General features: G+C 42.1%; 8 protein-coding genes, 1 long non-coding RNA gene and 1 pseudogene across 17 annotated transcripts; 4 read left to right on the forward strand and 6 right to left on the reverse strand.

Moving 5' to 3' along the window:
- Positions 1-35,961: 35,961 nt before the first annotated feature.
- Positions 35,962-63,457, reverse strand: mfsd8l2 (major facilitator superfamily domain containing 8-like 2). Its single transcript, XM_029706161.1, has 10 exons — positions 63,083-63,457; positions 62,469-62,531; positions 62,103-62,222; positions 44,933-45,012; positions 44,114-44,429; positions 38,254-38,330; positions 37,733-37,946; positions 37,228-37,350; positions 36,607-36,737; positions 35,962-36,407 (listed from the first exon to the last, which is right to left on the reverse strand). The coding sequence occupies exons 1-10, from the start codon at positions 63,342-63,344 to the stop codon at positions 36,327-36,329; spliced, it is 1,467 nt and encodes a 488-aa protein (XP_029562021.1). The 5' UTR covers positions 63,345-63,457; the 3' UTR covers positions 35,962-36,326.
- On the forward strand, positions 56,763-59,066 carry LOC115156654 (apoptosis-associated speck-like protein containing a CARD). Of its 2 annotated transcripts, none has more exons than XM_029704179.1 (3): positions 56,763-57,171; positions 57,513-57,593; positions 58,016-59,066. In XM_029704179.1, the coding sequence occupies exons 1-3, from the start codon at positions 56,907-56,909 to the stop codon at positions 58,276-58,278; spliced, it is 609 nt and encodes a 202-aa protein (XP_029560039.1). In that variant the 5' UTR covers positions 56,763-56,906; the 3' UTR covers positions 58,279-59,066. The 2 variants fall into 2 exon arrangements, with proteins under 2 accessions (XP_029560039.1, XP_029560040.1); XM_029704180.1 differs by having other exon boundaries at positions 56,766-57,171; positions 57,525-57,593.
- Positions 63,458-65,113: 1,656 nt separating the features above from the next.
- Positions 65,114-68,164, reverse strand: LOC115156655 (uncharacterized). The gene is made up of 2 exons (XR_003868301.1): positions 67,665-68,164; positions 65,114-65,353 (listed from the first exon to the last, which is right to left on the reverse strand). It is a non-coding gene; the product is annotated as an uncharacterized LOC115156655 (long non-coding RNA).
- A 3,778-nt stretch (positions 68,165-71,942) lies between these two features.
- On the reverse strand, positions 71,943-93,661 carry LOC115156656 (NACHT, LRR and PYD domains-containing protein 12). Of its 3 annotated transcripts, none has more exons than XM_029704183.1 (9): positions 93,341-93,661; positions 87,641-87,924; positions 87,171-87,359; positions 82,547-84,413; positions 79,595-79,693; positions 79,095-79,268; positions 76,965-77,129; positions 76,711-76,754; positions 71,943-73,800 (listed from the first exon to the last, which is right to left on the reverse strand). In XM_029704183.1, the coding sequence occupies exons 2-9, from the start codon at positions 87,906-87,908 to the stop codon at positions 73,268-73,270; spliced, it is 3,339 nt and encodes a 1,112-aa protein (XP_029560043.1). In that variant the 5' UTR covers positions 87,909-87,924; positions 93,341-93,661; the 3' UTR covers positions 71,943-73,267. The 3 variants fall into 3 exon arrangements, with proteins under 3 accessions (XP_029560043.1, XP_029560041.1, XP_029560042.1); XM_029704181.1 differs by having other exon boundaries at positions 79,595-79,765; XM_029704182.1 differs by lacking the exon at positions 93,341-93,661 and having other exon boundaries at positions 79,595-79,765; positions 87,641-88,230.
- Positions 93,662-96,412: 2,751 nt separating this feature from the next.
- Positions 96,413-111,714, forward strand: kcnmb3 (potassium calcium-activated channel subfamily M regulatory beta subunit 3). The gene is made up of 4 exons (XM_029706162.1): positions 96,413-96,498; positions 107,940-108,143; positions 109,699-109,873; positions 111,319-111,714. The coding sequence occupies exons 1-4, from the start codon at positions 96,413-96,415 to the stop codon at positions 111,712-111,714; spliced, it is 861 nt and encodes a 286-aa protein (XP_029562022.1).
- Positions 111,715-112,283: 569 nt separating this feature from the next.
- Positions 112,284-128,413, reverse strand: LOC115156658 (phosphatidylinositol 4,5-bisphosphate 3-kinase catalytic subunit alpha isoform). Of its 3 annotated transcripts, none has more exons than XR_003868302.1 (21): positions 126,687-127,038; positions 126,290-126,499; positions 125,791-126,041; positions 125,176-125,421; positions 124,779-124,864; positions 124,542-124,647; positions 123,872-124,024; positions 123,507-123,641; positions 121,486-121,610; positions 121,188-121,269; positions 118,953-119,117; positions 118,525-118,628; positions 118,085-118,256; positions 117,750-117,856; positions 117,436-117,557; positions 117,178-117,256; positions 116,451-116,621; positions 115,973-116,090; positions 115,574-115,725; positions 114,821-115,220; positions 112,284-113,845 (listed from the first exon to the last, which is right to left on the reverse strand). XR_003868302.1 is itself a non-coding variant. In XM_029704184.1 (21 exons), the coding sequence occupies exons 2-21, from the start codon at positions 127,036-127,038 to the stop codon at positions 114,950-114,952; spliced, it is 3,207 nt and encodes a 1,068-aa protein (XP_029560044.1). In that variant the 5' UTR covers positions 127,039-127,097; positions 128,049-128,413; the 3' UTR covers positions 114,480-114,949. The 3 variants fall into 3 exon arrangements, 2 of the variants coding, with proteins under 2 accessions (XP_029560044.1, XP_029560046.1); XM_029704184.1 differs by lacking the exon at positions 112,284-113,845 and adding an exon at positions 128,049-128,413 and having other exon boundaries at positions 114,480-115,220; positions 126,687-127,097; XM_029704186.1 differs by lacking the exon at positions 112,284-113,845 and adding an exon at positions 127,902-128,003 and having other exon boundaries at positions 114,480-115,220; positions 126,687-127,097.
- A 1,064-nt stretch (positions 128,414-129,477) lies between these two features.
- LOC115156659 (calcium-activated potassium channel subunit beta-2-like) lies at positions 129,478-136,048 on the reverse strand. 2 transcript variants are annotated; one of them, XM_029704187.1, is made up of 4 exons: positions 136,005-136,048; positions 131,704-131,832; positions 131,309-131,504; positions 129,478-131,023 (listed from the first exon to the last, which is right to left on the reverse strand). In XM_029704187.1, exons 1-4 carry the CDS (start codon positions 136,040-136,042, stop codon positions 130,739-130,741), a joined length of 648 nt encoding a protein of 215 aa, XP_029560047.1. In that variant the 5' UTR covers positions 136,043-136,048; the 3' UTR covers positions 129,478-130,738. The 2 variants fall into 2 exon arrangements, with proteins under 2 accessions (XP_029560047.1, XP_029560048.1); XM_029704188.1 differs by lacking the exon at positions 136,005-136,048 and adding an exon at positions 135,462-135,623.
- Positions 136,049-141,182: 5,134 nt separating this feature from the next.
- LOC115156660 (F-box-like/WD repeat-containing protein TBL1XR1) lies at positions 141,183-177,473 on the forward strand. Of its 3 annotated transcripts, XM_029704191.1 has the most exons (16): positions 141,183-141,580; positions 142,500-142,579; positions 142,660-142,722; positions 151,544-151,649; positions 158,235-158,380; positions 163,705-163,939; positions 164,878-165,010; positions 166,499-166,640; positions 167,138-167,201; positions 167,535-167,632; positions 171,299-171,481; positions 171,895-171,969; positions 172,178-172,305; positions 172,721-172,886; positions 173,216-173,317; positions 176,572-177,473. In XM_029704191.1, the coding sequence occupies exons 4-16, from the start codon at positions 151,592-151,594 to the stop codon at positions 176,596-176,598; spliced, it is 1,557 nt and encodes a 518-aa protein (XP_029560051.1). In that variant the 5' UTR covers positions 141,183-141,580; positions 142,500-142,579; positions 142,660-142,722; positions 151,544-151,591; the 3' UTR covers positions 176,599-177,473. The 3 variants fall into 3 exon arrangements, with proteins under 3 accessions (XP_029560051.1, XP_029560050.1, XP_029560049.1); XM_029704190.1 differs by lacking the exon at positions 142,500-142,579; XM_029704189.1 differs by lacking the exon at positions 142,500-142,579 and having other exon boundaries at positions 141,183-141,420.
- LOC115157713 (protein DVR-1-like) lies at positions 177,121-185,505 on the forward strand (annotated as a pseudogene).
- An 8,032-nt stretch (positions 185,506-193,537) lies between these two features.
- On the reverse strand, positions 193,538-201,359 carry LOC115156661 (E3 ubiquitin-protein ligase TRIM39). The gene is made up of 11 exons (XM_029704192.1): positions 201,111-201,359; positions 200,799-200,914; positions 200,107-200,166; positions 199,885-199,974; positions 199,672-199,788; positions 195,603-195,740; positions 195,348-195,482; positions 195,205-195,256; positions 194,554-194,580; positions 194,418-194,444; positions 193,538-194,306 (listed from the first exon to the last, which is right to left on the reverse strand). The coding sequence occupies exons 1-11, from the start codon at positions 201,127-201,129 to the stop codon at positions 193,774-193,776; spliced, it is 1,314 nt and encodes a 437-aa protein (XP_029560052.1). The 5' UTR covers positions 201,130-201,359; the 3' UTR covers positions 193,538-193,773.
- Between the last annotated feature and the right edge of the window lie 49,978 nt (positions 201,360-251,337).

Raw genomic sequence — 251,337 nt, forward strand, 5'->3', positions numbered from 1 at the left:
ATTTTTTTGGCAACCTGTACACAATCGCATCATGTCACATCGGTTTTCTCTTTGTCAATATTGATGAGCGGAGCTGTCACCCGGCAACACGCTAGCTGTGGAGACTGATGTTATGTTCTTATTGACTGTGTTGAAACTGATCCTCACGGAGGCTTCCGAAGCCCTATGCATATTTAGGGATTTCTTTGGACTCGATGTTGAGCCAGCAGGCATCATGATAATCTCCCTGAGGAGAGATCAATGGTGACATGTCCGTCCGTCCTCCGATATGTCCTTGAGAGGGTAGACACTGTATTTTTACTAGGACCATCAAGGGAGACATACCATATAGAAACCATATAAAATTGTTAAAGATAACTCGCTACTGTGTCCCAGTTCATTAACGACATGGGGATCGGTCATTGAGATATATGGGTCAGCTCTGGCATGAATTCCATCTTGTGTATATAATAGATATCAGTATATCTGTGCTATAGTGTGGCTTGTGGGAAGATATGCTTCTTCTACTATAGCCCACAGTAAGTTGCATGGTGACATACAGCACTATACATTGGTGGGAGACAACCAATTCATATACAAGTGTAGGATCTTAATTTGATCAGTGTTGTTGCAGAAACAGGATTTGAACGTTTAGTCCATAATGTTGCTTGATCGGTGGTTAAAACATTTGCTGTCTAAAATTAGGCTACATGAAAAGCAGGGATTGGAACTGAAATTGTTAAGTTAACTGTAATTATTTTTTGTTCCGTTCCCCTGTTCCTATCTGCAAAATAACTTCTGAACTGGTTCAAACCCCCTTCAAAGTGCTGGTTTATATTGTTATTTTCTGTTCCTGCATCTAAACCTCTAAAATCAAGATGTTTTTAAATTATCTCGACATGAAATGACTTCGCAATCAGTGAGGATAGAGCAGCTTGCTATGGAGCGGACAAGCAATAGTTGTTTAAGCCTAGACATCAGCTGCCTAGGCCATAGTTGTTTACATACACGATGGACAGCCAGTGTAGTGCGTGAGATGCGACTGAAATTTGTGTAGGTGGGGAGAGAGGGTGGAGGAGGAGGCTTGGCGTGAAGCGCTGGAAATCTTATGACATGCATTATCTGAATTAGGCTCACAGAATTATTCCTATGGAGGAACTTTGAACGTCTTTGAACTTCCATTCTCTACAGTGCTTGACTTGGGATGGAATACGTGCAGGAGCTCTTTTCCCAAGTCAGTCCATTAGACTATGTTCACCGAATTTCACACATTACATTATGCTATCGAGACCTCTGATTATTCCCTGTTAAAGGTTTATACACATTTTCCATGACTTCTCCATGACTTTTAACCAAATGTTCATGTTTATTATCATAGCCTACATGAAAATGTAAGCGTTATTGACACTAGAAAGCTGTTGTGTCTGATCCCATGTAGACCTACCACCTCCTGCCATTGTACCCTTGATCAAGGCACTTAAGCCCCACACATAGAACTGTACTGTTGTCAACCCTCCATCTGGAGATCTTCTGGGTGTGCAGGCTTGGCTTTTGATCCAGCCCTGAAACACCCAAGTCTGCTTATCAAGGTCCTGTGGATCAGCTGATGTTTAGGCTACAATGTGGTTAGAGCAGGGCTGGAACAAAAGCCTGCACACCCAGTAGCTATCCTGGAGGATGGTTGCCACACTTGTTCTAAAATATTGTAACATTGCAGCCAAATAGTTTTGAATTTATAAAATGAGTCCCTCCTTCAATAAATCAGGGATCAAATGGATAAGGTAGGCTACTTCAAAGAAAGGTATCTAACTACACATGTTTATACAGTATATAAGGCCCAGCTATTCATGTTTCAGGGGAGATCTATGCACAGCAAGTTATTTGTCAATTAAGCTATTCGTAGAATATTTTTAACGTTGTCGCAATTACATGGCTGCTGTTTAATGGAGGGGAATCCCATCTTTCCAGGGGTGCAGATTTATTTAGGCTCTACAGTGCCGGTGGAAAGGCGACAACAAAATGAATGCTTAGTTGGCTATAGTTAACTAGCGAGATAACTTGTAGCAGTTATGTGTTGAATTGGTGATCTAGTTAGTCTGTCTCATTATTTTATAGTACCTGCTGCTAAAATGTCGCGGTCTCTCCTCGGGCATTTGCCCACATGCAATGGCACACATGCAGCACCACATCCACTGAAGGGTCATTCCGATAATGGCTGACATGTCTTTTTTTTATTTGATTGATCATATTTAAAAGTGATCTTTCATGAATTACATTAACAAAAAATCATGAAACGAATGAAAATGACTTTTCACAACCTTACAAACCTTAATTTGACAACTTGCATCATTAGGGCTGTAGTGTCATGAAATTCTGTCAGCCAGTGATTGTCAAGCAAATAACTGCCGGTCTCATGGTAATTGACCTTTTAGAACATCTACATTTTACAAAGTCTAATAAATCAATGTAATATAGCCTACACCATCACAATAAATCCATTACTTATTTTAGACAGGTCTAAAGGTAGGAAGAAAATGTAGTCTATTTCAGAAGAACAGAATAGCATACTCTGAGCTGACCATATGACTGTGGGCTACACTAGTTCATTTAGATTTGCTAAGAATTTCGTGGCATTGTTTTATATTATTTTATTGTATGAAGAATACAATTGAATATAGCTGAATAAAAAAGAAAGGATATTTTCTCCAAACCATTTGAGGGAGTGTGCACATGCGGCTATTCTGTGTTGAGTGGTTAACAAAGAAACAGGTACTCCTATTTGCTTAATTTAGAGTTATTTATGCAACTTTAGTTGTGATACAAACGTTGGGCTATATGTTTTGATTTTGAATACAGTACATTATAAGGCTGCAAGATGCGACTCCAATGATGATTTGTAAAAGGTCGCATGAAAGGCATGAGCTCTGCTTTGTTATTTGCACAGGCTGCACACTCTTCATCAGTCTCTCATTCACATTTTGACAAGCACTTGATAATGCCTCGAATTTCCCGGCAGCATGTCCTTTGTGTGTCCGTAACACCCCCTAAAAAATATATATGTATTTTGCGGCCAGTGGTCGCTGTGCCTTTGGGCTAAATATAATAATTATAATTCCCTTCACATGGCTCTCTCATATAGCTCAATTCTTATTAGCCAATGTCTGTCATGTGATCGGGTCTTTCTCACAGGCTACAAGTGAAGACAGACACATCGGGGACGCAACTGCGCACGTCCTTATCCAATTCCGAGGTGCATATTGAAGATATTGGAAGAACTGTTCACATTTACTTTTCGTCATCCAACAAGATGAGTAGGCCTAAGGAACAGCAAAAGCACTAGCCTGTCAACTTTTGTACTATGGGGGATAGTAGATTGACAGGGTGCCTATGCCAATCTACTATCCCCCATAGAACAAAAGTTGACCTATTTTGTGCGAGAAATAGATATTCCAAACACAATCTGGGACAGTTTTGGGATACGATAGATCCCAAATTAATACAACCACTAGCATCAAAAAACCTTGTTTAAGCAATGAGGCTGATGCAACCGATCAGAACGTTTATCTTAAAATGTTGAGAAACTATTAAGCTATTTCTTCACATTATAAGTGTAGCAATGCACACACGGCAGTGGGCTATGAGCGCGAATGTTACAAAATGCAATCAATTAGCGGAAAACACCATTCTCAAAAGTGACAGCAAATGTGATTATGTATGTAATGCTTTTATTATAAAGGTGAATTTTTATGGTGAAATCTTCCCCAAACTTGAAACTCACTACCTACCTGCGTATGCCAGTTAGCCTCTACACCCATTGTAAAGCGGATTAATGTGCTTAATTTTAAGAACTTATTTGGCCACTTTAGTTGCGATACAAACCTTATCAAAACATATAGCCTATGGGCCAGCTACATGCGACTATGATCTGAACAATTTTACAACAAAAAAGGCATGTGCTGTTTCTTGCGTTACAGCACACAAAGCTGGGAATCATTCACAAGCGATGATATATCATTCAGTGACAGGCTAATATTGTCACCCATCAGAGTGTTCTTGATTTAATCTTGTCTTTAAATATACTAAAAATATGTGTGAAATTTGTTTTGATATAGAATGGACCATTATCATGCACCTATAAACAGGGGGGAAAATGACATGCCATCTATGCACTTAAATAGTAAATGGAGCATTTCCATGCCAGCCAGGTAGGCTATACTCCTGTCCTGTTCTAAAGAGAAGCAATGTGCTTAACATTAGGAAAGCTGATAAATAAATATAGTATGCCTAACCTATAGAAAGCTGGTGGGATCCTCCTCTTTTTAATAGAGGCCATCACTTTGTTTTCTCACACAATTGCATAGCCTATAGAAATGTTGTGAAACATGAGCTCAAGTGTTTGATTAGATTTTTAATCACACTTGCATTGATGTCAGAGTGATTAGAGGGACAATAGAGTGGTGAGTACCAGGCAGTTAGCAAGTTTGGTAGGCTACTAATGACCATCAGAGCTTGGAGAAGCCTGATACCATGATTAAACTGTCACACGGAATTTGACTGCCGTCATTACATTTAATTTACATTTAAGTCATTTAGCAGACGCTCTTATCCAGAGCGACTTACATGACTCGTGACCACCGGTGTGGCGGTAATACGATCACCGTAACAGCCCTAAGCATCATGCCATTCAGGCTGGCGCATTTTCAATCTGTGCAAATTCAAACAGCCTACTGTCACGCACAGATTCACAGACTAGCGGCAAATAAACTGGAACAAAGTGGAATCAGGAAATGAATGCCCACTCTCCATTGCTATTCAATGAAGATCCTGCCTTCATTACGCTTTGACCTTTTTTGCCTCGGTGTGTAAATCTGGGCCAGTGATAGGCTACTTTGTTTTTGTAGGGGAGTCAGTACACAATTCCCCAAAAATAAGATGTACCAGTACGGCGTTCCGGACAGCTACTGCCCAAGTCAAGCACTGCTTCTCTAATAAAAAATATCTCCCTGCTTTATGAATCACGCTTGTAACGTCAGTAGGAATAGCCTAAGCTTCAGAGAGGGAGGGGCAGTTTGCCTTCTTACAGTGCATTCGAAAAGTATTCAGACCCCTTGACTTTTTCCACACTTTGTGTCACAAGGGTCGTATGAAGGGGACCAAGGCGCAGCGTGTAAAGTGCTCATCTTCCTTTTATTAAAGTGAACACTTAAACAAAATGAACAATACGACAAAACAGTTCCTTAAGGTGCACAGACTATACGAAAAACAACCACCCACAACCCACAGGAAAAAACAGGCTGCCTAAGTATGGCTTCCAATCAGAGACAACGAAAGACACCTGCCTCTGATTGGAAACATACTCGGCCACACATAGAAAATGAAAACTAGAACAAATCCCCATGAAACAAACTAACCCCAAAACACACAAAAACAACACCCCCTGCCACGCCCTGACCATACTACAACAGCAAATGACACCTTTTACTGGTCAGGACGTGACACTTTGCTACGTTACAGCCTTATTCTAAAATTGATTCAATTGTTGTTTTTTTCTCATCAATCTACATACAATACCCCATAATGACAAAGCAAAAACAGGTTTTTAGACATTTTTGCAAATGTATTAAAAATAACAAACTGAAATATTACATTTACAGATGTATTCAGGCCCTTTGATGTGAGACTCGCAGCAAAGAAGAAGACTACTAGTAATGTGGGCATTGACTTGCTATTGGCTTCAGACATTGTGTATGCTTGATATTGACTAAGACCATTGACACGTGGTGCCAGTAGTGGGATTTCGCATTCTATTTTTCTACAATCTCTCAAGGCCACCATGGACTAGACATCTTCAATCTTCCATCGCTCACTTAATCTCACTAGGAGTGTCTCGGAGCTCATTTTTTATTCTCCAATTATTTAATGCGAGATGACAGCAAGCTCACAGGAAAAGATGCGACACCATCCCCATATTACCGACTATTAGGTAATGAGAAATCAACTGAGACAGTTCATCCATAGATTTTAATGAGTGTGCATGATGGAGTAAAAATGGAGGACGCGGCACATAGATGACAGTCAATTCAGGGCAATTTATTTCCTGCTTACTTGTCGTATGCTCATCGATGGCCATACACTCGTGCAGTAAAACGTCAAATCCCCACATCACCAGTGTGATCCTATGATAAATATGAGATTAACAACTGACAAGCTCGTGTACTTAATACTGTGTGTACATGAGACTGCGTGTGGGGGAAGGATAATCGTCCACACACACACATGCCAGCATGTACCCGCACTCAAACATGTATCCACACACAGACAAATACATACATGCACACTTGCTTGCACATGCACACACAACACACACACTCCCTCCCCCCCACACACACAGCCTCACACACACACACACACACACACACACACACACACACACATAAAGCACACATGCCATCCCTCCAACACACACCCACCCTATTCCACTCCCCACTCCCCACACACACAGATACATCCCCCAACCCCGGCCCCCACATCCACCCAGTGGATTGGCAGTGACTTCTCGACTTCCTCCTCTCTCACGTATCACCTTCTGATTTCACCGGTACGGTTTCTGCCTAAGCTCAAAGCACTCATTTGCCATTCTGTCCAAAGCAAATGTAATGTCTCCAATTACAGGAGGCTCTGCAAGCAGGCAGATTTGGGGTGAGGTCAGAGCCAGAGTTTGCTACGCATCAGGGCATTTTAACAGAGTAGTGATTTTCTGCTGGTGGGGCAGAGGATGGTGACTGTACGGCCTCATCAGTGGAAAACTACCCCCTTTATGTAGAAAACGAAAGGTTGCTTGGCTGAAAACTGCTGGGATAGTCACAAAAAGATCTGCCTTTCAACTGTGCTCGCTATCTCTCCATCGGAGGAAACCTCAACACAGCAGATGAAGGCTTGTATCAAGGAGGATGGGAAAAGTTGACAGGCGAAGTTGTTGGGAAATTGCAAAATGTTGCGGTATGAATAAGGCCCAGACACTTTTATTATGGTGATTGCATCACACACAGAAACATTGTTTAGGTGAACCTTCATACCGCTAACGAACATAGGGATAGATTCAAACCTTATCGCAGAAGATCCGCGTTACAGCTCGATTGAATTGTAATAATTCAAATAATTCTTAAAATTATCTAATTGAGACAAACAAAAATAACCTAAGCAATGCTGCCAAACATTTCCCTGTTTTCCTGTCTTGAAGTCAACTCAGCAACTCCCAGCAGTGTCATTAACATCCTTAGTTTCCACTGTTTTTGTATTAGCATGACAGTGCACTTTGTGTTCGGCCGGTGAGGCTGAGGAGGCATGGAGCATGTGTGCCAGTGTTGTGATCTACTAAAAGGCCACCTAAGCCTACCATTGATTAAATTGGTGTCAATGCTCCAGAGGGCCTGAGTCTGATGGACAGGGTGCAGGATGCACATCAGAATGTGCCTGGCTGCATTCACAGGTGGGGGGGAGGAAGGAAGGGGCTCATCAGAAACAGAAAAGAGAGAGGAGGATGAAGTGGTCTTGTGGTAGAAGTAAAAGTAGATACGTTTTGATCATTGGTCTCTAAATATAAGTGAACCTATGTGGTTTGTTATTTGACGGTTGCTCATCATGGCTCGAGGGATGACACTAATTCACTGACCTACACATCATCACGTGGAGCTGCATCACAATTATGCCAATCCACTGATTGTGAGTTTGAGATGATTGAGTCTGACGTCATCCAACGAGAATGTGCCCTATTATTGGAATCACACAAGCTCAAAGGCCTCAAAGCAGAGATTTAAGCCATTGGCGACAGTCAAAAATACTGTGCAGTATCTTTCACTGAAATTCTGGCATTTGGTTATCCTCTTCAAATACAGTCCCGCCCACGTACCACTATCGGCTCTCAAAGTAGAGATCTGAACCCTTGAATAAAACAGTTAAGTATCATAATCTCTGTTCACTCTAATTACAATCATTTTCCGCATATACATTTATGTGGTGATTTCTACGTTTCACTCCTTAAAATAGGATTTTGATAGGTATTATGCATTGTGATGCCGTTATAATGCATTTTAAGACATGTCATAAGTATGTATGATCCCGTTATATTGTCCTATGTCATTTCACAATGACCCTGTCTATAACAGCTATTTTGAAAATACATGCTCATGTAACAACTAATAACCCATTATACCTGTCAGCTGTAAGTAAAGTGTTACCCAATTGCATCATAGGAAAGAAGGCCTGATTACTGACTTGTGGTGTCAAGCAGTCATCCAATCACAGTGATGGACACCGGTTGAAGAGAAGAGCCTACCGAGACAATTAGCGTGCATGTGAATGGGTGAAGGAGAAAGGGCAGATCTAGCCTGATTATGCGCCTGTGTGTTTGCTGATGGGATTGGAAGGTCCCACAAACCTCCTACTTGCATTACAAACCACACCAGGAAGGGGGAAAGAGGGATAGATGGGTAACATAGGCCTTTGAGCAAACTTACTGGAGGTTGTTTGATACTGGGCCGATGAGGTCTCTGAACAGATGGTGAACATTTTGGGAAGAAAGAGAGAAAGTGAAAGGGGCTGTTGGATCTAAAGCTTGGAATTTTTTTTACTAAAAAAGCTGTATCTGTGCAATGTAGTCATAGCAGGCAGTCGTAGTTCTGAAATATTATTTAAAGAATGGCCTTGTTTTGGCATGTTGACACTCAAGTGAGAACAGACTGGCACAGCTTTGGGGACCATTTCAACAGGATTTATATCTGAAACGATAAGGAGAGACAGGCAAACTGATTTCCTTAACCAACACAAAAAGTCTTGATTTTGAGATGCGTTTACCATAGCAACAAAGCCACCTCCGATGACTAACAAACACAAAGGCATACCCGTGGCAAATTCTTATTATCTGAAACTACCTGGTATATGTGAAATAAATGAGCCTGTTGAGCGTTTGATGGGCTGGCTTGAAATCTCACATGCTTATGCTCCCTTGTCTCGCTTTCAAGTCATCATCCCCATGGAAACGCCTGACATCAACAATTTATCACACACCCCATAATACTCCAGTCTAGCCCATAAAACTCCAGCTAGCATATGCACAACACCTGTTTTAACTTTTACAACCCTCGGCTGACAAATGACTATATGGGAGTAAAAAGCGAACGGCTTAGTCCAATCAATTTGGCGTATGCCACCGAAGCATCCATTGTTATTGATGGACATGAGAGGTTATACATTTATGTGCTAGGTGGCATGTGATGTGGTTTACGAAAGGTCAATGAGTAAGGCTTTTCATTCATCTAGTAAACTCATATAATTCACATCGCTTCCTATCTCACTCGTCAGCATAGCAGGTATTTCTAGGTAGTATATATAATGTTACCTTATTGGCATAGCAGGTATTTACAGGTAGTGTTAATAATGTTACCTCATCAGCATAGCAGGTATTTATAGGTAGTGTTAATAATGTTACCTCATCAGTATAGCAGGTATTTACAGGTAGTGTTAATAATGTTACCTCATCAGCATAGCAGGTATTTATAGGTAGTGTTAATAATGTTACCTCGTCAGCATAGCAGGTATTTATAGGTAGTGTTAATAATGTTACCTCATCAGCCTAGCAGGTATTTACAGGTAGTGTTAATAATGTTACCTCATCAGCATAGCAGGTATTTATAGGTAGTGTTAATAATGTTACCTCATCAGCATAGCAGGTATTTATAGGTAGTGTTAATAATGTTACCTCATCAGCATAGCAGGTATTTATAGGTAGTGTTAATAATGTTACCTCGTCAGCATAGCAGGTATTTATAGGTAGTGTTAATAATGTTACCTCATCAGCCTAGCAGGTATTTACAGGTAGTGTTAATAATGTTACCTCATCAGCATAGCAGGTATTTATAGGTAGTGTTAATAATGTTACCTCGTCAGCATAGCAGGTATTTATAGGTAGTGTTAATAATGTTACCTCGTCAGCATAGCAGGTATTTATAGGTAGTGTCTATAACGTTACCTCATTGGCATAGCAGGTATTTATAGGTAGTGTTAATAATGTTACCTCATCAGCATAGCAGGTATTTATTGGTAGTGTCTATAATGTTACCTCATCAGCATAGCAGGTTTTTATAGGTAGTGTTAATAATGTTACCTCGTCAGCATAACAGGTGGTGTTAATAATGTTACCTCGTCAGCATTGTAGGTATTTATAGGTAGTGTCTATAATGTTACCTCATCAGCATAACAGGTATTTATAGGTAGTGTCTATAATGTTACCTCATCAGCATAACAGGTATTTATAGGTAGTGTCTATAATGTTCCCTCATCAGTATAGCAGGTATTTATAGGTAGTGTCTATAATGTTACCTCATCAGCATAACAGGTATTTATAGGTAGTGTCTATAATGTTACCTCATCAGTATAGCAGGTATTTATAGGTAGTGTCTATAATGTTACCTCATCAGTATAGCAGGTATTTATAGGTAGTGTCTATAATGTTACCTCATCAGTATAGCAGGTATTTATAGGTAGTGTCTATAATGTTACCTCATCAGCCTAGCAGGTATTTATAGGTAGTGTCTATAATGTTACCTCATCAGCCTAGCAGGTATTTATAGGTAGTGTCTATAATGTTACCTCATCAGTATAGCAGGTATTTATAGGTAGTGTCTATAATGTTCCCTCATCAGTATAGCAGGTATTTATAGGTAGTGTCTATAATGTTACCTCATCAGCATAACAGGTATTTATAGGTAGTGTCTATAATGTTACCTCATCAGCCTAGCAGGTATTTATAGGTAGTGTCTATAATGTTACCTCATCAGTATAGCAGGTATTTATAGGTAGTGTCTATAATGTTACCTCATCAGCCTAGCAGGTATTTATAGGTAGTGTCTATAATGTTACCTCATCAGTATAGCAGGTATTTATAGGTAGTGTCTATAATGTTACCTCATCAGTATAGCAGGTATTTATAGGTAGTGTCTATAATGTTACCTCATCAGCCTAGCAGGTATTTATAGGTAGTGTCTATAATGTTCCCTCATCAGTATAGCAGGTATTTATAGGTAGTGTCTATAATGTTACCTCATCAGCCTAGCAGGTATTTATAGGTAGTGTCTATAATGTTACCTCATCAGCCTAGCAGGCATTTATAGGTAGTGTCTATAATGTTACCTCATCAGCCTAGCAGGTATTTATAGGTAGTGTCTATAATGTTCCCTCATCAGTATAGCAGGTATTTATAGGTAGTGTCTATAATGTTACCTCATCAGCCTAGCAGGTATTTATAGGTAGTGTCTATAATGTTACCTCATCAGCCTAGCAGGCATTTATAGGTAGTGTCTATAATGTTACCTCATCAGCCTAGCAGGTATTTATAGGTAGTGTCTATAATGTTCCCTCATCAGTATAGCAGGTATTTATAGGTAGTGTCTATAATGTTACCTCATCAGCCTAGCAGGTATTTATAGGTAGTGTCTATAATGTTACCTCATCAGCCTAGCAGGTATTTATAGGTAGTGTCTATAATGTTACCTCATCAGCCTAGCAGGTATTTATAGGTAGTGTCTATAATGTTCCCTCATCAGTATAGCAGGTATTTATAGGTAGTGTCTATAATGTTACCTCATCAGCCTAGCAGGTATTTATAGGTAGTGTCTATAATGTTACCTCATCAACCTAGCAGGCATTTATAGGAAGTGTCATAATGCTTTCTCATCAGTATAGCGTCACTTCTCTACTCCTCCTTTGATATTAGCGCGTCTGTGGAATGTCCTTCACGTACTGTATTAACTTCAGTCTATGAGCATGTCACACGGTTGCACCACGGTTGCTGATTGACCTGTAGGCTCACTCGTGCAATAATCCCTTTCCTTTCTTTCAACCAATGGGCTTGAATCTAGGGGAGTATTTATATGTCAACTCAAACCTTGTGTCTCCCACTTGCCGTTTTTCAGCAACGGTCTTCCAATGACCTTTCACGCCCCCACTACCACCAACTGAAGGCCCGTCATCGGATCCCCGGGGGGGTTCGATGCCAGCTGCCCAGCATAGGGCAACCTGTCATCAGCATCTGACTCTGAGGAGCATTCCTTGGAGACGAGGCCTACCCCAAACTTTTCAGTGAAATTCCATATTGTAGTCTGTCTCCGTTGTCATTCAGTTAAGCCTGTACTTGATTGAAATAATTATTATTACCAATGACAACCGCTTAGTACTGTTGTCAGTACTATGAACGCATTGTATCTTGATGCTAACCTCTGTAATTGAACGGAACTCGTTGTATGTGAGTGAGAGTCGTAGCGGTGAGCAGTGCAGATGTTTCTCTAGTATAGTCATCCCGCCATTGGGCCAGGATAGAAACATCCTCATGGTGAAGTCATCCAATTGTCTCTTCTTTATTATTTCTTCACACTCTTTGACCTAAAAATATCATCATGGTGTACTATGAGTGACCTTTAACCTTTTGTTGAGTCTAAATTAGCTTTGTTCCTTCCCACCTAGCATACCAAAGTAAAAGTGATGTCATACTGTACATGCTATATGTTCCATAATGTATTTCATATGTTAGACACATTTTTTTTGGGGGGGGGGGGGGGGGGATCATCCCAGAGTGTAAGATATTAAACATCTGGATGAGCCCTTAAAAATGTGTTCCAGGTCTCAGGTGAAAGAAATATATAACTTCAAAAATGCATATGGAAGGACCCATTCACAAATTGTGGAACATTTGGGAATAATAACCATTGGATATAGACCTACCTATAACATTCTGAGCTGAATACCTCAGTTACTCTAACTGTACAGTAGGTTGTGAGGTACACCCTTCTCTCCTACAAGTTTAATGTCTCCATCAAAGGAGGATCAAAAGACGGGATTTAGCCCTACATAACAGAGGATAGGAGTTATTTTTCCCACTGAACTCCAGTGAGTTTCTCATTCCCTCGTCCCTGCCGAACGGTAGCCATGGCAACAGCTAGATGGAGGGAAGCGCGCCGATGATAAGGGATGAGAGAATGGGGATGAAAGGGTCGGCAGATCGTTTGGAGAAGCCTGACCCCTCTGCCGAGGACCTGTCTCGTCTGGTGAATTAATACCGTACGCAGTTGGAGTATAGAGATTGACAGTTTGGGGCCCCCAAAACTCTCTTGGGGGGCAATTTAACACATATCATGAGACAAGAGTGACACAGACACTTCTGAGGCTATTTTCACAAATTTCTAGATTTGTCTTTCTCACTTTACTCATTTAGAGTGAAGTTGCCACTACTTTATTTTTCACTCACTATTAGAAACGCACTTTGAAAGCCAGCCTGCTTTATGAGACGACTCATTTGTCATGGTATAATTGCAGTCATAAACAGTAACCAAAAAATACTGTGAGGTGAATTTGGGTACACCAAATACTTTTTTACTCAAAATCAAAGCTACCTTGGCTTAGAAGCTACTGGAATTGATATAAATGCGCAATTCCTTTCCTTAGAGTCTTCACACTGCCAAAGAAGCTGCTTGTGTGCTTCCGTATGTTAGGCCTAAAGGCTGCCTCGGAGGCAGCTAGACAGATGTGGGGTGGGATTGGACACACAACATTTGTTTTCTCAGCAATGAATTGGGCTGAGTGTACCTAATTAGGCAAAATGGCCACTAATTGAGCCCCAGCTGTATGTAAAGAGATGTGAATTCTACTTCCACACACCCAACATCGCTACAAGCTCCGAGACTCTCATCCTCTATTCCTCTATTCCTGTTCCTCGCCCCGAGCTCCCTTTGTTCATTCACAGCAGAACGTAGCACGGTGAAAGATTTGTAAGGATAATGAGTACTGGGAGATAGACTGGAGTACAGTAGGGAGGGTTGCTGTACTTTGGGGCTCACTATTAGCTAGTACAACATGTAGTTCTGCAAGTATATTTGAAAACTTCAATTTTTAGAAAATAGTTCTAGAAATGAAGGATTTTCAAAACAATGTATGTAGGCTATATTAAATATACATACTTCAATAGCATACGTAAGATAACTTTCATGTTTGCAAAAGACCAAGATGATTAGATGCTTTGTATTACTAGCGGGTTGAACTTGAGGAAACAAAACTATGAATGATTCAGTGCATCGTTTTCAAAGGATCCATCTGCACAGCTTCTTAGGGCTGACTGAAGATAACATGAATTTCTCCCAGACTTCACAGAAAACAGATTTAAAAACTGACATTTCCGCTGAACTAAACTCCAATGAGTTAAATCAGTTGGCATTGGACTTCTTGGAAGATGAGATTTTCTTTGCAGCTCTTGTATCTTGGTCATCAAAGTGTTTGGCATGCGACCAAACTGTGAATTCTCACTAATCTGATTTTGTCGTTAGAGCCACAATGAAGCCTTTGCGGGAGCTAGTGCAAACAAAGCCCTCGACAGTTGAGAAGCTGAGGTTGCGTCACAAATGGCACTCTACTCCCTATATAGTGGTCAAAATGAGTGCACTATGTAGGAAATAGGGTGCCATTTGGCACGTCAGCCCGAGAGCCAGGCCAGGGAGGGGTTTTAGGCTGAGAGGCAGGTGGAGATGGATTTTTACGAGGACCCTTTATCTTAAATTCATGAATAGTGAGTCATTTTATGAGATGGGCGCTGCAGAAATTAATGATAGATGCACATATGGTTTAACTGTAAAAAAGAAGACTGACTGTGTGTACTATGGTAACTTAATCTTAACTTTGATGAATGTTTGAAGCTGGGCTCCCGAGTGGCACAGCGGTCTAAGGCATTGCGTCTCAGTGATACAGACCCTGGTTTGATTCCAGGCTGTATCACAACCGGCCGTGATTGGGAGTCCCCATAGGGCGGCGCACAATTTGCCCAGCGTCGTTAGGGTTTGGCCGAGGTAGGCCGCCATTGTAAATGACAATTTCTTCTTTACTGACTTGCCTAGTTAAATAAAGGTTCAATCAAATAAATAAATAAAAAGTCTATTCATCACTGCTTTTAACCACATAAGTTATCATTAATAGATAGAGCTAGATTAATGATTAACTAACACATTGAGGCCCACTCAGAACACGTGGCAAAGAGAGTTTTACGTTGCTTCCTCTTTTTCTCCTCTCCTTCTCATTCATACTGGCAGTACTGCTTTAGTAGGTGAATGAATACAATGGTATTAGTTTCTTGGTAATGCTGTACCTTTTTTAGTCTTTTGATAAAAAAATAAACAACTGCATTGTTATTATGTAAAGTGGCACCCTTATAAGAGATACACCTGCACATTTGTCTTCTTAAAAATCTAAAACCCTGACATTTTTAAGTGAAGAAATTGCTGACCTTTGCGGCCAGTATAACACATAACCACGTGATTTTGCCCCGTTTAATCTAATGTCAAGATTTTATCCTCCTTTAAATGCAGAAATAACTAGGATAGTGCAAAAGAGTGTCATTGACTTCTTCTGTCATGTCCTGACCAATATAAGTTGTTATTTTCTACGGTAGAGTGGTCAGGGCGTGACAGGGGGTGTTTTTGTGTCTGATCTATGTTTAAATTCTAGTTTTCTATTTCTATGTTGGGATTGTTTGGGGTTGATCTCTAATTGGAGGCAGCTGATCCTCATTGCCTCTGATTAGAGATCATATTTAAGTAGGGGTTTTTCCTCATTGTTGTTTGTGGGTTATTGTCGTTTGAGTAGTGTGTCGTCCTCTCTGCGTCACGGGTTGTTGTGTTCCTATTTTCAAGTTATTAGTGTATTGCATTCAGTTTCACTTTTAATAAATATGTGGAACTACGAAAACGCTGCATCTTGGTCCGCTCCTTATAACAACCGTGACTTCTTCTAAGCCTTTTCTATTGTTTAGGCTAAGCTAAGTCAAGTACCCAGCAGCAGATGTTCTATAACTTACATGATTGTAAATTAGCCTTCTGAGGGGAGGAGTCAATATGTTGTTCAAGGTCCCCCCCCCCAATAGGAGTAGTGTGATTTTCAGTAGCCCTTTCCTGCAGTCAATGACCAAAAGCGCCTTGTTGGTCTCATGGGTGGAATGTTATTAATATTTTGCATAATTTCATAATGAATAAATATCGTTTTTTTTTAAAAACCTGACAAATCTGGTCTTTCTATGTCACACAGTTTTGTTATATTTCAGTCGTCTGTGATGTTTATAAGTGTAATATTGTAATATTGGGATGCAAACTCAAAATGTAATACATTTCAACTCTTTATCTGACAAATCCCCTAACCATGTGTGTGATGTGTACACTTTTGTTTCAAAGTGTATTTGTTTAAGACTACCAAGAAACACTCTGTGTGACCCTGATTTATCCCACTGCAGTAAAAGGTTAAAAGGAAAATCCACTCAAAAACCACTGTATCCAAAATGTTTTGCATATCAGCAGTCACATTTTCAAGTGAATGGACTTTCATGATGATGTGGCCAGTGACACTTTTCTTCTTGAAAGTGCAATATCTTGATAACATGACTGCTGACATGTAAAACATTTTGGCACTGTATCAACAGTGGACTAAGGAGTGGATTTTCCCTTTAAGGCGGTTAACCAGCTGATGCATACTGTAAGGCCTGGGATTTAATCTAATTCCGGCAGTCTCATTTCAGGGTTTATTTTTCAAACCTCAGCCAAGTCACAGCGCTGTGTCCATTAGTGGACAACGCTGAGCATTCAATGAGCAAACATACGAGGACATGAAAATTGAGTTACTTCGGAATTGTGTTGCTTGGGAATTTAATATATTTTCCTAATTTCAACATATTACAAAGCTACAGTCCTCACAATTATCAGAGGCATAACAAGGCCATCTTGAACACATTTGTAAATAGACATTAAACATTGGATTTATGTTTGCAATGAATATACCATGAGCTATATGCCTCCAGCCCAAAAGGCAAAGAAACATAAAAGTAGCAAGGTCGGTATTTACTTTGGGCTGATAATATACCACCATTTCAACATCTCTGTCTCCAATTACCCACTAACCACTGCCTGAGCTCACATGGCCTTCCTAGTAGGTCCACAATAGCAGACGCTGTTTATCTCAAAGTAATGATAGAATTTATAATCAGGTACTACAGGTAGGAGTTAAAGTAAGGACAAGTTTAGTATGCTATTTTAAACATGTGCAACATACATGCTTTTGAAAACAATTGCTTCCAAGTTACAAGTTCATTAAGTGTTTAAACGAGATACAATCAACGCGAGTCTCAGAATTTCTTCTCTTTAAAGTGCTAGCCTGGCTAGTTATCACCCTGCTTTGACTTGTCCTTTTATGGCTTTGACTTGTCCTTTTATGGCTTTGACTTGTCCTTTTATGGCTTTGACTTGTCCTTTTATGGCTTTGTTAAATGCAGAAAACATTGAAGCACCAAATGGAACCGCCCCCCCCCCTCTCTGTTTATATTGCCAAAACAAGTGAAATGGATAAACAAAAGTGAAATAAACAACAAAAAGTGAACAGTAAATATGACACACACAAGTTCCAAAATAATACATTTCTCTCTCTCTGGCTCGCTCTCTCTCTCTCAATTCAATTTCAATTCGATTTAAGGGGCTTTATTGACATGGGAAACACATGTTAACATTGCCAAAGCAAGTGAAGTAGATAATAAACAAAAGTGAAATAAACAATAACAATTAACAATTAAACATTACACTCACAAAAGTTCCAAAAGAATAAACACATTTCAAATGTCATATTATGTGCAAATAGTTAAAGTACTAAAGGGAAAATAAATAAACCTAAATATGGGTTGTATTTACAATGGTGTTTGGGTCTTCACTGGTTGCCCTTTTCTTGTGGCAACAGGTCACAAGTCTTGCTGCTGTGATGGCACACTGTGGTATTTCACCCAGTAGATATGGGAGTTTATCAAAATTGTGTTTGTTTTCGAATTCTTTGTGGATCTGTGTAGTCTGAGGGAAATTTGTGTCTCTAATATGGTCATACATTTAGCAGGAGGTTAGGAAGTCCAGCTCAGTTTCCACCTCATTTTGTGGGCAGTGGGCACATAGCCCGTCTTCTCTTGGGAGCCAGGTCTGCCTACGGCAGCCTTTCTCAATAGCAAGGCTATGCTCAGTCTGTACAAAGTCAAAGCTTTCATTAAGTTTAGGTCAGTCCCGGTGGTCAGGTATTCTGCCACTGTGTACTCTCTGTTTAGGGACAAAAAGCATTCTAGTTTGCTCATTTTTTTTGTTAATTATCTTTTTGTTTTCTCATGATTTGGTTGGGTCTAATTGTGTTGCTGTCCTGGGGCTCTGTGGCGTCTGTTTGTGTTTGTGAACAGAGCCCCAGGACCAGCTTGCTTAGGGGACTCTTCTCCAGGTTCATCTCTCTGTAGGTGATGGCTTTGTTATAGAAGGTTTGGGAATCACTTCCTTTAGGTGGTTGTATAACAGTGGAGGCTCCTCAGAGGAGGAAGGGGAGGACCATCCTCAGTGAATTTCATAAAAACAAAAATGGTAAAACATTGAAAAACGTATCCTTTTTAGATACAACTATTCTAAATGTATTCACGTCACCATATAATTGATTAAAACACACTGTTTTGCAATGAAGGTCTACAGTAACCTCAACAGCACTCTGTAGGGTAGCACCATGGTGTAGCCGAAGGACAGCTAGCTTCCATCCTCCTCTTGGTACATTGACTTTTACAGAAAACCTAGGAGGTTCTCGGTTCTCACCCCCCTCCATAGACTTATATAGTAATTGTGACAACTTCCGGAGGACGTCCTCCAACCTATCAGAGCTCTTGCAGCATGAACTGACATGTTGTCCACCCAATCAAAGGATCAGAGAATGAATCTAGTACTGAAAGCATAAGCTACAGCTAGCTAGCACTGCAGTGCATAAAATGTGGTGAGTAGTTGACTTAAAGAGAGAGAAAGACAATAGTTGAACAGTTTTCAACAAATTCATTTCTTCAAAAATGAAGGAGATGCAAGAGGGAGAGAGATTTTATTTTTTCACTTTCAGTTTCACTTTTTTAGCTAGCAAATGCAGCTGGCTAGTTAAGTTCCTCAAACACCCTGCTCAAACAGAGGGATGCTATGTTAGCTAGCTAGCTATGACTATCCAACACAACACATGAAGTCTTCCAAGTCAAGGTAAGCTTTTGGTTTTATTAAATTATTGCCACCTGGGCCCGCCTGTCTAACTGCTTACTGACTATACACTGTAACGTTACTGCATGATTGTAGTGGCTTTACTAACACATTAGTTCTATTAGCTATGTTGACTATGACGTTACTTTAGCTAATATGGAGACAACGATGTAGGCTGTGTGTAGCGGTTATGACATGCTTTGGCTTCGAAAGGTGTGTTGTTCATTGTCCACAAACGAAGGGAAAAGGTGAGAGGAGGAGAGTGCATAGAGGCTAGAATGAATACAACCTGGCTGCTATGATCAGGGGTGTATTCATTCCGCCGATTCTGTTGAACAAAAAAAGTTTTTTAAACGGAAGCAAACGAAACAGATGACCTGAATTTAGAGAAACTCTTGTTTGCAACTGTTGGACTAATGATTACACCCTAGATAAGCTAGACGCAGGGAAGAGTGTGAAAGGCGGTATTGAATGTGTCACTGTCTGTCATCTCAAATTTCTCTCTCGATCTGTGTGCACCTACGTTGTAAACTTTAATCAATAGGCTAGGTTGTAGCAACCTCATGATGGGTATAGGGAAAATGTGAGTATCATGTAGTAGCCTGAACGTATCGATGTTTCATTGAACTGGGTGAATGGAACATGAATGACAGTCATCTAACATGCTGTAATAGGACTAAGGCCATGCTCATGAACAAAATGATCGTCCTCCCTCGTCATAAACAGTGTTTTACGTTGTACACAGAGGATATTTTTGCAGAGTTCTGCATGCAGAGTCTCAATTTGGTGTTTGTCCCATTTTGCGAATTCTTGATTGGTGACCGGACCACTGAGATCTCACAACCATGAAGGGCAATGGGTTCTATAACTGATTCAATTATTTTTTTTTCAGGTCCTAATTGGTATGTCAAATTTTATGTTCCTTTTGATGGCATAGAAGGCCCTTGCCTTGTCTTTCGGGTCGTTCACAGCTTTGTGGAAGTTACCTGTGGCGCTGATGTTTAGGCCGAAGTATGTATAGTTGTTTCTCTCTCTCTTCATCCGACAACTCACCTCTAAAATGCAATGACAAATGACATCAGATCCGTGTGGGAGGGAATACGTGTTTAAATAGTGTTGAAAATAGCGTTGAAATAGTGTGGTAAAGAATGAGTGTTAAAACTGAATCCCTGCAACTGACTGGATTCATTTCTGACCGTTAAGCTCCAAGTCACCTAAAGTTAATGGCCCAGCCATTTACAGGCTGCCTCCCAGCCAGGACAGATCTTTTGACCTTCTGCTGACATTTTAACATGCTTCAGATTCACCACAGACAGCAGTCGAGATGTGAACACTGCGATAATAGTACCAACTGAAACCAACAGTAACAATGGGATTACATAGAGTCTTCTCGTATCCCCTGCAACAACAAAAAAACAAGTACAACCCGAATCTGAGATTTTGTGTGAGAAAAGTTGAGTAGTTTCAGCGAAGTACGACTGCTATACAGTATTTGACTCGGCGGCCAGCATAACATGATTTGTCTGGAATGCGAAGGTCCATCGGTCTGGTAATAGAGAGGTGTCTGCCTGATACAATATCTGCACCCCAAATGGCACTTTATTCCCATATGCATCTGCTCAGAAGTAGTGCACTACAGATGTAGGATCTTAATTTGATCCCCATGTTGCAGGAGAACGCAGGAAATGCAGGAAATGTAACACTTGTAGTGTATTGAGGTTGAAAAAGGCTTCTGGAGTTTGTAATTTCCACTTTGAAATTTCAGACTTTATTTTTCCCTTACTAAAAAAAATGCATCAACCCCACAAAAATATCCATTAATTATAATCCACATAATAATTTAAATGTCCTGTTGCTGCAGAATTATTTTCCCACTGTAGCAAAATCGCTCAAATGAAGACCCTACGTCTGTGTATAGGGAGTAGGTTGCCTTTTGGGAAGCAGCCCAATGTCTGCCTTGGTTGGTGAGAAACGGCAGACTAAATGCACAATGGACTAGGAGAAGAGAATGAGCTTGAGGATCTCATGATAAAGCCCACAGTCTCCATAGGGACAATAGAACTGCCATAGCATTTACTCACTTGTGATTAACAGTATTCTGAGAAACTCTCATTAATAATGCAAAGACAATTACTGAATTACTCTTTAATGTCAGATTGTATACTTAGAAAGGGCAGTACGGAAATTCAATGTAGCCCTATACTATTTAATAAGGTTATAGACTGACTGGATTCTCAATGTTATGTTATGAGAGGAGGAATTCAGTGATGTGTGTGACTATGACAAACAGGAGAGATTGAGTGCCAACATTTGTTTGTTGGGCGAACAAATGGTGACAAACGATGGCAAATTGGAGTGGAGCCCCCCCGCTGAGCTATAGTCTGCCAACTGGGATCACAATGGAAGAGGTACGAGGGGAAAATAAACACAGGCACACACATACACACAATGCTATCCAAATGAAAGGGTGGGGGGTGGGGGGGGGGGGGGGGGTGGGGGGGGGTTTCAAGGCAACATGGCATGCATACAGACAGCCCTCACACACAATAGAGGATAAAGGGATAAGAGAGCATATTAATTTGAAGGGACAGAGACACACACAGCACACACATCAATGCATAAACGCTCACACAGGACCATCTAATCCAATGTTTAAGATGAAAGAGTGGAGCCACAGTGTGTGCTGAAGAGCATATGCCCTAAATCCTATAAATCTATAAAATAGCGACAGATGTAAACAGAGTTCCCTGTGTTTCTGCCTCTGATTTGAACCCTGGGAAAAATCCCGTTCCCTACACCCTCTCATCCAATTTCATTCCCAACTCCTAAACCATTCCACATGGGCAAACTCAGTGAAGCTCAACAATGGGCATAGACTAGATCAGGGCTCTCCAACTCTGTTCATGGACAGCTACCCAACTGTATGTTTTCACTAGGTTTTCAACCCCAGTTGTAACTAACATGATTAATCTTATAAACCAGCTAATTATTACAAGTGCGCTAGATAAGGGTTGGAATGAAAACCTACAGGATGGTAGCTCTTAATGAATAGGGTTGGAGAGCCCTGGACTAGATAGATGCGGTAGCCAGAACAAACCAATAAAAAATAGATTCGGAGGAGCTGCAGCCCATTTCTGAAAAGGGGATTCAATGTAATTGTCCAGAAAAAAACAACGATTTTTAATTTCCCCAGAGATACGCTTTGCCAACTTTGTTTGCCTGCAGAGACCCGTGTCACGGGAAGTGCCAAGTAGCTATCCGCACATTGTTCCTCTATTGGCGATGCTGTATCTTCTCTCTTCAGACGCTATTAGCAATAATAATGTCTGGCTAATTAGCAAGACGTTTGGGTAACAGCCCCTATGGAAGTTTTTGAACCATTCTTTGTGTTCAAATAGTATTTTATGGCATGCCTATTTTTAATGTCTCTTAAATATGTGAGCTGCACTTGATTGAGCTCGCCTGGCAGCCTGGGACAATGGAACCAATGGAATAGTCCTAAAAGTGCAAACCCCAAACCCCGCCCATCTTGCACTCAAGGCAGGCTCGTTCAAACGCTCAACACTTTCCAAAGAAAACAGATACTATTTGAACCCAGGTCTGCTTTGTTTGTGTATCTATGCTTTATCTGCAGGTAACTGCCAAAATAATGAAAACACCTGAGGAACAAATTTGGGATACAAAGTATATTGAAAGTGATTCCACACAGGTGTGGTTGCAGAGTTAATTAAGCAATTAACATCCCATCATGCTTAGGGTCAAGTATAAAAATGCTGGGCAGACCATTATTTTGGCTACCATGCTCCCATAGGATGACAATGTCCCAATCCACAGGGCACGAAATGGTTTGATGAGCATAAAAATGATGTAAACCATATACCATGGCCGTCTCAGTCACCAGATCTCAAACCAATTATGGGAGATTCTGGAGCGGCACCTTTGACAGTGTTTTTCACCACCATCAACAAAATCCCAAATGATGGAATTTATCGTGGAAGAATGATGTCGCATCCCTCCGATAGAGTTCCAGACACTTGTAGAATCTATGCCATGTTGCAAGACACTTTTTGTTGGCGTTTCCTTTATTTTGGCAGTTACCTGTATATGACTATCAGGACATCTCTGGCAGACAGAGAACATCCACCAGGCCCACTCGCTCTCCTCCCAGGCCTCCAACACAGACAAGTCATTGTGTGTGGGCACAGATGAGATTTGCATGCATGTTAGACTGAATTACACACCCAGGCTCTGGGAACCGGGACCCCTGGGGTCTTCCCCTCTATTTCCCCTCGCTGGTGAGTTCAGGCCGGGCTAGAAAGACCCTTCAACGCAGAACTTCAAACAAACCACCAAGCTTAATTGGCCCAGAAAACATATCAGATATGACATTAAATTCTCTGATTTTGGGCTTTTTAGTTATTTTGAGCTGTCTCTGCACTTTATTGAAAGTAGCATTGAGACTTGCTCAAAATGATCATGCTATGCCAACACTTACAGATCTATACTGATACCCATTCATTCAAGGTTTAGTGGGGAGAATGACAGTGTAGAAGGGGGTAATCCTTGAACTGATATGTATATTAACTACTTTAATCCTTGAACTGAGGATGCTGTGTCTGAGAGGGTGGAGATAGGCAGGCTGACAGGGGCATGTAAAGCGCCTTAACTTAAGGATGTCTGGGGCCTTACAGACAACATGGTGCCTGCTACTGAGTACTGTACGTCAAAAGTCCCCTATGTAGTGTAATTGAGACAGGAAATGTCAACCAGCATATCCAACTTGTTTGACATATGCGACTTATGGGATAAAAAACCTGTAACATGGTTATACGGACGTTTTGGGACATCCCGCTTGAAGATTTGTGAGGGATATGGTTTTTTGGTGGGTAAATTGTGCGTATTTTACCGTATGAAAAGCAAAATGTTGACTGTTGTCTCAAAGATTTAATGTAATGTGTGGGGTATTTTTGGAGACAAAAGTCGGTCTCGCTTTAAATTACGTTCAGCTTATATAGGCTTCATAAAGCCTTCATAATGCCTTCATAAGCACTACATACATGTGTTATAAAGCATCTATAACTGTATGTCATGCTTTATAAAGGGTTCATAAATGTGTGAAGTCACATTACACCTAATCTTGTTTCCAGACATTCCACCCAAATGCGTGGAAGGTCTTATGGACCAATACATCAAATTTGGCCTTCATTAGTTAGGGTTAGGTTTAAAATCACATTTTAAGAATATACATGTTGGAAATGGGCAGGGTTTAACCATAATTATGACTTTGTGGCAGTGTTAACTAGTGACGACCAGGGGAGATGTTTTTGCTAACAAAGGACATAGCCTGATGACAAATACTTTACTCAGGAAGGTCACTCCCATAGAATTCTATGGTCACTCCCGGTAGGGCCAACTTTGAATGCTTGATATCCCAGGCTTACACGATGCATTCGGAAAGTATTCAGACCCCTTCACCTTTTCCACATTTTGTTATGTTACAGCCTTATTCTAAAATGGATTAAATAAAAATTCCTCAACAATCTACACACACCCAATAATGACAAAGTAAAAACAGGTTTTTAGACACTTTTGCAAATGTATTAAAAATAAAACACAAAAATACCTTATTTACATGAGTATTCAGACCCTTTGCTATGAGACTCGAAATTGAGCTCAGGTCCATCCTGTTTCCATTGATCATCCTTGAGATGTTTCTACAACTTGATTGGAGTCCACCTGTGGAAACTTCAATTGATTGGACATGATTTGAAAAGGCACACACCTGTTTATATAAGATCCAACCGTTGACAGTGCATGTCAGAGCAAAAACCAAACCATGAGGCCGAAGGAATTGTCCATAGAGCTTTGAAATAGAATTGTGTCGAGGCACAGATCTGGGGAAGGGTACCAAAACATGTCTGCATCATCGAAGGTCCCCAAGAACACAGTTTCCTCCATCATTCTTAAATGGAAGAAGTTTGGAACCACCAAGACTCTTCATAGAGCAATCGGGGGAGAAGGGTCTTGGTCAGGGAGGTGAATCAAGAACTTTATGGTCACTCTGACAGAGCTCCAGAATTCCTCTGTGGAGATGGGAGAACCTTCCAGAAGGACAACCATCTCTGCAGCACTCCACCAGTCAGGCCTTTGTGGTAGAGTGGCCAAACGGAAGCCAGTCTTCAGTAAAAGGCACAGCAAAAGACACCTAAAGGACTCTCAGACCATGAGAAACAAGAATCTCTGGTCTGATGAAACCAAGTTTGAACTCTTTGGCCTGAATGCCTAGTGTCAGTTCTGGAGGAAACCTGGCATCATCCCTACGGTGAAGCATGGTGGTGGCAGCATCATGATGTGGGGATGTTATTCAGTGGCAGGGACTGGGAGACTAGTCAAAAGGAAGGGGAAAACCTGCTCCAGAGCGCTCAGGACCTCAGACTCGGGCGAAGGTTCACCTTCCAACAGGACAATGACCCTAAGCACACAGCGAAGACACGGCAGGAGTGGCTTCAAGAACATGTCTCTTAATGTCCTTGAGTGGCCCAGCCAGAGCCCGGACTTGAACACGCTCAAACATCACTGGAGAGACCTGAGAATAGCTGTGCAGCTACGCTCCACATCCAACCTGACAGAGCTTGAGAGGATCTGCAGAGATGAATGGGAGAAACTCCCCAAATACAAATGTGTCAAGCGTGTAGCAACATACCCAAGAAAACGCAAGGCTGTAATCGCTGCCAAAGGTGCTTCAACAAAGTACTGAGTAAAGGGTCTGAATACTTATGTAAATGTGATATTTCAGTTTCTAAAATCCTGTTTTTGCTTTGTCATTATGGGGTATTGTGTGTAGATTGAAAAAACCAATTCAATCCATTTTAGAATAAGGCTGTGACATAACAAAATGTGGAAAAAGTCAAGGAGTCTGAATACCTTCTGAATGCACTGTATGTAGCCTGGGGACGATGTTACACCAAGAAACACTTACCTCGTTGATAGCCCCTAACATAAGGAAACTGAAAGCTGCTTTCTTCTGGAACCAAGTTACATGTCAGTACACAAACACGCACTCAACAATATAACAAAGCCATATCGCGTGGTGCTGGGCCCAGTCAGGTCTTTGACACATTCACCCACTCCAGCATGGGAACAGAAGAGCGGAAGTCTCAGGTTGGACTACTCCAAATCACCTTGGCTCTGACACACACACACACAAGCTTTGTAGGTCCATCAACCCATTTAAATACCTCTCACACCCTACAGTGGGGCAGCAGGGTAGCCTAGTGATTAGAGTGTTGGGCTAGTAATTGAAAGGTTGCAAGTTCAAATCCCCGAGCTGACAAGGTACAAGTCTGTCGTTCTGCCCCTGAACAAGGCAATTAACCCACTGTTCCTAGGCTGTCATTGAAAATAAGAATTTGTTCTTAACTGACTTGCCTAGTTAAATAAATGTTTAAAAAGACCAGTAACCTGTGGATCATGAGAGAACCTTCATAAATCAGCAGAACGTTAATAACCAACTTATTGACGTTTGATGTAGTGTCCTGTAATACTTTGTTTGAAGTGAGCAACCTGCAGCCATTGATAACACGTAAAGGCTTAATAATGTAAACACAAATGTGTTAACACTTTAATTATTTAATTTTTTTACATTTATGTCAGTTAAAAACAATTTATTATTTACAATGACAGCCTAGGAACAGTGGGTTAACTTCCTTGTTCAGGGGCAGAACAACAGATTTTTACCTTGTCAGCTCGGGGATTCGATCTAGCAACCTTTCAGTGTATGGCCCAACGCTCTAACCACTAGGCTACCTGCTGCCCCACTTAGGGAAATAGGGAACACTTAGTGAATTATCACAGCTAAAACAAATAAACATTAATGACATGTTTAAAGTACTCATGTCTGTTTATCTTTACATTTTTAAAACAACACAAATATATGAAGTTTCAAAAAGTCCAGTAATGCAATTACATTGAACATTACACAGGGTTGTGAAGACTGTAGCATGTCCCTGAGCTGGTGAAAGAATGGTTCTTGCCTCTCTGCCTGCTGGAGGTACTGCATGTTGGTTCCAACCTTAAAAGTATCAACTAAGAAAGTTAGCAGGTCTGGACAAAGGCATTTCTGTGCTGTGCCAAAAATACTCTAAATGGATAGATGCGGAAACTCCGTTCGAGTCGTATTATTATATTAATTTACAAATCACGTCCTGAACAGTAAAGGGGGTTATTTGTTATTGTAGTTTGGTCAGGGCGTGGCAGAGGGTGTTTGTTTTATGTGTTTCGGGGGTTTTATGTTCTATGTTAGTATATTTCTATGTTTGTTCTAGTATGTCTATTTCTATGTTTAAGTTTCTTGGGTTGACCTTCAGTTGGAGGCAGCTGTTGCCTCTAATTGAAGGTCCTATTTAGTAGGGGTGTTTTTTCCTGTGTTTTGTGGGTGGTTGTTTCCTGTTTTGTGTATGTTGCACCTGACGGGACTGTTTATGGTCGTTTTGTTGTTTTGTTGTTTGAGAGTTAAATAAAAGTAATTATGAGCACGTCACACGCCGCGTCTTGGTCCCCATTAGACGACCCGCGTTACAGTGACGATGAAACTTGGCTGTATCTAGGGGGATTTTTATTTAGCCGAGCCTGCTAGCTAGCTAAAATACGTTAGCTAGCTAGCTAGCAATTGCTGTGAAGTCAACGATTGAGGTATCTATGTAAATCTAACTCAAAACTGAACTACTGCAAATTAATGTAAATGAAAATAAATAAAGATTAATTGAATAGTTTTTCGCTGTCCAGTGGCACCACAAGTGGGCACATGTGTGCTTACTGCACTACAGAAATACTGCTAACCATACAACAGTGTAGTGCATGCTCACTGAATTAAAGGGAAACTACACACAAAAAACAATTAATTAGGCTAAACATTTTAACAGATTTTAAAAAGGTCCTACCAACGTTTTTGCTGTGCATGACTACAATTTAGAGTGTGTGTCATCCAGAAGCACAGCATTTTGGTCCAATATTGGCTATGCACCCAAGAGGGTAAGAGGTTAGGCCATCCTAGACATGTTTTAGAGTAATATAATATATGCAATTTAGCAGACACTTATCCAAAGCAACTTACAGTCATGCGTGCACACATTTTTAAGTACCGGTGAGCCCGGCAATTGAACCCACTATCCTGGTGTTGCAATGCTCCACCAAGATACATGACAAAGTTAGAAATGCTTTGTGAAGCTTCATTTTAATAGAATTCATTCTTGCTTATACCACCCGTTATAAAACACAGGATTATGCCATATTTGACATAGTGGGTTATAGCACATTTGACATGGGTGGTTACGTCACACAGTTATGCCACGTTTATGAAGCCTTTATAGAGCATGACATACAGACACGTGTCACATAGATGATGTGACACATTTATATGGTGTTTACGAAGCCTTTATAAAGCTGCACGTCATTTAAAGCGGGACCCAAAAGTAATATCTCCGATGGGTGAGCTATACACTGACTCACTGAGTTTAGTGTGTAATAGCAGTCCATTCTAGCAGTCTCACACCGTACAGTACATGCATGGACTGTATACAATTCATACCTGTGTGTATTGCATGCAAGTGTAGCCTACAGTATGGGACCAGTGTGTGTTTATCGCTGTGTCTGTCGTATGCCTGTGTGTTGTGTCTGTGTGTTATTGCACACAAAATATCCCACAATGAAGCACCACATCGGTATAATATATTATATGTTAAAATGTATTCGTCCCTCTGAGCACAACCGTGAATAGATAAACGCAGCCTTGTTTAAACGCCAAAAGCCCCGCAGTGCATTGCAGCCCTGAGGATTATAAATGAGAGCGGGCTTAATATTGATCCCAGGGTAACCGATGAAGCGCTAATAATTTGATAATATCCTTCCACACACACTGTTATTAGTGCCGTTAATGCTCTACTGCGGATAGCGCTACAGAAACATCCATGGCCATGCACTTACTGTAATATCCACCGGGAATTTTGATGGGAGCTACATTCTCAGTAAAGACTCAATCAAATGCAACACGAGGAACACCGGCCATGCCCCTTTGGATGTTTAGGTTTAATTGATTCTATTCATATGTCCTGGGGTATGAGGTTATCGATTTGAGGCACTTGTGTTTTGACTTTGTTTTCATGGTTGAAAGGGTCTTTTGCAGGCAATGTTGTGAGGTGAGATTGTTACGGGCATGGTTGTTACAGGTGCACGTTACAGGTATGGTTGTTACAGGTGCACGTTACAGGTATGGTTGTTACAGGTGCACGTTACAGGTATGGTTGTTACAGGTGCACGTTACAGGTATGGTTGTTACAGGTGCACGTTACAGGTATGGTTGTTACAGGTGCACGTTACAGGTATGGTTGTTACAGGTGCACGTTACAGGTATGGTTGTTACAGGTGCACGTTACAGGTATGGTTGGTTTTCTTATTAGATACTGTATCTCATCATTGCTGAGCAGTGGGAGGGTTGAGGTGCTGCATCCATCCACAGCGCCTTCGGCTTTTGGAATGAGGTGCTAACATTTTCCTATTTCCTAGAATTGTTCCCTACTTCATAAGGCCAGGAGTTGTTCCAGACCATATGACCTGGGCCGGGTATATGTTACGGAGAGAATCTCTAACGAGCGGCCAGAATATTTCCTGGGTTTGATCCCACTTCTGACATGTTGCGTTACTTAGATACAGCACATGCATTAGGCAGAGAGACATGAGGCAAGTTAATATTTACTGGGTAGAACTTGAACATGACTAAAGGTTTAACCCTTCACAGGACATTGTCATAACAGATGCCTTATTCCACATGAAAGACAAGTGGTATAACACTTGCATCAAAATACTAGACTACATTTACTTCAGAAAATAACATTCAATCACTGTATTTCACCTCAAAAAGCAACACGACACAGATGTCCAATTCAATCCAATTCTCAATAGGTACACCTACTAATTGGCTGAGCAAAAGGCCTGAATGGATTTCAATTGGCAATGTACTACAAGTAGCAGTATCAATGAGCCAGGCGTCCAACCCAACACAGGCTATCCCCCTGGGGTATTAATTTTCACAAAGGCACAGATATGAGTGTATGGGGGTGGAGAGCTGAGCCGGGGAGTGGGTGGAGGCGATTGATTCAATATCTGAGGTTGTGCCGCAGAATACAGATTCAGATTCAGATTCACACACGCACACACACACACACACTCAAGCGGCTTATGAGTTAAGGCAAATATAAATGTGGTTTGTATTCGTTGATAGTGAGCCATGAACCCTCGCTGCCTCTCTTATTTTCACGTTGTAATATAATCATCTGTAGCCTATACTGCAGGGCACTGGTCAATAGAAAATAGATTCATGTGTACAGTATTCCTTCCTTAGCTAAACCCTTTAAAAGACACTTTTGTTGCGCTGAATATTGGCTCTTGTGTATAAATCAAGGCATATACACTGACTGTACAAAACATTGCTCTTTCTGTGACATAGACTGACCAGGTGAATCCAAGTGGAAGCTATGATCTCTTATTGATGTCACTTGTTAAATCCACTTCAATAAGTGTAGATGAATGGGAGGTGACAGGTTAAATAAGAATTTCTAAGCCTTTAGATAATTGAAACATGTATTGTGTATGTTTCATTCAGAGGGTGAATGGGCAAGACAAAATATTTAAATGCCTTTGAACTGGGTATGGTAGAAGGTGCCAGGCGCACTGGTTTGTGTCAAGAACTGCAACGCTGCTGGGTTTTTCACGTTCAACAGTTCCCCGTGTGTATCAAGAAGGGTCCACCAACCAAAGGACATCCAGCCAACTTGACACAACTGTGGGAAGCATTGGAGTCAACATGGGCCAGCATCCCTGTAAAACGCCTTCGACACTTTGTAGAGTCCATGCCCCGACGAATTGAGGCTTTTCTGAGGGCAATATTAGGAAGGTGTTCTTAATGTTTTGTACACTCAATGAGTGGAGTAACCATCCAGGCAGACATTTCAAAGATGTTAAATTTATCATCCTGGCTGATCATAGGTCCGCCACATAATCTCTCCCACAGACCCAACAGTTGATACAGTCACAATATGGCGGCTGGCTGACCCGATCCTTACATGCTGCAAGGATCCTTCTAAGATCCTTGTAAGAACCTAATAAGCTATTGTGATCTTCCATCCTGGACTTCCAACCTGGGGATCCCCAGGGTGTGTATGCATTCGTTCCAGCCCTTTACCGACGCAGATTAATCAACTAATCGACAGCTTGATGATTAGCTGATTTGGTTGAATCGAGTGTGTTAGTGCTGGGCTGGAACAAAAGCCTGCAAACCATATAAAAAAAATAGGACCAGGGTTCAAGAACACTGGTATAAAGCCAACAACAGCACACCGTATCTTCAACCAAGAGTGACGGCATATGACTACTGATGTCTATTTCAAAGCATTTAATAGACCAACCGAATCCAACAAAATCGCATGAATTCACGACAATGTATTCATAAAAATGCAATCTTTTCATCAGTGGTATCTTTAAAACACATAGTTCTGTTTCTCTATAGCCAAGACTAAAATGTGCGATGGAATGAATGAAATATCCCTGGTCTGTTTTTGTCTCTTTCATATTTCTCTTCTGACTTGTTCATCAATCATCCACGGCCCATTAACAATCATTCTCCAAGACAAATAATACAATCAGGGAAAGGGTCCTATAGCCTACCACTGTATTTCCAAAGAGATAATTGTAATATATCAGCTGATGTCAAATTATATGCTGTTATTCTTGCAGCTCACTTACCTTTATCTTTGTCAGATGACTAAAAGCTCATTTACCCTCAGAGCGGATTCGCTCAAGGTAGAATATTCCCGACATGCTCGTTCTAGACACGCCAACATGACTGTAAATCAGTGCTTAGAGATTGGGATAACACTATGTATTAGAGGAGATGCATTCCTAAATGTCTATGAGGAATAAATTGTGTAATTATGGTGTACTAGGCAGTAATCTACATTTGCATTTTGGTCATTTAGCAGAAGCTTTATCCGGAAGGACTTACAATCAGTTCATTCAACAAATGTAGGTAAAACAACCCCATTTAACCATCATTGCTAAAATGGCTCCATAAATGTCCTTAGGCCTACTCCTTTGTTACACAGTAGTCACACGGGAGTTACTAGGTAATTCTAGTTACGCTGATATTAGAGTAGGTTATGACATGAAACCTGTATGACTGCAATATACGCAGCGATTATGTCATACTGTTCTGTCTTCCCTTAGTCTAGTGTCTGAAATATTCACTTTAGCATGTAGCAGCTTCATCTGCTGTAAAAACAAATCACCTTCGGTCTGAGCCTCAAAAGGCTCTCCAATGTAGATACTTTAATAATTCATAACTCAAGTAACTTTGAGTCCATCAGGGTATACGTAAGATACAAGCACAAGGGCATGGACTTTCCCATTTTAGTCGTTGTGATTTGTCACCTGTAGAATGTTATAGAGTCCAGGTGGAAACAACAAATATTGCATCAATCGGATCACAGGATTATAGCCTACACCTATGCATCACTAATTCTTCCAGGTATTATTAAAACTTGAGCGGGTTTCCCTCACATTTTTGGGAGAGGAAAGTACAATCTATATTTAAACTTTTACTGCAGTGGGCTAAATCAGGGTCACACAGAGTTTTTCTTGGTAGCCTTAAACAAATCTACTTTGATACTAAAGTATACACCTCACGCACATGGTTATGGGCTTAGAAAAAAGAAGAGGCCTCTACCATGTCAGGTATAGAGTTGAAATGTACTATATTTTGAGTTTACGTCCCAATATTACACTTTTATATACATCACAGAAGACTGAATTATAACAAAACCGTTTGATATAGAAACACTGGATGTTCAGCTGTTTGGTTTAATAATGTTTATTAACTATGAAATTATGAAAAGTATGAACAACATTCCACCCATCAGGCCACTGGAGGGCGATTTGGTCATTTGACTGCAGGAAAGGGCTACAAAAGTTAAATATGGTAGCATATCATCTGAATTCCTGAATTATTTCAATAAGTAAAGGTAACTGGATCTATTTTTGGATGTATCTGTTTAAAACTAAGGCCCCAAATCAATAAAAAAAAAGGAAACTACGCTGCAGGTTCACTCATAATGTTTATAGTACATTTTAAAGGGATAGTTCATGTTTTGGTTTCAGCTTCGAAACAGTGAACTATCCCTTTAAGGACAGGTATGGTTTCACATCAATGTTCAATGATAATGTCTGTGATTGGAACAGCTTGTTGGGTGTGTTTTGTTTTTAATGCGGGTAATTACACCACCAATCGATGATTACAGTGATTACATCCTGATGGAACCTGCAGATTTTCCTCTACGTGCAAGTGATCGAATACAGGCCTAAGTTCCATAGTAAAATGCATTGATGTGATATTTACCAAACATGATGTTGTTGACAAGGCTAGCTTGTTCTAAAACCAAGAGTTTATCCCCTCTTATCTTTACTCAAAAGGTCAAGAACATTGCATGTCCTGAGCAAGGCATAGAAGTACTAGGCCTACAGTAAACACATGGTTACATAATGCTTGCCTATGTTTTCCCATTTAATGAATACCTCTCCTGACATATGCAAAACACACCATGCTAGCAGTATTAGAACATTGTAAAGGTTACCGAGCCTTATCTGATAGCATGGTCCAACACAGTGGAAATGGGAGACCATGGGCATTTGTGTACAGCAGATCTACAGATCCTTGATGGTGCTCCAAGCGTTCTGCTTTTCTGCAGAGCACACAGTGCTCCCTAATGGCACATTTTGGACAGTTTATGATTAAAGGGATATTTCGGGATTTTGGCAATACTCTATCTCTCCAGAGTCAGATGAACTCATGGATACGATTTTTATGTACAGTATCTGCATCCAGTATGAAGGAAGTTAGAGGTAGTTCAGTGAGCCAATGCTAACTAGTATTAGCGCAACGACTGGAAGTCTATAGTATCTACTAGCTTGCTAGCAGTTACCATAGACTTCAAGTCATTGCGCTTACGCTAGTTAGCAATTGCGCTAACACTAGTGAGCAACTTCCTTCACACTGCACTCAGAGACATAAAAACGGTATCCACAAGTTCATCTGACTCTGGGGAACTAGATAAAGGTCCAAAATCCTGACGTATCCCTTTAATAGACTAGACAGTATTTCACTGCAATAGCACCCCTAATTGATGATGCTTATTTTTTAGTTTTGATTACTAAACATTATAGAGTAAATATCACTGTATATGTCAAATTCTTTAGTTTGTTGACCATTGTAAAGGTTCACAAATGTACATTACGAAGCACGTGTTAAAATATCCAAAATGCAGATAGAAATATGCACTTCCTCTCTACATAGGCAACACAAATGAGTGTCCTCTGTTATTTATTCTGATCTACGATACCTCTGGGTTGTCTGATTACTAATGCTACTTGCTATTCCATTCTCTTCCTTCCTCCCTATACCCTTGGCTATCTTGAATATCTATCTACATAAGCACTGATCGGACAGAGCTAAAAACGAGAGGTGAAAGGCACTCCTCCTGGCACAACAGGATCTATTATAAGAAAGGAAAGGAAAGATTAAAGGAAGCTAGCATGGGGTACATAGTTCAGATATGAAAACACAAATGTTTTCCACTAACAAGTGCACTATAAATAGCGGTTTTGAAAACTTGATTTATTCAACATCAATTACATCATTCAAAATATTAAAACAGAGAGCAACGTTGCCCCCTTGTGTACATCCTTAATACCACGTTATATATTTTGTATACATCTTTCAGTAGATATTAAATATTCTATCTACTACAGAAACACTACAAGCAACAACATTTCAAACAAGTTCGCTAAAATGTGCAAAGATTAATGTTGGGATAGGAAAATGGGTAACACTTTATTTGAATAGTCCATCTGTAGATGCTCTACAGACTCAGTAACGTTTCAACTAACTATGTACTAACCCTGAACCTATCTCTAACCCTAATCTTAACCCTAACCCTAGCCCTAACCTTAACCTTAGCCCTTATTCTAAACCTAACCCTAACCGTAACCTTAGCAAGCAGTATTTATTGCCTTACCTCTCTTATCCTACCTCATACAGTGAGGGAAAAAAGTATTTGATCCCCTGCTGATTTTGTACGTTTGCCCACTGACAAAGAAATGATCAGTCTATAATTTTAATGGCAGGTTTATTTGAACAGTGAGAGACAGAATAACAACAAAAAAATCCAGAAAAACGCATGTCAAAAATGTTATAAATTTATTTGCATTTCAGCAGGGGATCAAATACTTTTTTCCCTCACTGTATGCACATGCTGTATATAGATTTTTCTACTGTATTATTGATTGTATGTTTGTTTATTCCATGTGTAACCGTAACCTTAGCAAGCAGTATTTATTGCCTTACCTCTCTTATCCTACCTCATACAGTGAGGGAAAAAAGTATTTGATCCCCTGCTGATTTTGTACGTTTGCCCACTCACAAAGAAATGATCAGTCTATAATTTTTATTTTACTGTTTGTTTATTCCATGTGTAACCGTAACCTTAGCAAGCAGTATTTATTGCCTTACCTCTCTTATCCTACCTCATACAGTGAGGGAAAAAAGTATTTGATCCCCTGCTGATTTTTCTACTGTATTATTGATTGTATGTTTGTTTATTCCATGTGTAACTCTGTGTTGTTGTATGTGTCGAACTGCTTTGCTTTATCTTGGCCAGGTCACAGTTGCAAATGAGAACTTGTTCTCAACTAGCCTACCTGGTTAAATAAAGGTGAAATAAAAAAATAAAAAAAGTTGCTTATCAACAGATAGTTTGTTGATAGTATGACTGGACTATCCAAATAAAGTGTGAACGTAAAATAGACTCCACAGAGCTTTAAAGTGGGTTGCATAAGCCTATAGGTCATTGGTTGGATCTCTTCTGCATTGCAGAGTTTAGACACACACCACCTTTATTGTAATGTGCATTCATTGACCTTCTCATAGTAGTTGGGAGACATACTGTATGTGTCACATCACCTCACCTTTGACCTTTATTAGGGCTTCAGTTGTCATTCAAGTTGACAGCAGGGACCTGTTCAGTAGTGCATACCGTAGCAAAATGTGTTGCAACGGAAACCCAGAAGCTGTGTTATAATCGGACAAGTTCAGGTCATTGCCTCCCCATTTCAAAACATTTTCTCCCTACTGAACATGACCCTTGTCTATTCTCCATTGTCTGAGCTCTGGGCGTGCTGCACTACTTTGGGTTCAACAAGGCGATCATAGGATAGTATCAGCATCACCTGGAAATAACAATCCAATGTTAAATTGTAAAAGTGTACATGCCAGCCACAAAAAGCATCATCAAATGTGGCTAACGTGCGCCACTTGAAAAAGTAGTGAGGTGCTAAATCCTAGTGAATGAAGTTCATAGATTGATAGATCGTAACTTCTTTAACTGTATCGTGGGTTTGAATAGACGCACACACTGTGACTACTCACTGTGATCATGAGGAGAAGAGCCAGCATCATTCCAAGCATCAGGTACAAGTTACCGGTTAGTCCTCCAGCCCAGAGAGGCCCCAGGATAGTAGCCAGCCCCCCAACAGAGCGCCTCACGCCTTGACTGAACCCTAGACACCACCAGGAACACACACACAAACACAAAGACAATCCCATTAATTTTAGTGATTAATGACCTCTCCTTCCTGTAAAACAAATGGCCATTTAGTGATAGTTAATGATCATTCCCCTAAGCATTCTCAGCATTGCCATGAGTCAAAGCCTCATTGCCTAGGGGGGGTGAGTCAAAGAGCCTGATTGACTAAGATTAACTCAACCTTCACACAAGTGCGTTGTTAGAACATTTCATTTTCAGAAGGAAAGAAAACAAAACCAAAGCTAAAATATTTCATTATTTTACTTAAATCAGTCTTTAATATTAATATTTGTATTCCTTCCAGAAATAACATTTCTAAACGTCATCGTAAATCAGCACTACGGTGAGTCCAGCTCAATGAACCAATACATGCAATTGTCACATTCGCTGACCCAACTGGAGTGATACGCTATCAAACTGCTATGCCATGAGTCAAATGGCGGTGATGTAAGTCAGACACCCACCTTGTGTTTTCTCTGCGGTGACTTTGGAGAAGAGGGACACCTGGGACACGGCCACGAAGGGAAGCCCGAGCAGCTGCAGGAACACTCCGATGATGAACGTTGCCAATTCCCAGGAGTACCCACCTGGACACAGAAAGAGACACAACCTCGGTCAGATGGATGATTGTTGGTGAAATGGTTGAAATTCTACTACTACAACTCTCTCTGGGAAAAGAGGTGTATGTGTGTGCGTGCGTGCGTGTTTGTGTGTGTCTGCTTGCTTATATTGTATATATGTGTGATATACAACCCACCGAGTGGTGGGTTGTATATCACTTACAGATCTATCATTAACATCTTCATAGTCACCTCGCCACCCTATCCACCCCAGGAGTCTCACACCCACCCTGGGTACAGATCTAGGATCAGCTTCCCCTCCCCCAATCCTAACCTTAACTTTTAGTGGGGAAAATGCTAAACTGACCCAAGATCAGCCATTAGGTTCACCCTACTCCCACCCACTCACCCTGGGGGTTGGCCAGGAAGATGAGGCACCAGACGCAGGCTACACTGCAGATGACCAACCCCACGGCCAGCACCACGCGGTCTTCCACCTGGCGACTCAGCCAGCGCACCAAGAAGAAGCCCAGGATCACCTCAACGCCACACAGGCTGTACATCAGGCTGTTGGCAAGCTCTCCGAAGCCAAAGGAACGCTGGGTCAGAGGGGTCACCATGGTCTAGAGAGGAAGGGGAAGGGGGACATGAGAAATGACATCACTATGTCAGGGTAGTCACCATGCTCTAGGGAGAGAGAGGAAGACAGGAAATTACATCAGTTTTTGTTTACCTCTTAATGGGAAAGAGTTCCCAGTTCCCACTCTATGAACAAGATGTAACGTCAAAATTAAATTGTGAAAACGTATGAACATGAAAAAGAGCTTTCAGGTCTTGAAACACGGTTAGGGTTAGGCATATGATGTGGTTACGATGCAACAACAAAAAAGATGGCGTCCTTGTTTAGGCTGTTGCTGCAGAAGCTCTTACCTCCAGTGCTGTCTGGTTGAAGAGGGTGATGAACTGAGCAGTGAGGAGCACCACCACCTCCTCCCTCAGAAACTCTACTGAAACAGAGAGAGAGAGGTAAGAGAATCCATAAAAATGTTCACCACATATGCAGGCATACTTCAACCTTCCTCGAAAACTCGACGAAGCTGGAAAACCCCTGAATTTTTTGACATTTTATTTAAGCTTTATTTAACCAGGTAGGCCAGTTGAGAACAAGTTCTCATTTGCAACTGCAACCTGGCCAAGATAAAGCAAAGCAGTGCGACAAAAACAACACAGAGTTACACATGGGATAAACAAACGTACAGTCAATAACACAATAGAAAAATCTATGTAAAGTGTGTGCAAATGTAGTAAGATTAGGGAGGTAAGGCAATAAATAGGCCATAGTGGCGAAATAACGACAATTTAGCATTAACACTGGAGTGATAGATGTGCAGATGATGATGTGCAAGTAGAGATACTGGGTTGCAAAAGAGCAAAACATTTATAAATAACAATATGGGGATGAGGTAGTTGAGTGGGCTATTTACAGATGGGCAGTGTACAGGTACAGTGATCGGTAAGCTGCTCTGACCGCTGATGCTTAAAGTTAGAGAGGGAGATAATAGTCTCCAGCTTCAGTGATTTTTGCAATTCGGAAAGGTGGCCAAAGGAGGTGTTGGCTTTGGGGATGACCAGTGAAATATACCTGCTGGAGCGCGTGCTACGGGTGGGTGTTGCTATGGTGACCAGTGAGCTGAGATAAGGTGGGGCTTTACCTAGCAAAGACTTATAGATGACCTGGAGCCAGTGGGTTTGGCGATGAATATGTAGCCAGTGCCAGCCAATGAGAACATACAAGTCGCAGTGGTGGGTAGTATATGGATGGGGCTTTGGTGACAAAACGGATGGCACTGTGATAGACTACATCCAGTTTGCTCTAGTAGAGTGTTGGAGGCTATTTTGTAAATGACATCTCCGAAGTCAAGGATCGGTAGCATAGTCAGTTTTACGAGGGTATGTTTGGTAGCATGAGTGAAGGAGGCTTTGTTGCGAAATAGGAAGCCGATTCTACATTTAATTTTGGATTGGGGATGCTTAATATGAGTCTGGAAGGAGAGTTTGCAGTCTAACCAGACACCTAGGTATTTGTAGTTGTCCACATATTCTAAGTCAGAACCGTCCAGAGTAGTGATGCTAGTCGGGCGGGCAGGTGCGGGAAGCAATCAGTTGAAGAGCATGCATTTAGTTTTACTAGTATTTAAAAGCAGTTGGAGGCCATGGAAGGAGTGTTGAATGGCATTGAAGCTCGTTTGGAGGTTTGTTAACACAGTGTCCAAAGTAGTGCCAGATGTATACAGAATGGTGTCGTCTGCGTAGAGATGGATCAGAGAATCCCCAGCAGCAAGAGCGACATCATTAATGTATACAGAGAAGAGAGTCGGCCCAAGAATTGAACCCTGTCGCACCCCCATAGAGACTGCCAGAGGTCCGGACAACAGGCCATCCGATTTGACATACTGAACTCTATCTGAGAAGTAGTTGGTGAACCAGTTGAGGCAGTCATTTGAGAAGCCAAGGCTATTGAGTCTGCCGATAAGAATGCGGTGATTGACAGAGTCGAAAGCCTTGGCCAGGTCGATGAAGACAGCTGCACAGTACTGTCTTTTATCGATGGCGGTTATGAAATCGTTTAGGACCTTGAGCGTGGCTGAGGTGCACCCATGACCAGCTCGGAAACCAGATTGCATAGCGGAGAAGGTACGTGGGATTTGAAATGGTCAGTGATCTGTTTGTTAACTTGGCTTTCGAAGACTTTAGAAAGGCAGGGCAGGATGGATATAGGTCTATAACAGTTTGGGTCTAGAGTGTCTCCCCCTTTGAAGAGGGGGATGACCGTGGCAATTTTCTAATCTTTGGGGATCTCAGACGATACGAAAGAGAGGTTGAACAGGCTAGTAATAGGGGTTGCATCAATTTCGACAGATAATTTTAGAAAGAGAGGGTCCGGATTGTCTAGCCCAGCTGATTTGTAGGGATCCAGATTTTGCAGCTCTTTCAGAACATCAGCTATCTGGATTTGGGTGAAGGAGAAGAGGGGGGGGGGCTTGGGCAAGTTGCTGCAGGGGCTGCAGAGCTGTTGGCTTGGGTAGGGGTAGCCAGGTGGAAAGCATGGCCAGCCGTAGAAAAATGCTTATTGAAATTCTTGATTATCGTAGATTTATCGGTGGTGACAGTGTTTCCTAGCCTCAGTGCAGTGGGCAGCTGGGAGGAGGTGCTCTTATTCTACATGGACTTTACAGTGTCCCAAAACTTTTTGGAATTAGTGCTACAGGATGCAAATTTCTGTTTGAAAAAGCTAGCCTTAGCTTTCCTAACTGACTGTGTATATTGGTTCCTGGCTTCCCTGAAAGGTTGCATATCGTGGGGGCTGTTCGATGTTAATGCAGTCCGCCACAGGATGTTTTTGTGCTGTTCAAGGGCAGTCAAATCTGGAGTGAACCAAAAGCTATATCTGTTCTTAGTTCTACATTTTTTGAATGGGGCATGCTTATTTAAAGAACAACCAGGCACCCTCTACTGATGGAATGAGGTCAATATCCTTCCAGGATACCCGGGCCAGGTCAATTAGAAAGACCTGCTCGCTGAAGTGTTTTAGGGAGCGTTTGACAGTGACGAGGGGTGGTCGTTTGACCGCGGACCCATTACGGACGCAGGCAATGAGGCAGTGATCGCTGAGATCCTGGTTGAAGACAGCAGAGGTGTATTTAGAGGGCAAGTTGGTCAGGATTATATCAAATCAAATCAAATCAAATGTATTTATATAGCCCTTCTTACATCAGCTGATATCACAAAGTGCTGTACAGAAACCCAGCCTAAAACCCCAAACAGCAAGCAATGCAGGTGTAGAAGCAGGGTGGCTAGGAAAAACTCCCTAGAAAGGCCAAAACCTAGGAAGAAACCTAGAGAGGAACCAGGCTATGAGGGGTGGCCAGTCCTCTTCTGGCTGTGCCGGGTGGAGATTATAACAGCACATGGCCTAGATGTTCAAATGTTCATAAATGACCAGCATTGTCAAATAATAATAATCATAGTAGTTGTCGAGGGTGCAACAAGTCAGTAAGACAAGAGTAAGTGTCAGTTGGCTTTTTCATAGCCGATCTTTGAGAGTATCTCTACCGCTCCTGCTGTCTCTAGAGAGTTGAAAACAGCAGGTCTGGGACAGGTAGCACGTCCGGTGAATAGGTCAGGGTTCCAGCAGGTCTGGGACAACAGGTCTGGGACAGGTAGCACGTCCGGTGAACAGGTCAGGGTTCCATAGCTGCAGGCAGAACAGTTGGAACTGGAGCAGCAGCACAACCAGGTGAACTGGGGACAGCAAGGAGTCATCAAGCCAGGTAGTCCTGAGGCATGGTCCTATATCAATGAGGGTGCCCATGTTTACGGATTTAGGGTTGTACCTGGTAGGTTCCTTGATAATTTGTGTGAGATTGAGGGCATCTAGCTTAGATTGTAGGACGGCTGGGGTGTTAAGCTTATCCCAGTTTAGGTCACCTAACAGTACGAACTCTGAAGATTGATGGGGGGGAATCAATTCACATATGGTGTCCAGGGCACAGCTGGGGGCTGAGGGGGGTCTATAACAAGCGGCAACAGTGAGAGACTTATTTCTGGAAAGGTGGATTTTTAAAAGTAGAAGCTCGAACTGTTTGGGCACAGACCTGGATAGTGTGACAGAACTCTGCAGGCTATCTCTGCAGTAGATTGCAACTCCGCCCCCTTTGGCATTTCTACCTTGTCAGAAAATGTTGTAGTGGGGATGGAAATTTCAGAATTTTTGGTGGGCTTCCTAAGCCAGGATTCAGACACGGCAAGGACACGAGGGTTGGTGGAGTGTGCTAAAGCAGTGATTAAAACAAACTTAGGGAGGAGGCTTCTGATGTTAACATGCATGCAACCAAGACTTTTACGGTTACAGAAGTCAACAAATGAGAGCGCCTGGGGAATAGGTATAGTGCTGGGGACTACAGGGCCTGGGTTAACCTCTACATCACCAGAGGAACAGAGGAGTAGTAGGATAAAGGTACGGCTAAAGGCTATAAGAACTGGTCGTCTAGTGCGTTGGGAACAGAGAATAAAAGAAGCAGATTTCTGGGCGTGGTAGAATAGATTCAGGGCATAATGTGCATACAAGGGTATGGTAGGATGTGAGTACAGTGGAGGTAAACCTAGGCATTGAGTGACGATGAGAGAGGTTGTGTCTCTGGAGGCACCAGTTAAGCCAGGTGAGGTCTCCACATGTGTGGGGGGTGGGACAAAAGAGCTGTCTAAGGCATGTTGAGCAGGACTGGGGGCTCGCTCACATAAAACAATAATAACTAACCGAAACAGCAGTAGACAAGACATACTGACATTAGGGAGAGGCATGTGTAGCCGAGTGATCATAGGGTCCAATGAGCAGCAATAGGTGAGTCGGGGAGCCGGTCGGTAGTCGCTACCACGCTACTACTACGAGCAGGAGACATGGCGTTCAGAAAGCAAGCAAGCCGGGATTAGCAGATGGGTCTTTAGCGACAATGCAACGGAAAATCCTGTTGAAATCACATCGGATGATTACGTCGGCAGACCAGTCGTGATGGATCAGCGGGGCTCCGTGTCGGCAATAAAGGGTCCAGGCCAATTGGCAAAGAGGTATTGTAGCCCAAGAATTAGCTGGTATACCTCTTCGGCTAGCCGGGAGATGGGCCTAGCTCGAGGCTAGCTGGTGCTTGCTTCGGGACAAAGGCGTTAGCCAGCAATAGCCACTCGGTTGCAGCTAGCTAGCTGCGATGATCCAGTGTAATGGTCCAAAGCTTGTGGCAGGAATCCGGTGATATGGTAGAGAAAAGCTGTCCGATATGCTCTGGGTTGATATCGCGCTGTGTAGACTGGCAGGTATTGACTGAGCTAAAACTGGCTGGTGTCCGAGCTTACGGTGAAGACCACTAGCAGTGGCTAACTGACTACTAGCTAGTAGCTAGTTAGCTGGCTAGCTTCTGATGGGGGTTCCAGTTATAAAGTATAAAAATAGCAGATCCGTACCACATTGGGTGAGGTGGTTTGCAGGAAAGTATATTCAGTTCGTAGATGGAAAGTGAGATTAAAATATATACGAAAAATGAAGAAACCGACTATTTATGCAGGACAAGACAAGACAAACACACGTCCGACTGCTACGCCATCTTGGAAACTAACGAACTAGTGAATGAGAATATTTACCACATACAAAGTCGATAGGCTTTACATTCACAACTCTCCTTCCATCACCCTCAAACCCATTCCAGAATGTGCTACAGACAGGCAAAATCAATGACAAAGAATGTTTGCAGCATTTAGAATTTAGTCTCCCTTTTGCCCACAAAACTCAACACAGGCATAGAGGCAATTAAAGAGGATGTCCAACATACATACCACCTTCTCCTTCCAAAAATCTACACACACAGAAAGAGACTCAATACGAGTGATCTGACATACACACACAAACACAAGCTGGCACATAAAAGATACTTGAGAGACTGAATCCATACAGGAGACATTTAACATGCACTAATAGACAGTAACAACTCAACAGACAAGATGGTGAGAAACTATCAATATACATGTCTAAAGAGTAGAGTAGAGAGAGAGAGTAGAGTGTTACTTTATTAATCCCAACTTGGGAAATTGTTTTATCACAGCATGTTTAATCAATTACTTACAATAACAACACACACAACAATGACTAACACATGATAAAAACGTTTTCAACACATTAAGATATAGTATCCCTAAAATAATAGTCTGATTCTGTAGTGCTGTTTTCGATCTCTCCACTCACCTCGACTAGCACTGAAAATTGTGAGGGGGTTTGAGATAGTCGAAGGAGGGGACGAGGAAGAGGTAGAGGAAGGTGGCGAGGGAGGGCACTGTGAAGGGTCCTGGAAAGGGTGGATCTCTGAGGAAAGGGTTGTCTCTATCTGGTCGTCCCAGACAGTGCCGTAGGTCTCCAGTGTCTCCTCTGCCCTTACCAGCGGCACCTCCTCTTCGATCTCTCCCACAGCGATACCCTCCTCTCCGGAGCTGATAGGTGGTATGTCCCAGTACAGGGCCAGCACCACAAACTGGAGCAGGATCCACATCAGACACATGAAGATCTGGAAGAGGGAGAGGAGGGGAGGAGAGGGTGTAGGGGTGCAAGATGGTTGAGATGGTAGAGTAAAATATTTTTATGCCAGCATTTTAATGTTTGTGTGTTGAGGGTGCAGTGTTTAAGAAATGTTTTATAATGTTTTCTTAGGTTTCTATTGGTTTGATGAAGTATTTATAAATACAGTGCATTCAGAAAGTATTCAGACCCCTTGACTTTTTCCACATTTTCATTTTTTCCCCATCAATCTACACACAATACCTAATAACGACAAAGTTAAAACAGGTTTTTAAATAATAATAATACCTTATTTATTTATACTTTCCGAATGCAAGGTCAATAAAATCATACTGTACAGGCTATAGTGTTAATGTACCCGCTAACTCTGAACAGGAGATTGAAGGTACATGCATGGGAGCTAAACGGATGTTTGTGGTTTAGTATTCATGAAGCATAGAGCTGTAGAGGGAGAACCGGAGAGGATAGATTGTCTGGATGCTGGGTGTTTACCCCTGGAGAGGTGTAGTTGTTCACCACAAACGGCCCCAGCTGGAAGTCGCACAGCCTCAGGAACAGATTGAATGCTGGCCCTGCAAAATGGAGGGTCGTATTAATTAGGCATCAAACAGAAGAAAACAGACAAAAAAAACAGGGAGGCACTACCTAAACTTAAGATACACATGTTTTTGTTGTAGGAGCAGTTTGGGGGTGGGGGTGCTATAAATTTTTATCGGTAAAGGGGGTGGGGGGTGTTCGGGACCATAGCCACGGGGGACCAGTACGGAGAAAAAAATGTATGAAATGTCTGCATTCACTACTGTAAGTCGCTCTGGATAAGAGCGTCTGCTAAATGACTAAAATGTAAATGTAGGGGTGCTGAAAAACCCCCTGAAAAATCTGAATATATTTTTGAAATAATAATAATACAAAAAAAAAATTTCACAACAGTAGTGCACTGTGCCTAGTATTAGCAGTATTTTCAGCATCTCCATTTTGGAAAAAAGGTAGTTGTATAAATAAGAACAGTATCTCGCAGGATTCAATAGTTGGAATTGTCCTCTCTCTTTCTCTTCGATTGTCATTCTAATGGGATGCAGAAAGAACAAAACCCTGTCCTCAAACATTTACATCAAAAGATGCAAAGTTATGGGCAAAGACAGAAAACATCCGAATCAAATTAAATATTTTTCTTGATCAAATAACATGGAAAACAACCACATTTTGTGCAGTATTACAAACCACTTAATGTAAATGTACATTACTGTATTGTACATAGGCTGGTAATTTAGGTTTTTACCTAGACGTTCACAATGCAGTAATTGAGTACATTGAGAAATCAAGTGGTTTGTGATGACGTAGCTCAGTTAGTAGCGCATGGTAGAAAGAGGAGGAAGGGAAGCGCTACTAAGGTACACAATAGTAAATGTTGGTAGACAGAAGGTGCTCTTTGGTAAAAGGGTTGAGTTGGTCTTCAAAAAGAAAGGAGGACCAAGGCACTCTTCATATAATTGATTAAAATGCCTTTATTAGTATGGCATGTTCAATAGAAACAATGTTTTTAAAAAACCGACGCGTTTCGGCTGCATGGCCTTCATCAGGGTGTACAAAGAAATAATACAATGTTCTCTGTTTAACAGCTTTTCCAATTAACCCTAATTAGAAGGGGGAGTGGTTAAAATTGATTGGACACACCTAGTAAGCAATAGTATACACACTTTAAAGTGAAATGCTGTAGCTATGTTATCATAAAAATGTAACTCCAAACTAGAAGTATCAGAACACTTAGAAAGGTAGTTCTAACCTTAAATATGTCTGGGCGAAGTGTCAAGAATAAGAAAGCAATACATTCCATAGTACACTAGAACACAGCAAAACATGAACAACAAGAGTCTAAACATAGCTGAGGGCAATTGAGCAAAGATATCCACTAGATGACAGCAAATGTACCCATCACAACCCTACAGGAAGGGTGAGAAATCCATATCTTCATTCAAACCCGGGTATTTAGTGGCCTGTAGTTTGTAAATCCAAAAAAGCATGGTGCTTGCAATGGTAGAGTTGTGGGTTCAATTCCCACAGGGGACCAGTATGAACATGTATGCACTCACTACTGCTCTGGATAACAGTGTCTACTAAAATGGAAAAGGAATGAATAGACCATTAAAGTTTTCACATAAAAATACATTGCATTTGCAACGTATTCCAAAAAACTGGAAAGCATATATCAAGCAAGTGTTTTTATTTTCCACAAGTATTATCATATTAACTGTTTTGTACAGATAAGAGACTCAAGTTACAAATGCTGGTAAACACTCAAATACATATAATGACATTTTTTTTCACAAAATTTGTGCACTGGGCCTTTACTAGTCCTGTATTAGTGGACCAATATAGACATCTTCAGTGCTGTCAAAAAAAACTAAAAACTGCATTCCCCCAAATCGCAGCACCCCCACCCCTAAACTACCTCCTGCAGCTATGCGTTTGGAACAAAGTAAACAACACTAAATAAATTATAATTATTGTAACGGTTTTTTTTTAAAGCCTTTATTACAGCAAAGACTAAAAACAGTTGCATTCATTCGTGAATGCAATTTCCGAAATGGAACGGTTTAGGCCTATTTATTGTTTACGGGAGTTATTCAATGGTAGCTTTGATATTTTATTTTAAAACTGAAATGCTATGCTGTGTGATGATTGATTGATTGATACAGTAGCCTATATAAGTATTGAAATATAGGCCTAAGCAATGTTCCCTCAAATTGTTTGGGGCACTGAGCAAATTTCAGGTCTGCTGAGCGCAAAATTGAAGTTCTGAAAATTCTGTGCAACTTCCAGCTCGCTTTTACTGTGAACACTGAGGCTGTACCCGCTTTAAGTTACAGTTTTAACAGTGGCCAAGTAGGCTATTTTAACATGGAAATAGCTGTTCTTTCATTCAGCCTTCAGCAGCAGCCAATGTGTGGTGTTCGACGTAGGCCTAAATTCCATGACACTTTTGAAAAAACATGCAGGCTTGACATTAATCTGTTTACCCACTTGTCCTCCAGACAAGGAGGTGACTGAAATTGTTGTTGTATTGTTTCATGCAAGAAACCACTTCACAAAATAAAATGCATTATTATTCCCATACCATTATTACAGAGAATCAGACAAATTAAGCTACCCTCTGCCTATTGGCTACTTAGCTTATTAAGGCATGTCTCAAAATATAACACTGCCCCTTTAAGACAAAAAAGCTCTTTACCTGACTGGCTTTTCAATAATGACTATATGTTTTATGCTCTTGTAGGAAGCAATCACTTGTCTAATGCTGACTACAAATTATCTATAACTGGGCTAATAACTCACTAACTAGCAAAGGATATGAACAAAATGTGCCCACGCAGCTCTTGCTTTGATCTCCAAGTAGGTGCATCTACTCAATAACACAGCTGTAAACACAGTCCAGTTCAAAGTAAATGGTGGAAATCCACATATGGCAATGGTCTGTGTAGAGTATGGGCTGAGTCGTGCACAATAGAATCGGGGGTGTGAAGTACTTAAGTAAAAATACTTTATTAGCGACGAGCAGCATTGTAGAAACTAAATACATTACAAAGGAACGTCTTGATTAGTGTTATGTTAGCTAGCTACATAGTTGCCTTTGTATCCTGATAAGGTGTAGTACTGAAACTATCGAGGTTACCTAGCCAGCTACACTTTCAAACAAAGTCAACAACGCAGCCACTGCTAGCTAGCCTACTTCACCAGCCAGCAGTACTGTATCATTTTAATCATTTTAGTCAATAAGATTTTTGCAACGTAAGCTTAACTTTCTGAACATTCGAGACGTGTAGTCCACTTGTCACTCCAATCTTCTTTGCATTAGCGTAGCCTCTTCTGTAGCCTGTCAACTATGTGTCTGTCTATCCCTGTTCTCTCCCCTCTGCACAGGCCATACAAACGCTTCACACCGCGTGGCCGCTGCCACTCTAACCTGGTGGTCCCAGCGCGCACGACCCACATGGAGTTCCAGGTCTCCGGCAGCCTCTGGAACTGCCGGTCTGCAGCCAACAAGGCAGAGTTCATCTCAGCCTATGCTACCCTCCTGTCCCTCGACTTCTTGGAGCTGACGGAAACATGGATTACCACAGATAACACTGCTACTCCTACTGCTCTCTCCTCGTCTGCCCACGTGTTCTCGCACACCCCGAGAGCTTCTGGTCAGCGGGGTGGTGGCACTGGGATCCTCATCTCTCTTTCTTCCCTGACCCATCTGTCTATCGCCTCCTTTGAATTCCATGCTGTCACAGTTACCAGCCCTTTCAAGCTTAACATCCTTATCCTTATCATTTATCGCCCTCCAGGTTCCCTTGGAGAGTTCATCAATGAGCTTGACGCCTTGATAAGTTCCTTTCCTGAGGATGGCTCACCTCTCACAGTTCTGGGTGACTTTAACCTCCCCATGTCTACCTTTGACTCATTCCTCTCTGCCTCCTTCTTTCCACTCCTCTCCTCTTTTGACCTCACCCTCTCACCTTCCCCCCCTACTCACAAGGCAGGCAATACGCTTGACCTCATCTTTACTAGATGCTGTTCTTCCACTAATCTCATTGCAACTCCCCTCCAAGTCTCCGACCACTACCTTGTATCCTTTTCCCTCTTGCTCTCATCCAACACTTCTCACTCTGCCCCTACTCGGATGGTATTGCGCCGTCCCAACCTTCGCTCTCTCTCCCCCGCTACTCTCTCCTCTTCCATCCTATCATCTCTTCCCTCTGCTCAAACCTTCTCCAACCTATCTCCTGATTCTGCCTCCTCAACCCTCCTCTCCTCCCTTTCTGCATCCTTTGACTCTCTATGTCCCCTATCCTCCAGGCCGGCTCGGTCCTCCCCTCCTGCTCCGTGGCTCGACGACTCATTGCGAGCTCACAGAACAGGGCCCCGGGCAGCCGAGCGGAAATGGAGGAAAACTCGCCTCCCTGCGGACCTGGCATCCTTTCACTCCCTCCTCTCTACATTTTCCTCTTCTGTCTCTGCTGCTAAAGCCACTTTCTACCACTCTAAATTCCAAGCATCTGCCTCTAACCCTAGGAAGCTCTTTGCCACCTTCTCCTCCCTCCTGAATCCTCCTCCCCCTCCCCCCCTCCTCCCTCTCTGCGGATGACTTCGTCAACCATTTTGAAAAGAAGGTCGACGACATCCGATCCTCGTTTGCTAAGTCAAACGATACCGCTGGTCCTGCTCACACTGCCCTACCCTGTGCTTTGACCTCTTTCTCCCCTCTCTCTCCAGATGAAATCTCGCGTCTTGTGACGGCCGGCCGCCCAACAACCTGCCCGCTTGACCCTATCCCCTCCTCTCTTCTCCAGACCATTTCCGGAGACCTTCTCCCTTACCTCACCTCGCTCATCAACTCATCCTTGACCGCTGGCTATGTCCCTTCCGTCTTCAAGAGAGCGAGAGTTGCACCCCTTCTGAAAAAACCTACACTCAATCCCTCTGATGTCAACAACTACAGACCAGTATCCCTTCTTTCTTTTCTCTCCAAAACTCTTGAACGTGCCGTCCTTGGCCAGCTCTCCTGCTATCTCTCTCAGAATGACCTTCTTGATCCAAATCAGTCAGGTTTCAAGACTGGTCATTCAACTGAGACTGCTCTTCTCTGTGTCACGGAGGCGCTCCGCACTGCTAAAGCTAACTCTCTCTCCTCTGCTCTCATCCTTCTAGACCTATCTGCTGCCTTTGATACTGTGAACCATCAGATCCTCCTCTCCACCCTCTCCGAGTTGGGCATCTCCGGCGCGGCCCATGCTTGGATTGCGTCCTACCTGACAGGTCGCTCCTACCAGGTGGCGTGGCGAGAATCTATCTCCGCACCACGTGCTCTCACCACTGGTGTCCCCCAGGGCTCTGTTCTAGGCCCTCTCCTATTCTCGCTATACACCAAGTCACTTGGCTCTGTCATATCCTCACATGGTCTCTCCTATCATTGCTATGCAGACGACACACAATTAATCTTCTCCTTTCCCCCTTCTGATAACCAGGTGGCGAATCGCATCTCTGCATGTCTGGCAGACATATCAGTGTGGATGACGGATCACCACCTCAAGCTGAACCTCGGCAAGACGGAGCTGCTCTTCCTCCCGGGGAAGGACTGCCCATTCCATGATCTCGCCATCAGGGTTGACAACTCCATTGTGTCCTCCTCCCAGAGTGCTAAGAACCTTGGCGTGACCCTGGACAACACCCTGTCGTTCTCCGCTAACATCAAGGTGGTGACCCGATCCTGTAGGTTCATGCTCTACAACATTCGCAGAGTACGACCCTGCCTCACACAGGAAGCGGCGCAGGTCCTAATCCAGGCACTTGTCATCTCCCGTCTGGATTACTGCAACTCGCTGTTGGCTGGGCTCCCTGCCTGTGCCATTAAACCCCTACAACTCATCCAGAACGCCGCAGCCCGTCTGGTGTTCAACCTTCCCAAGTTCTCTCACGTCACCCCGCTCCTCCGCTCTCTCCACTGGCTTCCAGTTGAAGCTCGCATCCGCTACAAGACCATGGTGCTTGCCTACGGAGCTGTGAGGGGAACGGCACCTCCATACCTCCAGGCTCTGATCAGGCCCTACACCCAAACAAGGGCACTGCGTTCATCCACCTCTGGCCTGCTCGCCTCCCTACCTCTGAGGAAGCACAGTTCCCGCTCAGCCCAGTCAAAACTGTTCGCTGCTCTGGCACCCCAATGGTGGAACAAGCTCCCTCACGACGCCAGGACAGCGGAGTCAATCACCACCTTCCGGAGACACCTGAAACCCCACCTCTTTAAGGAATACCTAGGATAGGATAAAGTAATCCTTCTAACCCCCCCCCCCCCCCTTAAAAGATTTAGATGCACTATTGTAAAGTGGTTGTTCCACTGGATATCATAAGGTGAATGCACCAATTTGTAAGTCGCTCTGGATAAGAGCGTCTGCTAAATGACTTAAATGTAAATGTAAATGTACATTCCTGAAGAAAAGAATGCACTTTTTACTCAAAACATTTTCTCTGACACCCAAAAGTACTCGTTACATTTTGAATGCTTAGCAGGACAGGAAAATTGCCGAATTCACGCACTTAAAGAGAACATCCCTGGTCATCCTTACTGCATCTGATCTGGCGGACTCATTAAACACAAATGCTTTCTTTGTCAATTATGTCTGTGTTGGAGAGTGCCCCTGACTATTCATAAATTTAAAAAACAAGAAAATCGTGCTGTCTAGTTTGCTTAATATAAGGCATTTGAAATGATTTATATTTGTACTTTTACTTTTGATACTTAAGTATATTTTAGCAATTACATTTAATTCTGATACTTAAGTATATTTAAAACCAAATACTTTTTTACTTTTACTCAGGTAGGATTTTACTAGGTGACTTTCACTTTTACTTGAGTGATTTTCTATTAAGGTATCTTTACTTTTACTCAAGTATGACTATTGGGTACTTTTTCCACTGCTGAATAGAATCCTACTCAGATGCGTTCTGCCTACAACAAAATCTCTTGCATAGTTCATTTTGTTTCGGTATGTAGCTGTAAGGTATGAGTAACTGGCTGCAGGGAAGTCAGGGCGCAGGAGAGCAGAATTGGGTAGCAAACGGAGCCCTTTATTACGGCGAACAAACACACGGCACTAAGAACACTAAACAAATACGGGTTGACATAACCCGGCGCAAACCAGTCTGACGTGAATATACATGTAAAAACAAACAATTCCACACACACACATGGGGGACAGAGGGTTATATACACGTCAAAAAATGAGGGAATGTAAACCAGGTGTGCGGGAAAACAAGACAAAACAAATGGAAAATGAAAGGTGGATCGGCGATGGCTAGAAGACCGGTGACGTTGACCACCGAACGCCGCCTGAACAAGGAGAGGAACCGACTTCGGCAGAAGTCGTTACAGTAGCATTGAAAGTGGGTAATATTGCGTTGATTCGATCACAATTGCCACAGTAAAGGCAAACTTTGATAGTGTTAACTAGATTGTAGACCTACACAAGGCTGGAATGGGATACAAGACCATCGCCAAGCAGCTTGGTGAGAAGGTGACAACATTTGGTGCGATTATTCACAAATGGAAGAAACACAAAAGAACTGTCAATCTCCCTTGTCTTGGGGCTTCCTGCAAGATCTCACCTCGTGGAGTTGCAATGATCATGAGAACGGTGAGGAATCAGCCCAGAACTACACAGGAGGATCTTGTCAATGATCTCAAGGCAGCTGGGACCATAGTCACCAAGAAAACAATTGGTAACACATTACGCCGTGAAGGACTGAAATCCTGCAGTGCCCGCAAGGTCCCCCTGCTCAAGAAAGCACATATACATGCCCGTCGCCAATGAACATCTGAATGATTCAGAGGACAACTGGGTGAAAGTGTTGTGGTCAGATGAAACCAAAATGGAGCTCTTTGGCATCAACTCAACTCGCCGTGTTTGGAGGAGGAGGAGGAATGCTGCCTATGGCCCCAAGAACACCATCCCCACCATCAAACATGGAGGTGGAAACATTATGCTTTGGGGGTATTTTTCTGCTAAGGGGACAGGAAAACTTCACCGCATCAAAGGGACGATGGACAGGGCCATGTACCGTCAAATCTTGGGTGAGAACCTCCTTCCCTCAGCGAGGGCATTGAAAATGGGTCGTGGATGGGTATTCCAGCATGACAATGACCCAAAACACACGGCCAAGGCAACAAAGGAGTGGCTCAAGAAGAAGCACATTAAGGTCCTGGAGTGGCCTAGCCAGTCTCCAGATCTTAATCCCATTGAAAATCTGTGGAGGGAGCTGAAGGCCAAACGTCAGCCTTGAAACCTTAATGACTTGGAGAAGATCTGCAAAGAGGAGTGGGACAAAATCCCTCCTGAGATGTGTGCAAACCTGGTGGCCAACTACAAGAAACGTCTGACCTCTGTGATTGCCAACAAGGGTTTTGCCACCAAGTACTAAGTCATGTTTTGCAGAGGGGTCAAAGGAGGAGCACATCCTCATTAAAATGCAAATCATTTTATAACATTTTTGACATGCGTTTTTCTGGAATTTTTTGTTGTCATTCTGTCTCTCACTGTTCAAATAAACCTACCATTAAAATTATAGACTGATCATTTCTTTGTCAGTGGGCAAATGTACAAAATCAGCAGGGGATCAAATACTTTTTCCCCTCACTGTATGCTTGGAATCAGCATAAAAGGGCTATTGACAGCAACTCACCAATGTTAGAGGTCATAAATGAGGACCGGAAAAAGAAAGTGGAGGGAAACTGTACTTACATTAAAACAATTGCAGATGTGCTCCTATTAACTGCCACTCAAAATATAGTGCAGAGGGGTCATCGAGAGTCTGGTGACTCTCACAACAAGGGTACATTTTTGACAATCTTAGAGGAAATAGCAAAGCATGACCCTCTCATAGAGAAAAGCATGAATGCATGTGGCAATGCTAAGTACACAAGCCACCAAGTACACAAGCCAAGTGAAGTTTTTAGTGTAATTGCAGATGAAACCAAAGATTTAAAGAAAAAAGAACAAATGTCTTTAGGCGTGAGGTACTATTACAACTGGCCCATCCACAAAAGCATTTTACACTTTCAGTCAGCTTAAAGCTTAGACGCAGCAGGTCACACAAAAATGATAATTGATTGCCTTGAAAAACATGGTCTGGACTCTGAGGGACAGGCTTCCAGCAGTTCTGATAGTGCTACAGGATATCACACTTGAAAATAGTGGTGATAGATCAGTGGAGGCAAGGGGCCTTCTGTCTCAGATTTACATTTCATAGGGCTTTTGGTTACCTTTTGTAAAGTGCTTGGTGATGCCAAATGTCTTTCTGACATGCTCCAATCAAGCTCTCTTGACCAAGCAAGGGCTGTGGATCTAGTAGGTGCCCTTACAGACACATTTCAGGACTACAGAAGTGAGGGTTATTTTGGAGAACTGGAAAGAGGTTGAAGAGATTGCAGAGCACTGCAAAATAAGTGTACAAACAGTGTGTAAAAGACAGCCTAAAACAAGCTTAAGATTGAATGACTCATTGATGATGAGCATTGTAGGACAGAGAAATAGTGACCAAAGTGATGGTGAAAGTGATCTTTTAGCAGGTGTTTGACAGTTTGAGCTGCAGAGACGTTTTCAAAAGAAGAATTGCAAGATAATGCAAGGGGTCCAGTCTCTCAACCCAAAGAGTACAACATTCTTGAAGGATGAACATCTGTTTGTCTTTGCTCAGACCTTTGAGTCAGATTTAGAGAACCTCAAATATGAGGTTCATCAAACCAAGTGGCTTCTTGATAGGAGAGAGAAAAGTGGAAGGGACAGACTGTCTACTCTCCTTGACTTTGTTGTGTTTGTAACACCTTATAAAGAGGACTTCCATGAGCTATTTCGACTTTGTAAGATTTCTGTTACACCAGTCAGCAGTGCTTCTTGCGAGAGAAGCTTCTCAGCTTTAAAACGGATTAAAACCCACCTTAGGACAACAATGGTTGATGACAGGTGAAGTCACCTCGGAATTCTCAGTGTTGAGTCGAGGGCCACGCTCCCCTCAACATGGATGAGTTTGTGAAACATTTTGCCAGTTCTCACCAGAACCGCAGAATTATACTGTTTTAAATCTACCTAGGATAATTTGGCACTTAGACAGTCCCTCTGGTCATGATTAAAACCTGTATTGTGTATTAGCTAGTACACTGACATTCTAAAATTATAAATTCAACGGGTATCATGTCACACAGATTTAATTTAGTCTTGATTAGGCCAATTCCAAAACGTTTCTTTGCTATAGGTTAAAATAATATATATGAGCATAAATATGATACTGTAAGTTTGTAATAATGATGGGCACCAAAATTATAATTTTTCAAGTCCATTTTTGCTTGATACCTGGTATGTCAAATTGCAGGGTGTTTATTTGTAAATGTACTTTTTTTTGTAAGTAAACTATGCAATTTATGTAACACACAAATGCTATCTTATCTCTTTGGTGCTTGAGCTTTATTTTCTGAAAATATTTAGGGTCTTCAACACTTCTAGACCCAGATTATATATTCATGAAAACAGAGTGACCCAAGTCTCTCCAGTGTGTGTGTGTGTGTGTGTGTGTGTGTGTGTGTGTGTGTGTGTGTGTGTGTGTGTGTGTGTGTGTGTGTGTGTGTGTGTGCGTGTGTGCGTGTGTGTGTGTGTGAGAGAGAGAGAGAGAGAAAGAAAGAGGGAAAGAAAGAAAGAATTAAAGAAATTGAGCTGCAGAGGTGGAGACACTGACTATTCATAGTAGGTTAAATAATTCTAGTGAACGAACCCTTTTGGACCACTCTATCTGCCACATTCCGGGTTAAGTGAATTATCACTTCTACCGCTAATCAGCAATCATCGAATTCATTCATGCCCCTTAGATGCCAGGTTAGGGTTACACACTAATTTTCTGTCATGGTCTATGGACCTCCTGAAGTAGCCATGGCCACCCCCTGTATAAAACTCTAGTTCCGCCACTGTCTGGGCTACTGCATGGCAGTCTCCAGGCTACTACGCGTCCGCGCGCAGTTTAGAGGGAACGTCGCAGTTTAGAGGGAACGTTGGGCCTAAGTAAATTACGGTATTAAGACTAAACAGGATGCGCTCTTAGGCGTACAGCTCGATGGTGATTATACTGGGTTGAATTCAGTTGAAGTGAAACGTTCAGATATGGAATGCTACAAATCGAAATGTAGCATAGAGCTGAACAGATTCCATATTCTACATGATAGACAATAATATATTCCCATCTGAGCGGTCTGTATCACGTCGGATGTATTCATGGCATTTCTATCTGCAACGTTTGACAACATTTGGCTACTTTACGTGGCGCTGGTGTTACGCTTTTATTACCAAGTCATACAGTAGCCTAGTATCGTTCCATTTGATTTGGTTTTAGTGTATGATTTACCACCCATGCTGCTGATCAACGTTTGGATCGGTCTATTTTTATACAAATACTTATCTACCTATTTTATTGCTGACAAAATAAAGCAAAGAGTGACAATGCTTGTTCTGTTCAATATAATGTGTGTGATTTACAGGATTGTAGGGGACAATGTTGTCTGTCAAATGACGTTTGTAAATAAAAACAGTACATACATTTAAAAATATATATTTTCCATTTTCTGTAGGCCTGTTATTTTAAAATGATAAATTCCTATATAAAAAAAGAACAGTGTAAAATACATACAAATAATTTAATAATTCATTGTTAAAATCAAATCAAAATGAAATTAAAAACCTTTTTGTAAAATGTAATGGGAATGAGGTTTTTCTGTTTATGATGGAGTGTGTTGATGGACCACCCCTTGGCGTATGACGTGCTACGGTGCGATGAAGTAGCATATCTTGAAGAGAAACAGTCAGTAGCCTATAGACAACATATAATAGAATATACGTATCTTAATCTCACGAAACCTAGTGTAAATTACCGTTTGGCATAAAAAATGCCGAAAACCGTTGGCGATACATTAATTGGTGTCCTTGATGACTTGGGAATGACTAAACTGAAGTGGTTCAGACAAAAACTCTGTGAACGCAAGCAGGAGCCAAAAATTCGCAGGGGCAATGTTGAAAATTTGGACCCAATAGACTTGGCAGACCTTCTGACTCGTACTTTCACTGAAGACGGGGCTTTGGATGTGGCTATAGAGGTATTGAGGGCAATTGACTGCCATGATGGCGCAAAGGAACTGACGGATTTCAAGAAAGGTAAATCGAACATACGCCCATTGCACATTTTAATATATATTTAAAAAATGTCATTTCATATCTTTGAAAGGTTTAAAAAACACTTCAGTTAACCCAAAAGTAGTCTAGAAGAAAACTTTATTAAATAAATAATACACGTGTTTTTAAATTGCATTAAAATGTCCGTATGTAAAACTAAGGAAGTTGACCGTTTTACATTCTATTTTGCACATCTGGGCTGAGTGATAGCCTATAGGATATTTACATTTGCAACTCAAAATAGGCCTTATACATTGTACAATAAACACGTATCTTTAGGCCTATTATTCATATTTCTATTCAATTGGTGGTGTCTCATGAAGCTTATTTTACAGCTCAAGAATCTTGGGTAACATCGGGTGCTGCTAAGGGAAGTGCACCTGGACCAAATAACATGATCAAAGGTAAACACTAAAGCAGGTGTTATATAGCCTAATGTCTCAAATACGTTATTAAAAATGTAGGTTTTACTGTAATTAGTAATGGTTTATGTAGGGACAAATTCAACATGTAAAGTATTCTACCTTGATGAACAATCACAAAAGTCCTTCCTTTTAATTTCTTCATTAAAATGGTAGGTGAAACTGCTGCCCTCCTCTAAATCTTCAACAGCATTTTTCACTCCCCATATTTAATGCTGTCTGAATAACAAAAAGTGCATCATCAGGCCTATCCTCCAATTTGCACACCCTACACGCACACACACGCAAAAACAGGCACCATTAAAAGAGGAGTGTAGAGATATAGGCCCCTATCAAATACATTATGTATGCCTTGCAGTCCGTCACCTTTAAAATTCCTAAACCATGTCCTATCTCTACCTCAGACAAACACTTTGTGGACCATCACCGGACGGCCCTGATCGACAGAGCGAGCCAGGTGGCACCCATCTTGGATAGGCTCCTGGAGAGGGGAGTCATCACCGTAAATGCCTACAGTGATGTGAGGGCTGAAAGAACCAATCAGAACAGCATGAGGGAGCTCTTAGATGTCCATCTGAAAGCATCTGGGTCCAAAGGCAAAGATGTGTTCTTAGATATCCTGATGGAACAGGAGCCATACCTAATCAGTGAACTGAAGGGGGAATAATGGGGATAGGGGCCACTTGATTTCATTTTTTTAGGGCAAGGGACAAACATTTGATGATAATAATGCATTCTGTTTTACAGTATATTTTTACATTGGAAAAATGAATTCTCTCCAAAGTTTGCAAAAAATGAAAACCAATTATATTGACCCGCTGTTTTTTTCTTTTCATGAGCAAATACTGTGTCTTGAATTCTAATCATCTAGCTGTTTGGAACTCAACAATAGAAAACATACGAATATGTGTAGTAACATTGTATTATGTAGCCTATACAAATGAGTGCATCTGTGCTTTGGCTACGTAGTTTCTTAAACATAAACAATTAGAGTTTCCATTGGACACATTCAGGTATGCCCCTCCGTTTTGTTCCGTCTGCTTTTGTTTGCATCAGTTTCTTCTGTTTGGTTTCGTTTGGTTCCTAGTTAGTGAATACATGCTACCATCCATATATGGCTGCCTATAGAAGTAGGTGGGACAATCATCTTGCAAATGCCGCGTTCACGTGCTAATCGGAACTAGGAAACTGACATTTCCGACAAGCTAACTGGTTGTAGTTATTCACATTCCGCGTTCAACCAGTTAGCAAGTTGGAAATGTCAGTTTCCTAGTTTTGACTAGCACGTGAACGTGGCATTAGCCTGTTTTTAAATGTTCCAAAGTATTCTTCCTTTCACAACATGTTTTCTTAGTTTGCTTGTGTGCCAATGCTTTGTTTGAACGAAACAAATTAACATAGAGTACCACAGTATGACTCATAATACCCATAAAACCTAATGGTCAAACAGGGAAATGGTTCCAATTGTTTTTCCACCATTCACTTTTCCCATAGAGGATTTTAGAAAGATTTAAAATAAGGGGTGTATTTCATGTACGCTTACCCTGGCGTGATGTTTTGATAACCGTGTAAATCTTTCTAGGACAAGATGACTTTTATCAATATATTTGCCTGTATTTACCCCCCCAACCGCCCCGCCCAAAATGAAATGCTAATTAGCTGCTAATATGGCTATCATAAAGAACTGCAAATGCCATAACGATCTGAACAAGACCGCTGCATTTTCAAAACAAAGAGTATATATAGAGCCAAATATAGCCGTGGGCAGTAGTGGTGCTGAGGGTGCTCAAGCACCCCCAAGAAAATAAATAATGATAATACTTTTTTTTCTTTTACCTTTATTTAACTAGGCAAGTCAGTTAAGAAATATTATTTTCAATGACAGCCTGGGAACAGTGGGTTAACTGCCTTGTTCAGGGGTAGAATGAAAGATTTTTACCTTGTCAGCTCGGGGATTTGATCTTGCAACCTTCCGGTTACTAGTCCAACGCTCTAACCACTAGGCTACCTGTCGCCCCAAATATATACAGTACCAGTCAAAAGTTTGGACACCTTCTCATTCAAGGGTTTTTCTTTATTTTTACTATTTACTATTATTTTACAATGTAGAAAAGATATCAAAACGATGAAATAACACATATGGAATCATGTAGAGCTTTGCACACTCTTGGCATTCTCTCAACCAGTCACCTGGAATGCATTTCAAATAAAAGTTGTGTTAAAAGTTAATTTGTGGAATTTCCTTCCTTCATAATTCGTTTGAGCCAATCAGTTGTGTTGTGACAAGGGAAGGGTGGTATACAGAAGATATCCCTATTTAGTAAAAGACCAAGTCCATATTATGGCAAGAACAGCTCAAATACGCAAAGAGAAACGACAGTCCATCATTACTTTAAGACATGAAGGTCAGTCAATCCAGAACATTTCCAGAACTTTGAAAGTTTCTTTAAGTGCAGTCGCAAAAACCATCAAGCACTATGATGAAACTGGCTCTCATGAGGACCTCCACAGGAAAGGAGTTACCTCTGCTGTAGAGGATAAATTCATTAGAGTTACCAGCCTCAGAAATTGCAGCCCAAATAAATGCTTAACAGAATTCAAGTAACAGACACATCTCAACATCAACTGTTCAGAGGAGACTGCGTGAATCATGCCTTCGTGGTAGAATTTCTGCAAAGAAACCACTACTAAAGGACATCAATAACAAGAAGAGACTTGCTTGGGCCAAGAAACACGAGCGATGGACATTGGAACGGTGGAAATCTGTCCTTTGGTCTGATGTGTCCAAATTGGAGATTTTTGGTTACAACCGCCATGTCTTTGCAAGACACAGAGTAGGTAGACGGATGATCTCTGCATGTGTGGTTCCCACCGTGAAGCATGGAGGAGAAGGTGTTATGGTGTGGGGGTGCTTTTCGTGATTAATTTAGAATTCAAGCCACACTTAACCAGCATGGCTACCACAGGATTCTGCAGCGATATGCCATACCATCTGGTTTGTGCTTAGTGGGACTATCATTTGTTTTTCAACAGAACAATGACCCAACATGCCTCCAGGCTGTGTAAGGGCTATTTGTCCAAGAAGGAGAGTGATGGAGTGCTGCATCAGATGACCTGGCCTCCACAATCACCCGACCTCAACCCAATTGTGATGGTTTGGGATGAGTTGGACTGCAGAGTGAAGGAAATTCAGCCAACAAGTGCTCAGCATATGTGGGAACTCCTTCAAGACTGTTGGAAAAGCATTCCAAGGTGAAGCTGGTTGAGAGAATGCCACGAGTGTGCAAAGCTGTCATCAAGGCAGAGTGTGGCTACTTTGAAGAATCTAAAATCTAAAATATATTTTGATTTGTTTAACACGTTTTTGGTTAATACATGATTCCGTATGTGTTATTTCATAGTTTGATGTCTTCACTATTATTCTACAATGTAGAAAAAAACTTGAATGAGTAGGTGTGTCCAAACTTTTGACTGGTACTGTATATATTTTTGGAAAACATGTATTTATCACAAAAGCAGTGCACTGGGCCTTTACTAATATTAGCGGACCGATATAGACTTCTGTAGTATAGGGAATGACCAAATCAATTCAGCATCTCAGCTTTGGCAGAAAAGGTAGTTGTATAGTTTAGACCGCTCCTGAGTGGCGCAGCACTGCATCTCAGCGCTAGAGGCGTCACTACAGACCCTGGTTCAATTCCAGGCTGTATCCCAACTGGCTGTGATTGGGAGTCCCATAGGGCAGCGCACAATTGGCCTGGGTAGGCCATCATTGTAAATAACAATTTGTTCTTAACTGACTTGCCTAGTTAAATAAAATACATCAATAGTTGTATTGTTGCCCTGTCCCTTTCTCTGCAATTGTCATTCTAATGGAACATTTACATTAAAAGGTGCAAAGTTATGGGCAAAGGTACAAAACATCCACATCAAATAAAAAAATGTCCTTGATCAAATAACATGGAACCACAACCACTTTTTGTGCAGTTTGCATTTTCCATCCTTACAAATGACTTAATGTAAATGTACATTACTGTACTGTACATAGACTGGCCATCTAGGTTTGTACCTACAGACTTTCCATCACCATGAAGAAAAGCAATGCACAATGCATGAATTGAGTACATTGAGACATCAAGTGGCTTGTGATGATGTGATTTGATGATGTGGCTCAGTTGGTAGTACAGCACCGCCAACCTCCAACTACTTCATGCGGCTATGGGCTGGACAAATCTTTCTGCCTGCACTGGCGCTGCAGACAGATATATCTGCTAATAAGGGACTATTAAAGGCACAGTGCATACTTGTCATTTTTTTGTATTATTATTATTTTAAAAATTATTCCGATTTTTCTGAATCAGCACCCTTACTTCCCGCGGCTTAGTGTAGTACAGGAAGGTACTTTGACTGAGATGCACATCTGGTAAAAACAGCGGTGCGCCATAGTACTAATAAGATCATGATGGCATATTAGGAAAAAAACTGACTGACCAATCAGGAGGCCAGCTTGGCGACATGCCATGATGGCAGCGAAAACGCCAGCGCGTTCCTCTGGCCGGGTGCTCCGTGTGAGGAAGCCAAAGATGGAGGAGCCTGCTCCTGCACCAATACCTGGAAGGCATCAACACGTGTATTAAATAGGTCTAGATTGTGTGACCAAATCAAAGGCTGTATAATATCAGGACCATAAGATTGGAATGCCATCCATCTCTCTCTCTATCACTTTCTCACACACACAAACACACACACACACACAGACAATTGTAAATAATTCACTTAGCGTTTAAATGAGTGGGTATAGGCCTACAGTGCAACAACAGAAAACCACAAACACTCCAGAATTTGTATTTGTCTCACCTGCTACAAGCCGACTGCACAACAGCAGCCATTTTGAGTATCCCATGAAATACATGAAGCTACCTAGGGGATAAAATATGTAATTTCACCATTAGTTGTATCATCTGTGGCTTGCACTTAGGACTCTTTTAATTGGTCTTAGGAATGAATTGCCTACTGATGTTGCCATGAGTGTAAGGTTTTGCACATTCATATTTACTTTATCACAACTTTGCTGCAGTTGGAGGTTGGATAGATTTTTTCATAAACACCACGAAATCTGGAAGCAAGTCTGCCCATATTACTGTAATCAAATGTATAACAGGCATTTCCATTTCTAAGGACTGCCGTTTCCTCACTCTCTCTGCAACATCACATCAGCAGGCTAGCTGGGAGGGTTGAATGGAATCTAATGTTTTTCTTTATGACTCTCAAGTCAATCATTCCTGTTTCAGTTAAATAAATCTTTGTTTGCATCCCAAATGGCCAGTATTCCCTATACGGTGCGCTACATGCACTACTGGTCAAAGTAGTGCACTATGTAGGGAATAGGATGCCACTTGGGATGCAGACTTCATGTGCCTTGCGACAGCTGGTTCCTGTGCCTGGTAACAATTTGAAGCTGTGAAGCTTACCAACAATCTCAAAAAGGTTGGAGTAGAGGATGATGGTCTTTGTAGTTCGGGTCCGGTCGGACCAGAGGCCGAACAGTGGGCCCGTCAGCAGCCCACTCAGACTGAATGCAGACAAACCCAGACCCAGGAAGTATGGAGGTGCCTCCAAAATCTGGAGATACCTCCATATTGTAGGGAGGATGACAGCTGGGACAGAGTGAGTGGGTGGAGAAAGAGAGAGAGGGAGAGAGAGAGACCGCATTAGACATGTCTCATTTACCATACAAGCCCATTTGAAAAAGCAATATTTTAGTGTTTTTATTATGCATGTTTTAGATTCGAATGTGACAAAAACATACAAATCATATGACAGTCAGTCAGATATTTTTTGTTTCATTGTGGAAATATGTGTACATTTAGGCAGTCGAAACCAACTCACCATACTCAATGCCACTTAACAGAAATATCAATCCAATAGTGAAAAAAGTACAATTCTTCTTCTGACGATAATCCATCACATACTATGACTTTTCTGGCTATCGCACATCAACGTTTGCCTCCTCATATCGTTCAGGGACAAATTTATCAAATTAGATTAAGCAAACAAGAGGATGATGACTCCAATCAAGCCTATTTCCCCTTGGTAAACATTGGAATGTACTCCACTGTGTTTTGGGAAGAAAGTCGTATTTTGGTCGCTTCGAAACTCTCCTTTGCCCCACAGGTAGTTTCCCCCACAGGTAGGTACTATAGCAGCCTCGACAGCTGGTAAAAACCCGATAGGCCTTATCAGCATATCCCCCAGAGTCTTTCGTCCTCCATGAACCACTATAATCCAATTAGTAAATATCCCAGACAAGCGTCATTACTTCAAATACCTGAAGGAAAATTCAGTTTGTTTTCAGTCATTGGCAGCAGGTTGACCAAGAATATTGTGGACTGTAGATCACTGCCTAAAGCCTGAGCTCTGCATATTCCACTGCAGGTATAGCCAATGTTCTTCTTCTGCTGTTTTGTGTTACAAGGTGAGGTAAAGCACGCAGGACATGATATCTATTATTCATTATAGACAGCTCTCATTTCATTGTATACACTAGGTTCGCACGCCACTCCAGCCCTAAGTGCATATACACAAGCAATGTTTTAAAATAGCCATCCAGGTTAAGTAAGTGCTACCCTAACCTAGGGTACTAGCTACAGTATACATAGAAAATTGCCCTTTTAGTAATGGTTTATGGGTGTAGCGTACAATATTAGCGGCAATGGCCCCTGCACTGCATGCAACACCTCCACAAATATACCAGCACAGAAATATGGGATTTACATTTTAGAATGTATACTAAAGTATCTGGGCCCTCATTTATCAATGTTGCGTAGAAAAGCTTCTAAATTAACTCGTACGAAGAAAATGTAGTATGTTCGTAAGTACAAAAAGTTGGTATTTATCAATTGCTCTTACGCTTGATTTACACACACCTGTACGTATTTTGCCTTGATAAATCAGACACGTTCTTAAACACTGTGCTAGTGCACGTGGAGTCTCATTTACATAGAGAACAGCCCTAAATGACCATTTATGGTCACAAACCTTCCTTTAAAGCTGAAAGAAATGTCACTGATTTCTGTCCGCCAACATGGAGGAATCAAAGAAGACAAAGAAAAACGACTTTCAGGACGCAAAAATAGAACTTTCGATCACTGAAGTGGAAGCAAAACAAGCCATACTTTTTGGCGCCCTCAGCAATGGTTTGACAAATAAGAGAAAGAAATATTGCTTGGGAGCAGGTTAGAGCTGTGGTAAATTCTGCCTCATCTGAGTGCAGAACATTTAATGACATTAAAAATAAATGGTTTGATTTGAAAACATATGCAAAAAAAAATTATGATCCACAAAAGGGATATAAGTGCAGGAGGGCAGAGAGTCTCTTCACTGTCTGCTATCGACCAGCGCATTGGCAGCATAATTGGAGAGACCTCAGTGTCTGGCATCATTTGTGATGGTGATACTGAGGACCGTCTCCTAGACCCTGAAGGAATACCAAGCACACCAACTGATGGTAAATCAAGCTTTATTTTCGCACCCATATTCAGACATGGACCACATCTAAATACTTTTTCTTGAAAATAAATATAACATTATAAATGTAACAAAATGAATATTACAAAAACAACAAACATGAAATCTTCACAGATGTGGGTGATTTGTCTGACCCCCTCATCCCCAGGCCTACAAGAAGGGTGTCCTCTTTTGTGAGCGCTTCAGCTGTGCCACATGTTTTGACTGACACAATCCTGAAACAACAAGAAGAGATCAACACGTCAATTCTTGAACTCAAACAGCAGCTGGAGGATGTAAGGGAGAGCGAGATATGTTGTCACACGTTTCACGCTGTCTAACATTTACTGGGCACAATACATCACAATGGTATAAATGTCATACCAAATGAAAGACAGAAGTCTTGGGCACATATTTTGTTTTCATTACATCTTCATATCTTATTTCAGTACGGAGTTGTAGACCGTTGAAGAGAGTGTGCCCTTGTGACAAATTGCCCCATCAGCCGGTAAATTGTCACACTACGTCGGGTAAGTTGTCACATTGGATTATGAACAAATAAGAACACAACTTATTAATTGTGAATATTGAACCAAATTCAACTTCATTTAAAGAACTCAAAATAAAAACAATCATGCCTAGAGAATCTGGCAAGTCATGCCTTTCAATCAAAGCAATAATGCTGGCAAAGCACACATTAAGTGGCACGTCCACTTTACTTTGAACTTTGAAATCGAACGTTCTCTGGCGTGCACATACAGTGCCTTGCAAAAGCATTCACCCCCCCCTTGGCGTTTTTCGTATTTTGTTTCATTGTAACCTGTAATTTAAATAGATTTTTATTTGGATTTCATGTAATGGACATACACAAAATAGTCAAAATTGGTGAAGTGAAATAAATAAAAAAATAACTTTTCTTTCAAAAAGAAAAAAGAAAAAGGAAAGTGGTGCGTGCATATGTATTCACCCCCTTTGCTATGATCCCCAAAATAAGATCTGGTGCAACCAATTACCTTCAGAAGTCACATAATTAGTTAAAGTCCACCTGTGTGCAATCTAAGTGTCACATGATCTCAGTATCATACACCTGTTCTGAAAGGCCCCAGAGTCTGCAACACCACTAAGCAAGCGGCACCACCAAGCAAGCGACACAATGAAGACCAAGGAGCTCTCCAAACAGGTCAGGGACAAAGTTGTGAAGAAGTACAGATCAGGGTTGGGTTATAAAAGAATATCAGAAACTTTGAACATCCCACAGAGCACCATTAAATCCATTATAAAAAAATTTGAAAGAATATGGCACCACAACAAACCTGCCAAGAGAGGGCTGCGCACCAACACTCATGGACCAGGCAGGAGGGCATTAGAGGAGCTGCAAAGCTCACAGCGGAGATTGGAGTATCTGTCCATAGAACCACTTTAAGCCGTACACTTCACAGAGCTGGGCTTTACGGAAGAGTGGCCAGAAAAAAAAGCCATTGCTTAAAGAAAAAATAAGCAAACATGTTTGGTGTTCGCCAAAAGGCATGTGGGAGACTCTCCAAACATATGGAAGAAGGTACTCTGGTCAGATGAGACTAAAATTTAGCTTTTTGGCCATCAAGGAAAATTCTGTCTGGTGCAAACCCAACACCTCTCATCCCCCTGAGAACACCATCCCCACAGTGAAGTAGCATCATGCTGTGAGGATGTTTTTCATTGGCAAGGACTGGGAAACTGGTCAGAATTGAAGGAATGAAGGATGGCTCCAAATACAGGGAAATTCTTGAGGGAAACCTGTTTCAGTCTTCCAGAGATTTGAGACTGGGAAGGAGTTTTACCTTGCAGCAGTACAATGACCCTAAGCATACTGCTAAAGCAACACTCGAGTGGTTTAAGGGGGAACATTTTAAATGTCTTGGATTGGCCTACAGTAGTCAAAGCCCAGACCTCAATCCAATTGAGAATCTGTGGTATAACTTAAAGGTTGCTGTACACCAGCGGAACCCATCCAACTTGAAGGAGCTGGAGCAGTTTTGCCTTGAAGAATGGGCAAAAATCCCAGCGGCTAGATGTGCCAAGCTTATAGAGACATACCCCAAGAGACTTGCAGCTGTAATTGCTGCAAAAGGTGGCTCTACAAAGTATTGACTTTGGGGGGTGAATAGTTATGTACACAAGTTTTCTGTTTTTTTTCTTATTTCTTGTTAGTTTCACAATAAAAAAATATTTTTCATCTTCAAAGTGGTAGGCATGTTGTGTAAATCAAATAATACCAACCCCCTCAAAAATCTATTTTAATTGCAGGTTGTAAGGCAACAAAATAGGCCAAGGGGGTGAATACTTTCGCAAGCCACTGTAGATCCACGGTAATTGTTGGAATGGAATGTAATGCTGCAGATAACTTGCTTAAATGTTTAAAGTCTTAACGAAACAGATGTGGTGTTTAAACGCACTAATGGTACAGTTTTGTAACAGCCTATATGACGTACATCCGTATCTGACTAATCAGACTCATCTTCGGAGTTACAGTTCTGGCACACATATATCGCCTGGCCTGAGGCACACCTCACACACTTCACCCAAGTCTCCTTTGGAAGACTGTTTGAAAATGGCTCCACACAGACGAGGCTGAAGCACTCCTCTTCATCTGATGATGACTCTTATACGATTTCTTTTTTTAGCTGCCTTGTTCTTTGCAGATCCAGATTTTGCTTCCCTTCCCTTTCCTTTCTTCGTAAACAGCCTTTTTGCTACATTGTGCCTTTATTCTTTTCCATTTCCAGTGCCTTCTTCACTGGTGTGTCAGTTAGAATTCCTGTTTTGCGCCGTTTTCTTCCTTTGCAAGCTGGTTTTTCAGGGGCTAGCTTTTGGATATGGCCGGATGTCCTCTGGAGTTGGTAGTCCGCTGTCAGCAATGGCATTGCTGGGCAAGGGTGAGCTGGTGTTAGCATAAGAACTGGGCAGGTCTGTGAATGAGCTCATGCTAGGCGGGGCTGGAATAGTGTTGGGGCCTGGCAGGTTGTTGCTGGGGCCTGGCAGGGCTGGAATGTTGCTGGGGCCTGACAGGACTGGTGCTGGGGCCTAGTAGGGTTTGGTTCTGAATAGGGCGATCTGTAACATAGGATGGTGCAAACTCGGTTTCCAGAAATACATCCCTGTTGTAAGGTTGTACCCCAGCCACTCTAAAGCCAGCCTGAATGTTCAAGGGGGTTGCAGCCAGAGAATCGGCGATTGCCACAATAAATTGCCCAACCCTAAATTGACATTGTCTTCCTGGGATTGTTCCTTATCCAGGCATCACACGAGGTGTTGATGTGCCTCTTTAGTGGCCCGTAGACAGCCCTCTCTAAGGGTTGAAGCCAACGAGAATAATGGGGTGGGAATGATAGCATAAATATGTAATTTTCCTTGGCATAATTGAGTCCATCAATGGACAGATGAGACTCGTGGTTTTGTCCAAAAGGAGTAAACAAGGCTTCTCCTTTGAGCACTTCGTATGCTCAACTAAATGTTTCAGAAAGTCAACAAAGTGCACATCTTTCATGCATCCAGAGGGATTTGCCCCTCCATTGCTGCCAGGTAGTCCGTTGATCAGGAAATGATCGCGGAAGTTGACACGGTGGAATATAAAATATGGAGGTATACTATACTACAGCACAGGCCAGTGTGATGAGGGTTCCCCTTTCAGCGGAGGTCAGTGACCCTACTTGTTTGAATCCACGTCTGCCCACCACTTTGTCAGGTTTATGTACAGTGCTCACCCCAGTTTCATGAACATTCCATATGTCTCCTGGTCCAAATTGATATCTCTGTAGCATTTATGCTACATTGCCCATTTTCTCTGAAGCTACTTGCCCTGGCAAGGCTAGTTGCCTCTGGCTTTCTCAGCGACAGCGTTGGGTGCCGCTTTTTTAAGAAGCCTGTAAACCACTCCAAGCTGGCCTTCTCTTCTTCTGCCCACATTGGCGTGAACTTCAGCTGGTGTGCCACAGCATACTGGTAGGCGAGTCTTCTGACCTCACTTGGCGACACACCAAAATAAATGTCAGCTGGCCTAGTAATGTACTGAACAAGCTGCATCTCCAAATCAGGTGAAAAAACCTGCCGTGGCTTTGTATAGCCAACCACTGTTGTTGGCGTGGCTGTCTGACTTTCAATTTCTTCTCTGGTAACCTTTTGACAATACCGAGTCAGAGTACGGTAATTTATGTCAATATCCTTCGCTGTACTCCTGATTGATTTGTTCTGCAACTTCACCTGCCTCACTGCCTTTAACATTATGCCAGGTGGTGTGCTACCATTCTTTGTCTTTCTTTGATCATTTCTAACCATTCTTTCCTTCCTTCAAACACACATTTCCTCATTGCAATGACATATTCATTACAGGCTTATTACGCCCACCTCCCTGTCTACTATCCTTGTTGCCACCATGCAATTCATAACACCACACTAAATTCATGAGTGTGTGTGTGTGTGTGTGTGTGGATATACTGTCTCATACAGCAGGAAACATAGTGTGTTAGTAGACACACACACGCCAGAGCCTGTCTTGTGCAGTCCAGGGATATGTCTGCTGCTCTAAACTATACGTATATATAATCATCAATTTACAGTAACATTTAATACTATTGTCAGAGCTGATTACACCATCACAATGTTTGTTGAGCATGTTCTATGTATACTGGGGCAAGTTGTCACATGTGAAGATTTGCCCCATTGTCTTTGAGACAACTCACATGTTGGCTAAATCTCTCAAGGTTAGCTCAGCATAGGACTGCAGCTAAAGTATCAAAAGACACATTATTGTTTCAGAGCAAAATTATAATTTTGAACATTCATACCTAACAACGTTTTATTGCATAAAATGTAAAGTGCCAATTTTTTACTTTTGAAGGGGAAAAATGTGAAACTTGTGCTCACCTCAGATTAGAGTGACCTTGGCCACATGTGAACAGGAAGTTGACTATAGAACATGTAGTCACGCAATTTCATTTTTGAGATAGCGCTTCTAGTGTTGGAGGTATGAACAGTTTGTATGAACAACTTACCTCGCTCTCCCCTATGCAATGGCCCGAGAGACATAAATCAATCATTGAAAGAGTTTGTTGATTTTTGTCAAACATGTAAGACAAATTCTGGTGCAATGTGTTTTCCTTGTCGATTTGATTACAATATTTGGAAGAACAGATACCTAAAACCGTTGTATGATATTGACTCTCGTCCTCAGTGCCAGGGCTATGGGTGGTGGGAAACACTCCGTCAGGCATGGACTCATCGGGTCTGGGTGGATCATTCAGTGGAATGCCATTTTTAATTGCAATGTTATGGAGCACACTGCAAGCCTTGACAATGTAGCAAACCTAAAAAGGAATTTGCACACTGTATTTCATTGAAGTAATGGCATATGAAGGAATGTAATTTGAGGCAAACCTTGCTAGGCTGGTATTGCAGTGTGCCTCCTGTCCCAGACAAGCACAGACAACGTCCTTTCAGCAGGCCTATGGTGCGCTCCACTGTTCTTGTGCGTGCATGGGCTTGCTTGTACCTTGCCTCTTGTTGGTTTGAGGGGTTTGTGTGGCGTCATCAGCCATGTTTTTAATGGGTAGCCCCGGTCTCCTGCAGTTCTGAACACAACATTCCGATATTGTTTCCCAGTAGATGTCTAACATGGCAAATAAAACATAAGTCACTTACCAATAAGTCATCCAACCTTAACAGCTCCTTCCTGGAAGATAAGGCCGACTGAACTGTTCTGCACAATGAATGAATCATGTGTCCCACCTGGCCACTACATTCAACAAAGCCAAATGTGAATCACAGACGACCTGCACGTTGACAGAATGGAAAGCTTTTCTGTTGACGAAGTTGAATTTGTTCAATTACAGTGCTTTTATTGTGATGTGGGTGCAGTCAATTGCTCCAATGACATTGGGAAATCCAGCTACGGTATGGAAATCCCTTTCCACTCTGGCCTGTTGCACAGCAGTGTATGGAAACTGTATGTATTGTGGGGTCAGTGAAATAATGCCATGAAGGACTGCAGGCAATATTCGGCTCATGGTTGGTTGTGAAATGCCAGACCGATCCGCAATCTCCCGTTGGAATGTTCCAGTGGCCAGAAATCCCAGGGTGGAGAGGACTTGGGTATGAACTGGTATGGCATTGGTGGATTTCGTCTCCCTTTCTAATACTGGAGAGAGTTGGTTGCAGAGATACAATAAAATATGCCTTGGAAAACTAAATCTACTAATAAGCAAAGCACGCTCATTGAAAACACGCTCCTTGCGTAATGCAGCTTGTGCCAGATCCTCCAGCAATGCAAGATTTGCCATTTTGGACAAGTCACAATGCCTCAGTGTTGCCTTTTTATATATGATATAACTAAATTGCCTCCAACCTTACATTCCACTCTCTTTCTAATTGACTTTATTATTCAATTAGGCTTAATTGGTTTCATGTTTATGAATTCGATAGCACCCTGAGAACTATTAGTAGCTTAAGTGTCTATAAAACAAATACATTAATAAACGATTCATGTATTATATTTTTTATTTTCATAGTTTCTGATTTGGTCCAGTATGCCAATCCTTTCTCCATTTGGTGGATGGTATTTCATTAGCAGTTTGACTTTTCTACCACAAGGTGCTGTGCGTACACATTGTCAGAGTTTGCGTAAACTTAAGCACACCTCTCAAGTAGAAGTACAAATTGATCAATCCCACACTTTGATTAGAAATGATCGCACGCATGGTTAACCAACATTTCTGTTCGTACGCAACATTGATAAATGAAGGCCCAGGTACCATCTGGATATATAAATATAGTTCACATAAGAGTCAAACATGTCATAACATACCTTTAATTCACATGATGGTCAAACATTTTGTAATACAAATACTCCAATATCACAAACTATAGGTTTTACTCTTGCATCATGCTCAGTTCACTATTGGACATAGGCCTACTGTACTGTAGGCTAATATGTTATTGGGTTGACGATGTGTTAAATATCACATTTTAGTCATTTAGCAGAGGTTCTTATCCAGAGCTACTTACAGTAGTGCGTTCACACATTTTTCATACCGGTCCCCTGTGAGAATCACACCCACAACCCTGGCATTGCAAGTGCCAGGCTCTACCAACTGAACCACACGGGATACATTCACGAGCTGGCGTGGGCCGATGCCCTGGGGTTGTTGGATTAAACAAATCTCCATTTGTTTCCCTTTCACATAATCAACATGGCATGAATAATATAAGTTGTTTTAGTATCGGAAAATCATGAGTAATGAATTGCTAAAGGTATGCTTATGAAACTCCTGATGTTGCAGTCATATAAACTGTGGTGAGACAGTTGCAATCTTAATTTGAGACAGTTTGCTACAGCAGGAAAAGAATCCTGCAGCAACAGGAAATGTGAATTGGGAAAGGTGAATTGGACATTTTTATAGGGGTGGATGAAATTTCAAATTCCAGACTTTAGAAGCCTTTTTAAAACTCACTACAAGTTTGCATTTCCTGCTGTGCAGTAAAATTCTCAGCAACAAAAGTGATCAAATTAAGATCCTACACCTGTACATCTTTTCAGTTTATTTCAAGTGTGACATCTTCAAATAACATAATAGTATAATCCCAGTGATCCCAGTATATACAGCGGCAACTGTCAGAATGACCTAATAAACAATACTTACACTCCTACAACAGTTAATATCAATAAATACTGAAAAATAATATCTCCAAGTGTCTTTTTTCCACTTTGGTTGTGAGTCTTTTTTTTTCTCTCAACAGTCAGTGTTCAAAGTCTTTCAGATATAGTTTTTTTGTGCGTCACTAGTGTTCTGAGTATAACCAGTAGCACTACTTAAGAGTTGTAGCAGTCCGTCTGTGTATTTGTTTTACCAGTAACCGGTTGACTTTACTCTGTAGTTGGGTTGCAATCCTGGTGTCTGTAATATACTGTACCTCCAGTGTCGTGTTGAATTTGTGATAATCGGTCACACAGATACCAAGTTCATGGCAAAATATGTACCATGAAAATTCCATTCAGTGTAATTTAGTTCAAACAGAAGCAGAGTTGTTGTGTCAGCAATTTCACAAAACACTCTACGAATGCCATTATTTACAAACGCCAATAATAACAAGACTGCCGCAGTCCTAATGCAAAGTTTTTACCTCAGAGTCACTGAGGAGCCACTCCCGACATAAAACCCTGGGTAGAGGGGCTCAGTGAATTTGGTGTGGAATGTGTACAGGTGTGTCCGTAAGTTCGATGAGACTCTGCAGAAGGACAGAATGCCGGCCTGCCAGTCCAGATACACTCCTACTCTGTAGTAAGGGGAGGATTGGACAGGAAACTCAGTGTAGTTATTATTGTGCCAGGTGGTGTTACTGTGATTAGAGGACTCCAAACTCCAAGACTTACGATTGTATCCAAGCACACAGTCTTTACGCCCTCCTGTCCTGCTGATTCCTTTATATGCCATTCCTATAACAGCCCATTCCCCATTCCAATCTGCCTCCCAGTAACAGGGCCCAGGCCCAGATAGACCCTCTCTACACAGCACCTGTTCACAGTTCCCAAATCTCTCTGGGTGATCAGGATACCGCTGCTTCTCATCCACCCATGTCACCTTTCTGTTCCCCTCAGACAGAGAGAGGCGTCTGTGTGCAGTGTTTGGGTCCAGTGTGAGATTACGTGCATCTGAAATGGGGAGATGAAGACATAACTGATCACATTTCATCAAATTATCCAACAATAGGCGGGGGGGGGGGCAACTAAAAAAAAAATCCACAAAGCTTAAATGTCAAAGCTGGCTGGACTTAAAATATCGAGATGACATGGAATACTCCACTAACTCAATGATTTTTGCTAAATGTTGGTTGAATTAAACAACTGTTGTCTGAACTTAAATATTGAAGATTTTCTTTCTAACAGTAATGGCGAGTTAAGTTTGCCGAGACCCCAACTTAAAATATTGTGTTGGCCTAAAATACATATTTCCTAGTGTGAATTTCAGCAAGTTACATTTTACTTTATTTTATTACTTGTCAGGGACCGGTTTACAATTAAAGCATCCATTTCAGAGGCTGAAATATTATGCATTAAAACCAGATTTAGCTTTAAAAAATTTTTGATTTGTTCTCACCATTAGTGAGATTGTTTCTGTTTTATCTGGTCTGTGCTTCATATAAGCATATCCAAATGAACCCACTGTCTGGTCCATTAACTGGATCATGACTGAAACTCGAAAGGAGTCAAAGTGGAACATTCCAACAATCTCATGAGTAAATCAATTTAACTTTTCCCCAACTATCCACAATGTTTTGGTCAACCTAAAATATGAATTTCATAAAATACAAAAAGTTGGGTAAATCAAAAAGGCTGTGGAACTAGTTACAAAATCTTTTTGAGTTGGGCCACCTCAGTTAATTTTTTTTACAGTGTATGATTGTCATTATCTATCATGCCCAGTGGTGTAGCGGAGGTTAAACGCACATAAACACCGTTAACCCACCTTTTTTCGGCGAGCGTATGACCATCTTTTGCGCAAAAATACATTGAAAGTATAGGGAGCGTTACTTTACTCACCCGAACGGCGATCAACGTTTACCCACTTATTGTTTTGCCACTACCTCCCTGATCCTACCTCCATTATCAAAGTTTGAATTTGTGGGACATTTTCACGCTGGGAGAAATTTTACAGCATGACATCACAACCAGAACGATTGGGAACTATTTCACGCTGGGAAGATTTTTTTTTTTTACACGGGACAGGGTGTCATGTAAAAAATCTTCCGAGCATGAAGTAGTTCCCAGTCGTTCGGATTGTGATGTCATGCTGTAAAAATTTCTCTCAGCGTGAAAATGTTCCCAGTTCAATAATTGCACGGGCATCTCTTTATGTGGATGGCTGAGCTCGTGAGGATATTTCTCTCACAACCTCCCTCAATCTCTCAAAACTGTTTTGTGGGCACGAGCGTTTGCTTCACACATCTGCCAATCAAAGGTGGCCAGGATGATTGACTCTGACAAACCAGAAGCTTGTTGAGGGATGAGGTCACCATATAAATACCCAGACTCACGCGTCAAAGGGCTGAGGGTTGATGTGAGGAGAGATTATTATAATTATGAAAAAAAAAATATTGCAAAGACTAGGTGCATATATTTTGTTAGCTAGCTATACAAATTAGTTAAAACCGCACACCTCTGAGAACAAGCCATCTCGACCAGTTTACAAATAATTATGCTAGCTAGCTAAATCAAGGGCAAGGGGGTGTGGTGTGAAAGAAACATCTGCTGGAGCTCAGCCATCCACACTGACACGTGTGCAATTATTGACTGGGAAAATGTTTCACTCTGACACCAGGATCATACTATAGGTGCCGGGCCTCACCCAATTTAACCCGTGTATAAGATGTGTAATTGTCAGTGATTTTCTTTTTCTTTATTGCCTTTTGTAGATATTGAGCCAGCTAAACGTTATTTAGATCTGGGCCCGGTTTTCCAAAAGCGTAAAACTGTATTGTGCAAAAAAAGTAATATGACTTTGAATAGCCATTAAATAATTTAAGAGCACCCTCTCCCTCCCCTCCCGGAGGACCTGAGCCCTGGGACCATGCCTCAGGACTACCTGGCCAGATGACTCCTTGCTGTTCCCAGTGCACCTGGTTGTGCTGCTGCTCCAGTTTCAACGATTCTGCCTGCGGCTATGGAATCCTGACCTGTTCACCGAATGTGCTACCTTTTCCCAGACCTGCTGTTTTCGACTCTCTCTACCGCACCTGCTGTCTCTAACTCTGAATGCTCGGCTATGAAAAGTCAACTGACATTTACTCCTGAGGTGCTGACCTGTCGCACCCTCTACAACCACTGTGATTTATTATTATTTGACCCTTGCTGGTCATCTATGAACATCTTGGCCATGTACTGTTATAATCTCAACCCGGCACCGCCAGAAGAGGACTGGCCACCCTTCAGAGCCTGGTTCCTCTCTAGGTTTCTTCCTAGGTTCCTGCCTTTCTAGGGAGTTTTTCCTAGCCACTGTGCTTCTACATCTGCATTGCTTGCTGTTTGGGGTTTTAGGCTGGGTTTCTGTATTGCACTTTGTGACATTGGCTGATGTAAAAAGGGCTTTATAAATACATTTGATTGATACAGCGAGATATTTAGCCAATATTCTGGAATCATTTTCAGCACTGGACAGCTCCTGTGATGACAGTTAAGTTTCACTTTGTAGCGACTGCACTGCATGGTATTTTGGGAAACGGGTGTGACATCTTCAGACGTTAATTGTTTTTACAATGCATCGTTTAAACACTCGTAAGACTAATTTCAAATCTTTATCGGAAAACCGGCCCTGATCATTTGAACATGTCTTTTCATGGCTTTGAAAAAAAAAGATTCCATAATTTAGACCTCTCGTGTCCAGGAAATAAATGTAGTAGGCCTACAACATAGATGGCTGTATTTCACTTCACTTTGACCAGTTAACAAAAATGTATTCAGATGTGTCCATCAGCTCAGAGAACAAGTGTACAAAAGGAAATTATACATTTCTGTTATGGACATGAATGGGATAAAAGTTTATTCATCCCAGCAATCAACACTCACATTTAATTTGACCTGGTTGGGTTGTGAAATCTCCATGTCCCATGCTGTAGGAAAAACAAAACAAATGAATAACATGCACGCACACACACTCACCCACAAATACACACAAATTAATGCAAGCATGTAACAGAGCCAAAGAAAGAGCTTTAAACACAACTTCACTAACTTATCTGTTCTCACAACTTTACTGGTCTGTTCTCACACTGGTTACTGGATGTTTGGCTAACAATAAATGAGAAAATGGTACAACATACTTGAGTTTCTCCAGTTTACAGCAGGGATCCTCTAATATAGCAGAGAGCAGATTCACTCCTGAGTGATTGTAGCTCAGGTCCAGCTCTCTCAGGTGTGAGGGGTTTGACCTCAGAGCTGAGGCCAGGGAAGCACAGCCTTTCTTTGCGACTCCACAGAATGACAGCCTGCAGAGTGTATCATGAGTTTACATCCTCTAGTGGAGAAAATGGTAGCTGTGTATGTCTTCCTCAATTATTTACAAATGTCACATTTGTATTTAGAAAATAAATGGTAAAAAATAGAATTAAATACATTAGAATTGAATAAATATTGCATCTTAATTCATGACAAAATCTTCTTTATGCAATTAGGTACATGGCATTTGGAAAGTATTCAAACCCCTTCCCTTTTTCCACATTTTGTTATGTTACAGCCTTATTCTAAAATTGATTAAATAAAACAGTTTTCCTCAATCTACACACAATCCCCCATAATGACAAAGTGAAAACAGTTTTTTTGTGCAAGTTTACTGCAAATAAACAGATACCTTATTTACATAAGTATTCAGATACCCTTTGCTATGAGCCTTGAAATTGAGCTCAGGTGCATTCTGCTTCCATTGAGCATCCTTGATGTTTCTACAACTTCATTGGAGTCCACATGTGGTAAATTCAATTGATTGGACATGCTTTGGAAAGGCACACACCTGTCTATATAAGCGCCTACAGTTGACAGTGCATGTCAGAGCAAAAACCAAGCCATGAGGTGGAAGGAATTGTCCCTAGAGCTCCGAGACAGGATTGTGTCGAGGCACAGACGTGGGGAAGGGTACCGATACATTTCTGCAGTATTAAAGGTCCCCAAGAACACAGTGGCCTCCATCATTCTTAAATGGAAGAAGTTTGGAACCACCAAAACTCTTCCTAGAGCTGGCCGCTCGGCCAAACTGAGCAATTGGGGGAGAAGGGCCTTGGTCAGGGAGGTGACCAAGAACCCGATGGTCCCTCTGACAAAGCTCCAGAGTTCCTCTGTGGAGATGGAAGAACCTTCCAGAAGGACAACCATCTCTGCAGCACTCCACCTATCAGGTCTTTATGGTAGAGTGGCCAGATGGAAGCTACTCCTCAGTAAAAGGCATGACAGCCCGCTTGGAGTTTGCCAAAAGGCACCTAAAGGACTCTCAGACAATGAGAAACAAGATTCTCTGGACTGATGATAGCAAGATTGAACTCTTTGGCCTGAATGCTAAGCGTCACATCTGGAAGAAACCTGACACCATCCCTACTGTGAAACATGGTGGTGGCAGCATCATGCTGTGGGGATGTTTTTCAGCGGCAGGCACTGGGAGACAAGTCAGGATCGAGGGAAAGATGAACGGAGCAAAGTACAGAGAGATCCTTGATGAAAACCTGCTCCAGAGCGCTCAGGACCTCAGACTCGGGCGAAGGTTCACCTTCCAACAGGACAACAACCCTAAGCACACGTCCAAGACAACGCAGGAGTGACTTTGGGACAAGTTTCCGAATGTCCTTGAGTGTCCCAGCCAGATCCCAGACTTGAACACGACCAAACATTACATTTTACATTTTTACTTTTTAGTCATTTAGCAGACACTCTTATCCAGAGCGACTTACAGTAGTGAATGAATACATTTCATACAATTTCATACATTTAGCCAAACATCTCTGGAGAGACCTGAAAATAGCTGTGCAGCGACGCCCCCCCCCCCCCATCCAACCTGACAGAGCTTGAGAGGATCTACAGAGAAAAATGGGAGAAACTCCCCAAATACAGGTGTGTCAAGATTGTAGCGTCATACCCAAGAAGACTTGAGGCTGTAATCGCTGCCAAAGGTGCTCCAACAAAGTACTGAGTAAAGGGTCTGAATACATATGTAAATGTGGTATTTCCGTTTTTTTTTTTACTACATTTGCTAACATTTCTAAAAACCTGTTTTTGCTTTGTTATTATGGGGTATTGTGTGTAGATTTGATTAGGGAAAAAATACTATTTAATCCATTTTAGAATAAGGCTGAAACGTAACAAAATGTAGAAAAAGTTTAAATTCAGCTGACATATTAGTCCGATATTGTCCTCGATACATATGGTTGATAACATAAGAACTAGTTAACTAATGCAGGAATACTGACCTCAGTGTCTCAAGCTTACAGTGTGGATTCTCCAGTCCAGCCGAGAGCAGTTCCGCTCCTGAATTCCGCAGGTCATTGTCACTCAGGTCCAGCTCTCTCAGGTTTGAAGAGTTTGACTTTAGAACTGAGGCCAAAGAAGCACAGCCTTTCGCTGTGACTCCACAAAATGACAACCTGCAGTGTATCATGAGTTTACATCGTTTAGTAGTGAAAGTGGGAAATGGAAGCTTTGTATGTCTTCCTCAATCTCTTAAAATATGATCATTATTGATCACATTATTACATATAATAAGTATTGCATCTTGAAAGTACTTTTTTTTTTATACAATTGTATACTGTAGAATAGATTTGAAATCAAATGTTCTCTTATGTAGTTAAGTAGCCTAACTATGACATTTAAATTTGGCTGAGGTCAAACACATTAGTCTGACATTGTTGAAAGGGGAATAAATGTGGATTTGAAGAACTATCCAAATGTGAACTAATACAGGAAAACTAACCTCAGTGTCTCAAGTTTACAGTGCGGATTCTCCAGTCCAACAGCGAGCAGCTTGACTCCTGAATCCATCAGCAGGTTGTTGTCACTCAGGTCCAGCTCTCTGAGGTGGGAGGAGTTGAGAGCTGAGGCTAAAGCTTCACAGCATCTCTCTGTGAGGTTACATCCATTCAGTCTATGAAAGGTAAAATACTAATTTATCACAGTTACACAAATCTAGTGAACAAGTAGCTTATATTTTGATAACATTGGGAAAAAAATGAACATTGGAAAGTTTAATTCCAAAACGCTATATATCCATTTGATTTTTAGATGAGATTTTATTGTTTAAAGAAATGATGAAAGAGTGGTGTGTTTTTTTCACCATCTAATCATGGCATGGTGTTGTTCAATGACAGACATGTATTTGTTTAAACTCTATCAGATAGGCAAATAATGTTTTTTTGCAAAATGCTACCGTGGCTTCAGAAAGTATTCACACCCCTTGACTTTTTCCACATTTGTGTTACAGCCTGAATTTAAAATTGATTAAATTTAGATTTCTTTGGTCACTGGCCTAAACACACAATACCCCATGATGTCGAAGTGGAATTATGTTTTTAGAAAGTTTTACAACTTAATAAATGAAAAGCTGAAATGTCTTGAGTCAATAAGTATTCAACCCCTTTGTTATGGCAAGACTAAATAAGTTCAGGAGTAAAAAATTGCTTAACATGTCACATAAGTTGCATGGACTCACTGTTTGCAATAATATTGTTTAGCATTATTTTTGAATGACTACCTCATCTCTGTACCCCACACATACAATTATCTGTAAGGTCCCTCAGTCGAGCACTCAATTTCAAACGGATTCAACCACGACGACCAGGGAGGTTTTCCAATGCCTTGAAAAAAGGGGCACCTATTGGTCGATGGGTAAAAAGAAAACATTGGGGGGGGGAGCAGACATTGAATATCCCTTTGAGCATGGTGAAGTTATTCATTACACTTTGGATGGTGTATCAATACACCCAGTCACTACAAAGATAGAGGCGTTCTTCCTAACTCAGTTTCCGGAGAGGAAGGAAACCGCTCAGGGATTTCACCATGAGGCCAAAGGTGACTTTAAAACAGTTACAGAGCTTAATGGTTGTGATAGGAGAAAACTGAGGGTGGATCAACAACATTGTAGTTACTCCACAATACTAACCTAATTGACAGTGAGAAGAAGGAAGCCTGTACAGAATAAAAATATTCCATTCTCCATATTTTCAAGCTTAGTGGTGGCAGCATTATGGTATGGGTTTTGCGGACAGGGAAGTTTTGCAGAATAATAAATAAACGGAATGGAGCTAAGCACAGGCTAAATCCTAGAGGAAAAGCTGGTTGTCTGCTTTCCACTAGACACTGGGAGATCAATTCACCTTTCAACAGTACAATAACCTAAAACACAAGGCCAAATCTACACGGGGGTTGCTTATCAAGAAGACCATGAGTGTTCCTGAGTGGCTGAGTATTTATTTTTTATATTTTTTTTTACTTAAATCTATGGAAAGAGCTTGAAGAATTTTGAAAAGAATAATTGGCAAATGTTGCACAATCCAGGTGTGGAAAATTCTTACCAAGAAAGACTCACAAGCTGTAATTACTGCCAAAGGTGCTTATACAAACTATTGACTTAGGGGTGTGAATACTTATATAAATACTTGTATTTTATTTTTAATAAATGTGCACAGGCTAAATCTGCTAGGATTTACGCTGTGTACTACTCCCTTCACAGAACAGCGCAAACTGGCTCTAACCAGAATAGAAAGAGGAGTGGGAGGCCAGCATCCCGGAGTCGCCTCTTCACTGTTGACGTTGAGACTGGTGTTTTGCGGGTACTATTTAATGAAGCTGCCAGTTGAGGACTTGTGAGGTGTCTTTCTCAAATTAGACACTCTAATGTACTTGCTCAGTTGTGCACCGGGGCCTCCCACTCCTTCTATTCTGGTTAGAGCCAGTTTGCGCTGTTCTGCGAAGGGAGTAGTACACAGCGTTGTACGAGATCTTCAGTTTCTTGGCAATTTCTCGCATGTAATAGCCTTCATTACTCAGAACACGAATAGACTGACACGTTTCAGAAGAAAGTTATTTGTTTCTGGCCATTTTGAGCCTGTAATCGAACCCACAAATGCTGATGCTCCAGATTCTCAACTAGTCTAAAGAAGGCCAGTTTTATTGCTTCTTTAATCAAAACAAAACAGTTTTCAGCTGTGCTAACATAATTGCAAAAGGGTTTTCTAATGATCAATTAGCCTTTTAAAATGATAAACTTGGATTAGCTAACACAACGTGCCATTGGAGCACAGGAGTTATGGTTGCTGATAATGGGCCTCTACGCCTATGTAGATATTCCATTTAAAAAAAAGATCTGCCTTTTCCAGCTACAATAGTCATTTACAACGTCTACACTGTATTTCTGATCAATTTGACGTCATTTTAATGGACTTGTTTTCTTAAAAAAACAAGGACATTTCTAAGTGACCCCAAACTTTTGAACGGTGGTGTGAGTTATAAAAAAAATCAATACAGTAATATAAAATCTGTAAAACATTTAAATTTGACATTTTTGTCATTTAGCAGATGCTCTTATTCAGAGTGACTTGCAATAAGTGCATTCATCTTAAGACAGCTAGGTGAGACAAACACATGGAATGGAATGTTCGTATCCTGTATGATTGACTATACAGTCAAACATACAGGATGCGAACATTCCATTCCATCTAAACAATGGGTATATTTAAAAAATCTATGAATGACAAATTTGAGAACAGCAATATTTTACACACACATTAAGGTACCCATAAGCAATAATTTCTTATGAAAAAACACATGTGAAATTGGTGGATATAGCATTTTGGAAATAAACTCTTCACATGTATAATATAATTGAATTTTGACTGACCATTTATAATATAGTATGTTTTCAACTCACAGAGATGTTCTGGAGGCTTTGACGACTGGCAACAGTCTCAGAAGCCCCTTTTCTGATCTGGAGTATTTCTTCAGATCAAAGACAACCAGCTCCTCTTCTGAAGTCAACAACACAAAGACCAGAGCTGACCACTGTGCAGGTGAGAGTTCTTCTCTGGAGACATTTCCTGAGCTCAGGTAGTTTTGGATCTCCTTCACCAGTGAATGGTCATTTAGTTCATTTAGACAGTGGAACAGATTGATGCACTTCTCTGGAGAGTGATTCTTTCTGATCTTCCTCTTTATGTACTTGACTGTTTGCTCATGGCACTGAGAGCTGCTTCTCGTGCTCCTTGTCGGTGTCAGTAGGCCGTGTAAGTGAGACTGATTGGACTCTAGTGAGAGGCCCAGAAGGAAGCGGAGGAACAGGTCCAGGTGTCCATTCTTACCCCGTAAGGCTTTATCCACAGCACTCTTGTGAAAGGTGAAGGCAGGTTTTAATGTAAACTTCCTAAGAATTTTTCTGATGGCGGAATGGTCTTTGTTCATTAGGTTTACATTGCTGTTGTTGAATGATAAAAAGACATACAACGCAGCCAGAAACTCCTGGATGCTCAGATGCACGAAGCTGTACACCTTCTCCTGGAACGGCCCATAATCCTCTCTGAAGAGCTGTGTGAACACTCCCAAGCGAACCGAAGCTTCTCTGGCATTAATGTCACACTCTTGCAGATCTGACTCATAGAAAATTAGGTTGCCATTTTTTAGCTGTTGAAAAGCCAGTTTTCCCAGTGCCATAATGCTCTCTTTATCCCAGTGTGGATCTCCCTCACCTTTCTCATTATATTTCTCGTTCATCTGTTTAGCATGAAACACCAGTAAACCAAGGAATAATTGAGTCAGAGTCTTTGGTATTTCTCCATTCGTATCTGTATTCAATATGCGCTCCAGAACTGTAGCTGAGATCCAACAGAAGACTGGTATGTGGCACATTATGTGGAGACTCCTTGATGTCTTAATGTGTGAGATGATTCTGTTTGCCAGATTCTCATCACTGAATCTCTTCCTGAAGTACTCCTCCTTCTGTGGGTCATTGAACCCTCGTACTTCTGTCACTTGGTCAACACACCCAGATGGAATCTGATTGGATGCTGCAGGTCTAGAGGTTATCCAGAGGCGAGCAGAGGGAAGCAGATTCCCATTGATGAGGGATTTCAGAAGTACATCCACTAAGGTTGGCTCTGTAGCTTTATCCCAGCTATCATTTTTCTTGTAGTCTAGAGGCAATCGACACTCATCTAGACCATCAAGGACAAATAGAACTTTGTACTTGCTCTCATTGTAGTTTGGGTTTCCTGAGTCTTGTAATTTTGTGAAAATCTGATAGAGAAATTCCTTCTTAATCACCTTTGCCTCTCTGATGCATTCATGAACAAGATCCACTAAACTCAGCAATTTATTCCTCACCAAATTTAGCTCTCGAAAAGGCAGTGAAAATATGAACTGGATATCTTGATTTGCTTTTCCTTCAGCCCAGTCCAAAATGAACTTAAGTACAGAGAATGTTTTTCCAATGCCAGCGACTCCCTTCGTCAGCACAGTTCTGGTAGGTTTGTCTTGTCCAGTTACAAATTTAAAGATGTTATTGCATTCGATCAACTTTTCTTCTGTTGATGCTGGTGTGATGGATGCGATCTCAATCTGTCTTACCTCATGTTCATTATTGACCTCTTCACTTCCACCCTCTGTGATGTAGAGTTCTGTGTAGATCTTATTGAGAAGTGTTTTCTTTCCCTGTTTTGGCACCCCCTCAAATACATGCTGAATCTTTTCCTTCAGTTTGTATTGGAATTTACGTCGGTACTTCTCAACATCTTCATATGAAGGACCTGACAATGGATATACAATTACAGTTTAAGATTAGGTATAATCAAGGTTTGATTGTATTTAGCGACTCAATTATCAGTCCCTCCGTGATTTTGCGAAGCCAAAGAGGTGTTTTTATTTTTTTTTAAGTTATTGTTTAAGTGGCTTAATAATTGAACAGTGCACAAAGGGTACTTGCGACTGTGATTCCTGAAATGCAGCGCTTGTTGAAGCATTTTTTTTTTTATTCTGAAATTGTACTTTTGTTGCATTGTTTGCTAGCTGGTTAGCTAGCTCACTGGCCACAATTGAACATGTTGCTAATGGTAGCTAGCAAGTTAATATAACTTATTCTCTCAATGTATGTTAGCCAGCTAAGTTAGTTGTATATGAATATAACTCTCAACTGCTGTCAACATCAGAATAAGATTTGTAGAGCACTAGTTAGGTCCAGAAGTGGTTAACAGCTTTGACTGAATGCTGACAGTGCATTCAGAGCCATCCAGTGGCTAGCCAAACTACAGAATTGTGTGTTGTAACGTAACTAAAGTTCGGGAGGAAAGACCACACATGAAACAATTTACATTTCCTCGCCTTTTGACAATCAAAAAGTGTAGAATTCCTTGTCAGGGCTGGACTAGCCAATTTGGGGCCCCGGGACACAGACCTCCAGGGGGCACCCTCTTTTTAGGAAAACAGATATTTATTTGAAAAACAGCTAACTTCCTTCATTTCAACATATTTTGCAAAAATGTGCAGTTTTATAAAGTTATTCTACACATTTTGTAATGAGGCTAAGATTTTATTTGGAGTTTTAAAGCTAATTTCCTGCAATTCTACGGTTTTTGCCATAAGAAAAATGTGGTGTTTTATAGCTCATCTCATGCTATTGTTCATGTTTTGCCATAGGCATGAGAGACATTTTTGCATCTGGCGCGTCCGTGGCTCATTTTCAAGAGAGCACCAGCATGCTCTCCCGAGCGCATTTCTCTACTATTCACGGCCCTTCCCCGAACGCACCAGCACATCTCCCGGGCACACGCAAGCCGCATGCCCTGCTCCTCGGTGGACCCGAGAGGCTGTGCCGCCTACCATCGCATCGGAGTCTCAGCTATTCATCCATCGTCGGTCAAGTAAATCATCTTGATGCAGAATCGAATCTGTTCTAAGAATTTCTCTCCACAATCCCGTATTCTCTTCTTTCATATGAAGAGTAATGTTTGATAAAAGCTCTGCTGTTTTGCACATTTCATTATGCCATTCTTTTAAGTATTGTCCAGGGTCACATTTACAACAGCCCACATGAGGGCAGCCACATATTGTATCAGATTGTTGGATTATGCTAATTTCAACCAACCATATATTGTCCACCATACTATTTAGACTCAGACTGGCTTTCTGCCATCATTATGTCCTGCCATTGTTTTTCTCTCTCTTGTTATCTTGATCACTCCCTCCATTTTCTTCCACTAAACTACTTCTCCCTCTTTCCAATTGGTTTACTACAGCTGCCCTTCCTACCCGGCGCTACAACTACATCCACCTCCCCGCATGTTGCCCACCAACCTGGGAGACACCATGCTCCTGAGGTCCACCATGATGTCATTCCCTGCCACCTCCACTGCCGTATAGTCATTCCACAACCACCAACTCAGCCCAAACCAGCTCCGGACATGGTTTCTCACTTCACAGATTACAACCTGTCATCCAACACAGACTTCACATCCCTGCAGCTTCCCCTGACGCCCCAGCAGCTTCCAGCAGTACGACTCTCCCTGAACCGAACCTCCCAGCTTCAGCTGCTTACATCCACAACCTACCTCCCTCAAGCCACCACACCGCCAAGCCACCATACAACACAGCAACTTCCTCTGCCCCACTGTCCCAACCATCTCCTTTCTCTGCTGCGGTCCACCAGCAAATCATGCAGTAAAACCTCCACGTCCCAAAGCTTCCCTGATCTTCGGCCATTGTCGAGATTCCTACCGGGATTCCCTTGCATGACACAGTCACCATTCATACCCAAGCCCACGGTTCTGCCACAACCAGATGCTATTCAGTCCGACAATCTCATACGATCATACTGTCGTCCTCCTTTGCTGAAGCCTGTTCATCAGGTTCACATCGGATTAGCCATGACGTGTTTCTCCATTCAAATCGTTTGCTCAAGCTACACGTCTCCAAACACATTCCTCTGACAGTGCATTTTCATGACAAATTGGACACCAAAAATTGCAAATTGCCTTGCAAAATGTCAGAATTGTCGCAGCAGAGTAAATAATTTTTGCCCGCAAATGTATATAAAAAAAACCACTGCGAAATCCTGGAGGGACTGATTTATTATTAAGGACAGAATACAAACTTGAGATGCGTCTGGCCAAAAGAAACTGTAATCCATGGTTTGGTATTCTATAACAGCCACTACAAACTTCAGCTAACTTTAGCCACCGCTAGTTATACATCAATGGAAGTGATTTGGCCATGAAATTATTAACAGGCACTGCATACCCCTACCACTCCCATAAATATTTTCGTAGCAGTGGCGAAAGTTAGCTGAAGTTTGTAGTGGCTGTTTAAAGAAAACTGAACCATAAATTTAAAAAAAAAATCCTATCCCATAGTTCCTCACCCTGAAAGCAGTCCATCTAATATTAATGCTATTAATGCCCTTTAATGCTACATTCTGGGAATACAAAAAAGTATATATATTTTTTTTAATGAGAAGACATATAGTTGTATTGAATGCCTCTCTCCAAAGTGTGAGATGTTATGTTATTTACCATCATCTGTAGAGTTAACAGAGGTGAGTGTATGTTTCTTAACATGGTCTCCAGGCTCAGTGTGGTTGGAGAGATCTGCAGAAGCATCCTGAACATCCTGAACTGGTACGGTGCCTGTGTTCAGGTTGGGCCTGGTTGGTATGGCTGAGACTCCTGCTGTGGCTTGGTGTTCTGTCCCTGACATTGGAACTAGATAAAACAAAAATATATATAAATTGATGTATTGATCAGTCAATGAGGTCTGTGTTTGTTTTATTTTGGAGGGACTAAATAATGTATGATTAAAGTAGTCCTCCAAAAAAAAGGGGTAGTGGGGGTGCAATTAACGAAAATATATTCCCTCCTTAAACAACTCTTTCCCTCCTAGTCGGCAAACACGTCTGGTTTCAATCAAATGTGCATTTTAGAATGATTACACCCAGCATACAGTATGAATCCTGAGCTATTTTTACAGTCCGTCTTTAACTTACCAGCTAGATCATTCCGTTTAATCTTCCGCAGAATATGGTGCGTAATCTCCAGAGCACCAGCTTCCCTATAGGCATGTACCATCTGATCCACGGTGTCCTCTCTTTTAGCATTTTCCAGCCTGCTAACTGGGATGGGAGATGAGCCACCCGAAACGCGCCGCTTCAGGTACCACTGAAATGACTTCAACTCCTCACTGGACAGTTGTTGAAGAATAGCTAGCAACCGCTCTGGGACAGGTGTGGGTGGAGCAGGTGATGAGGCGTCCATTTTAGATCACTTGACACTATTAAAACAACAGAACAAGTAAAATGTGTACATAACGTTCACACAAAACACAAAATACTAAGCCCCTGTCAATTGTGTCAATCTGCCGTTGATATGGCATTATTGGAGGACTGAATAGTTTGGAGGAGCATGTCTTTGGCAATTGGATGAGGGGCGCTATTTAAAAATGGGGATGGATAGCCAACTTGAACAAGCAAAATTAAATATGCAGCAGTGGCGGTTGGTGCCATTTAAGATTGGGGAGGACATTTTTTTTTTGATCATGGCCTTATTTCTATTACAGCATATTGGATGACTATCATTTACTGTATATTCCATTCACCCAGCTCAATGTAACATTAATAGGTTTAGGCTAGCTACTACATGATACTCATTTTCCCTATACCCATTATGAGGTTGCTACAACCTACAAATGAAAGTTTACAATGTAGGTGCACAGGTCGAGAGAAAAATGCCAAACCTTCATACCATAACTGCTAACTGCTACACACAGCCTATATCGTTGTCACCATATTAACTAGCGTCATAGTCAATATAGCTACTAGAACTAACACATTAGTAAACCAGCTACAATCACGCAGTACAGTGTACAGCAAGCAGTTTAACAGTTACACCGGTGGGCCCCGGTGGCAATATATTTTATAAAACCAAAAACTTACCTTGACTTGGAAGAGTTAGTGTTGGATAGCCTTAGCCAGATAGCTAACATAGCATCTCCGCTTGAGCAGGGTGTTTGACTATGCTAAACTAGCTAGCTGCATTCCTTAGCTAAGAAAGTGAATAAAAAATAAATAATAATAGCTAGCTCTCTCTCTCGTTCTCTCTCTTGCTTCTCCATTTTTGAATAAATTAATTTGTTCAAAACTGTTCAACTAGTGTCTTTCTCTCTCTCTCTCTGTCAACTACTCACCATATTTTATGCACTGCAGTGCTATCTAGCTGTAGCTTATGCTTTCAGTACTAGATTCTTTCAATTATACTTTGATTGGGTGGACAACATGTCAGTTCATGCACAAAGAGTTCTGATAGGTTGGAGAATGTCCTCCAGAAGTTGTCAAACTTAATGTGTAAGTCTATGGAAGGGGGTGAAAACAATGAGCCTCCTAGGTTTCGTATTGAAGTCAATGCACAATGAAGTCAGTGCATTCGGAAAGTATTCAGACCCCTTCACTTTTTCCACATTTTGTTACGTTACAGCCTTATTCTAAAATTGATTACATAAAACAAAATCCTCAATCTACACACGATACCCCATAATGACAAAGCATAAACAGGTTTTTAGAAATGTTAGCAAATATTATTATTTTGTAATATATATTTACAAGTATTCAGACCCTTTGCTATGAGACTCAAAATTGAGCTCAGGTGCATCCTGTTTCCAATGATCATCCTTGAGATGTTTCTACAACTTGGAGTCCACATGTGGTAAATTCTATTGATTGGACATGCTTTGGAAAGGCACACACCTGTCTATATAAGCTCCCACAGTTGACAGTGCATGTCAGAGCAAAAACCAAGCCATGAGGTCAAAGGAATTGTCCGTAGAGCTCTGAGACAGGATTGTACAAGGCACAGATCTGGGGAAGGGTACCAAAATAATTATGTAGCATTGAAGGTCCAAGAACACGGTGGCCTCCATCATTCTTAAATGGAAGAAGTTTGGAACCACCAAAACTCTTCCTAGAGCTGGCCACCCAGCCAAACTGAGCAATCGGGGGAAAAAGGCCTTGGTCAGGGAGGTGACCAAGAACCCAATGGTCACTCTGACAGAGCTCTAGAGCTCCTCTGTGGAGATGGTTGTCCTTCTGGAAGATTCTCCCATCTCTGCAGCACTCCACCTATCAGGCCTTTATGGTAGAATGGCCAGACGGAAGCCACTCCTCAGTAAAAGGCACATGACAGTCCACTTGGAGTTTGCCAAAAGACACCTAAAGGACTCTCAGACCATGAGAAACAAGATTCTCTGGTCTGATGATACCAAGATTGAACTCATTGGCCTGAATGCCAAGCGTCACGTCTGGAGGAAACCTGGCACCATTCCTACTGTGAAGCATGGTGGAGGCAGCATCATGCTGTGGGAATGTTTTTCAGCGGCAGGGACTGGGAGACTAGTCAGGATTGAGGGAAAGATGAACGGAGCAAAGTACAGAGAGATCCTTGATGAAAACCTGCTCCAGAGCAAAGTGTCACCTTCCACCTGGACAACGACCCTAAGCACACAGCCAAGACAACGCAGGAGTGGCTTCGGGACAAGCCTATGAATGTCCTTGAGTTGCCCAGTCAGAGCCCGGATTTGAACCCAATCTAACATCTCTGGAGAGACCTGAAAATAGCTGTGCAGCGAACCTGACAGAGCTTGAGAGGATCTGCAGAGATGCATCAGAGAAACTCCCCACATACAGGTGTGCCAAGCTTGTAGCGTCATACCCAAGAAGACTCAAGGCTGTAATCTCTGCCAAAGATGCTTCAAAGTAAAGTGTCTGAATACTTTTTGTTTTACATTTGCAAAAAGTGTTTTTTATTTAAATCGGGTATTGTGTGTAGATTGATGAAGATTTATTCACCAATCCTCTGGGAATGCACAGTACCCAGAGGATGACAGAAACTAGCTGTCCTCCGGCTACACCATGGTGCTACCTCAGAGAGTGCGGTTGAGGCTACTGCAAACCTTCATTGCAAAACAGTGTGTTTTAATCAATTATTTGAGGACGTGAATATAGACTTAAAGTGTTATAATAACCATGTAAATCTCTCTCGGACAAGGGGTCTTTTATCAAAATATTTGGCTATATATACACTACCGGTAAAACGTTTGGACACCTACTCATTCAAGGGTTTTTCTTTATTTTGACTATTTTCTACATTGTAGAATAATAGTGAAGACATCAAAACTATGAAATAACACATATGGAATCATGTAGTAACCAAAAAAGTGTTAGAACATTTGTTTATTTTAGATTCTTCAAAGTAGCCACCCTTTGCCTTGATGACAGCTTTGCACACACTTGGTATTCTTTCAACCAGCTTCACCTGGAATGCTTTTCCAACCGTCTTGAAGGAGTTCCCATATATGCTGAGCACTTGTTGGCTGCTTTTCCTTCACTCTGCGGTCCGACTCATCCCAAACCATCTCAACTTGGTTGAGGTCGGGGGATTGTGGAGGCCAGGTCATCTGATGCAGCACTCCATCACTCTCCTTCTTGGCAAAATAGCCCTTACACAGCCTGGAGGTGTGTTGGGTCATTGTCCTGTTGAAAAAAAAATGATAGTCCCACTAAGGGTAAACCAGATGGGATGGTGTATCGCTGCAGAATGCTGCGGTATCCATGCTGGTTAAGTGTGCCTTGAATTCTAAATAAATCACAGACAGTGTCACCAGCAAAGCACCCCCACACCATAACACCTCCTCCTCCATGCTTTACAGTGGAAAATACACATGCGGAGATCATCCGTTCACCCACACCGTGTCTCACAAAGACACGCCGGTAGGAACCAAAAATCTCCAATTTGGACTCCAGACCAAAAGACACATTTCCACCGGTCTAATGTCCATCATAGCGCTTGATGGGTTTTGCGATTGCACTTGCAGAAACGTTCAAAGTTCTTGAAATTTTCCGTATTGACTGACCTTCATGTCTTAAAAGTAATGATGGACTGTCGTTTCTCTTTGCTTATTTGAGCTGTTCTTACCATAATATGGACTTGGTCTTTTACCAAAATAGGGCTATCTTCTGTATACCCCCCTACCTTGTCACAACACAAGTGATTGGCTCAAACGCATTAAGAAGGAAAGAGTTTCCACAAATTAACTTAAGGCACACCTGTTAATTTAAATGCATTCCAGGTGACTACCTCATGAAGCTGGTTGAGAGAATGCCAAGAGTGTGCAAAGCTGTCATCAAGGCAAAGGGTGGCTATTGATTTGTTTAACACTTTTTTGGTTACTACATGATTCCATATGTGTTATTATTATTATCATTATTATTATTATTCTCCAATGTAGAAATAGTAAAAATAAAGAAAAACCCTTGAATGAGTAGGTGTTCTAAAACTTTTGACCGGTAGTTTATATAGCTGAATATAATGATAAAAGTCCCCTTGTCCAAGAGAGACTTACATGGTTATTAAAAAACACTAAGTATATATTTACGCCGCCAAATAATTGATTAAAACACACTGTTTTGCAATGAAGGTTTACAGTAGCCTCAACCGTACTCTCTGAGGTAGCACCATGGTGTAGCCGGAGGACAGCTAGTTTCTGTCATCCTCTGGGTACAGTGCATTTGGAAAGTATTCAGACCCCTTGACTTTTTCCACATTTTGTTACGTTACAGCCTTATTCTAAAATGGACAAAAAAAATGACATTTTCATCAATCTACACACAATACCCGATAAATTAAAAACATTTTTGCAAATGTAAAAAAAAAAAAATTCAATATCAACTTTACATAAGTATTCATACACTTTACTCAGTACTTTGTTGAAGCATCTTTGGCAGAGATTACAGCCACGAGTCTTCTTGGGTATGACGCTACAAGCTTGGCACACCTGTATGTGGGGAGTTTATCTGATGCAGATCCTCTCAAGTTCTGTCAGGTTGGATGGTGAGCATCGCTGCACAGCTATTTTTAGGTCTCTCCAGAGATTTTCTACCGAGTTCAAATCCGGACTCTGTCTGGGCAACTCAAGGACATTCAGAGACTTGTCATAGTTTTTATGTTTTCACTATTATTCTACAATGTAGAAAATAGTAAAAATAAAGAAAAACCCTTGAATGAGTAGGTGGTTAACAGTTTAAGGAACAAAGAGTAAGATGGGGAATTTTACGTGTTTGCAAAAAGACAAACTGTGGTAAGAGGCATGTAGGCCTTCTATAGTGAACAGACACATTATTCTCTACTCTCTAAAAAAATCTGTATATTCTGTTGTATCTTAGATATTGTCTCAAGATACTGGATGTTCACTGTATAAAACCAGCTCTCACTTTAAGAAGCAGTACTACTCACCCTGAAATGGACCGCAACTACTGACAAACACTTGAATCGTATCATATTTAACGGAAACAAACCAGTCTTAGCTTTCAGGAATTGGGTCATATAGTTAATAGCCCAAACCGTTCAAATGCTAGGTCGCATCCAGTGAAACTTTGTCCGCAATGCGGGGCCATGGGGTGATGAACAAATAACACATACGTAAAGCTCTGACTTTGACTTCTGATTTACTTACATGTCAAGTTAAAAATGTTCCATTCAGTAGTGGTTCACTTTCCACGTCAGGTAATATTGAGTAACCTTTCATTAAATCGGGGAAATGTGAGCAGGGTTCCACAATATCAATCAATAATATGTACAAATGTATATTTAAGTAATACCTCTGTCTTGCTCTGTTCATAGTAATATTCAAGTTTACTTACTTCATTCTCTCTTCTCTTTAAAGCAGCATATTCTGCCTCGGTTCTCAAAAATTACAACACGGCCAGGAAACTACTAGAATCAGGAAGCAGATCTTAGTCTTTAAAGTTGCCTTGTCATGAGATTTAGGGTGTTCTCACACTTGGTTCTATTCATCCAATTTTTGTGAACGATATTAAGAGTATTGCTCATTTTCTTGATTTCTTGTCAGCCCATATGTAGGAGAGTTAAAAAGGTTATTCCATGAAACTTCAAATTATTAGAATAGTACACAACACAGAACAGAACAATCAGGTTGAGGGTCAGTGGCCCAAGCCTGCGAACAGGAATATTCCAAGTTCAGACAGAAGGGGGGAGTCAGATCGCTATGATCTCCAGGAACTTTACTTTTGGTTTCTCAGTTCAATTGTTGCGCTACTAGTGCTGCCTATTGATGTTAAGTAGGCAGCTACAGTAACTGGATGATATTAACATCTTCGGTTTTTATTTCATTAAATGTATTTTATTTTATCTGGGTGTTTACGTCACCTACTAACACCCTGGTACTACACGAAAGGTATGTGTTGCAGATTACTCCTGTGTAGAAGTCCATAACGTTAAATAAATAAAGCATCCCATTGTTAATGCTATATGTATTGTAATAAGGGGGTGTGAGACTATTGAAACATGTAACTTTCATCGTTGTTATTGATTTAGTTTTACAGTGCTAAAAAGTATTGCTATTGCTAGCTAGCACGCCTTTCTGTGATGCAGCTGGTTAGCTGAGCAGCCGAGTTATGCTAGCGTTGCATTATGGGAGGTGTAGTTTTGCCCTCTAAGGTCTGAATGGGCTAAATGTGATTTCACGTTGTAGCTTGTTTTTGTACATGAGTTGTTGTACTTTAATACTGTCAACACCTAGCAATGTATTGGGGTTGTGTTTTACCTTTTTCTTCGTGCTCCTGTATTTTATTTTAACATTTATTTAACTAGGCAAGTCAGTTAAGAACAAATTCTTATTTACAATAACAGCCTAGAAACAGTGGGTTAACTGCCTTGTTCAGGGGCAGAACGACAGATTTTTACCTTGTCAGCTCTGGGATTCGATCTAGCAACCTTTCAGTTACTGACTCATCACTCTAACCACTAGGCCACCTGCCGCAACTTGTCAGATGGTGCATTGGAGACTGATGTCTTCCTGTCCTGTCTTTTCATAATACCATTGCAGGTATGGTTCTATTGTCTAAGAATTAAGATTATACATTCTTTGTATTAAGGATTGTTTATTTTATTCTATACATTATGGCTTCATGTATGAATGTGATTGTGAGAGTCCGAGAAAACACTGACAGAGAAAGAACAACTTGTCAGATGGTGCATTGGAGACTGATGTGTTCCTGTCCTTTCATAATACGATTGTAGAGAAAGATCTACATAAAAGCCCAAAAAGACAGCCGTGGTGTCGGTCTTCATTTCTTGGTTTTTCTGTGGTACATCTGAAGACGGCTACACATAAACACATATGAAATAAGTCACTGGTGAGTTGTTTTGTTTTGGGTGATACAGTAGATCATATGAATATACACGGAGCATACAAAACAGTAAGAACACCTGGTCTTTCCATGACATAAACTGACTAGGTGAATCCAGGTGAAAGCTATGATCCCTTTATAGATGTTAAATCAGGGTGGCGGCCGGTTAAAGAAGGATTTTTAAGCCTTGAGACAATTAAGACATGGATTGAAAATGTGTGCCATTCAGAGGGTGAACGGGCAAAACTAAAAATGTAAGTGCCATTGAACGGGGTATAGTAGTAGGTGCCAGGTGCACTGATTTGTGTCTAGAAATGCAACAATGCTGGGTATTTACGCTCAACAGCGTGAACAGGGTCCATGCCCCAACGAATCAACAAATTGAGGCTGTTCTGAGGGCAAGGGGGGTTGCAACTCAATATTAGGAAGGTTGCCTAAAAATTGTCAAAGACCCCAGCCACCCCAGTCATAGACTGTTCTCTCTACTACCGCATGGCAAGCGGTACCGGAGTGCCAAGTCTAGGACAAAAAGGCTTCTCAACAGTTTTTACCCCCAAGCCATAAGACTCCTGAACAGGTAATCAAATGGCTACCTGGACTATTTGCATAGTGTCCCACCACCTGCCAACCCCTCTTTTACGCTACTGCTACTCTCTATTCATCATATATGCATAGTCACTTTAACCATATGTACATACTACCTCAATCAGCCTGACTAACCGGTGTCTGTATGTAGCCTCGCTACTTTTATAGACTCGCTACTGTATATAGCCTGTCTTTTTACTGTTGTTTTATTTCTTTACTTACCTATTGTTCACCTAATACCTTGTTTGCACTATCGGTTAGAGCCTGTAAGTAAGCATTTCACTGTAAGGTCTACACCTGTTGTATTCTGCGCATGTGACAAATAAACTTTGATTTGCTTTGATTCCTAATGTTTGGTATTGGATCAGGTTTGCTGTGACAAACACAACTGCACCGGCTACATGTAATACTGAACTAAATGAGCGTATACCTCTTTCCATAACGATGAGCTTACCATGGACAACAAGGTGTGGTGCTGCTAGCTGGGGTCCAATGGGAGATCATTAGCATCTTACCTGGCTGTTTCTATAGAAACCCCTGGGAGCAGGTGGAGAGGAGAGGGGGGGATGTTTTACGCTCACCTTCTAGCCTTGGCGCACGGCAAACGCAGGGAATTCCCTCCGGTATATCTCTGTCAGTACATAGAGCCATCGTCATACAGTCATCACGCTGCTTCATTAAAGAGTAGAGCTGAGGAGAAGATATGAGAATACGCTGTAGGACCATTGGAAAAGCTACTACAGTGTTTTCTCAACCTTTTTTAGTGCCAAGTACCAGCAAGCTAGATTGTTTCCTCCTTTGGGGAAAACGTACATTTAAACTAGCACAAAAAAAAAGACAAAATCAGCATCAGCTAGCTGAACATCTCAGGGACTGCTGAGCATCGTCCCAGGGACCGGAGCTGGTACTTGGGCCGGAGGTTGACAAACACTGGGCAACCAGACTACAGGAAGTTGTTTGAGTGTTTGAAAAGCAGGAATGTTGTTGAACACAGCCTCACCTCGGAAGTCTTTTAGCGTCCCCATTAGCATCAACCTGCAGGGTGCACGGAGGCGACAGACACGGTAAGACACAAGTTAGCTAGACTGATCCCAGATCTGTTGGTGCTGTCTTGCCAATGACCCTAAGAGTTGCCAAGACAGCACGAAGAGATCTGTAAGTAATCCCTAACTTGGTCCCAGATAGGTTAGGGATTACCTAAATAATGTTTTTGAATTCAATTGAAGATACAATGGGTGGGGATTTCTGAAACTGGAAGGTGGGTGAGCAAAACTGTACATCAAAGCTTCCTTTCTGCAAGTGAGATTTCCTATTACAGGGAAAACAAGCAAAATTCCTAGAAAGTGTTTCGAGTGGTGGTTCTGTCTATCCTAATGTGCTCAAGCGATTATTTACACTCTACTTTACATCCCACAAGTTACAAGGTAATGTAAAGGAACACAGAGTACATCAAACGTCTCTCGCTGTAATCATTCTGATGACTCCAATTGATAAGATTAGAGCAGAGGTTCCCAAACTTTATTGTGTCGAGGACCCCCTTTGTGATAGCAAATTCATCAGGGACCGCCCTCATATCAGAACAATAGATAAAAGATGAAGATGAAAATACCATACACAGTTTTACCATGACTTCTGCATTGCATGGCCGGACTAATCAAGTCTTTTTTTTGCCGTTTTAAAACATTAATTAAAGTTCACTATGTTCCAAACATAATTATGGGGAATTTAGTGTGTGTGCCTATCTGTACAGAAGCCCTAGAAGCCCAAGGCAAAGAATATAAAATAAAAGTAGACTCTGAATTCTCAACTATCCCAAACCTTAAAGGGCAATTCTGCCACTTTTCAACCTAATTTTCATTATCACAATATCAATGTCGACATAAACTCAGAAAAAAAAGAAACGTCCCTTTTTCAGGACCATGTCTTTCAAAGATAATTAGTGAAAATCCAAATAACTTCACAGATCTTCATTGTACAGGGTTTAAACACTGTTTCCCATGTTTGTTCAATGAACCATAAACAATTAATGAACATACACCTGTGGAACGGTCGTTAAGACACTAACAGCTTACAGATGGTAGGCAATTAAGGTCACAGTTATGAAAACTTAGGACACAAAAGAGGCCTTTCTACTTACTCTGAAAAACACCAAAAGAAAGATGCCCTGGGTCCCTGCTCATCTGCGTGAACGTGCCTTAGGCATGCTGCAAGGAGGCATGAGGACTGCAGATGTGGCCAGGGCAATAAATTGCAATGTACGTACTGTGAGACACTTAAGACAGCGCTACAGGGAGGCAGGACGGACAGCTGATCGTCCTCGCAGTGGCAGACCACGTTTAACAACACCTGCACAGGATCGGTACATCTGAACATCACATCTGCGTGACAGGTACAGGGTGGCAACAACAACTGCCCGAGTTACACCCGGAACGCACAATCCCTCCATCAGTGCTCAGACTGTCCACAATAGGCTGAGAGAGGCTGGACTGAGGGCTTGTAGGCCTGTTGTAAGGCAGGTCCTCACCAGACATCACCGGCAACAACATCGCCTACGGGCACAAACCCAACGTCGCTGGACCAGACAGGACTGGCAAAAAGTGCTCTTCGCTGAGGAGTTGCGGTTTTGTCTCACCGGGATGATGGCGGATTCGCATTTATCGTCGAAGGAATGAGCGTTACACTGAGGCCTGTACTCTGGAGCGGGATCGATTTGGAGGTGGAGGGTCCGTCATGGTCTGGGGTGGTGTGTCACAGCATCATAGGACTGAGCTTGTTGTCATTGCCTGCAATCTCAACGCTGTGCGTTACAGGGAAGTACCCTTCCTGCAGGCTCATCCTGACATGAACCTCCAGCATGACAATCCCACCAGCCATACTGCTCGTTCTGTGTGTGATTTCCTGCAAGACAGGAATGTCAGTGTTCTGCCATGGCCAGCGAAGAGCCCGGATCTCAATCCCATTGAGCACGTCCGGGACCTCTTGGATCGGAGGGTGAGGGCTAGGGCCATGCAGCTGGTGACCACACCAGATACTGACTGTTACTTTTCATTTTGACCCCCCCCTTTGTTCAGGGACACATTATTCCATTTCTGTTAGTCACGTGTCTGTGGAACATGTTCAGTTTATGTCTCAGTTGTTGAATCTTGTTATGTTCATACAAATATTTACACATGTTAAGTTTGCTGAAAATAAACGCAGTTGACAGTGAGAGGACGTTTCTTTTTTTGCTGAGTTTATGTGAAAATGGCGCATTTCTACGTTTTGTAGTTAAAAAGTTCTACCCGATGACATCATCAAAAAAAATAAAAAATAAACAGTGATTTTTAAACACTATGAGAATCGAGGTGATGTAGGGAGCAAGAAAATACTCTAGAAACGTGTACTTTTAATCCTACCCTGGGATGTCACAGAGAAGCATTTTTAGGTCCTTTCTTCTTATCTATTTAACCACAGATCATAGAAACGTTCTCACATACAGTGCATTCGGAAAGTATTCAGACCTCTTGACTTTTTCCACATTTTGTTAAGTTAGAGTTATTCTAAAATTGATTTTTCCTTTAAATTGAGGAGCAATCTAGACACAATACCCCATGTTTTTTAGAAATGTTTGCAAATGTATAAAAAATATAAGACTGAAATATCACACTTACATAAGTATTCAGACCCTTTACTCTGTACTTTGTTGAAGCACCTTTGGCAGCGATTACAGCCTCGAGTCCTCTTGTGTATGACGCTACAAGCTTGACACACCTGTATTTGGGGAGTTTCTTCTCTCCAGATCCTCTCAAGCTCTGTCAGGTTGGATAGGGAGCAACGCTGCACAGCTATTCTCAGGTCTCTCCGGAGATGTTCGATCGGGTTCAAGCCAGGGCTCTGGCTGAGCCACTCAAGGACATTCAGAGACTTGTACCGATGCCACTCCTGTGTTGTCTTGGCTGTGTGCTTAGGGTCGTTGTCCTGTTGGAAGGTGAACCTTTGCCCCAGTCTGAGGTCCTTAGCGCTCTGGAGCAGGTTTTCATCAAGGATCTCTCTGTACTTTTCTCCATTCATCTTTCCCTCAACCCTGACTAGTCTCCCAGTCCCTGCTGCTGAAAAACACTCCCACAGCATGAGGCTGCCACCATTATGCATCACAGTAGGAATGGTGCCAGGTTTCCTCCAGATGTGACGCTTGGCATTCAGGCCAAAGAGTTCAATCTTGGTTTCATCAGACCATAGAATCTTGTTTCTCATGGTCTGATAGTCCTTTAGGTGGCTTTCGGCAAACTCCAAGTGGGCTGTCATGTGCCTTTTTTACTGAGGAGTGGCTTCCGTCTGGCCATTCTACTATAACGGCCTGATTGGTGGAGTGCTATAGAGATGGTTGTCCTTCTGGAAGGTTCTCCCATCTCCACAGAGGAACTCTGGAGCTTTGTCAGAGTGACCATCGAGTTGTTGGTTACCTCCCTAACCAAGGCCCTTCTCCCCCGATTGCTCAGTTTGGCCAGGCGGCCAGCTCTAGGAAGAGTCTTGGTGGTTACAAACTTCTTCCATTTAAGAATGATGGAGGCCACTGTGTTCTCGGGGACCTTCAATGCTGCAAAAATCCTTTGGTACCCGTCCCCAGATCTGTGCCTTGACACAATCCTGTCTCGGAGCTCTATGGACAACTTCTTCAACCTCATGGCTTGGTTTTTGCTCTGACATGCACTGTCAACTGTGGGACCTTGTATAGACAGGTGTGTGCCTTTCCAATCAATTGAATTTACCACAGGTGGACTCCAATCAACAAACATCTCAAGGATGATGGAAACAGGATGCACCGGAGATCAATTTTGAGTCTCATAGCAAAGGGTCTGAATACTTATGTAAATAAGGTATTTCTGTTATTTTTTAATACATTTGCAAAGATTTGTAAAAACATTTTTTTTGCTTTGTCATTATGGGGTATTGTGTGTAGATTGATGAGGGGGAAAAAATATGTAATACATTTTAGCATAAGACCGTAACTTAGCAAAATGTGGAAAAAGTCAAAGGGTCTGAATACTTTCCTAATGCGCCGTATGTAGACACTGGTTTGGTGCTGGAGATAATGAATATGAAGTTGAAAAGTGGCAGATTTGCTCTTTAAGCCTTAAATCAAGTTTATTGGTCGTGTACATAGATTTGTAGATGCGTATGTTTTTTTAATATCCAATAGTTCAGTAACATCTAGCAATACAATAACAATACACACATAATCCAAATAGTTTACCAATATCAGGAATGAGCAATGTCAGTGTCCGGAATAAATACACTGAGTGTACAAAACATTAAGAACACCTGCTTTTTCCATGACATAGACTGACCAGGTGGATCCAGGTGGAAGCTATGAACCCTTATTGATGACTCTTGTTAAATCCACTTCAATCAGTGTAGAGATAGGGGAGGAGACAACTTAAAGACAGATTTTTATGCATTGAGACAATTGAGACATGTATTGTGTATTTGTGCCATTCAGAGGGTGAATGGGCAAGACAAAAGATTTAAGTGCCATTGCACCGGGTATGGTAGTAGGTGCCAGGCGCACCAGTTTGTGTCAAGAACTACAACGTTGCCGGGATTTTCACGCTCAACAGTTTCCCGTGTGTATCAAGAATGGTCCACCACCCAAAGGACATCCAGCCAACATAACACAACTGTGGGAAGCATTAGAGTCAATATGGGCCAGCATCCCTGTGGAATGCTTTCAACACCTTGTAGAGTTGAGGCTGTTCTGAGGGCAAGAGAGGGAGGGTACAACTCAGTATTAGAAAGGTGCTCTTATTGTTTTGTACACTCAGTTTATATACGGCGCATTCGGAAAAGTATTCAGACCCCTTGACTTTTTCCAAATTTTGTTACTTTACACCCTTATTCTAAAATGAATTTAAAAAATAAGAAAATCCTCATCAATTTACACACCATACCCCATAATGACAAAGCAAAAACAGGTTTTTAGACATTTTTGCGATTGTGTTATGACTGCACGTTTCACTAGTGTTAGGTTCTAATTCTCAGAGTAAAAAACTCAACAGACATTATGAAAGCTTAACCAAGTTTATTCTTCCCAGAGGATCAATACAGCTGCATTAGACAAACACATTTTCACACAAGTACTGATATTTGACCATTCCTCATAGGCTGAGTCTCCTCCTACCCATCTGTACAAACATCGTTCTTTACTGCTAGGCAGGACACTAGTGATACGGGCCATGAACTTTTCTTTCTCCCTTAAGGTGACCTGACCCCCTCCATCACTAATCCATGGCTCTCTCCCCTCAATGCCTGCCACATGTAATCGCTTCCATGCACTCAACACATTCCAAGCTTAATTGCACACACGATATACCTTCCTCCTATAACCATTAACTCTGTTCCAGGGGTCCTAGGACTATAGGCTACACTTAAAGTTATTTGGCCACTTTAGTTGTGATACAAACCTTATGAAACATCTAGGCCTATGGGCTAGGTTACATAATGCATGGGCCTACGATTTGAAAAAGAAGCAAAAGAAATGAATGCGCTGTTTCTTGCTTTAGACTGTAAATGCTGGGCATCATTTATAATTGATAGTATTCTCACCCGTCAGACTATTATCAATTTGATCTTGTCTTTACATATACTCAATGATATATGTGTGAAATGAGATTTGATTTAGAATGGGCCGTTATCATGCACCTGTCGGAACGGGGGCATGGGGGAAAAAAGACGTCATCAGTAGGCACTGTAGGATGCTTACCAGAGGTTCATTTTCATGCCAGCCAGGTAGGCTACTCCAGTTGCAAAGCAATGTGCTTAATATTAGGAAAGTTGAGAAATAAATCTATTAGGCCTGGCCCAGGGGTGCACAATTAGAATTCAAAGAGGTCCAGTGACTTAACATTTTCTCCCCCCAAAGGTCCAAGCCATTAAAATGTCTAACGTGCGCTATGATTTGGGGGCATATGTAGTTCTTGTATATGTATAGCTAATAAACAAAGTACTACATTTCAATAACATTTCAACAATATTTATTGCACATTTTCAATGCAGACACATTAAACATGAGGTAAAATAAATATGCAGCCTAATCATAAATAAAAGTAGGCCTATCACAAATGTTCTCATTGCGAGCAAAACAAGACTGCATCTTCACAAAACAATAACAAAAGTGCCTGTTTATGAAAAAAGTGATTTTGATTTCTGAACAAATAATAAACCACAGGTTTAATATTTAACTTTCCTCCAACTTCACTTTTCCATCTAACTTCTTTAGTGAGAGAAATGGGCTTTTGCTTGCCCTGCCAGTAATTTGAACCTTGGCTGGAATGGAGTCCGTGTCATTCTCATGCACATATATGGTGGTGCTCATTGGTGAGTCTAGAACGGTACTTACTGTTAATGATGTTCATAGTGGAGAAGGAAGACTCACAACTGTATGTGGAGCCAAACATGGTCAAGGTGTATAGTTCTACTTTGGTTAGACCAGGGGAAACAGTCTCAGACACAGCCTGCAGTCAGAAAGGGTCATGATCAGTTAGTTGAAAGTGCTCTCTTAGTGCAACATTTGCTTACAGATCAATCTGTTCCATCTGTAGAGATCCAGCATGTGCTCACTTGAAGGTCTGTGTCACCTCCTTTGAAAATCCCCTGACATCTGTGACGAGGAATGGATTCTCAATTAGAAGAAGGAGCTGCTGTCAAAGTGATTTCTGAAGTTTACAATCAGCGTATCTATGAAGTCAACATGAGGAGAAACATCTCTCTCACCCTGAATCTGTTCCTGCGCTTTTGGGAAGTGTGCACAGTCTCCTTGAAGAACTTCCTTGGACACTTCCAGTTTCCTCTGGAAGGAGCGGACAGATCAGATCAAATCACAAACTGAATTGTTCTTGCCCTGTAGTTTCACGTTGAGCTCATTAAGGTGTGATGTCTACCAAAAAAGCAACAATATCCATTTTGCTCTCGTCTTGCAGAAAAAGTGAAAACTGTTGCCTTCTGACTCTTGAGCTGTACTAGAAAAGCTGTTATTTCCTTTCGAATGGACCAAAAGCGTTCCAACACCCAGCTTACGTTGTTGTGCAGCAGTAGGTCATTTGCATTTGCCTCAACTTCTTTCAGGAATTCTCTCAGCAGGCGATGTTGATGAGATGAGGATGCCCTGAGGAAGTGGATGAGTTTCATCATTGTATTCATCACTTTCAGCATACTCTTCTGACAGATTGGCGCACAGGACGGACTGATGAATGACGCAGTGGTAAGCTGTGAGTTCAGGGTTGTCCTCTTTCAGCCGTGCCACAGCTCCTCTCTCTCTTCCTGTCATGGCAGGGGCCCCGTCTGAGGTGATAGAGATCACTTGTTTTAGATCTATGCCCCTCTTTCTCAGCATGTCCTTTATGGCTATGTATATGTCTTTTTCCTCTTGTATGTGTCTCGAGTGGTGTTACACCTAACAGGTCTTCACAGAATTCCTTCTTCTCTGTGTGGTAAAATCTAACATACACCAGAAGCTGGGCCTTATCACTCACAGCAGTAGATTCATTAACAGCTAATGCTACGCATGGTGCACTCCGAATAGCTTAATCAAGCTGTGTTAATACATCCTCTGTTTGTCACGCCCTGACCATGGAGAGCACCTTGGTTCTCTATGGTGTAGTAGGTCAGGGCGTGACTAGGGGGTGATCTAGTATATCTATTTCTATGTTGGTGCTAATGTGGTTCCCAATTAGAGGCAGCTGTTTATCATTGCCTCTGATTGGGAACCATATTTAGGTAGCTATTTCCCCACTTGTGTTTTATGGGATATTGATTGTTTGTTTTGTGTTTGTGCATGTGCACCACGTAGTCACGTTTCGTTGTTCGTTTATTGATTTATTTGCTTTTGCTTAAAGTTTCACTTTGTAATAAATATGTGGAACTCAACATCCACTGCTCCTTGGTCTGCTCATTTCCAAGATCGTGACAGAATATCCCACCAAAAGAGGACCAAGCAGCGTATCCACGAGGTAAAGGAGTTTTGGACATGGGAAGAAAGGATGGGTGGATGCGAAACCCTTCCTTGGCAGCAGACGGAAGATAATAATGGAGGACAGTGACGACGCCAGGGTTCGCGGCCACAGAAAGCGCAAGGACAACCCCAATAATTTTTGTTGTTGTTTTTTTTTGGGGGGGGGGGCACAAGGGGTGGCCGGCTGAGCCGCGGGAAGAGCCAGAGCACATGGAGCAGGCAATAGAGAAGTGGTCGGTCGACCCAAGGAGAGAGCCAGAGCCCGCCTGGGAGTCGATGGAGCAATGTGAAGAAGGATATCGGAGAATGATGTTGGTTGGCGAAGAGTAGGCTGCAGCGCAGGCGGGCTGAAGATTGGGTCATCAGTCCGGTGCCATCTGTGCCGGCTCCACGCACTAGATCTCCAGTGCGCCTCCCCAGCCCGGTACGTCATGTGTCTGCTCCCTGCACTCGCCCTGAAGAGCCAGAGACCGTCAGGGAGGCAATGGGGAAGTTGGGGGAGAGAGAGAGATGAGAGAGATCTTGTGCAAGTGTGTTCTGCTCAACATCCGACCAGATGATCCGGTTAGCAGTCTGGTGCAACCTTGGCCGGTTCCACGCTTCTGGCCTCTAGTGCGCCTCCCCAGTCCGGTACGTCCTGTGTCTCCTCCTCGCACTCGCCCTGAAGTGCGTGTCCCCAGTCCGGTACGTCCTGTGCCTGCTCATCGCACTTGCCCTGAAGTGCGTGTCACCAGTCCGGTGACACATGTACCGGCTGCACGAACTAGACCTCCAGTGCGCATTCACAGTCCAGAGCTTCCAGCGACGGTTCACAGTCCGGAACCTCCTCCAACGGTCCACAGTCCGGAACCTCCTGCGATGGCCCATGGTCCGGAACCTCCTGCGATGGCCCATGGTCCGGAACCTCCTGCGACGGTCCACGGTCCGGAACCTCCTGCGACGGTCCACGGTCCGGAGCTTCCAGGGACGCTCAACGGCCCGGAGCTTCCTGGGAAGGTCAACAGCCCGGAGCTTCCAGTGACGGTCAATGGTCCGGAGAGTCCATGCACGGTGTCCAGTCCCGCTCCATGGCAGGAGCCTTCCTCTGCGCCGGTGCCCAGTCCAGGCACGGCGTTCAGTCCAGCTCCAGGGCAGGAGCCTTCCTCTGCGCCAGTGGCCAGTCCAGGCACGGCATCCAACCCAGCTCCATGGCCGGAGTCCTCCTTTCCACCGATGCCCAGTCCAGGCACGGCGTTCAGGTATGCAAATTGTAGTGGACCGAGGGTGTCAGGTAAGTTTTAGGTGATATGGTCCTTGATTAGCCTTTCAAATTACTTAATGGTGACCGAAGTGAGTGCTACAGTGCTTAGTCATTTAGCTCAGTTACCTTTGCTTGGGTACCAGAACAATGATGGACATCTTAAAGCAAGTGGGGAGAACAGAATGGGATAGGGAGAGATTGAATATGTCCATAAACACCCTAGCCAGCTTGTCTGCGCATGAGGATGTGGCTTTGGATGCGACCAAAGAAGGTGTTCAGCTTATCTGGGAGTGAGTTATCAGTGACATGGTTGGTTTTCCCTTTATAATCCATGATTGTCTGACGTCCCTGCCACATGAGTCTTGTGTCCGAGCCGTTGAATTGCAACTCCACTTTGTCCCTGTACAGTCATTTTGCCTCATTGATCGCCTTATGGAGGCCATAGCTGGTTTGTTTTTACACATTCATGTTCCCGGTCTCCTTGCCATGGTTAAATGCAGTGGTTCACGCTTTCAGTTTTGAGCAAATGCTGCCATCTATCCACAGCTTTAGGTTTGGATATGTTCTGATCATCACTGTAAGAACAACATGCACGTACTGATGAACCCAGTGACGGGGTCAGTGTAATCGTCAATGTTATTCCTAGAAGCGACCCAGAACATATCCTGGTCCACGTGATCAAAACAGTCCTATAGCATATATTCCGATTGGTCCTTCCACTGATGGATATACCTTACCATGGGCGCTTTCTGTTTTAATTTCTGCCCATAGGCTGGGAGCAGCAGGATGGAGGCGTGATCTGATTTGCTGAAGGGATGACGGGGGAACTCCACCTTGTAGCCTTCCCAGAAGGGAGAATAACAATGGTCAAGTGTCCTCTCTTGTAGCACAGGAGACATGTTGGTAGAACTTCGGAAGGGCTTTCTTCAGATTTTCTTTATTAAAGTCCCCAGTGACGACAAATGCGGCCTCGGGAAATGGGTTTTCCAGTCTTGTCAAAGTACCTTAAATGCCAACAGCTGAAAATGACTCTGGGGGGTAATGGGGTCGGTATTTGATGGTGAGGAATGCAAGATCGGGAGAACAAAAGGACCTGAGTTCCTGTATGTTTTTAATCGTGAAATATACCCCTGTGCCCTTATTTTCCCCGGAGTGTTCTTTCTTTCTCTCTGCGCGACGGACAGAGAACCCGGTTGGTTGGTTGGTTGGATGGATGGAGACAAAATCAAGGAAGAGAGATACATTTCCATAAAACAGATTATGTTACAGTCCCTTGTCTCTCTGAAAGGAGATCCTCGCCCTGAGCTACTCTACCTTATTGTCCAGAGATTGTACATTAGTAAGTAATATACTGGGTGGTTTGCTCTCTTTCTGAGCCTGACTAGAATACATGCCCTCCTTCCTCTCCTCTGGTGGTGACGTTTTGGTAGAATGCCCGGGATGGATGGTACCGCTTCGGGAAATCCAAATAAAGGGTTGTGTCCAGGGAAGTCAAATTTGAGGCGTGATCGCCGATCTAATGTTCAGGAGTTCTTGTTGGTTGTAGGAGATGATACCAGAAACGTTCTGAGCAAATAAAATAAGACATAACACAACAACAAAAAAACACAAAACTGCAAAGTTGTCTGTTGGCGCCATCTTGTATCAACTTAACCATTCGGAATCAATATGTAAACATGAAAGTGTATAGTTGTTTCTGTTTTAACCCTATCCAAAACCTTAACCCTTAAATTAAGCATTCAGAATTAATGAAATGCTCAGCAGGAGGAGCAAGCCAGGGTGTCAAAAATGTGACGTTTGGAGAAACGTAGAAATTTGACATTTGGAGAAACGTGTATAAACGTCAGAATCTGAAGTCAGACTGGTAAAACCATGAGATCTTGTTGGCTCACATACACACTCTGGCATTCAAAAGCAGCCCTATCAAAGAATTGTCAATTAATAATCATATCATTGGATGGAGTGAATGAATGGCTACAGCAACGGTCTGACAAGCACAACTGGCGCTGCATAACAAATGAGGCCTAATTAGACAAAAGAACAATTAAGTAGAATGAACAATAGAAGTCATTCAAATGACTTAGTATCTCGTTCAAACGACTTTATCTCATTTGAATGACTTAGTAAAAAAAGAGTAAGTCGTTCAAACAATATTACTTTTTTTTTTGCCTTGGGCTTCAGGGCATCCATATATGTGTGTTCATTCATGAGCATGTGTGTGTGTTCATTGGTGTGTGTGCATTCATTCATGTGCATGTATGTGTGTGCCTATGACAAAGGGAGATCCTCCACCCGTTGGCGGCGAGGGAGCAGGTGTGGTGGAGAGGAGGGTACGGGCGCGGAGGGGAGAGGGCCAAGTCCCAGGTAACGGCCTCCAGTGTGGGGGAGGACAGAGCCATGCTCCTGGGCTTCACCATGATGGCCTTCTCTGTGCTCATGTACTTTCTAATTGGGATCACTCTGGTTAAACCCCACCTAAACAGGTAAGGGAGGCCTCTGTCAATAAGACGTTTATATATGGAGCAGAATCGCTATCTGGTGAGTGGACACAGAGAGCTGATGGTTTTGTACACTTACAAAATCATCTGGGCTGAATTCGTAGGAGATGACTGTACTTTACCTTATGATCATCTTCAAAGTCGAAGAATTTGAGTTAATGCAAGATAGCCAATAATGTCAGATAACTTCAGTAACACTACTGTAGGTGTCCTTGTGCATGCATTCATAACGCCTTTATAACAGCTATAGAAAACATAACATTTGTCATAAGTTGTCAGAAAATGTTGTAACTAGTTATGAGAAACCCCACATGATGTTATAAAACTAGTTATAATTGGTGTTATAGGTGACATTTCATACTGTTGTCATATGCTCTAAGGGAAACTGTTAATAACAACTGCTATTACATAGTCTGCATGAAAGCTTATGTCATATGTTATTACATGCTACATAAGAGTCTACATACAAAATGTTATATCAGGTTATTATTTAATTTACCAACCTCTGTGTCACATTATTACATTGAATGGAATAATGGGCACCATAACCATGTCATATACCCTTATAAAGTGTGCACAGACACTAAGTAAATTGACATTAATTTGAGGTGTTATAAAACAGTTATGAATTTGCTTATACCACAGGATGAGTTGAGAGTATCACAAAACTTAACCATTTAAAGGATCTCTAAGAAATATGGGCAAAGGGGAGTATAGATGTACTGATTTGTATTTATTTTGACAATGAGACAACCATCAGTATGACGACAGTATGAACAGTCATCAATAAACCAATTATAGCTCGTTTTATAAAATAATGTGTGGTTCCTCATAACTAGTTATGACAACTTATAACAGCTTATGACAAATGTTATGTTATATAGCTGTTATAAAGGTGTTAGGAATGCATGCATAAGGACAGCTACAGTGTTACCATAACTTATCATCAGTGGTGGAAAAAGTACCCAATTGTCATACTTGAGTAAAAGTAAAGATAACTTAACAGAAGATGACTCAAGTAAAAGTAAACATCACCCAGTAAAATACTACTTGAGTAAAAGTCTAAAAGTATTTGGTCTGAAATGTAATAAAGTGTCAAATGTAAAAGTATAAATAATTTAAAATTCCTTATATTAAGCAAACCTGAAGGCACAATTTTCTTGTTTGTAAAATGTATGGATAGCTGGGGCCCACTCAGACGCCATTTACAAATAAAGCGTTTGTGTTTAGTGAGTCTGCCAGATCAGAGGCAGTAGGGATGACCAGGGATGTTCTCTTGATACTGTAAGTGTGTGAATTGGACCATTTTCCTGTCCTGCTAAGCATTCAAAATTGAACGAGTAGTTTTGGGTGTCAGGTAAAATTTATGGAGTAAAAAGTACATTTTCTTTCGGAATGTAGTGAAGTAAAATGAAAAGTTGTAAAAAATATAAATAGTAAAGTACAGATACTTATAAAAAAATGATGTAAGCAGTATTTTAAAGTATTTTTACTTAAGTACTTTACACAACTGCTTCTCATCAACTGCTGATGGTTTCAGTGACTGGCATGAGGAGGCCAGCTGCTTGCTGGTCCAGGTTGATGTTCTGGATGAGTGGGCCAACTGCAGAGGGGTCAGCACTGCCCCATGCCTGAGGGTTCTGGTCAACCTCAGTACCTCTGGACAGAAGGCTCGCCTACACTACGATGAAGAGTCTGTACTCCTCAACCCTGAGGTACAGTTGAAGTCGGAAGTTTACATACACCTTAGCCAAATACATTTAAACTCAGTTTTTCACAATTCCTGAGATTTAATCCTAGTATAAATTCCCTGTCTTAGGTCAGTTAGGATCACCACTTTATTTTAAGATTGTGAAATGTCAGAATAATAGTAGAGAGAATGCTTTATTTCAGCTTTTATTTCTTTCATCACATTCCCAGTGGGTCAGAAGTTTACATACACTCAATTAGTATTTGGTAGCATTGCCTTTAAATTGTTTTACTTGGGTGAAACGTTTCAGGTAGCCTTCCACATGCTTCCCACAATAAGTTGGGTGAATTTTGGCCCATTCCTCCTGACGGAGCTGGTGTAATTGAGTCAGGTTTGTAGGCCTTCTTGCTCGCACACGCTTTTTCAGTTCTGCCAACAAATTTTCTATGGGATTGAGGTCAGGGCTTTGTGATGGTCACTCCAATACTTTGACTTTGTTGTCCTTAAGCCATTTTGCCACAACTTTGGAAATTTGCTTGGGGTCATTGTCCATTTGGAAGACCCATTTGCGACCAAGCTTTAACTTCCTGACTGATGTCTTGAGATGTTGCTTCAATATATCCACAACATTTTCCATCTTCAGGATGCCATCTATTTTGTGAAGTACACCAGTCCCTTCTGCAGCAAAGCACCCCCACAACATGATGCTGTCACCCCTGTGCTTCACGGTTGGGATGGTGTTTTTCGGCTTGCAAGCCTCTCCCTTTTTCCTCCAAAAATAACGATGGTCATTATGGCCAAACAGTTCTATTTCTGTTTCATCAGACCAGAGGACATTTCTCAAAAAAGTACGATCTTTGTCCCCATGTGCAGTTGTAAACCGTAGTCTGTTTTTTTTTATGGCGGTTTTGGAGCAGTGGCTTCTTCCTTGCTGAGCGGCCTTTCAGGTTATGTCGATATAGTACTCGTTTTAATGTGGATATAGATACTTTTGTACCTGTTCCATGACATCATTTTCTGGAATTATCCAAGCTTTTTAAAGGCACAGACAACTTAGTGTATGTAAAATTCTGACCCACTGGAATTGTGATACAGTGAATTATAAGTGAAATAATCTGTCTGTAAACAATTGTTGGAAAAATAACTTGTGCCATGCACAAAGTAGATGACCTAACCGACTTGCCAAAACTATAGTTTGTCAACAAGAAATTTGTGGAGTGGTTGATAAACGAGTTTTAATGACTCCAACCTAAGTGTATGTAAACTTCCGACATCAACTGTAGAATAAAGGCCACCAGTGACTGAATGTCGCTAATTTGAGAAATTTGCTTCAGTCATTAAGGAGAAGCTTCCATCCGGAGTGACTGGTGTTTAGCTTATGTGCATTAGTCATGCGTGCAAGTCATGATATATATCAGACTTAGATAATATAAACAAAATATGTATACTATTTTTCCCTTATCATTGCAGTGTTTCTACATACCCAAATGTCAAGTAGACAGGAAAGTCCTTGTGGATGAAGTGCAGAAAATCCAAAACACTTTGGAGGAGACACAAGGCAGTGAGTTGCATTGTCTTTCCGACCCCAGAAAATACCCAGAGGACACCATTTTGAAGAGGAAGTACACGTTAGGCCTTGCCCTGTGGTCTCTGCTGTGGCCCAGCATGATACTGGGCGGGGGAGCTCTACTGGTGAGCCTGGTGAAGCTCAACCAGAGACTGGCACACCTCTGTACGGAGCTGGGTAATGAGGCAGCAAGGGGTAGGCTGACAACGATGACAAATACCCAAGGCAAACTCTATCAGCCCCTTAGGTGGTCTGGCTCTGGACAGCACTCACCTATGCAAGATGACTCAGTGAAGTGATAGCTGACAGTGGCTGTGTTCCAATATGCAACAAGTGTACTATAATGTGTATTGGAATGTATCCAGTGAAAGGACATGGAGATAACATACTGTGTAGGTGATCCCCACTGTACAGAAGGGAGTCTATGGGTTGATGTAGTAGGAAATAATTACGTTATCCACTTTGTCCTGGATTTTTTTTAATTGATATGCACAAGGGCTGCAGGGAATCCTACTGTATGACTGAATAGTAGTGGAGGCTGGTTCATAGTATTAATGGCTGGAACTGAGCGAATGGAATACCATTCCAGCCATTACCACTAGCCCCTTGGCACCAACCACCTGTGCTGAATAAGCTGACTTGAAGGTACCTTTTTCCTGGTCTGGTTATTCAAAGCAGGTACTCTAATCCACTAGCCGCATTTCTCTGTCAATGAGGCTAGATATTATTGACAATGTATCAAATGCTGAAATGATGTAGGATTAACTGAGTTTTTATAATTGTCCTTTTTAATGATCATGGTATGGTAAGAGGCAAATGGATAGTAAGAAATGAAATGCATTGGTTCTCAAAATATCAGAGACGGGGATACAGAGAAATGTTATTTTTATTAAACAGTAGTGAGTGAATGAATACAGGGTTCTTTCCAGACATGGTAAAATGAACGAGTATGAAAAGAGTAATTAGTGCATACTACAGGTCAAACGATATTTACAAAGATGAATAGCTAGATAGGATTATCAGCTTTAAAAACATGCAGGATAGCTTTTCACCATTGTGCTTTTACACTGTACTCGTAGCCAGAGCAGCAGACCTTCAGTGAAACTCCACTAGATACATTCTCCTTATTAAGCTCTTACGTTCATTCCTCACTCGTTTCATTTCAACAACTACAAGCTGTCTACTGGGGTGTAAAAGGATGTATTATGCATAAGTCCAATGTTTTTGGGAGGGTTTAGCGATTATATTTTGAGTTTGTCTACATTTAGAATACAAAAATATATATTACCTCTAGAGTTATTCAAGGAAAGTGATTTGCACAAAGTAGCAGTTCTCTTCATGGTGTGCCATTGTACCTCACCAGTAACAAAAAAGGTAATTAACATGAACTTCAAGTAAACACTAGTAAAAGAAAAAAAGATGACATTTCCCACAGCAAAAACGAAAAGAAACATTTGATAGCTCTTGCATAGTGTATGTAATATGGGTATTGTAGTCATCTCTTTTTGAACGGGTCCTGCCCAACAGTCTGTAACCAGTACAGAAACACACAGTCAGTAAATCATTTGGTGAAGCTGGCATACCACTGACTAATAACGTAGCTCTATGCAATGAGCAAACTGCAGGATCCACACTTAGAAGGGAAGTTGTCGGGGAAGGGAACAGAAAGACACTTGAAGGGAAAACCACATTCACATCAGTTTCTTTTTTTTAAACAACTTTACTGTATAGGGAGTTCATATGAAAGAGAATGCTGAGGAAGTCTGGAATAGTGTTTCATCTATACATACTTAAATTTTATAAAGACACGGTGAAGCAAATTCCAATTCACAGTTGAAAAAAAATAAATAAAAATGGTTTCAAACGCTTCCTAAAATGTCTGTTTAGATGTTTCACTGATAGTTTTCCGACTTGTGGGTTGTTTCGTTTAATTCGTCTCCTAAAGTGAAAGGCAGGGTACAATAGCCTTTTTTCACAGTTCTTCCAGAGTCACCCTGTTAGGGACTCTGGAAGGTGATACTGTCACAGTGCATAATTGTACATTTGTCTTCTGTGTACTGTCTGTACATAGTTGAGACACCCTTAATGCCATGTATATGCACAATTCAGAGATACTCCCATCTCTTGACCCTACTTTGCCTTGACACCAGTATTACAAGTCTATAGTACAGTACATAAATATCACAATTTGCATAGTGTAACAGCACGGCATACTATAACATTGCACATCCTTTTCACCCCCCCTTTCCCTTTAAAAACAAAGCAACCAATAAAAACAGAACGAGGATGAATTTGAATATCCATTTCATCTGGGCGTCGCAAAAGGACTTTACAGTTCTTTTCTGTCGGTCATCCAAAACGTCTGCGTTGCAGCCGACGGCGCTGGACGGCAGCCATTTTGCACCTGAATGCGCCACACGCATCGTAACACTGACAAACAAATACAAATGTTATAGAGATCAGTGCTACACAGAAGATACACAGGGATTGGAATAGTAGAGACTCATTCCCACGGTAAGACCGATAAGTAAGCTGTCGGGGGGGGGGGGGGTGCGTGTGAGATATATATATATTTTAGTACTTTGGCTCAGTAGAAAATAAAGACTCAGAATAATATGTGCACAGTATGGATACGAGACCATTGGGATACTTCTGTACAAAATGTCATACTTGAGGTCACGAAACATGACTGTTTCAATCTGTGGGGACACTGTGTGTAATCGTCACTTTAGATCAAACATGGGTCAGAAAAGTTCTGCTCGCTAGCCTTAAAATTGATGGCAGACGATGAACGGACATCCTCGTGTCTGTTAACCATGCACCACTGGGATTTAACAATGCTGGTGGTATTCTGGGTAGTGTTCATTGGGCTCCAAGCGGAAGAAAACAGACTGCCATGATTTGTCCAATAAGAAACAATTTCACTTTCTGTTGCATGCCCTAATGAACATGACCCTGGGCAGGCCTTCATGGTGTCCTGGCGTGCTAGCAGAATGCAGGCTAGAGATCCACTCTGTTCATAGTAAACTAGTGGATGGGGTACGCTATATAGGGATGCACAATATTTTTTTTTTTTTTAACATCGGCCACCATATCAGTAGACGTGATATATCGACCTTTATCGGTATTGGCCGATAAAGCAATAGATCACCCTTCATCAATTGTTTGTAATCGTAGTTGGTCCCCTAATTTTACAAGGAGAAAACTTTATGGCCATATTGCAATACCAATATGGGAAAAATAATGGCCCAAAAATATGATTATCGTATCAGCCCATAATTTCCCCATCGGTGCATCCCTAATATCCAGTTGGCACCCTTCTAACGGATGGGTTCATAAGTTAGCGGATGATGTAGAGACCCGTTCTCGCCTTTCACTTCATCCAACAGCTCTATCCATTCATACCTATATTCATGGGCGCTAGCCCTGTCTGCTCTGCCATCTCAGCTCATGGCGAGCTTAGCTGGCGGATGGTGTCGAGATCCGCCCTTGTCCTCTCTGCGTTGCTGCTGCTCTCCAGGCCTATGGAACCTCTCAGTTCATGGCGTGCTGGCGGATGGTGTGGAAGATCCAGTCCATTTTGGTGGTCCAGCCGCCGTGGTGGGCGTCATTCATCTGCTTCATGAAGTAGTCCAGGGCCTCCTGCTCCGTCTTGTCCAGGGCAAGGGTCTTGCGGATGTAGGCGATGTCGTCGAACGACTGCAGCTCGGGCATGCCGGAGCCCAGCATCATGGAGAACAGGTTGATGAAGAGGTTGGCGTGCTGCCGGATGGCCAAGTAGGCCTTGTAGCACATCTCCTGAAACCTGGGGGAGTGGGAGGACAATTGTGAGGGAGAATTAGGCTGGGAAACATGGAACCTAGCTAGGTTAGGAAGCATGTGTTTTTGTGCTAATAACTGTGCTCTAAAATGGCTCCTGAGGGGATTAATAAAGTTGTAACGTATTACCAGTAGAGCAATGATATCATTCTATAACACAATTTCATGTTCAGATCAATTAAAAGCAAAACGTAGTCAATAGAGTTCTCCATGTAGCCTTTATAAAAAAATAATATATATATTTTTTTTAAAACTTGCCCTGCACTTCAGAGTAGTGAATCTAATCCCTAATATTCACCGATAGGAAAGCTAACGTTAACAAAACTACAGATACTGTACCTCTCAAACTCCCTGGTTTTTGTGCACTCCTGGGTTCCTTTGCTGATGACGATTAAGAAGTCCTGTGTCAAGACAAAAGGCACCCGCTCTCGCTTGTAGCCAAACTTCTTCTTCTTGTGATCCAGGAAATGGCCAAAGTCTATGTGGAATAGCTGCAAGGAGAAAAGACAAAACAAAGAGCATCACAAAAACTGCTGACAGGCCTCCTATAACCAGGGAACGTCAAGAGAAAAGAAAAGTTTATGTAGGGTTGCAAAATTCCAGTAGCTTTCCCAGAAATCCTGGTGGAGGATTCCCAGATTTCCTACGTAATTCCAGAAATCTTCACACCAGGATTTCTGGAAAACTGGGTAATTTTGGGAAACATACTGGAATTTTGCCACACTGAGTCTGAAGTACCTGTCCATCATCTTTGACCATGATGTTGCTGTTGTGTCGGTCACCGATCCCCAGGATGAAGGTGGCTACGCAGTATCCCGCACACGACCGTGTGAACAAGTCAATGGCCTGGTCGTACCTGGACACATTTCAATGGGTATATGTCATTAGACCAAAGACATGAAACTACAACAATCCTATTGAAGCTAAAGAAAGACAACCATAAGGCATTTTGTAAGAATACAGTACATTCCACTTATAGGCAATTCGTGGATACTTTTGCCCTTTCAAGGATTAACCCCCCCCATATGTGACAGTCTATTCCTTAATATACACCCAATATTTCTAACCACATAATCTAGCATGACTAAGCGTTTAGCACCTAGCATAGCTTAGAAGAACACCATGTAGAAGAAAGTAGGAATGAAGGCCTACTGGTCATGCATTCTAAGACGTATGCTATGCTGTTGTGGATATTGGAACATAGCCCAGTGCTCACATCTCTCCCCTGTTCTTGTCCTTGAGCCACTGGTGCAGCGTGTGGCTGTTGAACTGCAGCGCCCCCTTCAGGCCTCCTTTACACTGGATCTGCATGATGGTGTGGGAGTTCCTCACCACCTCGATCAGGCCCACACAGTCGCCGATGGACAGGCAGCCGTACGGCAACATCCTGGGGACACAAACAACCAAATAGGATGACCGGTAGGTCTACCATGGTTACAGTCTCATCGATACATCATTCATCTACCAATCATTCCATCTAGATACACATGCATTGATTCCTTCTGTTCAATCAGAAGTGCATCCTGACGGTCAATCCACCAACAGAGATTGGGATGTGATCAGTACAATATGATACAGATTAAGAAATATTACTCCTGATCTGGAAGTCACAATTCATTTCCCTGATTCATTTAAACTAGGCAAGTCAGTTAAGAACAAATTCGTATTTACAATGACGGCCTACCTATGGAAGCTATACATTCACTCCCTTCAAAAAAACAACCCGACTTTCAATTGACCTACATTCCTCCTTTTCGTATCTCATTTAGGCTACACTAGTTTCCAGCTCAGAGTTTACATTTATCAGCTCCTACAGAAAGCAATGGACTCAATGTTTAATGAATCGAATTTTAGGCTCCTGCTATCAAGGAGAAGAACATGAAGGGTGTAATCGACTATTCATGCATGCTGCAGCGTTAAAGCAGCTACAGAGACAATTGTACCTGAGATCAAGCCCCTGGTTCTGCCAGATGTTCTCCATTATCCTAATTATCTGCAGAGTCAGCATGTCCTGCCTCAGATCTGAAGGAGAGGTGAGAGTGAAATAGCAAGATGATGAGGAGTCTGAGTTTTGATCACACTAATGCAATATGAATCGGTGCCAGGGCAAAATGGGATTCGGTAAGCATATTTATCGTCTAGTGTGTCCATAGTGAGTCAAGGGGGGGTTGGGCGATTCATTTTGCATTAGCAAGATGTACCGTCTCCATTCTTGAAGATGATCTCGTTGCTCTGGAAGAGCAGCTCTGACATCATGTCGGGATTCTCCCAGTTGAGCCACAGAGGCCGTTTGGCCGATGACATCATCCGGCACTCTTCCAAGCTGAAAGAGATGGCAAAGGTATCAACACAGACTCAGGATAACGTTAAGAAAACATTTTGAACACAGTACATACAGCCTGTCATTAAACCTGAATTTCACAGGACACATTTCTTGGTTTCTTTGTTCAAACATTCAGAAGAATATGTGGATGTTTGTGGTTACGTCTACTGTGAGTTAGAAAACAGGCAGTACCGGAGGTTTCCCAGCTGGTGAGCTGGGTTGAGCGGAGAGGTGAAGCTCTGTAGGGCATCCATGTAGTCAGGCCTTTTCATCTGCTCCACCAGGAACTTCATCTGAACCTGAGGGCAGAGAGAGAGAGAGAGAGTGCACGCGTCACTTTACTGCAAGTGTAGGGAGTCCATAGCCCTGAAGACCAAAGAGGCCTTTATAGCAGTTCCACACTCCTTTTTGCTTAGTATCTAGTTTGTTGTAAGTAAGAAAAACATGATCACGAAAAAGACTGATCAATTGAGGCTTCCATATTAGGGCGGGAAGTGGAAAGGCCTTGATCACGTCGCAAACGTTACCTTCTGGGCCTCATCCTTCTTCTCCTGCTTGAGGAGGTCGGTGAGGTTGATGAGCTTCTCCATGGCCTCCACCTGTCTGCTCAGGTGCTTCAGGTACATGCCACAGGCCCGGCAGTAGGACTCCAGTAGCAGACCAAAACGTTGGCTCACTGTCTTGTTGTGCATCTCAGACCTGGAGGCAGAGAGAACAACTTATGTAATTGTGCACCCCTATACAAATGTACTAGCAAGACTTCTCTCAATCAATGTAACCTCTAATTATTTTCTTTACGTAAACCTTAAAAGGCAGAAATGAAGCATGTTTCACAAGATTTTACACCAGCAGAATGGAATTCCGACTGCCTAAGGCAAATTCAAGCAATCCACAACACACACATTCGCTTTCATAAACACCATAAGGCTAGTGGACTAGTAAGGAAACAAACAGAAATCAAACTCACTTGAGATGCCAAAAGAAGAAATGTCCTATCCGCTGATTGGTCAAAGCCTTCTTCAGCAGAAAGCGGGCCAGTGGGTTATCGAGGTACTGCTCGTACTTCAGAACCTGGTGGCCAGAAACACAGTATGTTCAGAACACACACCCAAATGAAAGCAACATTATTTTTTCCCCCATTGAAATGCATCTGATAGGATTAGAAGCCACCATGTAAAAGAAAGCAGTTAGCCTGAGGGGTCATATTGAAATCTTTATGTAGTGTCAAATAATTAAAACACTGTCAAACGTAGGTGTCAAAGCCATTCAAAAACACATCAAGCTGACAGTCAGTGACATCCATGTTGAATCCCAGAATAGTATGTGAATAGAATGGACAAGCCACACCCCATCTCTTGATTCATTACAGACTATGAGTGGGTCTTATTATTGTACCTGGACCAGCTGAATGAGGTATTGAGAGAGTCTGTCGTCCGTTAAGTATTTTTCAAGGCACTTCACAGCAAAGTCTCGGATCATGGGATCGGGGAAGTTGCAGTCCAGCAACTCCATGGCTTGTTCTGGCTTTATGGCTGGCCAGTCCTTTAGAAGGCAATACATCTGGAACAAAGTTTTTTTTTTTTAAATACCAAAACAATAAGATGTATATAAATTGAAATCAAAGTTAGAGGAACAAACTGGAAAACAAAACAGATGACATGACCGTCTTAAAAATGGCATCCAATGGCTAAATGAGATCTGTGGGTGTGTTCGTGAATTCACTCTGGCTGCGCTTGTAAATTCACTCCGGCTATCTACTCCAATTTCAGAGCACTCTCATCCGAGTGTGCCAGAGTACAGAATAACTGATGAATTTACAAACGTGCAACACCAGTTGAAGATGACCAGTGTCAGTAAACATCAGCATAAAAACATAATTCAAATGTTGCCAGCAGCACAGTGACAGTCACCAACATTCTAGATAACATGAAAACAGCCTAACCAGCTCTGCTAGGGCGAGTCAAATTGTCAGACTGAGGGGTTCTCTCATTTGTGTCTGGAAGTAGCTAGCAAGCTAACCAACATTAGCTTGGGGCCTAGACTGCCGTTGTAAGGTAAGAACGCTCGGATCAACCTTACTCCTCGCTCTGAACGCGCCGAGAGCGAAACATTCTTAAGCGCTCTGGGCATTTGTAATCTGAATTTACCAACACACCCTCTATTAAATTAATGTACACTGAACTAAAATATAAACGCAACATGTAAAGTGTTGGTCCCATGTTTCATGAGCTGAAATAAAACATCCCAGAGAGTTTATATATGCACAAAATGCTTAGTTCTCTAAAATTACATCCCTGTTAGTGAGCATTTCACCTTTGCCAAGATAATCCATTCATCTGGCAGGTGTGGCATATCAAGAAGCTGATTAATTAAACAGCATGATCATTACACTGCTTCAACTTGTGCTGGGGACAATAAAAGGCCACTAAAAATGTGCCGTTGTGTCACAATGCCAGATGTCTCAAGTTGAGGGAGCGTGCGATTGGCATGTTGACTGCAGGAATGTCCACCATTTAATTTAATGTTAATTTCTCTACCATAATAAGCCTCCTCCAACATCGTTTTAGATTGTTTGGCAGTATGGCCAACCGACCTCACAACCGCAGACCACGTGTAACCACGCCAGCCCAGGACCTCCACATCCAGCTTCTTCACCTGGGGGATCGTTTGAGACCAGTCACCTGGACAGCTGTTGAAACTGTGGGTTTGCACAACTGAAGAATTTCTGCACCAACTGTCAGAAACCAACTCAAGGAAGCTTATCTGTGTGCTTATTGTCCTCACCAGGGTCTTGACCTGACTGCAGTTTGGCGTCGTAACCAACTTCAGTGGGCAAATGCTTACCTTCGATGGCCACTTGCACACTGGAGAAGTGTGCTCGTCACAGATGAAACCGATTTCAACTGTACTGGGCAGATGGCGTGTATGGCGTTGTGTGGGCGAGTGGTCTGATGATGTCAACGTTGTGAACAAGAGTATCCTACGGTGGCGGTGGAGTTATGGTATGGGCATGCATAAGCTACGGACAACAAAAACAATTGCAGTTTATCGCTGGCAATTTGACTGCACAGACACCGTGACGAGATCCTGAGGCCCATTGTCGTGCCGTTCAACTGCCACCATCACCTCATGTTGCAGCATGATAATGCACGGCCCCATGTCGCAAGGATCTGTACACAATTCCTGGAAGCTGAAAAAGTCCCAGTTCTTCCATGGCCTGCATACTCACCAGACATGTCACCCATTGAGCCTGTTTGGGTGCTCTGGATCGACAGCGTGTTCCAGTTCCCGCCAATATTTCAGCAACTTCACACAGACATTGAAGAGGAGTGGTTCAACATTCCACAATCAACAGAATGATCAATTCTATGCGAAGGAAAGGTGTCGCGCCGCAAAAGGCAAATGGTGGTCACACCAGATACTGACTGGTTTTCCACACCCCTACTTAAATTAAAGCATAGCTGTATTCCCAGTCATGTGAAACCCATAGATTAGGGCCTAATTTATTTAAATTGACCTATTTCTTTATATGAACTGTAATTGTTGCTTATATTTTTGTTCAGTGTATATCAAATGTCCCCTTGCCATGGTAGGCTATAAAGACAGCAATTGAAATGAGAGACTGTTCACCTGTGCAACCTCATCCCTGGAGTTCCATTTCACTGCCAGGAGAATCTTGGGCAGTATCTCCGGGATACTGACGCAGTAATGTCTACAGTAAGAGAAAATAGCAAACATTTGAATGTAGAAATTGCTTTCCTCCATTAAGAGCACACATCTTCTTATAACAAGTACTTAGTACCTTGAGCAGTTAACCAAACTATTTCAGGTGTAAGAAATGTTTGATAAATCTTGCATGGGTTTTGTTTATGCGTTTTTCATAATATAAATATATGGATTTGTTGATAAAGCACACACAGAGTAATACCTGTGCCTCCAGAGAAAGTCCTTCTCCTGCTCAGTTATTTCAGACAGTGGGTCTCTGTTACACACCAGGCGCAGCTGTTCGTTGTCGCTGTCCGTCAGAGGGTTGTCCCTTGCCAGTCTGTTACTCTGCAATAGAGAACATTATGCTGCTTATTAAAACTACAGTACTGGTGGAAAGCAGGGTCACGTTCAATAAGCACTCAGTTGTAAAAGGTTTTGCAACAGAAAACGAAACCTGCGTTCATATTGGACACACTCCGGTAGTTTGCGGTTCACACCCGGTTCAAAGCACTTTGTTCACGTTTTGTGCCTCATGAACATGTCACCAGTGTCTCCTGGGGCGTCTCTAGTACACACAACTTAACAGCATTAACCCTTTGACACGTACGATCGCATTTGTGATAATTGTTGAGTGGTCCCTGCAGCGTACCGTTGCAAATATGTGATTGGAACAGTAGCAACCAAACATATGATGTAACAAATGCGTCTAAATAGCATTGTTGTCTGAAAAGCAACTAAACAATGTTTTGTACTGATGGGAAATAAAAGGTCTTTACAATTTTATTCCTAAATTTCACCTTTTATTGTTAAAAAATATATATATATAAGTTAGTGACTTAACAGCTAGACTTGTTTACAATGTAACACATCTCTGGTAAGCACAAGGGAGTAATATTCTTTAGAAAAGAGATGCGTGCGAGCTAAGCTAACAGGAGCAAAATTCCTTATGATGGCAGCCATGTTGGTTTGACAAGCGAAAACTCCCTAATCCCAGAATGCCTTTCACTACAAGATCCAAATAAACAAAGTCAAAGATGGCTGCGGCCATTGCCTGAAAAATATTAACTTATTTGTAATGTTCTGAAAAGTGGCCAAACTATTTGATGTAAAACATTATCACCTCAAAGATCACTCCAAATACAAGCTAGCCTAACCATAGCGCGAAAGCTAAACACGGATTAAACCCTTTTTAGGGGGGGGGGTTATGATGCAGGAAATAGTACTATGATGGGATATTTATCAATAAAAAGGGGGGCAAACACAGGAGAAGTTCATACACTAAATAAAAATAACAACCCTGGCAACCCTGAGGTACCATAGATACAGGCTGGGAAAAAGGCTGGGAAAAATGCCAACTCGGGAACTCAGGCCTCTTTCTAGAGCTCAGACTTTCCAACCTGAAGATCACTGACGTCATGATTTGACCACATATTTTTCCGAGCTCCATCAGTCGAGTGAACTATCCAAATCACCTCTTTTTTTTTTTATAGCATCTTTGGTCTGACAGACACTTACTTGGCAACCAGAATGCATTGTATAATGTCAACAAAGACGGTGCCACACATAGCTGGCAAATAGCTTAGCTAGCGCATCATAATAAGTACAAAAAAAGTATTTCACACACATCATGTGTCCATTACAATCTATGCAAGAATCAGAATGCATGATTTGTCACCAGTACCTGAAAACATACAGTACCAGTCAAAAGTTGACACCTACACATTCAAGGGTTTCTCTTTATTTTTACTATTTTCTACATTGTAAAATAATAGTGAAGACATCAAAACTATGAAATAACACATATGGAATCATGTATTAACCCCAAAAAAATAATTTTAAATAAAAATAAAAAGTGTTAAAACAAATCAAAGCCTCAAACATAAATTGTCCGCAACAGTGAAATGGGCTACTTCTTTGGTGAATTAATAAAGAGGCGGAACACACCTCAACTGTTAGAAAATTAAACTTGTTAGAAAATAATTTGAAATTGACAAGTTGAAACATAGCCTATAGATAATCTGTAGGCAGCGTGCCTTGGTCTGAGGGCAGTGCTGTCCTGTTGTGTAACAATCACATTTTGTAACAGTGAGTACATTCAGACATCACGAGCATAAAAAAAACGCTTGTGCGACTGTTACACAAGATATTTGGAACTCTTACGTGAAAAGGTTAAATCATTACAACAGATTAACCTACAATGTCAATATTGACTTAGACCAAACAAAAACACTTGGGACTTACCAAACCGGTGTGGCAATAGTTGAAGCCCAGCTCCCGGGATATATTCCAGTTGGCGTGCTCCTCGATGGCCGGCATGTCGGGGAACTTTACTGGGTTACTGAAGTGGTCAAACTCCAGCTCCAGGCAAGGGGTTTCCTGTGGGCCCAGAGCAATATAATGGAAAGGTCATTTGGGGTCATCCAAAAGGGCTTATGAGAACAACGGCATCCTATTGTTGTGGGATTAACTTGTGTGTCAATGAGTAATTAATAAAGATGGATAAGAGGCTTAGACAGTGAGAGGGGAGATGCAGATTATTGCTAACTGTAGCTTTGTTTGCATGTCTTTCCATATGCGTGTGTAGCTAGCCAGCCAACACCTCAGACCTTGTTCGGATTGGAGCCGGTGACTCCGATAGCATTGAGCAGGTCTTCCAGGCCGTGGGGCACGGGCCATAGGTTGAGGGCCATCTTTCCAGCCACCAGCGTGTGGGTGTAATCAAACAGGTTGATGTTTCCCCAGGCTAGTGGACAGTGCTCCTGCAGCAACATTAGCACAATGATGGATTGTATGGTAGTCAATGTATGGAGATGCATTGAAATTGGGATCAATGTAAATCGAGTTTAAAAATTTATAAAGAGGATATAGAATCCCAAGCTATACAAGTACAAGATTGAAAGCTATTGTTGTGCAAAGAAAACGCATGTGACACACAGGTAGGATTTGTCAAAGCCAGGAAAGTGAGTGGTAAAGTTCATATCAATTACACTACCCAAACACCCAATTCATTTACTTTTTTTCCACATCCCCATGTATTCCCCAATCATTATTAATCTACACCAGGGATCTCAAACTGACTGGCGGCCCAGAGGCCACATCAGGCCCGAAAGCCGTTTCCCTCCAGCCCCCATGACAACAGTAACACCGACATTGGCCCCCAGGTATTTTGAGTTAAAGACCTGATTTACACTATTGATACTTTGGTCAAACCAAAGTAACTATTTTCTGTCAGAAACAACAAATTCCTGAAACCGGTGGGCAGGAGGGAGAGCTCACCTCTTTGGCCCCCTTCCTCCCTTTCACAGAACAGATTGACAGACAGAGTCGGGCGGCGCGGGGGATGTCTGGAATGTACATGTCGTAGTTCAGCCACTCGTTCCACCTTGGATGGACAACAAAAACATTCTCTCAAACAGACATCCCTATGAAGCCAACATTAAGTAGGCTACACTACAGTATGTGATTTAGCAAGTACTTCATTAAGTAATTTATTATGGATGCAGGATGGTGTACCTGGGGTTTGAGCATGGCACGCGCTGAGTGTTCACGTTGTCACACAGCTGCTCCCCACCGTGGTAAATCCCAGTCCGGACGTAGATCTAGATCAATAGCAGAGACACACATGAATAATTTACATAGACGTCTTTGACAGAAACCTTTATTGCACTACTAAAACAACAATGACATCCAGGACATTTGGGCCCCAAGCGTGATCTAAAACGTAGTTCCCCTTCTCCACGAGGACCTGCACTGAACAGAACTGACAACCGGGTTCAGTGAGGATTTTGGGGGGGTAAACAAGGAGGTACTACTTGAATTTGTGTAATAAGAACATGGGTTTTTGTTTTCCATTGAAAAACATTTTGATACGCCCTACTGACCACCACCCAAAAGTCCTCAAGTACAGTACCTTGTCAATGTCCCTGATGTTGACATTGACATAGGTGGCACAGAGTATCCTTATCCTCAGCGTGCCGTTGATGGTCCACAGAGACTTGGTGGCCGTCTCGCCGTTCATGTAGGGAGTGGCCGTGGAGATGCGGCGGGCATACGAGGGCATGGTAAAGGTGTCGATGGGCAGCTGTGAGTACAGGCTGTCCTTGGCCATTAGCATGAGGTTGGGCATGCGCCCCAGCATGATGCAACTCCTCACGTACTGGGAAGGAAAGGCAATAGACATTAGGACATTAGACGCTACACCAAGCGAGAGGTATTAAACATGCAAAGAATGGAAACCATTGTTTTGCACAGTTGCTATTACCTGTGTAACATTGCTAGCTAGTCATTGGACAGTCATTCAAACATGCTACAGACAGGATTCAAAGTAAGAATGTCCTCAACACATTTTTCAAAGCCAAAGTTTCAAATCACAGAGTGTCATGAAAAAAAATGCCTTATTTGGGAATTTCTTATTTCGTTTCGCTCATATTTATAAAACACACAGGCAAGAGACTAACTACAGATGTTTGAATGTATCCCTATTCGAGATGTGGAGTAGGCATCAGAGCAGTGTGTGTGTGTTTACCTTGTATTGACTCAGGGGGTATTTCTCCAGCAGGTACTCGTCGCAGCCGCACACTTTGAGGATGTACTTGCCCTGATACTCCTGCACGCACATCTTGAGCTGCTCGTGGGACAGAAGCATGCTACGCGTCTTCTTGCGGATGGCCTCTGCGATCACGTGCTCCGGCACGCAGTCGTGGTTGATCTTCAGCGTATACTTCTGCTTGTCGTTGCTCGGTGACACGATGACCCATATGACCACTATGATTTGACCTGGAGGGAAAGAGGAATAAACGTGTTATTAAAGTATCATGGCGTGGTAAGCCAAGTAAATGTAAGTTCAAGTCTTCCACCATCTAACCTGACATCACACGTCACCAAACATATATTTAAAACAAGTGGTTGGTGGTTCTGTCAATGCTTACAATAGGCTATTTTGATACAAATTTAGGCTGTACATGGCTGGGCTATTTTCCCTTTGCCACAGACCCCAAAACTTCATTGTGTCTCCCATGTCCTACCTTTGTCAAGCTTATTGAAGATGTGCTTAGGTAGTTCTACTGACGACTCTACATTGGGAGGGTAGACGTACAACGCTCTACTGATGGGTCCGTTAGTGTCTCGGAGGTCCACAGACTCCTTGCAGACATTTAATATGTTCCTTCTAAAGTCCTGGACCTCCGCGTCCTTGACCAGGTCAAACTCACATATAGGCATTCCTATGGCAAAACCTGCACACACACACACAAAAAAAAGAAGAGAATTTCATGCACCTCTACAGTGACATTTTATCAAGCTTTATCCTCTCAGTATTCATGAAATTTGAGGGCTTGATTTCAAAACGGCCTGAGGCCACACCATACTCTGTGTGCTTATGTGACGTCAGTGACTTCGTATAAAGAATTACAAGAGACATACCAATTTCTCGGTTGAGTATTTTCTCCTCTCGGTTGCCTACTGGCTCGATGACTTTCAGGAAGGCCTGAAAAAGCCTTAGGTCGCACAGTCTCCTCGTCTCATCGTAGAACTCCTCTCTCTCAGCCTCTTGGGTAACGCTGACAAAGATGTAGGAGGTCTCCTCCTGCAGGAGGTGGTGGAGAGGATACTTCCTGGCCTCCTTGAAGAGTTCGTGTTTCACCGAAATGAGTGTGGCCTCACGTGTGCACTCCAATGTCAGAATCATCCCATTGGGGAGAAGGCAGTCCACCATGATGCTCGGGGGCATCAAGTGCATGCCCCATAGTTCCCCCGAAGATGGCCTGGGAGGCATGGTGGTCGGGTCGGCTGCTCCTCACTATGCTAATAATTACAATGAGTTGGGTCGACCAGCTGGAGAGAGAGAGGCAATTACATAAGATGCAGTGACCCATTTATAAAATTTCCATTCTGCATGAGACAGTTAGCTAGCTACTAAATATTTTGAATGAGATCAGAGGCATTGAGTGCAAGTGCTCACTAGTAACTATCATATTATAGCAGGCAGTTGCTTACACTACATTATAAAAGAAAGTTATATTGTTCATTGTCCAAAAAAAATAAATGGAAATGCATATGGACAGCTCAAGCAGGAAACTACAGTTCCTCTTGGACAGATGTTGCTCGAAGAAAACATTTTACATAACAATAGATAGTTTGATAGCTAAGTGGAGAGGTTGACAGGTCACTCACTGTGTAATCTGACAAACTAACAGTTGTGAAGCAATGTGTCACAACAAGTAATGGAACGGGAAGACTGTAGTTAGCTAGCTAATGAAGTAGCTACCTAGCTTGCTAACTAACAGTTAGCGGTTTAGATAATTTAGTAACATCATTAATTCTGTCCTATGGGTATATTAGGATGGCACACGTTTGAGAACTAAACGGCAATTGTTATTTGCATTTTGCTTACTAGAATGCATCTATAGCTAGTGAAAAACACCGGTGCCGCTAGCTAGCTAATATTAGCTAACAAACCTCTAGCCATTAGCAAGCTAGTTGTTTGTGCAGACTTAGCTAGGCTAACTGGCTCGAGCTAAATGTCCAATGTCAATGCCTCATCATATTTGCAACTAGCCGTGTTGTCGTCTCGTTAAATTATGTATTTATTAGTTATGATTGTCTTTTGACACCATTTTCTATTATATGACAAAATACCTGGCATTTGCAGGAAAACATTAGTTTGGTTATCGCCTCGCGCAAGTAACGCCCTGTTTTCAGTCATAACATGCAACTTTCTCCCGAGAATAGCTAGCAAATTTGAGGCAACTGTGAGCTAGCTAGCTAAACAAACCATATTCGTACCCGTTCTAGCCCTCTCGCCCTCAGACGTTGCGCTGGCTTGCTACTCCATCCAATTGTCGGGACAGTCCGGTTTCTCAACAAAGACGTCTTTCGCTATCAATATGAATGTTTTCCCAAAGAGTAAGTCCATTACATTCCATGTCGTGATCCCCAACTCAATAGCGAAAAAAACTGCATTTTGATTGCTCGCAAGCCGCCGGTCAGAGAGCTTAGTGTTCGTTTGACAAAGCTGCCTGCTTGGCGGTTTCCACTAGCTTCTATAGCCACAAAATCCAAATTGACAAAAAAATATATATATAGCTGTTTGGTCTTAATGTAAGGTTAGGGTTGAACATAAGGTTGGCAGTGTGGATTAGGTTTAAAATACAATTTTAAGAATTGAAATGGGCGGGGTTTAGGACTTTGTGGCTATAGAAACTGGTGACGACCATGGCATGGGGCTTTTGACCTCGGAAGACATGATGCATAGAATGTTCTTTCTGTCTTCTATTCAAACAATTTATGCCATCTCACCAACAGCATTTTAAACATTTGACATAATATTTAAAAGTGTAAAAATTCTCCGAAAAAAGTGTTATATTCTGACAGCATTGCAACAAATCAAATCAAAAATGCATGACTACAGTAAATATGGAGATGTAGGACAGGGGTTGGTAGCAGTAGTTGGTAGCCAGGGATGGTAAACAGGAGGGTTGAATCTGTTTTAATGCTGGATGTGAACAAAACCCTGCACTTACTGTCCACCAGAACAATTAGGCCTACTGGTCACTCCTTATGGCTATCGATCCAAAACTATGCTTCTGGTCAAGGGGGTAACATTGTTATGAAGGGGACAGCAGAGGGGGTCAAATTCAAGGAAGCCACCTTTCTTGCTTGTAAAATATTTACTGCTTTCCATTGCTGTCAGAGGGAGTTGGGCAAGTGGCACACCTCAAGACATTTTACATTTTAGTCATTTAGCAGACGCTCTTATCCAGTGCGACTTACAGTAGTGAATGCATACATTTCATACATTTTTTCTCCGTACTGGTCCCCCATGGGAATCGAACCCACAACCCTGGCGTTGCAAACACCACACTCTACCAACTGAGCCAAATGGGACACAAGAGATGTCAAGTAAACAACACGTGTGATAACTAGTGAAACCGACAATGTCAAATATGTGATGAATCCATACAAGGTCTATTTCCATCCAAAGCCAGTCATATGCAAAGCCAGGGGCAAAGTTTGTCTCAAGCAAGGAAAGGCTGAGAAAGGCTCTGTCATGCCAAATGCCCTCAAAGGAAATCTGCCCAGTGACAGTGAGATAAAAAAAAATAGCAAAAAAGTTTTCATTGGCATAGGTTCTAAGAAATTCTGAACAAGAAGGTAGGGTTTATTACAGTTGCGTCATTTGTAAACAATTGCTTGATTGTAGAAATGCATTAGATTCACCGTCAAATTATTTATTTCATTTTGATATGCCTCACCATGGGAAGTCATAACTGCATCAATATGTTATTTTATGAGGTAATTTATTGCATACAGAGCAAAATGTATAAAAAATAAACATGAAAATGTAGCAACTTTCCTTGGTTGTCATCAGAGAGACACAAGACAAAGAAAAACATTTTTGCATAGCACACAATTTCTGTATGACAGACTGAACAATAAAATGGTAATAACTGTAAATAATATAAGCTATGGCTGACCCCTAAAATATGTTGATGCTGTCATTCAGCAATTTCCCCATTAGATTCAGCATATTCTAGCTAGTTCGGGTATTTCGACAATAGTCTTTAACCCTCTTCTGCAAAAATGACATACAGGAACTGCACAAGGTTTTAACTTTGCTAAACACAGTAGGTCATGAACAATTATCTTCAGCAAACACAGTGGACAATTCGGGAGAATGAACTCTGTCTCATTCCGTCAGCACAAATTTTGCTCGGCATTGTTGTCTGTGAGATAAAGGACGCGTGCTCAACATTACTCCAAGTTTAGGATTGTAAGTAGGGTACCCAACTTTCTGTTCGAGCCCCATGTTCAAAGTCTGCAAATCATTTACTAAGTATTTCTTATTGTGGTCGCATTGTCAAGCGGGAACCTGCAAGTTAGCCTTTCATTGTAATGTGTATCCTGTACATATGACAAATAAACTTGACAAGGTAGATAAAAAAACATTAAAATAGCCTGTTAATTTCTGTGAAAAGGTTGCATATTCTGACATGTATGCATAGCCGCGGGAAGTAGGGGTGCTGCAGCACCCCCTGAAAAATCTGAATTAAAAATAAAAATGCATGATTTTTTTTTTTTTTATCACAAAAGTAGTGCACTGGGCCTTTAATAGTCCTGTATTAGCAGACCGATATAGCCATCTGCAGCGTCAGCGCGGGCTAAAGGTTTGTCCCCACCCCCAAACTACTTCCCACGGCTATGCATGCATGCATGTTGCTTTCCAGGCAACAGAGGTCGTACATTAATTTAGCTGCTTAGATGTCCATTTCAGAACATTCCTTTCACATTCAGTTTGCAACAGTCCCTAAGTAGAACAGAAGCAAGTCAAGCCACCTGTTCCAAATGTCTCAGCGTTGAGAGAGCGACATTACAAGAGGTCACAGGGTCATTAGTTTAAAACAATCCCTTTCATGTCATTACCTGTCTGGACTGGAGACCATGTTTGTCACTCTCAATTACTGCGCCAGCAAGCTTCACCTCTTGATCTTGACTACCTGCTCACACATAATGGAGAGGTACTGGGTGAGTTTGACCATGAAGATGATGGCAGTGCCCCCCGTGAGCATGCAGGAGGGCCAGAAGAGCGAGTAGAAGACGGCGCTGTGGCCGTACAGTCGGGTCAGGAGGGCGCTCTCCTGCCGGTCGCTGGGGTCGTAATAGCAGGGTACCTGCTGGTGCGGCTTCAGGCGTTCTGAGATGTTCACGATCATGTGGTGCATGGCTGCAGTGTCCTTCTGGCACTTTGGTACGTAGAAACACTGGAAAGAGAAAAGTTGGTGGCAATGATGTTAGTTCAGGTCCCTTCAGCGTGCCTTAGTAAGCATCCCCAGATACTCAACGTGAATATTTATTCGTACAAATAAACTTGTGTTCCTGTTGACTTAAACATGGAAATAGAGCATCATGAGTCATGCAAAGCGCTAGGACTTTTCCTGACCACGTGACCAGGAAGAAGCAGGCCCACATGACCCTGGCTTGTGCCAACAGCAATAGATTTCAAACCGTTCAGTCATTCACAGCCTCCATTCTGACCTTCCGTTCACCTCAAAGTTGGAGTCCCAGCTCTCCTCGTTGTGAGATAAGCGGCTGAGCCTGCCCGTGGTGTTGACACTGACGTAGACCTGCAGACAGGGGTACTTGGAGCCTCTCCAGCAGTCCGAGCCACAGCTGTAAGAGCAGTTCACGTCTGCCGTGATGGTGGAGTTGACCACGATACAGACACTCTCCTCTGTCCACACACTACATGGAGCGACGAGGGGAAGAATTCAAAGGTATTGTAGGATTTTAAACAGTGGCAGGTAAACATTTATTTATTTCTGTGGTCAAATAATATTGCAGAATGATTTTGGGGTATGAAAATACCGGGTAGACACCTCCGAGGGGTGTCTACCCGGTATTTTCACATTCCAATTTAGCGATTTTCAGAGTGACAGTGTACCTCGTCGCTCCTCCTCCCGATGATGCCCCCCCTGCACTTTTAGCCCCTGTCACAAAGAACATCTTCCCAGACACCCCAACACCTCCTCTGCTCACAGAAGAAGCGGTGCGGACAGACTGCTGGAACAACCTGCACAAAATAATGGTCCGTTATCCCTCTGAACTCTATATATAGATAGTATAGATAGACAGATCAACAGTAGACTAGACATTTTGCTCAATATTGATTTGTTAGATATTGAGGAATGAAATGGCATGAAACATACTCATAATGACAGATTATTATAACATTGAATTAGATTAATGATGGGGATTCCTCGTATTTCATCACCGGAACTCTTCAGTCAGCCCGCTTATGACAACTTTTGCCAACTTTTGTGTCATGGAAACACTGAAAGAGAACTCTGTTGTTTGAAATATAACATTTATATGTACCATCACAGACACAAGGCAACAGACTGTTGTTTCAAGACAGTTTTGCAACTCAACTACAGAGATGGAGCAAAAGAAAGTCTACCTGTGTCGTGTGATTTTGGTCAAATTCACTACCCTTGTGTGAAAGCCAATTCTAAGTTGTTCACTAAATATGAACAGGTTGATCAAATTCAAAAGGAATGACAAAGTAGACCTATTTCTTCGAAAACATCAACAAGCATGGGTAGTAGAGATCCACCATAACCAGGATCGAGACGAATTTACTAGAATAGGACGGAAGTGTTCCTCTAATATTAAAGTGGACGGTTAGGTGCAGCGTCACCAGGTAAACAAACATCTCATTCTGCAACACAAAGAAACGTTAACAAGGTGAGACAGGATAATTGATGATTAGGCATGAACGGTGTTAATGTCGATTTAAGTTGTCATGAAAGACGTACCTGCTGGAGCATGAACCATTGGAACGTAACCCCTGTCAACACAAACTCATTGTGTCCTCTCATTTATCAACAACAACAAGCCACGGCTGGCACACCGAGTCCAGTAAAGGCATCGTCACTGAACATTCTACCCCAAAAAACAGACTGAAACAGGGAGGGACTACCTGAAGTAGTTCAATAAGAAGCCATCATTTTCGTTGTCTGTTGAAAAGTGTTTAGCTTTCTTTTGCAACGGTGTGCACTAATGAATACGACCCAGACGTTATGACTTATATGTTTCAGGTCATCCAGGGGTCAGTGTGTAAGGTGAGGGTCGATGCAGTCCCACTTTGGAGATTGCCAGGCCTTTTATTGAAAGTATGATTTGGAACAAAGACATTTACATGACCTGATTGCAGTGGTGCAATACCAGCGTGTGCATTTGTCAATATCAATTGGGCAAAGCTCATGTCCCCTGGTATACCAATACTTGAGCCCTGAAACACGCCACACAAAATTTAGAGCGTAAATTGCGCTCATCCAACCTTGAAGATTGGCGTCTGGCATGGTAGGATAGCCCTTGCCTCTGCACATGCATCTTATTTCTCTCATCTTAAGTCGTAGATGAAAATAAAAACGAGACGGAAATGTACATATTTTTAACTGTTTTACTCCCTTCCCACTGGGCAAAAACTGGTTGAATCAACGGGGTTTCCATGTCATAAAAAAAAAATCTATGTGATGACCTTGAATCAATGTGGAAAACTTATTGGATTTGCAAAGTCATCAATGTAAGGGAATTTCGTCTTTTTTTCACCAAACTTTTAACCTAAATCTTATGACATGGTGAAATATTTTGTTGATTTCGCGTTGAATTTACATCAGTTGACAACTCAACCAAACGTAAATCAAAACTAGACGTTGAACTGACATCTGTGCCCAGTGGGTTGGCATATGACGACATGGTTGTCATGTGCTTTAAGTCTTCCACTTGCCAACTTAACCCTATTCCTAACAAGCTGGTCAAAGAAGTTTTCCCTGTAACTGGCCTACCAGTTTTGAACATTATTAACGCATATCTCTAAACAGCAAAGGGATTTGAAAAATGATAGGCCCATTTCAAAACTCCCTTTCCTTTAAGATATTCTACAGAAGACTGTTGCTTGTCTAAATGTTCCAAATGTTATTTGGGTGTTCCACATGCCTCTGTGCTTGTACCCTTATTAGTTGATTTATTGTTATCACTTGTAAATGTCATCTGCAGACTTGCCATGCACTTTCACAGCTATGCAGATGACACTCAAAATGTAATTATCTTTTAAATCCCACAATACCTTGCAGGCAGCTTGCCTTGAGGCATGCATCAAGGAGGTTAAACATTGGATGACAACAAATTTCAGACTAAACAGAGATGATTCTAATTGGTAATAAAACACAAAGTTGATGTTTATTTATTGCCTTGTGTTTTTATTTTTTTATCTCCATCCTTGTACTGTTCAACTGTGGTGCGATTGTACATGCACATTAAATAAAGTTTGATTTGATCTTTTTATTATTTACAAATTGAGAAATACAAATTGTAAACAATTTCTGTAATAATTAGCAGAACAAGTAAGTTCCAATAACATAAAGTGTGATATTATTGTCTCCCATACCAACAGTAAAATAGCCCAAAAAAACAGCCCACATCAGAAAGGTCTATGAGTCTATGAGTTGCTGACTGACAACATTGTAATGCAAAGGCTTCCATAAACACTGCTGGATAGCACAACCTCAAATATATTAGAGACAATGGCATGGATAGCAACATAGTTCAACTTAAATGATTGACGGTTTAAAGTTAAATGAAGTTGAATAAAGTTAAATGACTGCAAGTGCCACGTCGTAACAGCATAATTTATTTTAAACTACATTTTGATCAATAGCTGTAATCGTTACATCTTGAGTGCCTGAAGTTGCATGCATAGCCTACCTATATTGAATTCAGCCAGGGAAATACTTACAAAGACTGTGTCCCCTTTGCTCCTGCTCCTGAGTATGGACGCTGGAAATGCTTTTTAAAAGCTTCTGGTTCAAAAGATTTGTAGCTGTGCTTCATGCACCATGGAAGTTAAAATTGCACTGGCAAGTGATTTTGTCGCTAATGATAAAAGGAATGGCCAGTGAAGTATGGAATGTAGCCCTGTGTTTCAGTCCAATTCAATGCCTGACCTTGCAGGGCTTCCCAACAGCTGGCCCATGAATTCAATTTAAGTCAAATATACCAATAGATATATTTAAAAATATGTACAAAAGCACAAAACAATTGAGGAAAATGGGTTCCAAATATGTTTCACCTCTCAGATAATAATGTTAGAGATCTGATAAGAACTATAGTATCCACATATAGGTTCCTGACAATAATACTCTTATAATTTACACACTGTATATGAAACTACAGTGTAAAATATATGTATCTTACAATATATTATCCACATTTACTCTAAATATATCATGGAAATGGGCCAGTTCATATATGTTTAGAGTGAAAATGCATTTTCCTATTTCAAAAAATAATGTTAAAATTGTAAATGTATTCATTTCAGTACTTCAGGACTTACTGGAGGAAATTGGAGACAGTACTCAGCTAAGCATGATAGAGCCCCCCTACACATGAACATGGATAAGAACATATTGATTATAGATGGTTGCATACGGTTCCCAGTAACCACTATTTTGAGAGAATAATTAAGGATAACCCATATGCCCTCCATGTTATCTAATTATGTAACGGTTGCTAAGTGTGCGCTATTCATCACGAAGTAACAGGAGAGAACATTGTCTCTATCCGTGGCTAAAGGATGGCGATGATGCTTCATTGCCCATGGTTTGTGAAAACGCTGGCTACAGCAAGAACGTACTTTACCTCTCTACATTCCCATTATCTCTTTAATGAACCATGTCCTCCTACCGTCGCGGACCCTGCGAGACAAACGCTTGACTACTCTCAAATTCTCTCCCAACGTTGAATCTTGTATTACAGTGGAATCACACCGCCTCTGAATGTGTTGGATGTGTCAGTGTCGTTCTTCGTTGACGTATTGATGTTTTTGTTCAGGTCAGGTCAAATCAATAGAAAGTGTTGGAAATGTCGGTTTTCCAACGTATACTTTTCTCTTGCTAAACGTGATGTTCAAAGGATGTTTGAAATACAGTTACATAAGTGGCAATCTTTGGCAGAGCAACCTAAAACCTCTGTAGGACTTTTGTACGTGTGCGTGTTTCTCGTTGATCAGACTAAATTAGTCGGAGATGACATTACATATTTAATATACCATTTAGCAGACACTTTTATCCAAAGCGACTTAGTCATGCATGCAACTCGGCGTGGACTCTCAGTGACAATCAGTGACAAGCCTGCTACCTCTTATTTAAACTCCAACCCCAGTCAATCGCATGCTTGCCATACCTGTGTGGGTAACTTGAGTGACAAGTACCAGACCCCATGCTTAAAATGAGTTGGTCAAGAAGTCAAGACACATTGAATTTCAGTGCCTCAATGTTTAGCCATTTTTTTGGGCCCAATGGCTGTCTGACACAGTTATAGCATTTGTTTAGGTGTGACGTGTGTGTGAAGGAAGCAAGTTTGATGTACAGTACTCTGTAGTGCTGGAGTACAATTCATTAGTAGGGTATACACTGCAGCTATAGAACAGAAGATATTTTTCCTATTTTGCCACAAGGTGTCTCTGCTGTCATAGAAACAGAAAAATGCAAAGTAGCTTCCCAGATTTCCTGTTATTATCCTCATGATTATCAACTAAAATATCTTTATTTTACAATTTTGAGAACATTTCAATTGAAATAAATGGCATATGCTAATTTATTGTTTCATTCATTTATGTGAATTTTGGAATATTAAATTCACTAGATATAAAATGCAGTATATATTGTGTACAAAACATTAAGAACACCTGCTCTTTCCATGACATAGACTGACCAGGTGAAAGCTGTGATCCCTTATTGGTGTCACCTGATGACAAAAGATTTAAGTGACTTTGAACAGGGTATGGTAGTAGGTGCCAGGTGCACCGGTTTGAGTGTGTCAAGAACTGCAACGCTGCTGGGTTTTTCACACCCAACAGTTTCCCGTGTTCATCAAAAATGGTCCACAAACAAAGGACATCCAGCCAACGTGACACAACTGTGGGAAGCATTGGAGTCAACATTTTATTTAACCTTTATTTAACATGTGCCAGCATCCCTGTGGAACACTTTTGACAGCTTGTAGAGTCCATGTCCCGATGAATTGATGCTGTTCTGAGGGCAAAAGAGGGTGTAACTCAATATAAGGTGTTCGTAATGATTTGTACACTCAGTGTATTCTATATAGTATATTTGGGTTATCATACTGTTTATTTGCATTATTATTATTATTATTATTGACTTAGAGCAATGATTGATCCCTTCTCTATTTACCCAGAGCTACGTTAGAGGAAGCCATTATAAGATATCCTCAGTGGCTTCTCCATGGTTCTCCATACTCTAGATCTGCTCAGGGGATTCCCCTGGAAACCCCTTGTAGCCATGCAGCCATATTGGATCCAAATTGGCTCATTACTGGTCTTCCATCCATAACGATCATTCACTACCAGCCTCTGCTGGTATTTCCATCTTCTCCTCCCAAGGGACGTTCAGCCCCTGCCTAATGTGCTACTAAGCTACCTCTGTCTGCAGTGTAACGCTTACAACCTCCCTCAGGAGCCTTAAAAAGTGGCATAAAGCTGCCTCCCTATTGGAAATCAATGTGTTTTTTTGACCATGACCTCCGCTCTTAGGCCCCCAAAATAACCATGCCCATCCCCACCACATAGTGAGGAAACAGGGAGAACTCGTGCCCAACATAGCCGAAGAGGAGGAATGACATGACACAAGTACAAAATGAATGGCATTTGTTGTATATGTGTGGCTAAGCCTAAACATAGCTGCGGTGGAGGAAGATTCGCAGGAGAATCTGAGACTTTCTGTGTGGGCCAGATTTGGAGGTGAAGCAACAAGAGTAATGGGATATGAAAGCTGATTCTTCCCCTTTGTTTCCCCTGGTTGGGCTAAAAATAACTAGTGCTGAGCAGGCACTGGAGCCCATGCAGTAGTCTGTCTCCAGCTGACTGCTGGGGACAGGATGAGCATGATGATGCCACACATGCTTTCATTCATGGGGATAAATCAGCATGCATTGATTGCACCATGTTGACGTTGTGCATGAGGAAGTGCTGTGTTCTGAATGTACACAAAGAAAGTGACATATTATTGAGGTGATTGGTTTTGAATGAACCCTTCATTTTTAGATACCATATTGTCAGTATACCTATACTGGGCTGCATCACTGACATTGATTTATGATGAATTGCCAAAGTGCACCACTCGCTCTGGTCATGCTGTCGATGCCACAATAGTGAGCGACGACGGCTAATTGACTCTTCTGTATCCGGAACAGAACAATCACAGTAGCCTATAGCGGTGTTGGAGATATTCTACCTTGAAGGATTTGTCCTGTTTTCCCTCATTAGTCCCCCCCATCCAGCCCCCGCCTCCAACCCATACACACACTCAAATAGATAAAAAAAGAGAATGTACGCAGTACTACTGTCGCCAAGGGAGCAGGCGAAAGCTTTCATTTGCGTAGCTGTATCCAAGCAATTACACAATGCCAACAGGTCCTCCGCATATTTAAACAAGTTACCGCTGTGCTCATATCCATTGCAACCCCTTCATCTAATAGCCCTGCTATAGCAACCTCCTCACAGACACAGACCCACGCATGTACACGCACACACACCCAAGCAGGTACACACACAACAGATAATCAGGCAGTGTTTTGATTCCTATTCAAATCCCTAACATACATCATTTCGTATCCCACATACATGCTCCGATTCCTCCCGCACAATCAGCACCTTCAGTGTAAATTGTAGACAATATCTTTCTAATACATAACATATTGTACTCTCAGATTACAGTACAGCCCCGTAAACACATAGCTATGGCAAAATAACCATAACAGACGGAGCTACTGTGCTAACCCAAAATAATGCTTTGCGGTTTCAATATTAGTGGTTTTAGCACTCGTGTATGCATGTCCTGTATATGGATCAGTGGATTTATGTTAGTGGGGGAGAGAATTGGTGTTGAAGCCATGTACAGTTAGACTCTGCTGAATAATGCATTGAGTAAACCCTGGCATTGGGAAAGGGGAATGCACTCTGCATTTGATTAGAGAGGCTGCCAATGCGCCCACACACAGTGGGAGTGATGGAGCATATATTTCTGTTTTCCTCAAAGGGGAGGAGGGAGAGAGGGAGGGAGCGTGTGAGAAAAATACCAATTATGTAGAGATGTACAGTTCTGTACTAAGCCCTCTGTTGGAGCGTTGACCTTGAGCTACATAGTAGTGAACAATCCACATTTGATTTCACAATAGTACAATGCAGTACACTTTCTCTGCCAACACAAATGCGTACATTTTTCTGGCATGCTGCTGCTCAGTTAGCGATTGCATGTTCAATATATTTTCTACACAGAAACAAATTGTTTTGGCCCAAACAGGCACATGAATCCAGAAAGCCTACTAGAACGCACGCACACACACGCACACACACACACACACACACACACACACACAACCCCCCCCCCCCAGACACACCCTAGTGACCATACCCTAAAAACTGTGCTCTAAACACACCTCTTCACTTAGTGTGTTTATCTGTGTTGTGTGCGTGCAGACTGTGGCATCTGTGTGTGTGGCACATTAAGATATATTAGACTTGGAAGTCTAATGGACACTACTGGGATGTTGACACTGAGCCATATGACTACTGAGATAATTTGGTGGGAGGATCAAAGGGAGAGAGCTCAGAACAGCAAAGGCAGTAACTAGGGGAACAACATCAGCGGGATACAAGAAACTGTAGTACAGCGGGTACTGCAGCACCAGCACTGTAACAGCCACAGTATCAGTCCTCCGGTGTGCCAGATGCACCCAATGGGAACATGCATACAGTATTACACTTTCAGTTAATCATCATCTGACCACATTCAAATCACATTAAAACCAACAATAACATTACCAACTTAACAACAACAACAACAACATCCTAATTTGTTGACAACAACAACAAATGTTATTCAGGTATAATGGTATAGGGGGAAAAAGTGCATGTGTTTTTTTTGACACTGAGATAGGAAGCGTTGGTTATTGCTTTACTCTTGCCCTGTCTGTGCTGTTAGTTACCAGGGTTATTTCATGTTTCTTTTTTCACTTCATCCATTACTGTAAGCAGCTAGCAACCATTATCACCGGGAACTGAGAAGGCCCTGCGACTAGGTGGTGGGGAATAGTGAATAGAGTAATTCTTTATGGACGCAGTGTAACATGCTGTCCATTCCATGAGGCACAACACGAATCACATTTACATCTATTTGAATTTGCATCATGTGTGTGCATGTGTAGGAGAGAGAGAGCGAGACCCTCTGAGACTCCTTGCTGAGCCTGTACTCTGTAGTGGCGGGAAAAGGAAGAAAAACATGGAATGAAGGATGTGCTGTATATTGGCTACTCACTACTTATTCCTCTTGTTGTGCTTATTGTGTTTCTGCTGGCATTCACCATTTCATGATGTGTCATCATCTCGCACAGGGAAGTCTGGAGCGATGAAGCAGAATCTTCACTTGGGGCAGTCGAGGACAACAGTCATATGTTAGCACTGAATCAGTACTATTCAGTCTAGTTTTTTTAATTATGGCAGGAAAATCTTGTGCTATCGTCATCCTATCATTGATACAGCTATAGTAGATCTAAAATGTACTGAGGAATCATGGAATGATCCCATCTCAACGTCTCATCCCAGGCTGATATACAACTTCCATGACACTTTCACAGCCTTGTCAGTGCTTCTCAGATCTTACTCCCGTGTATCTTTTGATCAGCATCTCCAGCTAAAACAGTGCAAAGCACTTAGGAACATGTATGCAAATAGAAAACAGTTATATATGTACACATCAATAATGTCAGCTTGTTATTGACTTTCTCAATATGAATGACCAGCAAAGGATAGAGGGTGGGGAGTAATTTATCTATGGCTAGTGGTGCCCAGCCAGGCAAAAATGTGTAATAGTGGGGGATGGGTGAAAAACTGTTTTGACTGGTGGCTGGCTGTAAGCTTGAGGCCTCTTTTCTTTTTCCTTTTCATCTGATTGGTGGAACCAAGTGAAGGTTCTTAAACCCAATTTGGGAGGAGGGGGAGGGATGGTTATTATGTGATGGAGCCATTGTGTGCTGGCTCTAAGTACTGTATATGATTGTGAAAGTTGCCTATTTCTTCATAATTCTATTATGAGTAGATGAACTCTCCCATTTCTTTATGGACAATATTAATACATGCAAAGAGACTGGTTGTATAAAATATACATTCACCGAACTGTATGGGATCGAATTATCTAAATTAATACAATATTGGTTTACCATACGTTTGAATTGTTTTGCGTTTTGGGGAAGAAAAAAAAAACATTTCCTGTACACTGCCGTCACTGCTCCTTCTTCTATTTGTGACTATGTTTTCTGTTCCCCGCTTCAATGAGTGGTGTTTGGAAATACTGTAGCAAGCTGCCTTGGACTGCCCATTTTTGTAGGGAAAGTCGCGTCACTGTGTTGAGTGTCTGAAGCCGTTGGCTTCGAACCGCCTGGCTTTGTATCTTATCTATTAGCGTTAAAATGTTAATTAATTTCCTTGACATATCAATTTTGCAATCTTTGGAAAGAGATAACATGGTTTAGCTTTAACACGTGGATTACAGCGGAAGCCATCTATCAAAAGATTTCAGACAAAGTAGGTAGCTAGCTACTGGATTATGGGGACACATTTTGAAAGAGCAGCTAGCTAGCCTTGCTAGCTAACCAGCACCGTTCATATAAGAACGAACCGTGTTTTTTTTGTTTGTTGTTGGAACACAGGAATAAATGCAAAATATTGCGACCCCTTTCTAAAGGTATGCCCTGTAATATGTTTTTGTGACTAACTAGTTAGCTACCGCTAAATCCTTGTTTAGCAATGCCTCATGGTCGCGGGAGAGTGTGGCGAGCGAAAAACCACGTCGCGGTGCTCAGGCTAGCTAGCTAATCACCACGTTAGCTTAGCCTCTTGCGTACAACCGTGTGGGGGATGGGCTTTGTGCTCTTCGCGCTAGCTAGTTAGCAATGCAAGCTACGTTAGCTTAGGCTAGCCGGTGACATAACGCCAACTAACGGTAGCTACTGTAGCTAGCTAACGTTAGACAACATCGTTTTTTAATATTACTGTCGCTAGCTAACGTTATAAATGAGAAAACCTAAATTGCGCAGTTAGGTAGTTAACGTTAAGTTGCGGATAGTAAATTGTGCCGACTGGTGTAGTGCTAATGTTGTAACGTTGAATATGATAGCGTTTTCTATCACAGCTGTACACGAAGGTACTGTACATGTAACGTTACAGTAGTAGCTAGGTAATTATTCTTCTCAGTCTGCTGCTTGCGTACTCCTACCAGGGCACTTGTAGCACAAAGGTCCATTGGCTGTATGGATTCAACACTGACCCAGTCTGATAGTATAGCGACACACCCCTCTTGGCCAGTCAGTTTTAACTCTTTCCTCAATCTGCCTGCGTTGGCACTGCAACATTTCCCTTACAATTTCCATACAATATCGGCAGGTAATATATCAATGCACTGGGATTGTTACGTCCCACTTGTCGTGCATGATTATGAGCTCTGACGTTGCTATGAAAGCATCATCCTCTTGCCATGCTAGCTATATACTTTTAAACAGTATACTCAAGGTTTCACTCTTATGTACTTACTCAGAGAGGGTCAACATGAACAGTGTATAAACTGGAATTAAAAATAAATGCCTTTTCACGCTTGACTTTTACAGCACTGACGTTATTGCGGAAACTTACTATGACTGAGATGTGGTTGTCCCACCTAGCTACCTTGAGATGAATGCACTTAACTGTAAGTCACTCTGAATAAGAGCGTCTGCTAAATGACTCAAGTGTAAATGTCATTATTCTGTTCACTGTCTTTGTTCCTAGATTGCTGAGATCCTCCTCTGGACGGTGGAGCAATGAGCTTCTGAAAGACACTTGGATCACATGGTGAGTAGTCTGGGGCTGACATAATCGTATGTAACAACATGCATAGTGTTAGCTGAGAAGTGTTTCTGAAGCAACACACAAGTTGTGCTTTTGTTGAGCTGAGAAGGGTTTCAGAAGCAACACGCAAGTTGTGCTTTTGTCGCATTTAGTATATTAGAAAGCCCAATGGTCATCACAGAATCACACTGACATGCCTGAAGATTGCATTGTAAGGATGACTTTCTCCATACTTTGGCTCAAACCTGGACTACCAGAATGCGGAGTTGTTTTGGATATCCCGCAGGAGCACATCTCCCATGATGTGTGTCACTTTCCATCAACATAGTCCTTTCTCATCCACTCTGTGCACTTTGGGTTTTCAAATCCCCAAACAGACCGTCAACTCTTGCGAAGGAGCAGGAGAGGAGTCTGCAGATGCAGTCACACCCTCGTCAAGGTGTCGGGACTCTGGGGTTGAGGCCTGTACTTCAGTGCATGTCAAACAGAGAAACAACTAACTCGCACCAATGAGCCATATTCGCTCTCCTTGACCCAACTGAATTGTCATCACCCCAAAGAGGCACGAGGGAAACTAGGGCTGGGAGATATATTGAATTAATTCAAATGAATGTTTTAGCGCAATGTTCCAAATGCCTGTATTGCAAAAGTCAAGTATTATTTAATTGTTTTCGTTTTTGAGTGTTTTTGTCTTTTTGGTCTCGTCTCCTTCACTCCTTCTGTACTGTGTACTTTCCCACTCGCACACAGACACCAAGCCCCTCCCCCTGCCACTTCCTCTCTGACAACAAGCAGTTTCAACTCGCTATTTGCATTTGAGGTTTGGTCTAACATAATCGGTCATATGGACACCGAAACACATTGAGACATTATTTGTACTGTAATGGAGGAGAACTTAACCTTTATAACAATACCCTTTTTATGTCTCCTCTCCCAAAATTTAGAGCAGACCATACTAAGACGGCAGGATCAATGAATGTGGAAAATGAATACTCAGTTTGTCGCAGGCGGCATTGCAGTACCATGTAGAGTTAGTAGCATTTTAGCCAGACTGGTATGCGCTAGCTGTCTAGTCTGTGTTTTGTAAGGAATTGGCAACTCATTCTGAGAAATAAGCATCTTCTTGTCCAGGTAGGCCACTTGATTTCCACATCTAAACAAAGTGATCAGGCTATTTTGTTCAAACAGTTGGAGACGGACAGGAAGGTGTGTCCATTAGCAAGCAAATACAGTGCATTTGGGAAGTATTCAGACCCCTTGACTTTTTCCACATTTTGTTACGTTACAGCCTTTTTCTTAAATTGATTTTGGTTTAAAAATATATATATATATCCTCATTCTATACACACAATACCCCATAATGACAAAGCAAAAACAGGTTTCTAGAACATTTTGCACATGTATTAACTGAAATATCACATTTACATAAGTATTTAGACCCTTTACTTTGTTGAATCACCTTTGGTAGCGATTACAGCCTCGAATCCAGCCTAGAATCGTCTTGGGTATGACGCTACAATCTTTGCACATCTGTATTTGGGGAGTTTCTCCCATTTTTCTCTCCAGATCCTCTCAAGCTCTGTCAATTTGGATGGGGAGCGTCGCTGCACAGCTATTTTCAGGTCTCTCCAGAAATGTTTGATCAGGTTCAAGTCCGGGCCCTGGCTGTGACTTATGGTTGGATTGTGCCATACAAACTGTACTGTTTTAATGCATTCACACTTATAGGCTTGGGCCTCGTGTTCAGCGAGAGAGTGCTGTCCTTGGGCAAAGTGCAAAAGGTGAGATATGGTAGAAGTTACAGTATAGCCCACAGAGAGTCTTGTATACAAACAGACCACAAAAGTGTGTGGAGGGAAAGAAATGGTCCAAGGCTAGAATGGCTGGCATTCTATTGTTATTTTGTTGACGTATTGAACAACAACACCATAGTTAGCATCTCCGATATAAAGTCGAGCTGAGGATCGATGGTTCCAGGGAACGTCTCTTCATTTCAGAGGTTTAAGGCCCACTCTCTTTTAGACCCACTCTCTGTGTGTCTAACCCCAATGAGTTCTGGAAAACGGTTAAAGACCTGGAGAATAAACCCTCCTCACAGCTGCCCATGTCCCTTGAAGTTGATGATGTGGTTGTTACTGACAAGAAGTACATGGCTGAGCTCTTTATTCACCACTTCATTAAGTCAGGATTTCTATTTGACTCAGCCATGCCTCCTTGCCCGTCCAACATTTCCTCATCTCCCACCCCTTCTAATGTGACTATCACCAATGCTTCTCCCTCTTTTCCCCCTGCCCCGCTACAAAGTTTCTCCCTGCAAGCAGTCACTGGGGTGCTAAAGGAGCCCCTGAAACTTAACCGCAAAAAAACATCAGGGTCCAATGGTTTAGACCCTTCTTTAAAGTTGCTGCCCCTATCATCGCCAAGCCTATCTCCAAACTTTTTAACCTGTCTCTCCTTTCTGGGGAGGTTCCCATTGCCTGGAAGGCAGCCACGGTTCATCCTTTATTTAAAGGGGGAGATCAAGCTGATCCTAACTGTTATAGGCCTATTTCTATTTTGCCCTGTTAATCAAAAGTGTTGCAAAAACGTAATAATCAACTGACTGGCTTTCTTGATGTCCATAGTATTCTCTCTTGTATGCAATCTGGTTCCCGCTCCGGTTACAGATATGTCAGTGCAACCTTAAAGGTCCTCAATGATGTCACCATTGCCCTTGATTCAAAGCAATGTTGTGCTATTTTTATTGACTTGGCCAAAGCTTTTGATACGGTAGACCTTTCCATTCTTGTGGGCCGGCTAAGGAGTATTTGGCCTGGTTTGCTAACAACCTCTCTCAAAGAGTGCAGTGTATAAAGTCAGAAAATCTTCTGTCTCAGCCACTGTCTGTCACCAAGGGAGTACCCCAAGGCTCAATCCTTGGCCCCACGCTCTTCTCAATTTACATCAACAACATAGCTCAGGCAGTAGGAAGCTCTCTCATCCATTTATATGCAGATGATAGTCTTATACTCAGCTGGCCCCTCCCCAGATCTTGTGTTAAATGCTCTACAACAAAGCTTTCTTGGTGTCCAACAAGCTTTCTCTGACTTTAACCTTGTTCTGAACACCTTTAAATCAAAGGTCATGTGGTTTGGTAAGAAGAATGCCCCTCTCCCCACAGGTGTGACTACTACCTCTGATGGTTTAGAGCTTGAGGTAGTCACCTCATACAAGTACTTGGGAGTATGGCTAGACTGTCCTTCTCTCAGCACATATCAAAGCTGCAGGCTAAAGTTAAATCTAGACTTGGTTTCCTCTATCATAATCGCTCCTCTTTCACCCCAGCTGCCAAACTAACCCTGATTCAGATGACCATCCTACCCATGCTAGATTACGGAGGTATAATTCATAGATCGGTAGGTAAGGGTGCTCTCGAGCGGCTAGATGTTCTTTACCATTCGGCCATCAGATTTGCCACCAATGCTTCTTATAGGATACATCACTGCACTCTATACTCCTCTGTAAACTGGTCATCTCTGTATACCCATCAAAGACACACTGGTTGATGCTTATTTATAAAACCCTCTTAGGCCCCCCCCCCCCCCGAGATATCTACTGCAGCCCTCATCCTCCACATACAACACCCGTTCTGTCAGTCACATTCTGTTAAAGGTCCCCAAAGCGCACACATCCCTGGGTTGCTCGTCTTTTCAGTTCGCTGCAGCTAGCGACTAGAAACAGCTGCAACAAACTCAAACTGGACAGTTATTTCAATCTCTTCATTCAGAGCAGCTCTCAGATCACTGCACCTGTACATAGCCCATCTATAATTTAGCCCAAACTACTACCTCTTCCCCTACTGTATTTATTTATTTAATTTATTTTGCTCCTTTGAACCATATTATTTATATTTTAACTTTGACCTTTCTTCAAACTACAAATCTACCATTCCAGTGTTTTACTTGCTATACTTTATTTACTTTGCCACCATGGCCTTTTTTTGCCTTTACCTCCCTTATCTCACATCATTTGCTCACATTGTATATAGTATTTTTTTCTACTGCATCACATTGATTGTATGTTGTTTTACTCCTTGTGTAACTCTGTGTTTTTGTATGTTGTCGAACTGCTTTGCTTTATCTTGGCCAGGTCGCAATTGTAAATGAGAACTTGTTCTCAACTTGCCTACCTGGTTAAATAAAGGTCAAATAAAATAAATAAATAAAAATTCAAAGACTCAATCATGGACACACTTACTTTCAATTGTGGTTGCTTTGGGTGATGTATTGTTGTCTCTACCTTCTTGCCCTTTGTGCTGTTGTCTTTGCCCAATAATGTTTGTATCATGTTCTGTGTTGCTACCATGCTGTGTTGTCATGTGTTGCTGCCTTGCTATGTTGTTGTTTTAGGTCTCTCTTTATGTAGTGTTGCCTCTTGTCGTGATGTGTGTTGTCCTATATTTATATATTTGTAATGTTATTTTTAATCCCAGCCCCCGTCATTGTAAATAAGAATTTGTTAACTGACTTGGTTAAATAAAGGTTACATATAAAAAAAATAAGGCCAAGGAGGATCCAGGCTATAGTCTGGCTTAACCTCACTAATCCTGGCCAGTGGGATGGTGTTTTTCAGCAGCTAGAAGTTAGAATGACACCCTGGCTCTTTCTCAATTTGTCTTTCAATTTGCATTTTGAGGAGGCGGCGAGGAGAGAGGTGTGGAATCAAGGAAAGGTACCCTGCCTGTTATTGGTATGGGACACGAGAAGAGCAGTGTACTCGGCATATAACATACACCTGTTGTGTATTGTGTGTGTGAAAAAATTTACTTTTTTGATTTATTTCTCAGGATCTACAGTTGAAGTCGGAAGTTAGGTTGGAGTCTTAAAACTCGTTTTTCAACCACTCCACAAATTTCTTGTTAACAAACTGTAGTTTTGACAAGTCGGTTAGGACATATACTTTGTGCATGACACAAGTAATCCAACAACCGTTTACAGACAAATTATTTCATTTATAATTCACTGTATCACAATTCCAGTGGGTCAGAAGTTGACTGTGCCTTTTAAACAGCCTGTAAAATTCCAGAAAATGATGTCATGGCTTTAGAAGCTTCTGATAGGCTAATTGACATAATTTGAGTCAGTTGGAGGTCTACCTGTGGATGTATTTCAAGGCCTACCTTCAAACCCAGTGCCTTTTTGCTTGACATCATTGGAAAATCTAAAGAAATCAGACAAGGCCGCAGAAAAAAAAATTGTAGACCTTCTCAAGTCTGGTTCATCCTTGGGAGCAATTTCCAAACATCTGAAGGTACCACGTTCATCTGTACAAACAATAGTATGCAAGTATGAACACCATGGGACCACGCAGCCGTCATGCCAATCAGGAAGGAGACGCGTTCTGTCTCCTAGAGATGAATGTACTTTGGTGTGAAAAGTGCAAATCAATCCCAGAACAACATCAAAAGACCTTGTGAAGATGCTGGAGGAAACGGGTACAAAAGTTTCAATACCCACAGTAAAACGAGTCCTATATCGACACAACCTGAAAGGCCACTCAGCAAGGAAGAAGCCACTGCTCCGCAACGGCCATAAAAAAGCCAGACTACGGTTTGCAACTGCACATGGGGACAAAGGTCGTACCTTTTGGAGAAATGTCCTCTGGTCTGATGAAAAAACATGGAACTGTTTGGCTGTAATGACCATCGTTATGTTTGGAGGAAAAGGGGAGGCTTGCAAGCCGAAGAACACCATAACAACCATGAACCACGGGGTGACAGCATCATGTTGTGGGGGTGCTTTGCTGCAGGAGAGACTGGTGCACTTCACAAAATAGATGGCATCATGGGAAGGAACATTTATCTGGATATATTGAAGCAACATCTCAAGACATCAGTCAGGAAGTTAAAGCTTGGTCGCAAATGGGTCTTCCAAATGGACAATGACCCCAAGCATACTTCCAAAGTTGTGGCAAAATGGCTTAAGGACAACAAAGTCGAGGTATTGGAGTGGCCGTCACAAAGTCCTGACCTCAATCCTATAGAACATTTGTGGGCAGAACTGAAAATTACACAACTCAATTACACCAGCTCTGTCAGGAGGAATGGGCCAAAATTCACCCAACTTATTGTGGGAAGCTTGTGGAAGGTTTGACCCCAAGTTAAACAATTTAAAGGCAATGCTACACTCAATTAGTATTTGGTATGTAAACTTTTGACCCACTGGGAATGTGATGAAGGAAATAAAAGCTGAAATAAATCACTCTCTATTATTCTGACGTTTCACGTTCTTAAAATAAAGTGGTGATCTTAACTGACCAGAGAGAGGGGATTTTTACTAGGATTAAATGTCAGGAATTGTGAAACTGAGTTTAAATGTATTTGGCTAAGCTGTATGTAAACTTCCGACTTCAACTGTATATCTTGAAATGTAGACACACCGCTTGTTTCTCAGCGACCTCACCCCTCATAGTCAATGTGAATAGGACCAACTATGGGTGTCTCCTGTGTGTTATCCCAAATGTACAACCAAACCCATCAGCTGTACCCGTGACTAATGCCACATATTGTAACACGATCCCATTCCCATCATTGTCATGATTGTCTGTGCGTGGTGAAGTGCATCGCATTCTCCAGAGTCCAAGGCTCTCTTGATTTGATTACCATTAGATATCCTCATTTCTGTTCTGTGTGTACTTTTCAGTGGGCTAGCATGATGAAGTGCCAGAAGTTCCAATCCAGCCATCCTACACGTCCCTGTTTATTTCCACGCCTTGTTTAAACAGTGTGTGGCTCACTTGAATAAATACGCATCTCAGGGATACAAACTATGCGGGATGTTATTCCTAACCCCCCCCCCCCCCGTTTCCTTTCCCCCAGTGGTTTTGTCCACATGAATCAGCCTGCCCTCTTAAGGAGGGCTCAGTAATTATTTCCAGTTGTGGGGGTAATGAATGGAAACTGGTGCCTTGCCTGAGGGCCAGGATGGAATTTAACTCCATGATTGTACTGCCAATTGATGATGATAACTTTGGCCGTAACCACAGAGTGTTATGAATTTGCCCCAAAGTAGGTCAGGCAAGGTAAGGGATCAAAAGGTGTGCCCATTTGATATGGTGTTACATAGTGGAGTTATGTCATCTGTTGGCAGGGCTACAGACTGAGACCATTTTGTCACATTTTGTGACCCTTTGACTTAGCTGTGCAAGTAAACATTTTTAAATTGGTCGCAATGGTGCAACCTGCACATTCTACTTTGTCACCTCAATCAAAACATTCAAATTTTGGGGCAGATAAAACCATTAATTTGTTAAACAGTAAAATGCATTATCCTCATGATTCCTGTAAGTGTCTGCCCTGCTGCTGTGCCTGCCTGTTTAGCTGGGGCTTGCTGTTGTAATGTGCAAGCCTCTGTCCCACCTCATGTTTGTATAATGGTGATGGGGGAAAATAACGCTAGTTACATATCACAACATTATTTTTTGGACACTATTATATTGATACTTGGAGGAGTCAAAGTATCGGTTTTAGATATTAGCTAACGCTAGTCCGCTGTACTAGTGCCAAAACGCCGGTATTTTACACCCTATAGCTTGTTCTCCGTGTTTTTAAATAGTGAGCCATGTTTTCAGCACTTTTATTTCCGTGACAAACTAATTTTTCTCATGCTCTCTTGTCTGCAGCAGACATAATGAGCAATATGTTTGGAGCATCAGATCGCAGTATCGAATCACAATACATATAGAATCGTGAGAATCGCAATACATATCGTATCGGTATCGTGATAATATTGTGTCGTCAGGTCAATGGCATTTCCCAGCCCTGTTGTATAATATTTCAAAATACAATGGGGGGAAAAACACAACTTTGGTAGCAACTAGTGTCGCTATTAAAGAGAGACTGCCCCTAAAAAAGCTATTTCTCGTTTTCAAAATGGCCTGTGTGTCGTCTAATATTCTAATGTCGAAATTTGTTTCCAACTTTGTGGCAACAGTTTGCGGAATGCCCTTTCCAGTTTCAACTTGACATTGCCCCCTTGCGAAATGCGATGTCCATACAGAAATGGTTTGTCGAGATCGGTGTGGAAGACTTTGACTAGCCTGCACAGAGCCCTGACCTCAACCCCTTCGAACACCGTTGGGATGAATTGGAACGCCGACTGCGAACCAGGTCTAAGCGCTCAACATCGGTGCCCAACCTCACTAATGCTCTTGTGGCTGAATGGAAGTCCCTGCAACAATGTTCCAACATCTGGTGGAAAGCCTTCCCAGAAGAGTGGAGGCTGTTATAGCAGCAAAGGGGAGACCAACTCCATATTGATGTCCATGATTTTGGGATGAGATATTTGACAAGCAGGCATGTGTGACACTGCAAATATGTTTAGGGGGTGCCACCAAATCATGGGCTGGTGCCACTAACTGAAACAGTTAGAGGCACCAGTGCCACCAGGGGTAAATGTTAGTGTGGAACTCTGCGTTGTGAGTTCATGTCATTTTACACCTTGTTTTATTGACTTGGGAATTGACTCAGGGTATTTGCATGGATCTACTATCATTGACTTTCAACATGTAGTCTAGATTGTAAATGTTGCCACTCGCCAAGACTCCCAAGTTCAAAAGCAAGCTCGGTTCCAACTAGATGCCTAGTCACTAATCAGTGTAGTGGTAAGCTGAAGCCCATCGGCAAGCGTCCAAATGTTCAACCATGACGAAGGCACTGGGTTCATTTGAAGTGTCTGTTTTAATCTGTTAATAAGTATCTGAGTATAACACAAGCTGGCCAGCATTCATATTTTGTCAGGCTGTGTTGTAACTGTGCGTGTGTGTGTGTCTCTCTCTCTCTTCCTAGGCTCCCATTCCCTTCGCTGACCCCATGGTTTGACCACCAGGATTAAAAATGAGCATTAGCAGTGATGAGGTCAACTTCCTGGTGTACAGATACCTGCAAGAGTCAGGTAAGACCCACATCTGATCTACAGTGCCTTCGGAAAGTATTCAGACTTTATAAGTCTGTCAAGTATCCTTGACTTTATACATTTTGTTACGTTGTATAGCGTTATTCCAAAATGGATTTAAAAAAAATCCTCATCAATCTACAAACTACCCCATAATGACAAAGCAAAAAGCGTGTTTTGGAAATGTTTGCAAAAATAAAAACGGAAAGTTGGCTTGGTTTTTGCTCTGACAGGTGTGTACCTTTCCAAATCATGTCCAATCAATTGAATTTACCACACAGGACTCCAATAAAGGAAGATCAATGGAAACAGGATGCACCTGAGCTCAATTTCGAGTCTCGTGGCAAAGGTTCTGAATACTTATGTAAATTAGTTATTTCATTTTTTATACATTTGCAAAAATGTCAAGAACTGTTTTCACTTTGTCATTATGGTGTATTGTGTGGCGATTTGATTAGGAAATGTTTTTATTTAATCCACTTCAGAATAAGGCTGTAACTTAACAAAATGTGGAAAAGGGGGAAGGGGTCTGAATACTTTCTGAATGCACTGTATATCTACTAGAGGTCGACCGATTAATCGGAATGGCCGGTTAATTGGGGCCGATTTCAAGTTTTCATAACAATCGGAAATCGGTATTTTTGGACACCGATTTGGCCGATTTTTTTATTTTATTTATTTTTTTTTTATTATTATTATTTTTTAAATTTATTTAAAAAATGTTTTTATTTAACTAGGCAAGTCAGTTAAGAACACATTCTTATTTTCAATGACGGCCTAGGAACGGTGGGTTAACTGCCTTGTTCAGGGGCAGAACGACAGATTTTTACCTTGTCAGCTCAGGGATTCAATCTTGTAACCTAACATTAACTAGTCCAACGCTCTAACCACTTGCTTTACATTGCACTCCACGAGGAGCCTGCATGTTACGCGAATGCAGTAAGAAGCCAAGGTAAGTTGCTAGCTAGCATTAAACTTATCTTATAAAAATCAATCAATCATATTCACCAGTTAACTACACATGGTTGATGATATTACTAGTTTATTTAGCCTGTCCTGCGTTGCATATAATTGCTTATGTACACGTTGCTCCAACCATAAACATCAATGCCTTTCTTAAAATTAATACACAAGTATATATTTTTAAACCTGCATATTTAGTTAATATTGCCTGCTAACATGAATTTCTTTTAACTAGGGAAAATGTGTCACTTCTCTTGCATACAGAGTCAGGGTATATGCAGCAGTTTGGGCCGCCTGGCTCGTTGCTAACTGTGAAGACTATTTCTTCCTAACAAAGACAGCCGACTTGGCCAAATGAGGGATGATTTAACAAAAGCGCATTTGTGAAAAAAGCACAATCGTTGCATGACTGTACCTAACCATAAACATCAATGCCTTTCTTAAAATCAATACACAGAAGTATATATTTTTAAACCTGCATATTTAGCTAAAAGAAATCCAGGTTAGCAGGCAATATTAACCAGGTGAAATTGTGTCATTTTGCGTTCATTGCACGCAGTCAGGGTATATGCAACAGTTTGGGCCGCCTGGCTCGTTGCGAACTAATTTGCCAGACTTTTACGTAATTATGACATAACATTGAAGGTTGTGCAATGTAACAGGAATAACGTTTTGTTTTCGAGATGATAGTTTCCGGATTCGACCATATTAATGACCTCAGGCTTGTATTTCTGTGTGTTATTATGTTATAATTAAGTCTATGATTTGATAGAGCAGTCTGACTGAGCAATGGTCGGCAGCAGCAGGCTCGTAAGCATTCATTCAAACAGCCCTTTGCAATGCATTGCGCTGTCTATGACTTCAAGCCTGTCAACTCCCAAGATGAGGCTGGTGTAACCGATGTGAAATGGCTAGCTAGTTAGCCGGGTGCGCGCTAATAGCATTTCAAACGTCACTCGCTCTGAGACTTGGAGTAGTTGTTTCCCTTGCTCTACATGGGTAACGCTGCTTCGAGGGTGGCTGTTGTCGATGTGTTCCTGGTTCGAGCCCAGGTAGGAGCGAGGAGAGGGACGGAAGCTTATACTGTTACACTGGCAATACTAAAGTGCCTATAAGAACATCCAATAGTCGAAGGTATATGAAATACAAATCGTATAGAGAGAAATAGTCCTGTAATTCCTATAATACCTAAAACATCTTACCTGGTGAATATTGAAGACTCATGTTAAAAGGAACCACCAGCTTTCATATGTTCTGAGCAAGGAACTTAAACGTTAGCTTTCTTACATGGCACATATTGCACTTTTACTTTCATCTCCAACACTTTTGTTTTTGCATTATTTAAACCAAATTGAACATGTTTCATTATTTGAGGCTAAATTGATTTTATTGATGTATTATATTAAGTAAAAATAAGTGTTCATTCAGTATTGTTGTAATTGTCATTATTACAAATAAATGAATAAAAAAATCGTCTGATTTATCGGTTTCGGTTTTTTGGCCCTCCAATAATCGGTATCGGTATCGGCGTTAAAAAAAAATCATCGGTCGACCTCTAATATCTACACATAAACATTTGGTATTTGTTATTATATTAGGATCCCCATTACCTTTACATTTTAGTAATTTAGCAGACTCTCTAATCCAGAGCAATTTATAGTAGTGAATGCATACATTTCATACATTTTTTTTCTCCGTACTGGTCCCCCATGGGAATCGAACCCACAACCCTGGCGTTGCAAACACCATGCTCTACCAACTGAGCCACACTGTTGCAAAAGCAGCAGCTACTCTTCCTGGGGTCCACACAAAACATGAAACATAATACAGAATGACATAATACAGAACATCATTAGACAAGTACAGCTCAAGGACAAAACTACATACATTTTTAAAAAGGCACACGTTGCCTACATATCAATGCATACACAGAAAACTATCTAGGTCAAGTAAGGGAGAGGCATTGTGCTGCGAGGGGTTCCTTTATCTGTTTTTTGAAACCATGTTTGCTATTTATTTGAGATATATGGAAGAAAGTTCAATGCAATAAGGGCTCTATATAATACTTTACGTTTTCTTGAATTTGTCCTGGATTTGGGGACTGTGAAAAGACCCCTGGTGGGATAAGTGTGTGTGTCAGAGCTGTGTACGTTGACTATGCAAACAATTTGGGATTTTCAGCACATTAATGCTTCTTATAAAAATAAGTGATACAGTCAGTCTCTCCTCAACTCTTAGCCAAGAGAGACTGGCATGCATAGTATTTATATCAGCCCTCTGATTACAATTAAGAGCAAAATGTGCCGCTCTGTTCTGGGTCAGCTGCAGCATAACTAGGTCTTTCCTTGCACCACTGGACCACACGACTAGACAATAAACAAGATTAGACAAAACTAGAGCCTGCAGAATTTGCTTTTTGGAGTGTGGTGTCAAAAAATCAGAGCATGTCTTTATTACTGCCAGACCTCTCCCCGTCTTTGCAACCATTCAATCTATATGTTTTGACCATGACAGTTTACAATGTAAGGTAACTAACTCCAAGTCATTTAGTCTCCTCAACTTGTTCAACAGCCACACCATTCATTATCAGATTCAGCTGTGGTATAGCACTTAAGGAATGATTTGTACCAAATACAATGCTCTTAGTTTTAGATGTTCAGGACTAGTTTATTACTGGCCACCCATTCTAAAACACTGTCACTCTTTGTTAAGGGTTTCAGTGACTTCATTAGCTGTGGTTGCTGATGCGTATATGGTTGAATCATCAGCATACATGGACACGCATGCTTTGTTTAATAATCTTCATCAGAAGGCACTTCCAGGAAATCCCAGGTCCACAATAAATGTTGTTTTGTTCGATAAAGTTCATAATTTATGTCCAAATAACTCCATGTTGTTTGCGCGTTCAGTAAGCTACTCAAAATGTAGGACGCACAAGGAAAATATCACGACAAAGTCAAAAAAAAGTTATATTTACGTTCGTTCAAACATGTCAAATGTTGTATAGCATCAATCTTTAGGGCCTTTTTCAATCAGAACTTCAATAATATTCCAACCGCACGATTCCAGTGTCTTGAAAAACGTTTTGGAACACAGCTAACTCTCGCGTGAATGCGCGCCAATTAACTGATTGTCCTTCCTTGGGTCACCAACTTCCCAGCCTTCTTGTTCGGTCTCTGTTCACCATAGACGCCTCAAACAACTTTCTAAAGACTGTTGACATCTAGTGGAAGCCTTAGGAAGTGCAAAATGAACCCTAACTCACTGTGTGTTCGATATGCAGGGACTTGAAAAAAACTACAGGAACCAGATTTTAATTTCCTGGTTGTATTTTTCACAGGTTTTTGCCTGCCATATGAGTTCTGTTATACTCACAGACATCATTCAAACAGTTTTGGAAACTTTAGAGTTTCTATCCAAATCTACTAATAATTTGCAAATATTTGACTCTGGGCCCGAGTATTAGGCCGTTTACTCTGGGCACGCTTTTCATCCGAAACTGAAAATACTGCCCCCTATACCTTGACAGGCTAATATGGTAGAATCCGGAAACTATCACGTTTATTCTTTCGGTGAAATACCGAACAGTTCCGTATTTTATCTAACGGGTGGCATCCATAAGTCTAAATATTCCTGTTACATTGCACAACCTTCAATGTTATGTCATAATTACGTAAAAGTCTGGCAAATTAGTTTGCAACGAGCCAGGTGGCCCAAACTGTTGCATATACCCTGACTCTGCGTGCAATGAACGCAAGAGAACTGAAACAATTTCACCTCTTTAATATTGCCTGCTAACCTGGATTTCTTTTAGCTAAATATGCAGGTTTAAAAATATATACTTCTGTGTATTGATTTTAAGAAAGGCATTGATGTTTATGGTTAGTTACAGTCGTGCAACGATTGTGCTTTTTTCGCAAATGCGCTTTTGTTAAATCATCCCCCATTTGGCCAAGTCGGCTGTCTTTGTTAGGAAGAAATACTATTCACACAGTTCGCAACGAACCAGGTGGCCCAAACTGCTGCATATACCCTGACTCTGTTGCAGAGGTGACACATTTTCCCTAGTTAAAAGAAATTCATGTTAGCAGGCAATAGTAACTAAATATGCAGGTTTAAAAATATATACTTGTGTATTGATTTTAAGAAAGACATTGATGTTTATGGTTAGGTACAAGTTGGAGCAACCTTTTTCGCGAATGCGCACAGCATCGATTATATGAAACGCAGGACAGGCTAGATAAACTAGTAATATCATCAACCATGTGTAGTGAACTAGTGATTATGATTGATTGATTGTTTTTTATAAGATAAGTTTAATGCTAGCTAGCAACTTAAGTTGGCTTCTTACTGCATTCACGTAACAGGCAGGCTCCTCGTGGACTGCGATGTAAAGCAGGTGGTTAGAGCGTTGAACTAGTTAACCGTAAGGTTGCAAGATTGAATCCCCAAGCTGACAAGGTAAAAATCTGTCGTTCTCCCCCTGAACAAGGCAGTTAACCCACCGTTCCTAGGCCGTCATTGAAAATAAGAATGTGTTCTTAACTGACTTGCCTAGCTAAAAAATATTTATAAAAAATATATATATATATTCTGCAAATCGGTGGCCAAAAATACCGATTTGTTATGAAAACTTGAAATCGGCCCTAATTAATCGGCCATTCCGATTAATCGGTCAACCTTTAATTTATATCCAAAAACTCCATTTTACATTGGCCCGTAATGTTCAGAAATGTTTTTACGTCAACAACTTCCGGTGAATGAGCACATCAATTTATAGAAATACTCATCATAAACGTTGATAAAATATTAAACTGTTATTCAAAGAATTATAGATAAACAAGGGAAAGCACATTTTCGTTCGTAGAAACATGTCAAACGAAGTATAGCATCAATCTTTAGGGCCTTTTTAACATAAAACCTCAATAATATTCCAACCGGACGATTCCAATGTCTTGAAAAATGTAATGGAACACAGCTAACTCTCACGTGAACCCGCGCCAGTGAACTCATGTCCTTTGCTGAGTCAACAACTTCCAACTTCCTTTGTTCACGCTCTGCACCGTAGAAGCCTCAAACAACTTTCTAAAGACTGTTCACATCTAGTGGAAGCCTTAGGAAGTGCAAAAAGAACCCTAAGTCACTGTGTGTTAGATAGGCAATCACTTAAAAACTACAAGCCTCAGATTTCCCACTTCCTGGTTGGATTTTTCTCAGGTTTTTTCCTGCCATATGAGTTCTGTTATACTCACAGACATCATTCAAACAGTTTTAGAAACTTCAGAGTGTTTTCAATCCAAATCTACTAATAATATGCATATCCTACCTTCTGAGCCTGAGAAGCAGGCAGTTTACTACGGGCACGCTTTTCATCCAAATGTCAAAATACTGCCCCCTACCCCGATGAAGTTATCTGAGTGCTGCCCGCTGGGCAGTTGAAATGTTTATTACAACCAGACATTGGTTGAAATTACATTATTATGACATAATTTCAACCAGTTTTGCACACTGAGTGTAAACTCTGCAAGGTGAATTTAACATAGTGAAGCAGTGGTGTGGTGATTTGAAGGACAGTGGTGTGCAACTCATTTTCCCCTTCCTCTCGCTACATCCTTCTGCTAGGCTTCTCCCACTCGGCGTTCACCTTTGGCATAGAAAGCCACATCAGCCAGTCCAATATCAACGGAGCCCTGGTTCCCCCTGCTGCCCTCATCTCCATCATCCAGAAGGGCCTGCAGTACGTGGAGGCAGAGGTCAGCATCAATGAGGTCAGTACCCGCAACGCTAACTTTCCTATTTACTGACTGTACCCCAAACTAACCGGGTGGTATACCACATTTTACTATATACCGGTATTGATGCATGGACCGGTTTGGGGTTTTACTTTACAATCTATAACAGTATTTCAATATTTGGTTAGTTAAATGTGATACGCAACTCAGGCAGGTATAATGTCCATTTTTATAGTTTACTCAGGTGGCTACTTGAGTCGTCTTTCTCCCTCCTGCTGCATGCCACTTCCAAACACAAAGCCCTGCCCCCTGTCACACAAGGAGAGATCAGTTGTTCGACCACGGAGTCATGAACACTTCCTTGCCGTTCACTCGGCAGTCTGCATGGGTCAGATAGATGGAACAAGATGTTGGTGAAAACTATGCTGCTTTCCATGTGTTCTATAATTACACAAACTAATAGTAGTTTGCAGACAGTAAGATACACTATCTGCTAGTTTGTATTTTCTTAGCCATTTGGACTAAAATATATATTTTTAGCTGCTAATTGCTAGTTAGCTGGCTAGCTAAGTTGCTAAATGTACTAAGAGTCAGAACAAATGTATAAAGCTAATACAGCCTGGTACCAGTGCTGGTGTAGGCCTAGATAAGCATATTGTTTGTGCAACAATATGTTAAATAAGAGAAGAATAGGTGAAACATATGTTAGCTAGCTACATGGGTTAAGAAAACATCTCATTTACGGTCCCCTTGAAACATTGACCAACACTTTGGTTCCTACCCTGTCAATAATTCATTCATTTTCATGTCAAACAACAATGCACAACAAATATTATGGCTGAACTCAAATGTGCTGGTTGATAAAATACCTGTATTTATGGGAAAGATGTTTGAAAAGGGTATTTTGTTTTTAAATGATATTGTAAATTGGAATGGTATTGTTATCAGAATTGTATTGTCTGCTCAATCTAAGAGTACAACCAATTGATTACAGCGTTACCCCAAAAATGGAGGAGGTAGGGAACTGGTCTGTCTGCCCAATATAAAGGATCAAAACTGGCGGAGGAATAAAAATAGCATAAATAGGAAAGTAAATCAGTTTCATTAGAGGTCCCAGATGTGCTCAATGGGATTGAGATCCGGGCTCGTCGCTGGCCATGGCAGAACACTGACATTCCTGTCTTGCGTTAAATCACGCACAGAATGAGCGGTATGGCTGGTGGCATTGTCATGCTTGAGGGTCATGTCAGGATGAGCCTGCAGGAAGGGTACCACATGAGGGAGGAGGATGTCTTCCCTGTAACGCACAGCGTTGAGATTGCCTGCAATGACAGCAAGCTCAGTCCGATGATGCTGTGACACACTGCCCAGACCATGACAGACCCTCCACCTCCAAATCGATCCCGCTCCAGAGTACAGGCCTCGGTGTAACGCTCATTCCTACGACGATAAATGCCAATCTGACCATCACCCCTAGTGAGACAAAACCGCAACTCGTCAGTGAAGAGCACTTTTTGCCAGTCCTGTCTGGTCCAGCGACGGTGGGTTTGTGCCCATAGGTGACGTTGTTGCGGGTGATGTCTGGTGAGGACCTGCCTTACAACAAGCCCTCAGTCCAGCCTCTCTCAGCCTATTGCGGACAGTCTGAGAACTGATGGAGGGATTGTGCGTTCCTGGAGTAACTCGGGCAGTTGTTGCCATCCTGTACCTGTCCCGCAGGTGCGATGTTTGGATGTACCGATCTTGTGCAGGTGTTGTTACACGTGATGTGCCACTGCGAGGACGGTCAGCTGTCCGCCCTGTCTCCCTGTAGCGCTTTCTTAGGCGTCTCACAGTATGGACATTGCAATTTATTGCCCTGGCCACATCTGCAGAACTCATGCCTCTTTGCAGCATGCCTAAGGCACGTTCACGCAGATGAGCAGGGGCCCTGGGCATCTTTCTTTTGGTGTTTTTCCAAGTCAGTAGAAAGGCCTCTTTAGTGTCCTGAGTTTTCATAACTGTGACCTTAATTTTCTACCGTCTGTAAGCTGTTAGTGTCTTATCGACCATTCCACAGGTACACATGTTCATTAATTGTTTTTGGTTCATTGAACAAGCATGGGAAACAGTGTTTAAACCCTTTACAATGAAGATCTGTGAAGTTATTTGGATTTTTTCGAATTATCTTTGAAAGACAGGTTCCTGAAAAAGGGTATTTTTTTATTATTTTTTTTGCTGAGTTTATAAAACTACCCAAGATTCAAGACTTGGTGCTTTTCAGCTAAAATTATTATATAGAATTCTTGCCACCAACAAAATGTTGAATATTTGGGGCGTTCAATCATCGAAGCTCTGCAGATTTGGTATTGCCCTCAGGTAACCTGTTTCTGGTCTCAGGTTCAGGAATGGCTGACAATGCAGAACATTGATCTAAAACTGACCCTATAAATAGTGCTGTTGGGAGATCTGGAGAGACCCGGTCAGTCAATTAATAATATACTAATACTCTTAGTAAAAGTATTTATCTTCAACTCGCTATCTTTGGATTCGATTAGATGGATTGAAATTGTATATCAAACATCACAGCATAGTTGAAAGATATATGGTGTGTATAAATCCAAAGAGGGTGGCCAGCAGAGATGTGAGGGAAGCTGAGGGCTGGGATGTGGAATTGGAGACAAGTGGGAGTGGAGTTGCTGGGCGTGGGATGACGGTGTGGGACAGTGTTTTTACAGCTAATGCCTGTTTGCCTGAGGCTGATGCCGTGCTGGTGTTTGTACACATGCATATACACACACTCATTCAAATCTGCACATACACGGACACATCTTGGAGGGCTGGCGGTCGGGAGCTTAGGCCGGTGGCTGATGGATCCCTGGTTCAGGTCCCCGTTTTTTGACCTTGTGGGAGATCTGTCGACGTACCCTTGAGCAGGGCGTTGACCCTGGTTGCTTGTGTGTGTCGCTCTGGATGGGAGTCTGTTAGATGACTAATGTGATGTAGTTGTTGAGTGGCTTTACGGCAAGTATATTGTATGTTTTAATCACTCAATAATAAGGAAATAAATGCCCACTATATTCCGCCTATAGTATTAGAATAATAATTATGATTCAAACAGTTCACCAATTAACTAGGCCTAGATGTGTGCCCATATCATGCAGCCCTGCATGGCACAGTGTGGAAATTATAACAAAAGTGCAAGAAATGCAGAAATTGTTTAAAATGCTGAGTTTGGTTTGAAGTTGGATTGAACATTATAAAACAATCAGAATGGAGAAAGCCCCATTGCAATCACTTACAATTTGTGTTGCCACCCTAGGGTCATATTTAGAACTTTTATTAATCAAAAACATAAAATAGCCTCATACCGTCTAAAATGTAAAACATTTTGTTATGATATTTAGGCTATATCGCCCAGCCCTATGTTAGACATATCTGTTGAAATATTAAAAGGTTAAGAACGAAACATAAAATTTGAACTTTTGAGTCGAATTCCCCTCTTTTAATGAAAACGTTTCTGTACCTGTATCACTGGTCAATGGCAACTGCTGTGTTGAAACCCAAACATATGTCTCAGGTCGTGTTAATGTTGCGTTTTTTTACACAGGAAAGGAAGGTTAAAATGTAGAAAAGTTCTTGCTGCATTTTGTAAACGGATATCTAAAGTACTTCCTATTGAAAATTCAGTTGCACTTCTCCACTGGGATTAAATATATTTGCTCTTGTCATTGAACCACCAGACAGCGCTCTGACTGATGTGTAGGTTACTTTTCTCTGGTACTTTCGTCCGGTGTATTTCTTTTTCTTCAGTCGCAAATTTAAAATGCAAGATTAACTTCAAACAAAACATTAGGAAATGTAGCTGGCTACATTCTTTCTATGATAAACATTTAAAAATGTGCATGGTTTTTAAAAGAATACCTTGCTTTTTCTTTGTACGCTAATTTACTTGTGTGGCTGGTAGCCAAATAGATTAGCACTTCTGTTGTCATCTGATGAAAACGGTTTTCTGCCTAATGTGTTGCGCTAATGCATTTTGTGTGAAGAAAAACTAGAGTTGCATGCCCTGTATCACTCGATTTGAAGCAAAAAAACACTGACTTTCAATGTGAAACTAGGAATGGGCATGAGTACTCAAACTGATGTCAAAACTCAAACTTTAACCCGGAGATCACTTTTTTTCTTTTTTTTATACTTTAAACGATTTGGTCAATGTTTTCTTGAAGACAACGTTCATTTGCTTTGATTCTAGTGTTCCATTTGTACATGTGCATTTGTGGGACACAAAAAAAAAAAGAAACCAGGCCAGGCATCACGCAGTTCTGCTCCCTAAATTCCCTTTCCCCTCTGTCTAACTCGTTTGTGTCTAACTCGTTTGTGTCTAACTCGTTTGTGTCTCACTAACTCTGTTTGTGTCTCACTAACTCTGTTTGTGTCTCACTAACTCTGTTTGTGTCTCACTAACTCTGTTTGTGTCTCACTAACTCTGTTTGTGTCTCACTAACTCTGTTTGCCGTCCGACTGCGCCCTTTACACAGAAGTGCTGAGTGCACCTACAGAAATAAATGCGTTTAAAAACGTATCTAACTGATGGGATACACGAGCTACATTTTTTGCACATATTCAAAATGGACTGGTTGAAGTAGGGAATTATGTGTTCCCACAATGAGCTGCAGTTTTGGAATAACTGCGTAATTTTCCTCTTAGGCTACTTTGTGGTTATCACTGGTTACCACAGCCACAAAGTTAAAGTTGGCTATCGTAAAAATTCATGACGACAAAAATTTGCTGAATTTGTACTTTTCTGTGTGAAAAACGTATAATCCTGCGTTAACGCGAAATGTGTCTTCCGCATTTAACCCAACCCCTCTGAATCAAAGATGTGTGGGGGGGCTGCCATAATCGACATCCACGTCTTCGGCGCCCAGGGAACAGTGGGTTAACTGCCTTGCTCAGGGGCAGAACGACAGATTTTTACCTTGTCAGCTCGGGGATTCGATCCAGAAACCTTTCGGTTACTGGCCCAACGCTCTAACCACTAGGCTAGCTGCCGCCATTTTGAAGATTATGTTCCACGATATAATATAACCAGTTACAGTTTCAATAAATTAATGTTAAATGGATATATGAGGCAATTTAGCAATTTAGCTATCTGTAATGTTTTTTTGATAAATTAGGCATTGTTGCACACTGTTGGCATATAGATAAATGTGCACATTTTTTCCCTATTTCTAAAAAATAGCTCATGCGAGTACAGTCAAAGGCCAAATGCCCATTCCTATATAAAATGCAGATTAAATCGCAGATTTGACGGTCAGCGTTTTGAAAATGTAGATTTCTGAAAGCTAATGCTGCGACCCCTGTATCATGTCACCCAGGATGGCACTCTGTTTGACGGGCGGCCCATCGAGTCGCTGTCTCTGATCGACGCTGTGATGCCCGATGTGGTGCAGACGCGGCAGCAGGCCTACCGGGAAAAGCTGGCCCATCAGCAGCAGGCAGCCGGGGCTGGCAGCGCCAGTGGCACCCAGGGCCCCCAGCCCGGCGGCACCAAGAACGGAGAGGGTGGAACCGCTGCCAACGGCGAGGAGAATGGCGCCCACGCCTTAGCAAGTGAGCAGAACCTTTCATTATGACACCTCTTTTATTTTTGTTGAATTTGACAAAAAAAAATATTTTTCGTAATAGTTAACATGATATCATAACCAGGGTTGGGTTCAAATCCAATTTTATTTGAAATTCCAATCCCATTTTTTATTAACTAATGACTGAATTCTATTGAATTCAAGTTATGGAATTGGAATTGTGTTGAATTGGAATTGTAAAAACATTTAATCAGTTAATGAAATTAATGCACTTAGTATCAAAAATGTACTGCAGGATTTGTTTGAAATAATTTCAACTGATTTTGTATGTCTAGTATAGCGAAGCTGTCTGAACATTGACATTATCGGCCTGAAAACCAAAGGGAATTGAAATCAAATTGGAATTTGGGGTATTCTTGGGGATAATATTGAACTAGAAATTGAATTCACCTAACATTGGAATTGAGAGGACTTGAATTGTCTCTGAATTCAAAGACTGACCTGGAATTTGAATTGAATTAAATGGATTTATTGGAAGAGGTAATTGATTTAAGATTGGATTTGTTTAACCCCTGGTCACAACAGTACAAATGATTTACAATACATAGACCTACATAATCACCTCCTTGTTTAACTGACAATGGAGATGGTTTTACCTTTTCCTCTCCAAATCATTCCTACTAACACCAGCATAGGTTTAGCTGCTACTCGATAAGCCGGACCAAATGAAAATCTTGACGTTTCCTCCGTCATGCATTTTAAGTGGTCGAAACTCCCTTTAGCCAATGCTTACATCAATCCCACACTTTTAAAAGATGATCAGGGAATGTCCAAGTGCACAGTTGGGAGATTTAGGGGGCAGCCCAAGACCTCAATGTGATGGTAAGAAGACGAGATGGATATAATCCGTTTGATACAAAGTTGAGTCCTCTATCTAACTATATGGTGTATTCCCTCCCCCTCCAGACCACCATGCAGACATGATGGAGGTGGACGGGGACGTTGAGATTCCCCAGAACAAGGCCATGGTGCTGCGAGGCCACGAGTCCGAGGTGTTCATCTGTGCCTGGAACCCCGTCAATGACCTGCTCGCCTCAGGGTACAGAACCGACTCCTTTATCCTTCTGTTTCTTTTCTCTTTCTAACGTCTCTTTCTCGCTCCTTCGGATTCACTGTCTTGTCTTCTTCTCTCCTACTCCTCTCTCCTTTCCTCTCACCCTCCTATCATTCACTGTCTTCTTCTACTTCTCTATCCCTGTATCCCTGTTTCTAGAGAAAGACAGCCTAAAGATAAATGATTTTTGTTCATGAAGTAAATTCCCCCTTCATATAGCATTGGCAGTTTTCATGATTAGTATGCGTTGACCTACATTTTGATCAGACTTCCTTGATTAAGTTGAGCAGAACTTAATCAAGGAAGTTTACAACAGAGTGTTGGTGGTAAACTTAAGATAAAGCATGTGTGTATTTGGCAGGGATATGTACTCGCACATCTAATTTAATCCTGAGAAGTGTGTTTTATTAGCCCTTTACACACGTACCTGTACACAGTTTGAAAATTGAAGATTTGGGCACCAGTAAGTGCCTAAATTGCAACGTAGTGGCTGTACAGTAACCTGCTATACATGACGTCAGAGCTCTCTCCTCAAAGAGTGATTTATTTAAAACAGGGCTCAATTTGGTGAGTTGAAAGACAATGTTTTCAGGGATACACAGACAGATGTTGAATTTAGTTTATTCTACATGTTCTTTGGGATTTTCTAAATGGATTAACAATTCCACATTGAACGTTGCACGGTGATGAATTACGGCCATGACATCTGTTTGGTGAGTAGGCCTAGGCTTAATGATTCTGTTCCGAACAGAATGAGCCGATGTTTGTTTATTGTGAAGAAAACTTGCCGCAGCAAATGCACCTGAATGCACTCATGACTCTTTCTATGCGCACCACAATGACGACCTGTTTCTCTGAATCGCCTTACAGTGAAAGCCTAACACTGTAAGATCGTATTTTATAACTTAACTAGTCATGTTGGCAATAGGGCAAGCTTTCAAATCATGCCCACCTTACCCAGATTGCTATTTAAAATGGACCGCTTTTGGATTGCGTAAACAACAGTAATTGTGTGAAGTTGGGGATGCAGGGTTGTGTTCCAAACGAAACAACTACAAGTGTGCTTGCTCTAGTTCCTCAACGACACAGCTAGGAGAGCTAAAAAAAAAAAAAAAAAAGACTTATAGTTGAAGACTCTTCTTTTAGTCATAAAAGTGTATTGAAAATGCTTAGGAACTACGCAAACTTTGGAGATGTGTGTGGTCATTTGGAGACACCAGTTAGTCCTCTCACTCAAACACTTGTTTTTTTTTTTTAAATCTTATGTTGCACCTACCCACGTTTTCCAGGAATTAGTCTTGTCATTTCACTGAATGCATCCAGAGTATTTTAAGATTCAATTTAGCCCTATCGCTATAGTCCAATTCCCACGAGTGTAAAGGGTTAATGTTGCTATGTTTTAGGCTGACAAGCAGCCAAAGACGTTGCACATTAGACGACTGTGTGTGTGTGTGTGTGTGTGCGCGCGCGCAGGTCTGGGGATTCAACGGCGCGGATCTGGAACCTGAGTGAGAACAGCACAGGCAGCTCCACCCAGCTGGTGCTGAGACACTGCATACGGGAGGGGGGTCAGGACGTACCCAGCAACAAAGACGTCACCTCACTGGACTGGAATGTGGGTTAGAGAGAGAGAGTGTGTGTGTGTGTGTGTGTTTGAGGGGTGGGGGCAGACAGACTGTGTGTGTACACACTCTGGTGTGCGTGTATGTCTCGGCTGCCAAATGCATTCTCTGGCAGCGCTTCCCAACCGGATATATGGGACGGCTTCGTTCCCTCCCATGGAAAATGCAGGGCTTTCACTACCGCTACTCAGAATATAGACTTACAGTCATTTCTCCCTGCTCTACAAGTTGCTGGAGGATACTGAACCAGCATTTTTAAGTACTTTTGGCCAAATCACAACTCGAGATAAGTAGGAAAAACTGACTTTCTCAAATGTTTGTCATCAGGAGATTTAAGCCAAGATTTGAGTAATTCACATAAATCTCAAGTTAGGATCAGTGCCATGTTTTGTCCTAATTTGGGGTGCCACAGAAACCTAGAACTACAGGTTATTGAAAAGGTTTGGTTTTGGTCCCAAAAATTACTAACTGAGGAATTTCTATCTTTCAGAGTGAGGGTACGCTGCTAGCCACAGGCTCGTACGATGGCTTTGCCAGAATATGGACTAAAGACGGTAAGCAATTTAAAGATACACTATGGGCATGCTAATTGTTTACGTAAAATGTTGGCTTCAATCCTTAGTTTTAGGCAAACAATATAAGCTTTTGCTCACGGGCGAGGGGAGGAGTGACGCTTTCTGTCCAATTAGGTCATTATGGACAATATTTCTGTCCATTTAGGGGACCCCTTTGTGTGGCTCAAGAGCAACCTCGAAGGCAAAAGTTCCGTATTGCCTCTTTTTTTTTTAATGTCAGAACTTTCACATCTCAACATTTCTAAACAGATTCACAGATGGTCTAAAGTACTGTTCTCTTGCTAAACAAGCACCATGACATGTTTTTTGCAGGTAACCTCGCCAGTACCTTGGGCCAGCACAAAGGTCCTATATTTGCCCTCAAATGGAATAAGAAAGGCAACTTTATCCTCAGTGCAGGAGTAGATAAGGTAAGATAATGGTTTGTGTGTGTTAAAGGTCCAATGCAGACATTTTATCTACATTTTTACCCAGAAAGGATTTGATATTAAGTGCCTTACTGTGATTGTTTCTTTTCGGCCATTTTCATTGAAAATAAAAATAGCTTCTTAGCAAAGAGCAATTTCTAAATTAAGATTTTTGCTAGGACTGTCTGGTTGTTGTCTGAGTGGGGAGGGGAAAACTAGCTGTTATTGGCTTAGAGGTTTGGAACTCTCTTTCTTATTGGTCTATTAACTAATTTACTGGCAGGCCAAAACTCCTTCCCACCAAAACAGGTAGAAATTTCAGGCGGTCGTTTCAAACAACTCTTACACTAAAAGGGCTTTATCATAATTGTAACAATTTCACAGTATTATTCCAAACTCATAGTGAAAATACATTAAGAACAACACCCCCCCTACTCATTCCAGTGTTTTTCTTTATGTTTACTATGTTCTACATTGATGAAGACATCAAAACAATGAAATAACACATGGAATCATGTAGTAACTAAAAAAAAGTATAGTTGAGATTCTTCAAAGTAGCCACCTTTGCCTTGGATGACAGCTTTGCACACTCTTGGCATTTCTCAACCAGCTTCACCTGGAATGCTTTTCCAACCGTCTTGAAGGAGTTCCCACATATGCAGAGCACTTTTCCTTCACTCTGTGGTCCAACTCATCCCAAACCATCTCAATTGGGTTGAGGTCAGGTGAAGTTGGAGGCCAGGTCATCTAATGCAGAACTCCATCAGTCCCCTTCTTGGTCAAATAGCCCTTACGCAGCCTGGAGGTGTGTTTTGGGTCATTAGCCATGCTGGTTAAGTGTGCCTTGAATTCTAAATAAATCACAGACAGTGTCACCAGCGAAGCACCATCATACCACCACCTCCATACTTCACGGTGGGAACCACACATGCGCAGATCATCGGTTCACCTACTCAGCGTCTCACAAAGACAGGGCAGTTGGAACCAAAAATCTCAAATTTGGACTCATCAGACCAAAGGACAGATTTCCACCAGTCTAATGTACATTTCTCGTGTTTCTTGGCCCAAGCAAGTTTCTTCTTTATTATTGATGTCCTTTAGTAGTGGTTTCTTTGCAGCAATTCGACCATGAAGGCCTGATTTACACATTCTCCTCTGAACAGTTGATGTTGAAATGTCTGTTACTTGAACTATGTAAAGCATTTATTTGGGCTGCAATCTGAGGTGCAGTTAATTGCCGATTTCTGAGGCTGGCAACTTTAATGAAATTATCCTCTCAGCAGAGGTAACTCTGGGTCTTCCTTTTCTGTGTCGGTCCTCATGAGTGCCAGTTTCATCATAGCGCTTGATGGTTTTTGCGACTGCACTTGAAGAAATGCTCAAAGTTCTTGAAATGTATGTCTTAAAGTAATGATAGACTGTCGTTTCTCTTTGCTTATTTGAGCTGTTTTTGCCATAATATGGACTTGGTCTTTTACCAAATAGGGCTATCTTCTGTATACCACCTCTACTTTGTCACAACACAAATGATTGGCTCAAACACATTAAGAAGGAAAGAAATTCCACAAATTAACTTTTAATAAGGCACACCTGTTAATTGAAATGCATTCCAGGTGACTACCTCGTGAAGCTGGTTGAGAGAATGCCAAGAGTGTGCAAAGCTGTCATCAAGGCAAAGGGTGGCTACTTTGAAGAATCTCAAATATAAAATATATTTTGATTTGTTTAAACATTTTTTTTGGTTACTACATAGAGGTCGACCGATTAATCGGAATGGCCGATTAATTAGGGCCGATTTTCAAGTTTTCATAACGTTCGGTAATCTGCGTTTTTGGACACCGATCATGGCCGATTTACATTGCACTCCACGAGGAGACTGCATGGCAGGCTGACTACCTGTTATGCGAGTGCAGCAAGGAGCCAAGGTAAGGTGCTAGCTAGCATTAAACAATCTTAACATAATCACTAGTTAAACTAGTAATATCATAAACCATGTGTAGTTATCTAGCTTGTCCTGCGTTGCATTTAATCGATGCGGTGCCTGTTAATTTATCATTGAATCACAGCCTACTTCGCCAAACGGGTGATTTAACAAGCGCATTCGCGAAAAAAGCACTGTTGTTGCACCAATGTGTACCTAACCATAAACATCAACGACTTTCTTAAAATCAATACACAGGTATAGATTTTTAAACCTGCATATTTAGTTAATTTTGCCTGCTAACATGAATTTCTTTTAACTAGGGAAATTGTTTCACTTCTCTTGCGAATATGCAGCAGTTTGGGCCACCTGGCTCGTTGCAAACTGTGTGAAGACTAATTCTTTCTAATAAAGACAGCCAACTTCGCCAAACGGGGGATGATTTAACAAAAGCGCATTTGTGAAAAAAAGCACAATCGTTGCACGAATGTACGTAACCATAAACATCAATGCCTTTCTTAAAATCAATACACAGAAGTATATTTTTTTTAAACCTGCATATTTAGTTAAAATAAATTCATGTTAGCAGGCAATATTAAACTAGAGAAATTGCGTCACTTCTCTTGCAATCATTGCACGCAGAGTCAGGGTATATGCAACAGTTTGGGCCGCCTGGCTCGCTGCGAACTAATTTGCCAGAATTTTACGTAATTATGACATGTAGCAGCAAAATTTACACTTAGGGATGCCACCCGTTAGATAAAATACGCAACGGTTCCGTATTTCACTGAAAGAATAAACGTTTTGTTTTCGAAATGATAGTTTCCGGATTTGACCATATTAATGACCTAAGGCTCGTATTTCTGTGTGTTATTATAATTAAGTCTATGATTTGACTGAGCAGTCTGACTGAGCGATGGTAGGCAGCAGCAGGCTCGTAAGCATTCATTCCAACAGCACTTTACTGCGTTTGCCAGCAGCTCTTTGCAATGCTTCAAGCCTATTAACTCCCGAGATTAGGCTGGCAATACTAAAGTACCTATTAGAACATCCAATAGTCAAAATTATATGAAATACAAATGGTATAGAGAGAGAGAGAGAGTCCTATAATAACTACAACCTAAAACTTCTTACCTGGGAATATTGAAGACTCATGTTAAAAGGAACCACCAGCTTTCATATGTTCTCATGTTCTGAGCAAGGAACTTAAACGTTAGCTTTTTTACATGGCACATATTGCACTTTTACTTTCTTGCTTTGTTTTTGCATTATTTAAACAAAATTGAACATGTTTCATTATTTTTGAGACTAAATTGATTTTATTGATGTATTATAGTAAGTTAAAATAAGTGTTCATTCAGTATTGTTGTAATTGTCATTATTACAAATATATAAATAAAAATAAATCTGCCGATTTAATCAGTAACGGCTTTTTTTGGTCCTCCAATAATCTGTATCGGCGGTGAAAAATCATAATCAGTCGACCTCTATTACTACATGATTCCATATGTCATTTCATTGTTTTGATGTCTTCACTATTATTCTACAATGTAGAAAATAGTAAAAATAAAGAGAACCCTGGAATGTGTATGTGGAGAAAGCCATTTAAGAATAGAAGAAACCAGATGTTTTTTTTTTCCATTTGGATTTAACATCCCTTTAATATGTAATTGCTTTGTCATGGTATTGTGTAATTTTGTCACGCACATGACGAAAAGACTCTGACAATATATCCTTCTCTTGTTTAGACCACGATCATTTGGGATGCTCACACAGGGGAGGCCAAGCAGCAATTTCCCTTTCACTCAGCTCCGGCCCTGGACGTGGATTGGCAGAGCAACAACACGTTTGCCTCCTGCAGCACGGACATGTGCATCCATGTGTGTAAGCTGGGCCAGGACCGGCCAGTCAAGACCTTCCAGGGACACACGGTAAGACCTGAGACTGGACTGGCTTTCTGGCCTGGGTGCATCTCGATAGTCTCTTCTCCCTGTCACGTTAACAATGGTTGCGTTATAACAAAGGCAGACCAATTCTGATCTTTTGCTCAGTTATTTGCAAAATATCTAATCTGATTGGTCAAAAGATCAGAATTAGCCTGCCTGTGTAAACACAGCCATTGTGACTGACATTGATTAATCTCAGTAGTCTAAAGTGGCACCCTCTAGTTCAAACGCATTGATCTGAATATAGAGGATAGGTGAAAGCTTTTGCCCATCCTGTTTCGTCACATCACTGCAGGAAGTGCCTTTGTACGTGCACCCCGTTTGTGCACTACCTATATAATAAAGTTCACAAAATGTTTCCTTGTATCCTCCCTCATCCCTTTCTCTTTTCCCTCTAGAATGAAGTGAACGCAATCAAGTGGGATCCTACGGGGAGTCTGCTGGCCTCCTGCTCCGACGACATGACACTCAAGGTCAGTACACACAGCTCACACACAACTTCCTAACTACTGCCAAATATGTAATTTCATGGAGTAGGAACGGTACAAAATAAGTGTTATCGGGGTCCACTTTTGGCTGTAGTTAATAAGCCGTAACTAGAATCTCTTCCCTAGTCGGTACATATAATTGATTGGAGTCCTCACGTCTCTCTCTCTCTCTTCTCCCCTCCATCTCTACCAGATCTGGAGTATGAAGCAGGACTCGTGTGTCCACGACCTGCAGGCCCACAGTAAGGAGATCTACACCATCAAGTGGAGCCCCACGGGGCCTGGGACCAACAATCCCAATGCCAATCTGATGCTGGCCAGGTAATATAAGGCTAGGAACCACTCCAACTCCCAGCATGCCTCTGGGGGTTTGGGCTAATAAGGGGTTTTGTGTCAAACAAATGCATTTAGGATCTGTACGTGATGTAGTATGGAGTCATGTATGTTCATTCTATGCTTCTCAATCTGTTACGTTCTGTTTGGCCCAACTGAATAGATCCCAGGATGGTCACTGTAATCAAATGAAAGTGAATGGTTCCTCTCTCTCTCTTTCCTCTCTCTCTCTCTTTCCTCTCCTCTCCTGAATTGCTTCGGGGCGCTGCACTGGGGCTGACCCTGTAGTCCCTCCCGAGTGTGTTGTCTGCTTTTCTGTGGTGTCTTGGAGGTTAGGAGCAGAGCAAAAGATGCATTTCCTTTCCAAGATGGACACTAAAGTCTTATTCCATCTCCCCCCCAGTGCGTCGTTTGACTCGACTGTGCGCCTGTGGGACGTGGAGCGTGGCGTGTGCATCCACACTCTCACCCGCCACCAAGAGCCCGTCTACAGTGTGGCCTTCAGCCCCGACGGGCGCCACCTAGCCAGCGGCTCCTTCGACAAGTGTGTCCACATCTGGAACACACAGGTACGGGATGGACTGACACACACACACACACACACACACACGCTCTTCTCACTCATACGTCATTCACATCTCAAGACCAACTGTTTATTGCAGGGCTGATCTGATGGTCGATGCATGGGTTTGAATATTTAGGTCCAAATCCTAACTTGAGATTTGAGCGCAAAACTCTTGACTTTCACGTAAATCATGCGTTGATTTCAACCGGTGATTTGTTCTGTTCTCAAGTAAGGATTCAGCCCTATGCGTTTAAAACATGATTGAAATTGACTTGTCCCCAGTTCTTCTGCTTATCATTGTTTTGCTGATCACATCCCTGTCTGTCCGTACAGACGGGTGCTTTAGTCCACAGCTACAGGGGAACGGGGGGCATCTTCGAGGTGTGCTGGAACGCCACGGGGGACAAAGTGGGAGCCAGCGCGTCAGACGGATCAGTAAGTCACCAGCCGCCTCTTCATGGCCAGGACTTATTTTCCTGTTTTCAGGAAGGAACTGAGAAGGGAAAAACTATTAGACCACAGTTAAAAGCTATATCTAGGGTCCCAAGTTTTTCCTGGCTTCATTTATGGTCACTGTTCATGATCACCTATTAGTGACACCTATATATGGATAATGGCACTGTGCTAATAGCAACTCGCATGCCCAGCCCACCTGAGGATCTGTCTTTTTTTTCAGCCATCTATGTCCTGTGTTTTTGAGAGGTGCCAAATCCAATTCTTACTTCAATCTCGCTGGATTGATTGCTTTCATTTTACTCATCATACTCTTTCATACCTGCTGTTTTTTTTCCTCCGTTAACGTTACGACCGCGAAAATGTTTGGAATGACCTGTCAAACACACCCCGGTAATGGCTGAAATGGGCTCAGTGGAACACACCGTCTTTCCAGTGAATCTATACGAACGCTAAAGCTTCGTCAGGGATTTAACACATCTCGACACTTGCATCACACGAAAGATTACTTTTTTCAATTACACCAAAAAAGTTCTCATTTGATACAGTTGAAATGTTTGCAAATTAGATGAGCTGAAATGAAAGAAACTTCCGAAAATGAACACTCGGATTATAGCGATATATCTGATCTCGCAAACAATGTAAAGCGTGTATACTGTAGACTGTGTAATCTAGAGCCAAGCGTGTAGATTTTTTAATCAGAGCGTATCCTGCTATTGACACGTTTGTTGAATTATGCAACAGAACGTGACAACAGTAATTAAAGAGGCAGTCTAGAAAAGTGTAGGTAGGCCTGAACGGAGGACGTTTTTGTGGTTGTAAGCCCTATTCCACCTAGGGTTGTGGCGGTCCTGAAATTGTCAGCCAGTGATTGTCAAGCAAATAACTGCCAGTCTCACAGTACTGGACCGTCAATTAGCATAACCAAGTTTAGCATCTCCTGGCTTCCACACACATCTTACAAGGCACTGATGCAAACCTTTAGAACATCTACATTTTTTAAAAAGTCTAAGAAATCAATTTAATATAGTCTACGCCATCCCAATAAATCCGTGATTTATTTTAGACCGGTCTAAAGAAACATATGAAGAAAATGTTGTCCATTTCAGAAGAACAGAATAGCATACTCTGAGTTGTCCTTATGTTAGGTCCTGTTCTGGCTATGCCATATGGCTGTGGGCTACACTAGTTCATTTAGCAGATTTGCTTAGAATTCCGTGGCTTTATTTTTTAAATTAGTTTTGAACATAGCTTAATAAAATAGAAACAATATTTTCTCAATGATTTCAAAGGAAGTGTACACATGCGACTATTCTGTGTCGAGCGATTAACGAAGAAACGGTATATGCTTAACTTTAATTGTGATAAAGGTTGGGCTATATGTTTTGATGTTTAATACATTCTAAGGCTGCATGATGAGACTGATGATGATTTGAAAAAAGTCAGAAGCTGCACACCATCAGTCTCCCATTCACAATTTGACAAGCACTTGATAATATTCTAACCAGGCCTTGAATTTCCCGGCGGAATCCCCCTTGTGTGGCCCTTAAAAAAAAGTGGCCATTGTGCCCTTGGCCTGAATATGATAGGCTAATTGTAATTCCCTTCTCCCAGCTGCCGTGCTCCGACACACCTCTCAAGGGACAACGGAGCGCTGAGTACCAGGCAGTAAGCAAGTTTGGTAGGCTGCTAATGACCATCCGCAACATCAGAGCTTGGAGAAGCCTAGTTGCCGTGACTAAATGGCCACGTGGAATTTGACTGCTGTCATGACTCGTGGTCCCGTGTGGCTCAGTTGGTAGAGCATGGCGCTTGCAACGCCCAGGGTTGTGGGTTCGATTCCCACGGGGGACCAGTACTGAGAAAATGTACGCTCTGGATAAGAGAGTCTGCGAAATGACTAAAATGTAAAAATGTGACACAAAATATAAAATAAATACCTGATACCATTCGAAAATAGACTTGAGTATACAAAACATTAAGAACATTCTCTTTCCATGACATAGACTGACCAGGTGAATGCTATGATCCCTTATTGATGTCACCTGTTAAATCCACTTCAATCAGTATAGATGGAGGGGAGGAGACCGGTTAAAGAAGGATTTTTAAGCCTTGAGACATAGATTGTATGTGCCAGGCTCTCCGGTTTGTGTCAAGAACTGAAATGCTGCTGGTTTTTCACGCTCAACAGTTTCCTGTGTGTATCAAGAATGGTCCACCACCCAAAGGACATCCAGCCAACTTAACACAACTGTTGGAAGCATCAAAATGGGCCAACATCCCTGTGGAATGCTTTCGACACCTATGTCCTGACGAAATAAGGCTGTTCTGAGGGCAAAAGGGGAGGGGGTGCAACTCAATATTAGGAAAGTGTACCTAATGTTTGGTAAACTCAGTGTATATGTGTAGTCTAAGAAAAAATAAGGAACATTTGTCTAATTGATAACCTGAATTCCCACCAAAATCCTTGAACTTCATTCATTATTTGTCCGTTCCAGTAAAATGTTTAATGTGCTATAATTCATTAAATACATGATGGATTTAAGACATTCAAAAAGTTGAGTGTCTTCATCCATTTGTCCAACTGTTGCGTTAAAAAAAAAAAACGTTATTACAAACTTTTAACAATTTTGATGATCATCGCAAATGATGTGTAGATGTAGATTCTCTGTATCTAAGTTGGTAGAGCATGGCACTAGCAATGCCAAGATGGTGGGTTAGATTCCCGGGACCACCAGGAATCTAACTACCTATCCAGTTTCCAGTAGCTGTTTTTAATCATCAAGTGTCAGTATTACAGCTAGAGCAGTAAACAATGTTTTTTTTTATGTCAATAGTTGCAGCTGTGGAGTAATTAATCAAACAGATAGTTTGTCAATAGGTTTGAGCATCTACGGATAATCTGTAAGGGATTGTCCTAGTAAAGTGAGACCCACCACCAATTATCTCCTTGCATGATGCAGTGTCTATTGACGGGGACGGTTAGGAAGTCGATAGCTATCGTTCTGACTGGACTTGAGAGGTTTTACACATTGGCGCAGCTGAGAGTTCTAAAATTGAATAATGAAAGGAAGTGTTTTTCAGCAGTGGAAACAGCACTACTTAGACGAATAATGGATGTGTGTTTGTCTTGTTGTTAAGGCCAGGGGTTTCAGTGGTCACATGGTCAGAAAAAAAACAAACAACCTTGCCCTGCTCATTACATTTGACCTTCAACCTCTCTCTCTCCATTCCAGGTTTGCGTATTAGACCTGAGGAAATGACGCTCGTTTGGGGAGCCATGGACCGACTACGAATGTGTACATAGCCAAAATGACTGTCCCAGCTTGTCGTCTACACTGCTGTAGTCCCATCAGAAGCCATGGCCCGTCATCACAACCACCACCATTACCATCACAGCCAAACAGAGCACCCCAACACCCCCATAAACACACAGACTACCCCTCCAGAGAAGAGGTCAAACTAACCCCCAGCAAAGGGGATCTGGACTTCTCTCAAGTCAGACTCAGACCCACAGGAGAGAAAAAGGACTTTATTATGGTCACCGAGACAAAAATCATATTGAAGAGAAGAGGACCCATTGCATACATACCAAAATATCTGCAATTTGTTGTTTTATTTATTACTTTTTTTTTTATCCTTTATACCAGAAATGAGAAATGTTAAGCTTTTTTTCCCCCCACGTCGTTGGTGTGTGCATATTGTACATGTCCACATTTTTTGTCGTCCTGTGGCCATTTTTTTTGCTTTAGGTTTTTACTTTTTTTGCCGTAGGTTTGTGTTACATGTCGAGAGAGGTAAGGTCAGTAGGATTTTTTTTATTTGGGTTTCAAACTGATATTGGGAGAATTCATTCATTTTGGCACTGTCCATGCATGTTTTTGTGGTTCAAAAATACATTGAACAACAAATATATATTTATAAAGTTGAAATGGGTTCATTTGTTTTCAATTCAAAGCTTTCTTTCAGTTTGCCAAAATCCTTTTGATGAAACATTTTTGGGAGAGCAGTTAGTGGGGATTAAAGGTGCCATACGCATACTTGTACTTCTTATTACCTTTTAAATGGCTTCAGGTGTGCAAAACTGTTAGCTTAATAGATATCTGAGAATTCTAATAAACTCTTGGACTAAAGATCATCACTGCAGCTACTAGAAAGCCCCACCCTCTTACATCCTAACTACATGTGATGTTAGATTTGAGTGTAATGGATTGGTTAGGGGAAGTTGCAGACACTGATCTAAGGTCAGTTTGGCATTTTCTCCCGTAATGGCTATGGCTTGGATTGGGGGAGGGTAAGCTGATCCTCGATCTGTGCCTCCGGGGAGCTTTTAGCCAGAACCTAGGGATGGCAGTGCTTTGGGTAGCTCATGAATGACAGGACAACCCACATCCAAAGCCACAATGTCCTACAGGCGGGTTGTGTTCAGTAGGACACTACGTAGCAACAAGTTTTGCAATGGAAAAACAAGTGTTTCACTTTGGACACGTTCAGTTAGAACCTCCGTTTCAGAACGATTTCTCCCTATTGAACACGCTCCATGTATCCTGATTGGTTGATAGAGGACGTTACCATTAACCTCTGAGCTGTGCTATTCACAATATGTTGTACCTCCACAGTCCATCGCGTGCTAAGCTAACAAATGCTAAATGATAATCAGACTAAGCCATCACTAAGTTTTTTTTGTAATTTTTTTGCTTTGTTTTGTTGACCGGTCTTGCTTGGTAATTAATCTGGACATACTGTAGCTGTCTTGATTTCAGCAGTAACTCTTGCATAGAGTGGCGTGTACTGTACATAGGACCTTCATAAGTATTACGCCAGCCCTTTCAAATGCCGGCAGTCAGTTTCAACTATGCTTCCTTCAATCGACAACCAACTCTTATCACATTTGAAATGTTAACGCTGGGCAACCTTATTGCAATTTGTCATGTTGAACAAAATGTTTATGATTGTCATTGACTGTTGATGTCTGGGATCTAGTGATGTTGATGTCTTCAGGTGTCATGTTTAGGCGGTTGACTCCAACGTCAAAGTTAGTCGGTAGTTTTCGGACCCGAAAGTGGTCTAAAGGCGTCTGCATGCTTCAGTTTGGCTGGCGGCTAGGCGAACTGAACAAGTGTGCTCGTATACTTCCTTAAAAGCCCTTCACTTGAAAAATTTGAAACAAGCGGCAATAGTACTGTTTGTCCATTTTGAGACACCGTAGCCAGTATACACTTTCTCAAAATAATCCAAATTAATCTAAGGTAACTCAGGATTTATTTAAAACATTTTTTTTTACCTTTGTTTAACTAGGCAAGTCAGTTAAGAACAAATTCTTATTTTCAATGACGGCCTAGAAACAGTGGGTTAACTGCCTTGTTCAGGAGCAGAACGACAGATCTTTACCTTGTCAGCTCGGGGATTCGATCTTGCAACCTTCCAGTTACTAGTCCAACACTCTAACCACTAGGCTACCCTGCCGCCCCAAATCTATCATTAATTTTGACGTTTTTGCAGAGGAGATCTTAGATATAAAATTGTGTGACTAAGATGTTTGGTGCAGTATTTCTCAATGAAAAAATGTGCATGAAAACGAGTTGTCTCGTTGAATGTTAACACAGATTTCACTGAAGAATCCTAACTGTTGACCAATCACTGACGAATGGGTGTAGACTTCAGCTACCAACCTCGGCTTTCCTCAAGAGAAAATGTTGTGTGCCTGAAAAACCCTTACCGAAGTCCAAAACGAACAAAAACATCACAAAATGTCGTCATAATATATGCACAAACTCTTCCAAACGGTTTCGGCTGGGAAGCATGCGGACGCCTTTAAACAAGATGACTCCACGTTCCAAGACTACTTTTGAGTTCTATAAACATCTGACAAAGTTTGATTTTTGGAGTGAACCATTGCTTTAAGTGTTCTGTTTTAGGACACAATGCTGTGTCTGCTCTTTGGTTGTGGTTTTAAAAGTGATTTTGTGCACAGCACCAACACAGGCTGTGTTGAGGCCTATGCATGGATAGACAGCGTTTTTGTTTTGTTGTTTCAGAAGGTGCAGTTTTTTTTTTTTAGCCTTTTTCTCTTTTTTTGCAGGGAGATTAGTTGAGATGAGAAGCGGACTTTGGAACATATATGACTTCATGTAACATTGTAACTACATATAATATATCTGTGACATCACAGGCGATTCTTTTTATATGCCGCTCAAGTGCAAGGGTGGTTTAAAAAAAAATCTGGAACTCTCGAAGACATGCTTGGAAAATGTGGCGGTACTATATATCATGTGAGTCTTTTACCATGAGAAATGGTTCTTTATAAAATACCATTAAACGGTCATAGCTATAAAAGAGCAGCCCTAAGACTGGGTTTATATACGTTCTTTATTTTCTGCACTTCAGAATAATGCGTAACAGGGAGATGTTTAAAACCAGGGTTGTAGTCAATTCTATTTTGATTCATTCTGTAAGTGAGCTTTCAATTCAAGAATTGAAAGAAATTCCTCGTTGAAAATGAATGGCACTTTCTTTCCATTCTTGAATTGGAATTTCAGTTCATCATATGAATTTAATTTAGAGTTGACTCCCAACCCTGGTTGGCACATCCAGACAGGGATTAATTCTCATGGTTTTATTTCACTCTCAGCTGAACGTGTGCAGTAGTTCCGTTAAAAAGGAAGGGGAAATAGTAGTGTCTAAACTGTTGACTTATTGGTTACACATCGGATCCAGGCCAACTTCATGGCATTCCAAAATCCCATATCTTAGCCCTAGCTATCATCCTGTCGCTTTAAAACACCAATGTTGTTTTTTTGGTTGTATTTTTTCAAAAGCCTCCTTTGCGATTTTCTTTCTCAGAATGTCACTTGTTTTACAAACAAATTTTATACAGAAGCTAAGAGTATTTTGAAGTTTTCTTTAATATAATCAACAGTGAGTGGATTGTACCATGATGACACTATTTATTATGAAGTCTATGACAGTGGAATGGTATTTTATAACCCTTTTGTTTTTAAAAAGAGACGCTTTTTACACTGCATTCATGTGTTTGCTATTTTTTTTGTTCCTACCTAAAGTACTAATTCTATCTTTGCTATGTCTAAAAAGCCCTTGAAGTTTTTGTACTCTTTGGAAACTTTTATAATTCAGATTTATTTGTAGCTATGTACGCAAAAATGAACAAAAACAATAAATCTCAACTTTAACAAGGACGTGTCATAACACCCTGGACCATGTAAATACCTGTTTGCAGATTTTTTTTGTTTGTTCCATGTTGTCTTTGCCCTCACCCTTGTTATGTTCTCTCTCTCATATGGTTGCTGAGACTTTCTGCAACCTACGCATTTGACTGTTGTAATATCACTCAGATCTTTGAAACGTCTAGAATAAAATCTATTTTGATAATAGCCAAGTGGTTTTTCTGTTGACTTGCTTTGTTCCTCATGACACCTAGAGGGCCTTTGTTGTATTGCATTCTCCCTCAATGTACAGTTAAAGTGGCAATCAGCAGTAGAAACAATAACTTAGTGGCCTCCCCACTGAGGCTGGAGAAATGTTCTCAAATCATAGACCAAGCTATGGATACAAGGATTGACCATCTATGGTATCAAAGTTTTAATTTAAACCAAGTTTTGAGGTGGTTTGTTGACATTTTTTTTTCAATTACAAGCTTATTTTGGGTTCTGATGGGGTACGACAGTCGAACTAAGCTCGAGTTGTAAATTATATTCTAAAATAATGAATGGGTAAATATCAATTTATAAGAATTGATGTAGCAACTGCTGGTTGCTCCTTTAATGGTATCTGTATCCCCTTTAGCCATTAGCGGCTGGTTGTGTATAGTACTCTATCCTTGGTCATGGTACATGGCACAATGTCTTGAGCACTTTCGGGTCTTGTGATGTTTGCATGCTCTAAATACAGGCTACAAGTTAAGAAAACATGCAGTCCAGAAGACAGCATAGCCTGCATTTTTTCTAAAGGCCAGTGACTGCCGTCTAGTGGTCAAAGGTATTATGAAATTGGGAAGTTAAAGGTTCTGCACATAATTTCTCCGAATTTCTCCCCTATGTGGAAGCTAGATGAATTCCAACAGCACTAGGCTACATTCAAATCTCCCTCCCCAGAATACCATTTCACTAACAAGGTCAGAGACTCCCACTTGAGCCTTTTACTTTCTGTTTTGGTCCACCAGCTTCAAACAGCTGTAAAAACTATAATTTTTGTTAATGAAAATATATTTCAGATGGTAAAATTATATCCTACAGTGCTTGTTTTCTCACTTAAACAGAAATTGAGCGAACAGTGTAGAATTGTAGCAACCAGGAAAATTACAGCGGTTTCTACATTGGCTGCTTGCCCAGGTTTCCATTAAATAACACAAAGTCAAAACAGTTTTCGCATTTTTATGGTCCAGCGGGTGAAATTAATTAGCGAATGTCACAGCCAAAGACAACACTGACGAGTAGACTTTAAAGAGGCGATTGCTACATTTGTGGACATTTAATGAGTGACTGCCTTTCAAAAGCAACAAATCCCTTCGAAAATGGCCTATGTGGCATCGATTTGAGTCAGAAACAGTTATTCGAGTGTCGAAATTGACTACAAACTGTAAACAAGATCATTTTGGTCATGAAGTCAGTCTTGTCTAAAAAGGAGTTTGGAACATCACTGCATCACAATCGGTAAATAATGAAGGTTGGGTTTTGATTTGACAATGTCCATTTGCACACTAACATGGGGTGACCAGTTGCGGTGATTGCCCTCTATCCAATAGCATAGACAGTAAGACAGACATGCCCAGCAGCTCTGACTTTGTTTACATAGACAACACGTTGCGCATTTTTTTACTTGAGAAATACTGCACCAAACACCTTAGTTAGATGTAAAATTGAGCAATTATTGGCAAAAATGTCGACATTAATTACAGATTTCTTGGAGTTATCTTACATTCGTTCTGGCGATTTTGAGGAAGTGAAATAGGCTTCTGCGTCTAGCGTCTCATGTGGGACAAATATCATTAACCAAAAGCAGAATCGGTCAGGAAACACACCTCCAAGACTGAAATCACGCAACAGAAAAACACGTAATTGATTCTTGAGGAATATATAACTTCGACAAATGCCTCGTGAGCTTAGTTCTACTGTTTTATCACATCAGAACACCAGAAGAAGCTTCCCACTGGGCACACACTGGTCAATCAACGTTGTTTCCACGCCATTTCATTGAAGTTACGTTGAACCAAAGTGGAATAGACATTGAATTGACATCTGTGCCCAGTGGGTTGTTGTAGCCTACTCCATTGTAAACAATGTAATTGTAAGCAAACATTGTTTAGCTTAAAACATGGTATAAACAATATTTTATGGATGGTCAGTCATTACATCCATAGGTCTGTCTATGAATTTGAGTGGTTACATTTCTCCAGTGCCATCCCTCAGTTGTTTACCTAAAAAGGTGTCTGGGTGACTGCTTTGTTGTTGTTTGAAGTGCTCATTTCCATTTAAGAGCATTGGAAGAAAGAGGAATGTCTGTTTCAAAAAAATGATCAGAATAACAATTTGAGGTCAAGTCATTATTGACCTACATAGGCATACATACACAATCAATTTTAAACAAGTTTGATATTCAAGTGATACCGTTTGGTCTTTGAAAACAATTGCTTCTGAGTTAATTCACTCCTATTGTTTTTGGGGCAAAATATACCACTGAAAAATAAACTAGGAGGACAAAGTCAGAGAGCATTGGCTTTCTTTATTACAGATAAAGGCTTGTATTACTGTGACATTGCAAATTCAATTGTAAATTGAAACCTGGGCCCTACTAAAATGTGAACCTAATATGTCTTGTTTTTTCTGTTCTCAGACTGGTGTCAGGCTGGAGCTTGAGGGCCACGGCTGTGTGGAGAAACATCTATTCTTCAACGTGTCTTTTCTGCAGCCCTTGGAGCAGCTCTCTCTGGCGCAGCTTGAAATCAAGTTCCTGTGGGACGTGTTCCGCACACCAAGGTTCCTCCTGGGCCCACAGGCTCTCAGTGTATCCCTGTACAAGGTGCTGCGTGCGACCCTGAGGGGAGCGAGCCAAGAGGCCAACCGCAGGCTGGTGCTGTCCCAGTCCCAGTCGGTGTAGCTAGAACCAGAGCCCAGATCCCTCACGCTGGACCTCACAGCCTTGGCTGAGAACTGGCTTAAAACCCCCTACAGTCAATTTCAAAGGCCCCATGTGAATCTAATCAGCATAACAACACAATCAGTGTTTTTGCATTGGATGCATCTCAATCCACCGCATGTCGCACTTCTGCAACTGCAGTGAAAGGTGACAGCTAGAGCGGTGTTCTCACACATTCGTCTGTAGCGTCCGAACGGTTTAGCCTACAAACTATTATGACTACTCTATGGAAAGATGGGACTCTCACAAACACGAAGTCGGAAGAGCCGATCTGCCAACTTCTGTCTGTAGTGTCCGAACAGTTTGGACACTAATGATGTCGCTCTTGCTGCTGGTGATTCTCTGATCCACCTCTACGCAGACGACACCATTCTGTATACATCTGGCCCTTCTTTGGACACTGTGTTAATAAACCTCCAAACGAGCTTCAATGCCATACAACACTCCTTCCGTGGCCTCCAACTGCTTTTAAATGCTAGTAAAACTAAATGCATGCTCTTCAACCGATTGCTGCCCGCACCCGCACCCGCCCGCCCACCCGACTAGCATCACTACTCTGGACGGTTCTGACTTAGAAAATGTGGACAACTACAAATACCTAGGTCTCTGGTTAGACTGTAAACTCTCCTTCCAGACTCACATTAAGCATCCCCAATCCAAAATTAAATCTAGAATCGGCTTCCTATTTCGCAAACAAAGCCTCCTTCACTCATGCTGCCAAACATAACCTCGTAAAACTGACTATCCTACTGATCCTCGACTTCAGCAATATAATTTACAAAATAGCCTCCAACACTCTACTCAGCAAATTGGATGTAGTCTATCACAGTGCCATCCGTTTTGTCACCAAAGCCCCATATACTACCCACCACTGCAACATGTATGCTCTCGTAGGCTGGCTCTCGCTACATATTCGTCGCCAAACCCACTGGCTCCAGGTCATCTATAAGTCTTTGCTAGGTAAAGCCCCGCCTTATCTCAGCTCACTGTCACCATAGCAACATCCACCTGTAGCATATGCTCCAGCAGGTATATTTCACAGGTCATCCCCAAAGCCAACACCTACTTTGGCCGCCTTCCCTTACTGTTCTCTGCTGCCAATGACTGGAACGAATTGCAGAAATCACTGAAGATGGAAACTGTTATCTCCCTCTCTAACTTTAAGCATCAGCTGTCAGAGCAGCTTACCGATCACTGTACCTGTACACAGCCCATCTGTAAATAGCACACCCAAATACCTCATCCCCATATTGTTATATATTTTTTCTTCTCTTTTGCACCCCAGTATCTCTACTTGCACATCCTCATCTGCACACTCCAGTGTTAATCCTAAATTGTAATTATTTCACCTCTATGGCCTATTTATTGCCTTACCTCCCTAATCTTACTACATTTGCACACACTGTACATAGATTTTTCTATTGTGTTATTGACTGTACGTTTGTTTATCCCATGTGTAACTCTGCATTGTTGTTTTTGTCGTACTGCTTTGCTTTATCCTGCCCAGATAGCAGTTGTAAATGAGAACTGGCCTACCTGGTTAAATAAAGGTGAAATTCAATAAATAAAAAATATAGCTCCGCTATTGTTATTTACTGCTGCTCTTTAATGATTTGTTATTCTTATCTCTTACTTTTTTGTTGTTGGTATTTTCTTAAAACTGCATTGTTGGTTAAGGACTTGTAAGTAAGCATTTCACTGTAAGGTCTACACCGGTTTGATTTGGCGCAGGTGACAAATAAAATTTGATTTGATTTTGAAGTCATGCCACCTCTACATCGACTTCAAGGACATGGGCTGGTAGGACTACTGCCACGTAGAGTGCCCATTCCCGCTGAGTGAGCGAGCCTGAACGGCACCAACCATGCCATTCTGCAGACGCTGGTACACTCCTTGGACCCCTGCGGCACGCCCCAGCCCTGCTGAGTACCCATCCGCCTGTCACCTACAACAACAACGACAATGTAGTCCTATGCCACTACAAGGACATGGTGGTGGATGAGGAAGGCTGTAGATGAAATACATGAGGTGTGAAAAGAAAGAAAATGCCTTGTTGATTAGTGGAGTGGATTTTAGGAAAAATTGATTTGTCATATGCATTGTTTTTTTTATCACTCATACAACCCAAATATTCAGTGAGTCTCCTGTGGTCAAATGGCTTTGACATCATCATACAGATAGATGGTCTCTCTCCTCAGTTTGGCAGATCAAATCAAATGTTATTGGTCACATACACATATTTAGCAATGTTATTGCGGGTGTAGCGAAATGCTTGTGTTCCTAGCTCCAACAGTGCAGTAATATCTGACAATTCACAACAATACACACAAATCTAAAGTAAAAGAATGGAGTTAAGAAATATATAAATATTAGGATGAGCAATGTTGGAGTGGCATTGACTAGAATACAGTGTATACATATGAAATGAGTAAAGCGGTATGTAAACATTATTAAAGTGGCCAGTGAATCCATGTCTATGTATATATGGCAGCAGCCTCTAAGGTGCAGAGTTGAGTAACCGGGTGGTACCTGCTAGTGATGACTATTTAAGTCTGATGGCCTTGAGATAGAAGCTGTTTTTCCTAACATTTCACCTAACACAGAAATATCAGATAGAAATTGATATACCTCTCAGACTGGAATTTATAGTGCCATCCTATGGCCACTACACATACCGAAAGCAATCCCTGACCTATTTTTCATTCTGCAGTAAAAAAAAATCAAGAGAATGGGAGTGAGTGTCGAAGATGTTTAGAAACAGCTTCACTGGTAACATATTTGCATCATATAATCAACTCCAGGGAATTTGTAAGATGTTTCTGCTTGGCTGTCATGATCGGAGAAAATCTCAACAATGAGGCTATTCTCATTGCTGCCATTGTTATCACACAACCTCAGACCTGTTCTATACCTTTCAAAGAATGTCTAGGAGGGGGAAGCTTTCTGCTGTTGGCAGATCTCATCATTATGAATTATATAGTTATCTGAAATTGCCTTGGTTTGCAGGAAAGAAGCAGAACAGAGTTCCTGGCTTTCAGTTATTGTTTTATGGGGAAAGGGGAAGGGGATACCTAGTTGCACAACTAAATGCATTTAACTGAAATGTGTCTTCCGCATTTAACCCTCAGAGGTGCGGGGAGCTGCCTTAATCGACATCCACGTTATCGGCGCCCGGGGAGCAGTTGTTGTTGGGGGTTAACTGTCTTGCTCAACAACAGAACGGCTCGGGGATTCAGACCAGGGACCAATGCTCTTAGCCGCTAGGCTTCCTGCCACCCATGCTATAAGCAGCATTCATCCTGTTTGGCTTCTTTCCAATGTTGTCAAAAGGCAGTGTCTTTGAGTCCTTCTACATGTTGTTATTTGAAAGCGGTGCTGTCAAAATGGTCTACACTGTAGTAAGTTACATGCACTAACAAAATTCTTATTCAGAACAATGGTGTTGGAGGTTTTACATGTTTAGCTCTGCAGGCAGTTCAATGTAGAAACCACAGTGTCCTAAAATGTAAAACACTGCTGCATGCAAAAACAGGAAATGCTATGTGGTTGTTTAGATTATGTAGAAGTATCTACCTCATCCCCATAATGTATTTATTAATCTTGCTCCTTTGCACCCCAGTATCTCTACTTGCACATTCATAAATATATATATACACACACATATATAAACAGTGGGGGAAAAAAGTATTTGATCCCCTGCTGATTTTGTACGTTTGCCCACTTACAAAGAAATGATCAGTCTACAATTTTAATGGTAGGTTTATTTGAACAGCGAGAGACAGAATAACAACAAAAAAATCCAGAAAAACGCATGTCAAAAATGTTATAAAATGATTTGCATTTTAATGACGGAAATAAGTATTTGACCCCTCTGCAAAACATGACTTAGTACTTGGTGGCAAAACCCTTGTTGGCAATCACAGAGGTCAGACGTTTCTTGTAGTTGGCCACCAGGTTTGCACACATCTCAGGAGGGATTTTGTCCCACTCCTCTTTGCAGATCTTCTCCAAGTCATTAAGGTTTCGAGGCTGACGTTTGGCAACTCGAACCTTCAGCTCCCTCCACAGATTTTCTATGGGATTAAAGTCTGGAGACTGGCTAGGCCACTCCAGGACCTTAATGTGCTTCTTCTTGAGCCACTCCTTTGTTGCCTTGGCCATGTGTTTTGGGTCATTGTCATGCTGGAATACCCATCCACGACCCATTTTCAATGCCCTGGCTGAGGGAAGGAGGTTCTCACCCAAGATTTGACGGTTCATGGCCCCGTCCATCGTCCCTTTGATGCGGTGAAGTTGTCCTGTCCCCTTAGCGGAAAAACACCTCCAAAGCATAATGTTTCCACCTCCATGTTTGACGGTGGAGATGGTGTTCTTGGGGTCATAGGCAGCATTCCTCCTCCTCCAAACACGGCGAGTTGAGTTGATGCCAAAGAGCTCCAGTTTGGTCTCATCTGACCACAACACTTTCACCAGTTGTCCTCTGAATCATTCAGATGTTCATTGGCAAACTTCAGACGGGCATGTATATATATTCTTGAGCAGGGGGACCTTGTGGGCGCTGCAGGATTTCAGTCCTTCACGGCGTAGTGTGTTACCAATTGTTTTCTTGGTGACTATGGTCCCAGCTGCCTTGAGATCATTGACAAGATCCTCCCGTGTAGTTCTGGGCTGATTCCTCACCGTTCTCATGATCATTGCAACCCCACAAGGTGAGATCTTGCATGGAGCCCCAGGCTGAGGGATATTGACAGTTCTTTTGTGTTTCTTCCATTTGTGAATAATCGCACCAAATGTTGTCACCTTCTCACCAAACTGCTTGGCGATGGTCTTGTAGCCCATTCCAGCCTTGTGTAGGTCTACAATCTTGTCCCTGACATCCTTGGAGAGCTCTTTGGTCTTGGCCATGGTGGAGAGTTTGGAATCTGATTGATTGATTGCTTCTGTGGACAGGTGTCTTTTTTACAGGTAACAAGATGTGGTTAGGAGCACTCCCTTTAAGAGTGTGCTCCTAATCTCAGCTCGTTACCTGTATAAAAGACACCTGGGAGCCAGAAATCTTTCTGATTGAGAGGGGGTCAAATACTCATTTCCCTCATTAAAATGCAAATCAATTTATAACATTTTTGACATGCGTTTTTCTGGATATTTTTGTTGTTATTCTGTCTCTCACTGTTCAAATAAACCTACCATTAAAATTATACATTGATAATTTCTTTGTCAGTGGGACAACGTACAAAATAAGCAGGGGCTCAAACACTTTTTCCCCCCACTATGTATGTATGTATGTGTATGTGTATGTGTATGTGTGTATATATATATATATATATATATATATATAAAAAATATAGATTCTGCACATCTACCATTCCAGTGTTTAATTGCAATATAGTAATTACTTCGCCACCATGGCCTATTTATTGCCTTACCTCCCTTATCCTACCTAATTTGCACATACTGTATATAGACTTTTTCTACTGTATGTTTGTTTATTCCATGTGTAACTCTGTGTTGTTGTATGTGTCGAACTGCTTTGCTTTATCTTGGCCAGGTCGAAGTTGCAAACGAGAACTTGTTCTCAACTGGTCTACCTGGTTAAATAAAAAATGTATAATCAGAGTGTAGGCTATACACTGCTGTTTTTATGCTGCATTAACAGCTACTAATGTCTCAACAAGATTTCTAGATATTGCGTACTAACAGCTCCTTGAGGTGAACAATCATGTGGACTCAAGCAATAGCATAATTCCTCTCCCTGATGTGAAAGCAGCAGTAAATGGTTTTCCTCATGAGTATAGTTTCTGTGGTTTCCTGTCAACTGTGAGAAAATAGTAAACAAACTGTTACTCTCCGATGGTGTACAAAAGGGCCTTACTCTACCTTGAGATGTCTGTACTTATGGTCACTCTTTCTCTAGGTAAAGAGTAGTTACATATTAAACATTGTAGTTCCAGTAAATCAGCAAACAAATGTATGTTTCAAGAAATCCGTTTTTTTTTTATATACATTGATTCCATACTTCATTAATATGTGTAGAAATTATAAAAGAAAACCATTAAAATAAAGCACATCACTTGTAGAATCATCATAGATTTAAAGAGGCAGCAGCGTTCATATACAGTGCTTTCAGAAAGTATTCAGACCCTTTGACTTTTTCCACATTTTGTTACATTACAGCCTTATTCTAAAAATTGATTAAACTGTTTTTTTCCTCATCAATCTACACACAATACCCCAAAATGACAAAGCAAGAACAGGTTAAGACATTTTTGAAAATGTATTAAAAAAAAAAAAAACTGAAATATCATATTTACATACAGTACCAGTCATAGGTTTGGACACACCTACTTATTTAAGGGTTTTATTTATTTGTACTATTTTCTACATTGTATAATAATATTGAAGACATCAAAACTATGAAATAACACATATGGAATTATGTAGTAACCAAAAAAGGCTTAAACAAATCAAAATACATTTTATATTTGAGATTCTTCAAAGTAGCCACCCTGAAACAGGTTTTTCTCAAGGATCTCTATGTACTTTGCTCCGTTCATCTTTCCCTCGATCCTGGCTCGTCTCCCAGTCCCTGCCTCTGAAATACACACGGTGACCTCACCCAGTATAACCAGCGTGTCCAGAGATGCAACCTCTTTTATCATCACTCAGTGCCTGGGCTTACCTCCACTGTACCCGCACCCCACCATACCCGTCTGCACATTATGCCCTGAATCTATTCTACCACGCCCAGAAATCTGCTCCTTTTATTCTCTGTCCCCAACGCACTAGACGACCAGTTTTGCTAGCCTTTAGCCGTACCCTCATCCTACTCCTCCTCTGTTCCTCTGGTGATGTAGAGGTTAACCCAGGCCCTGCGTGTCCCCAGGCACTCTCATTTGTTGACTTCTGTAATAAAAAAAAGCCTTGATTTCATGCATGTTAACATCAGAAGCCTCCTCCCTAAGTTTGTTTTACTCACTGCTTTAGCACACTCCGCCAACCCTGATGTCCTTGCCGTGTCAAAATCCTGGCTTAGGAAGGCCACCAAAAATACTGAGATTTCCATACCCAACTACAACCTTTTCGTCAAGATAGAACTGCCAAAGGGGGAGGAGTTGCAATCTACTGCAGAGATAGCTTGCAAAGTTCTGTCATACTTTCCAGGTCTATGCCCAAACAGTTCGAGCTTCTAATTTTAAAAATTAATCTCTCCAGAAATAAGTCTCTCACTGTTGCCGCCTGTTATAGACCCCACTCAGCTCCCAGCTGTGCCCTGGACACCATATATGAATTGATTGCCCCCCATCTATCTTCAGAGTTCGTTCTGTTAGGTGACCTAAACTGGGATATGCTTAACACCCCAGCAGTCCTACAATCTAAGATAGATGCCCTCAATCTCACACAAATTATCAAGGAAACCACCAGGTACAACCCTAAATCCGTAAACATGGGCACCCTCATAGATATTATCCTAACCAACTTGCCCTCCAAATACACCTCTGCTGTTTTCAATCAGGATCACAGCGATCACTGCCTCATTGCCTGCATCCTATATGGGTCCGCGGTCAAACGACCACCCCTCATCACTGTCAAACGCTCCCTAAAAGACTTCTGCGAGCAGGCCTTCCTAATCGACCTGGCCCAGGTATCCTGGAAGGATATTGACCTCATCCCGGATGCCTGGTCGTTCTTTAAAAGTAATTTCCTCACCATCTTAAATAAGCATGCCCCTTTCAAAAAATGTAGAACTAAGAAAAGATATAGCCCTTGGTTCACTCCAGACCTGACTGCCCTTGACCAGCACAAAAACATCCTGTGGCGGACTGCAATAGCATCGAATAGTCCCCGCGATATGCAACTGTTCAGGGAAGTCAGGAACCAATACACAGTCAGTCAGGAAAGCAAAGGCTAGCTTTTTCAAACAGAAATTTGCATCCAGTAGCTATAACTCCAAAAAGTTTTGGGACACTGTAAAGTCCATGGAGAACAAGAGCACCTCCTCCCAGCTGCCCACTGCAGAGGCTAGGCGACCCGGTCACCACCGATAAATCCATGATAATCGAAAATTTCAATAAGAATTTCTCTACGGCTGGCCATGCTTTCCTCCTGGCTACCCCAACCCCGGCCAACAGCTCTGCACCCCTCGCAGCTACTTGCCCGAGCCACCCCAGCTTCTCCTTCCCCCAAATCCAGATCGCAGATGTTCTGAAAGAGCTGCAAAACCTGGAGCCGTACAAATCAGCTGGGCTAGACAATCTGGACCCTCTCGTTCTAAAATTATCCGCCGCCATTGTTGCAACCCCTATTGCCAGTCTGTTCAACCTCTCTTTCGTTTCGTCCGAGATCCCTAAAGATTGGAAAGCTGCCGCAGTCATCCCCCTTCAAAGGGGGTGACACTCTAGACCCAAACTGTTACAGACCTATATCCATCCTGCCCTGCCTTTCTAAAGTCATTGAAAGCCAAGTTAATAAACAGATCACTGACCATTTCGAATCCCACCGTACCTTCTCTGCTGTGCAATCCGGTTTCCGAGCTGGTCACGGGTGCACCTCAGCCACGCTCAAGGTACTAAACAATATCATAACCGCCATCGATAAAAGACAGTACTGTGCAGCCGTCTTCATCGACCTGGCCAAGGCTTTCCACTCTGTCAATCACCGTATTCTTATGGGCAGACTCAATAGCCTTGGTTTCTCAAATGACTGCCTCGCCTGGTTCACCAACTACTTCGCAGACAGAGTTCAGTGTGTAAAATCGGAGGGCCTGTTGTCCGCACCTCTGGCAGTCTCTATGGGGGTACCACAGGGTTCTCGGGCCGACTCTTTTCTCTGTATATATCAACAATGTTGCTCTTGCTGCTGGTGATTCCCTGATCCACCTCTACGCAGATGACACCATTCTGGATACATCTGGCCTTTCTTTGGACACTGTGTTAACTAACCTCCAAAGAGCTTCAATGCCAAACAACACTCCTTCTGTGGCCTCCAACTGCTCTTAAACGCTAGCAAAACCAAATGCATGCTTTTCAACCGTTCGCTGCCTGCGCCCGCCCGCCCGCCCAACTAGCATCACTACTCTGGACGGTTCTGACCTAGAATACGTGGACAACTACAAATACCTAGGTGTCTGGTTAGACTGTAAACTCTCCTTCCAGCCTCATATCAAACATCTCCAATCCAAAATCAAATCTAGAATCGGCTTTCTATTTCGCAACAAAGCCTCCTTCACTCACGCCGCCAAACTTACCCAAGTAAAACTGACTATCCTACCGATCCTCGACTTCGGCGATGTCATCTACAAAATAGCTTCCAATACTCTACTCAGCAAATTTGATGTAGTCTATCACAGCGCCATCCGTTTTGTTACCAAAGCGCCTTATGCCACCCACCACTGCGACCTGTATGCTCTAGTCGGCTGGCCCTCGCTACATATTCGTCGCCAGACCCACTGGCTCCAGGTCATCTATAAGTCTATGCTAGGTAAAGCTCCGCCTTATCTCAGCTCACTGGTCATGATAACACCCACCCGTAGCATGCGCTCCAGCAGGTGTATCTCACTGGTCATTCCCAAAGCCAACACCTACTTTGGCTGCCTTTCCTTCCAGTTCTCTGCTGCCAGTGACTGGAACGAATTGCAAATTCCATGTGTAACTCTGTGTTGTTGTTTCTGTCGCACTGCTTTGCTTTATCTTGGCCAGGTCGCAGTTGTAAATGAGAACTTGTTCTCAACTAGCTTACCTGGTTAAATATATATATATTTTTTTAAACATCCCCACAGCATGATGCTACCACCACCATGCTTCACTGTAGGAATGGTGCCAGGTTTTCTCCAGACGTGACGATTGGCATTCAGGCCAAAGAGTTCAATCTTGTTTTCATCAGACCAGAGAATCTTGTTTCTCATCGTCTTATTCCTTTAGGTGCCTTTTGGCAAACTCCAAGCGGGCTGTCATGTGCCTTTTACTGAGGAATGGCTTCTGTCTGGCCACTCTACCATAAAGGCCTGATTGGTGGAGTGCTGCAGAGAAGGTTGTTCTTCTGGAAGGTTCTCCCATCTCCACAGAGGTACTCTGGAGCTCTGTCAGAGTGACCATTGTGTCTTGGTCACCTCTCTGACCAAGGCTGTTCTCCCCCGATTGCTTACAAACAGTGTGAATAATATGGGCCCTAAAATGGACTTTTGAGGAACACCTTTTGTAATCTCAAGGAATTGTGAGTTGAGACAGTCAGCAACTACACACTGAGATGTCCATAAAGTAAGCCGGACAGCTTGCATCAAGTTATTTTCCCTACAGAATAACCAGCTCTCTGTCTGTCTCAATGGTTCCAAACACAGGGTAAATCTTTCCAAAGTTATCAAAATTGACATTAAAAGTGTAAATGTGGCATCTTTCCTCTGCATCATAGAAGGATACCTGTCCCTCCTCTATGTCTAGGAACACCCCTAACCTAGAGGGTGGAGACTGGTTCAGTTTAATGACTGGTGCACTTAGAGCCATGAGCTCCCCAAGCTGCAGACGCAAGTTCCAGTAACCAGCATTTGTGTTCAGATTTGCAAAGCCATTCCTTGGTGCTGACTCTCTAACCACACCTATCCTCCACTCTGCCTTGCCCTTGACTCTCACCTCCCAGTAATGTCTCCCAGATGTAAAGCCCTCCTTTGCAAGCACACACCACCAGCCATCATACTTGTGAGAACTAGGACTGTATCCATCCCAGGGATCGAAAACATCCTCAATGACGGTGGCCATTTTCACTCTTTTCCTGTCAGCGGACAGTAGGAGATTTGGGTTGGCTGTTTTTTCATCCAGAGTGATCTCAACTGCAAAGATATTGAAATAATGAAGCTGTTAATCATACCAGAACAATGAAACAAGTCTTTTGGTTTTATCTCATTTGAATAAAATTTGCATTGGCAATAAATCATACCAACCTGATGCTTTCAAAATCAAGTTCCAAACTGTAATGAAAACAGACAACATTTAGGATCGCGTTAGCAACGACGAGCTACAAAACATATATATCTTTTTTTTTTTCCAAGCAGACGTGAACAGTGGGATTTGACGTACTTGAGTCAGGAACACGATTCAGAGTCACTAAGGGAAAAATATTAAGAAAACCAAAACATATTAGATAAATGAACTGATTAATACGATCTGTGTTGACTTATTTAATAACCTAATAAAAAGCATGAGCTGGAGCACACCAAGAGAATATTATTTTGTGTGGAGGTGCTGACTAACAGCGAAAAAAACTGTAAGGTATAAAAATAAATAAAGAGAGTCGCACGCTCTCTATATATAAACTCACAGTAATTTATTGGGTAAAACACCCTGAAGGTGGCACAGCGATACCGAAACGTTGGTGTTTTACCCAATACATTACTGGAAGTTATATATATATAACTTCCAGTAATGTATTGGGTAAAACACCAAGGTTTCGGTATATATACAGTATCTCACAAAAGTACACCCCTCACATTTTTGTAAATATTTGAATATATCTTTTCATGTGACACTGAAGAAATGACACTTTGCTACAATGTAAAGTAGTGAGTGTACAGCTTGTATAACAGTGTAAATTTGCTGTCCCCTCAAAATAACACAACACACAGCCATTAATGTCTAAACCGCTGGCAACAAAAGTGAGTACACCCCTAAGTGAAAATGTCTCATATATATATATATATATATATATATATATATATGAGCAGAACTCACCTCTGCTTCTGGACCTTTGTCTATTTCTAAGCCAATGCTTTACAATGGAACCCTGTGAAAACAACAGCAATGTCATATTACAGTTCAGCCGTATTTAAATGTCACTTAAAGACACATTCGATAAGTCTCTGTTTATGGCTGACCTCCTGCTGTTCCTGTTGCATGCTCCAAATGAGGAAGTCCATGACAGGGAGCATGTTGGGAAGCTTCCCCCTCTTCCACTGTCTTTCCAGATCCTGCAGTACTGAACACACCTCCTCACCCGGACACACTGAGTCCTGCAGAGACACAGAGACATAGGGTGATATTGTAGGATCATCTCCTTGTATTATGTATCATTGTAATGTTACAGATAATTTTTTTGCGGTTCTCTTTTTGTTTTAAAGTCTTCCTCTCACCTGTTCCATATCCTTGAGTCTCCAGGCCCACTCAGAAAGGGCTTTTGTGGCTTCCCTCAGTTTCTGTTCCCTGTCTGGTTTCTGTTGATCTGGAGGGTCATCCCTCCTCCTGTGTCTTGTGATTTCCCCTGCTGGTGTCTGGTAAACAGCAAAACAGGTGGTTTATTACAATCCTCTGTCCCAATTTATTACAATCACTGTCCCAATACTTTTGGAGCTCACTGTATGATTTACTGTTGAGAAATGCGAACAGAGAGCTGTTCGCATTTCTCAACAGTAAATCATACAGTGAGCTCCAAAAGTATTGGGACAGTGACAATTTTGTTGTTGTTTCGGCTCTTGTACTCCAGCACTTTGGATTTTAAATGATATAATGACTATGGAGGTTAAAGTGGAGACTGTCAGCTTTAATTTGAGGGTATTTTCATCCATATCGGGTGAACCGTTTAGATATTTTTGTACATAGTCCCCCCATTTTAGGGGACCAAAAGTATTGGGACAAATTCACTTATATGTGTATTAAAGTAGTCAAAAGTTTAGTATTTGGTCCCATATTCCTAGCACGCAATGATTACATCAACCTTATGACTCTACAAACTTGTTGGATGCATTTGCTGTTTGATTTGGTTGTGTTTCATATTACTTTGTGCCCAATAGAAATGAATGGTCAATAATGTATTGTGTCATTTTGGAGTCACTTTAATTGTAAATAAGAATAGAATATGTTTCTAAACACATCTACATTCATGTGGATGCTACCAGGATTACAGATAATCCTGAATGAATCGTGAATAATGATGAGTGAGAAAGTTACAGATGCACAAATATCATAGCCCCCCCAAAAAAACATTAACCTCCGCTGTTATTGTAATGGTGAGAGGTTAGCATGTCTTGGGAGTATGATATTTGTGCATCTGTAACTTTCTCAATGATCATAATTCACTATTCATTCAGGACCATATGTAATCATGGTAGCCATTGTATCATTTTAAATCCAAAGTGCTGGAGTACAGAGCCAAAACAATAACAAATGGTTCACCATCCCAATACTTCTGGAGCTCACTGTATGTTACTTCATCCAGAGCAACTGGCTGACAACACTGTATGTTACTTCATCCAGAGCAACTGGCTGTCAACACTGTATGTTACTTCATCCAGAGCAACTGGCTGACAACACTGTATGTTACTTCATCCAGAGCAACTGGCTGACAACACTGTATGTTACTTCATCCAGAGCAACTGGCTGTCAACACTGTATGTTACTTCATCCAGAGCAACTGGCTGTCAATACTGTATGTTACTTCATCCAGAGCAACTAGCTGACAACACTGTATGTTACTTCATCCAGAGCAACTGGCTGACAACACTGTATGTTACTTCATCCAGAGCAACTGGCTGTCAACACTGTATGTTACTTCATCCAGAGCAACTGGCTGTCAACACTGTATGTTACTTCATCCAGAGCAACTGGCTGTCAATACTGTATGTTACTTCATCCAGAGCAACTGGCTGTCAATACTGTATGTTACTTCATCCAGAGCAACTGGCTGTCAACACTGTATGTTACTTCATCCAGAGCAACTGGCTGTCAACACTGTATGTTACTTCATCCAGAGCAACTGGCTGACAACACTGTATGTTACTTCATCCAGAGCAACTGGCTGACAACACTGTATGTTACTTCATCCAGAGCAACTGGCTGACAACACTGTATGTTACTTCATCCAGAGCAACTGGCTGACAACACTGTATGTTACTTCATCCAGAGCAACTGGCTGACAACACTGTATGTTACTTCATCCAGAGCAACTGGCTGTCAACACTATGTTACTTCATCCAGAGCAACTGGCTGTCAACACTGTATGTTACTTCATCCAGAGCAACTGGCTGACAACACTGTATGTTACTTCATCCAGAGCAACTGGCTGTCAACACTGTATGTTACTTCATCCAGAGCAACTGGCTGTCAACACTGTATGTTACTTCATCCAGAGCAACTGGCTGTCAACACTGTATGTTACTTCATCCAGAGCAACTGGCTGTCAACACTGTATGTTACTTCATCCAGAGCAACTGGCTGTCAACACTGTATGTTACTTCATCCAGACGAACTGGCTGCCAACACTGTATGTTACTTCATCCAGAGCAACTGGCTGTCAACACTGTATGTTACTTCATCCAGAGCAACTGGCTGTCAACACTGTATGTTACTTCATCCAGAGCAACTGGCTGTCAACACTGTATGTTACTTCATCCAGAGCAACTGGCTGTCAACACTGTATGTTACTTCATCCAGAGCGACTGGCTGTCAACACTGTATGTTACTTCATCCAGAGCAACTGGCTGTCAACACTGTATGTTACTTCATCCAGAGCAACTGGCTGTCAACACTGTATGTTACTTCATCCAGAGCAACTGGCTGTCAATACTGTATGTTACTTCATCCAGAGCAACTGGCTGACAACACTGTATGTTACTTCATCCAGAGCAACTGGCTGTCAACACTGTATGTTACTTCATCCAGAGCAACTGGCTGTCAACACTATATGTTACTTCATCCAGAGCAACTGGCTGTCAACACTGTATGTTACTTCATCCAGAGCAACTGGCTGTCAACACTGTATGTTACTTCATCCAGAGCAACTGGCTGTCAACACTGTATGTTACTTCATCCAGACGAACTGGCTGCCAACACTGTATGTTACTTCATCCAGAGCAACTGGCTGTCAACACTGTATGTTACTTCATCCAGAGCAACTGGCTGTCAACACTGTATGTTACTTCATCCAGAGCAACTGGCTGTCAATACTGTATGTTACTTCATCGAGAGCAACTGGCTGTCAATACTGTATGTTACTTCATCCAGCGCAACTGGCTGTCAACACTATGTTACTTCATCCAGAGCAACTGGCTGTCAACACTGTATGTTACTTCATCCAGAACAACTGGCTGTCAATACTGTATGTTACTTCATCCAGAGCAACTGGCTGTCAACACTGTATGTTACTTCATCCAGACGAACTGGCTGCCAACACTGTATGTTACTTCATCCAGAGCAACTGGCTGTCAATACTGTATGTTACTTCATCCAGACGAACTGGCTGTCAATACTGTATGCTACTTCATCCAGAGCAACTGGCTGCCAATACTGTATGTTACTTCATCCAGACGAACTGGCTGCCAACACTGTATGTTACTTCATTCAGAGCAACTGGCTGTCAATACTGTATGTTACTTCATCCAGAGCAACTGGCTGTCAACACTGTATGTTACTTCATCCAGAGCAACTGGCTGACAACACTGTATGTTACTTCATCCAGAGCAACTGGCTGACAACACTGTATGTTACTTCATCCAGAGCAACTGGCTGTCAATACTGTATGTTACTTCATCCAGAGCAACTGGCTGTCAACACTGTATGTTACTTCATCCAGACGAACTGGCTGCCAACACTGTATGTTACTCCATCCAGAGCAACTGGCTGTCAACACTGTATGTTACTTCATCCAGAGCAACTGGCTGTCAACACTGTATGTTACTTCATCCAGACGAACTGGCTGCCAACACTGTATGTTACTTCATCCAGACGAACTGGCTGTCAATACTGTATGTTACTTCATCCAGAGCAACTGGCTGTCAACACTGTATGTTACTTCATCCAGAGCAACTGTCTGTCAACACTGTATGTTACTTCATCCAGAGCAACTGGCTGACAACACTGTATGTTACTTCATCCAGAGCAACTGGCTGTCAACACTGTATGTTACTTCATCCAGAGCAACTGGCTGCCAACACTGTATGTTACTTCATCCAGACGAACTGGCTGACAACACTGTATGTTACTTCATCCAGACTAACTGGCTGCCAACACTGTATGCACATGACATGTACTTATACTGCTTGTAGTGTTGTGTTTGAACCAGCGCCAGGTGAATCTCCAACATATGGGGGCAGTTTCCCGGACAGAGAATAAGCTTAGTCCTGGATCAACATCCCAAATTATTTTTAGTCTAGGACTAAGCTTAACATGAGTCCGTGGCAACTGTCCCATGGTGTATGTGTTATTTACCTGTTGTGTCTGAGATGAGTGTTTCAGTTCCTCAGCCCACTGCAGTATAAAGTCTTGACGCTCCTCTTGACAAGATCCATCCTCATTCACTGTGGTCAGAAGGGAGGTGTTGCTGATCTGTGAGGAATGGTACAGGACAACTGATTATGACTCATGGCCATGTAAGAGAACATATGATCACATACCTTCTTCTCTCTATACAGACTGACGTACCTGAACTACCTTGCTCAGTTCAGCAGCAAGCGCTCTGATGATACATTTAGACTCATCAAAGGTGAAATCTTCTTTCTCTTTGTTCGTTCCCTAAGGAAAGAGAGACAACGAATTGAGGGCTGAAAGGATTCTGCTGCTGTCTACTCCACATCATTGTGATACTGCTGTGGCATGTCTACTTTGTCTAAGCAGTAGACATACTATGTATTTAATTCACCTTACCTTTATTTGTGCCAACAACTTAAGTACTTTACGCTTGAGGCTTTTCTTCCCCTGTGCTAACTGTTGAATAGAACAAAGTATGGACATTACAATGACTGTTGCTGGTTTGAGAGTGAAGTCAAAAGACTACTGGCATTGAAAAGACTGGTTTGATCACAATACATTCCTGTCGAGAACAGGTTATCTGTATCTTGCCTTGCCTATAACCTGTTTTACTACTAAGATTGTTTCAGAAAATAATTGTTGGACTGTGGAATGCTGTCCAGATACCTGAAGGAATAATCTGAGTCCTGACTAACAGAAGAAAAAAAGAACATTCTGCATAGTGGAGCTCCTTCACAATATATTAGGGTTAATTTAAACTAGTGTTGGGGTTCCTGTTCCGTCAGATCAAGAAAGGTGCAGCATATATTTGTCTGTTTGATCAAAACTGAAACTGAAACTTCCTGACCCGTTTCTGTTAGGAGTTGTTTACCAGAAACTACACAGCACATAATGACTGGGTGAGAACTTGTCTAAGCATCTAATGCATATCAAATCTTGGCTGTAAGCACTACACCCTGAGCTGAGAAGGAATGCGCGTTCCACTGAGATACACAGTGCATGCATTGGCAGTTAAAACTAAAATACAACCCACTTCAAGGGGAATTTCGACAAAATAATTACATTCTCTAAACATTGGACTATCTTACCTTGTGTAAGCTCATTAATGGTTTGTTGAAAGGTTGTGAACAACAGGTTCTGTGATTGTTCTCTTTATTGCAAATTCTTCCAATGCTGCCACAACTGCCACCAACTCTCAGTATCGCTGCAACAATTAATAACAAAGAGCTGTGAGTCAGGTGAAGAAAAAAAAAGGTTTTGTGATAAATATCTTCAAAAGATGCACTTTGCCCTCTTTGTTGGTCTACTTCTAGTAGCTTAAATAGCTAGTATAATAACACTTCAGAAAACGGATATAACAGCTGTTATTGTTTATGTAAATGTAAAAAAGATCAACTTACAATCTGTCTGTAAAGCCATCTTTTTCCTATAATAGTGCTTTAAAACCCAGTGAGAGTACAGAATGCGGAATAATTTTCAGGAGTCCTGTTGTTCACCGCCATCCACAGAATTAAGAACTTGTTTTGACGATGATTTGTTTACAGTCTCCCGAATCTCCACCCACTAGCACCCACTGGTTCAATTCAAACAATGTTCTTTTTTTAAATGAATAAACAGAAAGTGAAATGGAACACAGTAATGCAGCTTTATTCCAATTACTGTCACTACAGTATAAAACAACCTAAAAACGAGTACAATATTGTACAACTAAAACATGGATTTGTCTCAAAAAGTTAGGTTGCTATGAGAACCCAAATATAAAATGAGAAATCATGCCATCTAGAGGTCAGAATAAACTCATACACAGTGAAGAATAAAAAGTAGACACAGTTTATAATTTAGACCTGTGAGGAGCAGCCCAGTCATTGGCATAAGGGGGAAACAGTATCACAACAAATGCCGCGTTCAAGACAACTAGGAAATATCCAACTTGCAAACTCGTTGTAGAAAGATGAGCTCCGAGTTTCCCACTTGGAAAGTATCACAATCGACCAGTAGGAAGCTCTACGCAAAAAGAAGTGCACAGATGCAGTCTAAGGCACTGCATCTCGGCGCTTGAGGCGTCACTACAGACATCCTGGTTTGAATCCAGGCTGTATCACATCCGGCCGTGATTGGGCGGCGCACAATTGGCCTAGCGTGGTCCGGGTTTGACCGGGGTAGGCCGTCATTCTAAATAAGAATTTGTTCTTAACTGACTTGCCTAGTTAAATAAAAATAAAATATTTTGACTATAACTTGACATGCACAATTTGTTTCCAAGAGATCATTCCCTTAGGGCTCAATTTAATCAGATCCGCTGTGGCCAACATCCGCATAGCGGTTGTTTTGGGAGTGTCGGAGGTGGAACTGCATTAGAGCTGTCAAATCCACAAGTGGCTTCTGGCATTATACCTAAAGCGGATATTGCCATTGGCTGCACAGATGCAGCCTTGTTAACAAGTTGGAACACTGGAATGTGAGACATAATCTACACCTCGATTAGGATGATAGAAATCCTCATTATTTTATTTAATGATTTTTTAAATTTGAGCATAATTATTTCTATATAGCCTACAATTTACTCAACTTCTAACCCGAGTGGGGTGTGGCTTCATGACAATGATCGCAAGAGAAACTGCTCAGTGATTTGACGGCTCCAACGCAGTTCCACCTCTGACATCGCCCAAAAATCTCCTATGCGGGTGTCCACTATCGTGGTTAATGCTTGATCTGATTGAATTTAGGCCTTAATGTCAAATAGAACTTGGTTACCATGTCCTCAGAACTTAAGATATTCATGTTCTAGACACGTTTCATGGGAACGTTGCAAGAAGATTCATGTGACCATTTTTCTGAGGGTTAGGAGAATATTCCATCAACATCCCACCAAACATACACAATATATCGTTGCCATGTTCAAAGACCATAAGACATGAATGTTCTAGGCACGTTTCATGGGAACGTGGCAAAAACATTTGTGCCCCCCTCCCCAAAAACGACATTACACATCATGTTACTGTTGCCGAGCCAATCAAGGCCCTGATTGGTGAACCATTCAAAGCTCTTTGTTTGTAAGATTGGGGATACTCACACTCAGTGCTTTTCAAGATAGTGTGCATGTCCAATTAATCAGTAAATTATTTTTCAACATGTCCTCAACTGGGATTTGAAGTCATAACCTCTTGGGTCAGGGTACTCAGATCTTCCTGCTACACCACCATGTCCATGTCAGGGATCAGTGAATCTGACTATTCTCTCAATGATTTTATTTACTTATTTCAACAATTTAAGGGCTCTCTGTATAGTTATCTAATGCTTCGCGGGGCATATTACCCTGTTTTAATGATATACTCCTCAATCACTATGATCATTAAAAATAATTGTTGAGTGTACATCAAAGTGCATCCATCCTACCAAGTTGTTTCAGATCCAAGTGTCTAGGGAGGAGGGGTTAGGGTTTCTTCTGGACAAGGCCTAACTGTACTGGCCCAATAAGCACATGCCCTAGAGATATCCCTTTTTTTGGGGGGATGCCAGGTGTTCATCATTGGCTCTGGTGGTCTGGGTTCGAGACCCGCTAGAAGACTCACCCTACTTTCACATTCTTTTCAATATATGTTAATGTAATTATTTTACAACAGTTACAATACAGGTACAGTATATGATCTAATTAAAATGTGTTTCTCATTGAAAGGTGGGAATCGGTAGAATTCTAGATAGCTGAGCATCTCAAAGAGAACTCTCTATCTTCTTTTTGAAATCCACACCTCAGATATCATGTAGAGCAAATGTGTCTCTGATAAGGAATCACATCAGTTCTAGTCATTGCATTTCTATCTGGAACGTTCCTCATTTATTGCCAAAACATGGCCCAGGTGGTAGTGTTGCTTCTGATAGAAACATACCCAGAACACTGTTGCCATATTATCAGAATATCAAAAATGAGTATTTTTTACGGTTGCACATCTGTACTTTCTCAGATTTGCCAGTTAAGCAATGATGATGACAGTTATACCAAAACAATACACAACACAGAGTTCCATCTCCAAGTTTTAATGTGGAAAAACAGACAAATTGCAACAGAATCACTTGGGACAAGTTACAAATATCCCAATATGTTAAAAGGGTCATCTGCAATTACCTACATCCATTCTTGAACTTTAAAAATGTTTAAATTCCTGTTACTTCTGCATTTCACTAGGTGTCAAATGGTGAAATTGTGAATTTTTTCAACTTCCTGTTACTTTAGTAATTCAACACATGCGGTAAAAAAACTCAACAGACTGAAATGCAGTTCAACTTTTGCAACAATAGTACTAGATACCAGATTATTACAATTTAATTACTAATCATGGTCTATTATTGAATGTTATTTTAGGTTCCATGATGGGAGCTATTCCAGGTGTTTCCTCCTGCTGATGAAGTGAAAGATAAAGATATGTTGATTGTTCAGAACAAGGATGTGGTTTGCAGAATGGCAGGATATGGGCTCCACTGCAAATGTTCTGACTGCAAATGTCTCATGTTTCACAACTCTTGCAAAAGCAAATGTTCAATTGACTGAGCACAACAAACAAATTCACAAAGTTAGTTGTTCCCCGCACAAAATCGCTATTTCAATTTGCATATTGCACATTAATCATACTGCTCAAAATGGATAACTTAGTGCCTAATTTACGTAAACCGTTTGAGAACTGATGAACCCTTAGCATTTCTATATTTCTGCCGTAAAAATGTATCTATTGGAAGGTTAAACAAAATCATATATGGCTGATTGCTTCAGTATAGTAGGGCAAAGTGGAAAGAGTCATTCTATTGCCTCCGACTGCAAGGCACTACAGAGGGTAGTGTGTATATCCCAGTACATCACTGGGGCCAAGCTTCCTGCCATCTAGGACCTCTATAGAGGAAGGCCCAAAAAATTGCCAAAGACTCCAGCCACCCTAGTCATAGACCGTTTTCTCTGCTACTGCACGGCAAGCGGTTCCGGAGCCCCAAGTCTAGGTCCAAAAGGCTTCTTAACAGTTTCTACCTCCAAGCCATAAGACTCCTGAACAGCTAATCAAATGGCTCCCCGGACTATTTGCATTGTCCCCCCCGCCGCCATTTGTACGCTGCTGCTACTCTGTTTATTTACCATGCATAGTCACTTTACCTCTACCTTCATGTACATATTACCTCAATTACCTCAACTAACCTGTGACCCCACACATTGACTCTGTACCGGCATCCCCTGTATATAGCCTCACTACTGTTATTTTATTGTTGCTCCTTAATTATTTGTTGTTTTCTATTTCTCTATTTTATTTTTTATTTATTTTATTTATTTATTTATTTAACACTTTTTTTCTTAAAACTGCATGATTGGTTAAGGCCTTGTGTCACGCCCTGACCTTAGAGAGACGTTTATTTTCCTCTAGTTTGGTTAGGTCAGGGTGTGATGTGGGGTGGGCAATCTAGTTTGTCTATTTCTTTGTGTTGAGCCGAGTATGGTTCCTAATCAGAGGCAGCTGGCTATTGTTGTCTCTGATTAGGAATCATACTTAGGCAGCCCTTTTTTTTTTCCACCTTAAGTTGTGGGATCTTGTTTTTGTGTAGCTGCCTTTGAGCAGCCCCAGAATGTCACGTTTTCCTGTTTTGGTGAGTTTCATTTTCATTTAAAAAAGATGTGGAATTCCATGCACGCTGCGCCTTGGTTTATTTATGATCAGGAGTTCGAAGATGGCGATCGTGACAGCTTGTAAGTATTTCACTCTAAGGTCTACACACCTGTTGAATTCGGTGCCTGTGACAAATCAAATTTGATTTGATGTGCTACCATTTGAAATGATGGTGTAGTTTACAATGCACTGCTGAAATACTTGGATTGAAAATTAAAGTAAAAGAATATATGAATGTCATTGAGACACACTGTAAACTGATGGTTTTATAGTTTCAATTCAAATAACTTGTATTTCCTTGGCAGGAACTTCATGTGTGGTGATGAATGGTACAGGTGTCCTCTTTTTTTTTAAGCCCATGACCATGTGTATGAGGTGTATACTTTAGTTTCAAAGCAGATTTGTTTAAAACTACCAAGAAACACTCTGGATGACCCTGATTTAGCCCACTGCAGAAACAGGTTATTAATCCCACTTTGTAATGCATCAAAATGTGGGAAAAGGCAAGGGGTGTGAATACTTTCTGAAGGCACTGTAGAATAGTTGCAGCCTCCTCCATGCTGTGGTGAACCTCATGAACCTTCCTGACAAAATGTACTTGTCAGGTCCCTCTCAAATGCCAGCTGGACAAGCTGGGCTTTTTGTTGATGTAACATGTTGCGTCTGTGTTCACTGAATACGTTCTTCAGGATGGAGAAGGAATTTTCACACATTGCTGCTTAAGGCTATGGGGCAGTATCCTGAATGACATGCCCAAAGTAAACTGCCTGTTACTCAGGCTCAGGATATGCATAGAATTGGATAGAAAACACTCTGAAGTTTCTAAAACTGTTAAAATAATGTCTGTGTAAAACAGAACTGATATGGCACGCAAAAACCAGAGGAAAATCCATCCAGAGTTTTTTTTTGAGGTCACAGGCCATTTCAATGCTGGCCTATGGGATATACAAAAAATAGCTCCCAGATTGCAGTTCCTATGGCTTCCACTAGATGTCAACAGTCGTTAGATAGGGTTTCAGGCTTGTTTCTTGAAAAACGAACAAGTGATTTATTTTATCGCTGTTTGTGATTTTTTTTTAAGCCGGTGCTGGTTGAAAAAGTATTTTGATGTGAGGGCGCTGTCCTCACATAATCGCATGGTATGCTTTCGCCGTAAAGCCTTTTTGAAATCTGACAAAGTGGTTGGATTGACAAGATAAGCTTTTAAATGATATAAAACACTTGTATGTTGATGAATGTTTAATCTTACAATTTTGTCATTTGAATTTGGCGCGCTCCAGCTTCACAGGATGTTGTCGATTTTTGAACCCGCTAGCGGGATCCGAGCCCTAATCCAGATCCATGTTTCAGTGCCAACAGCACAGTTGGCACTGCTGACAAAGGCCCGCCTTATCTTTGAGAACCCTGAGTGGGCAGTACCTCATGACAGGGTTCGTCAACAAATTTGTTCTGAGCTAATAGTCCACGGGCCATAACATAATTAGTATATAATATTAGCACAATTAATACACCACAAATTGAAAAAAGTTAACACATCTGGTTAGTACATAATACGTTCAGTGACAATAACATAATAATTTTGATCTGATTACGCTTATAAAATCACCAGGTCTCTATTCAATTATAATTTTGTCTATTTCTGTCACACCCTGATCTGTTTCACCTGTCTTTGTGATTGTCTCCACCCCCCTTCAGGTGTTGCCCGTCTTCCCCGTTCTCCCATGTGTATTTATGCCTGTGCTGTCTGTTTGTCTGTTGCCAGTTTGTCTTGTTTGTCAACCCAACCAGCGTTTTTGTGTAAACTCCTGCTTTTCCCCAGTCTCTCTTTTCTCGTCCTCCTGGCTTTTGACCCTTGCCTGTCCTGACCCTGTACCCACCCGCCTGACCACTCTGCCTGCCTCTGAGCCTGCCTGCTGCCCTGTACCTTTGCTCGACCTCTGCCTGACCTGAGCCTGCCTGCCGTCCTGTACCTTTGCCCCTGTTGCTGTAATAAACATTGTTACTTCGGACACGGTCTGCATCTGGGTCTTACCTTGATACCTGATAGTACGAACTGGCCATGACTGACCCAGCAGACCCGGGCCAGCTGCGGAACGCCATCTCCCCCCAGGGAGACACCATCAGTATTCACAGGGAATTGCTTCGTGGCCTTGTGGAGGGGGTTCAAACGTTGGCTGAATGCCATGACCGGCCGTTGGACAGTTTGCTGGAGAAATTCCAAGGATTGTCTGGGAGGCCACCTACCGTGGTGGTAACCCCACAGTTGCTCAGCGACTCAGCTGCTAGCAGCACCGTCTCATCGGTCACTACACCTTCTCAGAGTCCTGCTTACCTCGTCCGGAACGCTTCAATGGAGAGCCGAGCACCTGTCGGGCGTTCCTAGCTCAGTGTGCCCTCGTCTTCGAGCTTCAGCCCTCCTCCTTCCACTCGGATCGCTCCAAGATAGCCTACCTCATCACGCTGATGTCCGGGAGGGCTCTCACCTGGGCTACTGCCCTGTGGGAACACCAGCCGGCCATGTGCGCTAGTCTGGAGGGGTTCGTGGGAGAAGTGAGGAAGGTCTTTGATGCCCCGTTCTCCGGACGAGAGGCCATCCGGAAACTAATCCAGCTTCGGCAGGAATCCCGCAGTGTAAATGATTATGCGGTGGAGTGCTTGGCAGTGGTGGAGTGCTTGGAATCAAGAGGCACTGTTCAATATGTTCCTGCACGGTGTCTCGGAGGAGGTCAAGGACGAGCTTGCAGCTCGGGAGTTGCCTACGGAGCTCGATTCCCTCATCGCTTTCAACATCCGTATCGATGGGCGATTATGGGAATGACGGAGGGAGAGGAATTTGGATTACACTCGCACGCCCAGGGATCCCACCTTGCCTCCGAGTCATCCCGGAAGCTGCCGACGGTCTCGTTGCCGAGAGAACCCGAGCCTTCCCGACCTGTCCCGAGGGCTGCCGAAGACGGCAGAGTCACCACTTCCTGAGCCTATGCCAATAAGCAGAGCTGGGATGTCGCCAGCAGAACGGCAATACAGGATTGACACAGAGTTGTCTGTATTGTGGGACTTGGTAATTTTGTGTCCTCTTGTCCTTTAAAGAAACCAGGCTCACCGGTAGGAGCAAGTACTCTGGTGGGCCATATGGACTATGTTCCTGCTTCCCCTGCTCGCACCCCTTTTCATGCCATTCTGCTGTGAGGAGACCAGTCCAAATCTCTCCGGGTTCTCATTGACTCTGGGGCCGACGAGAGCTTTTTGGATGCTACCCTGGCATCCGAGCTGAACATCCCCATTCAGCCACTTTCCATTCCCATGGAGGTTAGAGTGCTGGACGGGTGCTCTATAGGCTGAGTCACCCACAACACCACTCCCATCAACCTACGGGTGTCGGAACCACAGCAAGGCTATCCAGTTCCTGCTCATCAAGTCCCCTGTGGTTCCCATGTTATTGGGATTCTCCTGGCTCCAACAACAATCCTCTCATTAACTGGTCTCCTGGTTCCATCATGGGCTGAAGCCCGTTCTGCCATGCCCATTGCCTGAAGTCAGCACAACCTGCCCCGGGACGTCTTCCTGGGGGCTCGGAAGGTGCCCAGGACCACTCCACCATTCCCGCAGAGTACCAGGACCTCCGGGAGGTGTTCAGCAAGGCCCGAGACACGTCACTTCCGCTGCACCGACCCTATGTCTGCGGGATTGACCTTCTCCATAGCACCACGCCACCCTGGGGATGTCTTTGTCGGGAACGGAGACCAAGGCAATGGGGACTCCCTAGCTGCTGGATTTATCCGTTCCTCTTCCTCTCCCGCCCGTGCATTGACTACCGGGGACTCAATTAAGGACCGTTACCCACTACCACTAATCTACTCGGCCTTCGAGCCACTCCAGGGGGCCACTGTTTTCCAAGCTGGATTTACGGAATGCCTACCACCTGGTGCGGATACGAGAGGGGGATGAGTGGAAGACCACCTTCAACACAGCCAGTGGCCACTACGAGTATCTGGTCATGCCCTTTGGCCTCACCAATGCCCCTGCTGTGTTCCAGGCTCTGGTGAATGATGTCCTCCATGACATATTGAACCAGTTCGTTTTCGTCTACATTGATGACATCCTCATCTTCTCCCGCTCCCCTCAAGAACACGTGCTCAACGTCCGGCAGGTCCTTCAATGCCTTCTGGAGAACCAGCTGTTTGTGAAGGCGGAGAAGTGAGAGTTCCATCACTCAAACCATCCCCTTTCTGGGTTACATAATCTTTTGCTGGGAGTGTCCAGATGGATCCCGGGAAGGTGAGAGCAGTGATGGATTGGCCTCAGCCTACGTCCAGGGTGCAGCTGCAATGTTTCCTGGGGTTCGCCAACTTCTATCGCCGCTTTATCCAGGGTTACAGCACCCTGGCTTCCCCCCCTGTCAGCACTCACCTTGCCCAAAGTTCTGTTCACGTGGTCTCCAGCTGCTGACCGGGTGTTCCAGGACCTCAAACATCGCTTCACCACAGCTCCCATCCTGGTTCATCCTGACCAATCTTGTTAGTTTGTGGTGGAAGCCGATGCTTCGGATGTTGGAGTGGGGGTTGTCCTGTCCCAGCGTTCTGCCCTTGACCTCAAGCTACTTCCCTGCGCCTTCTCCCATCGCCTCAACGCCACGGAAAGGAATTACGATGTGGGGAATCGCGAGCTTCTTGCTGTGAAGATGGCTTCGGCGGAATGGAGGCACTGCATGAAGGGGGCCGGAACATCCGTTCATCGTGTGGACTGACCACAAGAACCTGGAGTATCTCCGCACCGCCAAGCGCCTCAACTCCAGGCAAGCCAGATGGGCCCTGCTGTTCACACGGTTCAACTTCTCCCCCTCATACCGGCCGGGATCCAAGAATGTCAAGCCGGATGCACTGTCCTGCCGCTATAGCCCCATGACGACTACCCCAGAACCCGAGACCATCCTTCCCACTTCATGCCTGGCGACGGCACTCAGCTGGGGAATAGGGAAGCAGCTCCGTGAGGCGCAGCGTTCCCAGCCGAACCCCGGGGGGGGCCCTGATAACAGGATGTTTGTTCCTGACCCGGGCCATCTCCTCCAGGCTTGCCTGCTACCCGGGCGCCCGTCGAACCCTGGCCTTTGTGCGACAGCGCTTTTGGTAGCCTTGTTTGTCAAGCCAACCAGCGTTTTTGTGTCAGTTCCTGAATTTCCAGTCTCTCTTTTCTTGTCCTCCTGGTTTTTGACCCTTGCCTGTCCTGACCCTGTACCCACTCGTCTGACCACTCTGCCTGCCTCTGAGCCTGCATGCCTGTCGTCCTGTACCTTTGCCCCACCTCTGGAATACCAACCTCTGCTTGACCTGAGTCTGCATGCAATCCTGTACCTTTGCCCCTGTTGCTGTTATGAACATTGTTACTTCGACACGGTCTGCATCTGGGTCTTACCAGATGCTATTCGTTGATTGGTGGGGGGAAAACAGGTCTATTTAGCCTACACTACTTTTATGAATGTAAACATTCGTTCAGAACAATTAGCTTGATAGCAAGATACTTTTGATGCTTTTTAAGAGCATAATTTTAAGGTGGATAATGAAAATCAAAGTGTCAGGGAAGAATGTACAGAGATATGCGTTCATCTTACCATCTTTTCCCAGTGCCAAGGCAGTGTCTTATTTGCAATGAAAATGTTGCTGTTTTCAAACAATTCAATCTCAGACGTCATTATGAATCTAAGCATGGAACTTTCAAAGTGGATTTCCCTCCCCAAACAGGCCCGACGCAGAAACCTTGAAGCGTTAACTGCAAGCTACACACAACTTGAGACCTTTACTAGGAAGCTTGAGTTGTTTGATTTGGACTTGTCATCTGGAAGGCTACTACACTTCAGCACACTGAAGAAATGACAGGCGGAAAGGGGGATACCTAGTCAGTTGTCCAATTGAGTGTATTCAAATGAAATGTGTCTTCCGCATTTAACCGAGAGGGACCAGGCCGCAGTATTGTCACAGAGCAGATGGAAGATTTCATCAAGCAGCCGAGGGACAACTTCTCCATCAGATTTGAAGACTTCAGCATGCCCAATGATATCATTGACTTTGTACATGATTCTCTCACAGTCTGCCTAGGTGGAGAATTCTCCTCCCTTGCTAAGAAAATGATACCCTAGCTGGATGAGGTTGCAATTCAAACTGAGCTGATTGAATTCCAGACATCGAAAACTTGCATTTTATGTGCTAACAATGTTTGGATCGACTTACACCTGCAAGTCCTAATATTTCTCTATAAACGCAATATGGATGCACGACAGGAACCGGCTTTCACAAGTCAATCGAGGACAGCCTACCGCATCAAAATCACATCCATCTCACGCGACATCCACAATATCGTGTCCAAGGGGAAATGCAACTTTTCCCATTGAGTAAGTAACTTAATGGACTATATGACTGACTCCAGGGCTTTGCCTGAGGCAAGAGACGTGGGTGGACACGCTCTCACGTCCTGAAGGAGCCGGGTGGACGGTCGCCAGGTAGAGCTCCAGCTGTAGTAGGAATCCCTGGCATCCGGCAGCCGTCCCCTCATACTCCCTTGGGAGCGTGAGCCGAATCCCGCTGGGACTGGGTGAAGGAGGGGTGGCCAGTGGGGTCGACGGTAGTGGGGCTGGTGGAGGCGCTGGAAATCCTCCTCTCTCCCAACAATCCATTGTCTGCAGCACGCAATCCATGGCGGTGCCCAGACGTTGCAACATGGTCGCGTGCTGCTGGACGCGCTCTTCTACCGCCACAGGGAAGGCGTCTGCTCCTGCTGACTCCATTCATTTGGGTGAGGGATTCTGTAATCGGCCTGTGTAGCTGGTGGGGAGGAGTCAGGCGCAGGACAGCAGATATGAGTAAGGAACGTAATTTACTCAAGGAATCAATAAATACAACACAAACTAGCCCACAATAACGGACCGTATACAAACAAACAAACACTCACAAAAAACCATGGGTGAACAGAGGGTTAAATAATGAACAAGTAATTGGGGAATTGAAACCAGGTGTGTAAAACAAAGACAAAACAAATGGAAAAATAAAAGTGGATCGGCGATGGCTAGAAGGTCGGTGACGTCGACCGCCGATCACCGCCCGAACAAGGAGAGGGACCGACTTCGGCGGAAGTCGTGACAGTATTTGGTAGTTGTTCGGGAATTGTTAGATTACTTGTTAGATATTACTGCACTGTCGGAACTAGAAGCACAAGCATTTCACTTCACTTGCATTAGCATATGCTAACCGTGTGTGTGTGACAAATATGATTTGATTTGCTAAAATGTATGTTTCTTTCATTCAGTTCATTGTTTCATTTGATTACAGTACACCTATGTTGTAATTGTATCTGAACAATACATGTATTTTTTGCATCAATGATTGTAAAATATGTCTTCAATGATTACACCTTTTTTCACACATGGGATGGAAATTGTGTGTATTGCCTAATGTAAAAACATTGTAATGTACTGTAATTTACAGCACTGTGGCATAATACTTTCCAAATGCAATTTTGAAACATGTATCTAGCATTTTTTGCAATTGGATTTGCTGGTTGTTAAAACTCTTTAGGGATAGAGGGCAGCATTGGGAAATTTGGATGAAAGTGTGCCCAGAGTAAACTGCCTGTTACTCAGGCCCAGAAGCTAGAATATGCATATAATTAGTAGATTTGGATAGAAAACACTAAAGTTTCCAAAACTGTTAAAATAATGTCTGTGTATAACAGAACTCATATGGCAGGTGAAAACCTGAGAAAAATCCAACAAGGAAGTGGGAATTCTGAGGTTTGTAGTTTAAGTGAATGGCTATCGAATATCCAGTGTCTGTGGGGTCAGATTGCACTTCCTATGGCTTCCACTAGATGACAAGTCTTTAGAAGTTGTTTCAGACTTCTATTGTGAAAGGGGAGTGAATAAGAGCACTCTAAGCAGATAGCCCAGGTGAAGGCCTTTAGTTTAGTCACGCATGTGGCTGTGAGCGCGAGCTCCGTTCCCTTTCCTTTCTAATGAAAACAGCATTGTCCGGTTGAAACATTATTGAATATGTATGATAAAAACACCCTAAGGATTGATTAGAAACATTGTTTGACATGTTTCTACGAACTCAAATGGAACTTTTTTGACTTTGCGCTTTGTGTATTTGGATTACTGGACTACAAAAAGGAGGTATTTGGACATAAAGATTAACTTTATCGAACAAAACGAACATTTGTCTAACATGGAAACCTGGGAGTGCCATCAGATGAAGATCATCAAAGGTAAGTTATTCATTTTAATGCTATTTCTGACTTTTGTGACACCTCTCCTTCTTTGGAAAATGTCTGTATGGTTTTTGTGGCTAGGCGCTGACCTAACATAATCGCATGCTGTGCTTTCACCGTAAAGCCTTTTTGAAATCGGACACAGTGGCTGGATTAACAAGAAGTGTATCTTTAATCGTATGTATAACACTTGTATTTTATATCAATGTTTATGATGAGTTTTTCTGTAATTTGATGTGGTGTAATCTGCATTTTCATCGGATGTTTGTTAGAGACAATGCATTTCTGAACATAACACGCCAATTTCAAGTGAGGTTTTTGGACATAAAGATTAACTTTATCGAACAAAACAAACATTTGATGTCTAACATGGAGTCCTGGGAGTGCCACCAGATAAAGATCAAAGGTTAGTGATTCATTTGAACGCTATTTCTGACTTTTGTGACACCTCCTTCTTTGGAAAATGGCTATTTTATTTTTTTATTTTTTATTTTTTTTGTGGCTAGGCGCTGACCTAACATAATCGCATGGTGTGCTTTCACCGTAAAGCCTTTTTGAAATCGGACACTGTGGTTGGATTAACGAGAAGTTTATCTTTAAAATGCTGTATAATACTGTATGTTTTCAGGAATTCTAATTGAGATTTCAGTTTGAATATATATATATATAGATATAGATATAGATATAGATATTATATATATATATATATATATTATATATAAATATCTCTTTATATAAATATCTATATCTCTGTTCTGAAAGGCACCAGAGTCTGCAACATCACTAAGCAAGGGGCACCACCAAGCAAGCGGCACAATAAAGAGCAAGCAGCTCTCCAATCAGATCAGGGACAAAGTTGTAGAGAAGTACAGATCAGGGTTGGGTTATAAAAAAAATATCCGAAACTTTGAACATCCCAAGGAGGAGCATTAAATCCATTATTAAAAAATGGAAAGAATATGGCACCACAGCAAACCTGCCAAGAGGGCTGCCCACCAAAACTCACGGACCGGGCAAGGAGGGCATTAATCAGAGGCAACAAAGGACCAAAGATAACCCTGAAGGAGCTGCAAAGCTCCACAGCGGAGATTGGAGTATCTGTCCATAGGACCACTTTAAGCCATATACTCCACATAGCTCGGCTTTACGGAAGAGTGGCCAGAAAAAAGCCATTGCTTAAAGAAAAAAATAAGCAAACACATTTGGTGTTCGCCAAAAGGCATGTGGGAGTCTCCCCAAACATATGGAAGAAGGTACTCTGGTCAGATGAAACTAAAATTGAGCTTTTGGCCATCAAGGAAAATGCAATGCCTGGTGCAAACCCAACACCTCATCACCCTGAGAACACCATCCCCACAGTGAAGCATGGTGGTGGCAGCATCATGCTGTGGGGATGTTTTTTATTGGCAGGGCCGGGGAAACTGGTCAGAATTGAAGGAATGATGAATGGTGCTAAATACAGGGAAATTCTTGAGGGAAACCTGTTTCAGTCTTCCAGAGATTTGAGACTGGGACAGAGGTTCGCCTTCCAGCTGGACAATGACCCTAAGCATACTGCTAAAGCAACACTCAAATCAAATCAAATGTATTTATATAGCCCTTCGTATATCAGCTGAAATCTCAAAGTGCTGTACAGAAACCCAGCCTAAAACCCCAAACAGCAAGCAATGCATGTGAAAGAAGCACGGTGGCTAGGAAAAACTCCCTAGGAAAAACTCCCTAGAAAGGCCAAAAACCTAGGAAGAAACCTAGAGAGGAACCAGGCTATGAGGGGTGGCCAGTCCTCTTCTGGCTGTGCCGGGTGGATATTATAACAGAACATGGTCAAGATGTTAAAATGTTCATAAATGACCAGCATGGTCAAATAATAATAATCATAGTAGTTGTCGAGGGTGCAACAAGCACGTCCGGTGAACAGGTCAGGGTTCCGTAGCCGCAGGCAGAACAGTTGAAACTGGAGCAGCAGCATGGCCAGGTGGACTGGGGACAGCAAGGAGTCATCATGCCAGGTAGTCCCGAGGCATGGTCCTAGGGCTCAGGTCCTCCGAGAGAAAGAGAGAAAGAGAGAATTAGAGAGCATATTTAAATTCACACAGGACACCGGATAAGACAAGAGAATACTCCAGATGTAACAGACTGACCCTAGCCCCCCGACACAAACTACTGCAGCATAAATACTCGAGGCTGAGACAGGAGGGATCAGAAGACACTGTGGCCCCATCCGATGATACCCCCGGACAGGGCCAAACAGTCAGGATATAACCCCACCCACTTTGCCAAAGCACAGCCCCCACACCACTAGAGGGATGTCTACAACCACCAACTTACCGTCCGAAGACAAGGCCGAGTATAGCCCACAAAAATCTCCGCCATGGCACAACCCAAGGGGGGGGGGGGGGGGGGGGCGCCAACCCAGACAGGAAGACCATGTCAGTGACTCAACCCACTCAAGTGACACACCCCTCCCATGGACGGCATGGAAGAACACCAGTAAGTCAGTGACTCAGCCCCTGTAATAGGGTTAGAGGCAGAGAATCCCAGTGGAAAGAGGGGAACCGGCAAGGCAGAGACAGCAAGGGCGGTTCGTTGCTCCAGCCTTTCCGTTGACCTTCACACTCCTGGGCCAGACTATACTTAATCATAGGACCTACTGAAGAGAAGTCTTCAGTAAAGACTTAAAGGTTGAGACTGAGTCTGCGTCTCTCACATGGGTAGGCAGACCATTCCATAAAAATTGAGCTCTATAGGAGAAAGCCCTACCTCCAGCTGTTTGCTTAGAAATTCTAGGGACAATTAGGAGGCCTGCATCTTGTGACCGTAGCGTACGTGTAGGTATGTACGGCAGGACCAAATCGGAAAGATAGGTAGGAGCAAGCCCATGTAATGCTTTGTAGGTTAGCAGTAAAACCTTGAAATCAGCCCTTGCCTTAACAGGAAGCCAGTGTAGGGAGGCTAGCACTGGATTAATATGATCAAATTTTTTGGTTCTAGTCAGGATTCTAGCAGCCGTATTTAGCACTAACTGAAGTTTGTTTAGTGCTTTATACGGGAGCCGGAAAGTAGAGCATTGCAGTAGTCCAGCCTAGAAGTAACAAAAGCATGGATACATTTTTCTGCGTCATTTTTGGACAGAAAGTTTCAGATTTTTGAAATGTTACGTAGATGGAAAAAAGCTGTCCTTGAAACAGTCTTGATATGTTCTTCAAAAGAGAGATCAGGGTCCAGAGTAACGCCAAGGTCCTTCACAGTTTTATTTGAGACGACTGTACAACCATCCAGATTAATTGTCAGATTGAACAGAAGATCTCTTTGTTTCTTGGGACCTAGAACAACCATCTCTGTTTTGTCCGAGTTTAAAAGTAGAAAGTTAGCAGCCATCCACTTCCTTATGTCTGAAACACAGGCTTCTAGCAAGGGCAATTTTGGGGCTTCACCATGTTTCATTGAAATGTACAGCTGTGTGTCGTCTGCATAGCAGTGAAATTTAACATTATGTTTTCGAATGACATCCCCAAGAGGTAAAATATATAGTGAAAACAATAGTGGTCCTAAAACGGAACCTTGAGGAACACCGAAATGTACAATTGATTTGTCAGAGGACAAACCATTCAGAGACAAACTGATATCTTTCCGACAGATAAGATCTAAACCAGGCCAGAACTTGTCCATGTAGACCAATTTGGGTTTCCAATCTCTCCAAAAGAATGTGGTGATCGATGGTATCAAAAGCGGCACTAAGATCTAGGAGCACGAGGACAGATGCAGAGCCTCGGTCTGACGTCATTAAAAGGTCATTTACCACCTTCACAAGTGCAGTCTCAGTGCTATGATGGGGTCTAAAACCAGACTGAAGCGTTTCGTATACATTGTCTTCAGGAAGGCAGTGAGTTGCTATGCAACAGCTTTTTCAAAATTTTTTGAGAGGAATGGAAGATTCGATATAGGCCGATAGTTTTTTATAATTTCTGGGTCAAGATTCGGCTTTTTCAAGAGAGGCTTTATTACTGCCACTTTTAGTGAGCTTGGTACACATCCGGTGGATAGAGAGCCGTTTATTATGTTCAACATAGGAGGGCCAAGCACAGGAAGCAGCTCTTTGAGTAGTTTAGTTGGAATAGGGTCCAGTATGCAGCTTGAGGGTTTGGAGGCCATGATTATTTTCATCATTGTGTCAAGAGATATAGTACTAAAACACTTTAGTATCTCCCTTGATCCTAGGTCCTGGCAGAGTTGTGCAGACTCAGGACAATGGAGCTTTGGAGGAATACCCAGATTTAAAGAGGAGTCCGTAATTTGCTTTCTAATGATCATGATCTTTTCCTCAAAGAAGTTCATAAATGTATTACTGCTGAAGTGAAAGCCATCCTCCATTTGCGAATGCTGCTTTTTAGTTAGCTTTGCGACAGTATCAAAAAGAAATTTCGGATTGTTCTTATTTTCCTCAATTAAGTTGGAAAAATAGGATGATCGAGCAGCAGTGAGGGCTCTTCGATACTGCACGGTACTGTCTTTCCAAGCTAGTCGGAAGACTTCCAGTTTGGTGTGGCGCCATTTCCATTCCAATTTTCTGGAAGCTTGCTTCAGAGTTCGTGTATTTTCTGTATACCAGGGAGCTAGTTTCTTATGACAGATGTTTTTAATTTTTAGGGGTGCAACTGCATCTAGGGTATTGCGCAAGGTTAAATTGAGTTCCTCGGTTAGGTGGTTAACTGATTTTTGTCCTCTGACGTCCTTGGGTAGGCAGAGGGAGTCTGGAAGGGCATCAAGGAATCTTTGGGTTGTCTGAGAATTTATAGCATGACTTTTAATGCTCCTTGGTTGGGGTCTGAGCAGATTATTTGTTGCAATTGTAAACGCAATAAAATGGTGATCCGATAATCCAGGATTATGAGGAAAAACATTAAGATCCACAACATTTATTCCATGGGACAAAACTAGGTCCAGAGTATGACTGTGGCAGTGAGTAGGTCCAGAGACATGTTGGACAAAACCCACTGAGTCGATGATGGCTCCGAAAGCCTTTTGGAGTGGGTCTGTGGACTTTTCCATGTGAATGTTAAAGTCACCAAAAATTATAATATTATCTGCTATGACTACAAGGTCCGATAGGAATTCAGGGAACTCAGTGAGGAACACTGCATATGGCCCACTCGAGTGGCCCACTCGAGTGGTTTAAGGGGAAACATCTAAATGTCTTGGAATGGCCTAGTCAAAGCCCAGACCTCAATCCAATTGAGGATCTGTGATATGACTTAAAGATTACTGTACACCAGCGGAACCCATCCAACTTGAAGGAGCTGGAGCAGTTTTGCCTTGAAGAATGGGCAAAAATCCCAGTGGCTAGATGTGCCAAGCTTATAGAGACATACCCCAAGAGACTTGCAGCTGTAATTGCTGCAAAATGTGGCTCTACAAAGTAGAGGGGGGGTGAATAGTTATCCACGCTCAAGTTTTTTTTTTTCTTATTTCTTGTTTGTTTCACAATAAAAAATATTTTGCATCTTCAAAGTGGTAGGCATGTTGTGTAAATCAAATGGTACAACCCCCCAAAAAATCTACTTTAATTCCAGGTTATATGGCAATAAAATAGGAAAAAATGCCAAGGGGGTGAATACTTTCGCAAGCCACTATATATTGAAATAAATGAGAATCCACAGGCCAACAATGCCTGCCAAACAGTAACTCCTACTGGAATAAGAGGGGTAATGCACTTCAGTGAGAACAAGTCTACAATCCAGATGCCTACCTCTATGTACCATGCGTAGCTTTGGAAACAAACTGTGTACGTTTCAGCTGAGCTATCATGTCAACACATTTAAACATTGATCAGCTTCCACACTAATTTGTGTAGACTACCAAAATAACATTGAATAGTTGAAAGTAACTACTCTAACTTTTCTTACACAATGTGAAAGTAAATTAGGAGTGGTTGGTTTACAATGGTTTACAATGCATTTGGAAAGTATTCAGACCCCTTGACTTTTTCCACATTTTGCTACATTACAGCCTTATTCTAAAAAGGATGATGGAAAAACTATCCTCATCAATCTACACACAATATCCCATAATGACAAAGCAAAAACAGGTTTTTAGTATTTTTGGAAAATATCAAATTTTCCAAAAAAACCCCACAAAACATGTAGTTAGCATTCACTATACTACACCGATTCAGCATCCGAAAAGTTTTAACCTGATAATAAATCAACTGTACTCCCTCAAATCATTCATCTCTGAAGCTGGAGACTCACTAGCTTTAAGCACCAGCTGTCAGAGCAGCTCAGAGATCACTGCACCTGTACATAGCCCATCTATTAACAGCCCATCTATGTACCTACCTCATCCCCATACTGTATTTATTTATTTATCTTGCTCTGTTGCACCCCAGTATCTCTACTTGCACATTCATATTCTGCACATCTACCATTCCAGTGTTTTAATTTCTATATTGTAATTACTTCGCCACCATGGCCTTACCTCATTTGCACTCACTGTGTATAGACTTTTTTGTTTTCTTTTGTTCTACGGTATTATTGACTGTATGTTTGGTCCCGTGTGGCTCAGTTGGTAGAGCTTGGTGTTTGCAACGCCAGGGTTGTGGGTTTGATTCCCACTGGGGACCAGTACGGGAAAGGAAATGTATGCATTCACTACTGTAAGTCGCTCTGGATAAGAGCGTCTGCTAAAAATGTAAAATGTTTGTTTATTCCATGTGTAACTGTGTTGTATGTGTCAAATTGCTACGCTTTATCTTGGCCAGGTCGCAGTTGCAAATGAGAACTTGTTCTCAACTAGCCTACCTGGTTAAATAAAGGTGAAATTAAATTAAAAAATATATAAAAATCGTTTGTTTTAATGTATCCTAACGTTTGTGTATTTGAGCGACACTCAGACACTGCAACATGTATCTCGCCACCGAGTCTAATGATTTACTCCCATATTATATGATTCACTCCATAACCATGTAAAATCATCCTGGTATCATTACTAGATCAATGTCCAACAACATATGTGATAGCCGTTTCGCCTGAGATGTTTCCTGTAACCCCCCTAAATGTAATACTTTTTTCTGTTGCAAATGTAATCAATGTCTCAGCGTAAGGATAGCAACCCAGGGCATACCTGTTTACCACATTTAACACAACATTTTATCAATTACATACACATTAAAATTTGAACTTCACCGAAGTCAGATGCCTCGCAAGGTGTCAACTGTACTCCCGGTCTTTGTTCAATACGTTAACCTCACCAGTCTTACTGTGATCTAGCCAGTACCACGGATCTGGACTTTTGGTAGCCCACAACTGGCTAATTTAACAAACATGTCCAAGGATACCTCACTTAAGAACACTCTCAACTCACATCAACTCAATTCAGTCCTCCTAGTTACGCCAGCTGTGGCCTTCTTAAGGAAGACCTCGCTCTGAGCGTACTCTTAACAGGAGCTTTTATTTTTTTATATCGTTTTTATTTTTTCTTATCTTTTCATCACTTAAATGTTCAGTTACTGTCTAATTAGTACTATTCATTCTGTGCACTTTCAAGTTAAATTATTGTAAGAAACCAGTCTGACCCTTAATCCAATTCTGTTTTGAAACGATGTATCCATTCAGCTGACGCTCCCAACCAGGTGGGGATCCGATCTGCTCCAAATAGTGGAGAGTGGCTTTCCCTTGGTTGAATCTAACGCAACTACCTGTGAACGGTTAACCTGAGTTTCACTGGGAACAATCAGAAAAATGAAGTTTATCATCCCATCCTCATCACCAAAATTGTGGTGGAATTAATGTAATCGAAAGGAGAGACTTTTAGATTTCTTCAAAACAATCAAACTTTATTATTTAATTACTGCACTAAGGGAGCTGGTCGGTAATCACTCCTGGAGGTGATCACTGAGAACTCAACGAGCTGGTTTGAGCCACAGCATTTTATAGCAAAGTCCATCCTCCTTCAGTCTACATGACAAACAGCAGATACTTATAATTCACAGCAGACAGTATCAGCTGTAAAAACTGTTCTCATTGTGTAGAGACCAGGGTCTGGCTCCACCACTCCATACTGGAGCCATCTCCCCCTGGTACCACAGTACAGAAACATTACCACATTCCAGAGCATGAGTTAACCCCCAAAGACATCGGAAATCTCCTGTCAGTGTTAAATCTCCCAGAGGCCCACTTTCAGTTCACACAGACACAATAGAGTTATAAGAACCCTCTATTCTGTTGCATAAAACAATCATGTGATGCAATTACAGCCTTACAACATAATTTTGCAATTTTGCTCTCACACTCCCAATCACGCGTGGATGTGATACAGCCTTCTACAAGAGAACAATTATTGCTACCATTAACCTCTAGGGGACCCCTTCCCGTTCTCATCCCATTAACGGGATTGATTTTGACGACAGCCAGTGGAAAATCAGAGCGCCAAATTCAAAACAGCTAAAATCTCATAATTCCATTTTCTCAAACAATCAACTATTTTACACCATTTTAAAGAAACTTCTCGTTAATCCAACCACATTGTCCGATTTCAAAAAGGCTTTACGGCGAAAGCATAAAATTTGATTGTTAGGACAGTTCCAACACAAGAAAAACCACAGCCATTTTCCTAGCAAGGACAGGCGTCACAAATAGCAGAAATTCAGCTAAAATTATGCACTAAACTTTGACGATCTTCATCAGATGACACTCCTAGGACATTGTTACATAATACATGTATGTTTTGCTCGATAAAGTTCATATTTATATCCAAAAACAGCATTTTACATTGCCGCGTAATGTTGAGAAATGTTTTCCCTCCAAACCTCCGGTGAATGAGCACAATGAGCACACATTACAGAAATACTCATAAACTTTGATCAATATAGAAGTGTTATGCACAGAATTATAGATACACTTCTCCTAAATGTAACTACTTTGTCAGATTTCAAAAAAGGTTCACGGCGAAAGCACAATTTGCAATAATCTGAGTACAGCCCAGAAGACACCAATAACAAGCAAACAGAAACCCGCCATCTTGGAGTCAATAAAACTAAGAAATTACAGTATAAATATTCACTTACCTTTGATTATCTTCATCAGAAGGCACTCCCAGGAATCCCAGATCCACATTAAATGTTCGATAAAGTTCATATTTATGTCCAAATAATCAATTTTGTTTGTGCGTTAGGTTCACTATCCAAATCCACAACGCGCATGCTTAGTTATTCCAGATGAAAAGTCAAAAAAGTTATACTACAGTTTGTAGAAACATGTTAAACGATGTATAGAATCAATCTTTAGGTTGTTTTTATCATATATCTTGAATAAAATTCCAACCGGACCTATCCGTTCTCTTTAGGAGTGAATATGAACTCAGCTCGCTCCCAAGTCCTTGCGCGTGACTGAGCCCATGCCTTATAATGGGACACCTACTTCCTTGTGCTGTTATTCCCATCAAATTCACCATAGAATCTTCAAACACCATTTGTAAGTCGCTCTGGATAAGAGCGTCTGCTAAATGACTTAAATGTAAATGTAAATGTAACGACTGTTGACATCTAGTGGAGGCTTTAGGAAGTGCAACATGAACCCTAAGTCACTGTATACAGTCAAGGCAATCACTTGAAAAAACTACAACCTCAGATTTTTCACTTCCTGCTTGACTTTTTCTCAGGTTTTTGCCTGCCATATGAATTCTGTTATACTCACAGACACCATTCAAACAGTTTTAGAAACGTCAGAGTGTTTTCTATCCAAATCTACTAATAATATGCATGTTCTAGTTTCTGGGCCAGAGTAGTAACCTGTTCAAATTGGGTATGTTTTTTTCATCCGGCCGTGAAAATACTGCCCCCTAGCCCCAACAGGTTTTAACCAACATAGTACAGTTACAAACATTTTTAACCAAATGGTTTCTCCCATTTCTTCTAATACACCAAGGGGCTACCAGGGATCCTATTATAGGGATGGGTGGGTCACTGCAATTTTTTGGTCTAGGTTATACAAGGCTGACAGTAACATTGAATATTGGAAAATAAGTAATGGGGTCTGGATTCTTAGTGGGTGAATTGGCCAATGACAATATTGAGGACAGTTGAATAGTTAAGTTCATCCCCAAGGGAACCCCTACATATGGGAGAACCTTACCTACTCCCACAGGACCCAATAAGAAGTCCTATATTAGGTGCCATTTTCCACCATTTCAGCTCGAGAGAGGAACAGATTCTCTCATGTTGACCTTTTACTTCTCTTTTCCTTCGGCTGACTTCTCCTTCAAATCAAATCAAACTTTATTTGTCACATGCGCTGAGTACAACAAGTGTAGACCTTACCGTGAAATGCTTACTTACAAGCCCTTAACTCTTCGTGAACTGCACTGTTGATAATATTAACCAAATAATCTAAAGTAAAAAATAATACAAATTAACACAATAAAATAACAATAACAAGGCTATATATGGAGGGTACTGGTACCGAGTCAGTGTACGGGGGTACAGGTTAGTTGAGGTAATTTTTACATGTAGGTAGGGGTGAAGTGACTATGCATAGATAATAAACAGTGAGTAGCAGCAGTGTACAAAACAAATGGAGGGGGGGATGTGTCAATGTAAATAGTCCGGTGGCCATTTGATTAATTGTTCAGCAGTCTTATGGCTTGGGGGTAGAAGCTGTTAAGGAGACTTTTGGTCCAAGACTTGGCGCTCCGGTACCGCTTGCCGTGTGGTAGCAGAGAAAACAGTCTATGACTTGGGTGACTGGAGTCTCTGACAATTTTATGGGCTTTCCTCTGACACCGCCTATTATATAGATCCTGGATGACAGGAAGCTTGGCCCCAGTGATGTACTGGGCCGTATGCACTCCCTTCTGTAGCACCTTCGGTCAGATGCCGAGCAGTTGCCATACCAGGCGGTGATGCAACCGGTCAGGATGCTCTCGATGGTGCAGCTGTACAACTTTTTGAGGATCTGGGGACCCATGACAAATCTTTTCAGTCTCCTGAGGGGGAAAACGTTTTGTTGTGCCCTCTTCACAACTGTCTTGGTGTGTTTGGACCATGATAGTTCATTGGTGATGTGGACACCAAGGAACTTGAAACTCTTGACCCGCTCCACTACAGCCCTGCCGATGTTAATGGCGGCCTGTTCGGCCCACCTTTTCCTGTAGTCCACAATCAGCTCCTTTGTCTTGCTCACGTTGAGGGAGAGGTTGTTGTTGTCCTGGACCACTACTCTGGGTCTGCGGCGGTCCCTTTGGCTTGGGACTTTCATCTTCACCTGAACGGTCACCCACTGGACGGCAACCAACTGTTCCAATCAACACAATGGTACAGATCCAGACAGGCAGGCCACACGGCCTAAGGGATGGGACTCCCACCATCCTCCTCAGGGCAAGGAACTCATCTGCAGTGCGAGACGGGAATCCAGGTGTCCCTCTCAGCTACCTTTACCGCAGTCGGGGTGGTCAGCAAAACCCTGATATGGTCCTCTCCAATGAGGATCCTTCCAGCTCTTCCTTCTGTAGTCTTTTACCACCACCAAGTCTCCAGGGCGCAGACAATGCTCTGTTCCTCCTGATAGGTTGGGCAGAGAAATCTTCACCTGTGGGAAGAGTCTTAAGAACATTGATAAGTGAGACACAGTATGCTACCATATCTTCTTCCATTCCCAGCAACGTCAACCTGTTTTGAGGAAATGGTGTTATTCATTCTCATGGATCGCCCTGTCAGCACCTCATAGGGAGTGAGAACATTCACTGTGCGGGATCTTCCTCGCATGCTCATCAGTGCCAATGGAAGCACCTTCACCCATGTTAGGCATGTTTCACCAATCAGCTTAATCAATTTAGTTTTTGGTTTCCTTGTTCTACCTCACCCCCAAATTGGGATTTTGAGAAGTAACAAAATGCTAGGATAACAACTGACTGAGCAGAGATTACGATCTGGCAGAGTGGAAGTGGCAGGAATGAGTTTATCCTCTTACATCTAGACGTTCCGCTAGCGGAACACCTGCTCCAATATCCAATGATAGGCGTGGCGCGAATGACAAATTCCTCAAAAATACAAAAACTTCAATTTTTCAAACATATGACTATTTTACAGCATTTTAAAGACAAGACTCTCCTTTATCTAACCACACTGTCCGATTTCAAAAAGGCTTTACAGCGAAAGCAAAACATTAGATTATGTCAGCAGAGTACCCAGCCAGAAATAATCAGACACCCATTTTTCAAGCTAGCATATAATGTCACAAAAAACAAAAACACAGCTAAATGCAGCACTAACCTTTGATCTTCATCAGATGACACGCCTAGGACATTATGTTATACAATACATGCATGTTTTGTTCAATCAAGTTCATATTTATATCAAAAAACAGCTTTTTACATTAGCATGTGACGTTCAGAACTAGCATTCCCACCGAACACTTCCGGTGAATTTACTAAATTACTCACGATAAACGTTCACAAAAAACATAACAATTATTTTAAGAATTATAGATACAGAACTCCTCTATGCACTCGCTATGTCCGATTTTAAAATAGCTTTTCGGTGAAAGCACATTTTGCAATATTCTAAGTAGATAGCCCGGCATCACAGGGCTAGCCATTTAGACACCCACCAAGTTTAGCCCTCACCAAAGTCAGATTTACTATAAGAAAAATGTTATTACCTTTGCTGTTCTTCGTCAGAATGCACTCCCAGGACTTCTACTTCAATAACAAATGTTGGTTTGGTTCAAAATAATCCATAGTTATATCCAAATAGCGGCGTTTTGTTCGTGCGTTCAAGACACTATCCAAGGGTGACGAAGGGTTACGCACCCGACGCGTTTCGTGACAAAAAAAATCGAAATATTCCATTACCTTACTTCGAAGCATGTCAACCGCTGTTTGAAATCAATTTTTATGCCACTTTTCTCGTAAAAAAGCGATAATATTCTGACCTGGAAATCGTGTTTTAGTACAAAGAGAGAGAAAATAAAAACATGGTGTCCCCTCGTGCACGAGCCTCAGTCTCATAGTACTCTGACCGGCCACTATCCAAACGCGCTAATGTTTTTCAGCCAGGGCCTGCAAAGCCACCATTCAGCTTTTTGTCGCCTTCTGAGAGCCGTAGGAAGTGTCACGTAACAGCAGAGATCCCCTGTTTTGGATAGAGATGATCAAGGAGGCCAAGAAATGGTCAGACAGGGTACTTCCTGTACAGAATCTTCTCAGGTTTTGGCCTGACAAATATATATGTATGTGTGTGTGTGTGTGTGTGTGTGTGTGTGTGTGTGTGTGTGTGTGTGTGTGTGTGTGTGTGTGTGTGTGTGTGTGTGTGTGTGTGTGTGTGTGTGTGTGTGTGTGTGTGTGTGTGTGTGTGTGTGTGTGTGTGTGTGTGTGTGTGAGAGTGTTTAGGTCAAGCCTAGTGCTACAGTCTATCTCAATGGTCAAGTCACAGTCATGTTCTTCACAAACTTCAGCTGTAGGGAAGAGAGTAGAGGAGTTAAATACAGTACATCTCTTCAGTGTAACATGCGACATTGTCAAAAGGATGTTCTGATAATCTGGCAGGTGTAAAATGGGCAGTTTTAGCCTGTGTAATAATGGCATGAACCGCATGGGGAACATGCAGCGTCAGATCAGTCATTGCTACAATATCAGAACATGCCAAAACCACCGCATCTCTGCAGCAACAGAGCGGAGGCAGGAAACCATGTCTTGGATAAGTGTCTAAACGCTTAGAGTAGTACCCTATAGCCAACTCTGTGGTACTGTGTCAACACAGCAGACATAAACACATGATTCTCAGAGACAAAAACATGGAATGGTTTGGTGTGATTAGGCAAACCTAAACAGGGGTTTGTCATTAGAGCCTGCTTTAACTTAATCAAGGCTAATTCAGAATCAGGTGTCCATTCCATCACTTCAGACATTTCCATCTTTCTGCCATAAATACAATCCCGCAGAGGCTGTACTGTCTCTGCATAGTCTTTCGACCATGGGCGACAGTAGCTAGCCACTTCCAATAGCGACATCATGTGCTGCTAGAGATGATAGAGAGGGCGCAACCCTCAGAAGTAATGTCATGGCCCAAATATTTAACAGAACTTCTACACAACTGCTTCTTAGAGGGGGACGTTTTACAAACATTTTCAGCCAAGAAAATCCACGATGCCTTAGTATCTTCGTGTCACGACTTCTGCCGAAGTCGGTTCCTCTCCTTGTTCGGGCGGTATTTGGCGGTCGACGTCACCGGTCTTCTAGCCATTGCCGATCCATTTTTCATGTTCCATTTGTTTTGTCTTTTTTTCACACACACCTGGTTTCAATTCCCTGATTACATGTTGTATATTTTCCCTCTGTTTCCCCCATGTCCTTGTCTGGAATTGTTTATTTTGTAAGTACTCGTGCTATGTGTTACTGGTGCGCTACGGGTTTTGTACCCATGTGTTTGTTGTTTTGTATGCCGTTAGTTTTATATATTAAACTGCTCCGGCTATTCACCAAGTTCTGCTCTCCTGCGTTTGACTTCCCTGCCACCAATTACGCACCCCTTACACTTCGTGACAGATTTCCTCAGATGAGGAACAGACCAACAGGTCATCAATGTATTGTACCACAGTACTACCTCCAGGGGGAATAAAACCTTGCAGGTTCCTCTGCATTTCTTGGGGCAAAATTTTATATTTTTTTCTCTCCAAGAAATGTAAATAGAACCAATCCTGTGACCCAGGGTCAAAAGGGATGCTGAAAAATGCATTAGCCGAATCTATAACCGAAAAACAACCGCTCCCTGGGCGAACTTGGGAAAGAATAGTAACTGTGTTCTGGCACCAGGGGTGCTTCCTAACAGATGGCTTCCTAACAGGGTTTTACAGGGAGAATTTTGGCATGGGATCAAAGCCCCATTTCCACCCAGGGGCTGATGGATGGGAATAATATATTTTTCTGCTTCTTTGCTAAGAGGGTACTGAGCTTTAAATGGTCTGTGATTGTTCTTCGGGACAACTTTCACCGGGGTGGCACCTCTTATCTGCCCAATATCGGTCTTGGAGACAGCCCAGAGCTGTTCTGGCACAGAACATATCTACTTTTACTGTTCCCCTTCCCCATTATTACTTTTAATTATACCTTATCAATTTACTTTACTCTAACAATTATCACACTTATCCCTCAATCATTATGGGAACTCATTTCCCCTTTTCAATAAATTTGTCAATCATACAAATACATCAACCAAAACGTGTCTCTGCATGACACCAAAACCTTCTGAATGAGAGCGGTGCTGGGGGCTGCCTTAATCAACGTCCATGTCATTGGTGTCCGAGGATCAGCTGTTCTTAACTGACTTTCACAAGGGCAGGAGGTCATATTTTTTCCACCTTGCCGGCTCAGGGATTCAAACCAGCGGCCTTTCGGCTTACAGGCCTAAAGCTCTTAACCGCTAGGCTACCTTGCCGCCCAAGACTTCTGAGTATACTTGGCATATTATTATCTACAAGGATGTTTTTTATATATGTTTTATTATTTGTATTTTCGCTATCCACCGTAAAAAGCCCAAAATCAGAATGCTCAGTGCAGTGAAGCCCATATTATGCCATTCTGCAACCCACATCCTTGTTCTGAACAATCAACATATCTTTATCTTTCACTTCATCAGCAGGAGGAAACACCTGAAATAGTTATCATCATGGAACCTAAAATAACATTTAACTATATGTCATAATTAGTCATTGAATTGTAATTATCTGGTATGTAGTACTATTTCAGCAAAAAGTGTAATAGCATTTCAGTCTGAGTTTGCTGATTGAATGTGTTGAATGTCACCTAGTGAACTGCAGAAAGATGTGTACAAAGAGCTCTCTGCAATAAAGCACCCAGTAACTGTTGGAAGACCCCAAGGATACATTTTTGTATTCACAATTTGTGTATATGAAAATAAAGAGAGGGAAGTTCAGATTAAAATGTAAATATTAAACCATTTTAAACTTGGTTGGTGTATAAGCGTGTGAGTGGGAGGGTGTGTGTGTATAAAAAAAAAAAAGATTCATAGTACATGAAAGCTAGACACTGAGTACTCAACAATTCACTTGCTAATAACACACCTAAGCTCAATGACTATCCAGTAAAACCTGTTAAGGTGATTGGCAGTAGTGTGTCAATTGAATGCATTTATTGAAGGGTAATTTCCTTAAAGTGTGTTATGATTAACATGCAGATTGTGAATACCTATTTGGGGAACCACAGACTGTCACACCCTGATCTGTTGTACCTGTCTCGTTATTGTCTCCACCCCCTCCAGGTGTCGCTTGTTTTCTCCTGTGTATTTATCCCTGTGTTTCCTGTCTCTCTGGACCAGTTCGTCTTGTAGGTTTTCAAGTCTACCAGCGTTTAAACTTGCTCCTGCTTTCTATTTCTCTTTGCTAGTCCTCCCGGTTTTGACCCTGTTTTCTGAACTCTGTGCCCGCCTGCCTGACCACTCTGTCTGTCCCCGAACCTGAGCCTGCCCAGCGACCTGTACCTCTGCCATCCTCTGGCTTACCAACCTCTGCCTGCCTTGACCTGTCTTCTGCTTGTCCCCGTTGGAACGTTAAATATTGTTACTTCGACAGTCTGCATCTGGGTCTTACTTTGATACCTGATACAGACGCCTGCATAAATAGAGCTCTCTTGCAATAAAGGAAGACGTAGTCAGTTGCATCACTGAATGCATTCAACCAAAACGTGTCTCTGCATGACACCAAAACCTTCTGAATGAGAGCGGTGCTGGGGGCTGCCTTAATCAACGTCCATGTCATTGGTGTCCGAGGATCAGCTGTTCTTAACTGACTTTCACAAGGGCAGGAGGTCATATTTTTTTCCACCTTGCCGGCTCAGGGATTCAAATCAGCAGCCTTTCGGCTTACAGGCCTAAAGCTCTTAACCGCTAGGCTACCTTGCCGCCCAAGACTTCTGAGTATACTTGGCATATTATTATCTACAAGGATGTTTTTTATATATTTTGTATTATTCGTATTTTCGCTATCCACCGTAAAAAGCCCCAAATCAGAATTCTCATTGCAGTGGAGCCCATATCCTGCCATTCTGCAACCCACCTCCTTGTTCTGAACAATCAACATATCTTTATCTTTCACTTCATCAGCAAGAGAAAACACCTGATAGTTACCCTCATGCAACCTAAAATAACATTTAACTATATGTCATGGATTTGTAATAATCTGGTATGTAGTACTATTTTAGCAAAAGTGTAATAGCATTTCAGTCTGAGTTTGTTGATTGAATGTGTTGAATGACTAAAGTAACAGGAACATTTAAAATGTCACAACTTCCCTGTTTGGCACCTAGTGAACTGCAGAAAGATGTGTACATAAAGCTCTCTGCAATAAAGCACCCAGTAACTGTTGGAAGACTCTGACCTCGAGGATACATCTTTGTATTCACAATTTGAATATATGGCCCCTTGATGGAAAAAAATTATAGGGAAGTTCAGAATAAAATGTACATTTTAAACTTGGTTGGTGTGTGTGTATTTCTTTAACAAAAGTGTTTTAAAGGTTCATAGTACATGACAAGTCGAGACACACTCATTCTCAATGTCTATCCAGTAAAACCTATTAAGGTGATTGGCAGTAGTGCTTCAATTGAACGCATTCATTTAAACGTACATAAAGTACCAGTCAAAAGTTTTTGACACACCTACTCATTCAAGGGTTTTTCTTTATTTTTACTATTTTCTACATTGTAGAATAATAGTGAAGACATCAACACTATGAAATAACACATATGGAAACATGTAGTAACCAAAAATATATTTTAGATTCTTCAAAGTAGCCACCCTTTGCTTTGATAACAGCTTTGCACACTCTTGGCATTCTCTCAACCAGCTTACCTGGAAACCTTTTCCAACAGTTTTGAAGAAGTTCCCACATATGCTGAGCACTTGTTATCTGCTTTTCCTTCACTCTGCCATCCAACTTATCCAAAACCATCTCAATTGGGTTGAGGTCAGGTGATTGTGGAGGCCAGGTGATCATATGCAGCACTCCTCACTCTTCTTATTGGTCAAATAGCTCTTACACAGTCTGGAGGTGTGTTGGGTCATTGTTCTGTTGAAAGACAAATTATAGTCCCACTAATTACAAACCAGATGGGATGAAGTATCAATGCAGAATGCTGTGGTAGCCATGCTGGTAAAGTGTGCCTTGAATTCTAAATAAATCACTGACAGTGTCACCAGCAAAGCACCCCCGCACCATCACACCTCCTCCTCCATGCTTCACAGGGGGAACTACACACGAGGAGATCATCCGTTCACCTACTCTGCGTCTCACAATGACACAGTGGTTTGGAACCAAAAATCTCAAATTTGGACTCATCAGACCAAAGGACAGATTTCCACCAGTCTAATGTCCATTGCTCGTGTTTCTTGGCCCAAGCAAGTCTCTTCTTATTATTGGTGTCCTTTAGTAGTGGTTTCTTCGCAGCAATTTGACCATGAAGGCCTGATTCACACAGTTTCCGCTGAACAGTTGATGTTTACATTTACATTTAAGTCATTTAGCAGACGCTCTTATCCAGAGCGACTTACAACCACTTTACAATAGTGCATCTAAATCTTTTAGGGGGGGGGGGGTTAGAAGGATTACTTTATCCTATCCCAGGTATTCCTTAAAGAGGTGGGGTTTCAGGTGTCACATGTTGAAATGTGTCTGTTACTTGAACTCTGAAGCATTTATTTGGGCTGCAATTTCAGCAGAGGCAACTCTGGGTCTTCCTTTCCTGTGGCGGTCCTCATTAGAGACAGTTTCATTGAAGCGCTTGATGGTTTCTGCGACTGCACTTGAAGAGACTTTCAAAGTTCTTGAAATTTTCCGCATTGACTGACCTTGTCTTAAAGTAATGAAGCACTGTCATTTCTCTTTGCTTATTTGACCAGTTATTGCCATAATATGGACTTTTACCAAATAGGGCTATCTTCTGTATACCACCCCTACCTGGTCACAACACAACTGATTGGCTCAAACGCATTAAGAAGGAAAGAAATTCCACAAATGAACTTTTAAGAAGGCACACCTGTTAATTGAAATGCATTCCAGGTGACTACCTCATGAAGCTGGTTGAGAGAATGGGAAGAGTGTGCAAAGCTGTCATCAAGGCAAAGGGTGGCTATTTTGAAGAATCTAGAATATAAAATATATTTTGATGTGTTTAACAGTATTCCACAGTATTTGCCGATGTCAAACATATCCGTACCATGATGTAGCCACCATCATGCTTGATAATAAGGAGGCAGCTTATCAGTGATGTGTTGTGTAATGCCAAAAAATGTGTTTTCCTTTGTCGTGTTTTTTTGCAGTATTACTTTAGTGCCTTGTTGTATACAAGATGCATGTTTTGGAATACTTTGGAATATTATTCTGTATATTTGTATTCTTCTTTTCACTCTGTCAATCACCAATGGCGTCATGGTAACATCCCTGAGCAATTTCATTCCTGTCCTGCTGCTCAGTTCAGAAGGATGACTGTATCTTTGATGTGTCTGGGTGGTTTAATACATCATCCACAGCATAATTATTAACTAGACCATGCTTAAATAGATATTTAATGTCAGATTTTTTTTATTGTTACCAATCTACCAATCACTGCCCTTATTTGAAAGGCTTTCAAAAAGCTCCCTGGTCTTTGTAATTGAATCTGTGCTTGAAATTCTTATTTGACTGAGGGACCTTACAGATGTTGTGTGTATGGAGGACATGTCAACTCCTATTGTTTCACACAGAGTCAGTCTATCTGATTTATAATGGGATTTGTTGCCACGTTTTACTCCCGAACAAATGTAGGTTTGTTTTAACAAAGGGGCTGAATACGTTTTATTTATATATTTATTTAACCTTTATTTTATCAGGGAGTCATACTGAGACCAAGGTCTATTTTACAGATGAGCCCTGAATTACAGAAATTACAGAAAATACACACATCAAAATGCAAGCAGGAAGAAAAACACGATCTTAAAAAACAAATACATTCATCAGTAAAAAGGTCAATAATCAGCTTTCTGAATTGCCCTAGAGGCACCAAAACAACAAATTTAAGAGCATTTTGAAGATTGTTCGACAAATAAGGTGCAAGACAACTAAAAGCTGATTTGACTAACTCAGTAGAGACCAAAGGAATTTCCAGAGTTGGCCATCCCTGAGACCGGGTATGGCAACTCGTATGATTACACTGTAAAAGAAAAGTAGTTAATATGGTAAAAAGTCTGGCAGGAAAGTTGCCAAACAAAAGCTGTCAAATAACAGAAAAATATTGTAAGAAAAAAACAACATAGATAAACTGTAGAAGTATGTTAATTTACTATACCTTAAAACACAGTATACAATATGACTGTATTTTCTTTACAGACATTGACCCTTATTACCCCCCAAAATTGACTTAACTGGTATGGAACATCATGTATTGTCCTGTTGAAAAACAGAATTAACTCATTAATTTACTGTACACTGAACAAAAATATAAAACGCAACATGTAAAGTGTTGGTCCCATGTTTCATGAGCTGAAATAAAACATCCCAGAAATGTTCCATATGCACAAAAATCTTATTTCTCACAAATATTGTGCATAAATGTGTTTACATCCCTGTTAGTGAGCATTTCTCCTATCCCAAGATAATCCATCCACCTGACAAGTGTGGTATATCAAGAAGCTGGTTAAACAGCATTATCAATATAAAGCTGGACATCGTTCTGGGGACAATAAAAAGGCCACTCTAAAATTTGCAGATTTGTCACACAGCACAATGCCACAGATGTCTCAAGTTTTGAGGGAGCGTGGAATTGGCATGCTGACTGCAGGAATGTTCACCAGCACTGTTGTCAGATAATTTAATGTAAATTTCTCTACTATAAGCCGCCTCCAATATCGTTTTAGAGAATTTGGCAGTACGTCCAACCAGCCTCACAACCGCAGACCACGTGTAACCATGCCAGCCTAGGACCTCCACAACCGGCTTCTTCACATGCGAGATTGTCTGAGAGACTAGCCACCCGGACAGCTGATGAAACTGTGGGTTTGTACAACCAAATAATTTTTGCACAAACTGTCAGAAACCATCTCAGGGAAGCTCGTCTGCGTGCTCGTCATCCTCACCAGGGTCTTGACCTGACTGCAGTTCGGTGTCGTAACAGACTTCAGTGGGCAAATACTCACCTTCAATGGCCACTGGCACGCTGGAGAAGTGTGTTCTTCATGGGTGAATCCCGGTTTCAACTGTAACAGGCAGATGGCAGACAGCTTGTATGGCGTCGTGTGGGCGAGCGGTTTGCTAATGTCAATGTTGTGAACAGAGTGCCCCATGGTGGCGGTGGGGTTATGGTATGGGCAGGCATAAGCTACAGACAACGAACACGATTGCAGTTTATCGATGGCAATTTAAATGCACTGAGATAATGTGATGAGATCCTGAGGCCTTCACACAGCCTTTGAAGAGGAGTGGGATAACATTCCACAGGCCACAATCAACAGCCTGATCAACTCTATTCGAAGGAGATGTGTTGCGCTGCATGAGCCAAATGGTGGTCACACCAGATACTGACTGGTTTTCTGATCCACTCCCCTGCCTTTTTTAAAAAGGTATCTGTATCCAACAGATGCATAGTTGTATTCCCTGTCTTGTGAAATCCATAGATTAGGGCCTAATGAATTTACTTCAATCGACTGATTTGCTTATATGAATTGTAAATAAGTAAAATCTTTGAAATTGTTGCATGTTGCGTTTATATTTATGCTCAGTGTAAAGTTTAGTAAAGATGTTAGGTACATTGGGACTTTTGGTAAAAGGGCATTATAAATGAAAACATAGCGTGTATCAACCTACGTGACATCAAAGAGGGCCAACCAACTTTCTGGTAGGGAATGCAGTGATGAGTACTAAAACTGTCACCCGTAAGAAAGCGCAATGCTCTGTGATAAACTGCATCTAACGATTCTAAGAAAGTGGCAACTGTGTTCATATAGATGATGTTAACATAGTCTAGGACAGACAGGAACATCGAAAAATGTGCTTTCTACTATTTAGCAAGAGGCAGGACCTATTTCTATTGAAGAAGCCCATTTTTATTCTCAGCTCCTTAACAAACTCATCGATACGCTTTTTAAAAGATGGGCTTTTCCTCTATCCAGATGCCCAGATATTTGTAAGCAGGAACACGATCAATATGGACACCATCCAATGTACAGTACATATAGTGCATTCAGAAAGTATTCAGACCCCTTCACCTTTTCAACATATTGTTACGTCACAGCCTTATTCTAAAATGGATTACATTTGTTTTCCCCTCATCAATCTACACACAATATCCCATAATGACAAAGCAGAATCGGGTTTAAATATATATATATATATATCACATTTACATAACTATTCAGACACTTTGCTATGAGACTCGAAGTTGAGCAGACTGAACCAGGTTTTCCTCTAGGATTTTGACTGTGCTTAGCTCCATTCCATTTCTTTTTTATCCTGAAAAACTCCCCAGTCTTTAATGATTACAAGCATACCCATAACATGATGCAGCCACCACTATGTTTGAAAATATGGAGAGTGGTACTCAGTAATGTGTTGTATTGGATTTTCCCCAAACAAAGCTCTTTGTATTCAGGACAAAACGTACATTCCTTTGCCAAATGTTTTGCAATGATACTTTAGTGCCTTGTAAAAAAAACAGTTTTGGAATATGTTTTGGAATATTTTTATTCTGTACATGCCTACTTCTTTTCACTCTGTCAATTATGTTAGTATTGTGGAGTAACTATAATGTTGTTGATCCATCCTCAGTTTTCTCCTATCACAGCCATTAACCCTTCTCCTACAATTTCAGAGGCCCTGCAGAAATCAAACTAACATAATTAAAAAATCCCCATCAAAATACATCTATTTAAGCTAGATATGTTTTTTTGCATGGGCTGCTTTAAATTGCGGTGGATTGTCTCAATCCGCTGATATCGCCCTCCCACATCTGCTGTGACGGTAGAAGAGCTAGAGCGCTGTCTGTCAGACCATGAGGCATCCTGAAAATCGGTCTTGCGACAAAAATGTCTGTAGTGTCCGAACAGTTTGGGCTACACACTAATATGACCCCTCTGTGGAAAGGTTTGCTCTAGGACGCTCACAAGCCTCACAAGACTCGTCTAAAGGTCCCAGTATCAGTTTAAAAAATGAATGAAAGTATGTAGTATATGTTGGAAAGACATAACCCATCCTCATACAATAATAGATGTAAACTCAGCAAAAAAAGAAACGTCCTCTCACTGTGAACTGCGTTTATTTTCAGCAAACTTATTAACATGTGTAAATATTTATATGAACATAACAAGATTCAACAACTGAGACATAAACTGAACAAGTTCCAAAGACGTGACTAACAGAAATAGAATAATGTGTCCCTGAACAAAGGAGGGGGGGTCAAAATCAAAAGTAACAGTCAGTATCTGGTGTGGCCACCAGCTGCATTAAGTACTGCAGTGCATCTCCTCCTCATGGACTGAACCAGATTTGTCAGTTCTTGATGTGAGATGTTACCACACTCCTCCACCAAGGCACCTGCAAGTTCCCAGACATTTCTGGGAGGAATGGCCCTAGCCCTCACCCTCCGATCCAACAGGTCCCAGACGTGTTCCATGGGATTGAGATCCTGGCTCTTCGCTGGCCATGGCAGAACACTGACATTCCTGTCTTGCAGGAAATCACACACAGAAGAGCAGTATGGCTGGTGGCATTGTCATGCTGGAGGTTCATGTCAGGATGAGCCTGCAGGAAGGGTACCACATGAGGGAGGAGGATGTCTTCCCTGTAACACACAGCGTTGATATTGCCTGCAATGACAACAAGCTCAGTCCGATGATGCTGTGACACACCGCCCCAGATCATGACGGACACTCCACCTCCAAATCGATCCCGCTCCAGAGTACAGGCCTCAGTGTAACGCTCATTCCTTCGACGATAAACGTGAATCCGAACATCACCCCTGGTGAGACAAAACCGCGACTCGTCAGTGACGAGATCTTTTGCCAGTCCTGTCTGGTCCAGCGATGTTGGGTTTGTGCCCATAGGCAACGTTGTTGCCGGTGATGTCTGGTGAGGACCTGCCTTACAACAGGCCTACAAGCCCTCAGTCTAGCCTCTCGCAGCCTATTGCAGACAGTCTGAGCACTGATGGAGGGATTGTGCGTTCCTGGTGTAACTCGGGCAGTTGTTGTTGCCATCCTGTACCTGTCCCGCAGGTGTGATGTTCGGATGTACCGATCCTGTGCAGGGGTTGTTACACGTGGTCTGCCACTGCGAGGATGATCAGCTGTCCGTCCTGTCTCCCTGTAACACTGTCTTAGGCGTCTCACAGTACGGACATTGCAATTTATTGCCCTGGCCACATCTGCAGTCCTCATCATCCTTGTTGCATGCCTAAGGCACATTCACGCAGATGAGCAGGGACCCTGGGCATCTTTCTTTTGGTGTTTTCAGAGTCAGTAGAAAGGCCTCTTTAGTGTCCTACGTTTTCATAACTGTGACCTCAGTTGCCTACCGTCTGTAAGCTGTTAGTGTCTTAACGACCGTTCCACAGGTGCATGTTCATTAATTGTTTACGGTTCATTGAACAAGCATGGAAAACAGTGTTTAAACCCTTTACAATGAAGATCTGTGAAGTTATTTGGATTTTTACAAATTATCTTTGAAAGACAGGGTCCTGAAAAAGGGATTCTTTTTTTGCTGAGTTTATTTTATTTATTTTAATTTAACCTTTATTTAACTAGGCAAGTCAGTTAAATAGAAATTATTATTCACAATGACGGCCTACCAAAAGGCCTCAGAACAAAACAATACAACATAAATAACACAACATAAATAAAACAATAGATCACACAAGGCATTGTGCACTACACAAATGTACACTGCTCCACCATTGCAAATGTAAAATGTACAATGTTACAATGTGTGGGTGTGTGTGTGTGTGTGTGTGTGTGTGTGTGTGTGTGTGTGTGTGTGTGTGTGTGTGTGTGTGTGTGTGTGTGTGTGTGTGTGTGTGTGTGTGTGTGTGTGTGTGTGTCTTCATAGTCTGTGTTGTGCCATGAGCTGTTGTTTTCTCTGTTTATAAATCTGATTTTACTGCTAGCTTGAGTTACCTGACGTGGAAGAGTTCCATGTAGTCATGACTATGTAATACTGTGTGTTTCCCAGCCCCTGTTCTGTACTTAGGGACTGTGAAGAGACTCCTGGTGGCATGTCTTGTGGGGTATGCTTGGGTGTTTGAGCCGTGTGTTTTTTTTAACAGACAGTTTAGTGCTTTCAACACGCCAATACCTTCTACAAAGATAAGTTGTGATGCAGTCAATCTCTCCTCTACTTTGAGTCGGGGGAGATTGACATGCGTGTTCTTGATATTAGCCCTCCGTGTACATGCAAGAGCCAGCCGTGCTGCTCTGTTCTGGGCCAACTGTTATTTGACTATGTCCTTCTTTGCAGCACATGACTATATAAATGAGCAGTAGTCCAGGTGTGATAAAACTAGGGCCTGTAGGACGTTTGGTCGATTGTTATGTCAAGAAAGCAGAGCAGCACTTGGACAGACCTCTCCCCTGTGAGGGCAAAATGATGTATTCACCTTATTTGTTGGCTATGTAAAAAACTATGCATTCACCTTGTTTGTTGGCTATGTAAACAATTATTTACTTAACGAACAGTAAGATATTTCTGTCCTGCTAATGCTGTGTTTTATGGTCTCCACTCTAGCACCCTGCAGCTAGTTTGGGTGTTGAGGACATGGGTTCTACTAGAGATAGCTTGAAGCTGACAATTGATTTGTGTTTGTGATAAAAACCTACAAGCTAGCATTCTATAGACAAGATGTGGTGGTGTGTGTGTGTGACTCAAGATTGAGAGAGCCTGGAAGAGTTAAGAACAATGCCTCATTGTCTCATCTTCCTGGCATCTGGGAGACTAAGTAAAATACCATCTTGTGTAGATAACCAAGGTGGCTTATGGGAAGATTAGAAGTGACTGACTAAGCAATCTTGGTATCAGCTATATAAAAACTGTGCATCGTCAGTAAAGGCTAGACTCTCAGTCTAACAGTCAGTCAAGACTGGTGGGCTGACGGTCTCATTATTGCAATAATTAATCGATTTTAAAAAAAGATGATTGTTTGAAGAAATGACCAAGACCAAGTCTCTCTCAGTACTGAATTTCCACGACATTGTTGGCGACGAGGAACTGCAACTTCACCTGTTGACCGCTCCTGAAGATCTGGGTAAACTGTGCACAGGGGATCAGAAATGAGGATCTCAGGGTACACCACAGTCATTTTTATTATTGAGCAGCTGGACCCACCTATGATCTGAGAGGTAGCGGGCACAGGTGGATACCAGATCTCGGACAGAGTACTGAGAGAGGTAGGCTTGGACAATCTATCAATAAGTGATGAAATTATAAATACATAAAAAAAATGAAGGCCCCTGTTTGAGGGTACGCTCAGAGCGAGGTCTTCCTTAAGAGGGCCACAGCTGAGGTAACTAGCAGGACTGAGTTGAGTTGATAAGAGTGTTCTTAAGTGAACTATGCTTGGGCATGATTGTTAATTAGCCAGTTGCGGGCAACCAAAAGTCCAATCTGTGGTACTGACTTGATCGCAGTAGGATGGTGAGGTTTGTGGCAACGAGGGACCAGAGCCTGGTGACACCCTGCGCGGGCACTAGTCCTGGTGAAGTTCTATTAGACGAGGGACCTGCGCCCGGTGACACCTGAAAGGACACTGGCCCTGGCAAAGTCTAATTATTATGTGTTGTGTTAGTTATGTGTGTAAGAGGCGCGTAACTGGCTACAGGGAAGTCAGGCGCAGGAGAGCAGAACTGGGTAATAACCGGAGCAGTTTAATGATGCAAAACCAACAGCACCCAGAACAACAAAATATGGGTTGAAATAACCCATTGCAAACCAGTCTGAAGTGCACATACACTTTACAACAAACAATTCCACACACAGACATGGGGGTAACAGAGGGTTATATACGTGTCACGTAATGAGGGAATGTAAACCAGGTGTGTGGGAAAACAAGACAAAACAAATGGAAAATGAAAGGTGGTTCAGCGATGGCTAGAAGACTGGTGACGTCGACCGCTGAACGCCGCCCGAGCAAGGAGAGGAACCGACTTCGTCGGATGTTGTGACAGTACCCCCCGACGCGCAGCTCTAGCAGTGCGCCAACACCGGCCTCGGGGACGACCAGGAGGGCGAGGCGCAGGGCGATCTGGACGGAGACTGTGGAACACCCGCAGCATTGAAGGGTCCAACATGTCCTCCACCGGAACCCAGCATCTCTCCTCCGGACCGTACCCCTCCCACTCCATGAGGTACTGAAGGCCCCTCGCCCGATGCCTTGAATCCAGTATGGAGCGAAAGGCGTATGCCGGGGCCCCCTCGATGTCCAGAGGGGGCGGAGGAACCTCCCACACCTCAGACTCCTGGAGCGGACCAGCCACCACCGGCCTGAGGAGAGACACATGGAACGAGGGGTTAATACGGTAATCGGGGCGGAGCTGTAACCTGTAACACACCTCGTTCAGTCTCCTCAGGACTTTAAACGGCCCAACAAACCACGTCCCAGCTTCCAGCAGGGCAGGCGGAATGGCAGGTTTCGGGTCGAGAGCCAGACCCGGTCCCCCGAACACAGGGGCCTCACTGCGGTGACGTTCTGCGCTGGCTTTCTGGCACAGCACAGCGAGCTGAAGGTGAACATGGTCGGCGTCCCATGTCTCCTCCGCGTGCCGGAACCAGTCGTCCACCGCAGGAGCCTCTGTCTGACTCTGATGCCAAGGAGCCAGAAACGGCTGATACCCCAGTATGCACTGGAAGGGGGAGAGGTTATTGGAGGAGTGGCGAAGCGAGTTCTGGGCCATCTCTGCCCAGGGCACGAACGCCGCCCACTCCCCCGGCCGGTCCTGGCAATAAGACTGCAGAAACCTACCCACATCCTGGTTAACTCTCTCCACCTGCCCGTTACTCTCAGGGTGAAAACCTGAGGTAAGGCTGATCGAGACCCCCAGACGCTCCATGAACGCTCTCCAGACCCTCGATGTGAACTGGGGGCCTCGGTCAGACACTATATCCTCAGTATCCTCCTATCCCGTAGTACTGGAAGACGTGAGTGGAAGGCCTCCGCAGTCTGTAGGGCCGTAGGGAGATCGGGCAGAGGAAGGAGACGGCAGGACTTGGAGAAACGGTCCACAACGACCAGGATCGTAGTGTTACCCTGTGAGGGGGGAGATCTGTGAGAAAATCTATTGACAGGTGAGACCATGGCCGTTGTGGAACGGGTAAGGGGTGTAACTTACCTCTGGGCAGGTGCCTAGGAGCCTTACACTGGGCGCACACTGAGCAGGAGGAAACATAAATCCTCACGTCCTTGGCCAGGGTGGGCTACCAGTACTTCCCACTCAAACAGCGCATTGCCCGACCAATACCTGGATGACCAGAGGAGGGTGACGTGTGAGCCCAGTAGATCAGCCGGTCACGGACAGCAGACAGAACGTACAGACGCCCAGTGGGACACTGGAGGGGAGCGGGCTCTGCACGTAATGCCTGCTCAATGTCCACGTCCAGCTCCCATACTACCGGCGCCACCAGGCAGGAAGCCGGGAGTACGGAGGTAGGGTCCATGGGCCGCTCCTCTGTGTCATACAGCCGGAACAGTGCGTCTCCCTTGACATTCTGGGAACCTGGTCTGTACGAAAGGGTGAAAACAAAACGGGTAAAAAACATGGCCCACCTTGCCTGGCGAGGATTCAGTCTCCTCGCTGCCCGGATGTACTCCAGATTGCGGTGGTCAGTCCAGATGAGAAAAGGGTGTTTAGCCCCCTCAAACCAATGTCTCCATGCCTTCAAAGCCTTGACGACAGCCAACAGCTCCCGGTCCCGCACGTCATAGTTTCGCTCGGGTGGCGTACCCAAGCGCTGAGAGAGCACGGCTCCTATCCCAGCCTCGGACGAGTCCACCTCCACTGTGAACGCCAAAGAGGGATCCGGATGGGCCAGCACGGGAGTCGAGGTAAACAGAGCCCTTAGGTGACCAAAAGCACTGTCCGCCTCAGCCGACCACTGCAAACGCACTGGGCCTCCCTTCAGCAGTGAGGTAATGGGAGCTGCTACCTGACCAAAACCCCGGATAAACCTCTGGTAGTAATTGGCAAACCCTAGAAAATGCTGCACCTCCTTTACCGTGGTGTGAGTCGGCCAATGACGCACGGCTGAAATGCGGTCACTCTCCATCTCCACCCCTGATGTGGAAATGCGATACCCTAGGAAGGAGACGGACTGCTGGAAGAACAGGCATTTCTCAGCCTTGACGTACAGGCCATGCTCCAACAATCGACCAAGCACCTTGCGCACCAGGGACACATGCTCGGCACTTGCAGCGGAGTATATCAGAATGTCATCAATATACACCACTACACCCTGCCCGTGCAGGTCCCTGAAAATCTTGTCCACAAGACTAATGGGGCATTCATCAACCCGTACGGCATGACGAGGTACTCATAATGCCCTGAGGTAGTACTGAACACCGTCTTCCACTCGTCTCCCTCCTGGATACGCACCAGGTTGTAAGCGCTCCTGAGATCTAGTTTCGTGAAGAAGCGCGCCCCATGCATTGACTCAATCGCTGTGGCTATGAGAGGTAGCGGGTACTGTACTTCACAGTGATCTGGTTTAGAGCTGGTTTAGACTTTCCACCATAGTAGCACCAACGGAAACCCCTAAACACCTCCCCGAGCACTCTCGCGATCACCCCGTGAGAGCCCTCCGTTGCCATGAAAGAGTGGGGTCATGAAAAGCTAACCAGGGTAGGCCTAGCATCACGGGAAACGTAGGAGAGTCAATGAGGAGGAGATTGATTCTCTCCTTGTGACCCCCATCTGTCACCATGCCCAGGGGAGCGGTGGCCTCCCTCATCAACCCTGACCCTAATGGTCGACTGTCTAAGGCGTGAACTGGGAAGGGCATAGCCACTGGAACAATGGGGATCCCTAAACTATGGGCAAATGATCGGTCTATGAAATTCCCAACCGCGCCTGAATCGACGAGCGCCTTGTGCTGGGAATGAGGGGAAAACTCAGGAAAAGTGTCATACAAAAAAGACTTTGGCGGAAGTCGTGACAATGTGTTTTGTTAAGTTAGGTATTCAGGTATGCCCTGGGTTACTATTGTTAGGTGTTATTGTAAGTGTTTTGTTATTCCTGATACTTAGTAAATATGAGGTAAGGTTGGATATTTTGGGACTGTGTTACGCAATTTGATAGCAGACATGGGTACTCTGTTGGTAGTTTTGCACATTTGGATAGACATAAAATAATCTCTACCATAGTAATCGCCGTAGGCGTTATCCCAGTGTGGATACAATACCCCGTTGTGGGACCACTAATTAGGCAATATTTTGATAATGGTATGGGGTTCCCTGTTTATATAGACAGGGTTTTCAAATCTAAAAACAGGCTAACCGGTTTTCCTTGTCTATCTCATTCCCCTCTGCGTTTTTTGTTTGTGTTTTCTGTGAATGTGATACAAGAGAGTGTGAGGGAAGTATGTTTTGGGAACAGTATTGTGTGAATGAGAGTTTTGAGAGTCTAGAAATAAGTGTTAATCTTACATTTGGATAATAAGACATGTAGCGTTATCTTGGGGTTCCGTTCAACACTGCCCATCATAGAATATCACGGAGTGGTATTATTAAGCGCTAGATGTTATTCTATAATTTCTGGAAGACTAGAGAACCGTTGAGAATTAGTCCCATAGAGCAGCGTCCGAGAAATGAACGTTTTTGGGTTCCCTTGGGAGTGTATGGATGAGGAGTCGTTGGAATTGGAGTGATTCATTATTGTGAGTTCCTAAGATTTCCTACATTATATATCGATTCTGTGAAGACAAAAAAAAAGAATAATTAATTGTATGTGTGTATAATCGATTACTAGAGATTTGATAAAGTAAATACTTGGAAAACAAATAAGGTGAATACATAATTTTTCCCTCACACCCCATCTTAGCAACTGTTGCATCGATATGTTTGGACCATGTCAATTTACAATCTAGGGTTACATCAAGCAGTTTAGTCTCCTCAACTTGCTCAATTGCCACATTATTCATTACAAGATTTAGATGAGGTTTAGGGTTATGCGAGTGATTTGTCTCAGATACAATGCTTTCGTTTTTTATATATTTAGGACTAGCTTATTACTATCCACCCATTCTAAACCTGACTGCAGCTCTTTGTTTAGGGTCTCAGTGAATTAACCTTCTGTGGTAGATGACATGTATAATGTTGAGTCATCAGCACAAGGCTTTACTCAAGGCTAGTGGTAAGTCATTAGTAAAAATAGAAAACAGTAAAAGACCAAGACAGCTGCCTTGAGGTATACAGTACATGCCACACTTTACCTGGTTTACGTTAGAGAGGCTTCCATTAAAGAAAACTGGAGGAAACAGGTACAAAAGTATCTATATCCACAGTAAAACGAGTCCTATATCGACATAACCTGAAAGGCTGCTCAGCAAGGAAGAAGCCACTGCTCCAAAACTGCCATAAAAAGTGAGACTACGGTTTGCAACTGCACATGGGGACAAAGATTGTACTTTTTGGAGAAATGCCCTCCGGTCTAATGAAACAAAAATCGAACTGTTTGGCCATAATGAACATCGTTATGTTTGGAGGAAAAACGGGGAGGCTTGCAAGCCGAAGAACACCATCCCAACCATGAAGCACGGGGATGGCAGCATCATGTTGTGGGGGTGCTTTGCTGCAGGAAGGACTGGTGCACTTCACAAAATAGATGGCATCATGAGGGGGGACAATTATGTGGGTTTATTGAAGCAACATCTCAAGTCATCAGTTAAAGCTTGGTCGCAAATGGGTCTTCCAAATGGACAATGACCCCAAGCATACTTCTAAAGTTGTGGCAAAATGTCTCAAGGACAACAAAGTCAAGGTATTGGAGTGGCCATCAAAAAGCCCTGACCTCAATCCCATAGAACATTTGTGGTTAGAACTGAAAAAGAATGTGCAAGCAAGGAGGCCTACAAACCTGACTCAGTTACACCAGCTCTGTCAGGAGGAATGGGCCAAAATTCACCCAACTTATTGTGGGAAGCTTGTGGACGGCTACCCAAAACGTTTGAACCAATTTAAACAATTTAAAGGCAATGCTACTAAATACTAATTGAGTGTATGTAAACTTCTGACCCACTGGGAATGAGATGAAATAAAGAAAAGCTGAAATAAATCATTCTCTCTACTATTATTCTGACGTTTCACATTCTTAAAATAAAGTGGTGATCCTAACTGAACTAAGAGAGGGACTAAGAGAGGAATTTTTACTAGGATTAAATGTCAGGAATTGTGAAACTATTTTTAAATGATTTGGCTAAGGTGTATGTAAACCTCAACTGTATGTGTCCAAATTTTTTTTCAATATTTCCTGAGCTTTCTTATATCTTCTAGATATAGGACAGACACTTCAAAACCTTATTCCTTATGATTTATTTTATTTTTTGCAATTTATGAATGTGTTATTCAATGCGTTTCTGTGGGCTGTAGTAGTAAAGGCCAAATTCAATATTTTATCAAATATATATTTTTATACCTAAAGGGGTTCTAAAATTCAAAATCGAATCGCTAAATGATCCATGGTATGACCATCTTAAAACATTTCCATGTTATCTTAGTATAATGAGCCATCTGATAAATGAATAATGAATGAAACATCTGATTCTATGAAGGATGAAGCTGAGTTTGCCTTTTTGGACAAAATTTAAGGTACTCCAAATCTTTTTACGTGTCACGTCCTGACCAGTGTAAGAGGTCATTTTCTATAGTAGATGGATCAGGACGTGACAGGGGGGTGTTTGTTTGACAGTCTGTGTTGTTATTTCTATGTTGTGGGTTCTAGGTTTTCTGTTTCTATGTCGGGTATTGTTTGGGGTTGTTCTCCAATTGGAGGCAGCTGTTTCTTGTTGCCTTTGATTGGAGATCGTATTTAGGTAGGGGGTTTTCTTATTGTATGCTATGGGTTGTTAATTGTGAGTAGTGTGTTTTCCTGCTCTGCGTCACGGCTTTATTGCTTTGTATTTTCAAGTTTATTGTATATGGCATACGGTTTCACGATTCAATAAAAGATGTGGAACTACGATCACGCTGCGTATTGGTCCAATCCTTCAGAAAGCCCTGACAGAACAACCCACCATAAAAGGACCAAGCCGCGTGAGGAAAAGTACTTGGAGTCGTGGACTTGGGAGGAAATATTAGACAGTAAAGGACCCTGGAGCCAGGCTGGGGAGTATCGTCGCCCGAAGGAGGAACTAGAGGAAGCCAAGCGGGAGCGACGTTACTACAAACCGCTATATCCACCAATAATCAAGGTGGAGAGGCAACCCCATACATTCTTTGGGGGGGGCATAAGGGGAGTTTGTCAACATCAGGGGGAGCCCTGATCGAACTTCCCGTGCCTATCGGAGAGAGCCATGGAGCAGACAGAAGCCAGTACAGGAGTCAAGTGCAGAGCTCGACGCGAGAATCCGAAGGGAAGTACTGGCAGAAAGAGCACGGCGGAGCGAGCGATGAGTTATGGTGTGGTGCGCACTATATCGCCCATACGCACTCAGGCCGGTGCGGTCGGTGCAAGCTCCTCGCCGGTGTAGGGCGAGGATGATCATTGAACCCGGAGGAGTAGGCCTGCTCAGCATGCCAGGTCTCCAGTTCGCCTACATAGCCCGGTACGTCCTGTTCCTGCTCCCTGCACTCGTCTTGAGGTGCGTGTTGCCAGTCTGGCGCCACCTAAGCCAGTTCCACGCATCAGACCTCCAGTGCGCATACCCAGTCCGGAGTGTCCTGGTCCTGCTCCCTGCACAAGTCCTGAGGTGCGTGTTACCAGTCTGCCGCAACCTAAGCCAGTACCACGCATCAAGTCTCCAGTACGTATCCATAACCCAGTAAGGCCGGTGCCTGCTTTGAGCACTCGGTCCCCAGTGCGTCTCCCCAGTCCGGTGAGACCGATCCCTGCTCCACGTAAGGAGCCTCCAGCGACGCTCCTCAGCCCGGAGCCTCCAGCGACGCTCCTCAGCCTGGAGCCTCCAGCGACGCTCCTCAGCCCGGAGCCTCCAGCGGAGGTCTACAGCCTAGAGGCTTCAGCGGAGGTCTGCAACCCAGAGCCTTCAGCTGTGGCCTGCAGCCCAGATCCTCCAGCGGCAGTCTGCTGCGCAAAGTTGCCGGTAATGATTTACAGTCTGATTCTTCCAATAATGATCCAAAGGTCGGCGTTACAGAAGTGGTGGGATCTGCAAGCGGAACGGGGGTTAAACCCGGAGCCGGCACCACCTCCGCTGCTGGAGGATCGGAGGGATAGGAGGGTTCTGGGTTCAGCACCAGGGCCGACATATACTTTTGTCGCCCTCCCTACCCTCCCCTTGTGTTTTGGTTGTTGTGTTGTTTTTTAGTTTTTTTTTGTGTGCAGTCGGGGTCTGCACCTTTGGGGGGGGGGGGGGGGGGGGTACTGTCACGTCCTGACCAGTGTAAGAGGTCATTTTCTATAGTAGATGGGTCAGGGCGTGACAGGGGGGTGTTTGTTTGACAGTCTGTGTTGTTATTTCTATGTTGTGGGTTCTAGGTTTTCTGTTTCTATGTCGGGTGTTGTTTGGGGTTGATCTCCAATTGGAGGCAGCTGTTTCTTGTTGCCTCTGATTGGAGATCGTATTTAGGTTTTCTTATTGTATGCTGTGGGTTGTTAATTGTGAGTAGTGTGTTTTCCTGCTCTGCGTCACGGCTTTATTGCTTTGTATTTTCAAGTTTATTGTATATGGCATACGGTTTCACGATTCAATAAAAGATGTGGAACTACGATCACGCTGCGTATTGTTCCGATCCTTCAGAAAGCCCTGACATTACGATCATCCTTTATATCATCGATCGTTGTTCCAAAGTACAGTTTCATCTTCTTTTTGTTTAGTTTAGTCATATGATTTCTCAATTTACAGTATGTTTTCCAATCGGCTGTGCAACCAGACTTATTTGCTTGTCTTTACTTTCATTATTATTAGATGAGTATAATGTTATATGTACAGAGGCTTGCGAAAGTATTCACCCCCTTGGCATTTTTTCTATTTTGCTGCATTACAACCTCTAATTTAAATGGATTTCTATTTGGATTTCATGTAATGGACATACAAAAAATAGTCCAAATCAGTGAAGTGAAATGAAAAAAATTACTTGTTTAAAAAAAAAAATGGAAAAGTGGTCCGTGCATATGTTTTATCCCCCTTCGCTATGAAGCCCCTAAATGTGATCTGGTGCAACAAATCACCTTCAGAAGTCACATAATTAGTTAAATAAAGTCCACCTATGTGCAATCTAAGTGTCACATGATCTCAGTATAATACACCTGTTCTGAAAGGCCCCAGAGTCTGCAACACCAGTAAGCAAGGGGCACCAACAAGCAAGCGGCACCATGAAGACCAAGGAGCTCTCCAAACAGGTCAGGGACAAATTGTGGAGAAGTACAGATCAAGGGTTAGGGTTATAAAAAAATATCAAAATCTTTGAACATCCCACGGAGCACCATTAAATCCATTATTAAAAAATTGAAAGAATATGGCACCAGAACAAACCTACCAAGAGAGGGCCGCCCACCAAAACTCAAAGACCAGGCAAGGAGGGCATTAATCAAAGAGGCAACAAAGAGACCAAAGATAAACCTGAAGGAGCTGCAAAGATAAACCTGAAGGAGCCGCAAAGCTCCACAGCGGAGATTGGAGTATCTGTCCATAGGACCACTTTAAACCATACACTCCACAAAGCTCGGCTTTACGGAAGAGTGGCCAGAAAAAAACCTTGCTTAAAGAAAAAAATAAGTAAACACATTTGGTGTTCGCCAAAAGGCATGTGGGAGACTCCCCACACATATGGAAGAAGGTACTCTGGTCAGATGAGACTACAAATGAGCTTTTTGGCCAACAAGGAAAACGCTATGTCTGGCGCAAACCCAACACCTCTCATCACCCCGAGAACACCACCCCCACAGTGAAGCATGGTGGTGGCAGCATCATGCTGTGGGGATGTTTTTCCATCGGCAGGTACTGGGAAACTGGTCAGAATTGAAGGAATGCTGGATGGCGCTAAATACAAGGAAATTCTTGAGGGAAACCTGTTTCAGTCTTCCAGAGATTTGAGATTGGGACGGAGGTTCACCTTCCAGCAGGACAATGACCCTAAGCATACTGCTAAAGCAACACTCGAGTGGTTTAAGGGGAAACATTTAAATGTCTTGGAATGGCCTAGTCGAAGCCCAGACCTCAATCCAATTGAGGATCTGTGGTATGACTTAAAGATTGCTGTACACCAGCGGAACCCATCCAACTTGAAGGAGCTGGAGCAGTTTTGCCTTGAAGAATGGGCAAAAATCCCAGTGGCTGGATGTGCCAAGCTTATAGAGACATACCCCAAGAGACTTGCAGCTGTAGTTGCTGCAAAAGGTGACTCTACAAAGTATTGACTTTCGGGGGTGAATAGTTATGCACGCTCAAGTTTTCAGTTTTGTTGTCTTATTTTTATTGTTATACAATAAAAAATATTTTGCATCTTCAAAGTGGTAGGCGTGTTGCGTAAATGTGCATAATGTTATATGTAGATGAGTATAATGTTATATGTAGATGAGTATAATGCTATATGTAGATGTGTATAATGTTATATGTAGATGTGTATAACGTTATATGTAGATGTGTATAATGTTATATGTAGATGACTATAATGTTATATGTAGATATGTATAGCGTTATATGTAGATGTGTATAATGTTATATGTAGATGAGTATGTTATATGTAGATGTGCATAATGCTATATGTAGATGTGTATAATGTTATATGTAGATGAGTATGTTATATGTAGATGTGTATAATGTTATATGTAGATGAGTATCATGTTTAACGTAGATGTGTATAACGTTATATGTAGATGTGTATCATGTTTAACGTAGATGTGTATCATGTTATATCTAGATGTGTATCATGTTATATGTAGATGTGTATAACGTTATATGTAGATGAGTATAACGTTATATGTAGATGAGCAAAATGTTATATGTAGATGTGTATAATGTTATATGTAGATATGTAACATGTTGAACGTAGATGTGTATCATGTTTTATGTAGATGTGTATAATATTATATGTAGATGAGCATCATGTTATATGTAGATGTGTATAACGTTATATGTAGATGTGTATAATGTTATATGTAGATGTGTATAATGTTATATGTAGATGTGTATAACGTTATATGTAGATGTGTATCATGTTTAACGTAGATGTGTATCATGTTATATGTAGATGTGTATAATGTTATATGTAGATGTGTATAATGTTATATGTAGATGTGTATAATGTTATATGTAGATGTGTATAATGTTATATATAGATGTGTATCATGTTATATGTAGATGTGTATAATGTTATATGTAGATGAGTATAACGTTATATGTAGATGTGTATAACGTTATATGTAGATGTGTATAACGTTATATGTAGATGTGTATAATGTTATATGTAGATGTGTATAATGTTATATGTAGATATGTATAACGTTATATGTAGATATGTATAACGTTATATGTAGATGTGTATAATGTTATATGTAGATGTGTATAATGTTATATGTAGATGTGTATAATGTTATATGTAGATG

Source organism: Salmo trutta, chromosome 21 (genome assembly GCF_901001165.1).
Source record: "Salmo trutta chromosome 21, fSalTru1.1, whole genome shotgun sequence".
NCBI classification, from domain to species: domain Eukaryota; kingdom Metazoa; phylum Chordata; class Actinopteri; order Salmoniformes; family Salmonidae; genus Salmo; species Salmo trutta.

Excerpts from the sequence above, each read along its gene's own strand:
- LOC115156654 (XM_029704179.1), top strand. The coding sequence starts at position 56,907 with ATGCCGAAAACCGTTGGCGATACATTAATTGGTGTCCTTGATGACTTG. Across the intron at positions 57,172-57,512 it reads ACTGACGGATTTCAAGAAAG|CTTATTTTACAGCTCAAGAA; the intron begins GTAAATCGAACA and ends TGTCTCATGAAG. Across the intron at positions 57,594-58,015 it reads ACCAAATAACATGATCAAAG|ACAAACACTTTGTGGACCAT; the intron begins GTAAACACTAAA and ends TCTCTACCTCAG.
- mfsd8l2 (XM_029706161.1), bottom strand. The coding sequence starts at position 63,344 with ATGGTAAATGAGACATGTCTAATGCGGTCTCTCTCTCTCCCTCTCTCT. Across the intron at positions 38,331-44,113 it reads AATTTTCAGTGCTAGTCGAG|TAGAGTTTCTGAGGGAGGAG; the intron begins GTGAGTGGAGAG and ends TCTCTGTTTCAG. Across the intron at positions 36,408-36,606 it reads CTCTTCTCCTCATGATCACA|GTGATGCTGATACTATCCTA; the intron begins GTGAGTAGTCAC and ends TGTTATTTCCAG.
- LOC115156656 (XM_029704181.1), bottom strand. The coding sequence starts at position 87,908 with ATGGACGCCTCATCACCTGCTCCACCCACACCTGTCCCAGAGCGGTTG. Across the intron at positions 79,269-79,594 it reads TGTAAACTTGAGACACTGAG|GTTGTCATTTTGTGGAGTCA; the intron begins GTTAGTTTTCCT and ends GATACACTGCAG. Across the intron at positions 73,801-76,710 it reads CCAACCAGGTCAAATTAAAT|ATGCACGTAATCTCACACTG; the intron begins GTGAGTGTTGAT and ends TCCCCATTTCAG.
- kcnmb3 (XM_029706162.1), top strand. The coding sequence starts at position 96,413 with ATGTTGTTGAACACAGCCTCACCTCGGAAGTCTTTTAGCGTCCCCATT. Across the intron at positions 96,499-107,939 it reads GCACGGAGGCGACAGACACG|GGAGATCCTCCACCCGTTGG; the intron begins GTAAGACACAAG and ends CCTATGACAAAG. Across the intron at positions 108,144-109,698 it reads GTTAAACCCCACCTAAACAG|TGACTGGCATGAGGAGGCCA; the intron begins GTAAGGGAGGCC and ends TGATGGTTTCAG.
- LOC115156658 (XM_029704184.1), bottom strand. The coding sequence starts at position 127,038 with ATGCCTCCCAGGCCATCTTCGGGGGAACTATGGGGCATGCACTTGATG. Across the intron at positions 119,118-121,187 it reads CCAGGGATGAGGTTGCACAG|ATGTATTGCCTTCTAAAGGA; the intron begins GTGAACAGTCTC and ends ACTTTGTTCCAG. Across the intron at positions 116,091-116,450 it reads GACAAGAACAGGGGAGAGAT|GTACGACCAGGCCATTGACT; the intron begins GTGAGCACTGGG and ends AAATGTGTCCAG.
- LOC115156659 (XM_029704187.1), bottom strand. The coding sequence starts at position 136,042 with ATGGGGTCTGGTACTTGTCACTCAAGTTACCCACACAG. Across the intron at positions 131,505-131,703 it reads TCGGGAGGAGGAGCGACGAG|TGTGTGGACAGAGGAGAGTG; the intron begins GTACACTGTCAC and ends CGCTCCATGTAG. Across the intron at positions 131,024-131,308 it reads GCTGGGACTCCAACTTTGAG|TGTTTCTACGTACCAAAGTG; the intron begins GTGAACGGAAGG and ends TTCTCTTTCCAG.
- LOC115156660 (XM_029704191.1), top strand. The coding sequence starts at position 151,592 with ATGAGCATTAGCAGTGATGAGGTCAACTTCCTGGTGTACAGATACCTG. Across the intron at positions 151,650-158,234 it reads CAGATACCTGCAAGAGTCAG|GCTTCTCCCACTCGGCGTTC; the intron begins GTAAGACCCACA and ends TCCTTCTGCTAG. Across the intron at positions 167,633-171,298 it reads TCAGTGCAGGAGTAGATAAG|ACCACGATCATTTGGGATGC; the intron begins GTAAGATAATGG and ends TCTCTTGTTTAG.
- LOC115156661 (XM_029704192.1), bottom strand. Across the intron at positions 200,167-200,798 it reads CATTAATGAGCTTACACAAG|TTAGCACAGGGGAAGAAAAG; the intron begins GTAAGATAGTCC and ends TCTATTCAACAG. Across the intron at positions 194,307-194,417 it reads CTTGATTTTGAAAGCATCAG|TTGAGATCACTCTGGATGAA; the intron begins GTTGGTATGATT and ends ATATCTTTGCAG.